This window comes from Saccopteryx bilineata, chromosome X (assembly GCF_036850765.1).
Source record: "Saccopteryx bilineata isolate mSacBil1 chromosome X, mSacBil1_pri_phased_curated, whole genome shotgun sequence".
Lineage (NCBI taxonomy): Eukaryota > Metazoa > Chordata > Mammalia > Chiroptera > Emballonuridae > Saccopteryx > Saccopteryx bilineata.
The window spans coordinates 103,432,264-103,719,433 of NC_089502.1; the positions used below are offsets into that span (position 1 = coordinate 103,432,264).

At 46.0% G+C, this 287,170-nt stretch overlaps 6 protein-coding genes and 2 pseudogenes across 18 annotated transcripts; 3 read left to right on the forward strand and 5 right to left on the reverse strand.

Annotated features, from left to right (window-relative positions):
- Positions 1-15,923: 15,923 nt before the first annotated feature.
- Positions 15,924-16,202, reverse strand: LOC136317430 (large ribosomal subunit protein eL43-like; annotated as a pseudogene).
- A 16,726-nt stretch (positions 16,203-32,928) lies between these two features.
- Positions 32,929-69,640, reverse strand: KDM5C (lysine demethylase 5C). 5 transcript variants are annotated; one of them, XM_066249581.1, is made up of 26 exons: positions 69,132-69,640; positions 65,177-65,254; positions 61,712-61,834; positions 61,230-61,400; positions 60,580-60,711; positions 59,707-59,830; positions 59,417-59,598; positions 57,994-58,152; positions 56,152-56,271; positions 55,872-56,030; positions 55,074-55,255; positions 54,818-54,980; positions 46,514-46,633; positions 46,229-46,423; positions 40,537-40,718; positions 40,322-40,446; positions 40,047-40,194; positions 39,277-39,382; positions 38,238-38,596; positions 37,497-37,635; positions 36,867-37,046; positions 36,577-36,714; positions 35,788-36,387; positions 35,438-35,516; positions 35,107-35,306; positions 32,929-35,002 (listed from the first exon to the last, which is right to left on the reverse strand). In XM_066249581.1, exons 1-26 carry the CDS (start codon positions 69,279-69,281, stop codon positions 34,619-34,621), a joined length of 4,698 nt encoding a protein of 1,565 aa, XP_066105678.1. In that variant the 5' UTR covers positions 69,282-69,640; the 3' UTR covers positions 32,929-34,618. The 5 variants fall into 5 exon arrangements, with proteins under 5 accessions (XP_066105678.1, XP_066105680.1, XP_066105677.1 ...); XM_066249583.1 differs by having other exon boundaries at positions 35,447-35,516; positions 69,132-69,637; XM_066249580.1 differs by having other exon boundaries at positions 60,580-60,714; positions 69,132-69,637.
- A 7,717-nt stretch (positions 69,641-77,357) lies between these two features.
- Positions 77,358-159,154, reverse strand: IQSEC2 (IQ motif and Sec7 domain ArfGEF 2). Of its 7 annotated transcripts, XM_066249585.1 has the most exons (16): positions 158,260-159,154; positions 134,940-134,969; positions 122,401-122,496; positions 99,329-99,590; positions 96,948-97,349; positions 93,143-94,038; positions 91,606-91,767; positions 90,997-91,119; positions 89,854-90,020; positions 87,259-87,398; positions 86,338-86,463; positions 83,525-83,624; positions 82,857-83,018; positions 80,739-80,912; positions 80,215-80,264; positions 77,358-79,629 (listed from the first exon to the last, which is right to left on the reverse strand). In XM_066249585.1, exons 1-16 carry the CDS (start codon positions 158,964-158,966, stop codon positions 78,661-78,663), a joined length of 4,566 nt encoding a protein of 1,521 aa, XP_066105682.1. In that variant the 5' UTR covers positions 158,967-159,154; the 3' UTR covers positions 77,358-78,660. The 7 variants fall into 7 exon arrangements, with proteins under 7 accessions (XP_066105682.1, XP_066105683.1, XP_066105684.1 ...); XM_066249586.1 differs by lacking the exon at positions 122,401-122,496; XM_066249587.1 differs by lacking the exons at positions 134,940-134,969; positions 158,260-159,154 and adding an exon at positions 124,272-124,357.
- A 1,312-nt stretch (positions 159,155-160,466) lies between these two features.
- Positions 160,467-161,255, forward strand: LOC136317757 (small ribosomal subunit protein uS2 pseudogene; annotated as a pseudogene).
- A 19,464-nt stretch (positions 161,256-180,719) lies between these two features.
- Positions 180,720-181,046, forward strand: LOC136317225 (large ribosomal subunit protein uL29-like). The gene has a single exon (XM_066249870.1). It carries the CDS (start codon positions 180,720-180,722, stop codon positions 181,044-181,046), a length of 327 nt encoding a protein of 108 aa, XP_066105967.1.
- A 43,413-nt stretch (positions 181,047-224,459) lies between these two features.
- Positions 224,460-258,195, reverse strand: SMC1A (structural maintenance of chromosomes 1A). Its single transcript, XM_066248796.1, has 25 exons — positions 258,009-258,195; positions 253,113-253,301; positions 252,890-253,002; positions 251,406-251,609; positions 251,070-251,308; positions 249,782-250,040; positions 249,541-249,681; positions 248,710-248,792; positions 248,363-248,570; positions 247,214-247,399; positions 246,944-247,123; positions 246,710-246,856; positions 246,478-246,615; positions 245,359-245,475; positions 245,149-245,255; positions 241,587-241,728; positions 238,317-238,462; positions 238,075-238,228; positions 236,989-237,099; positions 229,623-229,779; positions 229,002-229,156; positions 228,536-228,687; positions 227,366-227,435; positions 227,005-227,115; positions 224,460-226,643 (listed from the first exon to the last, which is right to left on the reverse strand). The coding sequence occupies exons 1-25, from the start codon at positions 258,115-258,117 to the stop codon at positions 226,560-226,562; spliced, it is 3,702 nt and encodes a 1,233-aa protein (XP_066104893.1). The 5' UTR covers positions 258,118-258,195; the 3' UTR covers positions 224,460-226,559.
- A 94-nt stretch (positions 258,196-258,289) lies between these two features.
- On the forward strand, positions 258,290-268,222 carry RIBC1 (RIB43A domain with coiled-coils 1). Of its 3 annotated transcripts, none has more exons than XM_066249281.1 (7): positions 258,290-258,418; positions 261,237-261,353; positions 262,651-262,732; positions 262,940-263,284; positions 266,941-267,059; positions 267,495-267,889; positions 268,002-268,222. In XM_066249281.1, exons 2-7 carry the CDS (start codon positions 261,237-261,239, stop codon positions 268,081-268,083), a joined length of 1,140 nt encoding a protein of 379 aa, XP_066105378.1. In that variant the 5' UTR covers positions 258,290-258,418; the 3' UTR covers positions 268,084-268,222. The 3 variants fall into 3 exon arrangements, with proteins under 3 accessions (XP_066105378.1, XP_066105377.1, XP_066105379.1); XM_066249280.1 differs by lacking the exon at positions 258,290-258,418 and adding an exon at positions 258,453-258,516; XM_066249282.1 differs by lacking the exons at positions 258,290-258,418; positions 266,941-267,059; positions 267,495-267,889 and adding an exon at positions 258,453-258,516.
- Positions 268,223-268,653: 431 nt separating this feature from the next.
- HSD17B10 (hydroxysteroid 17-beta dehydrogenase 10) lies at positions 268,654-271,002 on the reverse strand. The gene is made up of 6 exons (XM_066248955.1): positions 270,885-271,002; positions 270,371-270,535; positions 269,623-269,787; positions 269,372-269,500; positions 269,184-269,292; positions 268,654-268,986 (listed from the first exon to the last, which is right to left on the reverse strand). Exons 1-6 carry the CDS (start codon positions 270,909-270,911, stop codon positions 268,796-268,798), a joined length of 786 nt encoding a protein of 261 aa, XP_066105052.1. The 5' UTR covers positions 270,912-271,002; the 3' UTR covers positions 268,654-268,795.
- Between the last annotated feature and the right edge of the window lie 16,168 nt (positions 271,003-287,170).

A 287,170-nucleotide genomic window follows, 5' to 3' on the forward strand; every position in this document is an offset into this window, starting at 1 on the left:
GCCTCTGTAATGCCTGCCTGTTATTTGGTGAAAAGCAAAGACCCAGTTCTCACTAAGCCTTCCGAGTCCAGTAGGATCCCCCTTTCTCCTGCCCTCTGAGGAACTGTTTTTTGATTCACAGACCAAAGAGATCACCTCATTACACATTTTCTGTGGTGCTTGGTGGGGGTGGGGTAAAGGAGCTGGTACAAAGCCTGGCACATAGTAAATGCTTTTTTTTTTAAGATAATAATATATTTACTTAGTGGATATACAACTGTTAAAATACATTTCCCTGAAGACTTCAGAAACACCAGTCGATGTCTGATGTAAGCGTAAAGAGGAAAGAGGCTCTGGGATGCCAGGTGTACCCACACACACCGGGTGCCTACCAATGCCTGTGTCTATGCCTTCCTCACCATCAGAACCCCAGTTTGGTTGAGGAAGCCCATTTCCCAGGCTCCCTTGCAGCTAGGGGTTTGTCCTAGGACACAGTCCTGGCCAATGCAGGCAGGAGTCCTTGAATGGGCTGTCCAGGAAAGCTCTTTAGAAAGGAGCAGCTCCGTGGGCACATATCTCTGTCTGTTGCTCTTCCTCTTCTTCCTGTCAGGAGGGATACCAGGGGTGATACTGGAGATAGGGCAGCCATCTTGGAACCATGAGGCACCTGCCCCGGGCTCCCCACAACACAACACCTCCAAGAGCCTCTGCGTCTGCATCTGCGTCAGCGTCAGCGGTGGAAGTCAAGCATCGTAAATGCTTTTATAATGATGGACACCACAGGAAAGTACGTTTTAGCTTTAAAAACTTTTTTCCCACTGTTAAGGCTGCAACAGACTGTGAAGATAGTCCTGACTTTTCCCCTGAGGTCCTTGTGGACTAGCATGGCTCCAATGTTTCTGCCTGTCCATGGCTGTTCGGATATTAATTTTGTTGTCTAACATATAACTTACTGCCATAGTTTTTTGTCACCCACTAATTTCATCAGAATGCCATCAATATATACAGGGCCCTATGGCACACCACTAGACATCTCCCTCTCCTGGCCAACATCAATTCATTAATCCTTACTAGTGTAATCCAACTAGCTATAAATTCAGTCGAACAAAATTATCCACCTATTATGTATCGGCCTCCTGCTCTGCACTGAGGACACAGAGCTGAACAAGGTATGTTCCCAGACACAGAACCAGAATTTCAGTGTGGCTTGTGCAGGAACAGTGGTGGGTACAATAGACTATGGCCCTGGTCGGCAAACCGTGGCTCATGAGCCACATGCAGCTCTTTGGTCCCTTGAGTGTGGCTCTTGCACAAAATACCACGTGCAGGTGCTACCTCGATAAGGAATGTACCTACCTATATAGTTTAAGTTTAAAAAATTTGGCTCTCAAAAGAAATTTCAATCGTTGTACTGTTGATACTTGGCTCTGTTGGCTAGTGAGTTTGCCGACCACTGGACTATGGGATCCCCTAAGAAAAATACAACCCACCTCGGGGCCAGGGAAGGTTTCTTAGAAGAGATGGCATATAAACTTAGTCTTAAAATGTGAGAAGTAGTCTTCTGGATGACAAACAAGGGGAGAAGACGGTAGTCCGTGAGCAAAGGCCCAAAGACAGAAAGCAGCATGGAGTACACCAACTTGCCTCATACTCACCGCTCGCCTGTCTGTGAGTTCATCCTAAAAGACTCGGGCACATACCCAAAGCCAAGCAGGAGTTTGTGGCCCCCCCCAATACGCTAATCTATTAATTCTTCAGAGGGGTAATGAGAAGTTGGACAGACATGACTGTCCATGATCTTGTTCACAGCGCTTTCAATGTCCCTGGCCATGGAGTTGATGTGACCTGTTTCCTTTAGACCAGGGGTCCCCAAACTTTTTACACAGGGGGCCAGTTCACTGTCCCTCAGACCATTGGAGGGCCAGACTATAAAAAAAACTATGAGCCCTGGCCGGTTGGCTCAGCGGTAGAGCGTCGGCCTAGCGTGCGGAGGACCCGGGTTTGATTCCCGGCCAGGGCACACAGGAGAAGCGCCCATTTGCTTCTCCACCCCTCCGCCATGCTTTCCTCTCTGTCTCTCTCTTCCCCTCCCGCAGCCAAGGCTCCATTGGAGCAAAGATGGCCCGGGCGCTGGGGATGGCTCTGTGGCCTCTGCCTCAGGCGCTAGAGTGGCTCTGGTCGCAACATGGCGACGCCCAGGATAGGCAGAGCATCGCCCCCTGGTGGGCAGAGCGTCGCCCCTGGTGGGCATGCCGGGTGGATCCTGGTCGGGCGCATGCGGGAGTCTGTCTGTCTCCCTGTTTCCAGCTTCAGAAAAATGAAAAAAAAAAACAAAAAAAAAACAAAAAACAAAAAAAAACTATGAACAAATCCCTATGCACACTGCACAGATCTTATTTTAAAGTAAAAAAATCAAAACGGGAACAAATACAATATTTAAAATAAAGAACAAGTAAATTTAAATCAACCAACTGACCAGTATTTCAATGGGAACTATGCTCCTCTCACTGACCACCAATGAAAGAGGTGCCCCTTCTGGAAGTGCGGTGGGGGCCGGATAAATGGCCTCAGGGGGCCGCATGTGGCCCGCGGGCCGTAGTTTGGGGACCCCTGCTTTAGACCTACCTAGGGCTGTGGTTCTGGAGGGTATGGAGTTTCCCTCAGCCCGACGTGTGGCGAGCTCCTTGTGGAGAGATGTTTCGCTGCCTTCCAACACCGGCCATGGTGTAGAGAAGCTCATCTTTCAAGGAATGGACACGGCCTGCCCATCTTGTCCTCAGACACTGGTGTTCATCTCCTCTTGGCTCCATTCACACCATAATACTCTAGGACAAGTGAGCTGTGGAGTCCAACAGGCCTGTTTTCAAAGCATGGTGCCCCTATGTCTTGGTTGTGTGACCTTAAAACCATCCTCTCTAAGCATCAGTTTTCTCAGTAACATGAGTCTAATGCCCACTTGGATGATTCTTGGAGCTGTTAAGAGTATTTGTAAAGTACCTGGCCTCTGGCCACCATTTACTGAACACCTACTGCTGTCCCTATTAAAGGGAGAACAGCCTAGCGGTTAAGAACACGAGCTGTGGGCCCTGGCCAGCTGGCTCAGCAGTAGAGCATCGGCCTGGCATGTGGAAGTCCCAGGTTCGATTTCTGGTCAGGACACACAGAAGGGACCATCTGCTTCTGCACTCCTACCCCCTCTTCCTCTCCGCAGCCATGGCTCCAATAGTTCGAGCAAGTTGGCCCTGGGTGCTGAGGATGGCCCCATGGCCTTGCCTCAGGCACTAAAATAGCTTGGTTGCAGAGCAATGGAACAGCATCCCTAGATGGGCAGAACATTGCCCGAGTGGAAGCATGCTGGGTAGATCCCAGGGGGTGTGCAGGTGGGGGTCTATCTCTCTGCCTCCCCACCTCTCATTTAATTTAAAAAAAAAAGAACATGAGCCAGACCAAACTCAATTTGAGATGGCAGCTAAACTACTTGCTAGTATTGTGACCTTGGTCAAGTTTCCTAACCACTTTTAGCTTTTGTTTTAACACTTGTAAAATGAGGTTAATGTGCCTATCTCAGAGTTGTGTATATTATTATAGCAATGTATTATATGTAAGGTGAGGGCCTTCACAGTCCTCAGGCCCCGCCCCAGCTTGCCCTCTCCAGAGACTCCCTTCCCCAGAGGACCTACCCTTTCCCAGCCTCCTCCTCTCTCTAAGATAGACAGGACTGAACTGCCCACTCAGAGTCACAGAGCCACCTTGTCATGGGAACTTTCTACTGTTAAACTACTCTTGCGCCTGACCTGTGATGGCGCAGTGGATAAAGCGTCAACCTGGAAACGCTGAGGTTGCTGGTTCAAAACCCTGGGCTTGCCTGGTCAAGACACATATGGGAGTTGATGCTTCCTGCTCCTCCCCCCTTCTCTCTCTCTCTCTCCCCCCCTCTCTATAATGAATAAATAAAATCTTTAAAAAAATGAAAAAAAAAAACAAAAACAGGCCCTGGCCGGTTGGCTCAGTGGTAGAGCATTGGCCTGGCGTGCAGGAGTCCCAGGTTCGATTCTCGGCCAGGGTACACAGGAGAAGCACCCATCTGCTTCTCCACCCCACCCCTCTCCTTCCTCTCTGTCTCTCTCTTCCCCTCCCGCAGCCAAGGCTCCACTGGAGCAAAGTTGGCCCAGGCACTGAGGATGGCTCTGTGGCCTCTGCCTCAGGCACTAGAATGGCTCTGGTTGCAACAGAGCAATGCTCCTGATGGGCAGAGTATTGCCCCCTGGTAGGCGTGCCAGGTGGATCCCGGTCGGCGCATGCAGGAGTCTGTCTGACTGCCTCCCCGTTTCCAACTTCAGAAAAAAAAAAAAAGACAAAGAAAAAAAAACTACTCTTGCATATCTGGAATTAGACCCAACATTTTCATGTTATATTAATTTTTTTCTACTCATCCTGGACTTGGTTTGCTAATAAATTGTTTAGGGTTTTCACATCGTTTGTCATCTACCCATTTGATCAAGATTTTAGTGGGCTCATCCAATAAATAAATAAATTTTCTAGGAATTAGTCCACTTCATCTAACTTTAAAATTAATTGTAGCCTTATTTTAAATTTCTGCTATATATTTTACATTGCTTATATTATTTACTTGTGCCTTTTTTCTTTTTCCTTGATTAGTCTATCCAGAGATTTTTTTTTTAGTGGTTTGTCTTGAAATCTTGCCATACATATTTAAAACGTTCAACATTATAATCCCCTAAACAAATAACATAAGGGCTTTATAAAACATAGTCTCCCAATTTACGTATTGTTGTCTACTATTTTAGTTCTTTCTTTTCTTTTTTTTTTTGTTTTTTGTTTGTATTTTTCTGAAGTTGGAAATGGGGAGGCAGTCAGACAGACTCCCGCATGCGCCCGACCGGGATCCACCCAGCATGCCAACCAGGGGGCGATGCTCTGCCCATCTGGGGTGTTACTCTGTTGCAACCAGGGCCATTCTAGCACCTGAGGCAGAGGCCACGGAGCCATCCTCAGCACCTGGGCCAACTTTGCTCCAATGGAGCCTTGGCTGCGGGAGGGGAAGAGAGAGACAGAGAGGAAGGAGAGGGGGAGGGGTGGAGAAGCAGATGGGTGCTTCTCCTGTGTGCCCTGGCCGGGAATCGAACCCGGGACTCCTGCACGCCTACCACAATGCTATACCACTGAACCAACCGGCCAGGGCAGTTCTTTCTTTTCTAAGGAAGTCATTGACATACAAACAAAATAGGTATTAATATTATTTTATGCAGACAGCATTTGTTTAATTTTAAATACTTGTTTACTATTTTATTTGTTCACCTTTTTATACCGCAGACCTCATTTTTTTGGGATGATTTTCTTTCTGGAAATACATACTTAGGAAGACCCTTTGGAGCATATGTCTTAACAGGAAACTGATTCAACCTATATTTATCTGTAAATACCTTTATTTCACTCTATTCTTAAAAGATAGGTTTGCTGGGTACTCAATTCTAAATTAGCCTTCTAAATAAGTTACTCTCTTTCGCTTAATAATTAGAAGATATTATGGCAGTGTCTTCTGGTTTCCATTATTGCTGTTGAGAAGTCTGCTGCCATCTAGTTGTTTGTTTTTATGTTTTTTTTTGCTGGGTTTTTTTTTACAGAGACAGAGACAGAGTCAGAGAGAGGGACAGATAGGGACAGACAGGCAGGAATGGAGAGAGATGAGAAGCATCAATCATCAGTTTTTCGTTGCGACACCTTAGTTGTTCATTGATTGCTTTCTCATATGTGCCTTGACCGTGGGGCTACAGGCAGGCCGAGCCAGCAACCTTGAGTCCAAGCTGGTGAGCTTTGCTCAAACCAGATGAGCACACGCTCAAGCTGGAAATCTTGGGGTCTCGAACCTGGGTCATCCGCATCCCAGTCCGACGCTCTCTCCACTGCGCCACCACCTGGTCGGGCGTGGGTTTTTTTGTTTGTTTGTTTTGTTTTGTTTTTTGTAGGTGTTCTTTTTTCTCTGGCTGTTTTGAGGAGCCTTCTTTGATTATTGTTTGACTCTAAGAGCATTTTGTTGTTGTTGTTCTCTGAATGTTTCTGTTTGTAGCTTCCTGATCTTGCTTCATAAATGCTTTTTTTTTATTTGTTAATCTGAGGACAATAAGTGGGTTTTTTTTACTGTGCTATTTTTCTTGCATAGTTTTTTTTTTAATCTTTTTAACAAGTGAGAGGAGGGGAGATAGAGAGGTAGACTCCTGCATGCGCCCTATCCAGGATCCATCTTGGGTCATGCTTGCAACTGAGCTATTTTGAGCACCTGAGGTAGAGGCTCCACAGAGCCATCGTCAGCACCCAGGGTGATGTGCTCAAACCAATCAAGCCATGGCTGTGGGATGGGAAGAGAGAGGGAGAAAGAGAGAGAGACGAGGGGGTCGAGAAGCAGATGGCCACTTCTCCTGTGTGTCTTGACCAGGAATCAAACCTGGGACATCCACATGCCGGGCCAATGCTCTACCACTGAACCAACCAGCCAGGGCTCATAGTTTTGTTTCCAAATACATATATTTGGTTGTCAATATCAGTGAGAAACTCTCACTGATGCCAGATTTGGCCAAAGGCACCACAGATACAAAAGATATAACATATTCTGAAGCCTCAGGGTTTGTATAGATAGTGGGGATGAGGAGGACAGGGCTTTTCTACTAATGTGCAAGCATGGGTCAGTGCTACACTGTACATGAGAGCAGGGTAGTGCAGTGGACTCTGGAAATAGACTGCTTGGCTTCAAATCCAAGATCTGCCAGTTCATCGCTGGGCAAGTCACTTCAGCTCCACAGTTCTTTAGTTTTATCTTCGGTAATAAAGACAATAACAATAGCACTTATTTCACAGAGTGATTAAGGATATTAAATATGTTAATATATACTGCTCACAAAAATTAGGGGATACTGTATCGCTTCATATTCATTTTGAAATATCCCCTGATTTTTGTGAGAAGTATAAATAACGTGTTTAGAATAGGGTCTGGCATTAAGTAAGCCCTCTATATGTATTTGTTGTTAGCATTTTTACTTTTGTACTGACGGGATTGAAAGGAAAAGAGTTTCTGCAGTGCCATGCAGAAAGCACAGAGGAAGTCCATCCTGCCCTGTGTCTTCTCCCAATATCTTGGAAACAAAAGCCAATTATTATTATTTTTTTGTATTTTTCTGAAGTTGGAAACGGGGAGAGACAGTCAGACAGACTCCCACATGCGCCTAACTGGGATCCACCCGGCACGCCCACCAGGGACAACGCTCTGCCCACCAGGGGGCGATGCTCTGCCCCTCCGGGGCGTCGCTCTGCCACGACCAGAGCCACTCTAGCGCCTGGGGCAGAGGCCAAGGAGCCATCCCCAGCGCCCGGGCCATCTTTGCTCCAATGGAGCCTCGGCTGCGGGAGGGGAAGAGAGAGACAGAGAGGAAGGAGGGGGTGGAGAAGCAAATGGGCGCTTATCCTATGTGCCCTGGCTGGGAATCGAACCCGGGTCCCCCGCACGCCAGGCCGACGCTCTACTGCTGAGCCAACCGGCCAGGGCCAACAAAAACCAATTATAATCTCTATTCTAAATTCCCTTGGGTCCTTTCTGAGTTTGGAAAAAGTCCCAGCCTCAATAACCATCGCAGACATAATTCATATGATCATTGCAATAAATGCAGAAAAGCATTTGACAAAATTACATACCTTGTTCCTGATTTTAAAAAAGAAAATACCTCTTGGCAAACTAGGAGTAGAAAGGAACTTCTTTGAGCTGACATACGAAAAGCCCACAGCTAACATATTTAGTGGTGAAGAACTAAACGTTCCCCATCTCTACCAAGATCAGAGACAAGACAGGAAGGACTGCTGTCACCGCTTCCATTCAGCATTGTACTGAAGGTTCTTGTCAGTTCAATCAGGTAACAAAAGGAAATAAAATGCATCCAGACTGGTAAGGATGAAGGAAAACTGTATTTGAAGATGACATGATTATTTAAGTAGAAAATCCAATTAAATCTACCAAAAACAACAGCAACAACACCACTACAACTAACAAGTAAATCCAGCAAGTTGCAAGAAGCAAGATCAATATGCACCAAACAATTGTATATATCAACTGTGTGTAACAATGAAAATTGGCCATAGAAAATTTTTTTAATTCCAGATGTAATAACATCTAAAAATGTGAATTAAGAATAAACCTGGCAAAAATAAATCTGATAAGGTGACCCTAAAATTTATATGGAAATAATAGTGCTTTACACAGTTTGGAAGCCCGGGTTAAGGGCTTTCCACAGAGTCAGGACTATCGGTGGAGCCCACATAGGAAGGAAAAACAGTAGGGAGGGAGACTCCACAAACAGGCTGCAAAGTATATGTACAAACAATTTCCTGAAGTAAAAAACCCAAAAAGCTAACAGGCATAAAAAAATGCTCAACGTGGAATCATAGACATGACCCTATGGTCTCTGGCTTGAAGCCCAAGGTTGTTGGCTTGAGCCCCAGGTCACTGGCTTGAGCAAGGGGTCACTGGCTCGGCTGTAGCCCCCTGCTCAAGGCACATATGAGAAGTCAATCAATGAACAATTAAAGTGCCGCAACTATGAGTTGATGCTTCTCATCTCTCTCCCTTCCTTTCTGTCATCATCAAAAGATGCTCAAACGCATTTGTTATCAGAAAAATACACAATAAAACTACAATGAGATTTCACTTTAGATCTTATCAATGAGCAAAATTTTAAAAAGTTGAATCATGCCAAGCCCTGTAACAGGAATGCGGTGGGCACAGGGAGCCCCGTGACCACTCCAGAGATGAATGTGGCAGTGTGTAGTTCAGTGCAGTCTCCCCATGGACCCTCTGAAGAAGTTCTCACACAGATCCAGAAAGCATCATGTAGGAAAATGTTGATTATGGTGTGGTGTGCAACAGTGGGGAGTTAGAGACATTTTGGGTGCCCATCACCAGGGGAGTGCACAGAGAAATAGCAAGGGACGCACTCTGTAGTCAGCCTTCCAGCACTTAGATCAGTGAGTGAAATGTACACACAGTAACACTGATGATCTTTAGCAGATAGCACTGAGCGAAAAAGAATAAGCTGTATACAAAACACTATTCACAGAACTTACAAATGCATGCTTATACACACCAGATAAAGAACTCAAACAAGGCCCTGGCCGGTTGGCTCAGTGGTAGAGCATCGGCCTGGTGTGCGGAAGTCCCGGGTTCGATTCACAGCCAGGGCACACAGGAGAAGCGCCCATCTGCTTCTTCACCCCTCCCCCTCTCCTTCCTCTCTGTCTCTCTCTTCCCCTCCCGCAGCCGAGGCTCCATTGGAGCAAAGATGGCCCGGGCGCTGGGGATGGCTCCTTGGCCTCTGTCCCAGGCGCTAGAGTGGCTCTGGTCGCAACAGAGCGACGCCCCGGAGGGGCAAAGCATCACCCCTTGGTGGGCAGAGCGTTGCCCCTGGTGGGCGTGCCGGGTGGATCCCGGTCGGGCGCATGCGGGAGTCTGACTGTCTCTCCCCATTTCCAGCTTCAGAAAAATAAAAAAAAAATAAAAAAAAATAAAAAACTCAAACAAAAGGATATAAGTTAAACATATTCAAAAACATACTTATATGGCAGAGCTTGGGGAGGGATGATAATGTGGATAATGTGGAATAAGCAGAACACGAAAGGGAGAAAGAAAAAATAAAGTGTATATTCCCCTGTCTTAGGTCAACCATTCCATGATAGTCATCTTTTAGTACCTGTTCTTCGCTAAGGAGGAAACAGCCCCACCTGTCATCTGCTGACCTGATGACAGAATGCCCAGGTGAGCCTGCCTCACAGTGTCTGTACTTGGCTAACCTTGATCACGCGCGGCCGAAGCTCCTGCAAGCCCTCCATTAAAGCACTGCAGCAGCCTGGACCGCGGAGGGACACGCATTCCGCCCCACAGAAGTTATCCGCTGTCATCTACTCTTGGCGGGCAGGGGGTTGGGGGTATTATAAGTAGACAGAGGGGCCCACTCCTTATCAAACCGCACTGTTACCAGACAGCTCATTCCTGGTCCACACAATAGTCCTGCAGGTGCACTGACTGTGGGAGCCTCGTGTTTATTTCCCTGGACTCACATATGACCTCACCCACTGACTTCCCCAGAAGCAGTGCTCCTGAAGCCTTTGGGAAGCTGAAGCCAGACTAGGACTGAGAAACTCTGTTCAGCTGCTTGTCTCCTGGTCTTCACCTAAGAGTAACTTCAGTAACCAGTAGGGTGTGTGCTTGCTACTCAGGTTTTCAAAACAAAACCATTGGAGAGGGTTGGAAATGGGAGTGGAGAATGAGAGATGGAATCGATGAGTGAATAAAATATATACATTCTACTTATCAAAGAATAATGTGACCATGGAGAATAGTTTCCTCTTCCTTCTGCACTTGAATATTGAATGCGATAAATAAGCTGAGTTTCATGAAATCAAATTGGTCCAAAACCAATAGGTGCAAAGCCAAATCGCATGACTACTCCTGAGATTATGATAATGAAGTAAGTGGTTGCTACAGAAGGTTTTCCAAGGTGGATGATTCTGAAGGCCCCACACAGTGGTCTTTTCTCCAAAGTTTCATCTGCCCAACATTCCTGAAGGATTACAAATGCAGCCCTTGGCTTATAGCTCATTTCACAATAAAACTCAAAAGCCAGTGGAGAGGTTACCATAGGGAAGGGGGTCTTGGGAGGTTGAAGAAGGTAAAGGAGGTCAAATATGTCTTGATGGAAGGAGACTAAACTTTGAGTGATGAGCACACAATGCAATATACAGATGATGTATTATAGAATTGTACACTCGGAACTTATAATAATCTTATTAACCAATGTCACCCCAATAAATTTAATTTAAAAAAAAACAGTGGAGAAAGAAGGACACTTAACTGGCATTCCTACAAGAGAAAAAGTCCAAATCCTCATACCTCAGATGAAATACGGTCCTATGTTTTTTTGTTTGTTTGTTCATTTTTTATTGTTTTTTGGGGGGAGGGTTAGCAAGAGAGAGAAAGAGAGAGGGACAGACAGGAAGGGAGACAGATGAGAAGCATCAACTCATAATTGTGGCACCTTAGCTGCTTTCTCATATGCCTTGACTGGAGGCCTCCAGCCAAACCAGTGACCCCTTGCTCAAGCCAGCAACCTTGGGCTTAAAGACAGAGATCTTTGGGCACAAGCCAGTGACCATGGGGTCATGTTTGTGATCCCCATACTCAAGCCGGCAACCCTGCGCTCAAGCTGGTGAGCCCGTGCTCAAGTCAGCCACCTCGGAGTTTCAAACCTGGGTCCTCAGCTTCCCAGGCCGATGCTCTATTCACTGTGCCACCACCTGGTCAGGCTGGAAACTGCCCCTATAGTTTAAAAACAAGAAACAAAAATCTAGCTGTTGGAAAAGTGAGTGCTTGGATAGATCTCGGCCATCCTTGGCCTGGAAAAGAATCAGAGGGGTTACACTGAGTCTACTCAGATCACCCCAGCCACACTATGCCTCCTTTTGTCCCCCAATCATAGGCGTTCCTGTCTTTAGTGATGGGCAAGTGGACATTTCCTCTTCAACACAAAGACCATCCAACCGTCCCTGTCTCCCCATGCTGGGTTTGCCTCATCAGATCTTGTAAATCACGATCAAGCCAAATTTCTCTTATTTTGTAAATGGCTCTCTATTACCATGGGATGCCTCCGTGAGATATGTGCCTTCTTGCCTAACCCTTGTGTGTCTACTAACATATCAGGTAGAAATATTCCTTGCAAATTAAACATATTAATATGCTGTAGGCCAGCTGGAGTATAACTGGACTTCACCAGGCCATCTGTAACCACCTGGTCTGACCCACAATAGCCAACGTTCTGAGTTGGGCCTTTGCAGAAGTCCCAGTCAGCTTGTGCACAGGGGAGCTCCCTTAACAAGGGAGGCCAGCTGCTTCTGACATTCCCGTTAAAATCAAAATTTTATAGCACACGTTGCCACTTTCCTGTCCCAGTGTCCATTTTCAAAATTGGTGGAAGACAGAAGAGAATCTGTCTTAAATGTCCTCCTCAAACAGGGTATCTTTTTTTTTTAATTTTTTTTATTTTTTATTTTTTTCTGAAGCTGGAAACGGGGAGAGACAGTCAGACAGACTCCCGCATGCGCCCGACTGGGATCCACCCGGCACGCCCACCAGGGGCGATGCTCTGCCCACCAGGGGGTGATGCTCTGCCCACCAGGGGGTGATGCTCTGCCCCTCCAGGGGGTCGCTCTGCTGTGACCAGAGCCATTCTAGCGCCTGGGGCAGAGGCCAAGGAGCCATCCCCAGCGCCCGGGCCATCTTTGCTCCAATGGAGCCTTGGCTGCGGGAGGGGAAGAGAGAGACAGAGAGGAAGGAGGGGGTGGAGGTGGAGAAGCAAATGGGCGCTTATCCTATGTGCCCTGGCTGGGAATCGAACCCGGGTCCCCCGCACACCAGGCCGACGCTCTACCGCTGAGCCAACCGGCCAGGGCTCAAACAGGGTATCTTAATGTACACTCAAGAATCTATATAATGGTCCCATTCTCCTGGTAAGAAAGTCAGGCTAATTCATTTCTAAAAGCAGACAGTTCTGCCACCACGTTCAGGAACCATACCACATTAATATTAATGCATATGTCACTTCTTCATCCCAGAATTCTGAACCCACCATCATCAGGCTTCTTTGAAGTTGATCTGACATGTTGTTTCTCTGTTCAAGCCACCCCCAATTCCTCCAAACTCTGTCTTCTCCCACCATCAGCAACAGATTATCTGGACTTTCCCTTTATGGGCCCCACCGTCTCTTAAGAAACTCGACAGTGCTTCAGGTCACCTGAGAGCAGTGAGTCTCAACTCATCAGACCCAATGTACCTTTTACTATCCCGACATGGGATTCAGTAGTAATGGCACCCACCTATTCAATAGTTCTTTTAAAGAACTTCTTCCTTTTTTTTAGATTTTATTCTTTTATTTTTAGAGGAGAGAAAGAGAGAGAGAAGGGGGAGGAGGAGCAGGAAGCATCAACTCCCATATATGCCTTGACCAGGCAAGCCAAGGGTTTTGAACCAGCAACCTCAGTGTTCCAGGTCGATGCTTTATCCACTGCGCCACCACAGGTCAGACCCATAATAGCTCTTAAAAATCAAGATAGCCTGACCTGTGGTGGCGCAGTGGGATAAAGCGTTGACCTGGAACACTGAGGTTGCTGGTTCAAAACCTTAGGCTTGCCTGGTCAAGGCACATATGGGAGTGGATGCTTCCTGCTCCTCCCTCTTCTCTCTCTCTCTCTCTCTTTCTCTTTCATTCCTCTCTCTCTAAAAATCAATAAATAAAATTTAAAAAAAATCAAGATAGTGCAATAACCTCAACATAAAGGGAATATATCAAGGGAATATCCCACGGTAATAGCCATTTCACAAAATAGGTGCTTTTCCTGCATTGTTTGAGCTAATCTTGTGACTTATCCTAGATCATTTATATGGTAAGTTTTGACATTGAACTATAACATTCTTATATTCCTGGTCATCATCTGCATTTTTGAATACAGTGTTAATGTCTGTTAGCTAACATTTTATTTGGAATTTCTTTTTCATAAATGAAATGGCCTTAGGATTATTTTTCATGACTTCTTCTTATGTGGCTTTGCAACCCAGGTTACACTAGGCTCAAAAAATTAAATGGATAGGTTTTTCTCATTTGTTACTACAGTATGTACAAGATCAGAAACTTGAAAATTTGCTACAACTCACCTACAAAACTAACTGCGGTTTTAATGGAGGGAGTTCTTTGACTACCCTTTGTTTCCTTATTACTCACTGGACTATTCAAAACCTTGCTTTGGCCTGACCAGGCAGTGGCGCAGTGGATAGAGCATAGGCCTGGGACACAGAGGACCCAGGTTCAAAACCCTGAGGTCACTGGCTTGAGTGCAGGCTCATACGATTTGCGTACAGGCTCACTAGCTTGAGCACGGGGTTGCTGGTTTGAGCGTGGGATCACAGACATGAACCCATGGTCACTGGCTTGAGCCCAAGGTTGCTGGCTTGAGCCCAGTATGAGTTGATACTTCTCATCTCTCTCCCTTCCTGTCTGTTTGTCCCTGTCTGTTCCCTCACCCTCTCATTCTCTCTCTCTCTCTCTCACTGTCTAATGCTTAAAAAAAAGATTTTAAGAATGAAATAAAGTACATATAAAACCCTAAAGTCTCAGTTAAAAAACTACTAGACCTGATAAATGCATCCAGCCAGGTGGCAGGATATAAAATCAATAATCGGTAATCAGTGGCATTTTTATACACCAATAATAAATGGTTGAAAGAAAAATTAAGGAAACAATCCCCTTCAGTATTGCAACAACAACAACAAAATAAAGTAACTAGGAATAAATTTAACCAAGGAGGTAAAAGATTTGTACTTGGAAAATTATAAGACATTGAAAAAAGAGATCAAGGAAGATATATGTACAATGAATGGGTATGTATTTTGCTTCCATATTTTGGCTACTGTAAATAATGCTGCAATGACCATATGGATGCATATGTCTTTTGAAATTAGTGTTTTGGGTTTCTTCAGATAAATATGCAGAAGTGTAATTGCTGGGTCCCTCTTTGTCTCTTGTTATCACCTCTGTTTTAAAGTCTATTTTGTCTGGTATAAGTATCACTATCCCAGCTTTTTAAAAATTTTTATTATTGTTTTTTTGGTTTTCATTTTCATGAAATATCTTTTTCATCCCTTTACTTTCAGTCTGTGTGTGTCTTTCTGTCTGAAGTGAGTTTCTTGTGCACAGCATACATATGGATCTTTTTTTGTCCATATGTCGTTTGATTGGAGCATTTAATCTATTTGCATTTAAAGTAATTTTCGATTGACATATACAAGGTGAGGCAAAAGTAGGTCTACAGTTGTGAGTATGCAAAACAGTTTATTCTCATGTTATTCTTTATTAATTATTGTTTTATTTTCCATAAGAACAACTGTGAACCTACTTTTTCCCCACCCTGTATTTATTGGCATTTTATTATTCATATTTTTATCATTTTCTTCTTTTAAAAAAAATTTTTTTTTTTTTGTATTTTTCTAAAGCTGGAAAGGGGAGAGACAGTCAGACAGACTCCCGCATGCGCCTGACCGGGATCCACCCGGCACGCCCACCAGGGGCTACGCTCTGCCCACCAGAGGGCGATGCTCTGCCCCTCCGGGGCGTCGCTCTGCCACGACCAGAGCCACTCCAGCGCCTGGGGCAGAGGCCAAGGAGCCATCCCCAGTGCCTGGGCCATCTTTGCTCCAATGGAGCCTTGGCTGCGGGAGGGGAAGAGAGAGACATAGAGGAAGGGGGGGGGTGGAGAAGCAAATGGGCGCGTCTCCTATGTGCCCTGGCTGGGAATCGAACCTGGGTCCCCCGCATGCTAGGCTGACGCTCTACCGCTGAGCCAACCAGCCAGGGCCTATCATTTTCTTCTTAAAAGAGATACTTCTCTTTTTTTATTATTAAGTGAGAGGTGGGAAGGCAGAGAGACAGTCTCCCGCATGTGCCCTGACCAGGATCCATTTGACATACCCCTTACCGATGATGCTCTGCCATCTGGGGCCGTTTCTCCGTTGCTTGGCAACCTAGCTATTTTAGTACCTGAGGCCGAGGCTATGGTGCCTTTCTCAGCTCCAGGGGCCAACTTGCTCAAATGAGTCATGGCTGCAGGACAGGGGGTGGAGAGAAAGAGGAGAGAGAAGGGAAGGGGGAGGGGTGAAGAAGCAGATAGTCACTTCTGTGTGCCCTGACCGGGAATCGAACCCAGGACTTCCACACGCCAGGCTGATGCTCTACTGCTGAGCCAACCAGCCAGGGCAAAGGAGGCACTTTAACATTTTTTGTTGATGTTAAGTAAGTTAACTCATTTATTAAAGGCTAGCAGTGTTTCAAATAGTAAAGCTCCTACTGGTCTTTCAATTCCTTTAGTCTTCTGCTGGCAGACTTGGCTGCGACTGAAGAAGTGGTATGTATACGTTTAGGCACCAATAGCTCCTGTTTTCATGCAGGAACCACAAGGCCAAATTCCCATAGCTCATCTCTTCATCTTGTTTTACCACAGAAGGAGCGAGTTTATTCAGTGTGACAGCTGATTTAAATTTTCTTCACCATTTTCTTAAGGGAAGTACCATAATGAGTTCCATTTTTGCCAACAGTCCCAACCTCCTTGCTGCATTTAGCCATGCTGCTGCGAACCAGGTTGGAACCCAAAGAGCCCTTTACATTTCTTATAGTACTAGTTTAAGAGTGCTGAACTTCTTGAGCTTTTTCTTGTCTGGGAAGCTCATTTTCTGTCATTCAATTCAAATGATAGCTTTGCTTTTCACCACTTTGAATATTTTGTGCCAATCCCTTCTGGCCTATAAAGTTATTGTTGAGAAATCAGCTGACAGCCTTATGGGAGCTCCCATGTAGGTAATGAACTGCTTTTCTTTTCTTCTTAAAGATTTTATTTATTGATTTTACAGACAGTAGAAACAGAGACAGACAAGGGGGGAGGAGTGGGAAGCATCAACTCATGGTAGTTGCTTCTCATGCGTGCCGTGACTGGGAAAGCCCAAAGTATTGAACCAGAAACCTCAGCGTTTCAGCTCGACCCTTTGTCCACTCTGCCACCACGGATCACGCATAACTGCTTTTCTCTTGCTGCTTTTAAGATTCCCTCTTTGTGTTTAACCTATGGGCCTCTTTGGGTTCATCTTGTTTGGGACTCTTTGTGCTTCTTGGAAAGTTTTCTGTAATTTTTTCAAATAGGTTTTCAATTGCTCTCTCTCTTCTCCTTTCATCATCCTCATGATGGAAATGCTGGTACACTTGATGTCCCAGAGGTCCCTTAAACTATATATTTTTTGGATTCTTTTTGCTGCTCTGGGCATTTTGTGCTGCCTTGTCTTCCAAATGACTAACCAGTCCTCTGGTTTGTCTAACCTACTGTTTATTCCTTGTATTGTAGTATTCATTTCAGCTATTGTATTTTTTATTTCTGATTGGTTCATTTTTTATGGTTTCTATGTACTTTTTCTTTTTTTAAATTTTATTTATTTATTTATTTATTCATTTTAGAGAAGAGAGAGAGAGAGAAGGAGGGAGGAGCAGGAAGCATCAACTCCCATATGTGCCTTGACCAGGCAAGCCCAGGGTTTTGAACCGGTGACCTCAGTGTTCCAGGTCGACGCTTTATCCACTGCGCCACCACAGGTCAGGCCATATATTCTTTTTCATGCTGTTAAAGTTCTCACTAAGTTCATTGAACATCTTTGTAATCATTTTTTAAAAACTCTATTTCACTTAGCTTTTTCTCTGGATAAAACTTCAGAAAAGCATGGAGCCTGAGCGCCAGGAGAGCACTGAGAGGAAGCAGTGGGGAAGCGAGGAGAAGGAGAGGTGCTTCTGTCCTACAGTGGCTTCTGTCAAGTGATGGCCGTGGCCCTGGGGCTCCTCCAGAGTCTAGCCCCTCCCTCACCAGCTTTAGCTCCCAGACCCTTCCAGAATAGGCCTTTCTGTTTAAAGGTTAGCTCTTGGACCTCCCACCACGTTTCTCTCACACAGAGACTCCTGCATTATCATGGCTGCCTTTCTCTACTCCTGTTCTTTTTTTTTTTTTTTTTTTTTTTTTTTTTACAGGGACAGAGAGAGGGATAGATAGGAACAGACAGACAGGAACAGAGAGAGATGAGAAGCATCAATCATCAGTTTTTCATTGCGACACCTTAGTTGTTCATTGATTGCTTTCTCATATGTGCCTTGACCGTGGGCCTTCAGCAGACCGAGTAACCCCTTCCTCGAGCCAGCGACCTTGGGTTCAAGCTGGTGAACTTTTGCTCAAACCAGATGAGCCTGCGCTCAAGCTGGCGACCTCGGAGTCTCAAACCTGGGTCCTCGGCATCCCAGTCCGACGCTCTATCCACTGCGCCACCTCCTGGTCAGGCTCTACTTCTGTTCTTATTTGAACCATTTCCATTCTCCCACCCCAGCACCCCACAACCTCCAGATCTAATCGTAGGCACTCTAGGGTATCTTTTCTGAGTCCAGGTCTCCTTCCCCTTCTCCAACTACCTTCCTTCCCAGGAGAGAAAGAAGAGACCTTTTTCCAGGTGTCTAAGGGGAGGAAGGTGGAGCTAGAGCATAAAGTGGAGGAGTGTCTGTTCACCTCAAAGGACTGGGTGTCTTGCAACAACTGACCTGAAGCTGCCATCTTTCCGGAGGTCACCACGGCCCACAGAGCTCCCAAGTCCTGGGCTCTCTCACCCAACCCCAATGAGCCTGGCTCTGTAAAATATAAAGCCTTGCCCTGGCCGGTTGACTCAGTGGTAGAGCGTTGGCCTGGTGTGCAGAAGTCCCGGGTCGATTCCCGGCCAGGGCACACAGGAGAAGCGCCCATCTGCTTCTCCACCCCTCCCCCTCTCCTTCCTCTCTGTCTCTCTCTTCCCTTCCCGCAGCGAGGCTCTATTGGAGCAAAGATAGCCCAGGTGCTGGGGATGGTTCTGTGGCCTCTGCCTCAGGCACTAGAATGCCTCTGGTTGCAACAGAGCAACGCCCCAGATGGCAGAACATCGCCCCCTGGTGGGCATACCGGGTGGATCCCGGTCGGGCGCATGCGGGAGTCTGTCTGACTGCCTCCTCGTTTCCAACTTCAGAAAAATACTAAATAAATAAATAAATAAATAAAGGCTCAACTTCTTTAGTTATCAGGGAAACACCAATTTACGCTACATGAAATATTTCACACTCCTCAGATTGGCATTAGTTCAAAATTAACTAGTACCAAGAATTGATAAGGATGTGAAACAACAGGGCCTCTCATACTCTGCTGACCCTAAAGTTGCTCTAAAAAAAGTAAAATCTGTGTTAAAAAACAAAAAACAACAATCAAGAAATCTGTTTATTCATCTAGTTTCAGGGCTGAGGCGCCCTGAAACCAGACAGGAAGGCCAACCCTGCAGGTTGCATTCACAGGGTCTCCAGGTCTCTCGCGTGAAATCACAGCGCCACCAACTGGAGGAAGAGTGGGCCTCGGGAACCGGAACAGGAACAGCAGGATTGATTTGGGTAGATCGGAGTTCCTTGAAGCCCAGACCCACAGAGCCCCTCCTGGAGGCAGAGGCAAGCCCTTCTTCCCCAGTCTAATGGAGCGGGATCGGAATGACTTGGGAAACCCTCTGATGTGGCTATTCATTCTCAAGACCCACTATAGCACCTTCTGATTCCTGCTTGCCCTTTACTGGATTCATTCAGATGTCTGCATGTCCCAGGGCAAGTAGAGTTGGGCCTGTGAAGAGAAAGCCTACAGATACACAAAACTGATGAGATGTAACAATTTATATTGGTAGAAACCTCAGTAATAAGTGTAGTAATGGCTTCTACAGATGATATTATAGAGAGAAATAAAATGTAACTTTATGGCCCTACTGAGTAGCTCAGTCTTAGTGCCCTACTGAGTAGCTCAGTTGCTTAGAGCATGGGCCTGATACACCAAGGCTGAGGGTTTGATCCCCAGTCAGGGCACATACATAAAGCAACTGATGAATATACAACTAGGTGGATCAACAGATGGATGGTTCTTTCTCCCTTCCTCTCTCTCTCTTTATTCTTTTTTATTTTTATGTTTTGTGACAGAGACAGAGAGGGACAGAGAGAGGGACGGATAGGGACAGACAGAAAGGAGGGGAGAGAGTTGAGAAGCATCAATTCTTCGTTGCAACACCTCAGCTGTTCATTGATTGCTTTCTCATATGTGCCTTGACCGTGGGCCTTCAGCAGACCGAGTGACCCTTGCTCAAGCCAGCGACCTTGGGTCCAAGCTGGTGAGCTTTGCTCAAACCAGATGAACCCGCGCTCAAACTGGCAACCTTGAGGTCTCGCACCTGGGTCCTTCCGTTTCCCAGTCCGACACTTTATTCACTACGCCACCGCCAGGTCAGGCAAAATGTACCATGTTTAGTGGGTACTAAATCAGTTTACAAAGATCACTATTTCTGTATACAAGCAGATACAGTTAGAAAATTAAAATTTTTTGAATTGTCATTTAAATGATATGAAAATCAATCACTTAGAAGTCCTAGAAATAGATCTATCCAAGGACATGTAATGTAAGTCCTTTATAAAGAAAACTGTAATTTTTAAAAGAGAGATTAAAGAAGATGTGAATATCACTGGCCAGTTTTCTCAATGGAAAGAACGTCGGCCTGGCGTGCAGGAGTCCTGGGTTCGATTTCCAGCCAGGGCACACAGGAGAAGCGCCCATCTGCTTCTCCACCCCTCCCCCACTCCTTCCTCTCTGTCTCTCTCTTCCCCTCCTGCAGCCAAGGCTCCATTGGAGCAAAGATGGCCCAGGCGCTGGGGATGGCTCTGTGGCCTCTGCCTCAGGCACTAGAATGCCTCTGGTTGCAACAGAGCAACCCCCAGATGGCAGAACATCGCCCCCTGGTGGGCATACCGGGTGGATCCTGGTCGGGCGCATGTGGGAGTCTGTCTGACTGCCTCCTCGTTTCCAACTTCAGAAAAATACTAAATAAATAAATAAATAAATAAATAAAGGCTCAACTTCTTTAGTTATCAGGGAAACACCAATTTACGCTACATGAAATATTTCACACTCCTCAGATTGGCATTAGTTCAAAATTAACTAGTACCAAGAATTGATAAGGATGTGAAACAACAGGGCCTCTCATACTCTGCTGACCCTAAAGTTGCTCTAAAAAAAGTAAAATCTGTGTTAAAAAACAAAAAACAACAATCAAGAAATCTGTTTATTCATCTAGTTTCAGGGCTGAGGCGCCCTGAAACCAGACAGGAAGGCCAACCCTGCAGGTTGCATTCACAGGGTCTCCAGGTCTCTCGCGTGAAATCACAGCGCCACCAACTGGAGGAAGAGTGGGCCTCGGGAACCGGAACAGGAACAGCAGGATTGATTTGGGTAGATCGGAGTTCCTTGAAGCCCAGACCCACAGAGCCCCTCCTGGAGGCAGAGGCAAGCCCTTCTTCCCCAGTCTAATGGAGCGGGATCGGAATGACTTGGGAAACCCTCTGATGTGGCTATTCATTCTCAAGACCCACTATAGCACCTTCTGATTCCTGCTTGCCCTTTACTGGATTCATTCAGATGTCTGCATGTCCCAGGGCAAGTAGAGTTGGGCCTGTGAAGAGAAAGCCTACAGATACACAAAACTGATGAGATGTAACAATTTATATTGGTAGAAACCTCAGTAATAAGTGTAGTAATGGCTTCTACAGATGATATTATAGAGAGAAATAAAATGTAACTTTATGGCCCTACTGAGTAGCTCAGTCTTACTGCCCTACTGAGTAGCTCAGTTGCTTAGAGCATGGGCCTGATACACCAAGGCTGAGGGTTTGATCCCCAGTCAGGGCACATACATAAAGCAACTGATGAATATACAACTAGGTGGATCAACAGATGGATGGTTCTTTCTCCCTTCCTCTCTCTCTCTTTATTCTTTTTTATTTTTATGTTTTGTGACAGAGACAGAGAGGGACAGAGAGAGGGACGGATAGGGACAGACAGAAAGGAGGGGAGAGAGTTGAGAAGCATCAATTCTTCGTTGCAACACCTCAGCTGTTCATTGATTGCTTTCTCATATGTGCCTTGACCGTGGGCCTTCAGCAGACCGAGTGACCCTTGCTCAAGCCAGCGACCTTGGGTCCAAGCTGGTGAGCTTTGCTCAAACCAGATGAACCCGCGCTCAAACTGGCAACCTTGAGGTCTCGCACCTGGGTCCTTCCGTTTCCCAGTCCGACACTTTATTCACTACGCCACCGCCAGGTCAGGCAAAATGTACCATGTTTAGTGGGTACTAAATCAGTTTACAAAGATCACTATTTCTGTATACAAGCAGATACAGTTAGAAAATTAAAATTTTTTGAATTGTCATTTAAATGATATGAAAATCAATCACTTAGAAGTCCTAGAAATAGATCTATCCAAGGACATGTAATGTAAGTCCTTTATAAAGAAAACTGTAATTTTTAAAAGAGAGATTAAAGAAGATGTGAATATCACTGGCCAGTTTTCTCAATGGAAAGAACGTCGGCCTGGCGTGCAGGAGTCCTGGGTTCGATTTCCAGCCAGGGCACACAGGAGAAGCGCCCATCTGCTTCTCCACCCCTCCCCCACTCCTTCCTTTCTGTCTCTCTCTTCCCCTCCTGCAGCCAAGGCTCCATTGGAGCAAAGATGGCCCAGGCGCTGGGGATGGCTCTGTGGCCTCTGCCTCAGGCACTAGAATGCCTCTGGTTGCAACAGAGCAACCCCCAGATGGCAGAACATCGCCCCCTGGTGGGCATACCGGGTGGATCCTGGTCGGGCGCATGTGGGAGTCTGTCTGACTGCCTCCTCGTTTCCAACTTCAGAAAAATACAAAATAAATAAATAAATAAATAAATAAAGGCTCAACTTCTTTAGTTATCAGGGAAACACCAATTTACGCTACATGAAATATTTCACACTCCTCAGATTGGCATTAGTTCAAAATTAACTAGTACCAAGAATTGATAAGGATGTGAAACAACAGGGCCTCTCATACTCTGCTGACCCTAAAGTTGCTCTAAAAAAAGTAAAATCTGTGTTAAAAAACAAAAAACAACAATCAAGAAATCTGTTTATTCATCTAGTTTCAGGGCTGAGGCGCCCTGAAACCAGACAGGAAGGCCAACCCTGCAGGTTGCATTCACAGGGTCTCCAGGTCTCTTCCGTGAAATCACAGCGCCACCAACTGGAGGAAGAGTGGGCCTTCGGGAACTGGAACAAGAACAGCAGGATTGATTTGGGTAGATCGGAGTTCCTTGAAGCCCGGACCCACAGAGCCCCTCCTGGCGGCAGAGGCAAGCCCTTCTTCCCCAGTCTAATGGAGCGGGATCGGAATGACTTGGGAAACCCTCTGATGTGGCTATTCATTCTCAAGACCCACTATAGCACCTTCTGATTCCTGCATGCCCTTTACTGGATTCATTCAGATGCCTGCATGTCCCAGGGCAAGTAGAGTTGGGCCTGTGAAGAGAAAGCCTACAGATACACAAAACTGATGAGATGTAACAATTTATATTGGTAGAAACCTCAGTAATAAGTGTAGTAATGGCTTCTACAGATGATATTATAGAGAGAAATAAAATGTAACTTTATGGCCCTACTGAGTAGCTCAGTCTTACTGCCCTACTGAGTAGCTCAGTTGCTTAGAGCATGGGCCTGATACACCAAGGCTGAGGGTTTGATCCCCAGTCAGGGTACATACATAAAGCAACTGATGAATATACAACTAGGTGGAACAACAGATGGATGGTTCTTTCTCCCTTCCTCTCTCTCTCTTTATTCTTTTTTATTTTTATGTTTTGTGACAGAGACAGAGAGGGACAGAGAGAGGGACGGATAGGGACAGACAGAAAGGAGGGGAGAGAGTTCAGAAGCATCAATTCTTCGTTGCAACACCTCAGCTGTTCATTGATTGCTTTCTCATATGTGCCTTGACCGGGGGCTACAGCAGACCGAGTAACCCCTTGCTCAAGCCAGCGACCTTGGGCTCAAGCTGGTGAGCCTTGCCCAAACCAGATGAGCCCGCAGTCAAGCTGGCGACCTCGGGGTCTCGAACCTGGGTCCTTAACATCCCAGTCCGATGCTCTATCCACTGCGCCACCACCTGGTCAGGGTCTCTCTCTCTCTCTTTAGATTTGAGCAAACTGTTTTAATTGTGGTCACATATATGTAACATAAAATTTGCTATTTTAACCATTATTGGGTGTATAATTAAGTGGTATTAACGACATTCATACTGTTGTGAATCAGCATTATCTGGTTCCAAATTTTTTTCATCATCCCAAACAGAAGCTCTGTACCCATGAAGTAATAGTTACCTATTTCTCCTCCCCCCAGCTCCTGGTAACCTCTAGCCTACTTTCTATATCTATGAATTTGCCTATTCTAGATATTTCATAAAAGTAGAGTCATACATTATTTGTCCTTTTGTGTTTGGATTATTTCACTGAAAATATTTTCAAGTTTTATCCACGTTGTAATATGTGTCTGAACTTTATTCCTTTTCATGGCTGAATAATATTTCAGTATACGTATATACCACATTTTGTTCACCTGTTGATGGACACTTCGGTTATTTCCACCTTTTGGTATTGTAAATAATGCTGCAATGAACATTGGTCTACAAGTATCTCTTTGAATTTCTGTTTTTAGTTCTCTTGGGTATGTATGTAGGAGTAGAGTTGCTAGATCATATGGTAGTTCTCTGCTTAAGTTTCTGGTAAGCTGTCAAAATGTTTTCCACAGTGACTGCACCATTTTACATTCCTACCATCAATGTACAAAGGTTTCAATTTCTCTACATCCTTTCCAGTGTTGTTCTTGCTGTTACTGCCATCTAGCGGATATGAAGTGGTACTTCATTGTGGTTTTGATCTTTATTTTCCTAATAATTAATGATGTTGAGCAATTTTTATTTACTTGTTGGTCATTTGTATATTTTCTTTGGAGAACTGTCTTTTCAAATCTTTTTCCCATTGTTAATTGGGTTATTTGTCTTTTTGTCATTGAGTTGTATGAGTTCTATATATATTCTGGATTTTAAACCTTTATCAGATATATACTTTGCAATTTTCTTCCATTCTGTAAGTTGTCTTTTTACTTTATTAATAATGTTCTTTGATATACAAAGATTTTAGTTTTGATGAAGTCCAGTTTATCTATTTTGTTGCTGTTGCTGTGGCTCATGCTTTTGGTGTCATACTTAAGTATCTGTTGTTAAATTCAAGGTCATAAAGATTTACCCCTGTTTTCGTCTAAGAGTTTCATGAGTTTAGTTCTTGTTTTTACGCTGATGATCTATTTTGAGTTAATAGTATATAGTGTGAGGTAGGGGTCCAACTTTCTTCTTTTGCATGTAGTGATATAGTTGTTCCTGCACCATCTGTTGGAGAGTATCCTTTCCCCGTTAAATGGTCTTGGCAACTCTTGTCAAAAAACACTTGGCCATTTGACTTTGTTCTGCTTTTTCGAGATTGTTTTGGTTATTCAGGGCCCCTTGCAATTCATATTAATTTAACAATTGGCATTTCCACACTTTGTCAAAAAGGCTGTTGGAATTTTGTGTTAATCTGTAGATTGCTTTGGCTGGTACTGACATGTTAACAATATAAAATCTACCAATACGTAAACATAGAGTGTCTTTCCATTTATTTAGGTCTCCTTAAATTTCTTTTTTTTTTTTTTTTAAATATTATATCGGTTCTTTGTTGGTTTTATTTTATTTTTTTTATATAAGATTTTATTTATTCATTATAGAGAGGGGAGAGAGAGAGAGAGAGAGAGAGAGAGAAGGGGGGAGGAGCAGGAAGCATCAACTCCCATATGTGCCTTGACCAGGCGAGCCCAGGGTTTCGAACCGGCGACCTCAGCGTTTCCAGATTGACGCTTTATCCACTGTGTGCCACCACAGGTCAGGCCAGGTCTCCTTAAATTTCTTACAGCAATGTATTATAGTTTTAAATTTTTGAACAGGTCTTTCACTTTCTTGGCTAAATTTATTGTTAGGTATTTCTTTTAGATGCTATTGTAAATAGAATTGATTTTTAAAAATTTTAATTTTCTATTTCATTGCTAGTATATGAAAGCACATCTAATTTTTATGTTTCTCTTGTACCCTGCAACTTTGCTGAATTTATTAGCTTTATATGTTTTCTGTGGAAATGTCTTTTCTGCATCAACTGAAGTTGTTTCCTTTGTTCTATTAAAAGTAGTGTGTAACCTTTGTTCAATTAAAGTAATGTATAATCTTGATCGATTTTTCTAATGTTGAACAAATCTTGCATTCTGGGGATAAATCCCATTTGTTCATAGTGTATAATCCTTTTAATATGCTCTTAGGTTTGGTTTGCTGGAATTTTGTTAAGTATTTTTGCATCTATATTCATAAGGCATATTTGTCTATAATGTCTTTATCTGGTTTGGGTTCAGCCAAACTTTTCAATATGGGTGCTGTTATCAGCAATTTTGATGTACTGTGTTAGTTGAAGGCACTAGGAGCATTTATAAGATTTATTCTATTGATTGAAACCTGGGCTCAACAGTATCCTATGTTAAAATGCTAGATGTGTATTGTAGAGAGAGGAATCCAAATGTTAGTGGTGTTGGTCGTCCCGTATATGGTAAGTGATATAGCCTTCCAAATGTTTAGGTTAATGAGAATGTTGGAATCAATTCATCATGTGCAACCCATATATCTCACTCCCTAACTATGTGGACACTCCTTTCACAAGGGCTTTGAGAATATATTATGCAGTGTGGCAGAGACTGGCTAGGTGGTCACGAAGGCTGTTTTCTTTTCCTCCTCAGAACAAATTTAGACTACATTTCCCAGTGTTCCTGGTAGTTGGATGTTCCCTCTGTCTGAGTTCTAGCTAATAGAATGTGAGCAGAAGTAATTCCCACTACATCCAGGCAAAGCTTATGGAAACCTCCCACATGGACTTTTCCTTTTTTGGTTGTCTGGGATGGAGATGACAAAAATACAATGGTGATGGTGTTTTGAAGATGGCAGACCTTAATCTAGACAGAAGGTGCTTAAGGCCCTGAGTTAGAAGAGGGAAGCCCAACTGTTAACACCTTTTTTGAAATATCACAGCAGCAAGAAGTAAACTTTATTGTTTTAATTCACAGAGTTTTGTTTTTTTTTGTTTTTGGGGTTTTGTTTTGTTTTTTTTGGTTTCAGAAGAGGCCCTGGCCGGTTGGCTCAGTGGTAGAGCGTCGGCCTGGCGTGCAGAAGTCCCGGGTTCGATTCCCGGCCAGGGCACACAGGAGAAGCACCCATCTGCTTCTCCACCCCTCCCCCTCTCCTTCCTGTCTGTCTCTCTCTTCCCCTCCTGCAGCCGAGGCTCCATTGGAGCAAAGATGGCCCGGGCGCTGGGGATGGCTCCTCGGCCTCTGCCCCAGGCGCTAGAGTGGCTCTGGTCTCGACAGAGCAACGCCCCGGAGGGGCAGAGCATCGCCCCCTGGTGGGCAGAGCGTCGCCCCCTGGTGGACGTGCTGAGTGGATCCCAGTCAGGCGCATGCGGGAGTCTGTCTGACTGTCTCTCCCCGTTTCCGGCTCCAGAAAAATACAGAAAAAAAAAAAAAAAAAAAGCATTGCAGTATTGTTTTTTTCATGTAAGTCAGGATCACGGTGAACAATCATGATAACAGGCCCCCTGATTTCAATAGAGATGAAAGGGTTGCCTCCAAAGACATGTTGGCTCTGGCCCTTATAATGGACAGCAGAGCCACGGCAGTAATCAGAATAATTTGATTTGTAGTGATTAACATGGGTTCCTTAGTTTCAAAATAGATGAGCAGTCTAATAAGGTCCTATTTTATTTATATAACCAAAAAAATTTTAGTCTAGCAAATGGAGTCCTGATTTAGTCCTCGAAATGTAGAGTCCTGGCCTCTCTCCCAAGGCATGGACTAGAGCCCCTCGAATGAAGGGGAGAGTCAATCTGGAGAGGGACCTTGCTATACTTTTTACAAGGTGTATGGTCAAGTCTTCCTCCTTGCTTTTCCCATAGGGACCTGCAGCCAGCGTAGCTGTGCCCTGGGGACAAGGAAATATCCAAACCTTTTCAAAGAGACTGGATACTGGTTCTGAGGTAATGTTAATCTCTGGTGACCTAGACTGTCACTGTGTCCACCTAAGTGTGGGTCTAAGTTTTTCTTATATTGGGCCCAGGAAATACTAAATCCCACCCTGTGGTGATTTTCCCAGCTCCTGGACATATGATCGGAGCACACACTGTATAGACAGATGGCAGAGAGGGTAGGAGGGCTATAGCTGAAGAACAAATTAGTGAGCGGAATGATCAACAAGAAAGTGTAAAGAAATACAAAATATTTTTAAAAGACTGAAGAAATGGAGGATAAAATTGGAAGTGGCCACATCGTGATAATAGGAGTCTCCGAAGCAGAGAAAAATAAAAATGGAAAAGCAGATCTATTTTGTTGAATGAATGCCTGAGCATATGACACTATGTGAGCTGTGTGTTAAACTGTCCCATCAAGCCAAGAAAGAGGCTGTCTCCGTGCAGCCGCACTCCACCACCAAATAGAATAGGTTTACACAGGCAGGGCTAGAAGACACAAGGAAGTGTTAGAGCAGGTGGATCACATTCCCCCCAGCTGCACCCTGTCTCACTCACACCTGAGGCCACCTGGGGCTTTCTCTGTGACCAGATGACTAAGGGGTCCAAATTTTTTTTTTTTTTTTTTGTATTTTTCTGAAGCTGGAAACGGGAATAGACAGTCAGACAGATTCCTGCATGCGCCCGACCGGGATTCACCCGGCACGCCCACCAGGGGGCGACGCTCTGCCCACCAGGGGGCAATGCTCTGCCCCTCTGGGGCGTCGCTCTGTCGAGACCAGAGCCACTCTAGTGCCTGAGGCAGAGGCCATAGAGCCATCCCCAGTGCCCGGGCCATCTTTGCTCCAATGGAGCCTCTGCTGCGGGAGGAGAAGAGAGAGACAGAGAGGAAGGAGAGGGAGAGGGGTGGAGAAGCTGATGGGCGCTTCTTCTGTGTGCCCTGGCCGGGAATCGAACCCGGGACTTCTGCACGCCAGGCCGACGCTCTACCACTGAGCCAACCGGCCAGGGAGGGGTCCAATATTTAAGCTTGGTTTCAGGTGACTCTGCATAGTATGCTGGCGCCAGCTGGAAGTGGTTGGCCACATTATTACAGTCCCACTTAGGGTTGATCCTGAAGGACAGTGAGAAGGAAAATTCTCCCAGTAGGAAGATTGGCTGGTCACAAAGATGGTCAGAGGTATAGAGCTGCACTGATTCATGTAGTTCCTAATAATTTAGCTAGATGATGGTTAAGGACCTGGAAAGAATAGGATTGATATATTGTTGATAAAGAGGTCTGGGGAAGAGGCATATGGCTATCCCTCTTGGAATGGGCACAGAATGTGGGGATATTCACATCCCATGGAAATGAACACCTGAGAGACTCCACTGTGGAAGAGGGTCTCAATCAGATGAACAAGATGACCCATTCTGTGAATGTCAATCTACATGTATCTCTGTTACACTTTTCCTTCCTCAGTGGACTCCTAAAAAAAAATGGCCATGGTGGCAAGCGTGGGGCTGATGCATGGCTCCACAATACGGACTTTCACCAGGGTAGTCTGGCTGTAGTCATTCTTAAGTGTCCAACCTGCCAACAGCATAGAAGTACCAGGTCCCTCTATGGAATAATTGCCTAGTGGCAGCTGATTACAGGGACAGTACGTGGGACCCCAACATTTCTCCCGGAAGGAAGCAGACTGGGAAACTCAGCTGCAAACATGTGCTACCTTTCATGAAAACAGAAAGGAAGGCTCAAAAGGTGGAACCAAGAGCCCAGAGAACAGAGCCAAGAGTTATGGAGAATTATTTTCAGGCCTTGAAACCTAGTCAAGGAATGTCCATTTGCTCAGCTGGATTTCAGAGCTGCTATAGACCAGTGGCTCCTTTGTCTCCCATTTTCCTCCCTTTTGAACTGTCATGTCTGTAGCAGCTATCCAGTGCCTTCTACGTTGGGGAATGCTGGGGACAGGTAATTTGTTTCTTTAAGTTTCAGAGATCTACAGGTGGGGAAAAATAGTACTTAAGGAGCCATACTCAAGGAATACACCCAAGGAGCTTTGTTCACCCCTGAGATTCAGGACTTTGAGGTAATGCTGAAATAGAATGAGACTTTTACAGACCTTGGGAAGGGGTAAATGTATTTTGCATGTCATGTGGAAGGGACGTGAATCATTGGGGGCCGGAGAATGAAGAGTATCAGTCTCCAGGATGGCCCCCAATGACCCGCACCTCCTGGTAGTCACACTCATGTGTAATCCCCTCCCCTCAAGTGTGCTCTGGACCTGCTGATTTACTTCTAATGAGTAGAAAATTGCAAAAGTGATGGAATGTAACTTCAGAGGTTGGCTTATAAAGACTGTGACTTCCACCTTGCCTTATGCACAATTCCCTTCTCTCTCCTCCCCCACCTCTCTCTCTCCTCGTCTGACTGGTCTGATGAAGCAAGCAGCCATGTTGTGAGCTGCCTGATGGAAAGTTCCACATGACAAGGAAACTGAGGGTGACCTCCCACCAACAGCTAGAAAGAAACAGGCCCTCAGTCTAACAACCCACACGAATCTTGCCAACAGCCATATCAGTGAGTTTGGAAGTGGATCTTGACCCCCTGAGTACAGCTTTTGAGAGATCCTGAGATGGAAGTCCAGCTAAGCTGTGCCCAGATTTGTGACCTGCAGCAACTGTGGGATACTTGTTTTGTGCCACTAAGTTCTTTGGAGTATTCTGTTACACAGCAATACATGAGTATAGGCCGGCATGGAGGTCATGCACAAGTGCAGCAATATGGAGTTGTTCTGCCTACCAAGGCCAATGTGGCTGTAGCACCACTGAGTTCCCACCTGCCGCGCAGACATCTCCACTGAGCCCTGCTGTGAGTGAGCCCTGCAGGCTCATTACTTTGGACCCTTCTGTTGCGCAGCACAGGCTGTAGGTTCACAGACACTTGGTGGGAATCTCAGCTCTGCCTGGCTGATACGCCTTGGCCAGGCCTGTTCTTCGAGGGGTCTGTTTCCTGCGTGTCTGACAGGAACCTCGTCAAATATATCACATGGAACGGCACCCAGGAGGGCTTTGCCAGAGGATCCTCCCTTCCCTTCCCTGGAATGCGAGTGTCCCGGGAGCAGGGGCCTTGTCTCTCTGCTTCTCAATACCTTTTCTCCCATCACACCAATTTCAGGACTTCTGGGAAGCATGGTCATTGTCTGCCCCTTCAGGACCCCAGTGACTACAGACCTCAGACCTTAGACCCCACTCCCATGGGGTGGCAACCTTGCCAATGAGCTTTATGCAACACAAAGGGAACAGAGTTCACATGCACAGTGTGGGGTTCCAATTGCTCTCCTGACTGCCCCTTCTGAGCCCGGACTGTGCAGGCCCCTGGCTGGAGTGGAGACAGAAGACTGGGGCCTGGGCCTTGCCTTCCCTCCAGCAGCTCCCAGTACGCAGAGCTTGGGGGTGGGAGAGACAGACCTATTAGTCCTAGAGTGTTTCAGATGCCACATAAGGCACAGTGGAGGCACACGTGAGGGGGAAAGAAGGGCTTGCTTGGGCTTGAGAAGTGGTTGGGAAAAGTCATTACAAGTGATGTCTCTTCCCATCCCCTTGTCACCTGCGACTCTGGAGCTAAGCTGGGGGGTGTGGCAAACTAAGAATGCAGCAGCAAGGTGGTGTCTATAGTAGACAATGACTTGGAAGTGAAGGTACCCTCTGCTTCCTGATACTTCCTCCCCACCTCCCACTACCCGCTGCCCCTCCCCTCCATTCCAGCCGGTCACTCCTCTTTCTAGGGGTTTCTGGGGAAAAGGACCAGATCTACAATCAGAGCATTTGACCTAGGTCTTGCAGGATGGGGACAGGGCCTCGCCTGCAGAGCTCATGGGAATGCATCTCCACTGTGCGGGTTGGGGCAAGGGCGTTGCCAAGATGGAAATGGCTAGACACTGCCGAGGGCTGGGTCCGTACCCTGGACCCCAGCACGAGCCTATGTAGCACTCTTTCAGCCTGGGAACTGCTACGTGTCGGAGACACCCTCTCTTCCTCCCGCCCGGCCACTTCTTCCTGCTCGCGGTGGGGAGTGGCAGTGAAGAGCTGCGCCTGAGCCCCTTCCTGTCCCCACTCCCATGCCTGTCTCTTCTTTTTTTTTTGTATTTTTCTTAAGCTGGAAACGGGGAGAGACAGTCAGACAGACTCCCGCATGCGCCCGACCGGGATCCACCCGGCACGCCCACCAGGGGCTATGCTCTGCCCACCAGGGGGCGATGCTCTGCCGCGACCAGAGCCACTCTAGCGCATGAGGCAGAGGCCAAGGAGCCATCCCAAGCGCCCAGGCCATCTTTACTCCAATGGAGCCTTGGCTGCGGGAGGGGAAGAGACAAGAGAGGAAGGAGGGGGGGTGGAGAAGCAAATGGGTGCTTCTCCTATGTGCCCTGGCCGGAAATCGAACCCGGGTCCCCCGCACGCCAGGCCGACGCTCTACCGCTGAGCCAACCGGCCAGGGCCATGCCTGTCTCTTCTTAAAGCATCTCCTCCAACCCCCTTTTCAGGATCAGTTCCATACAGGTGGGTATATGAAAGATGAGCTTTCTCCCCTGGACTGGGGCCTGAGGTCTAACTGGGCCCAGGACAGAATTGCCCAGGGATCCCTGCCTTCCTTACTTGTGCAGCCCGGTGCCTCTGGACAGTAAGATGGAGTAAGGCAGGGCTGAGTCCATGCTCCTGTCAAAGCTGCCAGAAGAGGTGGATTTTCTGTCATCACTAGGTTCCTATCACATGGAAAGCAGGAATGGGAAGTGGAGCAAAACCAGCCAAGCTGTCAGACGAGTAGGCAAAGTGGTAGTGCTGGGCTCCCGGGCTAGGTGGGCACCAGGGTCTGTCCTTTTGCTTTAAGCTCTTGAGTAGCAGCCCCTGTAAAACCAGGTGAGGCGGGAAGCGACGGGAAGCCAGGGGGCTGCCCCACAGAAGCAGCTTCAACGCTCCCATTTCCTCCTGTATCCTCATGGGCAGACTGAACAGAGTATTCAGGACCACAGTGGTTTTTGCCTTTGGAGAGACAAGGGTCCCTTTATGAATCTGATGTGAGCTGGCTAGTGTTCCTGCCAGAAAAACATGCATGCAAACCCCCACAAAAGTATGTAAACTAACTCCTGTGATGATCCCTGACCTAGGCCAACACATTCACTCTGGGGCTCGGAAGGGGGAAAACAGTCTGCCCAATATAAAGGTACCATTAATACGTACATCTAAAAGTGACTTTGGCTTCAAACCATTATGCTTAGTGAAAGAACAGTCAGAAAGGATCACGTATTGTATGACTCCATTTATATAAAATATTCAAAATAGGTGAAATCCATGTAGATTAGTGGTGGCCTAGGAATGAGGACCTGGGAGAGCGGAGTGATGCCTAGGAATGTGGATTTTTTACAATGATGAAAACATTCTAAAATCTTTTGTGGTGATGGTTGCACAACTAGAATATACTACAAGCCATTGAACTGTATACTTTAAGTGGATGAATTGCGTATGTAAACTACATTGCAATAAAGCTATTTGTAAAAACTGCACTTGGGTTGCAAATGACCACACATCTGAGCTTTAGTCCCCATCTACAGAGGCAGAAAGAACCCTCGAGAGCGGAGAAAAACCAGGGAAGGCTCCCTGGCATTATGAGACAGACAGAAAGCATTCCAGAAACAGCGAGATTATATAAATATATACTCTTGGTCTTCAGGGCAACGAAGCATCATGGACAGCTTTAAGCAACAGAGTGACATAATCAGATCTGCATTTTAGAAACAATTAGTTTACTGAATTGTACACATTTAAAACAGGTCAATTTCATGGTATGTCAATTATACCTCAAGAAAGCCAAAAAATCACGCCCGAGGCTTGAGGCTAGACAAGGGCTGCTGCAGGAGTCAGGGAGAGGGTCAGGGCCACCTGCGGAGAGGTGGGGAAGACTGCCGTGGGGAGTAGGAAGACTCAGGGCTGTCCGCCTCCAGTTAAGGAGAACCCGAGGCGGCTCCGGAGCCCAGAGCCCGGAGCCCGAGCCCAGAGCCCGAGCCCAGAGCCCAGAGCCCGAGGGCTTCAGCCCCAGTGCTCCTGGCAGCTGGTCCGCTGACAGGCGATGGAGGCACTCACTGTTCTCCCCCTTCGAAGAGAAATGCACTTCAGAAACATGTTTCCAAAAAATGTTGCTAAGGGTTTTATTTCTAACAAGAGGAAAATAATAAAATAAAATTAAAATAGGCTTCAGTTGGAACCAAGTTTCTTGTTTTGCTTTTTTTTTTCTTTTGAACAAATTAATTACACACCAACAATCTTGTTTTATTACAACATGAACCCAGGAGGAGGAAAGGAGATAGGGCAGAACAGGGGGGAAGGTCCAGGTGGTTGTGAGGACAAGCACCGAAAGCTTTCTTCAGATTATGGGGAACCGTGGTCAGTTCCCCAACGAAACCATTTAAAAGAAACTGTGAGCACAGCTTTGTGAAGTTTCCTCCTCCTGGGTGGACCAGTCAGGAGAAGGGAGGAGAAGGGAGAGGGAGGCAGGACGAGGGGAGAGGGGGAGTGAGGGTGGAGGTGAGGTTTGTGTAGCCCGGCCTGGCCATGGCTAGAACTGGGGCGAGGAAGAGGAGATTCCCCCAGTTTGCATACGCACTGGCCTTGTCTCTGGAATGGTGCTGGCCCAGGCCCAGTCACACCCGGCCCCCTGCCCATCATCCGTCTGTCTGTCTGTCTGCCTCAGGTATCTGGGAATGCTGGTTCGAGGCTACTAGGGAGGGGGACTCCAGGGGCCGGCCCCCAGGAGCTGAGGTCTGAACAATACCTTGGAGTCAGAATATAAAAGTCAAGGGACTCAGGGGTGGGCTGGGGTGGGGGGTGGCCATCCCCCCTACTCGCCCACCTCCCAAGAAGCAGGCTTGATGGTCAGAAAGAGGATCCTTGAGGCCAAGGGGGGTCTCTGTCGGGGTCTGTGCCAGGCTCAGCCATCGTCACGACTGTTGCTGAGGTGGCTGCTGTGGGCAGGGCACATGAAGCTGGGGAGTCAGAATGGAGAAGGGGGCCGAGGGGCCTGAACTGGCCTCTGGGGCTGGCTCCAAGCCATCCTGGCTCCCCTGGGTGCTGGGGCTGCCGGTGCTGGGCAATGGCTGGGCGGGGCCCTCAGCCACAGCCTCCTCCTCCAACTCCTCCTCCTCCTGGGCCTCCTGGGCCTCCTGGGCCTCCTCGGCCTCCGGCCCTGAGCTCCGGACCCTCTTTGGCTCTAGCTCCTCTCGGACTGGGTCATCACCCTCCCCACCCCGATCCACCTTCCGCCGCCGACGCCTCTCCAACGCCCGGCCCCGGGCCCGGCTCCCATGGCGCTCTGCCTTCTCCAGCTGTGATCACAGATAGGCAGAAAAAGGTGCGGGCTGGTGGTCAGGCCTGGGCTCCTGCCTTGCCCGGCCTGACCTCCTGGCCCTGCCCACAATCCCTTCCTCACCTCTAGAAGTGTGCGGATCCGCTCCAGGTCTGGAGGCTGCCCAGCCTGTAGCAGCTGCCAGATGCTGTGGTTCTCATCCAGGGTAACCTCGAGTAGGTCCCCCTCCAACATGAGCTCCTCCAGGGGGGCCCGGGTTGCCTCGGGCAGCTCCAACATGGGGCCAGTTAACTGTGGCAACAGCGAGGACAGCAGCTCCAGGTCTGGGGGGTTGTGGAGACAGGCTGGGTTAGAGGCTCCCCCGGTTGCCTCCCCAGCACCACAGCAAAGCCAAGGACCGTGTGGGTCAACTGTGGTGACAGCCAATAAACAGCCTGCCCACATCTAGACCTACCTCTCTTACCTGAGCCTTCCCCTGGGGCTACCTTCTCAGGACTGGTCACGCTGTCTCCATTCTCGAGCAACCCTTGCACCTGCCAGAGAGCAAGAATGGGGAATGGTAACTGAAGAACCAAGCCCTGTTCTTCCCTCGAATCTGAGACTTGGAACTCCCCACCTCCTGAAGAAGGGCGGACAGGCTGCCAGCAGGGACCAATCTAGGAATCTGGACAGAATACAGAATGGGGCAGGGAGAGTGGGCCAAAGGAAATGGAAGGTCAGAGACCACAGAGAGGGCTGGAGTCTAACAGGAGTGGGGGCTGGGGGACAGGAATGTGAAGACAAGAGCTGGGCTGGGCAGCTCACCTTAGGCATGTCCTTGCCACTGCCTTCTCTAAGAGGATCAGAGGCAGGGGCTGAAGGGTAAGTGGGCGGCTCCTCGGGCCTGGGTTCAGCCTGCAGCCTCTGGCGAAGTTCAGCCAGCCGTCCCAACAGAGCAGTCACATCCTCAGAGGCCAGAGCCTGCCTGGCGCGGCCTTGCCAGCTGATGGCCCTCTCTGTGAGGCACTGCAAGGCCTCGCCCTCGGGCAGCCGCACAGGCAGTCTCTGCAGGGCTACCAGCAGTGCCAGGATGGTCTCCAGGCGTGGGCGCCGCGAGCGCATGCACAGCGGACATAAGAATTTGGTGTCCCACTCCCACCAGGCCAGCAGTGGGGGTGAGGTGGGACTCGGCCTCGGGGAGCTGAGGAGGCGGGGCACCGACACGCATCGCCCATGGAACCAGTCCTGACACAAGTCACACTGCAGAGCTCCCACCCCGGCCGGCACCTGCCCGCACACACAAATGGAGGTAGCAGACGAGGCCGTGGTCGATGATGCCAGTGGACTGGGCTTGGCGGAGTTGGTACGCCGTAGCTGCAGGATACCCTCCTTCTCCTTCTGTTCCCCTTCCTTGAAGGCCACGATCTGCCGTGCCCAGGATGGGGAAGAGGAGGTCAGCAGCCCACCTCTTTCCTTGTCTGGTGCCACAAACACCCCACCCCCAAACCAGCAGAGGTGAGGCCCAGGGAGCAAGTGGTCTGCCCATGGTCACCCAGCTTAGACACTCCCGTCTCCCGTCACCACTCTTCTCCCCATCTGGCCCATGCTCCTTACCACAGAGCCTGGGTCCCTGAGGTCCTGCGCAGATAGCCCCAGTAGCTCTGTGTCAGACTTGTACAACCCCAGCTCCTTCTCCATCCACCGGCTGCGCTTGGTGCTGTCGGAGCCAGCGTCTGCACACGGGCAGAGCACCTGAAGGCAAACAGAGGGATGACAGGCTTCCCTACCAGCCACCATCTCTCCTCCCCTCCTCAGCACCCCCAAACCCTCACGTTTTTATATGAGCCATCTCACAATAGCCAGGCCACAGGCTGGAGAAGCTGAGGCTCAGGTCCCGCCCTCACCTCCAGCAGCGTGTAGCACGAATTCTTCTTGAGGAAGGTCTTGGAGGCCTTCTCCCTCCAGGAGTGCGCTGTCAGTACCTGCAGCTCTAGCTGTCTCAGCTCCTCCAACCCCACGGGGAGGTCCCGGCCCACGGCCACCAGACCCTCCAAGTCATCCAAGCAGGGGTAGTGGTCACCATTCTGGGACAGAGGCAGAGAAAGCTCAATTCAATAAGCCAACATCTAATGATATTCCTCTGTGCCCAGCCCTGAGCTGGGAAGGCAGACTGGGCTCAACGATGAGGCAGAAAGAAACAGGGATCATCCTAAGCACACCCACCTGGCTCTCCCCGCAGTGCCTACATCCACTGGTTCAGGCCCCAGGTACCCAGTCAGTCTGCCTGCCCATCAGACAAGTTACTGTGCTGTGGTCTGCCCCTTCTTCGCTCCCTACCCTACTCTCACTCTCACCAGTACCCTCTCCACCCTCCAGCCGCCTCACAAACCCTCCTCACGCTGCACATCGTGCATCTTCAGAGTTGTGTCCCAGTCCTCCAGCCAAGCCAACCCAGCACAACCCAATGTCTGTTAGCTCCCCTGGCTGGACTGAAGGTATGGGATGGAGATGGGGGGGTGGCACAGGGTCCTCACTTGGATCTCATCCACATCAGCAATCCAGGCCCGGGCCTTAGCAAGAGCCTCCTTGAGAGCCTGGATGTTGGGCAGGTGAACAGGGATGTTTTCTGCCTCATGGATTATGGCCTCAAGTGTGGCTGGTGGATGCTTCTGCCTAAAGGTAGGGAAAAAAGAAGCCTCAGTCTGGGGTGGTCTACCTGACCAGAAACCCAGCCTGACCACCAGATATATTGGCATGAGCCCCTGGGGCTGCCACGTGGGCCTACTTGCATGTATTCTGCCTACGGGTGGCTGCCAGTCACTGCTTGCTCCAGACTGCACGCACCCAACTTCTGCCAGAGCCCTCGAGCCTCTGCTTGTCCGCCAGTCTGTCAGCCTGCTGGCAGTGCCTACACACACAACCTGAGGTATTAATCCTGTGCTGCAGTTTGTCAGATTGCCCTGTGCGTAATGTCTTTCTACCAACATCTGTCCATCAGCCTGTTGTTACTTGTGCTCATGTATATGCACACCTGTCAGCCTGTAGAGCTAGTCTTCTATACACCTCTGTATCTGTCCAGCTGTTTCCCCACAAGCCTGTCTCTGCTTCTATGTGTGTATGGAGTTTTAAAAAAAATAAGATAGGGAACAAGAAAGGGAAGGAGAGTCAACACACCCAACATGGGAGTCTGCTGCCCAAGCCACCCATGGGAATCATCTTCAGCTTCCCCACTAAATCTGAAGGTTGGGGTAGGGCAGGGAAGAGGCTACACTTACCTGGCCTCCAGGCAGAGGTGGGCCTTCTCCTCCCAGCGTTCAGCAATGGTCAGCAGCTCCTGTAGCTCGGCCCGGGCCTTATCCACAGCAGAGCTAGGGGCTACACTGGCACCCGCGACCAACAGTCCCCGCATGACAGCCAGGGTGCCCCTTCGGGCTGAGGGGGCCAACGTGCGTTTCACCTCATCCAGCCATCGCGCCTGTTCCACCTGCCGCTGGAGCTGCTGGGCCTCAGGCACCTCCACCCCCAGCTGCCGCCCCCTTTCCAACAGGGACTGCAGTAGCCCTGGACTGGAGGGCAGTGAGGCCAAGGCCTCACGGGCCTCAGCCTGGTAGGCCTCCACCTGTTCCAGAATACCCTACCAGGACACAGATGAAGAACAAACTCTTCAGCTGGGCCCACTCAGAGGTCCCACAACCAGATCCCCTTGCCCCACCTACCTTCTCCCCCTTCAGTATCTGGGCTCTCCTCCCTCACCATGCCCTAAGACCGTGGTTCCTAACATTTACTGCCTATTAGAATACCCTGCTGAACTTGTTAAAATGCAGATTCCTGGTCCCCACTCCGAGAGATTCTTACTAGGGGTTGGTCAGGAGTCTATGCTTTATTTAAGTCCCCAGAGGAGTCTGATGCATAGCAGCAGGACACCCTCCATGCTCGGCTCTGCTTGGCCTTCTCACAAGCCCCTACACTCACACCAGTGTCCACGGCCTTTTCCACTCACTTCTCTACGTTCCTTAACTTGATTCAGCTTCCCAGGCCCACAAACACCCTTGTAACTTTTTCCTTTTCCTCTTTGACTCCATCAGGAAACATTCCCTTGACCCTGCCTCCTGTACTTACACCCTTGCCACCTGTCCCTCGAATACCATTTCTAAGATGCAGTCACAAGACCTTTGGCCTCCACCCTCCCGTTACTTTCTCACATGTGCATCCTGTCTTGCCTAAATATTCGACACTTTCTGAGGGAGCCAAGCGTTGCTCAGGTCCCCCAACCGCCCGGTCCCTCAGCAGTGCTCCAAGCCCACCTCTACTTACCTTAACATCCCCAATCTGGTGCATGGCACAAGGCAGGTTGTTCATCTGGTCCAGAAAGGCCTGGAGCTCAGCCAGGGTCATCTGAGGACCAGCTACCCTGTGGGGACTATGAAGTTCCACATGTGGGGTTTCAGGTCCAAACCCAGTCCCCACCTTCCCTGTCTGTCCTGAGACCCAACACCTTCGCTCACAACTTCCCACTTTGATCTCTCATGCTCCACAGTTCCCCCAGCCTCCCAGGGTAGAAGGGGGTTCTAAGATACAAGTACATTAATATAAGGGGAGAAAAAAAAACTGAGAAAAATATAGGATATATACAGGAAGCGGGGGACTTAGAAATTAATTGATAGTGACAGAAAATGACTTTTCAATCTATCAGGTTTATGCTTCTATGTCCTTTTCTTGCCCCTAAACCTTCCACAACTCCTCCTTGCCCACAAAATCCCTCAGCCTGTCTAAACTCTCCTCTAGGTACTAATAAAAAAAGACATTTCTTATGTACTCTAATTGATCAATGTCACCCTTTTAAATTTAATTTTCTAAATAATAAAACAAAACATTTCTAGCTTTCTTAGGACAGAGATACCTTCCCCACTATAGCTGCCTGGTCTCTGCCTTCCCCTGTGCCTCCCAGGCCACCTCACACTGCTGTGCTTGTCAGCTTCTTACCAATGTCATCTGCCCAAGGTATTCAGAGTCCACCCCTTGTTGTACTTTTCCCAGGTGCCGTCTCAACAAGCTACCCGTGCCAACACCTCATGCTGCCATACCCAGCTTCCTGGCCGCTGACCAGTCCCAGGGCCTGGGACACGCAAGCCTCTGCCTCGCTCAGGCAGCTCTTCAGCCGCTGCAGCAGCTCACTGTTAGGAAACCTCCGCTCGCGGGCCTCAGACTCTAGTGCTCTCAGCTCTTCAAGGCCTGGAGAGAGAATGAGAACAGCAAGGATTAGGCAGTATTGAGTCAAGCAGAGGAAGAGGGTGGGGGTACAGAAGAAAGGGGAGTAGAACTTGCCTGTGGAGTCCCTCCGTTCCCCCCCATCACTCACTGCGCTTCCGCCCATCCTCCACCTCCAGGGCCACTCGCACTTTGTTGGCCCAGGTGTCAAAGGACTCAGCCCGAACCTTCAGCTTATGCAGCATGGCAGGGAGCTCATCCAAGGTATACCGATACCTGGAGGAAGAGGGCGGGGAAGAGCACCTCTGGTCCAGCTCTTGCATCTCCCTCCTTGGCCCACTTCCTCCAGGTAGGCCCCCTGCTCACCGCAGGTACTGCCGGCTACTGGAGCACTTGCACAGGTCATTGATGTGGGAAAGGCAGACAAGGCCGTCTGGGCAGTCGTAGCAGGCCAGGGCTGAGAGGAAGCACGTGGTCTTACACTTGATGCACTGGCGCTCATCATCTGGGAGCAGCTCAAAAGCCTCTCGCTCAGCTTCCGTGATGCCCTGGGGGCGTTCGACCACGCACATTATATAGAACCAGAACAGGGACACAGACACCCGCAGCTCAGCCACCACTGAGCCCCATGTTATGAACAAATCTGTGCTGAGAGCTGTGGGGGGAGATCAAACTTCAAGGAGCACCCTGCCTCGATGAAGTCCAGACTCTCACAGCTCGCGGAATCACATGAACCAGGGCAAGATCAGTGTGGGCTGAGGAAGAAAATTAGCTACGATTCAGATCAGCTAAAAGGGTCTTTTGTGTGGGAGAAGGTAAGGTAAGTGGTGGACCAAGCACCAGAGGTGTGGCAGGGTGTGGGAGTAGCCAAGAGAAAAGCCATGTCCGGAGAACAATGCAGGCTTCTAGTCACTGGGCGCCACTCTGCTCCAGGCACTGTGCTGGCTGCTTAGCAGGCAAGACACACTGTGTGCACATAGATAGTTACAGATATAAAACTATAGGCCCATGTCTACTGTTTAAAGATACCGTTACGTATTTTTACACATGAATTTTTTTTTAACAAGATGGCTTCCAAACCTAAGCAATGACTTCATCTGTTGCTCAGATGAAATGGCAATCCATTCCAAAAGTGGAAGACAAGCTGGCTTTGTGGGAGGAACTGAAAGATGATACACTGCTACCACTATGGGCAAATTTGGGGATTTTAAAGGGTATTTTGAGTCTTAACAGTTTTTACCTGCTCTTTCGACTTTAACAACCAACCTCTGCATAAGATATGAGTCCAGTGCACATTACAAATCCCACTTCGCCACTTATTAGCTGTGTGATCTTGAATAAATAAATAACTAAATTATTTAAACCTCTCTAGGTTTTAGTTTCCCTATCTTGTAAAATGGAGATAATGGTACCATCCTCAATGGGTTGTTACAAGGATTAACAAAAGATAAAGCAACTTAGGACTCAGAAAATTATCTTAACACTTACTTAGAATAAGTGGAACCACACAAGACCCAAATAGCCAAAGCAATCTTGTGAAAGAAGAACAAAGCTGGCCTGACCAGGCGGTGGCGCAGTGGATAGAGCGTCGGACTGGGATGCGGAAGGACCCAGGTTCGAGACCCCGAGGTCGCCAGCTTGAGCGCGGGCTCATCTGGCTTGAGCAAAGAGCTCACCAGCTTAGACACAAGGTTGCTGGCTCCAGCAGGGGGTTACTCGGTCTGCTGAAGGCCCGCGGTCAAGGCACGTGTGAGAAAGCAATCAATGAACAACTAAGAAGTCGCAACGCGCAATGAGAAACTGATGATTAATGCTTCTCATCTCTCTCCGTTCCTGTCTGTCTGTCCCTGTCTATCTCTGCCTCTCTAAAAAAAAAAAAAAAAAAAAAAAAAAGAAGAAGAACAAAGCTGGAGGTATCACCCTTCTTGGTTACAAAATATACTACAAAGCTATAGTAATCAAAATACTATGTTACTGATATAAAAACAGACACACAGACCAATGGAACAGAATTGAGAGCCCAGAAATAAACCTCTACATATATTTGGTCAACTAATATTTGACAAGGGAGCCCAGACTACTCAATGGGGAAAGGATAGTCTCTTCAATAAATGGTACTTGGAAAAGTAGATAACGACTTGCAAAAGAATGAAACTGGACCCGTATCTCACAGCACTCACAAAAATTAACTTGAAATAAATTAAAGATGTAAATATAAGATCTGAAACCATAAAACTCCTAGAAGAAAAAAAAGGAAAAAAGCCTTGATATTGGTCTTGGCAATGACTTTTTTTCTGTATGACACCAAAATCACAAGCAAAAAGCAAAAACAAGCAAATGGGACTAAATCAAACTAAAAAGCTTCTGCACAAAAGGACAAAAAAAGAAAAGCCAACCTATAGAATGGGAGAAAATATTGCAAACCATGTATCTGACAAAGGGTTAATATCCAAAATATATAAAGATATAAATACATAACTAGCCTGACTAGTGGTGGCACAGTATAGTGTTGACCAGGGACACTGAAGTCACTGGCTTGAAACCCCGAGGTTGCAGACTTGAGTGTGTGCTCATCGGCTTATGTGCAGGGCAAAAGTTGCTAGCGTGAGCCCAAGGTTACTGGCTTGGCTTGAGCCCCCTGGTCAAGGCACAAACGAGAAGCAGTCAATGCACAACTCAAGTGAAGCAACACATTGATGCTTTTCACTCTCATCTCTTTCTCTCCTACCATTCCATTCTTGCTTCAAAAACAACAACAAAAAAAAAACCCCACGCAAATACTATATAACTCAATGACAATAAACAATTCAATTTCAAAAATGGACAAAGGACCTGAATAGACACTATTTTAAAGGCATACAAATAGCCAAAAGATACATAAAAAGATGCTCAACATCATTAATCATTAAGGAAACACACAGCAAAACCACGATGAGATTATCACTTCACACCTGCTAGGATGACTATATAAAAAAGATTAAAGTATTGGTGGAAATAAGGAGAAAAGAAACCCTTTGTGCACTGTTGGTGGAAATATACACTGCTCACAAAAATTAGGGGATCAGGGAACGAGCAGATACTCTAATACTTTCAGCCTTTTGTACAGTGCATTTTCACCAATGCATAAAAGTTGGTTTTGCATCTCATCTGCATAATCAAACAACTTTCTTTGACTTGTTTGCTTTTCTGATGTTCTTGTTTAATAAAAAATCAAATGCTTCTTTTTATCACTTCATCTTCATTTTGAAATATCCCCTAATTTTTGTGAGCAGTATAAAATGGTGCAGCCACTCTGGAGATTCCTCAGAAAATTAAAAATAGAGCCACCTTATGGTCCAGCAATCCCACTTCTGGGTATTTATTTGTCCAAAGAAATAAAAAACACTAATTCACAAAGACATATGCTCCCCTATGTTCATTACAGCACTACACTATCCAAGATATGGAAGCAACCTTTGAGTGATGAATGGATAAAGATGTATATACAGTTGAGCCTTAAACAACATTGGTTTGAACTGCATGGGTCCACTTATGTGTTGATGTTTTTCAATAAATATACAGTCAGCCCTCTGTATCCTTGGCTTCTGCATCTGCAGAGTCAGACAAATACCATGTGATTTCACTTATATGTAGAATCTAGAAAACAAAACCAACGGACAAAGCAAAACAGAAACAAACTCACAGATAAAGAGAACTGATGGTTGCCAGATGGGAAGAGGTGTGGGGGTGGGTGCAAACTACCAGTTACAGAATAAGTCACAGGGATAAATTGTACAGCACAAGGAACACAGGGGTGGGCAAAAGCAAGTTTACAGTTGAAATAGAAATAAGTAAAACAAGAATAAATTTGTTTCGTGTACTCATAACTGTAAACCTACTTTTGCCTAATCACTATTTTGCACACCTGAAACTAATATAACATTGTATATCAACTACTTTTAAAAATAAATTAGGCCCTGGCCGGTTGGCTCAGTGGTAGTGCGTCGGCCTGGTGTGCGGAAGTCCCAGGATCGATTCCTGGCCAGGGCACACAGGAGAAGCGCCCATCTGCTTCTCCACCCTCCCCCTCTCCTTCCTCCCTGTCTCTCTCTTTCCCTCCTGCAGCAGAGGCTCCACTGGAGCAAAAAGATGGCCCGGGCGCTGGGGATGGCTCCTTGGCCTCTGCCCTAAGCGCTAGAGTGGCTCTGGTCGTGACAGGCGATGCCCCAGATGGGCAGAGCATCGCCCCATGGTGGGCGTGCCAGATGGATCCCAGTCGGGCGCATGCGGGAGTCTGTCTGACTGCCTCCCCGTTTCCAGCTTCAGAGAAATTAAAAAAAAAGAAAAAAAATTTTTTTAAAGGATAAAAAGTTGTTTTACACACACAATGGATTATTATTCAGCGATGAGAAAGACGGAAATCCTGCCATTTGTGACTACATAGAAAGATAATGAGGACATTACACTAAGTTAAATAATAATAGGATATCAATTATATGTGGAATTTTAAAAAGCTGAACTCATAGAAAGGGGCAGTCCATTGGTGGCTGCCAGGGCTGGAAGGTGAAGGAAATGGGAAGATGTTGGTCAAAGTTATAAGTTAGTTTTGGGGATCTAATGTTTAGTATTGTGACTATAGGGGAAAAAAAAGAAGTGCTTCAACAAATATTTACTATGAGCTCTAATTTTCAGATAAGGATAACTATATTTCACAGGCCTATGTCATTTGACTAAGGAGGAAGCTAAGTCTCAGAGAGAGTTACTACTACTCAATGTGAGAATCTGACTGCAGTCAATTTTGACTCTGAAGACAATGCTCTAAGGATGAAACCCCTAGGTATTTTTGGATCATGGACTGCTCTGAGAATTGGATGCCAACTATGAGCCCTCTCCTCAGAAAAGGGTGTGAGCGCGCGCACACGCACACACAGCCTTTTATATAACGTCGAGATTGGGGGTCCAGAACAGTTCTCTAAGATAAGGGCCAAGTGTAAAGAAGTCCGAATGGCAGGATGAGAAGGGCTAGTCTTCCCACCTTGCTTTGGCCTCCTCCAGTAGCCTGGAACAGCCCCAGGGTCATCATTTAATAACGGTGTTGAACAGAGAGAGAAAACCACACCTGGAAACGACCAGGGGTCGCCGACACCACAGAGTGATAGGCCCCAGACTTCTAACACTTACTGTTACTCCCATTCTTCTTACAGCCCATGCTCAGAACAAAGTTATAAATGAACTTTAAAACAAGAAAGGGTTACCCTAAATGGGCAGTAAGGGATCTCTTCAGGACTAGGATCCTTTGTAATTCTATGGAGGACTCTAAGTTAATACCTTAACTGGGCAAGTGTGGAGTTTTAAGAAGGCAGCTGAACTACAGTCATCTACATACAAAACTGACACATGCTTATGAGAAATCTATTAAGTAGGATTGCCTTCTACTTGGTAATATTATCTCAGTGTGAGCTACTAAACTATCTGAATGTTAAAAAACGGCATTCCCTAAGAAATGTGCCATATTTCAATACTTTTTCTTCATGTATTAGTATTACCAATAGCAGCTGCTATGATGCAATGCAGTAATAGATGCTTTGACATTAATCACCTTACTCTAGTTTTACCACCGCGCAAGTTATGTATTTATTTCCATTTTACAGAGTGGGAAAGTGAGACTAGGAGAGGTTAAGTGACTTGAAAAGGTCATCCAGCTAATCCGCATATGCCAGTCTGCTTTGTTGGGTTATTTAAATAATAATGAATAGCAACTATACTAACAGCTGCTATGGCTCAGTTACTTAATAAACATCTCAATCTACTCAACTATTCAAAAAGATAAGCACTACTATAATCCCAATTTTTCAGTCAGGAACACTGATATGCAATAAAGTAAATTAATTTGCTCGTAGTTGTCAGTAAATGGTAGAGCAGGGAATGGAATGTGGTTTCCTACCCAGATGCATCTATATAGTTCTTTTCTTTGTTCCCCAAGAAGAGAAGTTGCACCTACTTCTTGGGGCTGTCCCTTCCTCCTACCACCTCTGTCATGCTAGGGTGCCTGATCCAGGGCACTCTCCCCATCACTCACCTTCTCCAGCAGAGCCTTTCGTAGACGCCGCTCCTCCTGCACCATAATGAACATCTCCTTATGCACGGCTGCCGCCAGGTTCAGGTCCAGCTTCTCTGGGCAGGCAGCCATCTTGCATATGAGCTCCTCATGGGAGAAGACACAGTATCTGCGAAGCCGGCGGTAGTGCTCAATGCACTGGCGCCCAGCTGGCAACTGTGGACAGGTTCAAAGTTGAGTTTGGCCAAGTCTGGAGGCCATGGTGCCTCAGCCTCTCCCTTCCAGCCCACCACATGCCAGACTCACCCAGTCAGCAGTGCAAAAGTTGACAGCTTCGGCAAAATTGTAGCCTTGGTTGAAGCCACTGTGGTAAGCACGAGGGAAAGTAATAACGAATTCTCCTGCACACTGGTTTGTGCGGACAACCTGAGGAAGAAAGGCCAAGGTCACTGAGACAGAGGTTTCCACAGTCTGCAGAAACCTGATCTAAGAGCAGGGTTCTTATGGAGACAAAGGAAAACTTCAGGGAATAGTCTGATGAAAGATTCCCAGGCTCTCAAACTCTGAAAGAAAGATCATAGGTCTCTGCTCTCAAGGTTGTGTGTTGACAGATGACAGTAAAATCTGAGTCAAAAGTAAGAAATGGACACACCAAAATATTTCAACTTCACTAGAAATTTATTTTTTTAGCAAGCAAGAGAGAAACAGACAGACAGGGAGAGATGAGAAGCATCAATTCGTAATTGTGTCACTTTAGTTGTTCACTGATTGCTTCTCATACGTGCCTTGACGAGGAAGGGGGTGCTCTAGCTGAGTCAGTGACCCTTTGCTCAAGCCACTGACAACAGATTACTATGTCGATGATCCCATGCTCAAGCCAGCGATCCTGAACTCAAGCTGGTGAGCCTGCGCTCAAGCCAGTAACCTCAGAGTTTCGAATCTGGGACATCACCATCCCAGATCGATATTCTATCCACTGCACTACCACTGGTCAGGCTTCACTAGTAAGTTTTATAAAAATTTAAAATATCACCTTTCATTAAGCCAGTCAAGGTTTCTTCATCAGTAATTATTTTTATCAGTCATATATGTTATTAAATCAGTAGGCCCTGTCATTCTCCACTCCCCAGAACCAATCACTTTAACCTCTTCCAATTATTTTGGCATTTACCTTAACACAGAGTAACATGCCCCTACCAGGGGTCGTCAAACTTTTTATAAAAACCGCCCACTTTTGCAGTGCTGGTAGATCTGGTCCCTACCGCCCACTAGTGGGCGTTCCAGCTTCCATGATGGGCCAATCGCGGCGCTGTTTGGTTGCACGGTAGGGACCCGGTTGACCAGCACTGCAAAAGTGGGCGGTTTTTATAAAAAGTTTGACGACCCCTGCAAGCAGCCTACTTCTCAATTTGCTTAATTTTCTACGCATGTATTAGTTACTTTAATCCCCACCTTTCGGACAAGTGCCAATTGTGTTATCAGTTTTCGCCTTTCTTTAACAGTCTCTCGTGGAGCCTTATGACGATCTGGACCAGCCATCCTCCCTAGATCATGTCTCCCGTGACAGAGCACCTGTCACGGGAGACATGTGTTCCCAGATCCCATGTTTTCCTTTCTTGATTTATTCGTTTTGCAGTGCTTGAGCACAATTCTCTTACAGCTTCCTGAGAAACAATGGGAAGACCTTTTTTTTTTTTTTTAATTGCGTATAGAATTCTAAGTTGAAAATCATTTTGAAGGGATGGCTTTAGGCTTCTAGATTTCAGCGCTGCTTTTGAAAAGTTTGAAGCCATTCTGATTTCTAAAGCTTTTAATTTAACCTGTTTTTTCTCTCTCAGGAGGATTGTAGGATATTCCTGGTGCCGGTGTTTTATAGGAAAATCCAGCTATACCCTGGTGTGGAGCTATTTTCATTTGTGTACTGGGTAGACCGTTTGATTCCAGACAGTCTTTGATTCAGGGAAACTTTCTTGAATGTTTTCCATTAATGATTTGATCCTTTCAGTTTTCATCATTTTTCTTTTCAGAATTCCTATTACTTGAATATTGAATCTACTAAAACAAATTCTCCATCTTTATCTTTTTATTCTTTTTTTTTTTTTTCTGGGAGATTTCCTTAATTTTTCATCTTCTAACCTTTCTATATTTAAAATTTTTCAGTTTTGCTAGCATAATTTTACTTTCCAAGAGCTCTTTTTTGTTCTTTGTATGCTCTTTTAAAATAGTATTTGCTCTTGCCTGACCAGGTGGTGGCGCAGTGGATAGAGCGTCGGTCTGCGATGCAGAGGAAGCAGGTTTAAAACCTGGGGTCATGCCTGACCAGGCGGTGGCGCAGTGGATAGAGCGCTGGATTGGGATGCGGAGGACCCAGGTTTGAGACCCCGAGGTTGCCAGCTTGAGTGCGAGCTCATCTGGTTTGAGCAAAAAGCTCACCAGTTTGGACCCAAGGTCGCTGGCTCGAGCAAGGGGTTACTCACTCTGCTAAAGGCCCATGGTCAAGGCACATATGAGAAAGCAATCAATGAACAACTAAGGTGTCGCAATGCGCAACGAAAAACTAATGATTGATGCTTCTCATCTCTCCGTTCCTGTCTGTCTGTCCCTATCTATCCCTCTCTCTAACTCTCTCTCTGTCCCTATAAAAAAACAAAACCAAAAACCTGGGGTCACCAGCTCAGCTGAAGCCTTCCGGGTCAAGGCACATATGAGAAAGCAATCAATGAACCACTAAGGCGCCGCAACGAAGAACTGATACTTCTCATCTCTCTCCCTTCCTGTCTGTCCCCCTCTCTCTCTGTCTCTGTAATAAATAAATAAATAGTATTTGCTCTTTATTTCATGTTTGCGACATATGCTCATCTCTGAGGGTATTGAGGTTGCTTTTCCTTTCCTTTTTATATTTTTATTTTCATTTTATTTATTTTTGAGAGAGGAGGGAAGGGACAAAGGGAAAAGAGAGATGAGAGGCATCAACTCATAATTGCTTCCCTTCAGTTGTTCACTGATTGCTTTCTCTTATGTGCCTTGACCTGGGTATTCCAGCTGAGCCAATGACCTCTTGCTCAAGCCAGAGACCTTGGGATCATGTTGATGATCCCACACTCAAGCTGAAAAGCCTGAGCTAAAGCTGGGGACCTTGGGGTTTCGAACCAGGGACCTGAGCATCCTGGGTCAACCCTTTATCCATTGTGCCACCACTAGTGAGGCTCCTCTCCTTTTTAAAGTTTATTTCTCCCTGTCTATGCTCTGTTTCTCCAAGCCGCTTTTTCTCCTGTTCGGTTCTGTTCTGTTTTCTATAGCTTCCTTGGTTGTATGTCAATTTATGGCTACTTATATTTAAGAGTAAGAAATAAAAAAGATGAATAGAAACTGCAAAGGTGAAGTCTGTCAACTGTGAGCTTCACTGTAGGGTGATTGATTGAGCCATTTAGTTTGGGAAACTCTAGGTTTTTCCTTTTGGGCCAGATTCTCCAAAGTCTCCCATTTTTTACCTGAAGAAAAAAGGTCTGACTGCCAGTGTTCTCAGAGCGAGGTGGAGGAATATGACTGGGAACACTTCAGCACCCAGTGTACACACAATGATTCCTACTATACTGCTCACAAAAATTAGGGGGATATTTCAAAATGAATATGAAGTGATAAAACATCCCCTAATTTTTGTGAGCAGTGTATTTTCACTGTACCTCTACCCTCAACTGTACCTAGAAGACCTCAATCCAGAGATCTTCTATTTTAACTTCTTCAAAAGTAAATTTCCAGTCTTCTGCTAGAGTGAGGGGGGTCATATTTTCAGCTGCCCAGCATGGGAGGGTATCTCACAGCTTCTTTTTTTTTACAGAGACAGGGACAGACAGACAGGAACGGAGAGATGAAAAGCATCAATCATTAGTTTTTCGTTGCACACTGCGACACCTTAGTTGTTCATTGATTGCCTTCCCATATGTGCCTTGACCGTGGGCCTTCAGCAGACCGAGTAATCCCTTGCTCAAGCCAGCGACCTTGGGTCCAAGCTGGTGAGCTTTTGCTCAAACCAGATGAGCTCAAGCTGGCGACCTCAAGGTCTCGAACCTGGGTCCTTCAGCATCCCAGTCCGACGCTCTATCCACTGCGCCACCGCCTGGTCAGCTCTCACAGCTTCTTATATAGACATGAGCCAATCCTTATTTTCACTTCATTCTTCTTTATCCCCAGAAGGTCTGGTGCTATCAACTATATTAAACCTTTGGGGGATTCTGAGGTATATATCAGGCTGGTTCTCAGATGTACTAGTACTTGCTTAAGGTTCAGCTTTCTTACCGTTTTCTAGTTTCAAGCATTTTGTTTATCACTGCCTTTTCGTTTTTCCATCTCTGCTCTTTCACTTTAAAAAACAAAACAAAACCCTTTATGCCAATTTAGTGAAGTTTCAGTACTGAATGGAAGTATCCATGGGTATACTTAATTTTACATATGTGAAAACTGAGTCACAGAGAAGCCCCAAGTAGCAAAGTCAGAAATAGAACTTAATGCTCCTGTCTCAACCTACCCCCTCATTTTGGCAAGATCACCATTTTTACCGAGAAGTCTCATAAGTTTTCTAAGATGAATATTCAATGTTGATGAAGTCTAGGCAAAACAGGTACAGTGTCAAAAAGGGACCAATACCTCTACTCTCCAGAAAGCAAAACTGCTAATACATGTCAAGAACCTAAGATGTTTATAACCTTCAATCCAACGATTCCTCTGCTAAGATTATATATTAATGCAGTAAGAATTAACATCCTAACAGTACTGAATCTTCCCATTCATGAAAACATCTACACATTTATCATCCATCAACTCCCACCTCCAAAACATTTTCTTCTCAAATCTATCCCTACTTAAGAGGTAACATCAGCATTTCTTGCCCGTATTACTGCATTGAGCCCCACTACCAACCAGTAGAACTGTTTCCTAAAAATGCATATCTGAGCCCTGGTTGGATAGCTCAGCTGGTTAGAGCATCGTCCCAAAGTGAAGAGGTTGCCAGTTCAATCCCTGGTAGTAAGGACACATACAGGAACAGAGTGATGTTCCTGTCTTTCTCCCCCTTCCTCTCTCTCTAAAATAAAAAAATAAATATATATCTGACCCTACTAAGGAGTCCTCATATGAATCTCCAAGTGCACATGATAAAGTCATAGCCAGACAGGCAAACTCAACTCTTCCTTCTAGTGTCATTTCTGCAAATACTTTCTTGACAACTTCACACCTCTTCCTAAGGACCTAGTCTATTGTTCTTTTGTAACACCTCTAACATTTTATTCTAACTGTTTACTTACCTCTGTCCTCCACCCGTCTGTCAAACCTGTAGGCAGGGACACGTTTATTTACCTTTAGGGTGATGACCAGAGACCTTGCACAGAAGGAGTTCTAGCAATATTTGTTGAATGATCTAGTTCCAGCCTTAATTTTATATATGTGAAAACTGAGTCACAGAGAAGCCTCAAGTAGCAAAGTCAGAAATAGAACTTAATGCTCCTGTCTCAACCTACCCCCTCATTTTGGCAAGATCACTTTACTGTATCCTACACAGTTACCGTATTTTAAAAAGCTCTCCTCACTTTCTGCAGCTGTTTAAAAAATGACCCAAATGTCCATCAACTGGTGAATAAACAAAATGTGGTCTACCCATACAATGGAAAATTATTCCATTATAAAAAGGAACGAAGGTCTGACATAGGCTGCAACATGGATGGACTTCGAAAACATTACGCTAAGTGAAAGCTAGACACAAAAGATCACATATTATCTAATTTTATGAACTGTCTACAAAAGGCCAATCTATAGAGACAGAAAGATTAGTGGTTGTCTGGGACTAGGAGCTGGAATGGAAAGTGCCCGTAAAAAGGCACAAAGTACCTTTTTTGGGTGATGGAAATGTTCTAAAACTGGATTGTGGTGATGGTAGCACAATCATATAAATTTGCTGACTATATACTTAAAATGTGTGAATTTTACGGTATGTGAATTATACTGTAATAAAGCTGCTTTTTCAAAAGACTTGGTATTTTTTAAAAAGTGGTTATAAATAGTTCATAGTCAGGAAACAAAGATCATCCTAGACCAGCACTGTCCAGTATAATGCCAGCCACATATGCTCTTATAAATTTTCTAGTAGCCACATTAAAAAAGTAGAACTGGTAAAATTAATTTCAATATATTTTATTTAACTCAATATAGCCACATTATCATTTCAATGTGTAATTGTTATACAAAGGTATTAGTGAAATCTTTTATATTGTTTTGTACTAAATCTTGAAATTCAAAATGTGTTTTACCTTTTAGCACATTTCAGTTAGGACTAGCCATGCTTCAAGTGCTCAGTAGCCACAGGGGCTAGTGGCTACCAAAATGGACAGTGCCGTTCTAGCTCATTAAACTTAAAAAAGAGATTATAAAAATCCACATAGTGATTAATACTATGTCAAAATTTACATAGAGAAACAACAGGTGGAAACATTAAACGTGAAGAAAATTAGGATGACCTCTCTATTTCCATTTTTTGGAAAGGGGGCATTTTTCTTTTATAATGAAAATAATACTTATACTAGTATATATCTATAAAAAGAAATGGCCTTCTCTCACCAAAGATGAAGGAGGGGGCAGGCTAAAGATAGCTCTGGAGGAGCTCCAACTGGCTAAACTGCAGCCTGTCAACACGAGAATATGAAAACCACAGATGCCTTGGATTGAGGGATACTGCCATGAGCAAGAGAAATGCTGTGGAAGCAAAGAGCACATGTTTAAAAGTCTGCGACCAAGTTTTTAAAAAAGAGATAAGGACTAAACAGCTACGTATATATGCATTTTAGCTGTCTGAAGCCTTAAGAATTCTCCTCTACTCCTGTGATTTTCCTTGACATTGTAGGCAAGTTTTGAGGAAAGGTCAGACCTAATGTCTAATTGTGAAGAGAACTGGAAGGGCCCTTAATCATCTTAACATCTCAACTCCAGTAATTTTTAAATAGGGTGAGGTGGAGATGGAAAAGGATACTCCATCTCTTAAGTGGAAGAAGGCTGCCTGTACTATTGCAGAATGCTTCCTCTAATTCCTTAGATATATCAATCCTTGGTTAAATACCACTAAAATGTATAATAAAAAATATAACTCAAAGGGTATATAGTATATCAAAACAAGGTGAAGACAAGAAGAAATTCGGTTGAGAATCACTGACCCAGTCCAAAGTCCTACCCAGGGATCTCAAGGAGACATTAATTCAGGAAACACTGACTGCCTATCATATCCCATGCATTAGACTAGGTGACAGGGCAGGTAAGGGTGGGGAGTGGAAGGGAGTAGGGAAGAGTACAAAATAAGACTCTAAACAGAGGTGGTAAATGTACTGATCCCTTTTCCTACAGGACTGGTGATCAGGCTGTTTTAAGAGCCACACCAGGCCCTGGCCAGCTGGCTCAGTGGTAGAGTGTGGATGTCCTGGGTTTGATTCCTGGTCAGGGCACACAGGAGAAGCAACCATCTGCTTCTCCACCCCTCCCCCTCCCATTTCTCTCCCCCCCCCCCTCTTGCTTCTCCTCCCATAGCCATGGTTTGATTGATTCAAGCACACTGGCCACAGGCGCTGAGAATAGCTCTGTGAAGCCTCTGCCTCAGGCACTAAAAATAGCTCGGTTGCAAGCACTGGCCCCAGACAGGGGTTGCTGGATGGTTCCTGGTCAGGATGCATGCAGAAATCTGTCTCACTATCTCCCCTCCTCTTACTTGGAAAAGAAGAAAAAAAGACCCACATTGGAAGCTAGCTGACTCTAATCAATGCTGGGAATTCCCAGGAATTTAAAGTCCCTTATAGGTAAAATGTTTTATAGGGTGGGAGATGTCCACAGAGGAGGATAGTATAAGCTAGGATTCTGGGTTCAACATTTTTTTTTAATGTTGAAAGAGAACACTTTTTAAAAAGTTACTACCTTCTTCCGGCTTTACTGAGATACAAAACATCATGTAAGTTTAAGGTGTACAACGGATTGACTTGATAGACTTACAAAACACATATATACTGCAAAATAATTACCACCATTGAACTTTTGCCCTGTTAAGTAAAAGATCTACACACTGCTCCAAGGGTTCTAGTATGGATAGTATGTCAGAGCCTCCTAGCTGTCTTGATATTCTCTCACCTTCTTTCATAATAATATGACCTCCAATTTGTACCTGGTACATAACCATCCAGAACAAAAATCACATTTCCCAGTTTTCCCTGCAGCTAGATGTGGACATGTGACTAAGTTGTGACTAAGAGGAAATGAATGGAAATGATGTCTTCTCTTAAAAGTAAGGAGATCTGTCTAGCCCTGTCCTTTCCCCATTTCCCTCTTCCACGGGCTAGAATGTAGATGTGATAAGAAACTATCCCTAAGGTGTTGCCCTCAAACACCTGGCCCAGAAGGTTCACCATCATATTGTATAATCACTATTATTTTGGGTCCCTGTTAAAGCTGTCAAACCGACAGCTCAACTGAGATACAACAGGAATGAGAAAGAGGGAGGAGTAAGTTCCAAACAATGACCATCACCACTACAAAAGACATCACTAAATCATTCCAACCCCTTGTCCGTGTTTCCTGGGGACTCACCGGCACGCCATGGGACATGAGGGTATTGGGATTCATGAGGGTAACAAGTTGGTGCAGGAGGTCAGGCTGGCTATCAAAGAGCTCAGGTGTCAGCTTCTTCATCACCTCCTCCAAATGTTCTGCTGCAAGTGAGGGTACTCCATACCAAGTCTTTGGTTCACCCCTGTCCAAGTCAAAAGGGAACATACAGAGTGGTCACACCTGTGGTCCTGAGGGAGTCCACCCTGCTTTCTTGGCTCCCTAGGGCCCCACTCACCAGTGGAGGTAGTTGATGGAGTAACTCCAGTGATCTTCAATATGCCAGCAAAAGGCTGAGAAGACCATGCCTACGTAGAGCCAGGGCACCTTCATGCCGGAGATATCTGCATTGATGTGGCACAGCACAGACTGTTCCAACACTGGCATCACATTCAGGTTCCAACCACTGGTAGCATACTCCTGTCAGATCAAGTATTTGTGGAAAGCAGATAAGGGTTATAAGGAGCTAAGATCTTGAGCCCAGGGAAAGTTTTGAGATCACAGACTCTTTTGAAACATCTAAGAAACAGCATAGATATTCTTCTCTCCACAAAACTCATAGACATAAAACTGCAATTTAATTCAATTTCAGGAAGGCTGGCAGATACACCCACCCACCAAAATACCTGTAAGTTAAAAGACCCTGCTCTGAACCAAAATGCTTCCCCTTCCCTTGAGGCAGGCCTGGGCCTTCCTTCTTTGCTGCAAATACAATCTCAGTCCCTGAATATTTATGAACGAGCCAGGCACTCTGCTAGGCATTTCACACACCTTCTCATTTAATTCTTATAACAAATCTGTAAGGCAGATACTATTCTCGTTCTACAGACAAGGAAATAGCCAATCTCATGACTAGAGTTGCCATGCCAGTACTAGGCTATGTTCTTTACACAAGTATCATCTCATCTAAACCCCACAGCAACCACAAAAGGCAAACACATTTATCTGCATCCGACGGAGCCACTGAGTCTTTTAGACATTAAATGACTTGCCTAAGCTCACAGAGCTGACATATAATCATGAATCATCCACTCACCTCCTCTTCAGGGGTTAGGTGCCGCTTACTGTCACAGACAGGGAAACCGCTCCCAAATTCTTTGGAATGGATGTCAGCCCCATACTCAACCGTCACATCTTCCTCGATGCTATTCACAAGCCGCCAGAACTCCTTCTCCACAAGTTCTGTGGGCACCATCTGGGGAACAGGGGGAGTGTATGACTGTGGCCCATCAGATCCTAGCCCCACTGACCTAGGAGAGCTAAGACCATCACCTATGACCCTAGCACTGCCCCTGCCCCAGCCCTCCATCACTTACGTGCACAGGCATGTTGAAGTAATCGGCTTTAAAGGAGTCGGCCATCTCGCCAAAGCTCTGCAGAGTATATTCCCGGGTAGCCTGCTCAAAGCCAAAGGCTTCAGGAGGGCGCTTACACTCCTGAAACCCAAAGGGAGAACATGTCACCAAGGCAGAGGTAAAGAGGTGGAGATGCCTCGAAAGCTGGAATCAGGGTAGGAGTAGGGAGGAAAAATAGGCCTAGGCCTGCATTCAAGGCCTCCGAGGCAGACCTCATTGATAACTCCACCTTTACTCCTAGCACTTCAGCTTAATTAGTCTTTTCATTTTCCATGTGCTCACTACCATGCTCTTCCTCTTTGTCTCCTTTTAGACTTTACTATCTAAACCATGGGCTCTGACTTTATGCTACTCTATGCTCTCCAGCCACCATTTTTTCTCTCAAGCTAAAATATGAGTTTATGTTATACAGGGTATTTAGGAAACTTATTTTTATGTCCAGACTGGAATTACAGGCCTGAGAAAACGGCAGTGAATATTCTAGTAGAGTGAAGGGTAGGAAACAAAGGCACTAGCTTTACAGTGCCAAACTACACTGTTCCTGTTCTTCAAATTGTCTCAGAAGACTGGATGCAGGTCAACCTCACTTTGTACCTACACTCACGGTTCTAGAGGAGAGCTAGGCGTGCCCTATAGTCTGACACACACTCTTCTCATGTCTGAAAAACAAATGTCAATCTAGTCTACTGGCCTACAACCACTTAAGAGAGCCAAGCAGAGGCTGAGAGTCTTTGCCACCTATGATACTGTTGGTATCCAATGTACTCCCCAAAGGAATCTCCACCACTACCAAGGCCATTCATTACGCCCTGTCCTGGTCGCTTTCCTCGTCTGTGCATGTGCACATGCACACTTGCTCTCTACGACCACAGCTGAGTCTCTAAGATAAGGCTAGAGAGTCTATCAACATCTGCTTTCCAGAAACCCAGAGAGAAATGTAGATAGGCACCAAGAATTTGAGAGAAGGTGGGAAGCTCATGAAACCGACCTGGCACTTGCCAGGCCTCTTAGCCCTCACTGATGCTTTAGCTGCTCTCCTTACTGCCCCTCTTGCACCAGGTACATTCTCCCTAGACATCCCTGCTTCTGCATTCCCCCGCTCCCCAGTCTAGAACTCCTGCCCACTCTTCCAGGGAAAGTTTATATCACCGCAAAACAATTTAATTATCGCAAGAGAAGGCAAACAAATTTTATAACCGTATCATGGAACCCTTATAGGAGATAGCCATTAATAAATAATATAGAAAAATAATAAATAAATTATACAATAAGATAAGTAAACTTGTTAAAAATAATTATATATATGCAACAACAAAAAGATGAGAAGAAAATATACCAGACTATTAACAATGGTTGTCTCTACGTGGTGAGATAATAGGTAATTTATCTAGTTTCCAAGCTTTCTAAAAAAGACAAATAATAAAACCTTGAAAATCAAGAGAGTAATTTTTTTCTTCATATTCATGTCCTTCAAATCTACCCTTAGCCAATTTCCTCTCTTTAGAACTTCTATACCTCCAAGTTTCTAATACACAATTGAGCATTTGATTATACCTCATTACACAGTTCGTTTAACCAGTACTCTTATCTCCCCAGGTAGCCTGGGAGTTCCTAGAGGACACAAGCAAAAGCTGTCTCCTCCTCTTCCTCTTTTTCCCAAAACTCTTCCCAGCCTAGCCCCATCCCAGAGACCCGAAAACATAAAAATGTGGCTTAGCTAGGAAGCTGCTCTCAATAAAGCCAGATAAGGAAGGCAAGGGTACCCTATACGGCAGACACGGACTACGGCTGGGGAGGCCTTACCGCCATGACACACTTTGGGCATCGCCAGACACCCTTGGGAATCTCAGGCAGAGGAGGTAGGAGGCAAAAGATATGGTAGTTGTCATCACAGCCATCACACAGCAGCAGTTTGTCGTCTTCATCCCCTCGGGAACACATCCGACATACATACGACTCAATCTGCCAGGGTAGAGAAGCAATAGTTCATCTATTTAAGCCCTGACCAGCCTTCATACAGAAGACTCCTCTGGAAAGGACCCAGGTTCCCAGAACTCTCCATCAGAAAGCCGCAGTACTTGCTAGCTGGAGTGCTCATGGCGCTGTACAGGCTAATCACGCTAGGTCTGGAGTTAAACTGCATGTACACATCATCTCCCCAAATAAACCGGTCGACTTGTGAAAGTAGTCTTGATTATTCAATATTGAATCCTCCATTTTTATTCATTCACTAAGCACTTACTGAACACTTGTGTGTTCTACAGTAAGATGGCATGGCATCTGCCTCCTAAACGCACACAGTACTCCAGAGACACGGGTTCATAAAAATAAAAGGGCCGTGTATAAACTGCCAATAGTGGCCCGTAAAAGGTACTGTGGGAGCCTGACCTGGGTGGCACAGTGGATGGGACACCGACCCGGAATGCTGAGGTCCCAAGTTCACAACCCTGGGCTTGCCAGGTCTAGGCACATACGAGAAGCAGAAGCAACTGCTGTGAGTTGATGCTTCCCGTCCCCCACCCCCTTCTCTCTCTCTCCTCTAAAATCAATAAATAAGATCTTTTAAAAAATTAAAAAATAGAGAAACTTAGGGTTTCTTTTCATTTTAAAGAAACAAACAAATAAACAAATAAAAGGTGCTGTGGGAGCCTAGAGAAGGAAGCACTCAAGTCAGCTGGAAACAAGGAGGGACACCCTTAAGGAAGGACTTCACTGAAAAGATAACACTTGAAACTGGAACCTGAAAGCAAACCGCAATGGGGCAAAGTGCAGGGGAAACTCTTCCAGGCACAAGAAACAGCATGTGCAAAGTATGGGGCAGCAAAGAGCACGGTGTGTCGGGGAAAACACACACACACACCTACAAGTAGTTCAGTGTGGCTATGGCAGAGGAGTGAGGGGGGCAACGCTGCGGAATGAGGCTAGAGGCCAGCAGGGCCTGGATCATGCGTGGTAACGAGGAACTTGCTGGCCTTTATCCTGAAACAATGGAGGGAGTCTCCTTTTCTGGACCCTTTCCGCACTTCATGTTGACAGTTTCACCACCCTTTCTTGTCCTCTGTTCCAGGTAAGCTGGCCTGTTTCTCCAATTCAGTGAGCTACCTGAGGGCAGGGCCCACCAGGCCCACACTTCCGTTTAATGCAACCTGGTCCAGTGCCATGCTGGGGAAACGCTTGTTGAAGAGTTAAGAAGCGGAGCATTAGGAAGTCAGGGATGGGTCCTTACAAACTGGGCATTGCTGTGGTTCCTCCGCAGCCTCATGGTCATCTTGGTGCAGGGCTCTGGGCTGTGACTCAGCTCCTCCTTGCTCTCTATGAAGGTCTTGGGTGAAGCTGACTCCACCTTCATGTCCCCGCCTGACTCCTCCTTCACCACTACCGTGGGGGGACACTCAGGCCCTTCCTTATCTGGAGAGAGCAGAACAGCTCTAAAGCACAGTTCTGGAACAGTCAGGGCCTCGCCTCCTCTCCCAGGTGGGGCCACCCTTCACACCGCCCCAGACTTTCAGGCCTCACCTTTCTTCCGCAGAGTCTTATCCTTGGCCATGAGGCCCAGACCCATCATCTTGGGGCCTGCCCCATAGATCTGTAGCTTCTTCAGCTCCGGATTCTTTTCAATGTCTTCCTCCGTGGGTTCCGGCTGGAAGAAAGAAGGAAATAAATCAAGACTGCTACCTGGGGCAGACTGCCCTATCCTGAAAGAACAATAGCTTAGAGTCTATATCATCTGAGCTTACGCCAGGGGCTGAAGCATGGGTGGGCTAGAGCAAGAATTCAGAGCTGCTTTTTGGAGACTGGGGGTAAGAAGGTCCCTCTCTTGGAAATTAATTAAGACAGGATCTCAATTTTCTCACCTCTAAAACTGAGAATGAGAATATTAACTTCTACCTTAAAGTTATAAGGGGGGGTTGGGGATTACAAAAAGAAAGAAATCTAACAGTGCTTGGCACTACCAATAAATGGCAGTGACTAATAGGATCTGCTAAATAACATGCTTTGGTGAGTCCAGGGACAGTGTCTATCTTGTTCTCTGTTGCATTCCCAGTGCCGAGAAGAATGCCTGTCATATACGCTTTGCCTGAAGCTAAGATACAGGTGTAAGGAGAAAGAACAGTGCTGCACCTAAGAGCAGAGTGCGTCAGGAAAACAACATGGCAGGCAAGAAGAGCAAACCTAGAAAAGATAACTGCATGAACAGACTAAGAGCCAGCTTAGAAGCTCAGCCGAAAGTGGAGGGAAGAGCAAGAGTGAATTCAGAGAGAGGCACACTACTGTTCAGAACTAGAGAACTGAGAGAAGGGAGAGTGGACAGATAACAGTCCTGGCCACAGAGAGGGAGAGGACTCTTTCTACCCCAAAGCCTTAAGTTAGAAGGAGGGAAGTACTCACATCAGGCTGCAGTCTCTTGGCCCGCCGGCCATAGCTGTTGAACTTGGAAGGCTGCACGGACTGTCGAAGGGGGATGCTGTGGGGTTTGTATTCCTTGTCCTTCTCCTCATTATCAAACGGACGTGTGTTACACTGCTGAGGACAAGTAACGAGTAGAGGTTAGGGCATGGTGTCCCAGCCCCCAACAGCAAAAACTTCCCTCTACCCTCACCCAGAGGCAACCAAAGCTGTGATTATACCTCCCTGACCCACACCAATAGGCCCTGTTCAACTGGTCTTTACCTCTTGACACCAGCATACACTTTGGGAATTCTTCTCATTCTTTTGTTTATGCCATTCCTCCTTCCAACCACCTCCCCGACTAAATCAGACTCCATCTCTTCCTAGACCTCTCTTGCCCAAAAGATCTCTCCCTTATCTGAATTCCTCTATCCGTTAAACCTTTGTCACATAACAGACAGTAGGCTGGCCCTGCAGATAACTAAAGGCACTCTGACCCTGGGCAGTGTGGGAAGAGAATGAGCACCATTAGAAAAGGATGAGTCTAGCTCCTAGGTCTCTAGTCCACTGAACCAGTTTCATTAAGAGCAAGTGTGAAAAATCTGTGTCTGGGGGGGAAGCCTCCTTCCACCGCGGCCTGGCATCCTTACCACCAGGTTGGCTCCAGACTGGTACATCTCATAGGGATAAACGATGCGTTCATAGTGGGAGCGTAGCAGGGAGCCAATGTTTTTGCCTGGTGGGTAGTTGAGGCGCTGGGCCACCCGGGCCCACCGACGGTCCTTGCAGATGGCTTCATAGCCACCTTCCTCCACCACGATCTGCAAGGACAAGCAGGAAGGGACGTGGATGTGCTGTGTGCATGTACATGAGGGAGTAGGCCTGCAGGAAAGGCATGAGGACAACTCCAGCCCCTCACTGCACTGAGGGCTACCCCCTCCTCCTACCACCACCACAAAGACTCAAATTTCAACAAGAGATGTCCAGAAGTTCTGATGACAGCTTGTGTGCTACCAGGCTGGGCCCTTCTATTGCAGTCTAGAGATGCAATATCCAAACCAAGGGAGCCCCCAGAATACCAAGGATATTAACGTGTGGGGTAGGGAGGGTTTTGAGATAAACCTGTTCTTACTTTGCTGAGGCTGTAGAGGTCCAAGATCCGCCGTTCGACATTGGGAATCTTTAAGGAGGAGCCTTGGATTTCCCAGAATTTGGCAATCTGGTCCAAGTAGTTCAGTTTCACTCTCGTCTGGGCCTGGAAAAGAAATGGTTCAAAGAGGCTGACACTTCCACTTGACTTCTTTCTTCTGGACTAATCTTATGGGAGGAGGAAGGGTACAAAGTGGCTCACTACCCAGGGCCTCTCACAGTGACTGGATCTCAAACTCGAGGAAATGGTTAGCCCACCTCTCTCTCATCTCTGCCACCTTCTACTTATTAGGCTATGCCCAAGGTCCCAAAATGAAGAGGGTTCAGGTCACAACAGCCAAAACTTTACATATGGTCATTCTCAATCTTTTGAGTATCATCATCTCTTTTACAGAGAACCTGTATTTCCTCATTTCACAAAGCAGGCACCAACAGATCTGAGTGTCAGTATAAAGACACAATGATATACTATAACGTGTAATGGTATGTAACATAGTACCGCTACATCAGCAAAATGGTTTTTTTTTTATTTTTTATTTATTCATTTTAGAGAAGGGGGGAGAGAGAGGAGGGAGAGGAGCAGGAAGCATCAACTCCCATATGTGCCTTGACTAGGCAAGCCCAGGGTTTTGAACCGGCGATCTCAGCGTTCCAGGTCAACGCTTTATCCACTGGGCCACCACAGGTCATGCCATTCAGCAAAATGTTTTAATATATAAATGAATCTGGTAATATGCTGTGGGTACACCTTAAAACTTATACAATGTTACATGTCAAATTCACTCAGTTAAAAAAGAGTGATCTGAATGTCAAATAACAAGTTTCAGCTTTTCCTCTGCTACTGATTTGCTGAACAGCCTTGAGAAATCAGTTTTATTCCCTGGATCTCCATTTTTTAATTATAAAAGGGAAATAAAGTAAGTGCTCCATACATTTACTCCAGAAGGGTGAACCTATAAGAGGAACAATGATGGCCCTCTGGAAACTCCAAAATTCCACCTAAGCTCTAGGCATGCTCCAGAGAATGAAGGCACCAAAGGAGCACACTCATCTCTTGTACTGCACCACGAAACTTGTTCCATGGCAGCTGAAGGGTAACAGTGCATGCTGGAGACAAAATGGCCTCAAGAACAAAGAGATGGTGTACCAAAGAGCACTGGCACCTGGCCAATCCAGGACCCGAAGTGAGCCAAAGATCCTAGGAATAAAGCATGTATCATGCATCCCTGAAATTTCCGTGACCCAAGTCCATGACCACCTCACCCTGGTCAGAGGGCATGATTCTAGAGTGATCTAGATAAGTCACTACTATTTACTACCTTGCTCTGATCCTATTAAAGGAAACAGGGGCAGGTCTACTTCATAGATGAGGAAAACTAAGGTCTATTTCAGGGGTCCCCAAACTGCGGCCCCCTGAGGCCATTTATCCAGCCCCCGCCACACTTCCAGAAGGGGCACCTCTTTCATTGGTGGTCAGTGAGAGAGCACAGGATGCATCCTGTGTGCTGTATGTGGTGGCGCCACAAAGTGCAGCGCTGCGGGACGCACGCGTCAGGGCTCCGGAAGCACGTCATATCACTTGCTACGGCTAGCATTGACAAATATGGAACCAGACACTGACCATCTTATTAGCCAAAAGCAGGCCCATAGTTCCCATTGAAATACTGGTCAGTTTGTTGATTTATATTTACCTGTTCTTTATTTTAAATATTGTATTTGTTCCTGTTTTGTTTTTTTACTTTAAAATAAGATATGTGCAGTGTGCTTAGGGATTTGTTCATAGTTTTTTTATAGTCCGGCCCTCCAACGGTCTGAGGGACAGTGAACTGGCCCCCTGTGTAAAAAGTTTGGGGACCCCTGGTCTATTTGTATAAATAAACAGCCTATGGCTCCCTAGATGTAAGAACCCCTAAGAAGCCAGGAACTCTACTCTCTCCATTTCAATCCCTTAGCTTTCCAACCCTGGCCTCATCTCTGCTCTTCCCCCTCATTCACCAGCACTATCTTTCTAGAAAACCTGCATTTGTCCCGTATTAGGTGACAACTTGCCCTTGCTATGCCCCCACAGATCTGGTCAGATCCATTTCTCTAAAAAACCTGTATGCCTTATAACAGATGAGTTTTGTCTAATCTGAACAGTACCTAGATTGACCCTAGAACACTGATTCTCAATGAGGGGCAATTTTGCCCCCCAAAGCCATAGAGCAATGCCTGGAGATATTTTTGGTTGCCATACCTGGGAAAGGGTACTAACGGCATCAATGGGTAGAGGCCAGGGATGCTGATACACATCTTGCATTGCACAGGACAGTTCTCCATGACAAAAAAATTATCTGGGTCAAAATGTCAATAGTGCCAAGATTGAGGAACTACAGTCTAGAACAGTGGTCCCCAATGTTTTTTGGGCCACGGACCGGTTTAATGACAGAAAATATTTTCACAGACCGGCCTTTAGGGTGGGACGGATAAATGTATCATGTGACCGAGACAAGCGTCAAGAGTGAGTTTTAGATGGATGTAACAGAGGGAATCTGGTCACTTTAAAAAAATAAAACATCGTTCAGACTTAAATATAAATAAAATAGAAATAATGTAAGCTATTTATTCTTTCTCTGTGAACCGGTACCAAATGGCCCACGGACTGGTACCGATCCACGGCCCGGGGGTTGGGGACCACTGGTCTAGAAGACAAGTAAGATTTTAAGTCATGGGTATTCAGCTGTGTCTAATATCCCCCCAGAACATTTAATAAGGCTTGTGGATACATAACAATGAGGGAGAAGGGTGGTAGCACACTTCTAAACTACATCTGCCATGGGAAACTCTACGATCTTACCTGGAACTGGCGTCAGGACACCCATTCATTTACCGTGGGGACAGTCTCAAGCCCCTAATGGAAAACCTCACTTACCTAAGCAAAGGGCTTGGACTTCCTGTACAGAACGAAAGTGAGAGGGAAAAGTCTACCTGCCTGACTCTCTGCACAAATCTGTAATCATATAGTCTCCACACAGACAAGTTTTTGTGTTGTTCCCACCCATCCACCCCATCAAACACCATGGAAGGAAGGTAGGATACACAGGGCTGTGGATGAATTGGATAATGAAGCCATATTCAGCTGGCCAAGCAAGAAAGGGTGTCAGCCAGCCCCACACTTCCCTTTTGTTAAGCCAGGTAGGGAAGGTCAGTTGATAGGGGAACTTCAGAAATAGCAAATCTTTATGGTTAAGGGAAATCCCCAGCATTTGGGCTACCATATCAGAAATTATAAATGCCTGTGTTCTTGGTTATATTCACAGTCCTAAAGGTTTCTCTATGTAACTTTACAGAAGAGAGAATAAAGGCCTAATCAGTAAAGTAACTTAGCCACAGAAAGTATCAGAGAAGAGGGATAAAAGCTCAGGTATCCATTCTCCCAACCCCATCACCAGCTCCTTAGTCTTCTCACCTCTAGTTCATTCAGCCTCTGGATTCGGGGAGTAAATCTGAAGTTGTCCACTTCTACAGCAAAGGGTGGCTGCCAGTCCTGAGGGGGCACAGAGGGGGAAGAGAATTAGGTTATTCCAGCATAGTGCAAGACACCCCATTCACACCTTCCCAGATCTTTAGCCACCCCAGACCTTTTAACCTGGCAAACACCCAGCCCATTACACCATACACAGAACTCACAAGAAGTCCTAGCAGCCCCTCAAGTCCACCCTGAATGCCACATGCACAGGCCCTTGGAAACTTCTCCCAAGTCCCTCCCCACAGTTCAGTGCTCAGATTTCAAGAAAGAGAAAGATGGGGCTCAAAACAGTTGACCCCAAACTCTCCCTACACCCACATTAACCCTTCGCTCCCTTGCATGTGCTGCAGGACACACAGTCTGAAAGCACCGGAAAGCACACAGGACTTGGGAGTCAGAAGACCTAGGTTCATGTTCTAGCCCCACCACTTACTACCTACAGGATTTTACTTTTCTGTACATATTTCTGCATCTGTAAGGTAGAAATATAAACTCTTGCCCTGGGTTCCCCATAAGACCAACATGGAGAATTAAATTGGTTTTCAAATGGAAATGTTATTCAAAGCTGCCATCTTTAAGATTTGACATCCAAGGCTGACCCCAATACCAACACAGATGCAGGGTAGATCAGCTCTGATTCTGGCAGGATTTAAAGGTCTGGGCCTTAGTGTCTGTTTTCTCAGTTTAAAGGGTTTGAGATAGACATAGCAAGGAACAGGGAGCAAGAATCTACACCACTCACCTAGACGGCTCCTTGGGTCCTCCCTCAAATACCTACCTGGTACAGGAAAAGGCAGGGAAGGAGGCTTGGGGTAGGGTAGAGGGTAGGGCGGGGGTAGCATATAAGTGCAGGGATGTCCAACTACAGTAGTTGAGAATGGGAGGTTTGGGGATGAAGAAAGCCAGAGAAAGATAATAAAAGTGGGAAATGCTCTGCCCTGTCAAGCAGAGCTTGTTGTGTCCTGTCCAGAGTGGCTGTGGAAAACCCTCTTCCTGGTGCCCTGCCATACAGTCCTCTCCTCCCCAAAGCCTGGCTCTGCTGGGGTGGTGTCAAGAACCCAGAGAAGCCTAGACCAATGCCCTCATTTTACTAATGGGAAAGAAATGTGACTTCACCCAAAACCATACACTGAGTTAATGGTAGATCCAAGACTAGAACGTGTGTCCTCTGACTGCCAGTCCAAGGCTCTCTGCAGGCTAACAGTGTTCATGTATACATGTACACGTATGGGGGAAGGGGCGAGGGAGGGTAGAAGAAAAGAAAAAGCTGTTGGCCTCCTCTGCATGCACATTTCTAGAAAAGGAGTCAGAGGGCTCATACTTGTACCCACACATACTCCCCCCACTCTCCAAGCAACTAGCAAACACCTAGGGCTCACTGAAGCAGGGGCAAAAAAACCCACAAAAAACAAAAAACAAAAAACAACAACAACAAAAAAAAACAAACTAAAATGTTATGGCTCAAGCCCAAACTTCCCATGCCCTCTTGCCTCCCCTTAGCAGGACATTCCCTCAGTGCAGGTAATCCAGGTAGAAAGGTGCTCCAATCCCAGATTCCAGGCACCTTTTTTTCTTGTTAAATCAAATTCTAGATAACAGTAAGCACACCAAGCAACTGACAGGAGGAAATGGCAGAGCCAAAATCCTAGAGCAGGAGCTGTGGGTGCAACAGATAACTGGGGGGAAGGCCAGCAAGCCTCCCTGCCTGGCTCTTCCTGGGACCTACTAGCTCCCTCATCCTGCCTTCAGTCCCACACTCCTGTATACCAAATACTCAGTAAGTCAGTATTACCAGGATGGTGCTAAAAAGGTTGGCTACCTGATGCAGGAAGCAAGACCCTCTCAAGGTCCCCTGGGTCTACTCCAGGATACCAACACTCTCCTCCAAACCCATGTTCCTCAAGAGTAATACACTGCTTGCAGAAGTTAGGGGATATCTTATCTCTTCATATTCATATTGAAATATCCCCAAATTTTTGTGAGCAGAGTTACCTGTTTAGCAATTCAGAACCCAATTCGCCCATCCCCAGGCAAGACTCAGTTTCCAAGCACTCACCCATTACACAGGTTCCCCCCCCAGGGACCAAGCACCACTCGGGTAAGTGCTTCAAATTCCAGCCAGAAGGCTTGGCTACCTAAAGGGGACCTGGGGGCAGCCTTAAATGAGGGAAAAAAACCCAGAACAAAACCAGAAAGTCAGGTCTCCTGAACTGAAGAGAAGCACACTGTTGAGGTAGAGAAGAGAAACCTAACAAAGGATGCCCCCTCCACATGTCACACACAGACTAGGGACATGTCACTATTCCCCTTCTGCCCTCCTTCCCCAACAAAGAAGGGTAACAAAATCTGCATAAGGCCAGGCTGCCCAGACAAATCCAAGAGAGAAAAAAATGGAAATTCAGGCCTCAATCACCCCGTATGTCATATGCTGCCCCCTTGAAGCTGCCCAGGAATCCTGCTTCTCCTTTCGGCTAGCCTTCCTGACCTTTCACTAACCACTGCCACTCCCTCATCATGGATTAGGATACCTCAGAGATCTGTGGCCAAGCTCCAACAAGGAAGAAATTAGCTTACCCAACACCTCCCAGAGGATCCATCTGAAACCAGCCTAGATCTGTGGCAGAGCCCCAGAAAGCACCAAGTTGAATAAGGCTTGCGGTGCCCTCCTCAGGTGGCAGTGAGGCTTCCCAACCCACTTCAGCCAGAGGCACCTACTCAAAAACACCCTATGCCAGACAAACTCAATTCCTGCCCTTAGAATCCCCAGTGGTGACTGAACACACATATCTCATTTCTCTTCTACACCAGCCTATCCTAGTCTTTGGGGGACTTCTGGCCTGAAGCCAGGCCTAGAAGCAAAGATATGCCCTTTGTCGCTGACCTCTGGGAATCAAGTGTTCCAAAGGAGGCAGACCTCCATAGTTCCATTCTGTTTCTGGGAGTCCAAGAATACCCTATCCTCTGGGACCTCCTACATCCTGGGACAGAGCCGAGTTAAATCCTCTGTGGACTCATACCCCCCCCCCCCCCCCCAGTCTGACTGGTCCAAGTCTCTCCATAGAAGTCAAATCTGGGAAGGGGTGGTGTGCAGGAGAGGCCTGGATACTGTTTTCAATTAAAAAGGGGACAATTCTCTGAACCCATCTCAGGGGAGCCAGACAGAGCATTCCCTGGGAGACTGATTTCCTAACTGATCTACCAAGCTAGGATATTATCATAGAAGGACTGGCCTGGCAGGGTGTGAGTAAATATGAGTCAACTCACAAAGAAGCAAACCAATGACTACATCAAACACCTTCGCAGTTACAATAATTACCACTTATCTAGTGTGTACTCCATATAGACTCTACCTACTTTAATCGAATTTTTGAAAGAACTATTAATGGGACCCATTTCACAGGCTTGGAAAAATTATGTTACTTGTCCAAGGTCACATAGCTGGAAAGGTGCAGAGTGAGGTTTTGAACTCAGGTCTGCCTCCCTTCAGAGATGTGTTCTTCCAAATACAACACGCTGCCTGCCTTAAGAGAAGATGCCAGTAGATGGGAGAAAGACCTTCTATAGTGCAGCCTTAAGGGTGGTCCGGGGTAACTAAGAGATATGCATGTGCCTCTCCGTGAACTCTCCCCGGCCCAGTAGGCACCCCTGTCTAGATCCCTCCCAGAGGTGAACCTAAAAGGCGAGGTGGGATTGGGGGTGGGGTTCTGAACCCAGGTCACTTGGGGGCCTCACATCAGGAGAACCCCTGGCCCCAGCATCCTTTCTCAGACCCGCGCCGCATCTACAGCGGTCCCAGTCACCCCATTTCTCCACATCTAGAGCTGCCCGGAGCCCAAGACTCCCTCGCCGGCTACCCTAGTTTCTCATCCCCGGCCTCGCCGGCCCCGGGCCTTACCGCGGGTGGGCGGATCTTGCAAATCCCGGACTTCTCGGCGATGGGCCGGATTTTCGCGATGTAGCCAAGTGGGTCTCGGAACTCGGCCCAGCTAGGTTCGAACACAGGGCACTCCGGAGGCGGTAGGAAGTCGTCAGACCCCGGCTCCATGGTGGACCCTAGGACTGGAGGACTCGGACAGCCCTTAAGGACTCATGGCGGATGCCGCTGTACGAAACCGAGGGACTGCTCGGCGACTAGGCCCTAAGCGGGACGGCCGCCGCCCGCGGAGGGCTAAGGGGACGTGTGGAGTGCCGCGCTCTGAGAGACACAGGATGACGCTACTGCTGCCGCCTCTTAGTCCTGCTCCGTTCCTTCCAAACTCTGCCGCTGCCCCCCAACTCCTGCAGCCTTCACCACCACAGTTATTTCCCAGCCGCCGCGGCCTTCATCGCAGCCGCCGCCATCTTGGTTTGTCAGCGTCCTCCCCCTTCCCACACCACAACAAACCGGATCCCTCCGCGGGGTGTCCCTCCAAGCCTCATATATCTTGTGTGAGGCCAAGCCCAAGAAGGCCTTCACCCCGTGAAGACCGAGCAGAATCGGCAGGCGTAGGTTCCCTATTTAGAAGAGGGAACTCAAAAGTGGCTCTCAGACTGAGGTCAAATAGTTCCCCTCAGCTGCGGAGGAGCAAAATTGTAAATAAACTGCCGGATCCTTTTTTCCGGATGAACCAGCGGTGCACGTTTAAAGGCCAGTGGTGCGCATGCGCGCTATGAAGACAGACCGGAAGAGAAGCAGGGGTTGGTGGGCGGTATGCTGAAACTGGCACCCCTCCTTCTCGATGACCTCAGCCCTGGCGGGAGCCCCGCCTTAACATTCTCTCCTCCCGGGTCTTTTCGTTGTAGGCCATTGCGAGCGGCCACTTCTGTTATCCCGCGGGTTTTAGGGAGATGGAGTTTCCAGGTCTAGGTGCTAACACCTCTGGAGCTTTGAGAGAAGGAAGGCTGCTCATTCCCCAGGGATTATGGATTTTTAGAATCCTGGGACCCAATAAAAGGAAGAAAATGTTTATTTTGAACGCAGACTTGATGGGGTGGTGAACACACACAATACAGTGTACAGATGATGTGTTCTAGAATTGTGCATCTAAAATCTAATTTTTTATTGTGTCACCCAATAAATTCAATAAAAAGGAAAAAGTATATAACAAATAAAATGAAATGAAAAAATATTTATTTCATCCACAGTTATGCATAGAAGCCTCTCAAAGATGGGGCTTTCATTCTTACCCACAAAGAGTTGTAAGTCCGCATTTTAATGAACACTTTTTGACTGTTCTGTGTGTGCTTTTATTGTGTGCATATTTGTGGCATGTACTCCTACAAAATAAGCCTGAGTGTATATATGTATTTTAACTATTGGATATTTAGCAACAGCTTATTTATCTGTCACCTATCAGTCCCTCCCATATGAAACACTGTATTTGTGAGCTTTCAGTATACTTATCAAAAATCTGTAAAAGTGGGTTGTATTTATAGTGTATAGCCCCTGTCATATGCATTTGAATGCCTACTATGTGTACATCTACTCCTATTGTGTATATGTTCACTCAGCAGTTTTCTGAATAGGCTTATTGCAACTACTTCAAATGAGTATCAAACCAGTACTTTGCCCATATGTTAGGCATCTGCTGCATTTGAGGATCATCTTTGTTAGTCAACAATGGTGGGCTTACTGCATACAGTTTGAACACCTGCTGTGCGCATATTAGAGTACTTGTATACATGCTGATTAAGTGCTTGTTTGCATTCCCCCATCAGATTGAATTTCTTAAGGCAGGGCCAGTGTGGCCTTACAGATCCTTAACACTTAGCATAGCAAGCAGTAAATTAATGTTGAATAAATGAAAGAAAAATGAATGTATACTTTTGAGCAGCTTTAGTGTGTATTGACTGAAAATAATATAAATTCTTTGCAAACACTTTCTGTGTATACTGTATAAAGCACCTGCTATATGCTTGAATATGTTTGAAAGGGATAGGGAATGGCATTCCTTCATTTAGTTAGTTGTTCCTAATCACATACCATGTTCCAGTTAGGTACATCATTCTGCATTCTTCAGGACTGAGCTAAGGGCAGCCTACCTGCAGGAGCTCACACTCCGGGGTCAAACAGGTCCAACTTCTAGCCCCACCAACTCTCTGCCATCTTCTAATTATGTGACTTTGGGCAAATCCTACCTTTTGAAACATGGAGGTTATAATACCTACCTTGCAGGACTGTTGTACTGTACTTGGCACATAGAAGGCCCTTGGTATCTGTTAACTGTTATTTTTATTTCTGAGAGTCAACAACCAATATGTCAAATCTCATTAAGGATCTCTTTTGTTCCAGGCATTGTGCCTAGTGATTTTATACTTTTTATCACCTGAATCCTTATATTACCTTGAATGTTTGAAATCTTTATTTTTCACTTGGCTTGTGAAGTAACTTGTCCCAAGTAATACAAATAGTAAGTGGCATCTTTCTAGTTTTCTAGGTGTCAGGAGAACCTCAGCCTCTTTCCACCAGAAACACAGGTGAATGACCCAAGTGAACAACTGTCTGAATGGGAAACAAAAGCTCGGTGAGGTGATACTAATAACAGCAAAATTACTAGCCTCTCATATGTGTAAATATCGAACAGCCGACATAGCTCTTTCATACCAACTATTTCCTCTAATCTTTGCAACGATCTTGGGAAAGATGTAGGTCAATTTACCCATTTTTTAGATGAAGAACCATGTTCCAGAAAGATTGAAAAAATTTGTTCATTGTTACATAGGAAGTGCTGACTATTGGCCAAATGCTCTTCCTGTCATTTGCTCTCACCAGGAATAGAACTGGGCAGGAGAAGAGTGAAGAGAATGAAGGTGAGAGAATATGCCAAAATCTAGGCTGAAGGAAGTTCAACCTTTCCATGTGGAGGCAGCTCAGTGAAGGACAAAGAGCATGAATCAGGAGTTGGGAGACCAGGTTTGATCCAATTCATTCATTCACAAATATTTATTAAATTCCTACTATGCACCAGACATTTTTCTGGGCCCTGGGAATGTAATGGTGACCAGGATAGTCGTGGTCTCTGCTTTCCTGAAGCTGACATTCACCCACTGAGATCGGCCAAGTACCTCATCTCCCTGAACCTTGATTTTCTCATTTATCCAGTGAGTCAACATAATCGCTTCCTCACAGGGTAGTTATGATTAGAGGTAATGATTACTGTTATTCATCAATGGCCAGGTGCTGTTATCCGCGTTTCACAGATAAGGAGCCTGGAGCTCTGGGGTATAAACTTACCCAAGTCACATGGCTAGTAAGCAGTAGAGCCCAAATTCACACCCAAGTCTATCTGACTGCTATACTGCTATACAATTCTGTCTGTAAAAGTCTCAGATGGTGCCTACCCCCCCCCCCAACAGTAAGGTGCTCAGGAAATGCGTTCCTTTTCCAAGCCTTAGGTCTGGCTGAAGACCAACCCAAGTCGGGGCACTGCAGGGTTAAGAACTAGGAAGCACTAAGGAGCTCACCTTAAACTGGGGGCTGGACACCTCCCCCCAGGAGAGAGGGGCCGGCATGAAGCTGCTGCAGAGCTATAATTAAGGCTCAGTGGACTCTTGACCACACTCACCCCATTCATGTTTTCTGGATGAACTGGATGAGTGTGACTTTAAGTCTTACTTTTTTTTTTAAAGATTTTATTTATTCATTATAGAGAGGGGAGAGAGAGAGAGAGAGAGAGAGAGAGAGAGAGAGAGAGAGAGAGAAGGGGGGAGGAGCAGGAAGCATCAACTCCCATATGTGCCTTGACCAGGCAAGCCCAGGGTTTTGAACCGGCAACCTCAGCGTTTCCAGGTTAATGCTTTATCCACTGCGCCACCACAGGTCTTACTTTTTTGATTGTTAAGTAGGGTCCCTTCCAGTTCTGAAGTAGGTGTGAGCTGTGAGTTCTGACTCCTAAGAGTTCTAGAATCCATTTCCTCCTGCCATGCCATTTTCTAATCTTCTTCCCCTGTGAGAATCATCTAGCCTGTATTAAAAGAGCCTCCTCAAGATATCAGAGTATCTGCGTGAACTCATGATTGCATATATATGGAGAGAGAAAAAGAGGAGGGGAATATAGATGCATATTATGTGCTTAATATATACATATAATAAGAAAAAGATATATTCAAAATAATAATTTTAAATGAATTGTAATAGTGGAACAAAATTAAAATCCATAATGCCACACTGATATAAATAAATAAAATGAGGGAAAAGCTCTTTCTTAAAGGAATGATGGAGTTACAAAATCATCAATAGATTCTCACTTTTTTCAAATTAAAAAGCAAACTTTTAAATCAGCTATAACACGTAGTGCCCAAATCTTGGTTCCCAGGTGCTATTCTCAATCTAAAAGAACAAGGACTTCTTGGAAAAAATGGCTGATGCCAGGGCTTGGGCAGGGAAACAACAAGATGAGACTGGAACATCTTGTGGTGCCAACAAAAAAGCAAGTGTTCAGAGAAAAACTGGGTCCTGCCAAAAAGAGCACAGTAATCAGCTTGGAGCACCTCTGGATGGTCAAATGTGGAGCATTTAAACACCAAAATAAAGAATAATATTAACCTGACCAGGCGGTGGCACAGTGGACAGAACATCAGACTGGGACGCAGAGGACTCAGGTTCGAAGCCCTGAGGTTGCCAGCTTGAGTGCAGGGTCACCGGCTTGAGCATGGGATCATAGACCCCATGATTGTTGGCTTGAAGCCCAAGGTCCCTGACTTGCACAAGAGGTCACTGGCTCGGCTGGAGCCCGCCACCCTGATCAAGCCATGTATGAGAAAGTAATCAATGAACAACTAAAGTGCCACAATTATGAGTTGATGCTTCTAATCTCTCGCCCTTTCTGTCTGTCCCTGTCAGTCCTTCTCTCTCGCTCACTTGCTAACAAACAAACAAACACTTCCCTGACCTAACCCACCCCACTCCAATTTGAGTTTCCCCCTTCTTTGTGCCCCCAAGCATGCTGTACTTATTTCTGGGCCTGTACTTATTATAGTGTATTGGCATAGCATCACTAAGCTGTCCATGTGTGGCTATTTAAATTTAAAGGTAAAACTTTGCTTCCTCAGTGGCACTAACCACATTTCAAGCCACCTGCGGCTAGGGGTTACCGTATTAAACAGTACAGTTAGTTACATGAACATCTCCACCATCACAGAAAGACCTATTGAACAGCACTGGTCTGGAACAAAGGTAAGAACTCTGATATTCTAAGACCTTTGTTCTTTGTTATGTGTTGTCCCTCCCAGTCCACATCCCTAAAGAGATTGGCAGTAAACCCTTTGATATGAGGACAGCCAATGGGCTTCTTGACTTCAGGTACTCAAAGAAATCAAGGGAGGAGCTGAACTACCCCTCTACAGTCTGAGGAATGAGCTTCCCAGGGAGAGGGGGAAGGCGAGGCAGGGATAGCCCAGTGCTAGGACTGCAATGAGGAGGGGAGGAAGAAAGCTGAAGGAAGCATGAGGATGTTCCAAAGGGTCCCAAAATGTTGGTACACAGGAGTATCAGTTAATAAGTCAACCAAAGATAAATTAGAAAGAACTACTCATTCATTCATTCATTCATTCATTCATTCATTCATTCAAATCAGCCAAATTTTAGTGTCATTTGTGCTGTACCAAGCACTATGCCGGGCAATACTCTGGACAGAAACGATTCAGACCAGTGTCACCCTTGTATAGCCTAGTGGGGGAGATAATGATGTGAGGGATCTCAGAAAATGTGACCAAGGGCACATTGTGTGATGGATGGGTCCTTTAAGCCAGTGGTCCCCAACCTCCGGGCCGCGGACCAGTACTGGTCTGTGGGCCATTTGGTACCAGTCCACAGAGAAAGAATAAATAATTTACATTATTTCCGTTTTATTTATATTTAAGTCTGAATGATGTTTTATTTTTAAAAAATGACCAGATTCCCTCTGTTACATCCATCTAAGTAAGACTCACTCTTGACACTTGTCTTGGTCACGTGATACGTTTATCCGTCCCACCCTAAAGGCCAGTCTGTGAAAATATTTTCTGATATTAAACCGGTCCATGGCCCAAAAAAGGTTGGGGACCACTGCTTTAAGCCCATCTCACAAGAGTGAGAAAACCTTCATCAAGGATGTTGAGGATAGATAACCTATCTGGCAGGGGAAGGCACAGGTAAAATACAGTTGACGCTTGAACAATATGAGGGACAGGGGTAAGGGTGCTGACCTACTGCAGATCAGAAATTTGCATATAAGTGGACCCATGCAGTTAAACCCGTGCTGTTCAAGGCTCAACTGTACTGAGTTTGGAAATTACACACAGACTTTTTCAGGGAACAGTGAATGGAAGTCCAACATGTGGGCATAAAATGAGTTAGGACTACAAGAAATCAGCTGGGGCCACATGGTCGAGAACCCCCAATGTCAAGACAAGCAGTTTACACTTCTTTCTGTAGGTGGCCGAAAACAGCTCATCGTGTGTCTGGCAGGAGGGAGGCATTCTACTCACAAGTGTGTATTAACAGTTGTCCTACAAGATTATTATCCTTATTTTACAGGTGAAAGACCAAGCTTTGAGGGGCTAGGTAACTTGCCAAAGGCAACACAATCAAGTCTGTGACTGAGCCAGGATTTGAGTGCTAGAATTGAGCTTTGGGAAGACAAAACCAGCATCAAATTGAAGGTGGAAGAAGTGGCAGCTTAAGACAGCGAAGCTTGGTCTACCAGGGAAAAAACAAAAAAGTGCTGATTGGACTTAATTACTGATTCTCTGGGTCTAACCTCTTCAAACACTTAGGTCTGGTTCTCAAGGAGGCATTAAATGCTTAGCTGGCCCCAGCTGATGCTTTTGCTCAAATGTGTATATGAGGAAGGAAACAAACATTGGTTCAAGATGCTAAAGAGTAGGGCCATCCAAAGCATGCCCTTTCAAAAGCCATTCCAGACTCTTAAAAAGCACTAAAAATCTTGACTGCTGCTTTCCAGGGGCCCTGCTGACCTTAGCCAAGAGCGATTGCTTTGCCTCATTCCTCTTGGTTCTTCCAAGGCCTAGCACATAATCAGTGGTGCTGGAAACATGTCCACTTCATAGGGAAGCTGTTTGTGTGACTGGAAAGGGACCTAGCCTAGAAGTCAGAAACCCCATCCAGACTCGCTCTGTGGCCTTGGGAAAGATCCTTCTCTTGTCTGGGCCTGTCCCTTCCTCTGTAAACTAAAGGGAGTTCAGCTGTTTGTTATCCAACTTTCTAATACTATACACAGAGCTTTTTTTTTTTTTTTTTGTATTTTTCTGAAGCTGGAAACGGGGAGGCAGTCAGACAGACTCCTGCATGCGCCCGACTGGGATCCACCCGGCACGCCCACCAGGGGGCGACGCTCTGCCCCTCCGGGGCGTTGCTCTGCCGCGACCAGAGCCACTCTAGCGCCTGGGGCAGAGGCCAAGGAGCCATCCCCAGCGCCCAGGCCATCTTTGCTCCAATGGAGCCTCGGCTGCGGGAGGGGAAGAGAGAGACAGAGAGGAAGGAGGTGGGGTGGAGAAGCAAATGGGCGCTTCTCCTATGTGCCCTGGCCGGGAATCGAACCCCGGGTCCCCATACGCCAGGCTGATGCTCTACCGCTGAGCCAACCGGCCAGGGCCACACAGAGCTCTTATAATGTACCTAGTCCCTGGCTTTCTGGCCCAGTCCCCTCCCTCCAAGGACAGAAATATAGCCAGCTATGGAGAGGGGTGAGGACTCCAGGGCAAAGCCAGGCCAGCCACAGGAAGGGGAAGTATAGATGCCATAAGAGTAGAAGAAAGTATCGAGCCTGTGAACAGAAGAGAAGGGAACTACCTTGCTGAGCACCTACTCCACACTGTCTGTTTGATGTTTGTTACTTCTGTGTGGCAACGGTTCATCACCCCAAGTTTTACACTGAGACACCAAACTCAGAGAGGGTATCTTTCCCAAGTGCACATACCTAGCAAGGAAAAACCCACAGCCCAGAGCCTGCACACTCTTTCATGCAGACTGTTAATAACATGATAGAAAAACCTCCCTCACCCCAAAGCATTCCACCAGTCCAGCTACCTGAGCTTCTCCCATTAGTGCCTCACCTCCCGGGGCTAAGGGCCTCTCTCTCCACAGGCTCCACCATGTCGGCCGGGGCATAAGGAGGAGGCAGAGGCGGGAGGTGAGCACAAGGTCTTTTATGAGGCATCAAATATACATTCTTATATACATGGAGGAAAAAAGACAATGCCTGAACCCCAGCTCCTCTCGACACAGTCCCTCCCGCTGCTGCCCTCCCCTGCCCCCAGCTCCCACAGTCCCTGGCCCTTCATACGGCCAGCATCTGTCAGTTTCTACTGTAATCCATGGTGGAGAGGGAGAAGGAGGCCGGAACTGAGAAAGGAGCTGGATACATGGGGCAAGAAGAGGAGCTGGGGTTCGTAAAAAATATATTTATAATAAATAAACAGGGCTGTAAAGGGGCTGGAGAGGCAGCGGAGATTCTGATGGACAGAAGGATTCAGGCATCCTGGCTCCCAGCCCCCACTCTAATGGCTTCAATCTCTGCCTCGGGAGGGACATCGTGGGTTCATGGTGACCCTCTGGGAGCCTCTCACCTCAGGGCTGATGCTGGGTGCCCTGCCCCAGTGAAGTGTGTGTGGGTGATATCTGTAAAGTGCATCGCCTTCGGTTGTAAGTGGGGCAGGTATAAGGGAATGGGGGGCATGCAATATGGGTGAAGGAGGGCAGTGCCCTTCTCATCCCAGAACTGAGCCCCCCCCACCAAACCTGCGTGGACTTTGATGAGAATAAGAACGTTGCCAAGAGATGCAAGGTCCGGCAGCTGAAGAGGTCTGGGCTGGGGCACAGACTGGCTCCGGAGAGGAAACACTGCCCCCATCTGGGGGGCAGCATAAGTGGGGGCCCACCCACATAATGCACGAACAGCCTACGTCCTCCGGCTGGAGGAGAGACACGTGGAAGTGTGTAGCCAGACCCTGAGATCAGAGAGAAGGCCGAGACCTAAGGTTTGGCCACAACTCTACAGAGCTCCCTCTTAAGTCCCACGTGGCCAGAGGCGCCCTGGGGAAGCCTTTGCCTTCACTCCATTTGATACCTGCCCTTCCCTACCAGCCAGAGCTGACAGGAAGTTCACACTGGCGGGGAGGTCTGAGGCTACCCCGCTAGACCTAGGGTGTGGGGGGAGAGGATGAAGAAAGGAAAAAGAGGAGGATCTCCAAAAGGTCCTCACCACTCCCCAGGGCTCGAGCCCTGTGTCCAGGCTTCAAGTGTCAAGGATCCTCGAATCTGGAAGGAAACCCCATGGCAACTGTTGGGTTTAGAGGAGGGGTCCTGAGGCGGGGAGGAAGTGGGAAGGCGGATATTTGTATGTGTATATATATTTTGGAAAAACTGAGGAAGCAGAGATGGTGCAAGGCCCCTCTCCTGTGGATTTCCCAGACCTCTCTAGGCCTCAGCCCACTGTCTTCATTCATCAGACCACGGTGCTGATCCGACTTGGCTTGGCCTTAGGGTTTGCAGTGGGTGGGTTGGCCGTTCCGGGGGGCCCAGAGGCGTGCAGTGGGCCGTGGGGGGAGGTGGGCGGCAGGGGGGAGTGCGGGGTGTGGGGGGAGGGTGGGGGCAGAGGTGGGTAGGAGGGGTGTGGTGGAATGGGTGAGTGCGGTGACAATGGTGACTGAGGATGGTGGGGGTGGGAGTAGGAGCCCCCTGGTGGCCGAGATCCCGGGCCTCCAGAGGCCCCCGCTGCTGGCATCATCTGTGGGTGGTGGCTGAAGATGAAGTGCTTGGGACCTTGTTTGTGAGCTGGAGGGTGCTGGGGAGCAGGACTGTACAGGGGCAATGGGGATGTGGGCTGGTGCAGGGGGTGGCGGCCATGTGGCACAAACTGAGGGTGTCCTCCAGCCCCCCGTCTGGGAGCTCTGCCTGGCCGGCCCAAAGTATAGTGCTGGGGGCCTGGAAGTGGGCCATGGGTGTGGAAGTGGCGATGTGGCCCCACAGGTGGGGCTGAGGCGGGAGGTGGTGGAATGGAGCCCAGCTGAGGCAGGGGTGGGGGCTGCTGAGGAGGTGGGGGGAGAGATGGCTGCTGGGGTGGGAGGTAGGGTGGCGGGGCAGGGCCTGGTCCTTGGCAATACTGGGCATGCAGGGCCTGGAGCTTGGACTGCCCATCGGGCAGCACCCCCAGGCCACCGTGGCTGTGACCATGGTGGTGGTGTTGGTGGTGGTGGTGGTGGGTGGAAGAAGCAGATGAAGAGGAGGCAGAGGCCTGGCCTGTTGTTGTTGGTGGCATCTGGAAGGGCCCCTTGCCCCGCTTGCTTCCAAATAGGGACCCAAGGAAGGATGAGGAGTTGGAGATGGGCCTCTGGCTCTTGTACTCCTGGGGCGGCGGGGGGGGGGGCGGAGGTGGCATCCTCTGGTGAGGGCGTGGACTGCTAATAACGGACCCCTGGAAGGGGGAGGGGTGAAGTCAGGCCAGTGTGGACGTCCTAAATCCCCAACCCTAAACTCCCCCTGCACCCTGAGGACGGGAGCTGGGGAGACAGGAACCGGCACAGCATCGTGAGAACCGAGTCACAGTCCTGTACTTGTACACGAAGCTCCCCAGCTGGCAGCGCCCTGCTGTCACTTCCACTATCTCATCTGAGCCTCAGCTGGGGGAGGAGGATTAGCGCTCCCTCCTTCTCCTCCCCATTTTGCAGGCAGAGAGAATGTCAGGCCCAGACAGACAGAGTGATTCGCTCAGGCTCCAAGAGCAGGACTTGGAGGTAAGAGCTCCTGGTGGCTCAACTCCAAGGGCCTCACTACTCAGAGTCGGCCCAGGAGTTGAGAGGGGGCTCGAGAGAGTGGAAGACAGACTGAGAGACAGGCAGAGCGAGGACAGACAGAGCTGAGGACAGATGGAGAGAGCGCTTGGCTGGGAGAGGGAGCTGCAGGGTTCCCACAGGGAAGGGGGGAGCAGGACCCCTCCTCCGGGGTCCACGGCAGGGCAGGGCTCATGCACAGGATGAGTTGGGCAGAAGCTGGCACTTACTTCGATGGTGCTGTCCAGCGATCCCACGCTGTTACGCCGCCCCCGCTTCCCTGCACCCACAAGCAAGGAGCCCAGCGTCAGAGTGGCAGCCCCCTCCCCACTCTGCTGGGCTCCAGAGCTGGGCCCCTGGCCTGGGCCACTCCCAGGGACAGACACCCTTATTCCCTTCCCTATCCCGCCCCTCTGTTGAAGATGGGGGGTGGAGAAGGAGGAACAAAAGGAGGAAGAGATGGAGAAGGAGGAGAGGTGGTGCTAGAGAAATAGAAGAGGAAAGAGGAGGAGAGGGGAGCAGCAGAGAGGAGTTCAGACTGCAGACCCACTTTCACACTCCTGGCCCAAACCTTGGGCTCCTCCTGTTCTGACCTGGCTCCCAGGCCCCTGCCGCACAGCGCCCGGGGCTCTGGAGGGAGGCAGGGGCAAGCATGTGTGGTGGGTGCAGGGAAGGCTGCTGGTCAGTGGAAGGAGGCAAAGAGGACACAGGGTCCCCTGTCTCCCCAGCCAGGGCGGGGGCCCAGAACACTTGCCTGCATCCGAGAGGTCTCGCAGGGAACTGCTGAGCGCGCCCCGTTTGAGCCCATCGCCTGCCCCGTAGGTGTCTTCCAGGCTGCTTCGGGCCAGCGTGCCGTTCACCGAGTCCTTGGTGCCTCCGGGCTGCGAAGCGTTAGGCCGCATCATGCCTTTCTGCTTCTCCAGCTCCGCTGGGTGGCAGTGGGGGAGACAGGGGTCAAAGGTCAGAAACAGGGGTGAGAGGCCACCTGACTGACCCCAGCCCTCCGTGGGCCTTTCTCCTCCTGGCTCGCTCTGTTCCCAGAGCTTCTGCTTTGCCCCTTGGACCTCCAGCATGTCCCCACAACCTTCAGCTACATTTCCCGAGGCCCCTGCAGTGCCTTGCCCATCTGGCACCATCTCCTCTGGCGTGGTCTTCCCTTCCTCCCTCTTAGTGCCTGCTCGTCCTCCGCTCATCCTTCTTGCTTTCCCCTCCCCTGCTCACTCTCCGTTTGGTCTCCTAAACCAGCCCTGCCCTTCCAAACAGAGCTTCACTGTGACCAGTTCGCAGTAGGGGCACGAAGACCCTTCTCAACTATGGCAGAGGGCAATTGTTCCAGAGTCCACTCAGTTCTCAGACACTTTGCTCCAGAGCAGACAGTTCCTGGAAGGACAGGAGCAGGAACTGGACAGGAATTGTGTCCTCTAGTATGTGCCAGCAATACGCTCGGAACTATGTATTCATGATCTCTCTCAATCCTCACAAGAGCTCGGAGGTAAATGGTATATCCACATTTTTCAGAAGAAGAAACTGAGAATCCAAGAAATCACAGAGCTTGCCTAGGGGCATACAGCTGGAAATGGGGGAACCGACATTCTGGAAGCCGGTCTGCCTGAGCCAAGCGGCTGCAGAGGCTATGGAGCTGTCTCTCTCCCTACCTTCATCTTGGTATACTTAGCCCTCTCTCTGAATGGCCCAGGGACTCAAGGGTCTAGTGCAGGGGTCCCCAAACTACGGCCCGCGGACCACATGCGGCCTCCTGAGGCCATTTATCCGGCCCCTGCCGCACTTCCGAAAGGGGCACCTCTTTCATTGGTGGTCAGTGAGAGGAGCATAGTTCCCATTGAAATACTGGTCAGTTTGTTGATTGAAATATACTTGTTCTTTATTTTAAATATTGTATTTGTTCCCGTGTTTTTTTTTTTTTACTTTAAAATAAGATATGTGCAGTGTGCATAGGGATTTGTTCATAGGTTTTTTTTATAGTCCGGCCCTCCAACGGTCTGAGGGACAGTGAACTGGCCCCCTGTGTAAAAAGTTTGGGGACCCCTGGTCTAGTGAACTGGAATGTGTGACTCTGCCTTGCTGAGGAGTAGAGTAGACCCTGGAACTGTGAAGGCCTCACCAAAAAGCTATCTGCCACCTCTCTCTCTCTCTGTCTCTCTCTTTCTGCCTCTTTCTCCTTAACAACATGTTACTTATCTGGGACCGCTTAGTCTGGAGAAGGAAGAACTTGGACGGCATTGAGAAGAGTGAGATGTAATCACTATTTCCCATTATATATGTTCAAAATGACTGGGTGTAGGCCCCGGGAGCTGGGAGGATGGGTCACTGAGAGTCAACTGAGGAACTGGCATGTGAGGAGAGGAGAGGAGAGGCTGAGAAGAATAACATTTGCTGGTCACCTAGGATGTTCAACACTGGTGTCCTACTAGCATGAAGGACACGATGTTGGCCTTATCTCACTGAATCGCCACAACTCAGTGAAGGAGATTTCATCATCCCAATTCCACGGAGGAAGAAATTGGGACTCCGACAGTCAAACAACTTGCCCCAGCTTATCCAGATAATAAGTAGCATACCTGGGATCTGAAACTAAAGTCCTACCTCCAATACCCTGATTCTTCTCCCTGTTGCCTTTCATTAGAAAGAAGAGTTGCTCATAATTAGGGCTTGGAATAATAATCAGAGGTTGACAGGTAATGAGCCCTTTGTCACTGAAGGTATTCAAGAAGAGGTGGAAGCGTTCCTGAAATGAGGGTAGGAAGGTTGGGCAAGCTAACCCTCAACTCTGAGATTTTCAGAGGACAGGATTCTTGGTGTTGACAGGGCTCCGTATCAGGATGGGGGAAGGAGACATGGTGGGGTTACTCACACTCCACGCGGTATTTCTCCATCTCCTGCACCTCAGCGATGGACTCACGAAGGTCAGATGTGAAGCGCAGCCGATCCTGGAGGCTGGGAGCATTGAAGATGATGAGGACTTTTCGCTCCCCGCCAGGTACTGCAGACAGCAACTTGATCCCAAACTGGTAATCTGTGGGGCAAATGGGTGGGGGGGGGGGGCTCTGTCAGGGCTGAAGCAAGGTGGCTGAAATGCATAATAATTTTTCTAATGTTCAACTCTGATTGAGTCCCTTCTCTGCTCAAGCACCTTCAGTGGCTCCCCTTTGTTCCCAAAGTCCCCAAGAATGTCCTGGGAGTCATGGCCCTGTTACTCCCTCTTCTCTGGGATGTAAAGGTGCACTGAACTCGGTCTGCTCTCTACAGCCTCTTCCTTTACCACCTCTACCTCTACTCACATTGCTTCTTCTGCTCAGAAGTCCACCTAACAAAGCTCCTCTGGCTCAGTTCTTCAAAGCGCAATGTTATCACCTCCAGAGAACGTACTCTACCTTAGCCTGTCCTACATTCCAGAACCGAGTAGGTGACCTTAGCCCGGTTATAAAGGACTCCAAAACCTGGAGATTGGTGCGGATGAAAGATGAGCATGGGGGCCATCACACAGACTGTTGAGACGGTGGGACCCAAGAAGGGACTCACATGAATTCTGGAAGAGCTGCATGTGCATTTCCACTAGGGGAAAGGACTGACGGAAGCTGTACGTCACCAAGATCTTCTTCTTCTGGAAAATTTTGGTGACCTTTGGCAGGAGTGGGAAAAAGACAAGAGGCAGGGTTTTGGGTGGGGAATTTCCAAATGGCACCTATTTCTCATCACCCCCCCCCCGTCCTCCCACTGCCACTAACAGACACATACACACAAACACACATGCCTACAAACTGGGGAGAACTGAGGCTTGAGGAGAACAGGAGAGGCAGGAGAAAATGCAAGTTCCCGATGTAATGATGACACACAAACAGGAGTTTACAATTTTCACAGAAAGTCACTGAATGCTGCTTCCTCCAGGAAGCCTGTCTTCATACTCCACACAGATCTACCCCCACCTCCCAGAGTGCTGGCTCGGTGCCTTTCACCATCAGGCTTGAGGAGAGTGCTCTGAGGCTGTGGTTGCCCGCTGAGGGACGGGGAGCCCCCAGAGGTAGGAGTCTGGTCTTCATGTATCACACCCACTCCCATGGGTCCCAGCACACAGTGGCAATCTTCGCTGAACCGATGTATACAGATAATGTATTCCTTTAACAACCCAATGTCTTTATCAAGTACTTGGGCACTCTGGTCTCAACTAACATAGGTTGTCAACACCTCAGTCAGTCTGAACGTAGAGCAGTGTCTGCAATTTGCGTTTAAAATCAAATTACTTCAGCCCTGGCCGGTTGGCTCAACGGTAGAGCGTCGGCCTGGCATGCCGGGGACCCAGGTTCGGTTCCTGGCCAGGGCACATAGGAGAGGCGCCCATTTGCTTCTCCACCACCCCCCTCCTTCCTCTCTGTCTCTCTCTTCCCCTCCCGCAGCCAAGGCTCCATTGGAGCAGAGATGGCCCGGGCGCTGGGGATGGCTCCTTAGCCTCTGCCCCAGGCGCTAGAGTGGCTCTGGTCACGGCAGAGCGACGCCCCGGAGGGGCAGAGTATCGCCCCCTGGTGGGCAGAGCATCGCCCCTGGTGGGCGTGCTGGGTGGATCCTGGTTGGGCGCATGCGGGAGTCTGTCTGACTGTCTCTCCCTGTTTCCAGCTTCAGAAAAATACAAAAATACAAAAAAAAAATCAAATTACTTCATTTTCAGGAGGGTTACAGTGTACAGTTAGGTAAAATATTTTTTTTAGTTACTCAGACTGTGAGCTCCTCAAGAACAAGGACTGAGTGTCAGCCATCTCTGTTTACTTAGTGCTTAGCTTGGGGCTGGACGCAGACAAGGGTCAGTGCATGATGGGTGTTGAAACATTCATTCAGCAACTATACGGGCAGGCACTCCTCTGGGTTAGGCTATTCTACAGCTCACCTCTTATTTCATCCTTAGGACAACTCTATGGGACGATAGTGAGTAGTCCCATTTCACAGAGGAGAAAATGAAAGCTTAGAGAGGGCACTGGAAATGCTTTGTCTAAAGCAGCGATTCCCAACTGGGAGTGACTTTGCACCTACCCTAGGGGACATTTTGTAATGTCTGGAGACATTTTTGGTTGAAGAAGTGATACAGACATTTAGAAGGTAGAGATCATGGTGCTGCTAAATATCCTACAATGCACAGAACAGTTTCCACAACAAAGAATTATTCGGCCCCAAATGTCAATAGTGCTGAAGTTGAGAGATCCTGCTCTAAAGAAGAGAAGATCAAGGGGGACAAGTCACTATCCTCAAATCCCTGAGCAGAGGGGGAACTTGTTCTCTGTGATCCCAACGGTTGAGTGACAGTCGCTGGAGGAAATCCATGGGGAAACAGCTTCTAGCAGTCAGAGCTGCCTGACTGGGAAACCGGCTGCCGAGGCAGCCTTCTATCCTCGCAGTCCTCCGAGCGGGGGCCACGCAGGAAGCTGGTTCTTGACCCAGTAAGAAACTGGACAGAACACCCTGACATTCCCTCCCCACCTACAGGGTCCGTGGATCCCAGCTCTAAAAGACACATATTAACACTGGTGATGAGAATCGAGGTTTTTTTTTGTTGTTGTTGTTGTTTTTGTATTTTTCTGAAGCTGGAAACGGGGAGAGACAGTCAGACAGACTTCCGCATGCGCCCGACCAGGATCCACCCGGCACGCCCACCAGGGGGCGACGCTCTGCCCACCAGGAAGCGATGCTTTGCCCCTCTGGGGCGTCGCTCTGCCGTGACCAGAGCCACTCTAGCGCCTGGGGCAGAGGCCAAGGAGCCATCCCCAGTGCCCAGGCCATCTCTGCTCCAATGGAGCCTTGGCTGCGGGAGGGGAAGAGAGAGACAGAGAGGAAGGAGAGGGGGAGGGTGGAGAAGCAGATAGGTGCTTCTCCTGTGTGCCCTGGCTGGGAATCGAACCCGGGACCTCTGCACGCCAGGCCGACGCTCTACCACTGAGCCAACCGGCCAGGGCGATGAGAATCGGTTTTAACAATCACCTCAAGCACCCTGATCTTCCAAAGGTTTCACACTGACCCCGGAGTCACAGCTTTGCCTCCCTCCACTCAAGCCGTCAGTATATTGAGGTGGATGGGGACATTTCTTCCCACTCCCCAGGCTGTAAGCCTTTCATCTCCCTTGTTCCTCACACAGTGCTGTCTGCCTCCATGTGGCTGTCACTACCTCCAAATGGATCTGGGAGGTAAAGCAGGGGCATGGGCGGACCAAACCTTGTCCAAGATCAAACAGATCACGTGGCAGAACACCTCAGCCACTATCTCTCCACCACTAATGTTAAAATGGTTGGCAGTTCACAGGGGCCTAGCTCATCACCACCTCTTCTCCATCTCCTCTCCCACAGTGCTCTTACCACGAGGAGGTCGTTGAAGAGAAAGACTTCCCGCTGATGCAATCCTAGCCTCTGGGGGCGGTTTGGATCTGGCACTTCATAGAGCTGGCAGCAGCAAACCAGTCTGCGGTGAGGAAGAGACAGGACCTAGATAGGCATGAAAAATAGGTGTCAGCAAGACCAGCTTCAAGCACCTTACTATAGACCGCATAAGGACATTTACCTCTGATACATATCGTTTTCACTCAGACACAAGGAGCCTGAGAAACTAAGGCCCGGGCTTTCTGCTCCTTGCCTCTGTCTGGGTGACTCCTTCTGTCTGGAATGCCTTTCTTGCCCAGCTTCATAGGGTCACATTCCACTCTCCCTCCAAACCCAAGTTCCACCCTTATCTCTTCCAAGAAGCCATTCCTGCTCTCCATGGACTGAAAATGACTTCTCCCTCCTTTGTACTCCCCTATACTAACTGTAAGGCAGAAGTATTGTGTCTTTGTCTGACACCCTCTCCTTCCTGTTCTGTGCGTGCCCCCAGGGACAGACACCATGTCTGATTCATCTGCATCCCTAGTGCCCAGTGAAATGCTGGGCTCAGTGGAAAGGCATTTGTCAATGTTTGTTGATTAAAAGACTAGGGTATGTTCTTGACTTTGGTTATCAACTATTGGCTTGGCTCCTCACTTGGGACAGACAGGCAAAACCAGAGATGGGAAGGATGCTAAGATTCATACAGCACCCACTGATGCCTTGCAGGGTACTAGATGCATTCCCACAGGGCATCGAGCATCTCACTCAGTGTCCACGTGACCCCCAAGGAATGTATTACCAGCCACTCCATTCAGCAAGTGAGGTGGGCCTAGGGCTCAGAGAGCGGCACTGACTTACCACTTAGTGGCAGAGGCGGACCCAAACCCTGTCCCCTCTGAAGTCTCACAAGTCACTTACTGGTTTCTTGCCCACAATCATGCGCTCCACAGCCTGCACCTGGGACACATGGTCATCGTTGGTCCGCAGTTCGCGCCCCTGGATGCGCTGGTAGATGCCCACCAGGAGGTCACGAGGGATGTCTTCACCATTGTCAACCCCTGGGTTGGGGGAGTAACAGAAATATACGGCATAAATGCGGAGAGTGTGTGGCAGGGGTTCCCCATAGCAACCAATGTGCAGGCCTGGGCCATAATAATGGCCAGGACTAGAAGGAGTGGGCACCCCGACCCCTCAGTCAGGATCAGCCAGGAAAGGCACCCTTCAACCACATAGCCAGTTGCTTTCCTCCCCAGCGTAGGGAATTTTTCTAAACAACTCAGATCATACTGTGATTAAAACAATCAGATACTTTTTGTTTTTGCCTTTCTGATGAGCAAAAATAATGTTAAATGATAATATCCAGTGTTAGTAAGAGTGTAAGGAAGTTGGCACTTATATGAACGTAACTGTTTTGGAAGGTAATTTAGAAAGAGCCTAAATATTCAGTGATTCCTCTTCTAGGAATCTGCCCTATGGATTACTCAAAAATATGTACAAAGACATATGCACAAGTGCTACTGAGGGAAAAAGCTAAGTAAAGCTGAGTATAGCTGTTTAATAAAATAATTTATAGCTATTAAAAACTTGATGTTTACAAAAAGCAGGAGAAAATTTCTGTAGCAGGTTAAGTGAAAAGAGCAGAATAAATTGCATATGTGATCTTTACCTTATAAAAAATTACATAAGCATAGGAAAAAAGACTAGAATACACTAAAATATCAACCATGGTTGCCTCTAGGGGGCAGAATTTTGGGGGTGATTAAAAGTAATGTTCTAATTTTTTATATTTCCAAAAGTTCTGGAATGAAGCAGGTATTCATTTCGTTTATTTACTTAATAACTGGAGGGGAAATATATACATATATACACACATATACATATGTAGAGAAGGAGGGAGGGAGAATGAATGAGTGAACAAGTAACTCATGATGGGATTCTGGGAAATGGCTCCAGATGGCCTCTGATCTGTTTCCCTCCTCCTGTCTGCCATCTTCCTCCACTCCTGACTGTCTTCTGAGCAAACCCACTGACTACCTTCTGCTGGAGAAAGTGTTTTCTCCTTTATAAATACCATGCCTTCTCCTCGGATAGGCGCTAAAGGAAAATCCTTCATCATACGTCATACCTCAGCTGGCAGAGGGCTTAAGCTCACTGATTATGAAAACCCTGGAGGTCAGCAAATATATCTCGTCTGTTTTCTTTTTCCACAATTCTATTTCCCTCTTTTGTTTCTGTTTCAATAATCCTAACATCTGTACCGTTTTTAAGAGGCTGCTCTTTGATGAGAGGCAGGACCTGACATCAATACCATAAAACAAGAAAAAAAGTCAAGGTGACACCTTTAATCTGGCAGTCAAGGACCTTGTATATTGGTTCCAACTGACCTTTCCAACTGGATTGACTGCCCCATCTCGACTGCTCTCCAGACAACTTTATATTTTCCTACTTCTGTGCCTTTGTTATTCTGACTTCTAGATAAGCCCTACTTTATTGACATTCTGGCACATTATCTGTGCCTTAAAATGAATACTGCTTTATCCAGGAAGTGTTGGAGGTGGGCTCTCCCTCCTCTGAGCTCTGTCTCATACTTCTGGCCCGATGACATTGTCGTCTGACATCACCCTTTTTTTTCTGTTTTGTGTTGTCTCTGGTATTATAACCCGGTTTCTCCCACAACCAGGGAGCCCTCTTGGGGCAGAGACTATAGCAGACGTCCCTCCAGTCCTTAGCACCCAGCATTGCACCTGGCACACATGAGGCACTTGGTGAGTGTCAAGTGGTTGGCTGGATGGTTGAGTTAAAAAATAAATGTGCCTGACCAGGTGGTGGCGCAGTGGGTAGAGCGTCGGACTGGGATGCAGAAGACCCAGGTTCGAGACCCTGAGGTCGCCAGCTTGAGCGCGGGCTCATCTGGTTTGAGCAAGAGCCCACCAGCTTGAACCCAAGGTCGCTGGCTCCAGCAAGGGGTTGCTCGGTCTGCTGGAGGCCCACGGTCAAGGCATATATGAGAAAGCAATCAATGAACAACTAAGGTGTTGCAAAGCGCAATGAAAAACTAATAATTGATGCGTCTCATCTCACTCTTCCTGTCTGTCTCTCCCTGTCTATCCCTCTCTCTGACTCACTCTCTGTCTCTGTAATAAATAAATAAATAAATAAATGCATAAAGAGAGGAAAGGGTACTAAAACAATTGAGTTTTTATGGGCATAAATAAAGAAGAAAGAAAAGGAAGGAGTGCTGAGTGAACAGAATGGCTGGGTGAATTAGTATAAGCTCTGTAAGAATCAGGGCTTTGACCTCTCTTGTTTGGGACCTGCTCAGTCAACATTCAGTGCGGGAATGAGTGGATGGACAAACGACTGAATGAATTAATAAGCGAATGCCCCTGGAACATCCAGCCTCAGCAGAAAGTGAGAGCATCACAGGTTAATTTCCAGGGAGCCTTCCCCACCCAATGCCTCACCCTGCCCACTTTCAGGACAGGAAAAGTTGATAGGGAGGTCTGGGGTTACCTCTCAGGTTCTTGATGAAATCATCTAGTTTCATCTTGCGTTCAGCCTTGACGCTGGGACTGTACATGTCAGTATTGAGAAGGATGATAGCAAAAGCAAGGATGAAGATGGTGTCTGGATTCCGGAACTGGCGCACGAGGGCTGGGTTACACACACAGTACCGCTGGCTGCAGGGCAGGGGAGGTAAAGGCCAGGGTCAGGTACCAGTAATCTCTGCCTACCCATCTTCTTCCCAATCAGGCATCAGCAACCCTCTCCTTCAAGGAGTACTTCCAAGCCCTTTAGGTCTGTCTTTTTTTCTTCACAGTTTCTCCAAGACTAGCATGTAAAATTCATAATCACTACCTTTTACTGAATTTTGCCAGAGGATTTATGTACATGTCTTATGTAATCCTCTCACAGTCCTGCAAGGTAGCTATTAGCAGCCCCATTTTACAGATGAAGTGACTGAGATCCCAAGTGGTAAGGTAATTTGCCCTAAGTAATAGAGCTGGTCAATGTGGAAACCAGAATGAAAATCGAAAGCTTTTTGACTGCAAAGCAAATCCTTCTTCCGTTAAGGGAAACAATTCTCAGCAACTTTCTTATTTCTCCTCTAAATACCCCCAAAGTGGTGAGGCTAGGATTTATATCCAAGTCTGCTTGATTCCCACAGCGTTCATAGTAGAGGATAAGAGTTAAGGCTCAGGGAGTCAGACACGCTTGAGTTCCAATCCTCCTTCCACTACTTACTCACTGTGGCTCTGAGCAAGTTACTTAACCTTTCTAAACTTCCAGTTTCTCATCGGCAAAATGGAAATAAATAATAGAAGCACCTACCTTATTGGGTTGTTGTATTTGGTGAAATAATCATGTATAAGTAACCAGCTTGGCACATGATACCTGGTAAATCCTCAACAAACATTAGCTGTTGTTGCTGATGTTATCACTTATTAGAGGCCTATGTTCCAGATGCTAAGCTAGATCGTTTATACACATTGCTTCTGATCCTCATAATTTAAATGCGTTGCAAGGTAAGATTTATAATTGCCATTTTGTGATAAGGAAAGTGTGAGGCTCAGAGAGGTGATTTGCAAGCACACCATATTGCCCCCACCCCCCAAAATTGGGGAAGGCAGCTTCAGCACTGGGAAGCGGGCACACCTGAAGGCTTCGATGAGTCGCTCCACTTTCTGGGCCTCACCCTGAACCCGGATATGGGATTGGAACTTCCGGAGTGCATCATCCAAATCCATGGAGGAGAAATCCATCTCATCAACCACACAGCTGAGGAGTAAAGAACAGGTATGGCCCTCTCAATTCCTCTGCAGAAAACCTCTGACCAACCCTGACCTACTCAAATGGACAAACTCCTTCACTGATAGATGTTCATAAAATATAGACCCATGCCCCAAGTAAGTACATATAAGGATGGAACGTTTCAAATTGAATCCACCCCAGAAAATCAGGTCCAGACACGTGGTTAGTAAGACCCACTTTTCATTGACCCACTCATTTCAGAGGTGGGAAAACTGAAGTCCAACGAAGCCCATAGGATAACCATGCCTTACCTGGGGCCACCCAGAAGACTTTAGGAATAGGGCCAAGAGACATCACACCTCTTTGGGGCAGAAGGGTATGGAAGCAGGAAAGGCTATTTATCCCGTTTTGCAAGACTATCTCAGCAGAAAGGACAGGCTGTCCCCTTTCTCCCCCCTGCCTTCCTTTTCCAAGAATCCCTGGCCCGGCCTGCCCTATTCCTGGGGTTCTCACTCCAACACGTCTCTGTTGAACTGCTTCTGCCGGTTCCCTAGGAATTCCCCTATCATCTGCCGGCTGAGGCCTTTCCGTTCCAGGATGAAGTGAGCCACTCCCACCGGTGTGTCGGACAGGAAGCCCCGCTCAATCAGATACTGGATACCCTTCTCTGGCTTCCTGCAGAAAGAGAGGAGGTAGATGAGATGACTGTCCTCCTAGAACTCTGCCTTCCATCGCATTGCTTGAACTAATTCTGGGCCCAATCACGACCTCGGAGAGCCACGGGAGTCAGATACATAATTTGGTCCAATCCCTTCATTGTACTGGTAAGAAAAGTGAGGCCCAAGGAAAGGAAGTCACTTTCCCATTTTACAGAGTTTCAAAATTCCAAGGCACCTCAACCCAACTTCCTCCTTCACTGGAACCATACTACAATTGAAAGAAAATTAAGATTTAGTGGGAGCCTCTCTATGCCGGTAGTACTGATACCCCAGCAGGCACTGAGGAATCCTGGGAGAGGACCTGAGCTCCAGGCTGAACTCTTCTTTCTGAGTGGCAGAGCCTCGGAGTAGGAAAAAAAGTGAAGAGGTTACTTTGCTCCTTATCCCATTTCCTTCCTAGACAGGTATCACTCGGCCTCTGAAGTGTTTTCATAGACAAGGTACTCCCTGCCTTCCACTAGGCCAAATCTGGGTCTGAGCTATCCCATATTCAGAATCCCAGAACCTCAGGACCCCACGAGACTAGAATTTCGAAGAGACTTGGGTGTGCCAGGAGTCTCAGACCCATCACTTACCATGCATGACTCGGAACAATTCTTTACATCTTCAAGTCTCAGTTCCTTCTCTATAAAATAGGGACACTACCGCTCACTTTGCTGAGTTATTCTGAGAACTCAATAGAAGTGGAAGTGTCTAATAGGCTCCAGATGTAAGGCATTTATTTTCTGTTTTCCAATCAAATGTCATACTCCCACCCTACCCCTAAGCACCTGGTCCAGGACCAGGCATCTAGAAAGAGCTTGATCCTGGTTATTGACTAGTCCAGCACTTCACCTTGCTTCCCCCAGTACCTCAAATTTACACACCCTGATAGTCAATAGATAAAGCCCAAGGAAGAAACCCACCTTGCCCAGGGCTACACAGAGAGTCTGGCTGAAGTCTGGATAGGGTCCAGGTCTCCTGTTTCTCAGAGCAGGGCTATTTATATACCACATGGGCTCCCCATCAAAAAGGGGAGGTAGGGGATCCCAGGTTCAGAATCCATTCTTTAGATAGCAAACTGGGGCCCAGAGAGGGGAGCATCTCACCCAAGATCACGCAGCCAGTCAGAGGCAGTACTAGGACTAGAAATGCCTCTAACAAGAGTGTTGGGGGACTTTCTACTCTGCCACCCTGTTGCCAATCCTATGCTGAACAGCTGGCGAGAAACGCCATCCACAGAATGAGAAGACGGCAGAAGCAGATTGCTGCTCGGAGTTCAACCCCAGGGGTCGAAGTGCCCAGTGGCGGGGTAGGAAGGGGCCAGGGGGGCAGGACTGGGGAACACGTACTTATTGAAGAGGTTGAGGCCGATTCGGTAATGCCGCCTCTGGACCACGTCGTTGTTGAAGGCTGGTGAGTCCCAGCTGTGCCTGGTCTCTCGCTGGTATGTCTGCTTGCACAGGCCAGCGGCTGGAGGCTCCCTCAGGCTGTCCCTCGAAGAGGAGCCAGAGCTGCAGTTGATGGTCTCGTTGGAATTGCTGGAGCTCTCAAGGCTCTCGTTGTCTCCTCCATCAGAGTTCTCACCTGCTGCCTCGCACTTTCCCAACCGCCGACCCCCAGTCACGTTAGTGGGCCCAGTGCCACTGTTGGGGGCTGGTGGCAGGGGCCCTGGTGGGGCTGGGGCTGGGCCCTCTGGGGCTGGGTAGTGGCGGTGTGGGATCGGGGCCCTGCCTGGTGGCCCCTTGTGCTTCAGGGTCCCATGGGGGCTGCAGCCATCGGCCTCATACACCAGCTGGCGATGGACAGAACCGCGATCTGAGCGGTCGCTCAGGTCCACAGAGCTATCGCTGGGAGGCTCAATGGTAAGCAAGGGAAGGTGGGCAGCCCGCAGCCGGAAATCCCGACACTCCAAGCATCCAGGCCCCCTTCGAGTGCTTTCCTCACGGTTACCATCTTCCCGGGTCCCTGGTGGCGCTGGTGGAGGAACTGGGGGGTGAGGGGCTGGTGCCCAGAACTCAGGTCGGCCCTGGGGTGGGGGCTCTGTGTTGGGCAGTCGTTCAGGGGATGGTTGGGGAACTGGGTCATCCAAGTAGAGGGGAAGGTCACTGAAGGATGTGGCTGAGCTGTCCTCTTGCTGTTCCTTCGGCTCTCGCTTCTCCAGTTGGGTTGGCGCTGCCTCCTCAGACATTGGCCCGGATGGGTGGCAGTTCAGGGCCTCGTCAATGGATTCAGCCAAAGACTTTACCTGTGTTTGGAGGGAAAGGGGAGGAAGGAAAGGGAAAGAAGGGAAGGGAAGGGGAAGGGAAGGGTGGTGGGATGGTAGAAGGGTGGGAATTAGGGAGGAAAGGAAGGAAATAGGGGGGACTTCCTGGTGGGTCAGCCAAGAAGCAGAATTTCTCTCCCCCACCTCCACAGGTTCTGTGCAGTACATAAAATAACTCCCAGGGAGCCATTGTGAGCTCACAGAAGCTGGTGCCCTAAGGTCCATGTAGACCCAAGCAAAATGCCCTGATTCAATCTACATTTATTTCTGCCTCCACCATCCCCTGGGTAAAATAAAATCCCATTTTCCTCTGTCTCATTCTATCTTAGGAAATCGTATGATTTAGCCTGAAAATCCAGACTATAGCTGGTAATTCTACCTCCCTGTGATATTCAACCTCTTAACTGGCACCCAATGATTCCTGCCTGCTGGTATTTACACCCTGTGTACCACTCCACTGTTCTGGAGCTGGGCTGTGGACTGATAGCATATGGCAGAAGTGATGTCACTTCAAGATTAGGCTATGAAAGACTACAGTGTCTGTCCTGAGTCCTCTTACTTGCTTGTGCTTCTCTCTCTTAGACCCTTTGCTCTGGGGGAAGCGATGACATGAGCAATCCTATGGAGAGGCCCAGGTAGTGAGAACCGGAATACTCTTGCCAACAGCCAAGCAAGTGAGCTTGGAAGCAGACATGTCAGCCCCAGTCACGTCTTTGGAGATTGCAGTCCCACCCAAAAGCTCGATTATAGCCTCGGAACAGACCCTGAGCCAGAAACGCCAGCCAACCACTCCCAGATGCCTGGCCCTCAGAGATAACATTTGTTGTTTAAGCTCAGTCTTTAAATTCAGTTTTAAGCTATTAACTTTTGGGGTCATTTGTTATGCAGCAAGAGATAACTAATATACTTCCCCATCAGACCTGGGTGGCACTGAGAGCTGGGCCTAGGTCTGGTTCTTTCATCTCCCCACCAGACTGGGAGCCCCTCCTCCCACCCTGGAAGGATGGGTCCAGGCCCAGTCTATCACTTTGAAACACAGCTCAACACATTTCTTGACACAGAAGAGATATTCAATTAATTCTTTTTGTTGTTTGAGTAAGTAGATGACTGATTTAGATTTTTCTTTAATACTTCTTTCCTTCTCTTTACCTCCCATCCTAACACACACCCAATCACTAGCTCCAGGGAGGCATGCCCAGGCTGATGGCAGGGCTAGATCAGAGGTTAGAGTGATTTTTTTCTCTTATAAAGCTCCATCCATCCATCCAACAATTTATCTTCTTGGTTTTAGGATGTAAATTAACATGTATTTAATAGCTACCACATACTAGGTGTTTGTCTATATATTACCTAGCTCAGGGGTCCCCAAACTTCGGCCCATGGGCTGCATGCGGCCCCCTGAGGCCATTTATCCGGCCCCCGCCGCACTTCCAGAAGGGGCACCTCTTTCATTGGTGGTCAGTGAGAGGAGTACTGTATGTGGCAGCGCTGCAAAGCATGGCATCGCTCACGTACAGTACTACTTCCGGTGACGTGGGACGCACGCGTCATGGCTCCGGAAGCACGTCATATCACTTGTTACAGCTATAGCAGTGACAAATACGAAACTGGACATTGACCATCTCAAGCCAAAAGGAGATCCATAGTTCCCACTGAAATACTGGTCAGTTTGTTGATTTAAATTTACTTGTTCTTTATTTTAAATATTGTATTTGTTCCCATTTTGTTTTTTTACTTTAAAATAAGATATGTGCAGTGTGCATAGGGATTTGTTCATAGTTTTTTTTATAGTCTGGCCCTCCAACAGTCTGGGGGACAATGAACTGGCCCCCTGTGTAAAAAGTTTGGGGACCCCTGACCTAGCTGAACTGAATCTCTAAAACAACTCTATAAAGAAAGTTTTATCGCCATTTTATTCATAATGTTTCAGTGAGGTTAAACAGTTTGTCCAAGGTCACACAGCTGGGAAGTGGCAGAGCTGGAATCTGCACTGAGCACCTCTGCTGACACACACAAGCCTAAAATGATCTCCCAGTACCATCGGTGCCTGCTACTTTCCCACCCTTCCATGCTTTTGCTGATGCAATGGCTATGCAAGCAACACCCTGCCAACTAGCTCTAACTTGCTAAATCTTATTTGTCTGGTAAGGCCCAGCTCGACTGATATTTTCTCAAAGAAGCCTTCTCTGGTCCTCCCAGAAGAAAGTTTCTTCTTCTTCTTCTGGGTGCCCTTGGTACTATATGTGATCTTTTCTTCTGGCTCTGAGCACACTGTATTTCAGGAAACAAAAATAGTCGTGTGCACGTGTGCCAGCCACTAGATCCCTGAGAGCTACTGGCCTGGGAGATTCTTGAGAACAAGGACTGTGGTGGTTCATCTGTGCCCCCTCTGGTGCCCTGCACAGAGCTGGGTTTATGGTTGTGTGCTGTTAGTGAAAGGGCGTGGGCTTTGGAACCAGAAGAGCTGAGTTCCAGTACAGTTGGGAAAAGTCACTTCACCTTTCAAGGTCTCAGAGCCTTAGCCACCTCCTCTGTAGAGCTGTGGCAACCACCCATCGCATAGGCCGTTCGTTACGAGGCACGCGCAGTAGGTGCTCATCACTTCTTAGTTAGGCCTTAATTTGATAGTGAATTAAGTTCCAAAGAGTGAGAATTTTAATTTTTTTCATGTGTTCTATATACCCAGTTTTTTAACTTGCTTGTTTTAACTATGTAATTTTTTGTCTTGCCAATTCTTTCGCATTGTTCTCACAGTCCCTACTCATAGTAGCTAGTCGTTGTTCTGAAATGCTTGTCAGGCAACATCTTTTAGTTTGAAATATAGGTGAAATGTCTTAGGAGTAGCTGGAGCATAGGGGTGGGGAGGAAAGGCACTTTTCTGGGATGCTGACCTGTTTAGAGAAGGAATCCTCAAGCTCTGTGATGTCATTGGAAAACTCTCCAGATGTGGTGACAGAGCTTCCCCCACCATCAATGCCTCCTCCACAGGAGCCTCCATATGGGAGCCCCCGTTCAAGCCGGTGGCTCCGGGCACCGGCCATGGCACCCTCGTCCAGCGAGGCAGGCTTGCCCTCGAAGTACGCGGGGTTCTGGGCCTTCTCATACTCCTCAAAGGAGAACTGCATCCGCATATTGGAAAGGATGATGCGTCGCGACATGCGGCTTTCTGAAGCTGAGCTGCGGAGCCGCTCAAAGTTCTTGTTCATGCGGTACTGGCGGAAGGCCGTCTGAATGGTCCTAGCGGCCCTGCGGCTCAGAAAGGAGCCCCCATACTTCCTCTCCAGCATTTCCACCTGGCAGAAGAGGGTTGAGGGGAATAAGGTCAGGCACTCGCTGCAGCCCCATCTCTCTGGGCCTCAACCACACCACCACCAAGTCACAGCTAACTGTTCCCAGCTGCCCGGGTGTGCCAAGCTGCACTCCCAGTATCGTTGTCTCACTATAATCTCAGGTAGCACTTGTGACACAGGACTGGATTGTGGTTTTCTCTTTTTTATTTATTTACAAGAAGTAAATAGTAAATATTCCAAAAAAGTTAGAAAAAAACAGAAAAGAAGGAAGGAAGGAGGTAGGGAAGAGACAGAGGGAAGGAAAGAATGAGAAAGGAAGAAAAGAAGGAAGGAAGGAAGGAAGGAAGGAAGGAAGGAAGGAAGGAAGGAAGGAAGGAAAGGAGGGAGGGAGGGAAGGAGGGAGGGAGGGAGGGAAAGGAGAGAGGGAGGGAGGGAGGGAAAGAGAGAGGAAGGAAGGAAGGAAGGAAGGGAGGAAGGAAAGGAGGGAGGGAGGGAAAGGAGAGAGGGAGGGAGGGAGGGAGGAAGGTAGGGAGGGAGGGAAAGAGAGAGGAAGGAAGGAAGGAAGGGAGGAAGGAAAGGAGGAAGGGAGAGAGGGAAAGGAGAGAGGGAGGGAGGAGGGAGGAAGGGAGGGAGGGAGGGAAAGAGAGAGGAAGGAAGGAAGGAAGGAAGGAAGGAAGGAAGGAAGGGAGGGAGGGAGGAAGGGAGGAAGGAAAGGAGGGAGGGAGGGAGGGAAAGGAGAGAGGGAGGGAGGAGGGAGGAAGGGAGGGAGGGAGGGAAAGAGAGAGGAAGGAAGGAAGGAAGGAAGGAAGGAAGGAAGGAAGGAAGGAAGGAAGGAAGGGAGGGAGGAAGGGAGGAAGGAAAGGAGGGAGGGAGGGAGGGAGGGAAAGGAGAGAGGGAGGGAGGGAGGGAGGAAGGGAGGGAGGGAGGGAGGGAAAGAGAGAGGAAGGAAGGAAGGAAGGAAGGAAGGAAGGAAGGAAGGAAGGAAGGAAGGAAATTGAGGGCAAGGAGGAGAGGAAAGAGGGGAAGAGAAAGGAGAAGAGGGAGGGAAGATGGTGAGAGCAAAAAGAGAAAAGGAAGGGAGGAAGGGAGGGAGGGAGGGAGGGAGGGAGGAAGGAAGGAAGGAAGGAAGGAAGGAAGGAAGGAAGGAAGGAAGGAAGGAAGGAAGGAAAGAAAGAAAGTTGGTTCACTTAAAGTCCCAACACCTAAGCATAACCACAATTATCATTTTGGCATTTGTCCTTCCAGTATCTTTTCTATAGGTCAGGGGTCCCCAAACTACGGCCTGCGGGCCGCATGCGGCCCCCTGAGGCCATTTATCCGGCCCCCACTGCACTTCCGGAAGGGGCACCTCTTTCATTGGTGGTCAGTGAGAGGAGCATAGTTCCCATTGAAATACTGGTCAGTTGGTTGATTTAAATTTACTTGTTCTTTATTTTAAATATTGTATTTGTTCCCATTCTGTTTTTTTACTTTAAAATAAGATATGTGCAGTGTGCATAGGGATTTGTTCATAGTTTTCTTTATAGTCCGGCCCTCCAACGGTCTGAGGGACAGTGAACTGGCCCCCTGTGTAAAAAGTTTGGGGACCCCTGCTATAGGTAGTATTTTGTGTCCCCCCCTTTTAGGTAACAATATCTGTATGATATATGTGACATACTGTAGCACACTGTTCTGAAACTGTCAACTTATTTGTGAGGTTTTTGAGAACGGGGTCCAGGTCTCCTTCAGTTTTACATCTCCAGTGCCTAACATGGAGATCAGTGAGTGTTTGTTGAGGACATTGAGACTTAGTGAGTAGATGCTGAATGAGTCCCTAGTGGGGTGAAGGGTCCTGGAGCCAGTCTTCTCTTGTTCCAATGTCACTATCCCACTATGCATACCACCCTCAAGTGCCACATCCAATCCCTCCCTTGGTTCTCTCAGTCCTCCATTCCCACTCCCATTCCCACTCCCATTCCCAGCCAGAGCCATCTTCTCTATACCTTCTTGTCCTGCAGGTCCGTGGAGAGTTCGTAGCTGTCAGATAGGGCCTTGGAGCGTTTTATCTCTTCTTCTTCCTGCTTCCTCAGGGCGACACTGGCTGGCTGGAGGCGAGCCCGCTGAGCCCAGGGAAGGCCCACCCCAGCAGGGGGGCCCCCCATGTGGCTGCTGGTGGGGGGCAGCTGGCTCAGCCGGTAGGGGGGTTGACTCCCAGGACTATCAACCGCTGTGCTCAGTTCACTGCCTGGGGCATCACCCTCCACACTGTGGGGATGAGATAAGATGAGCCAGGACGTGGGAACAAAGGACCAGCCTGCTGGGCCAGACTGAGTGGGTGGACCAGATCCTTTACTGCAACCCCATCCCTCTCAGCTTCTTCACTGAGAAGCTGTATCTACAGGGACCCCGAGACTTAAAGGCCAGGAAAGAGTCCTATCCCCCAAGCTGTCTCCTCACTGCCCTCATGGTCCCTTCACTTCAAGACCCCTTGCCTTCACAGCCCTACCCTCACTGCGCTCAGCCCCATCTCCTCACAGCTCCCACCTGTAGACGCCTTTCCCTTAAGGCTTGGTCTTCTCAGTCTTATCCCCTGTCCCATCCGCCCCTCATTGCCTGCTCCCCTCATGGTCATGGCCCCCATAGACTTATTTCTAGGCTAGTTTCCTCTCTGTCTTGTCCCCACAAGCCCCTTTTTCCAATAGTCCCATCCTAATGGCTCCAACTCCAAATCCTCCTTCCCTTGATGGACCACCCTTTTAGTTCCACCCCTCCCACCCTGACCTCTTCCCCTCACAGTTCCATCCCTGGTGGCTCTGTTCTCAACGCAACATGTGCTTTGGTTTCCCTCCCTGCCTGATCCCCAGCACCACCCCAGATCAACCCTGTCCCCAGGCCTGAGGCCCATTCCTAGCATCCCGAGCATCCAGCTCTCCTTTCCCAGCCCAGCACTGCCCCCTGCAGCCCCCCCCCCCCCCCCTGAAGCCCCACCCCTGCCTTTAGGCGCCTGGACTTAGGCTTGGCCAGTTCCCAGGGTTCCCTGGCTGTGAGGACTCAGAGCTCAGTGACAGTGGGAGGAGCCTCCCATCCAGCATCCTCACAGGTAAAGAGCTGCCCTGCGGGGCAGCTTCCTTTTTCTCCTCATGGCCTCCTCTGCTCAGCTGGGGGAAGGAGACAAGGGTCTCAAGGCTGAAGAATGGCAGGAGCCGGGTACTGGGCCTTGCCTTCCCTGGTTACCCAGAGCTGTTGTTCCACCAGACCTGCTCCCATGGTGTCATGGCAACCAGGCTGCCAGGGAACACACTGGCGACAGAGCCCAGAGGGCATGGTGAGGAGCCACAAAGGTGGGTGAACAGGGGAGGGAGTTGGGAGGGGAGGTCTGGTGAGGCCTGGGTGGGGGGTGGGAATGGGTGTGGCTGGGCCCAGGCAATCGGCCGCTTTTGAGGCAGACACAGGTTTGAAGGGCCCTTGCTAGTGAAAAGGTTAAGGGGCTACTCAGCCCCTCCTTGGCAAAGACCAGGGTGCGGGGCAGAGGACAGCAGAGGGGGTAGAGGGAGGCTTCCTATCAGTACAGGAGCTGGAACTGCAACAGGCCTGCCAGCCTTGGAGAAGAGCCCTTGGAGCTGGGTGCTGGGCTCACTGGGGAAGCTGCACCCTGAGGCTGGGTCCTGAGTGCAGGGCTGCAGCTCTGCTCTGCCTCGGTGACAGCGCCCTCCCACTGCTCACCTTCCACCGTCCCAACCTCAGTTATTAGTTTGCAACACTACTCAGAGCCAGGCAGAAACAAACTGGGGGGCAGGCTGCCCTTCACCCCAAATTCTCTCTTCTCGTGAGCCTCAGGGGCCTGTGAAGTCCCCCCAGGAGTCAGACTCAGCCCAGCCCCTTGCCCCAACGCCAGGCATCTAAGATGCTCCTCTCCTCCCCAGTACACAACTCCAGCTCAGTTTTGATCAACTGTCTCCTTTGTTCATGAACCATCCATAGCTCCCACTGCCCATAAGACAGAACCCAAATTCCTTATTGTGGCATTTGAAGCCTCTGCAAGATAATAATAGCTAATGCTTAGAGAGCACGCAGCATGTTCAGGCACTATTTTTACCACTTCACTTTTAATAATTTGATTATTCTTCAAAACATTGTTATTTATCTTCATTTTACACATAAAGAAACCGAGGTCCAGAGAAGTTAAGTAACATATCTATGATCACACGCAGCTATTAATGATAGAGCCAGAATCCAAATCCAGGCAGTGTGACTCCAGGCTTCACCATCTTAAACATTATGCCATGCTGCCATCCCATCCACCCCTCTCTCCAGCCTGGGCCGGATCCTGTTTCTCCCCAAGACTCCTCTGCTTTCCACCTCCTCCACTGCTACCGTTCAGTGGAATGCAGTCCCTATCACCGCCGCCATCTGCAATCTGAGAAATCCCCCCCCTCGTTCTATCAAAATTCAGTCCGCATGCCACCACTACGAAGCCCGCCTCCAGCCAGAAACGATGCCTGATTCTGTTCTGAGCTCCCCCACACAGCGCGTCTGTCCTTTTAATGATGCCTGTTAGCTTTGGCAAAGCGTGACAGCTCTTTGTGGTCATGACTCTCAGAATCCCAGCACAAGAAGAGAATTTGGCAATCTCCTAACTAATGCACAGCACAAGGCTTGGAGCAGAGTAGGCGCTCAACAAAAACTTCCAGAATCAGAGTCAATGAATGAGCTCTGGCGGGCTTATCAACTGAGAGAAGAGATAAATCCTCTCACCCAAATTTTGACCATAGCGTCCAATCCGTGCTCCATCCTGTGGCCAGAGAGAGCTTTCTAAAGTATAAATCTGGGCCCTGGCCGGTTGGCTCAGCGGTAGAGCGTCGGCCTAGCGTGCGGAGGACCCGGGTTCGATTCCCGGCCAGGGCACACAGGAGAAGCGCCCATTTGCTTCTCCACCCCTCCGCCGCGCTTTCCTCTCTGTCTCTCTCTTCTCCTCCCGCAGCCAAGGCTCCATTGGAGCAAAGATGACCCGGGCGCTGGGGATGGCTCTGTGGCCTCTGCCCCAGGCGCTAGAGTGGCTCTGGTCGAGGCAGAGCGACGCCCCGGAGGGGCAGAGCATCGCCCCCTGGTGGGCAGAGCCTCGCCCCTGGTGGGCGTGCCGGGTGGATCCTGGTCAGGCGCATGCGGGAGTCTGTCTGTTTCTCCCTGTTTCCAGCTTCAGGAAAAAAAAAAAAAGTACAAATCTGACTATTTTGCTCTCCCACTAAAACCTTTTCCCAGTTCCTCATGATTTATCCAGCAAACAACAATTGAGCACCTTCTCTGTGCAAGGCCCTGTGCTGCAAATGTAACAGTGAAGAAGACACATAAGATTTGTTCCCTCAGGGAGGTGACGTTCTAGCGAGAGACGCGGACTATAAATATATACTATCATTTCAGGTGGAGAGAAGTGCTAGGAAGAAAATTATAGCACAGTAATAAAGGTGTTGCTTTAGATGCGGTGGTCTTTTTTGAAAAAAGTGGCATATAAGCAGAGCCCTGATGGAAGTGAAGAGCGAACTGTGTGGCTATCTGAGGCAAGAGCAGTGCAGACAGAAGGCAGAGCCAGTGCAAAGGTCCTGAGGTCAAACTATGTCTGACATAATTGAGGAACAGCGAGGAGACCGGTATAGCTGGAGCAGAGTGACTGAAAGGCAAGTGATAGGAGATAAGATCAGAGTATGGTGACAAGATCAAAGGGTATGTTAATAAGGAGCCAAATCATATAGGACATTGAGTCCACAGTAAAGACTGGCTTTTGCTATGATTGAGATAAGCAGAGGAGGGTATGATCTAACAGGTGTTTCAGGAATTATCGTCCATGAGATAACCTCCAACTTTGTTACCATAGCCATGGACGGCTCTTCTAAAGTGATCTCATGCCCTGGCCGGTTGGTTCAGCGGTAGAGCGTCGGCCTAGCGTGCGAAGGACCCGGGTTCGATTCCCGGCCAGGGCACACAGGAGAAGCGCCTATTTGCTTCTCCACCCCTCTGCCGCGCTTTCCTCTCTGTCTCTCTCTTCCCCTCCCACAGCCAAGGCTCCATTGGAGCAAAGATGGCCCGGGCGCTGGGGATGGCTCTGTGGCCTCTGCCTCAGGCGCTAGAGTGGCTCTGGTCGCAACATGGCGACGCCCAGGATGGGCAGAGCATTGCCCCCTGGTGGGCAGAGCGTCGCTCCATGGTGGGTGTGCCGGGTGGATCCCGGTCGGGCGCATGCGGGAGTCTGTCTGACTGTCTCTCCCTGTTTCCAGCTTCAGAAAAATGAAAAAAAAAAAGTGATCTCATGACAGTGCAGTGGTTACCACGGGGAAGGAGATATAAGGGCAGGGAGGGGGTTTGGGGCAAGGGTGTAAAGAGGGACAAATATAAGGTGATGGAAAATGATTTGAATTTGGGTGATGGATAGACACCATAATCAATTATTCAAATGATGTAGTGATGTTTACCTGAAATCTATATATACTTGTTGATCAATGTCACCCTGTTAAATTTAATTTTCTAAATAAAAATAAATAAACAAAAGTGATCTCAACCTCATATACCCTCTGCTCCAATACCCCAACCTGGCAACGTTCTGCTCACCTTTCAACATCTAGCTCAGGTGTGCCCTTCCACACCTGCCTGCCCTGTCAGCACAGGCTGGCTTACTGGCCCCCTCTCTGTGCTACCACAGGGCCCTCTAATCACCTTGATCCTTAAGCCAAGGACATTAATTAGTTCATTGAAGCCTTGCAACTTACTGAGGCAGGCATCATTAGCATCATTTTATAGATGAAAACAGCGAGGCTCAGAGAGGTTATGTAAACTGGCTTAAGGCCACACAGTTATTAAAGTGAGAAAGTCAGGATGCAAATCCAGGGCCCTAGGATTTTCATGACATCTTGTCTCTCCCACTCCTGGCTCCGTGCTGCCCCTGGCTCTCCACTCTTTGGCAATTCCCCCCTCTGGAGCTCAACACCCTGTTTTGGTTGCAAAGGAAATAGTGGCAGAAGGTCAGGCTGTCAACTCAGGCTCCCCCTAGAGGGTCTGGCAAAAAGGACAGTGCTTGAGGGCGTTGCTCTCAATGCCAGACATATGTATGGGCTAAAAAAACGGGACTTGGGGACTTGAAATCCCTTAACTCAGAGCCCCCAAAACACTCAGGGACATGCTGATCAGATGGAAAACCTCTCTCTGTGTGTCTCTCCCTGTCTTTTTTTCTGTCTGTCTGTCTGTCTCTGTCTCTGTCTCTCTCTCTCTCTCTCTCACACACACACACACACACACACACACACGCACACACACGTGCCCCATGTGCACTCTGCTGGGCTATTCTGTGGGGGAACTGAGAGCATCCTCTGTATTGGGGAAAATGAACCATGTTACACAAATAACCACAGTACAAAGCTGAACGCTCTCAGGGCTGGGGAACAGAGGAAGTGTTGGGAGAGCTTGGGAGAGAGATTCCTTCTGCTTGGGGGTGGCTAAGCAGAACAAAAATAAACTCACATTTACACTGCACCTTCCCTAGGTCAGGCATTTTCTGCACATTATTTAATCTGCATGGCAAACGCGAAGAAAGAATTAGGATTCCTATTCTGCAGGTGAGGAAAAAAGGTTCCAAAGGGGTAAGTGGCTGCCAAAGGTCTCAGCAAGTGGCGGAACAAGGACTCAAAGCTCAGAGCCCTGCTAGTTCCTCTGCCGCCTGAAGGCTTCCTAGGGGAGGAAGCTATTGAATGGGGCTTTGGTTAAGAGGATTATTAGAGATGAGGAACGAAAGGCCTTGTGATTCAAGGTACTAAGATGGGGAGAAGCGGGGCAGGACGTTCTGTATGGATTCATGGTAGCCTGCCCATGGCAGAGTCACCAACCCTCCCTCGCTGCTGCTCCTAATGAGAAGTCTCTCTCCCTCCTTCCCTTTATTGGCACTGCCCGGAGCCAGCCAGCCAGCAGGGGATGGGATCAGGCTGCAGTTGCCATGGAAATGGATGGGGGCTGTTGCTATAGATACCATAAGAAGAGGGCAAGAGGAAGCCAGGGATGTTGGGGAATATCCCCATGACAATTTGGGCTGGAACAGGGTAACCAGAAGTAAGAGACAAGAAAACAAGACGAGGAGGTCAGCGCACCTAGATGAGGCCAGGGGCTCTGGGCTCCGGAGGAAGACTGGGCACGGAGACCAGACCCAACGTGGGGTGGCGGCGTCCAGTCACCTCTGTCTTCTCCCACAGCTCTTCTGCAAACTGTTTGTGCTGCTGCCCAATACCAGAACCACAGAGGCTCCTAACCTGAAGGCAGCCTGGCTTGGCACGGGGGCTGGCAAAGGGGAAAGGAAGCCATCGAAGGGCTGACTGGGCAGAGGGCAGACACAGGCTGGCAAGCAGGCACACCTGGGTTTGAATCCCAGCTCCATTTTTTCTTGTTTGTTTGTTTTTGCAGCCCAAATGTAATAGTTGTCATTGATGGAGTATCTACTTTTTGCTAGGCCTAGCAATCCTGCAAGGTCTGAGTTGGTCTCCTGAAAGGGATAACACAGATGAGGAAACTCAGGTGCTGAGAGAGGAACTAGCTTGCCCACAGCCTCAAAGCTCAGCAGTGCTGGAGCCAAGAGTCATATCAAGGCTCTGGTTCTTACCACCCTGCACTGAGCAGCCCCTTCATGATGGAGTGCCTGCATTCTGCAGCTTCCCAGGCCTTCCCGCAGGGGCCTGCCTAGGGCCAGAGGCTGGGTAAATACTTGTGGAGTGTGGGAGTGAGAAGGCAGCCCAGGAGGAAACAGGGAAGTCTACGACGGCAAATCCAAAGTGCTGGCTGCGAGAGCAATGGCCCATGGGTTTGGCAGGCTGAGGACAGAAGATGAACAGAACTGGGGTGGGCTTTAGGAGCCCTCTAACCCTTCAAATCCAAAATGAGGTCCCAACAGTCAAAGTGACTTGCCCAGGGTCACATAGGACGAGAGCCCAAGTCCCCTGCCTTCCAGACTAGTGTCTCCCTTTCAGCTATTTAGCTCAATCTGTCCAGCCTCCCCCTCCCCAACCTTTAAGCTCCTAGATGTAGCCAGCAGCAAGCTACTTACTTGCACTTCCTAGCTGTGGCTAGCCGGTCCGCATCGCCATGCCTGTGCTCCTGCTCTTCCTTGCTTTCTTCTGCTTGGAACGCCCTCCCTCTACCCTTCACCTGTGGACTTCATTGGTCTGGGGAAGCTCGTGTGTTATCTTGTAGCACTCTGGGCAGGCGAGCCCCCCTGGAGAACCAGTTCTGACTCAGAACCTGATAGGGCCAGCTACTCTCACCTGTGTCTTGTGCACACTTGTGTGCAGGTGGTCCTCATCTCCAGCTAACTTGTGATTATTAAAGTATCCATCTCCCACCCTGCTCCTGTTTCCCAAGGGCAGTGGCTGATGTGATTCATCTCTGTGGACCCACCCAGGCCAAGGCCCAGCACACAGCAAGTGCTCAGCAGCCACTTTGGTACCCTAAGAGCACAGGTAGTAGTCATATGTGTTTATGTGACCATCCTGACCGACAACTATCACTTTAGAAGCCACCCACACCCAGTCTTGTGATTATCCCCACCAGGCACAGTAAGTCACCACCTCACAAAATTGACCTCACACACTCAGAATTCCTCACACCCAGCCTCACACACTCACATTCCCCCAGATGTAGACAAGTGCACAGTCTCTCACTCCGGTTAGACCTGCCAGCCTCATGCAAAGACACGCGCCCAGATGGCACACACGTTTCCATCACAACTGATAGAAACCTTCCCCCTCTCCAAAGCGCAAGGCCCTCAGCCAATTCAGTTGCCTACACAAGAGTCTACACCAGAGTTCCCACGATGCCCATTTGACCTCCATTTAGTTGGCCCGTGGGCTCCTACTTCTATCTTTAATCAAACTAAGAGCAGAATGTTCTCCCACTTCCAAGATACAGGTCACCTAGACCCACATACCGTGGAGAGCCAAGCAAACAGAACAATTTATGCACCATTTTCCAACACGAACCTGGAGCTCTTCGCCAGGATTTTGTCCATTCTGTCTTTCTCTACTTCTGAACACATATTCAAACCCTTCCTAGCCTTCCACTCTTGCCCCTCCTCCTCCAGCAAGCCCTCTTGGACTCTTTGGCCCAACTTGACATTGCCCTCCTCTTTGGGTTAAGAACATACTTTGCTTATTACTGAAGCCATATATGCTCAATCATTTCAATATTTCACACACTACCCACTTTCCCAAAGGATTTCTCATCTCCCCTGAGAGATGGAGAACTCAGGAGAGAACACAGCCACTATCTTACTTTTGATCCCTCACAGTACTTAGCTTGAAGCCTTGCACATAATAAGTGCTCAAGCAATGCCTTCTGGAACAATAAATAAAGGGAAGAGAGAAAGAGAGGGAGGGAAAGAAAACAAACCCAAGAGTTTGAATGAGTAAATGGGTAGATGAGTTGAGTGACTGAGGGAATCAATGAGTGAAGGAATGAAGGGAACCTCTGAAAAAACTATGCGATCAATGTGATGCAGATACTGAAGAGAAGGAGGAAAGAAAAGAGAGTAGAGACTCTCACCTGGGGCTTAATCAAAACAAGAGCCACCCAGCTTGAACCCAAGATCACTGGCTCGAGCAACGGGTTACTTGGTCTGCTGAAGGCCCGCGGTCAAGGCACATATGAGAAAGCAATCAATGAACAACTAAGGTGTCACAATAAAAAACTGATGATTGATGCTTCTCATCTCTCTCCGTTCCTGTCTGTCTGTCCCTATCTATCCCTCTCTCTGACTCTCTCTCTCTGTCCATGTAAAATAAATAAATAAATAAATAAATAAATAAATAAATAAATAAAAACAAGAGCCATGTACAGTGGATAGAGCATCCAACCTGTAACGCTGAGGTCATTGATTTGAAACCCTGGGTTTGCCTGGTCAAGGTACATATGGAAGCAACTACTATGAGTTGATTCTTCCCCCTCATCCCTAACCCCTTTTCTCTCTATCTCTCTCTAAAAATCAATAAAGAAAATCTTTAAAAAAAGAGATTAATAATAATAAAAAATACAAGAGCCACCAATCACTGTGCACGTGCCCAACTGCATATCAGACCCTATGCTGGGCTCCTGTGTTTTCTTGCTAACCTTCATGACAACCCAGAGAAGTAGATATATTCTCACTGTACTTGGGAGGAAAATGAAGCACAAGGAGAAGAAAATCCTTGCTCTGGTTAACACTAAGAGTAAGTGGCAGAACCAGAGGTAAACTCAGATTCCTCTAATGCCAAAGGTTCAGAGAGGGAAAGTTAGAGTATGAACACTCTTCGGGGTCTCCTGGCTTTGCTCCTAACACAGATACATGATAGAAGGTGTGGGCTCTACAGCCCACAAAGGACACCTTTCATCCTCTGGCTGACAGCTTCCAGGGACTCTTAGAACCAGCTTTAGACAGGTGCAGGAAACATTCAGGGTCATTGCATCTGGGGGAAATGGCTTCCTTTCAGATTCAGAGATCCCCAAAACTGTAGATACAGAATCTCGAAAGTACAGAATCAAGGGCTGTTAACATCTCAGAATATTAAAATCATACCATCAGAAATTTTTTGAAACAGTAGAATCATGAAATCTTAAAACCACAGGATTGGGGAATCCAAAAATTATGGTGGAAATAGAAACCACAGGATTGCATAGAATGTATCACTGAATGAACATATCTTAAATTCATAGTTTCTTAAAACTGTAGCATCTCAGATTGAGAGAATGTCAGAGCTGGAGAAGCCCTTGACGATCCTCTGGTCAGGCCTCCCTCCTCCTTCTACACACGGAGAAACTAGGTAGCAGAGGGACCAAGGGACACATTCGAGTTGGCCAGCTCATGCTTCCTCTGGCTGACAAGCTGGAAGAGGCAGCAGACTTGCGCTCGGTGAGAATGCCACACCATTCATCCATTTATTGGGTGTCTTGGGGTGTTGACAATACCATGAATTAAATCCTACTCTCTCTCGCAGCCTCCATTCCCAGCCCTAGTAAGAAAAGAGGGAAAGCCCTAGGGAGGACAGGGAGAGGAAAGCAGGGGTGGGGTGGAACATACATCAGACAGAGAGAAGAGATCAGCTTTTATTGATGGAAATTCCTTTGTACACAGCAACGCGCACTCTGAAAGGCCTTTTCCTCCTGACCATATTTACAGAGCGCTATGGGTGTGGCAGAGGGCATGGGACAAGGCCTTCAAGCAGTGGAAGAGATGGCAGCAATGGCCACAGCAAGGGAACGAGCAATGGGAAACTAGGCAGGCTGGGTCCCGCCCCCGTCTGGTCCTCTGAGCCCTAGGCATCCTGCCTCTCTGTTTGTGCTCACAGAGGACAAAGGTAGGTCCTTAGGATGTCATTTGGAGACCTCTCCAGGAGTGTCAGGCTCCAAGGTTCCTGGGAAGTGGGGTACTGGTGCGGGAGGGTCCGGGTTCCAAGCTCCAAGCTCGAAGCTCTGCTGCTCTCACATTTTAGTCAGACCTAGGGCTCCAGCCTTTATAATTTGGGGACTGGAGTTCAGGGGAGACAGCAGCAGGGGTAGGAATTCCAAGAAGGAGGTGCGGGAGGAAGGGGCACAATGCTTGCCCATCTGGTTCTTGAAGCAAGGATGGGGTCCTATGGGGGTTTGGGGGGCTGGTTAAGGCTTTTGCTTCTGCATAGAAAATGACCCTTGTCCTCTCAGTTACCGAGAGGAGGGACTGCTGCACTCGGAGGCTGGACAGCAGAACTGATGAGCGTCTTCCTCTTCCTCTTCCTCAGTCTCCTCCTCCTCCTCTTCCCTGGGACCAGGAAGGGCAGGGTAGAGGCCACAGGCGGCGGGTGACAGAGAGAGGCAGAGGCATTAGTTTGCAGAGCAGGGGAGATACGTGAAGGGCTGGAACCAGGGAGGTGGGGTAAGGATGGGGGTCAGAATGGGGAGACCAGTGATGAATTATCCAAGGCCATACCCAACTAGGTCAGAGAAGCCTGTGGCTGGTCCCCTCCTAGGACAGCCCACCCCACACCCAGGCTGGACTCAGCCTTCAGGTCTTAAGCAAAGCACACAAACTCCACTTCTGACCTGACTGGGGCCCAACCTTCATTTGAATATAAATACAGTAGTAGCAACATGCTCTCTGGGGCACTTCGTATATATCATCTCATATAACTCCCCCCAACACACACACCTTGCAACAACTCTGCAACATTTTAGAGATGAGGGAATTGAAGCTCAGAGAGGGTAGTAACCTGCCCCAGGTCACCTACCTGGACGAGTGGGAGAGACAGGATTTAAACCTGGAATTCCTGGAGTTTCAAGTCTCAGACTCACCCTGCCAGGGTCTTTGGATGAACTTGGCACTAACTCCAGAAATCCACCCTACCCTTGAAGGACAAAGATTTGTATTTCCTGAAGGCTCGGGGTTGGGAAAATTGGAGATGTTTAGAAATGGAGTGTGGAAAGCCTACAGCTTTGGACGCAAATAGACCTGGCTTCCAATGCCAGCTCCACAAGTGCTTCCGGGCTACATCCCCTGGCGTATTAGCACCCCTCTTGGAGCCTCAGTTTTCTCATCTATAAACATGGGGCTCATATGCCAACCCCACTGGATTGTTGCAAGTACTGGAACGTATGTCAAGTGCTTGGCAAATGAGAGCAATGGGAACATGGTGGTGGCTATTGTTCACTGCTCATGAGCTGAATCTAATTTCCACATTGGCCTTTGCACCCACCCAGAAGCGCCACAGAGGCGGGGAGGAGTAGTTGCAGGAACAAATGCCTGTCCCTAGGGTACTGCACAGCGGTACCAGGGGCCAGTCTGCATGCGGCAGTCACTGGAGTTGCGCTACAGTTTCACAGGGAGGATGGGCAAATGGCAGGGCTGGGGGTGGTGGCAGAGGGGCCAGGTGCCTTGAGAGTGAAGAGCCTGGTCTTCTGGGGAGAGCCAGCGAAACAGTATCACCCCACTTCCAGACCCCTTGGCTTGCAGGAGGCAGGAGGTATGGAATCCAGGAAAGTGGAGGATTGGGCAGAGGTGGGAAGGAAAGAGGACAGGCAAGGGAAAGCACTGCTGTCCGTCTCAGACAAACACGCGCACGCAGGCACACACACGCACGCAGGCGCACGCACGCACACCCTTCTCATACTCAGAGTTCCCGCTGAACCCCTGAGTCAACAAAATCACATGAACCCGGGCTCAAGTCCTGGGCAAGTTGCTGCTCTTTTGAGTCTCCCATTCCTCATCTATAAAAGGAGAAGAAAACTCCACACTTCTCAAGGCTGTCATGAGGAACAAATAATCTTGCAGGCCCGCTGCTCACTTCCCTCATATCCAGGCCAGGCCTCTGCTACCCTTCACCCTGGCCCTGCAGCTGCCGACTGCTTTCTCCTCCCTACCCTTTGGACCACATTAGCTTTCCTGAAGCCCACCTTCACCAGGAACCTCTTCTGCTCAGACACCCACTTTGGCTCCCCATTGCTTCCTGGATAAAGTTCAGACTCCTCAGTTTGGCATTCAAGGCTCCCGCATATTATGGCTTCACCTGGCCTTTCCTGTCAGGTGAAAAGAGCAGGGGCTTTAGGGTCAGACAGACCTGGGTTTGAGTTATCAGCCCCACCACCTACCAGCTGGATGAACTGTGTCCATTTCTTCACCTCTCTACTACTTATTTTCCTTATCTGCAAAATGAGGAAATACCTATTCTGCAGGGCTTGGTGGGATGAGATAAACTCAAGAATATAAAGTGCCTACTACAGGTTAGGTTTGGTGTTTCATACATGGTGACTGTTATTATTCCTGACACGATCAGTGGCATCAGTGATACCCTGCTCACTCATGCCCAGCCATCATCAAACTAGCTGGTTCATGGTTTCATCAGCCTGTCCAGCTTTTTCATGCCTCTCTGCCTTTGCTAACTCTGTTTCTTTCTTCTGCACAGATCCTCGCCCATTAGAATGCCATCTGAATTTCATGGCCCAGCTCAAATGTTGCTTTGTACAGGAAGCCCACCCTGACTCCCAACCATAAGTTTTCTTTGTTTTCTCCTAGTTCCAGCACCCATGCCTTTCATCATGGATCTCCATTTATTGCTTTGAACTTTCCTGAAGCATTTCTTTCACCAAATCCCCTCAGTGCCCTTGTATTCTACCCCCCACTACCACCACCACCTCCACTCTCCTTCCCCGTGCTATTTAAGGCCAGTCTCTCTACCCAGGTTCTGGGGGCCCACCCCTGCTACCTCCTCCACAGCAATCATCCCCTCTCCCTCCTCTATTTCAACCTCTCCCTCTCTGTGCCTCCTTCCTACCGACATTTATAGAAGCTCAAGTCTCTCCCATCTGGGAATAAAAAACCCTCTATCTGCCCCCACATCTCCCTCTAGCACTCACTGCCCCTTTCTCTTCTTCACAGCTAAGCTTCTTGAGAAATTCGTCTACACTGGCCATCCCCATTTCAATGCCTCCCACAAACTCTACAACCCACTGCAATCTGCCTCATGCAGCCACCTCGACACGGAGACTGTTCTTAGTAAGGTCACCCAGGACCTAGTGGTTAAAGTCAATAGACTCTCTTCCACCCTCATCTTGCTTCCCTGACTGTAACATTTGCCACTCTTAACAAGCTCCCCCCACCCTGTGCACTGAGGGCTTTTTCCTTCCTCTGCTTCAGCGAGCCCACTCCCTGCTGGTTTTCCTCCTACTTCTCTGCCCACCCTCCGCTCCTCTTCCTCTCCCCACTCCTTATGTGTTAGTACCTCTTACCCATTTCTGCTCTGGCCCTCTTCTCTTTCACTCCACACTCTGTCACTGATATCATTCCATTCCATAACTTCAGGTATAGCTGAGGACTCCTGCTGCTCTCTTTCCAGCATGGTCTCTCTCCTGGGTTCCAGACCCATCACGCCTAATGTTTGCTGGAAACTCCACCAGGATGGAATTCAGGGCCTAAAGAGCTCACAGGAACCTCTAACTCACCATCTTACCACTGCAAACTTCTCCTCCTGCATTTCCCACCTCAGTGAAAGGCACCACCACCCACTCGGTCACCAAAGCGCAGAACACACCTGGGTATTACGCTAGATTCTTCCTATTCCCTAAGCAATTCCAGTCATCAAATCCTGCTGATTCTACCTGCTAAATAGCTCCCAAAGGCTATATATACATCATCTTGCCTCTACTGCCTCCTTTTCTACTCTTCTTGCCCCTTGTTCACTTTCTGATCATTCTGGTCTCTCTGGTGCCCCTCAAACATAAAGGGCACGTTCTTGCCTCAGGGCTTTTCCACTGATATTCCTTCCATGGACAGGTGTGGCACCAGACACAGTCCGTATATTTAGTTGTTTATGTATTGATTATCTGCCTGCTGTAAGAGCTATCAGGACAGGCATCTGTTTTGTTCGGTGCTATAGCTCTAATCCCCGGCACAGTGCCTGGGACTCAGCAAATATTTATTGAATGAATGAATACATTGACAGGTCTGAACATTGTAACTCACTGTGAACTCCACCCTCAGTCATCTCCGCTTCCCTCATCTTTTTATTTTTATTTATTTTATTTTTTAAAAATTTTATTTATTCATTTTTAGAGAGGAGAGAGAGAGAGGGAGAGAGAGAAACAGAGAGAGAGAAGGGGGGAGGAGCTGGAAGCATCAACTCCCATATGTGCCTTGACCAGGCAGGCCCAGGGTTTTGAACCGGCGACCTCAGCATTTCCAGGTCGACGCTTTATCCATTGCGCCACCACAGGTCAGGCTCCCTCATCTTTTTAGTATCTAACTACAACCCTCTCTTCCCCTCAATCTCCTCTTAAATTTCTCTTTTCTGCTCCATCCCCATGGCCACTACCTTTGCTTATCCCGCTCTTGGATCTCTACAACAGCCTCCTCCCTAGTTTCCCTTCATTCTAAAGTGCTAATTTGATTATGTCATTTTCCTTACTCAAGAACTGCTCATGGTTCTCCAGCTGCTTACCACAAAAAAAGATGCCTGGGCTTCTCAGACAATTGTTTGAGACATGTCTGCTCTCTGCACACTCCAATGTTTAGTGTCACCATTTCTCACCTCCAGGCTTTTGTTTACATTCTCAGAGCATCCTGTCTCTTCTCTCTCTCAGACTCTTTATGGACTTCGAATGACTGGCTCAAAAACTACTTTCTTCAGAAAACTCACAAACCGGAAGTAATTCCTCTCCAAAATCCACAGAGAAATAAGTATCTCCAATGTCTCTCAGGACCTTCGAGTGTCATGAGTAGGACGGAAGACAGTGATTACATCTGGGACCAAAGACTTTGGAGACTAGGTAAGCACTAATAGGGGTTCATTTTTCCTCCTGCACTATTACTCTGGACTCATGTCCCTCTGGACCAGAGGTCCCCAAACTACGGCCCACGGGCCGCATGCGGCCCCCTGAGGCCATTTATCCGACCCCCGCCGCACTTCCGGAAGGGGCACCTCTTTCAGTGGTGGTCAGTGAGAGGAGCATAGTTCCCATTGAAATACTGGTCAGTTTGTTGATTTAAATTTACTTGTTCTTTATTTTAAATATTGTATTTGTTCCCGTTTTGTTTTTTTACTTTAAAATAAGAGATGTGCAGTGTGCATAGGGATTTGTTCATAGTTTTTTTTATAGTCTGGCCCTCCAACAGTCTGAGGTACAGTGAACTGGCCCCCTGTGTAAAAAGTTTGGGGACCCCTGCTCTGGACCTTTGCTGACACTAAATCAGCCTTGCCTCCTCCCTTTTTCTCACCTTCTATTGGATCTATCTCATTGATAGTTCTCAGAGGATTTAGATTCCATAATTTTTTTAAAAAATTTTTATTTATTTATTCATTTTAGAGAGGAGAGGGGGGGGGAGGAGCAGGAAGCATCAACTCCCATATGTGCCTTGACCAGGCAAGCCCAGGGTTTCGAACTGGCAACCTCAGTGTTTCCAGGTTGACGCTTAATCCACTGTGCCACCACAGGTCAGGCTAGATTCCATAATTTGAAGTTAAAATGCTTCTCTGTGAATGGTGCCCACTGGAGCAGTGCAACAGTAGCCCTGCTCAAATCCATTTCTTCTGTGCTAACATTCTACGTTGGCCCTTCCAGCTGTCCTCTGTGCACAGAATCCATCTTTCATACTACTAATATGATATTTTTAAGTCACAAATTTTACCAAATACTCTCCTATTTATAATCCATTCACATGACATTTCATCACCAGAAACACTGGTTTTTACCTTTTGAGAGAAATGCAGACCCTTTATGCATTTAATGAAAGTCATTGAATATCTCCCTGACCCCCCCCCCAAAAAAATCAATTTCAGGAGGTTCGTGGGCAACTTGAAGCCCATCTGGGACTCATACACCCCAGGTTAAGAACCTGTGGCCCTACCCAGTAACACCCAGATTCTTTTGCATATACTGTTCCTTCTGCTGGAATGTCTTCCACACTTCATCCTTTTGTCCCTGGTGGTTAACTCTTACTCATCTTCTAAGGCTCAGCTCTTAGTCTGAATTGACCTGCACCATATCTAGGCAGGGCCAGATCCCTTTTTCTAGGCTTGCACTGCCCCCTGTGTTCTTTTCTGTAATAGCCCTTCTCAGTCTCCCCAACCGACTGGGAGTTTGTGGAAGGCAAGAACCATCAGCAGCATAGGCCGTGGCCCTAGCAGAACTCCGTAAGTGTCTACTGAAATGAATATCAATAACTTCTATGCTTTTCTTGAGTACCGAGGTGGGCCAGGCACTCAGCAAGGTGAATTCTATTTATGATCTCATCTATTCCTCCATAAATAGAAACCCCTTAAGTTGATGGTATTGTGTTCTTTTTAACAGATAAGGAGCTAGGCTCAGAAATGTGAAGTGAGTTGTTTAAGGCCACTCAGTTGGTGAGTGACAGAGTTGAGATTGAAACTGAGATGTAATGGTGCCAATGCAAGTATTGGTCCAGCATGCTTCTCTGCCCTGACCTGTGAGACTGAGAGATGGCTTCATGAAAAAGACAGGATCAATAACTGAGACCAGAATGCCTTGCCTGGGTTCCATTTCCCAGAGCCCCCTACTTTGACTTTCCCTCCTGTGTCACCTTCACGCATGGCCAAGCACCTGGCTCCCTCATCTTTTTTTTTTTATTATTTATTCATTTTTTTTTTTTAGAGAGGAGAGAGAGAGAGAGATAGAAAGAGAGAAGGGGGGAGGAGCAGGAAGCATCAACTCCCATATGTACCTTGACCAGGCAAGCCCAGGGTTTTGAACCAGTGACCTCAGCGTTTCCAGGTCGGTGCTTTATCCACTGCACCACCACAGGTCAGGCCTCCCTCATCTTTTGGTATCATCCCCTCCATCTTATGTACGACTCTCTGCCTCCTCATCCCAAAGCCCCACTGTGGCCAGGTCCCTCTCTTTCTCCAGAACCATCCCCAGACATGTACAGCTTTTATTTATTTCTTTTTAGAGAGAGAGGTAGGGAGAGAGAGAGACAGAAACATCAGTGTGTTCCTGTATGTGCCCTGACAGGGGATCAAACCTGTAACCCTTTGCATTTGGGGATTACGTTCTAACCAACTGAGCTATCCAGCCAGGGCTATTTATTTTTTAACTGAATTTCTTAATGGTGTCACTAGTTAACATAATTATACAGGTTTCAGGTGCTCAATTCTACACCACACCTCTGTACACCATATTGTGTTGGTACATACAGCTTTTAGATCCAATCTAATTCAGTGCTACATACTTGGCCATGAGAAAAATTAGGCATAGATAGTCCCTGCCCTTCAAGAATTGATAGTCACCAGGAGTTCCACATGTATCATCTCCAATTCTAAAATCATCCCTGAGAGGTGAGTAGGCATTATCCTCATTACACAGATGAGGAAACAGAGGCCCAGAGTTTAAATGGCTTGCCCAAAGTCATAGAGTTGGTAAGTGGCCCAACTTGGACTTGAATAAAAGTACTGACTCAACCATTTCCCCCACCCACATTAAGTCATCCTGTTTGGAAGAACCAAAAGTGGGCCACCATTTCTGACAGGGCAGGGGGAAGAAGGAAAGCTGGTACTCTTTCATCATTCAATATACATGTCCCCTCCTGTAGGGGACAGATAGGGTTAAGTGCCCCTCCTCTGGCAGCCTTCTGAGTCTACTTCTGTCCCACCTCAAACTACACTATGCTGTCATTGTCTATGTGTCTCTGTCCCTTCTAAACTTGAGCTCCCTAATGATAGAACCAGTTACAATTCATTCCCTATCGCACCAAGGTTCAGCACAAGGCCTAACCGAGAGCAGGCAGGACAAATGCTTGCTAATTGAATGGGGTGGTCTTTGACTTAGCTATTAAAAGAAAAAGCAAGATCTAAACAGAGAATACAGGAAAATGACATAGAGGAGGAGGGAAATGAATTAGTAAAAGTAAGAAAATGGAACGAAAGAAATAGGCCAATACTTTTGAAACTGTGACAGCATATGAAAAACACGCTGTCATTGTTGTTACGGGGATTTTGTTTTCCTTACAAGAATGGGACCATACCAGAAATCCTGTTCTGCAACTTGCTTTTTTTCATATAACAATAAATCTAAGGGGATCTCTCCATGCCAGTACACGGAGATAAATCTTTTTCTTTTGATACGCGACACAGTAATCCATGGTAAGGATGGATCACGAAGGAAAAGTTGCTCCTTACTGATGGACATTTAGGTTGTTTTAATTTTTTGCTATTACAAACAATGCCGCAGTGAATAGCTTTGCATATCTTGGAAGTAGTTTTGAAAAATAGGTTCCTAAAAATTGAATTGCTGGGCCAAAGGAATGCACATTTTGTTTAAAATGCAGATAAAAGTTATTTCTGTTGCTTTAACATCTTTACAGACTGGTTAAAAATAAAGAGTATTCCTACTCATATAATCCTGTTTTTATTTTGAGAAGCATACATCATCCGGCCCTTTCATTAAGAGTTGGTTAAGAATGCTATCCTACAAGGGCATAGTTAAAGAGCTGCACAGTGTGACATGTTTGAAGTTGGGACTGAGGTGTTTCAGAAAAGGCCTTTGCTGGCCCAATTGGGGTCCATATAGTAGTAAAACCTTAGAGAAATCTCGCTTCAAGACGTGGTTTCTAGCTTAAAATTATGACATTTAGTGGTGGCAACTAAAAAAATTGTCCCATTAAAAAATAAAAACAAAAAAACAATACCAGCTGACCTGTGGTGGCACAGTGGATGAAGTTTCATCCTGGAATGCTGAGGTCGCCAGTTTGAAACCCTGGGCTTGCCTGCTCAAGGCACATACGACAAGCAACTAATCAATGAAAAACTAAAGTGAAACAACTATGAGTTAATACTTGTTTCTCCCTGTCCTTCTCTCACCTCTCTCTGTAAAATCAATAAATAAAATCTTTAAAAAAATATTTTTTAAGAAAAGGTACCAATTTGCACTCCAATCAAGGTAAGTGAGAGGGCTTCTCACAGCCCTTTCAATATTTTAAATTTTAGTCCTTAAAAATTGAAACTTCAGGCCCTGGCTGGTTGGCTCAGTGGTAGAGCGTTGGCCTGGCGTGCGGGAGTCCCAGGTTCGATTCCCGGCTAGGGCACACAGGAGAAGCGCCTATCTGCTTCTCCACCCCTCCCCCTCTCCTTCTTCTCTGTCTCTCTCTTCCCCTCCCGCAGCCAAGGCTCCATTGGAGCAAAAATGGCCCGGGCACTGGGGATGGCTCCATGGCCACTGCCTCAGGCGCTAGAATGGTTCTGGTTGCAACAGAGCAATGCCCCAGATGGGCGGAACATCGCCCCCTGGTGGGCATGCCAGGTGGATCCCGGTCGGGCGCATGCGGGAGTCTGTCTGACTGCCTCCCTGTTTCCAACAGAAAAATACAAAAAAAAAAAAAAATTGATACTTCATTGTTGTTTTAGCTACATTTCTTTAGCTATTAGTAAGCTTGAGCATCCTTTCTTATTCATTAGTTAATTGTCTATTTCTTCCCTAAATTGGCAAATCATGTTATTTCTCCATTTTAAATGGGTTGCACACCTTTTTCTTATGGGAATTTAAAATATAGATTTGTTTCTAAACTCTATATTTTGTTCCACTTATGTATTCTTCTATTTCTGCGATGATCTAATATTTCTAATTACTGCAGTTTTATGGTAAGTCTTTGTATCTAATAAGGCAAGTCCTCCCTCATTGTTCCTCTTCCAAATGGACTTCAAAATACAATTGCCCAATTCTCAAAGAAAATATCACTGAAATTTTAGCAAGAAATGCATTGAACCTTTTGACCAAATTGTGGGAGGGGGAATGTCATTTTTACCATGTTAAATCTTCCCATCGAAGAATAGGATAGGACTCTTGATTTATTCAAGTCTCTTTACAGCCTTTGATGAGATTTTATTTCACATTTCTTGCAAATTCCTAGGAATTTTATAATTTTGCTATTGTGATTGAAATCTTTTTTTATTATGTCTTCTAATTAGTTATTGCTAGTATTCAGAGAAGCTAATATGTACTTTAGCTGTGTATTTATCTGGTATCTATCCATGTCACTGAATTTTCTTATTAGTTCTAAAAAATTTTTTATTCTGTTTGAATATCTAAGTACACATCCATATCATCTTCAAACCATGCTAACTCTTACTCTCTGTTTCTAATATTTATATCACTCATTTCTTTTTTTTAAATCTCATTGGTTAAACTTACAGAAAAACAATGGTTAATGACAGTGATAGCAGTCATCCTTATTTTGTTCCTGAATTTAATGGAAATTTATCTAGGACTTCCCTGTTACATTTGATGATTGTCTTTGGTTTCTGACAAAAATTCTTTACCAAGTTAAGGAAGTTTTCATTAATTCCTAGCTTACTGTGCTAGTTATCTACTGCTATGTAACAAATAACCCTGATGCAGCACTTACTAAGAGTTTTAAAATCAAGAATAAATATGTAATTTTATCAAATGATTTTTCAGCATTTATGGAGATAGTATATGAGCTTTTCTCTTCAATCTATTGATGCAATTAATTACAATAACATCTTTCCTAGTGTTGAACAATCCCTGCACTACTGGGACAAATCTTCATTTGTCATGACACATTCTTCTCCTCTTTTTTTTTTTTTAATGATTTTAGAAAGAGGAGAGAGAGAGAGAGAGAGAGAGAGAGAAAGGTGGCAGAGAGGAGCGGGAAGCATCAGCTCATAGTTGCTTCTCATATGTGTCTTGACCAAGCAAGCCTGGAGTTTCGAACATGCGACCTCAACATTCCAGGTCGTCACTTTACACACTCACTGCACCACCATAGGCCAGGTAACACGTACCTCTTTTAATATATTGATGGATTCAGTTTGAAAATTAAAATACTTGTTACTCTATTAATAATTAATATGGGAGATTAGGCTATAGTTTTCCTTTTTTATTTAATTAATTTATTTATTTTTTTGCCTAAACCTGTCCAGTTATAGTAGCCTTCTCGAATGAACTGGGAAGCTGTCAATCTTTTCCTATTATCCGATCTTTCAAGATTCAATAGAACTTCCATAATACCAGAATTTCCATAATACCAACTAGGCTTGGTACTATTTCTGAAAAGAAAACTTGGGCCATCTTTTCAATTTCTTCTATACTATTCTATTCTGCTCAGGTTTTCTGCCATTCCTTAAATCATTTGGCAATTAATATTTTCCTAGAAAACAACCCATCTCATCTATATTTTCATTTCACACTTATTGGTATAAAATTATACAAAGCATTTCTGCATTTCTTTTCTCTCTCTCTCTCTCTTTTTTTTTTTAGTGAGAGAGATGAGAAGCATCAACTCATATTTGTAGTACCTTAGTTGTTTATTGACTGCTTTTCATATGTGCTTTGGCCAGGGTGAAGGGGCTCCAGTCAAGCCAGTGACCCCTTGCTCAAGCCAATGATCTTGGGCTTCAAGCCAGCAACCATGGGATCATGTTGATGATCTCATGCTCAAAACAGCGATCTCGTGCTCTAGCCGGTGACCTAGGGGTTTTGAACCTGAGACCTCAGAGACCCAGGTTGATGCTCTGTCCACTGTACCAACACCAATCAGGTGTATTTTCTTTTTCTTTTTAAATTTATTCATTTTTTTAGAGAGAGAGAGGAAGGGAGAGAGAGAGATAAAAACATCGACCTTTCCCTGTATGTGCCTGACCCAGGATCAAACCCACAACAGCTCGAACCAACTAAGCTATCTGGTCAGGGCTACAAAGCATTTTCTTATGACTTTTTTTTTAATCTCCTCAGAATCTGTGGTTAAAATCTTTTTTATCAACTTTATTTTATTTATGTTTTCTTGTCTTTTTCTCAGGCATGTCTTTCATAAGATGGTCTGTCCAGTTTACTGGTATTTAAAAAAAACCCTCAGTTTATCAAATCTTGTTTTCTATTTCTTAATTTCTGGTTTTATCTGAGTAATTACTTATTCTGCTTTCTTTTGGTTGTTCCTTTTCTACATTCTTGAATGGAATAATTACTTCATTTAATTTAAACTGTCTTGTTCTATAGTAAAAGCATTTAAGACTACAAATTTTCCTCTGGGAACACCACGGTCATATACCATTGGTTTTGTCATTTTTCTAAATAGTTCATAAATTCTATTCTTATTTCACCTTTAATATAATTAGTTGTAAACTTGCAAAAGGACCTATGCTTTTTGCCATTGTTATTAATATTTCATTTTTGCATTGAAAAATGTAAAAGGTGTTTTCCAATTACCTTGGGAATAATGTTGGTCTCTAAAGGCATCGGGCAAATTGTTCCCTCTTCCTAAACACCCTTCTCCATCCTATCCAACTGGCAAACTCTTACCCTTTACCAGGTCAAATGTTACATATTCTGGAGCCAACCACTCCTGTTTTTGGCAACAGGTATCTCGGGAAGAATTATTAAGGAAGGACACGACAGACAAGGTCTGAATGTCCTCTTTGGTCTTCTGATCTGGTCCTTGAGTCATTCACCTCACACGCTCAGACACCCATTCCACAATCATTCCAGGGGCTACAGGGAGATGGGGGGAGGGTCTGGCAATGAATGATATTGCATATTTGTTTGGACAGGTGAAGGATTGAGGGAGGGATGTGGGTCTAGCTCTTACCTGCTCTCTGCCAGCCTGCCTGAGGGGGTAAGCTTCATGGAGTCAAGGACCTGAGTAGGACAGCAATACTGGTGTAGAGTATGAGACGCTGTGGACCTGAGAGACAGCGAGAGACAGAGAGAGAAAGAGAGACACAGAGAGAGAGACTGGGAGGGACGGGAGAGGCAGGGCAGGGAATAGGGACAAGGAGGTGAGAATGAAAGGGGGAAGGGGAAAGGGAAGACTGAGAGGAATGGGTGGTGGAGGATAGGGAATGGAAGAGGGAGGATGGGAGGCACGGAGGTAAGAAGGAGGGGAGGGAGGGAAGAAACACAGAGAGGGAAGGAAGGAAGGAAGGAAGGAAGGAAGGAAGGAAGGAAGGAAGGAAGGAAGGAAGGAAGGAAGAAAAAAAGAAAAAACCACAAAGTCAAGAAAGAGAGGACGGCACTCGAACCACAAACAGAACACAATGACAACAGGGGGCAGCAGAGACAAAAGAGCTGGGCTGGGCCTCCTGTGTTCCAGGTGACTCCGTGGGGACCTCAGCCACGAAGACACTGGCATACCACAGCAGGGAAGGGGGAAGGAAGCCCTCCTCACACCAGACGCCACACGAGTAGGGAAGGGGGGGAGTGGGGATGACAGAGAAAGGCAAAAGATGTAGGGGGGCACCCCCTTATAGAATACTCCTCAGGAGAAGGGAGGGAGGGGTGGAGAAAGGAGAAGCTCTGGGTCCGATGAGGGGGAAAGAGCCCCGGCCAGGTGGATGGAGGAAACACTGTAGGAGGAGAGGGAGAGAGACAGCCAGAAACCGGAAAACACAAGGAAAGGGTGAGACAGAACTGGAGAGAGACAGAAAGAGGAAGACAGAGAAAGGGCCAGCGGACACAGAAAGAAGGCAGGGGGAAGCAGAAAGTGCCAGAGGAGAGGAGAGGAGAGCTGACAAGGTGTCAGTGGTCTTGGTGACAGGATGGGACTGGGGGGTGGCTGGGTGGGTGGGGCCCAGCTAGCCAAAGGACAGGGTAGTTCCCAGGACCAGAAGTTATGCTTTCAAGGCAGGTGCTTCACCCCCAGCCCAGGGCAGGACCCATGCTCCACCCCTCGGCGCTGTGTCCCCACCCCTAGTGCAGGGTCCAAAGGCTCCTCTGCCTCCTGCTTCCCATGATTGAAGTCCAGAGAATGGAAAGGGAGAGGAGTGACAGCATTAGTGCGGCCCGGGGCCTGGCCCCTCCCCTGCGCAGCATAGGGTAGATGCTGGTAGTGGAGCTGGCTTGTCCAGTCAGCCAGCCCCTGCCCCCCACATGCCCCTGAAGGCAGGTTGGGTGAGGGCCTGGCATTCTAGAGCCCAAATAAAGGCCTGAGACGCAGCTACAGGCCAGACCAGCTGCCCACTATCTCCCCTGTTGCAAATTTGAGGAGATCTAAATCTTAGAACCTTTCAGAATCTTGGAATCTGACACTCTTCTTATCAGAGACTCTGAATTATCATCATCATCAGAACAACTGTTTCTCAACTGCCATCTATGTGCCAGTTACCAGCCCAAGTCCTTGACTCATTACCTCAATAAACCTGAGACTCAGAGACCCTAAGGAACCCTGCAGTGCTGGGCCAGGGTAACACTCCAAAGCAGCCACCAATCACATCCCTCCCAGACCACTGACAGCACTATTCAGCGCCCAGGGTCTTTATAGCGCGGTGCACCCTGATGCCCATGACCTTACCCACTCCAGCTGGACCCCTCCCCCGAGCCCAAGGCCTCCAAGAGTCCAAGAGGGGAGCCAGGAACCAGGAAGCCGAGGCTGCTGAATCAGAAGCCCAGGGACTAGGTCCTGGCCTGAGCAGGGAGAGCGGGGGTCAGGCTGCAAGGCTTAGGGGGGGCCTAGGTTCCTACCTGCTACTCCTCCTGGGGGGTTCCATGGGTCTGGACCTGTCCCGAGGGCGGGCCCTCTGGGCGGTGCCTCCACTGTGTCACCAAACCCTCCTCCCCAGCCCTTCCCTAGAAGGAGGAACCAAGGGGCGGGGCCAGGCCAGCTGGGCCGTAGGCCAGACTGCAATTGGAAACTTCGCTCCTTCCCCTGCTCCTCCAGGAGGGCTGGGAAGTCCTCGTAAGAGGAAGCAGCTTTGAAAGCTCACTGTGACTCCTCTGGGCCAAACCACAAGCTGGCCGCCTATGTGCAGCTCCACTGGAATCGACCCAAGCACCCTGTCAAGTATGCGTCACTATCCCTATTCTCTCCTGAAGAGAAAATTGCGATGGAGAGTTGTGAGGCAACACGGCAGGTACCACAGCCAGTAAGTGGCAGAACCCCAAGACCTGAACCTGGTTTGGCCATTCCCAAGCCTGGAATCTGTTTTCTCGGCCATACTGCTGCCTTGTGAACAAAGTGGCCTTTCCCTAGAAGCTTTGAGCAAGCATCCTCATCTTCAGCACAGCTAAAGAGACCATTTGGTGGTTGTTCTGGGATGCTCCACATCAAGTAAAAATTTAAATCACTCCTTTCGGAAAATCAAGATGAAGCCCTTGCCAATATTCTTGACCACTGCAATATGTTGTCACTCTATTCTGTGTTGTTCTCTGGACTGGCTGAGAGAAAAGCTTCCTGAAGAGAGGAGCAAAAATCAAAAGAAACGCCATTTACAATCAAGAAGCTGTTCTCCCCAGGAAATTGCCCTGCCTGATTTTACAGGTGGAGAAACTGAGTCCCAGAGAGGGGAAAAGTCTTACTGAAGTTCATACATTCAGTCAGGCTAGAATCTAGGTGCCCTGACTCCCCGACTACCTACCACAGCAAATCCTCTCTCCCCCGTATGGGCGGGGCTGGGGAAAGGAGAGAATGTGGAGGATCTGAGTGATCTGGGGCTCCTGAGGAGCACCCCAGAACCATGTCAGAGCCTCCTTGTCCTTTCATGGCCCCAGAGCCCAGGCCTCTGGCTGTTCTGAGCAGAAGGCAGCCTTGGGAGGGGCCAGGGGGCCAGTGATCTAGAAAGAATAGGAGCTGACAGGCAACAGGCCAGCCTTCCTGCCTCCCTGCCGGGGCAGCTGGTTCCTCTCAAGAAAGCCAAAGCTGCTGAGAGAGATAGGTCCCCCAAACCACCACAAAGTTGGCAACTGCGGGTTCTTCGTGGCGTCCTCTGCTCACCCCCTGATGCCCCCTGGTCTGCAGGACCTTGGACTCAGCCTATGCTCCTTTCTCTCTCCTTCAGCAACTGTCCTAGTTTCTGCTGCAGCTGCATCTGGTGCCCATTTGCAGTTATTGCACCAAGAGCTGCATCTCTGGCCTAAGCCTTCCTCTTGGCCTGGCAGGAGTTGTAAGTAACAGAAATTCCAGTCCTGGCCCGAAGCTTGACGCTGTGTGACCTTGGGCAAGCCTCTTCCTCTCTCTAGTGAGGCCAAGAGCCTTCACTTTGGCGCCTGGTAGAGCCAAGTACAAATCCCAGGTCGACCACTTTTCTGCTGGTAACCCCTCTGCGGCTCAGTTTCTTCATCTATAAAAAACAAGTGGCAATTCCTACCTCACAGGTTCTTGTGAGGAGCAGTGAGACAAATATGCACACGATGAAGTGTCTCAGCTGGAGCCTGAGAGAGTCTGACCTTTCCCCCAGAGAGGCAAGGGAGACCCATGGGAAAGCTGTTTGTTTCGGGCATGGGACAATTTCTAGGAAAATACCTCTTAATCTGGGCCACTCTTGGAATTCAGATTATCTGAGCATGTTGGGTAGACTCATGTAATGACCCACCAGAGGCTGAAGGAAAGAAGGAATTATGGGTGAAGAGCTTGGCCTGGCCACAGAGCACTGGCTAGGTCTTTGTTCAGTTATTCACAGATCCTGCAGACCAGGCACTGGTCTGGGGGCTGGACACAGCAGTGTCTAAGAGTAGTCAATGTCTTAATTTCATGGAGCCTATTGCCAAATAAAAGAAACAGATGTTCAACAACTAATGGAATTAAGCTGGGCAAAAGCGGAGGTAGCAGGAGAGAATGTCCCTGGCAGAGGAAACAACTTGGGCAAAGAATCTGAGGGGGTATTTCCAGGAACTGCAAAGAGGCCAAAGGGACTGAGTGGAAAACGCAAAGGGAAGAGAGGTGAGATTAGAGATGTGGGCGGGGCCTGATCAGACAGGGCCTCAAAAGCCACAGCAACAGTTTAGTATTTATGCTAAGAACAATTTGGCAGCCTGTGGTTCGTGGGTAGGCATAGGGGGTGTCTCTGAAGCCCCTGAAATTGCATGGCAAATATCAGTGAGTAACAGCACATTTCTGGGGAGAGCATAACTTTCATCAGATTCTCAGACGGGTTTGTGATCCTAAAAGAATAGGGAAGTCCCTACCATGTCCGGCTCGTCTAAACTCTCTCCCATCTTCACCCTGTGCTCCACCCAGACAGAAGTGCGTGCAATTCTCTGTCACGCTGCTGCCAGCCTATCTTTGCCTGTGCTATCCCTCTGCTCAGAAGGCCCTTCCTCACCACCCCGCTCCCACTGCTACCTCCCCACCTCTCCGGCTCCTCCTTGTTCTTTACAAGTCAGCTCAGAGGTTATGCTCTTCTGGGAACCTGCTCTGACCCTTCTGTGTCCTTTCCACCTTGCGTTTCTCTCAGCTCTGTCTGTTGTTTCTTCTGGGCTAGGAGCTCTGTGGGACAGCGGCTAAGTCTTATTCATCTCAGTATCCCCAGCATCCAGCCCTGGACACCTAATCACACAGGTCCGTTAAGTGTCGGTAGGAGATACACAATCCACACTGAGGTGGAGACTGCAAGATGAGATGATGGACACTAGAGGGCACTGTGGCCACTGAAATCCCAGCCTGACGCTGGCCACGCTGTGCCCCAGTGCCTCCTATGCAAACCAACTGTCTCCTGGAGTCCAGAGCCCAGAAGCACGGAAATTGCTCCTGGGTCCTGCAGTTCTTCAGCTCCGGGCCCAATTGATTAGGGTCCCCATTCCAGCCTCCCAATTTACTTTCTGCCTCCTTTCCAGACCACTTGTCATGACAGTCCCATCCTACTGCATATACAGCTTTTGTAATTCACAAGGGCAAGTGGCAAAGACCCCTCCCACAGCCCTAGCATACATTTTTTCATCTACCTGCAACACTGTTCACTTCACCTCACGGCACCTGGCTAATTTCTACCTATCTTCAAACTCTCAGCTTAGATGTGAGCTTGGAGAAGTCACCTTGGCCCTCAGGATGGGCTGGGTGTACTTCGGGGCGCTCCCACAGCACCCTACACTTCCTGGAAATGGTCTGTTTCCTTACAAGACAGTGAGCTTCCTCAGAGCTTTCTGTTATTACTTATCATCATTATCAACCGCATTTAATTTAGCACATTAGCGTCTGGCACACCATCCTTGAGTGAGTGATTGAATAAATGGATGGATGAATGATGGATGACCTCTAACAAGTTACTTTATCTCTCTAGTTTTGTTTCCTATTGGTAAAGTGGATATGACACCATTACTTGGCGAGACAGGAAAATTAACGATAATATGTGTCTAGTGCTCCCTAACAGTACCTGATACAGAGCAGACATTTTTGAAATCAAAGCAATTGTTAATATTTGGAATAGTGGGGAAAAAAAAAAAGGAGGGGGAGGAACTGAAGGAGACTGCCATGAGTCTGGGATGATCGCCCATTCGGGTTGCTCATTTCCATGTGGAAGATGCCTTTAACAATAATAAGAAAAGTATCATTTTGATTAGAAATAACAATTGCACCTGCTATGTGCCAGACCAGAAACAGGAGGCTTCTGAGGAGGACGTGGGCAGGCTTTAGTCTCAGCCAGGGAATGTGAGGCTTGGGCTGAGGTCAGAGCTGTGGGCATTGCCCCTGAGTCTAGAGAACAGTCATTACAGGCACAGCTGGTTCCACTCTTTACTCAGAGGTGAAAATTTGTCTAAGGGGTCATTAATTCCCTCTTTAATTAATGTGAAAACTGCAGGCTTTGTATTAATGGAAAACTAAGCTCAAGCGTCAAGCTGATAATATTGATTAATGTGTTCTTGTAATTATATACCGCAGATAACTATAAATTCAGTCGCTGCACTAATAAAATGCAGAAATCTCTGAGGCCACCAAGGACTTGGTGGCAGCTGTACCATGAGTAGCATTGTGTCCATTGTCCCGAGCCTATGGAAATCACCACATACTGGGAGCAATAGCAATACTCACTCGGCACTTCAAAGCGGTTTGGGCATAAAATAAGGGGAAATTTTTAGATAAAATAGGGCATTTTGATGAAAGAGCTTGGAATTTGAAAGCACAGTGAGCAAAGGTCAATTTGCAAGACAGCAGGAACCAAAACCTTAATGAATGGGCAATCTTCTAGTCAAGGGTCTGTGAGCAGACTGCCACCTGGGCTTAGATCTCACTGTGGACACAGAAAAACTGTGGTCGCTGTAGAAGACCAAATGTCAAGTGTTTGACCTCTCTAACCTCACCCACTTCGAAGAGTATAGGCTCCCACCTACAGCCTCTTGCTACCTCGTGTTACCATAGGCTAGACAGAAACGCTGCAGTTATATGGGGGTGGACCCTGAAGTTGGAAGGTCACGTTGCTTCCTGGTTGGTGGCCACATCAGGCCGTGTGAAAGCAGAGGAAGCGAGTCCAAGGAGAGAAGTCAGTGACAAAGAGATGACAGGGACCAGGCAAGTCCTGAAACATAAGAGGTGAGACATAGGGCCCAGATATATATATCTGTCTGTCTGTCTCTCTCTCTCATATATATATATATATATATATCAGAGAGAGAGAGAGAGAGAGAGAGAGAGAGAGAGAGAGCAATCTTGGTCCTTTGGGTCTTGACTTTTTGGTCCTTCTTCCAGTTGGCGTGAAGCCTGGCTATACTTCATTTACTATTCTTAGGTTCTGTGAGATGTAGCCTCACAATAGTTCCCCCCACCCTTCATCCTTGAGTGAGTTTGAGTGGGTTTCTGTTCCCTGCAACAAACTGTACCCAGACTTAGACAAGAGAACTTTGGGGATATAGTGCAGGGCTTGTATAAGTAAAAACACATAAAGATCACTTATGTTGGGAGGAGTGAATGAAAGTGTAAGGTGTTTGTGTGTGTTCACCCAAATGTTCCTTCATTGCCTGAAACTTTCTACCACAGACAAACACTAAAGCTACACACACACACACACACACACACACACACACACACACTCTGACATCCAGTGGCACACAGAAACAAAGGCAGCAACAACCAGTGCGGACACCCTGACATGCACGGACATTCGCTAGCATGAAGTGCTGCCCCCCCACCCCGTGCTCCTCACACCCGCACGCCCGGATGTGGCCTGCCGGCGGCGGCAGGAGTGCACCCAAAGGCAAGAACGCAGTGGCGTTGCCCGCAAGGTTTGGGCCAGGAGTGGAGGTTTGACTGGGTGCTGCGCAGCCTCCCACCCCAGCTGCCAAGTGACTCATACCCAAGGCTGCTAATTAAAGCCAGGACAGAGGGGACAGAAGCAAGGGGAGGAGAAGAGAGAGAAGTTTATTTTGGTGTCAACCAGGCATGCCGCCAGCTTAGGGGTCACCTACTTTTGGAGCCAGGCCAGGCAGGGGCAAGGAAATGCAAACAGGAAGGGGACGGAGGACCCTCTTACCCCTTCTTGTCTCTTGTGAGCTTCCTGGAAAGTTACCTTCTTTGGGAAATTATCCAAATTCCCCCACTTCCCTTCTCCTCTGTCCCACTGTCAGATTTCAACTCCACCCTCTCTGGACTCTTATCCTTACAACTGGCTTCTCCTTGGTGGCACGGTCCTATTTGGGACTGCCACTGGTGTCTGTACCCTGCTTCTGTCCCCCTCCCTTCTCGCCCCAAGGATCACACAACACAGGCCTGGTACATAGGGACATTCTGTGGTGCTTCTGGAATACGCCTGGGTTAACCCCGGTACACAGCACAGCGTGGTGATGGCAACTCGGATGATCTGGATTTCTATGCCAGCTCTACCACTGGCAAAAACTATTTCAGCTCTCTAAGCTTCGGTTTCCTCATCTGTAAAATGACAAGAACATATACCCTATGGGATTATCGTGAGGATTAGAGGAGGGAATATAGGAAAGTGCCCAGCATGGTGTCCGGTGGCGTATAATATAGCTTTAGCCAGCACCCGGTAAGTATGGCTGCTAACAGCCACCTCAGGCCTGGGGTGGCAGCATTCACACAGAGTCAAGTTCCAGGCCTGTCTCTACCACACAGTACCCAAGGGACTGCAGACAAGTCACATAAGCTCTCAGAGCACAGTGTCGTATATAAAATGGGATTTGCGATATGACACCATAGATATACTGTAAAGATTTCAGCCTGTCAGGTGTTCTGTGTGGAGCGCAGCTCTTAGAGGTGTCTTGATAAGGTGCAGCAGTGATTACTAAGGATAGCGGGAGGAGCTCAGACCGTTGGAGCCAAAGAAGCCCAAGAGGTAAGAAGCAGGCAGGGAAGGCTTGCCAGGGTGGGCAGGACTGGAATTGGGCCCCTCAGAGTGCATTGGGCAGGCAGTAAGTGACAAGGTTCTAGGCAAAGGAAGGGATGGGAACAGACAGCTGGATGGGGTGGGCACCCAGGCCGCACAGAACAGAAGGCAGCATGGGAGGGAAGAGTCAATACAGCTGGGGCAGTTCTGGGGACTTGTGAGGTCTTAGACGTGTGAATGGAAGATCCATGGAAGGTCGTCTTTGAGGTCTCAGCCACCCGAGAGAACCAAGAGGTCAAAAGAAGGAAGAATTTTAGAGATTATCTAATCCAAACTCCTGTTGGACAAATGGGGGCACTGAGGCCCAGAGTGGGAGGCCTCTGCTGGGAGCAGAGCCAGCCATGGCTCCTCCTCCCACCTCTCCTCCCGAGATTGCAGTGGCTCCCGTTGCCATGGGGACATTCCTGGCTCCTCCGGTGTCAGCAGCTCCCCACCCCCTCCCTCCTTCCCTAGCAACAGGCCACCTCTTCCATCTCTCATCCTGTGTACCTAACATCCCCAGCAAGGTCCCTGGTCCCCTCACTCCCCAGTTCCAGCCTGGCCCTAACTGTAGAGGCAGCGCCTCGAGGCCTGGGCTCCCTCCACTACTGGTGCCAGAGGTATTGGCTTCTCCTGCCCCTCAGTTTTCAAGTTCTACACCTCACATTTCTCAAGCTTGACTATTCAGCATATGACAATAGATTGGGTTAAGGGAGGGCAGAAGGTACTCCAATGTGTTAGCCATTCTTTCACGCTGAGCATTGCTTTACTGTAAATTCTCACATCAACCCACAGAGGTAAGAATTATCCTCATTTTACCGATGAGGAAACTAACAAGGATCGGAGAGGTTAAGTGGCTTCACAAAGAACACACAGCTAGAAAGCAGGCCCCGCTGAGAGCTTTCATGATGTTGAGCCATCACCAGTCCCTCTCTAGGTCTCGGCTGAAGGTGCCTGGAGGTTTGACAAGTTCTCACAGATCTGCAGGAAGTCCAGACACCTTTCTCTACCCACAGCCCTCCTGAAACACCAGCTGTTCAGCTCAAATTAGACTCCACACTTCTTCTGGCACCCCATACCTGGGAGCCCTCAGGCCTGGGCCTTGTCGCGGGGGTTTTCAATTCACCAATTCTGCTCAATCCTTGCTGTTTCACTTTCAACACAGCCACAGCCTAACCCCTCTCCTTGGTGTTCCTCCTACCCTTCTAATCTTCTCTCTCTCTCTCTCTCTCTCTCTTTCTCTCTTTTTTTCTCTCTCTCTCTCTCTCTCTCACACACACACACACACACACACACCACACCACAGACACACACACACACACACCATACACCACACACACACTACACCACACACCACACCACACACACACACACGCGTTCATTGGAGAAGAACACTGAGGCTCCAAGGGATGACTAGATTTGTCTAAAGTCATGTATCTGGAAAGTGGTCTAGCTATAAATGATGCCCTTCGCTTCCTTTGCCATGCCGCTGAGCCCAGTCTCTCCTCCAAATTTCCCCGGCTTCTCACTGATGACAGAAGGTGCCTGTGACCCAGTCCTAACCAGTGCTCCAATCTTTAACATTTCAGCTTCTCCTGCCCAAATCTTCTTTAGCCCAACCAACAACCACCATCTCTAATCCCACCCTCAATTCTCGAGAACGTAGGTTCCACTTTCAGTGATGCCCGATGCCTGAGTTGGCCTGTCAGTCCTCCATAGCCCAGCTTATATGCTGCCTTCTCCTGGGAGCCGTCCCTGACCCCTAACTGAACTGAGCTACAGAATTTGCACACAGATACTGAGAGCATCCTCAGACAACCCCACCTGTCCCTGGTCCCAAGTTAAGAGTCTTCCCACCACGATTGCAAGATCTTGCCCCATAAGTGCTGTGTTTTAGATCCCTTCCACAGCCCAAGTCTGACTCTTGCTTCTCCGATTGCTGAGTCCTCAAGGTGCCTGTAGCTTTGACTGTGGGCCCAGGATGGATATCGGGAAGCATGTCTCAGTAACCCAGATGCTGGCTTCGGAACCACAGAGCCCAGGGCATGAGTCAGAGTGATGCCACCAGCCCCATTGCTCTTCTGTCCTTGGGTAAGTCACTGACCTCTCGGGAACCTCATATTTCTCATCTGTAAATGACAGATCCGAATCCATGTCTAATTAGGGCTACTGTGAACAGTAAATAAGGACGTGTTCAGCGTTTTTAATATGTGAAGAGCAAACGATAACTGCAATTATTATTAATATTAGGATGAGGATGAGGATGATTACTATTATCTGTAAGGCTTCCAACAGCTCCCACAGGAATGGCGTGGGCCGGGCTCTGGGCTCTGTTCCAGGCAGTCCTGGGTTTGAATCTAGGCTCAGCCAAGTATTAGTTGCATGGCTGTGGGCAAACCAGGCTGAGCCACAGTTTCCTCAACTGTAAAACAATGATGATAATGCTAGCCCAGGCTCCGCCCACAGTCTCACTGGGAGGATCAAACAAAAGAAAGTCCTTGACAACTTCAGTAAGTTATAAAAGTCCAACTTATTCACCATATGACTTATGATTATGATAATTACTAAATACCCTGAGCTACAGGTCCTAGGAACTCCCTTGCCGGGAAGAAATCAGAGTTAGAGATCCTTCAATCTGCCCCTCAACAAGTGGCAGACATATCAACAGGAATGCCTGGGGCCTGTGCTAGGGGTCAGCCCAAATTATCTTTGTCTAAATCCACAGCGGGACAGAGGGACCCATGTCCTCTTTGAGACTAGTGCCTTTCTAAACGTTAGAACAGATTATGTCCATACTGTATCCTTCACTGCATGCATGGGCAAGGACTAATTGTGTCTTGTTATATATACTGGGCCTGACTACGGCCATCACATTCCCCTTGATTTCCTCCTGGCCCAAGCGTGTTCCCATTCCACAGTCCCTCCCTTAGCCCTGGGCATCAGTACGCTCACCCTACACCCTCTGCCTGGAATGCCAGGGCACAGTGTGTGTCATTATGCACCTCTGTCTGTATGCTAGGCTCCTACGCCCCCTCCCATATCCACTGCCTGAAGGCCAGGACCTGGGCTGCTGCATATAGTTGGACAAGCTGTGCCCTGCACAAGGGTTCACAGCCAAGAGGGCAGGAGTGGCGGGTGGGGGCTGAATCTGACCTGTGCTCTGCTCACTGAGTCAGAAACCCTGGTGCTGGGCCGCAGTGGCCCAGTGGAAAGGGAACAGTCCTCAACTGACCCACTCAGTGGCTTCTACTCTTCATGAAGGTGTCGTATATGCTAGCTGCAGCCCGGTCTGGGACCTAGTGCACCCCCATCCCATGCCTCTGTTGTCTAGGCCCATCTAATCTCAGAAGCCCTCAGCATCACCCCCGACCTGAACTCTAAAGCTAATGGGCCCTTCTCTGAGACCCCATCACTCCCACTGAGTCTTATACTTAACACATGTCTTCATGAAGGTTCTGATCAGTTAAGGTCAGGGAAATGCACCAATCGCCTTTGTTTCTAACCCAGTTGTACCCCCACCTCCTCCAGTGGCAGATTGAGCACACTCTATAAACTTACTGAAGCTTGTACACCTTTTTCCCAAGCACGCAAAACAAACAAACAAAAAACCCTACGTGCACTTGTCACCTTACTGTATATTTCTTATATGTAGGTAGACTGTGTCACATCAAAAGACCATCCAAATCCCCACTACTCAGGGCTAGAGTCATTCAGATAGAGCATGAAAGCCAGACCAGGGAAGCCCCACATGTATTGCACCCTCTCCTCCTGGAAGGAGAAGGTTGAAGAGGTCCCAGGGCCGGAGATAAACTCTCTGCAGGTCAGCTTTCCTACCTGGGCAGATCCCATGAACCCCTCTCGGGTTCAGCCCAAACCTCCAGTCAGCTAAGGTCAGAAATACTGTGAACAGTTCCCACAGCCTCCCCATGCCTGCCACAGTCACCCCAGCCCTCCCACCCCACTCCATATCCACCCTGAATACCATGGGGAATACCCCTGGAGTTAGCCACCCCCCCCCACAGATCCTGAAGTAACAAAACCAAAAGTCCCCCACCCCAGTCCCTGTCCCATCTCCCAACTACTATTAAAAAAAGGAAGTACTGACCTGACTGTTCTGGAATTCTCACCATCAGATCTGAAAGGGAAACAGAAACAAAACCCAACAGTCAGCGTGTGCTCTCACCTCTGCTCCCTCTGCCCTACGCAGTGGCCTTGAAGCCTAACACATGTCATGAAAATGAGGAGGAAGGTATTTCAGGCACAGTGAAGAGCTGGTGTAAAGGGCTTGAAATGACAAAGGGCCTGGCCAGTTGTTGGGTCAGGAAGGAGGACAGTGTGGCTGGTGTGGGGTGAGTGAGGGGAAGAGTGGTCAGAGGTGAAGTCAAAGAGGTGCCAAGTACCAACCACGTGGGCCTGGTGGGTCATGGTGAGGAGTGAGACCTTCCTCAGAGTGCTGAGTGGCAGTCTGCAGCTGCGGGCTGGGGTAAAATCCAAGCTTTGAACACACACAGGCCAAGCCTCAGATATCAGCTCTGCCACTTACCAGCCTTGGGACCCAGGCTAGTCACTTCCCCTCTTGGAATCTGAGCCTCAGTCTCCCTACTTGAAATACAAGGCCAATTCCCACAGAGCTGTTTGGGATGATTAAACCCTTTGGAATCCGGCAGACAAGTGCCAGGTATTATTACCAACATAGAAGAGGCTTTGCCAATTGCCTGGCTCAACCTGCTTATTTTCCAGATGAAGAGAACGAGGCTGAGAGGGTTAGTGAGTCAGCGGCTGAGCTCCTTTCTATGGCATTGGTCTGCCTTCTTCATTGTGAGGCCCCCTCAGAGGCAAAGGAAGGGCAACAAGACAAAAGAGAATGGGATGGGGGATAGCTTTGAAGGAAATGAGGGAATGAGTGAAATCTGAACCACACCCCTCTGCTGCTCTTTCCTAAGAGCTGTGTGTGTGCGCGCACACACACGTGTGCGTGCGCACGCATGCGTGCACACGCGCCATGCAGGGGAGGGGGTTAGGGAGTTAGAAAGGAATATGGTGCTGTGGGTGGGGAAGGGCAAGAAGAAGGACCAGAGAACTTGAAAGAAGTGGGAGAGTGTGGGAAGTGCCTTCCCCATCCCCTGTCATCTTCTTTCTCTTTCTTCACCCTCCTCCCCCAACCATGACACACTGCAGAGGGGACAGAGAGGAACACATTGCAGGCTCTGTCCTCAGGGGAGAGAACCATGATGCGACCTTTAGCGAGGGGAGCGTCATCTATAATGAGTGCAAAATGAGAGGGACACACAGGAACCAGGTGGACCTCAGAAGAGAGTGTTTGGTGGAAGACTGAATGGAGCACCCACTGGTGAGGTGGGGGCTGGAGCTCACATAGTGGGCAAGTACAGTACTTCCAGCTCTGCTCTTACTAGCCACATAATCCTGGGGAAGGCACTCCCCTCTGTCCAGCCTCAACTTTTTCACTTGTAAAATGGGGGAGAGGTGGTGAGAATCCCTCCCCTTGTGTGCAGGGCTGTGGGGCTTGGCCTACCACAGTGCCTAGCACATGGTACATAGTGGCCTTGGCCCGGTAGCTCAGTTAGAGCATTGTCTCGATACACCAAGGTTGCAGGTTTGATCCCGGGTCAGGGCACATACAAGAATCAGCCAATGAACGCATAAATAAGTGGAACAACAAATGGATGTTTCTCTCTCTCCTCCCCTCTCTCAAAATCAATTAAAAACAAAATAAAATAAAATACAACAAAACAAAACCTTTAGCCTTCTCAGTCCCCTAAATGGATGGATGACCAGGGCCACAAAGCACCTTTTTACATTTATTAAAACTTTCTACCTGACTCTGCAGCAACAAGATTGCTTCAGAGGCCTGGCCCAATTATTCACAGGTACCAGATTGGAGGGCCCTAACTTCAGTGATGCTCCAACGTCCAACATAATGGAAGCCACGCCCCCCCAGCCTCTCTCCCCAACATTAACCCTCTGTTCCAGGCAGGCTGGTGTCCTTGCTACCCCACCCCACCCCCACACCCCAGCACACACTTATGCAGTCTACTGTAACCAGGTCCCAACCGGCATGCAAACCCTCAACTTGTTCACACACTGACCCCCTGCCCCAATCTACTTTAGATCAACATACATACTCATCTCCATTCTCATGTGAACAATCACTACACCTACCACATGCCGAGCCAAGTGTCAGGCTCTTTTTTGTACATTATCTCTTTTGATCTTGCAAAGTGGGAATAACCTATTCAATTTTAAGATGATGAAACTGAGACTAAGAGAAGGTAAAATGGTTTGCCCCATGTCACACAAGAAAGGGGAGCTTGGTGTGGACCCCAAACTTGTGCTTTTCCCACTAGACCCCACTGCACCAATAGCTCGGGGCTGGGCAGTTGCACACGGTTAAGGTGTCTTTCCTTATCCTGGTTCACCAATGTCAAGACAGACGCTTAATCTCTAGGGCGCTTTCTTCTGAAACATGCTACAGTCCTCAAGATGACAGTTAAGGGGGGGACAAAACAATCCGTTAGCTACTGATTTTTGCTAGTGTGGGGGTATGCAACATCATATAACCTTCATGAGGGCTGCTTCCATCTTAGGGGCTTGTAGCCCCTTATGCACTTAGTATATTATTAATTACGTATAGATAACAATCATCATTATTAACACCTCTTTGGGGCTAATGCCCTGCCCAGTGATTGATCCATCTCTTAGTCCAGGAAGCTGGGCTGCCATTCTTTTGGGAGGCAGCATAGACTCGTGGAAAGAATGCTTGGTTTTATTATGGCTCCTGCCCTAACTGGCAGTATATGTAGAGTTGGACAAGTCACAGCTCTCTGGACCTTGGTTCCTCATCTATAAAATAATGGGGTGCTGTTAGTTGAATTCTGAACAACCTTCAGGCCCTAAATATTTAGTTTCTTCAGAATTCCAGTTTCTCTTTTATCAACCAGGTTCATCTACCTACACAAAGAAGCAAAGACCCAGGTAGCAAGCCTCATTTTATCAATCCATGGCAGGAGAGGAGATGGATTTCTGCTAGTCCCACAGACTCCCCCTAATGAAAGGCTACTCAGGAGACCAGGTTTCTCAAAGGCTCAGCTATGCCAATTCCCATCCTCACGAGTTATGCTCACTAAACAATAACGTTTTGAAGCCTGTGAGCATAGTTACTATTTCTGAACCAAAAACTCAGGCAAATAACCTGACCAAGGATTTTGATGTTGCTGCTTCCAGGTACTAGGGACAATCTAACAGATGGAAGAATAAATGGCAAAATACAGAAAGTTCCTGCATCTTTTGGGGACTTATGAGGACAACAGGGCAGAATAATTGAAAATGATATAAGCCCTTCATATCCATATGGGGGTTTGTGTCCTTGCCTTGCCTTCTGACCAGATTCTCTGACTTTGGTTTTGACTCTCTAAGCAATCTATAAGCAGCATCTGGGGAAACTATTAGGCATCTCTCCCCAAGAACCTGAGATCAGATAAACAAGGTTATCCTCTGAGAACTAAACTATTTATTTTTAAGTGTAAAATACATCAGGAACAAGATAGGGAAAGTTACCTGAAAGAAACAGACTGGTCCTCAAGCCACAATTTAAGTAACAAGTTTAAAAAATCAGGTGTCCAACAGAAAGGAAATTGGATACCAATGAAAGTAGATTTTTTTAAGGAGACTTGAAAGGCAACTGTGAACAGGACTCCTCCCAGAAGTGTTTCAAGGAGAAAAAGGTGGGTACCCTGACCCAAGAGTCATAAAATCTTTAGATCTTACATGTCTGAGAATGTCTTTTCTTTTTTTAAGTGAGAGGAGGGGAGACAGTGAGACAGACTCTCGTATGCACCCCAACCGGGATCCACCTGGTAACCCTATCTGGGCTGATGCTCGAATCAACCAAGCTATTTTTAGCACCTGAAGTTGATGCACTCGGACCAGCCAAGCTATCCTCAGTGCCCAGGGACCGATGCTCAAACCACTCAAGCCACTGGCTGCAGGAGGGGAAGAGGGAGAAAAGGAGAAAGGAAGAAGGAGAGACGTAGACGGTTGCTTCCCTTGTGTGCCCTGACCCAGGATCAAATCTGGGATGTCAGCATGCTGGGCCAACATTCTATCCACTGAGCCAGCTGGCCAGCGCCCTGAGAATGTTTTTATTACACCTTCAACTTTGATTGATACCAACTGACTTCTAGGTTGAAAATTATGTCCTCTCAGAATTTTAAGAACACTGCTTCATTGTCTCCTAGCTTCCAGTGTTACTGTTGAGAAGTCTGATGTCATTCTTTTTCTTGATCCTTTGTATATGACATGGTTTTTCTCTGGAAGCTTTTAGGATCTTCCCTTTATCCCTGGTATTTCATAGGAGCATACCTTGGTATGGGTCTTTTTATCATTTATTTTGCTGGTTACTCAGTGGGATTTTCACTCCATTAGTTCTGGACATATTCTTGTGTTGTCTTTGAATTTCCTTCCTGCTGTTTCCTCCGTTCTTTATTTCTGGAGCTCCTATTGTTGCATGTTGAAGTTCCCCAATTGATCTTCCAATTTTCTCATCTTCTCTGTTGTCCATCTCTTTGTCTTGTTATTCTGCTTCCTAGGACATTTCCTCACCTTTTATTTTCTAGTCCTTCTGTTGAAATCTTTATTTTGACTCTTACTGTCTTTCATCTCCCAGGTTCCTTCCAGGTTCTTTTTTATATTTGCTTGTTTGCTTGCTTGTTTTTTCGGTCATTCTTGCAGGTTGATGGTCTTCCTCAGATTACCTTATACTTAGCCAATCATCTCTAGCTATCTAAGGCTTGGGTGTTTTTTTTAATGTCAGTTTTATTGATGTTTAATTTACATGAAATGAAGTATATCTATTTTAAGTATCCTTGGATGGCGAACCTTGGCCATTGGCTCCCATGACACTAACAAGCTGATGGGAATCTCTTTGTGTAGATGGCACTTGCCAGGTTTTACTACAGAGTTACTGAGCTGGAAGCCTGTTCTTTTGTTGGAAGGCTGTTAAATGTCATCTTCTGGAGTCCTTTTTCTGGGGCCTTTCAGTTTCCCCAGAGAAAACTCCTTTTAGTATGGTCATAACTTTGGTGTCCTAGAATTAGGGGAGTAGAAGGAAGTTGGGGTCCCACTGTTCTAGAATGCAGACCCCTCTGCTTGCAGCCCTGTTTTACCCATTCTTCATTGTTTCTGGTGTCCCTAAGCGCAGAGGCTTTTTACTTCAATTTCTCCAAAGAATCAACCTTCAGCTACAGAGGAGGAGGTGTGGGAGTCCCTAAATGGATGGGGCTGGAGAAGGGCCAAGAGAGTCTGTTAACAGATTTTCAATATTCTCCCTGTTTTCAGCTCTGTACCTCACCCTGCTTTCTGGTTCATAGCAGCTATGAATCCTGAGCATTTATGGGGCTTTATGGGTGGAATAGTTTACTTCTGGCCAGCATTTCCAACCTTATGTATTTCTAACTTTTTATTCCTTTACTTATAGTTCAGTGGGATTTGGGGCAGCAACAAAGATAAATAAGTTTATTCAGTTTGTTGGGTTAACAGGAAGTTCCCTTTCTTATTTTGGCCAACTCTTATTCATCCTCCAATGACTTATTTAGTCAAGACCTCCTCCAGGAAGCTTGTCTCAATGTCCCCAGGCTGGATGAGGAGCCCTTCCTCTGTTCTCCTACAGGATCCTTTTCTCGGCTCTGTCACAGCTCTAAATCAAATTGTTCTGAAAATGTCCATTTACATGCCTGACTCTTCGTGTAGACTGAGAGTTCCTAGTGGTCTGAGGCTGTGTCTTAGTTGTGTCCACACCCTCAGTTACCACAGAGGTACAGAGCAAATATGTGGTGATGGAATGAATGAGTAAATGAATGACTATAAGAATGAATCAGAGCAGCCAGAGGGGATCATCTAGGAAGAGAAATAAGCTAAATGCAATTGTTCTTGTACAAGTACAGTTCCCTAAAAGTTGGAAGTTCCCTAAAAGCTGTATGTGCAAAGATGCCTGCTGTAGCATAATTTAAACCAGTAAAAGAAATGGGTCTGGCTTCTATACCCTACATTCAGAGGACGGTTAAGTACATATGGTGCATTCTTGCCATTAAAAGTTATGCTTATGAAGAATATGCAATAACATGGAGAAATGCTCAAACAAGAAAAAAAGAAAGACAAAATCATACGTGCTGTATCATTTCAACTAGATGAAAAAAATGCAGAGAATGAGGGAAATACATCAAATGTTCAGAGTAGCTACCTATGTGTGTTATAATGAGGGGTACTGTTTTTCTCCAAGTTTTTCTAAATGTTGTAATAGAAGACTACATTAAATGTATAATTTTTTAAAGCTCCTAAAAAAGGAAGATAAATATCCTGAGAGTGCTATGAACAAAATACTGTGAAGAGGACCTTAGGTCTGTGTACACATCTACCAATGTGTGCTGGGAAGGCTCAGGTCTTCACTGGCCAGGGACCCTCAAAGCCCAGACCCATGGACCACCACCCTATCCTCACTGCAAAGCAGGATCTAGCACAGGAAGCCAAAGGAGGCTCATGGAGCCCAGCCTAGGGCAAGTCACAATGGCATAGGTTGTATTGGCAAACAGAGACCCCTACACTGAGTCATACACTTCAGAGGCACTTCTCCATGAGCTGAAGGGTCTGTAGGGCAAAGGGAGCATGTCCATCAGGACATTTGGTTCTCTCTCTTACAGACTGCACTCCAGGTACCCAGAATCCCAGAATTCCCTGTCCAAAGTTCTTGAGCTTACTTGCAGGAATTGTATGTCTTATCCAGGTCCACCTGCTAGGCCCAACAGGTGGTCAAGGGGAAGGAGAAATAGATGGAGCTTGAATGAGGGCTAGGGTGTCCACATACATCTCAAGGTTCCATATGAACCATAAGTGGTAAGATTAGAGGGCCCATGACCTCAACTATTCCAAACAATTGGGTCCCAGAAATATCAACACAGGCAAGTCCACAGGTCACTCCTAGCCCTGAGGGTTTGCAGAAGGGCCTAGCCCTGAGTGTTGGACAGGTTTGGATTCAAATCCATTTATTTGTTGTGCAACCAAGGATAAGTCAATTTTCCTCTCTGAACCTAAGTTTTCCCAACTATAAAACAGGTATAATAATTCTAACCTCACAGAGTTGTTATGAGGCTTGCTGGGATCACAATGGCTTAGTGATTGTGAGCATAGGCTGTGGGTCTGATATGCCCAGGTTTAAATCTCAGCTCTGCCCCTCCTAACTATGTAATTTACATCTGTCAGGTACAGTTTATTGATCAATATATTAGAGGTAATAATACCACTAACCCAGAAATGGTGTTGGAAGGATTATAGTTATAATAAATTTGTAATAAGATTGGGTACTGCTTAAATGAGAAGACTGCTTAGTAATGGTCTTGTGAACATTGGCTGTGGTGGGGCTGGCTGGACCTCTGCACTCCCCATCCTCCTGCCCAGCTTTCTTTTTTTCTATAGAACTTACCACTATTTGACATATTCTGTATCTTCTTGTTTCTTTTCTGTCCCTGCTCCCTACACTCACACACTAGAATGTCTTCTCCTTAGGCCAGAGGTCTTGTATGCTTTGTACACTGTTTCCCAGTGCCTGGAACTGTGAAGATGTTCTTCAGCAGTCAAGTAGATATCTGCCATGTAGACAGGAGTAAAAAGGCATTCTTGGCCAGAAGAATAGTAGGAACATAAGCATGGAAGCATAAAGAAGTCTGCTATGCTTGGCCCTGGCCGGTTGGCTCAGCGGTAGAGTGACGGCCTGGCGCACGGGGGGCCCAGTTTCGATTCCTGGCCAGGGCACATAGGAGAAGCGCCCATTTGCTTCTCCACCCCCCCTCCTTCCTCTCTGTCTCTCTCTTCCCCTCCCGCAGCCGAGGCTCCATTGGAGCAAAGATGGCCCGGGCGCTGGGGATGGCTCCTTGGCCTCTGCCCCAGGCGCTGGAGTGGCTCTGGTCGCGGCAGAGCGATGCCCCAGAGGGGCAGAGCATCGCCCCCTGGTGGGCAGAGCGTTGCCCCTGGTGGGTGTGCCGGGTGGATCCCGGTCGGGCGCATGCGGGAGTCTGTCTGACTGTCTCTCCCGTTTCCAGCTTCAGAAAAATACAAAAAAAAAAAAAAAAGTCTGCTATGCTTAAGGAACCCCACGTAGTTCAGTACAACTTGAGTGCAAGGTCAAGAAGGGAACAGAGTGGCTAGAAAGATGTGTGGGGTTATGGTCTGACCCAGAGGTGCATGCAATAAATGGTGTGGAGACCTACTTGTAATGGCCAGGAAGTGGAAAAGCACTAAGGGAAAAGCAAAGTTGTCTCCCAAGTTCAAGTGCCGCCTAAATCATGACTATGTGAAAAGGGAAAGTAAAAACCTTTTGAAAGATAATGCAGGTGGCAAGGAAGACCCCTTTGTGAAGGGCCCATCTGAGCCAGGAATCAGACTTAGAAATGACAGATAGACAGGTATTGAAGTCAGATGGATGAGGTAATGGTGGCATGCAAGAAAATCTTATAAAGATTTATCAAAAGAGAAGAACAACTAGATGAACTACAGGAAAATCATAAAGCTCATTGGATACTGTAACTGCTTTCAGCAGGCCACACAACATCAAGGCCAACATGGTGGTGGGGATGCAGAATGAAGGGCCTGGTGGTTTCCGCTGCTGGTTATCTTTTTGCTTCTGATTACTCTTCTTATAGTCCTTGTTTCTACTACCCATTGGACAAGTTCTGGGATGGTAAGGATGGTAATGATAATGATAATGATTGCTGCATATTTCAAAATAAATATTTGGCTATTGCTTTTTAAATTTCTTTTTCAGGAAATACAGAGGCAAGTATTACTTCACATTTTTATTTTAAAAAATGCAGGCAGAAAAACATTTTAAAAACCCTGACCAGGTGGTGGTACAGTGGACAGAGCATCAGTGTGGGATGCTGAAGACCCAGGTTCAAAACCCCAACATTGCCAGCTTGCGTGGAATCATAGACATGACCCCATGGTCACTGGCTTGAGCCCAGAGGTCGCTGGCTTGAGCAAGGAGTCACTTGCTCTACTGTAGCCTCCAGTGAAGGCACATATGAGAAAGCAATCAATGAACAACTAAGGTGCTGCAACTATGAATTGACGCTTTCCATCTCTCTCCCTTCCTGTCTGTCTGTCCCTGTCTTTCCCACTCTCTCTCTCCCTCACTAAAAAAAAAAAAAAAAAAAAAAAAAAAAAAAAAAAAAATACAGGCAGAGACTACAGCAAAGAGAGCCTTGAACATAAGGCAAGAGTGTGAACTTCATCCTATAATTACTAGGGAGCTTCTGGGGGTCTTGGCCTCAGGAGTGATAAGGTCAAGTGCTGTCTTCCCTAACCCCCAATTCCTTTCAATCACGAAATCAAGTTTTATTTGGTCCTTAGTATATTCTGCCTTCTAATAACCCAAAAAGAATAAAGTAACTATTTATTAAGCACCTACAATGGTCTGAGATTTGTATTATCTTCATTACAGCTGTACAAGGTAGATAATATCCTTCTCATATAGATGGGAAAATCAAGGCTCAGAGTAGCAACGTGATTTACCTAGAGTCACACAGCTAATAAGTAATGCAGCTCATATTCAAGTCTGCGTTTGTCTGATTCCAAAACCGACGCTTTTAACTGCTACTGCTGTGGCTTCCTTCCGTCATGCCAGAGCTAAGCGGTACTTTGTCTCCCACACCAGAGGTAAGCTTGTTCTCTCTCCCTTGCCTGAGTCGGATCTCCCCTCCACACACTGCAGCCCAAGGCTCCCACACCATGAGCATTCGGGGAGTGCTTTTGGAAGAAATAATCATTCAGGATGGAAGAGGGAAGCACCAGAAAGGGAAGGTAGGAGGTAGGGTTAGGCATAGGTATTGCAGGCCAGTTCAGCTCAGTACTATAACAGAGGGGGTGGGGAGAGAAAGGAAAATGGAACTGGCTTTCCAGCCCTCCCTTCCTGCCTCCCTCTGTTGGAGAAAGAGGGATGGAGGTTCAGCCATGATGAGAAAGAGTGGGTGGAAGGGGGAGCAGCAGCTACAGCAGCCCGCTGCTGCAGAAGCCTCAGCTCTGCCTCAAAGCCCCTTTCTGTGCATTTGGGGCCCATGTCTGGCCCACCGGATCCCCACTTCCTAAGCAAAGGAGGCTAGGCTGCTCTCCAAACATCCACCTAAATCCCGCCAATGCACAGCTCACAGCACACCCGGACCCTCTTCGATCACAGCAAGGGCTTCCTGAGAGCTGGAGGGGCCGACTCAGGGGCCAGAGGAAAGCAGGGCCAAGGCAGGGGCCAGTTGCATGGTCTCGGTGGCTGACGCTGAGGGAAAGGGGTGCTCTTAAGGCTTCCATGGCAATGCTCGTGGCAGGGCTGGAGCCAGAGGCAACCCGTGCCTAAGCAAGGCCATTCGAGCTTGGGGATTTGGGATTTACTAATAATTTCCATTCTCAAAACGGATTGAGGGCCCTGGCCGGTTGGCTCAGCGGTAGAGCATCGGCCTGGCGTGCGGGGGACCTGGGTTCGATTCCCGGCCAGGGCACATAGGAGAAGCGCCCATTTGCTTCTCCACCCCCCCTCCTTCCTCTCTGTCTCTCTCTTCCCCTCCCGCAGCCAAGGCTCCATTGGAGCAAAGATGGCCCGGGCGCTGGGGATGGCTCCTTGGCCTCTGCCCCAAGCGCTAGAGTGGCTCTGGTCGTGGCAGAGTGACGCCCCGGAGGGGCAGAGCATCGCCCCCTGGTGGGCAGAGCATCGCCCCTGGTGGGCGTGCCGGGTGGATCTCGGTCAGGCGCATGCGGGAGTCTGTCTGACTCCCCATTTCCAGCTTCAGAAAAATACAAAAAAAAAAAAAAACCAACAAAGAAAAAAACCGATTGAGGAAACAAAACAACCATTTTAAAAGTAGTTTTAACCTTAGTTTGGGCTACAAGAGCACAAATGTTTATATCTCCCCTCTCTCCTAGGACCCGACTAACGTGAAAGTGAAGGAATAAAATAAGGTACAAACCCATAACAGTGAAAAGGATGTGAGAGAGAGGGTGATGAGAAATGGCCGCAAATTTCTGAAAGCAAAAACCAAACTGAAGAGTGTTCACAGTGGGAGAGAGCCAGGGACACCACTCAGGGGACTGCAGCCGGCGAGGAAGCCAGGCAGGCCACCAGGGGTCCAAAGAGACTCCAGACTTGGAGATGGTACATGTGAGGGAGGAGCTGAAAACATGGGGGATAAACTGAAGGTAAATATAGGAAATCCTCCCCTGTCCCCCAACCTGCAGACCCAGAGCACAAACTGCATGGCATTCACCCTCAGGCAAAATATCAGAGGGCTTTTGGCTAAAGAAATTAAACTACCCGGGGTGAATTTGGGCACTGAGTGACATGTTGATGCCCCCCCCAATAAAGTGCTTTTTATTCTGCCATTTAGGGGGACATCCATTATAACAGTCAGCTCCTTGTTGGCTCACCTGAAATAAAGCCAGTGAGTGAACACACTAGTCTGGATAGACAGACATCTCAGTCAGACCTTCTATTAATTTGTTCATAAACTAGAAAATGGTCAATATGAGAGAAAAGGTGAGTGGCTTCGAGGATCAACCCAGGAAGTTCAACATCCAACTAACAGACATTCCAGAAAGAGAGCACAGAGAAATGAAAGGAAGGAAACTATCAGAGAAATTATGTAAGAAAAGACAAGGTGTATCAAATGGCAAGGGCTCACTGAGAACCAGGTGGGGTGAATGACAAACAGACCTTGAGCCGAGTTCTGGTTACATAAGGAACGTTCGGCTTGTAAAAATTGACCAAGTTATTTATTTGTGATGTGAGTATTTTTCTACATGTATTTTATATTTCAGTGTGAAGTTAAAAAAAAAAACCACTCCTAGAAAATCTCTAAGTAAAATTTCCTAGAACATGTGTTATGATTATCTTGTGGATTCAAGAACTCCACACAACAGTAAGCAACCAAGAAAATAAATAAGAGAGAAGGAGGGAAGGAGGGAGGGAGGGAGGCAGAAAGAAAGTCCTGGTCCAAATAAGAAACAAAATAAAAAGTGATGTGATTTTAGGCCACTTGTAGAGCATAAAAAAGGAAAATTCATTTGATCTTGACGCTAAAGACATTTTTTTGGAAGTACGAAGTTTGTGACAGGATATCTGTGGGAAGTGATGTGCAATTATAGTACACTGTTTGGTCTTGAGATGAATAATATTGACAGTCATCATCACACAAACACTGTCTTGGTGGTCAACTTTTGAAATCAATTTGTCAAGATAAAGCACTGGAAACCTAATTATTGTTACAGAACAAGATACAAATGTAGGCCCTGGCTGGTTGGCTCAGCGGCAGAGCGTCGGCCTGGCGTGCGGGGAACCCGGGTTTGATTCCCGGCCAGGGCACATAGGAGAAGCGCCCATTTGCTTCTCCACCCCCCCCCTCCTTCCTCTCTGTCTCTCTCTTCCCCTCCCGCAGCCAGGGCTCCACTGGAGCAAAGATGGCCCAGGCGCTGGGGATGGCTCCTTGGCCTCTGCCCCAGGCGCTGGAGTGGCTCTGGTGCGGCAGAGTGACTCCCTGGAGGGGCAGAGCATCGCCCCCTGGTGGGCAGAGCGTCGCCCCTGGTGGGTGTGCCGGGTGGATCCCGGTCGGGTGCATGCGGGAGTCTGTCTGACTGTCTCTCCTCATTTCCAGCTTCAGAAAAATACAAAAAAAAAAAAAAAAAAAGATACAAATGTAACCAGCCTCACTGGAGGCAAAATTACTGAACACAGAGAGGTTGGGAGGCAGAAGGACAGAGGACAGATGGAGGGACCGATGGGGCACTAGTAACTACATCTCACACACTGACTGATCAAGGAAAACTGGGAAATTGATGGAATAAGAAATCACATTTCAAAGTAGTAGTTAAGAAAGTTACAAAGGTAACTAATAACTATATAGTTACATAGTACATAATTATATATATAGTAATATGATTATCAAAATTTAGGTGGGGCCAGAAAGAGCCAAGAGTTATAAATAAGCTAAATTCTCATTTGTCACAGTAGGAAGACTTCAACAGGTAATGTTTAAAGTTAAAAATGAAGAAATAACCATTAGAGCATGTCATTTTGAAATAAGAAGTTAGCACCAGAAAACCTAAATGGTAAAAGTGTTCCTTCTGGGAGCTGTGAAGTGAGGGCAGGGCGACGTTGATGTCTTACCTTATAGGTTCTTCTTTTTTTTTTTTTTTTTTTTTTTTTTGTATTTTTCTGAAGCTGGAAATGGGGAGAGACAGTCAGACAGACTCTCGCATGCGCCCGACCTGGACTCTGCCCCTCCGGGGCGTCGCTCTGCCGCGACCAGAGCCACTCCAGCGCCTGGGGCAGAGGCCAAGGAGCCATCCCCAGCGCCCGGGCCATCCTTGCTCCAATGGAGCCTCGGCTGCGGGAGGGGAAGAGAGAGACAGAGAGGAAGGAGAGGGGGAGGGGTGGAGAAGCAGATGGGCACCTCTCCTGTGTGCCCTGGCTGGGAACCGAACCCGGGACTTCCGCACGCCAGGCCAACGCTCTACCACTGAGCCAACCGGCCAGGGCCCCATATAGGTTCTTGTGTACTATTATTTGCCTTTTTAACATTGTGTAAATGTGCTGCTTTGATTTAATTTGAAAAATAAGTTCCTCCTCCGTCTTTGGACTTGAGTCTCCCACATAGTACATGCAAAAGGAGGGAAGTTAATGATTCCAAGGGGGCGTTGACATGAGGACCTGTTCTTCACCCCATGCTTCTTTTTAGAGCAGGGGCAAGACAGGCGAGGGAAGGAAGGACTGGCTCCTCCCTAACCACCCTCAGTTCCCGGAAGACCATGGTGATCCACACAGCGCAGCCTTCTCGGCTGCCCCACCCTACACACCCTCTGGTCCCCTTCAAACGCTACCATTGCCAGTCCAGCCTTTCCAACCTTCCATTCATTTAACTATTTATGCCTGTTAGTTATTTATATCTACCTCTGTCACAAAGGATTGAAGTGGCTTACTCTAAAAATACAGGTAAGAAAATAAGAAAAATTGAACTAGAAAATAAGAACTCAGGAAAAGGGTTCAACAAAGATACCGGGGCTGTCCTTCAAATTAACTGGTGGAGGAGGCAGAAAGCAAGATACAATCAGCTGTGACAGCCTCGTACTAGCAAGGAGGAAATAAACCAGTTTTCAGGAGAAGCAAATCTTTGTGGAGCACTGAATTCTTCCAGTCATTGTCTATGGGAGATTTCATGAATGAGAAGGAAATAACTATTTTTCTTTTGTTTCGCTTTGTTTTTCAACTTTGTCTAATTTTAATATGTTATTTAAATATCTGGATGAGTTGTCTCTTATAAAAACTGAAGAATACCTGGCAATATCATGATTATAAGATGAGGATTATGATTTGGTAAAATCACAGATTATTTCACTGGTGTACTTCCCCCCAAAATGATTCTTTATTGAGAACACAAAAAGTACTAAGAAGTGCCATTCAAATGATCTTGGGTAATCTTGCAAATTGGACAGTGTCTACCCATTTTACAAATGAAAAAACTAAGGCTCAGAGAAGGTAAAATGACCTAGCTGAGGTCATCCAGTGGGTTGAGGCAGAGCCTACATTCAAACTTTGGTCTGTCTGTCTCCAAAGCTCATTCTTTTTTGTATCATACCACAGGACCCCAAAACAAAGACACCCAGGCTGGAGACACCCTGCCCAAGGTAACGGGGACACAGAGATGACACACCCTCTCCCATGAAAACAGAATAAGGGAGATGACAGGCCTGGCTAGGGGGCCAGAAACTGCCTCTGAGTTGCCTCAGTTTCATTAAAGGAGGATGTCCAAGGCAGAAAGCAGCAGAAAGGAGGCTGAGCTTGAGTTAAGGAAAGGAGACCGTGGGCCCCAGCTATGAATCTAGCAGAGCTAATCTCCGAGGGGATGAACCAGGGCAGAGGGTTTGGCTGCCAGGGAAGCAAGAGACCCTTTAAACCAGGGGTTGGGAACCTGTGGCTTACGAGCCAGATGTGGCTCTTTTGATGGCTGCATCTGGCTCACAGACAAATCTTTAATAAAAAAATAATGTTAAAAATATAAAACATTCTCATGTATTACAATCCATTCATTTCCTACCGCTCGTGTTCATGGTTGCAGGTAGCTGGAGCCAATCACAGCTGTCCTCCCGGACAACACCAAATTTTTATTGGATAATGCGTACGTACACGGGTCATTGTATGGCTCTCACGGAATTACATTTTAAAATATGTGGCGTTCATGGCTCTCTCAGCCAAAAAGGTTCCCAACCCCTGCTTCAAAGATGCCTTCTCTTTATTGCATCCTCCCCAAGTCACTCAGCCTCCTCGAGCCCTGGTTTTCTCATCTGTAGAACACAAAGATAATGATCTCCGCAACCTCTATGGGATTTCGAGACAGAAAATACTGTAGTTCATTTAAGCAATGGTGCTTTGATCACTGGCATTAATATGAAGGTGACTCTTCTAATCAGATCTCCTCTGCTCACATGTTGAGTAGTGGCCTTTTACAAGTCCTTTCTCTCTCTGGGCCTGAGTCTCCTCATCTATAAAATGAGCAGCCTGAGCTGGATAATTTATAAGGGTCCTTCCAGCTCCAAGTTGCTTGACTTTTCCGCTGGTATTAAAACCCTCCTGCTCATCAGCGGCTGCCACCCCACTAAGCTCCTGCAGGAGGCTGCGTTCCCCATCTCAGCGCTTGTCATTGTGTTGTCACTGCTTTTCTCCCCCCAGTAGATTATCTACTCCCACTGCCCGAGCTCGGGCCTTACCACCTCTTCCTTAGATGATCACATCTCCTCACTGGATGCCCTCCAAATTGTCTTCCAAATTGGCCTCTAGTGGGATTTCTCCAAAACATGGATCTCAATAGGTCACCCCATCTTCTACAATGACCTCTTCCTTCACCTTAAAACCCTATGTTGCCTCCCAATTCCCAACAAGATAAAGCTCCTGAATCTACTATTCAAGTGGCCTCATGATCCGAGCTGGTCAGCTCCTCAGACTCTTCTCCAGACACACCCTGCTTGTGCTCTGCTTTGTACTGATTTGATAAAAGCACACTTTCCCTTCCAGTGCCCTGCTGCTTCTATGCCTCTGTATTTTTGCTCATGCTGCCCCCTCTGTCTTAACCTCCCTTTTGACAATTGCAACCAACCCACATGCCATCCTTCTTCTTCACCTAACTCTTGCGCATTCTCCAAGCCTCGGTTCAGGCATCACCTCCTCCAGGAAGCCCTTCCTGACAGGGTAGATGTTCCTCCTCTGGGTACCCATGGTCCTCTAGCTCACCTCTGATATAGCACACAGAACGTCATATTGCAATCATCTGTTTCCATGACCATCTTCTTCATCCAACTGTGAGCACCCTGAAGCCAGGAACTGTATCATGTTAATCACGGACACCCTGCCTGCAATACAAGGTGTGCCACATACTAGGCACACAATATTCACTGGACTGGCCTCTCTCTTGGAAGTGTGGTAAGTTCCCACACGACTTCACCCTCCTGCCCTTCCACGGACTGAGTAAACACACACTACATGATGAACACTTCATATGCGTCCTCTTAAGTCTCACAACAATTACCATAAGATGGGTTATTCATGAATCGGCTGGTATACCAGATGTGTATAGTTGTGTGAGATGCCTCCCAGTTTTATAAGGAAACCTTGGGGAAGGAAGAAGTCGGGTATTTTTTATTCCAGTCTGGAATCCAGTAGGGAATTATAAGGCCCACACATGCAATCATAGTATCCCTTTTAAAAAGGCATAAAATCACAGTTACAAATACATGCATTTGATATTAGTGAAATGGCACATATTGAGTGACAACTGTGATAAATTTCCTCCTAAAATGTTAGAGGAATACTCTGATCGGCAGCGTGCCTCTGGCTTGTTTTGAAAAGGCTGTGTGTGATGCAATGATGCTAGCTGGGCTGTTTTGGTTGCTACAATCCACCTCCAGGGGGCAGGGCAGCCTCACATATTATTTCCCATCCTTGTCTCTCAGTTCTCCCTCTTGATCAGAAGCTTGATGGGTGTGCTAAGCAGCCAGTAAATTTTCTGAGACATTTTTGTAGAGGGCAACAAAAGTCTTACATATCAGAAAACACATTTTGATCCCTGTTTTCAACCTGAGAAAACAGAGGCTCTAGAATCACAAAAAGTCTTTTTCCCCCAGCACCACCACTCTTTCTTCGAATGCTAAGTTCCCAGACAGCTTCAGTTCCTAAGTGCTTGAGAACAGGCTTCCCCGTGTAAGTGCTCTCAACACACATGCTTGAAGAGAGACCCAATGCCACGAGGAACTGAGAGTAACTAGCAAATGATCTTGCCTGAAATGAATTACCTCAAAAGAGGAAATAAGTCATTTATGCGCCGTTTTTCCCTGTGATAAGTGTTGATTATGTTTCCAGGCGATACATCAAGAAGTGAGCCAGAGAGGCTGAGTCTCATTCTGACTCCAAGACACTGTGCCTGGCCCATAGTCTGAGCCTAGGATTTAATAAATAAATGAGTTCCCACTGGACTGGGAGCACTGACGGCACAGAGGTCCTATGCAGGCCTCTTTGCTCCTTTCAGAACAAAGTATCTTGCATTGAGGATCAAGACCATAGTATGACATGGCAACAGCATAAGACAAAGAGGTGACCGTGAGTAGATAGGCCTAAATGTCTCCAAAGTCTGGTCTGACTCTGTTACCCTGACAGTCCATGAACTTGGAGACTGGTGTGTGTGAGGAGCACAGAGAGCAAAGGCCAAACAGCATCAGGAAAGAGCCACATGGAAGCCAAGAGAATTCTGAAGTTGAGTCATCTCTCTATAGAAGTCCTGAATGAAGAACTCTTAGGCACCTGTGGCCATTAGTTTCCGGCGTTCATTTGTCTACTCAACATTTATCGAGCAGCTACTAGGTGCTATGTTCTATGTTTCCAAACCTCTAGCTCCTTCACTCATGCCCAGATCACCTAGCATCGATACAACATGCACTCAATAAATGTCTCAATAAATTTATTGAGTGCACTCAACATGCACTCAATAAATCGCAGTCTGAAGGGGCTCTCAATCTAGCAGAGAGAACACAAGATGTAAACAAATAACCATCAAGGTATCAACAGGGGCAAAGTGCTCAGTTCAAGGGTCAGCGATAGACCAAATACCAGGAGGGGCCAGCAAATGAACGTGGGAGAGACGGCAGCAGAGCTGAGCCTGGGAACTGAATGGAGCATCCCAGAAGAAAGGAATAGCATCAGCAAACACCCAGGGGCTATCAGAAGGTTGACTGGGCTAACAGTGGGGCACACAGGCCAGTCTGACTGGAGCATGGTCTGTGTGAAGGGGGCTGTAAAATGATGAGAGGAGAGCGGTAAGTTGGGGTCACATCCAAAAAGGATCGTGTATGGCGGGAAGAAGAATTTGAAACCCCCCTTGCAGGCAGAAGAGAGAGCAAACCCACAGGAGCCCTGCTGAACACTTGGTCCAGCTGCACTTTATCAGAGGCTTGGCGAAGGAAGAGCAGGAGAGGTATTTAGTAGGAGACTATGGCAAAAATCTGTGAGGTGATCAGGAGAGGGAGCCGGACTGGGGCAGTGGTCCCTGGAGCTCTGCTGGGGAAAGCCCTGAGCGACCCCTGCCTGCAAAGGCAACAGCACGCCATAGGCTCAGGAGCCAGATGGTTCTGGGCTCCGTGCGCTTGTGCAACCTCAGGCAGGTAACCACACCTCTCTGATCCTCATTACCTTGTCAAAAATTAGGATAATTTTAATACCCACCTGGCAGGGACTCTGTGCAAATGAGATAAGAGGCAGCAGTGCCTGATGGGTAAGAACACTGCAGGTGGACTCTGGAGCCCGACCACCAGGGCTCTTTCTAGCTCCTTCTCAGTTCTTCCCTTTGTTCACTGAGTGACCTTGGGCAACTTATCTAATTTTTCTGGACCTTGATTTCCTCATCTGTAAAATGGGTTTAAGAACAATATCTACATCAAAGGATTCGAGTGACGATCAAATAAATTTAGACATGGAGAGTGCTTAGAACAAACTGCTTGGCACACAGTAAATGCAGTAAAAAAAAATGTTAACTATTATTACATAAAACCACATAGTGTGGCACCTGGCATGAAGAAGGCTGAGATTTACTCAGCACATGCGTAGCCCCTTCTCCATGCTCCAGTCAGCAAATTCAGAAACCACAGCAGGAGAGGTGGGCCAGATTCAAGTGCAGCAGAGGGCAAGCCTGCATCTAGTCTTCTTCCCACTACCCCTCCAGGAGACACCCACTCTTTTCAAAGCCACGTGCCTGGCTTCTTGTCCTCGACTGCTGGTCTAGCCTGCCCTGATCCCTCCTTCCACCGTGAATTTCTACTCCTCACCATCTTTGCTATCCATTTTGTCCTGGGCACTATCATGACGAGGAGCTGGCCTGAAACTCTGTGTTTGTGTTTCTGATGGGGGGGGGAGCTATTAAGCAAAGAGAGCATGGTGTTGGCTCAGCCTGGTGGCCCCTCCTGCTGTGTTCACGCAGCTAAGAAATGTTTGTGGATGACAACAACCCCATTCTTGCCCCAGATCTAGACAGAGAAGGAAAACTCCTCCAATTCTCATTCAACTTGACATTATCATTTCCTCCCACACGAGTATAATGCTTCCAATACAGTAAGAGGAAGATAAATGGTTTTCCCTCCTGAGAAAAAAGAGAGACCACCCCTGGGAAAAGCACCTGAGACCCCACAGGAGACAGATTTCCTCAGCCCCCACCCCCCCGGCTTGCTCCCTCCCTCCCAATGCCCTCAGCCCCTGCGGGACGCACTCTGGCACTCCACCGCATGTGGCAGACAGCTGTGTGGCACACCAGATATTCCCCTGGCTGTCAAGAACACCAGGCCAGCCCTCTGGTTGCTGTCCCCCAATGTGAGCCAGCTTGTGGCGTAGGCAGGGGTTGGGGGCAGAGGATGGAGTGTTACCACCAAACCAGCTTCAGCCCACCACCGCCTACAATAGAACCAGAGCTGGGCCTATGCACACGCATGGGAAACACAGCCCTCTCCAGCATGGAGCAGCTTAGCAGCCCTCCCTTCCCCCGCAACATGTCTGTAAATCATTCCAGGTGTCTGACCTGCAAGGGGAGCCAGGTCAAGATCAACAAAGAAAGAAGGGTTCTTCTCTGGTCATCTGGAGGGGGGTCAACAATTCCAGGGGAAAACACTTGAGCATTAGGAGCAAACAGCAGATACTAAAAAAAATACCCACAAAAAACAAAAACGAGCAAAGCTCTCCCGTACTGTAGACCAGCGGCCAGAAGGAGGTCGGGCCTCATCTAGCTCTCTGCTGTACCAGAAAGGCCACACCCAGAGCACAACAGAAGGCATACTGGCATCCGGGAATTTGTCCAGAAGAGACAGTGCAGGAGGATGTGGGAATCCTGGGGGGGGGGGGATGACATGGGTGGGGGTGGACGTGACAGCTGTTATCAACTGCAGTAGAGGAAAAGTTCACAGTATCGGGAATCTGTCTTATGGGTAGTGTGATTTCTGCTGTGTCGCCTCACTTTCCTGAGCCCTCAGTTGCTTCAGCTGTAAAATGTGGATTGTGTTGACAGACGCACAGGGTCGCTGGGAGGACTCTGCAAGTCCCTAGGCGGGTGGGGGGGGGGGGGCTCAACAAGCAGCAGCTGGGCCCAGGCCCCTCTCTCCCCTCTTCCTCCACCAGAGGGAGCCCGGGGACCAGGAGCGCCCAGCCTGTACTAGCATCTACCTATCCTCCCCCAATGCTGCAGCCTCTGCTGCTAAACTCCCACCCTGCCTGCCCTAGCTTTCAGCGGCAGCCTTCTCACCCACTCTACAAACCCAGCACAGGCCTGGCAGGGGAGTCGCTTGCAGCAACTGTGGTGGCAGCAATGGCTACTGCATCAACAGGCCCTCCTGATGCCTGGCCAGGAAGGAGAGTGGAAAGAAGAGACACATACAGTCTTCTTCCCTCCCCCCATCAACTCCCCCCCTCATCCCGGAGTCATTTCCTCCTGCTCAAATCCTCCAGATACCTAAGATTCTCCTGGCCTCTCCCAGTTCACGACCCAGCCAGGTCCCGAGGCTGAGAGATTCCTGTGGGGTGGAAAGCTCTAGTAGAAAAACAGGCATCGAAGACAGGTGGACTTGGGTTCTAGTCCCAGCTTCATTAGGAACTAGCAGCATAACCTTGAACAAGGTCTCTTCATCTTGGAGCCTCAGTTTCCTTACTTCTAAAATAGAGCTATTAATGCTCACTGCACGGGGCCTGTTGCGAGGACCAAAAGAGGAAATAATGGATGTGCAAATATTTAATATGTGGTTAGGAGAAATTCAAAGAACTATCTAAACCCCCTTATTAATCCAGCAGGAAATGTGAAGCCAGGAAATCCAAAAGAACTGGGAAGGATCAAGAGGTTGGCTTGTGTGGATGGCAGAACACAGAGCTCAAGAGCAAACGGGCTGCCAGCCAGCCAAGGGATTCAAAGCTATGTCTGTAGGATGGAGAATTTGAGCATCATGGAATCCTGGAATTGAGGGAGGCCCAGGTCATTTCACTGGGCTTTCCACTCGATTCAGGAATTGCTTTCTCCAGCTCTCCTCGACCCCACCGGGCTTCTGCTGGGCACGTCCAGCCCGCCCCTGCTGCCACTGCAACACCAGTCAACCAGGGTGGACAATTCTTCCAGATTTATCCCATATTTCCACACTGTTCTTGGTTCTGCTCCCTGGGGCCACACATAATGAGGCTGCTTCCTCTGTCACAGGCCTGCTCACTCTAGAAAAGTCCCCAGTCAGGCTTGGGGACCCCAATGCCCATCTAACCTACCTCTGCCCTCACCCTACCATGGCCTTTCTCTTGAAAGAAGACCAAGACCGTGCTTGCTTGACCCAGACCTTTCCAGTGTGAGGCTGCAAGCTGTATGCAGTCAGTGCTCCAGGAATGGGCTTCCAACAGCCCCATCTGGGTGGGAGAGCCCATGTCCCTTGCCCCCAGACTACTTTGGGACAGTCCACACCAAAACTCAGCTGAGGGTGCACTGCAGTGGAGCCCAGCCGGGTCCTCGAGCTGCAGCTGCTAGTCCTGGGACCCAGCCATCTCAACCCAGCACCCCAGTCTGCTGCCTCACCACGGGGGAGTTGCAGAGAGCTGTCTCCCAGCAGATTTCCTGAAGCAGAAGGCTTCCCCACCCCCAGCCCAGCCTCCAGGAGACACTCCACTGGTTGTGGCACATGGTAGGACCAGCTGAGCAGTGAGAGGGGGGGGAAGGCTGTCCATTCGCTAGAGGACTTCAGACTTGCTCTGTAGTGTGGCCGGACTAGTCACAGAACCATCAGATTTAAGCTGGAGTGTCCCTTAAAGAACATTCAAGGCAGACCTTGCCTTTGAAAAAGATATAGGGGGACTGATAGCCAGAGAGAGGAAGGGACTCACTCAAGGTCACAAAGCCAATCTGCAGCAGAGCTCAAAGGGGAACCCAGGTCTCCTAACTCCCAGTTCAGTGCTCTTTCCAATCCAGCAGAAGAGAAATCAAGAAACCTTTAGGGCAGCCCTGAGAGCCTGCATGCCCTTGACTGTCTCAGCCTGACATTTATCCCGGCCAGCTCATGGTGGTATCTGCATGGAAGAACTGGACCTAGCCCGTGTCCCACCAACAGATAACGCCCAGGTGTCCCAAATCAGCCGCCACACAGACCCCAGCACAGAAAATGGCATCAACCCAAGAGGGAAGCTCTGTACACTTTTCTTCCTTGTACACTCTTTAACTAAGGGTGGTGCTTTTCTTGAAGGTGGAGAAGGGGTGGTCTTTGAGGAACTAGGCAAGGGCCAGGTCAATATCTTTGCTCCCCCATCTTTGCTCCCCAGGCTGGGATGTGCTGCAGTTCCCCCTCAGATGAATGTCTTAGCCTCCAGCAGCCATTCTGGTCCCCACCTGCCTCTCTGGGAAAGGATGGAGCCGAGGCTGCCAGAGAAGACAAGACTAAGCCTGCACTCAGGACCTGCAGAGGAGAGACCCCAACAGGCACCAAAAAAATGGAGGGGCTTTTTTTTGGGGGGGGGGGGGAGTCTGAGTTGGCACCTTCACAGACAGTAAACACATCCAAAATAAATAAATAGAAAGCCATCCTCTGGCAAGGATACAGCTGTAGGCTCTCACTGGCCATGTTTCTGAGAAAGAAGAGATGCCTGCTCTCATCGGGCCAACCCAGAATAAGGTGGCTATAGAAGGGGCGTCTGCTGCATGAGGGGAACCCAGCTTCTCTTAACAGGTTGGGACTGGAGAGGAGGGACATGGAATCAGGCACCGGGTTCTTACTTTACCGGCTGCACAAGTTGGAGAGGGAACTAGAGAGACTAGCCGGAGATACAAACACACGTTCCTTACTTTCTCTGGAGGGTTGTGGCCGGGCTGGTGCTGGTACTGGTGCTGTGCCCTCCGCCAGCCCCGGGACTGGAGCTCCTGGATGCACCACGGCTCAGCTGGCCCCGCTCCCGAGGCGGCCGGGGTCCCACGCCCACCGCCGCCGAATAGCCGGCTTCCTTTTCGCGGCCCGGGTGTGCTGGTCCGGTCTCCCGCCCGCCCCGCTCTCGACCCAGGGCTGGGTTCTCGTGGTGCAGGTGGCACTGGGCCACGTCGCGCTCTCGAGGTGGGTAACCCGTAGTGTCCTGGAGCGGGTAGGAGGTGTCCCGCTCCTTGTCCCGATACACCGCCTCCCGGTTCTGGTAGGCGCTGTCCCGGTTCGGGTACCCCACGTCCCGGGCCGCCTGGTGGAACTGGCTCTCTCGCAGCTCGCGGTGGTGGAGCTGGGTGTCTCGCAGGTTCTGGTACTGGCTCTCGCGGCTGGGGCTGTCCCGTGCGCCGTGGGGGTCCCTGTGGAGCTCCCCACGGTGCAGCTGGCTCTCCTCCCTCAGGTCGCGGTTCTCCTGGGTGAGCTGGTCCAGCTGCCCCTCCAGCTCCTCGATGCGCCGCCTCTGGGTCTCCAGCAGCTGCTGCTGGCTCTCTATGATGTTGTTCAGCTCCAGCAGGTACTCCACCGCCCGGTTGGGGCTCTCGGAGCCGGGGCCGCTCGGGGGCCCCGACCCCGCCTCCATCCTGGCTGCCCAGGGGCAGGGGAACGGGCAGGAGAGCCCGGTCCCCGCTCGCTCACGGCGCCACCCTCCCCCGGACCCAGCCGGGGGAGGGGGCCGGCGGGACGCAAGGGCGCGCACCGGGCTCGAGGGCCCGGGGGCCCGGGGGGGCCCGGGAGACAGCGCTGGGTCCGGTAGCACGGGGAGCAGGAGCTGAGGCTGCCGCCGCTGCCGCCACCGCCACTGCCAGGGCTCAGGAGGACGCGGCCCACGGCGCTCCGCCCGCTGCGGAGTCACTGCGCAGCGCGGCCGCGCGGGACCGCCCCGGCCGCCGGCCCGCCCCCCGCCCCCCGCCCCCCACCCCGTTGGCCCGGCCCTCCCTCTTGCGCCCCACCTGCCACAGCCACCAGTGCCCGAAGCGGGACCTGCGCCGGGCTCCCGAGCCAGCCCCAACACAGGCTGCCAGGGATCGCTCCCTTCCACCGGTCCCAGGGTCCTCACTTAACTTAACAACCTAATCAAGCCCTCCATCCCAGCACGTTCCAATGTAGCCCGGGCCCCCCAGGCCCAAGACGCTCATCTAAGATATCCCAAGCACCCCCATCCCAGGCAAACCGCAGGTCCATGCGCTCCACGGACTTCCCCATCCCCTTTGGGTCTTCCAATCCCAAGTGTCGGATATCCCCCAGGTTAGCCAGTGCCCGAGTCCTCCAACAAGGCAGTCCCAGGATCAAACATCATAAACAAGCCCTGGGATTCATCATGCAGACCGACTTCGGATCAAAACTCCATATATTCCTTCAACCCTCCTTTTCTGCTCTTCTTTGGAAATGCTCCCCTACATTCAGTCCATCACCTCCATCCAGTGAAACTGTACCCACCCTTCAAGACTTAAATGTAACCTTACTGAAACCAGCTCTGATTTCCCCAGCCGGAAGTGCTCACTTTTTCTCTCCACTTGACATCCCACTGTACTTCATCTACACTTCTCTTGCAGCATTTGTGGGACAAGTGGAACTCTGCTTTAGAGCACATTCATTTGTGTTCTTGTTTTATGTCTTCTGCCAGACTGAACTCCTTAAAGCCAGAAATATGTCTTCATTCATCTTTGTGAGTAGGTTGGGGTAGAGGAGGAAAAAAAAACTGGATTTAAATTCCATCTTCTCCTCTTTGAACTTTCTTTTTCCTATCAATAGCACCTACCTCACAAGGGTGGATTTAGAAAAAAGCATGCAAAAACATTTGGCCCAAAAAAGACAACCCACAGAATGAGAGAAAATATGTACAAGTGATATATCTGCTAAGGACTTTTTGCCCAGACTATGTAAAGAACTCTTACAGGTCAACAACAAAAAACAACCACATTTCTCCAAAGAAGACGTTTAAATGATGAGTAAGCACATAAGAAGATGCTCGACATCATTAGCCATCAGGGAAACACAGCTCAAAACTACAAGGAGCTTTCTGTGCTACCCACAGGTGTTTTTCAGGGTTCCTGTTGTAACTGAAAAGGACACTTTCACAATGTCTGGAGCCCTTGCTGTTCTGCAGATGAAGGAGGAGGATGTCTTCAAATTTCTTGCAGCAGAAACCCACTTAGATGGCACCAACTTTGACTCCCAAATGGAACAGCACACCTACAGAAGGAAAAGTGACGGCATCTACATCGTAAATCTGAAGAGAACTTGGGAGAAGCTTCTGCTGGTGGCTCATGCCATTTATCTATCGTCCAGTAATACTGGCCAGAGAGCTGTGCTGAAGTTTGCTGCTGCCACCAGGGCCACTATTATTGCTGGCTGCTTCATCCCTGGAAATTTTACTAACCAGACCCAGGCAGCCTTCCAGGACCCACGACTTCCAGTGGTTACTGATGCCAGGGTCGACCACCAGCCTTTCACAGAGACATCTTATGTTACCTGGCTTACCATCACTTTGTGAAACGCAGACGCTCCTCTGCACCATGTGCATGTTGCCATCACATGCAACAACAAGGGGACTGATGTGACAGACACGGGCCCCGGAAGTTCCGTGCATGTGCAGGGCCATCTCATGGGAGCATCGTGGAAGGTCATGCTTGATCTCTACTTCTACACAGATTCTAAAGAGATTGAAAAGGAAGAGCAGGCTGCTGCTGAAAAGGCTGTGACCGAGAAAGGAGTTTAAGGGTGAATGGGCTGCTTCTGCTCTGAATTTACTGCTGTGCAACCCAAGATCGCTGAATGGGTAGTAACAACCAGTGGATGGTTCTTAAGGGTGGGGGGACACAAAGAAAACCAGATAGAAGGTGACGGAAGACAATTTGACTTTGGGTGAGGGGTTATGTAACATAATCAAATGTCAACATAACCTGGAGATGTTTTCTCTGAACCTATGTACCCTGATTGATTAATGTCACCCCATATAAGTTAATTTAGAAAAAAACAATAAAAACCCCAAACTGGTCTTAAGTTGTTCTTCCATGGGCTCTTAAACGGAAAACAGAAATAAGGTTGTTGAAAAATAAGTGCCCTGGCCGGTTGGCTCAGCGGTAGAGCGTCGGCCTGGCGTGCGGGGGACCTGGGTTCGATTCCCGGCCAGGGCACACAGGAGAAGCGCCCATTTGCTTCTCCACCCCCCCTCCTTCCTCTCTCTTCCCCTCCCGCAGCCAAGGCTCCATTGGAGCAGAGATGGCCCGGGCGCTGGGGATGGCTCCTTGGCCTCTGCCCCAGGCGCTAGAGTGGCTCTGGTTGCGGCAGAGCGACGCCCGGGAGGGGCAGAGCATCGCCCCCTGGTGGGCAGAGCGTCGCCCCTGGTGGGCATGCCAGGTGGATCCTGGTCGGGCGCATGTGGGAGTCTGTCTGACTGTCTCTCCCCGTTTCCAGCTTCAGAAAAAAAAAAGAAAGAAAAATAAGTATCAGTTCCTGCCTGGCCTGTGGTGGCACAGTGGAGAAAGTGCTGACCTGGAATGTTAAGGTTGCTGGTTTGAAACCCCGGGTTTGCCCAGTTAAGGCACATACAAGAAGCAACTACTATGAGTTGATGCTTCCCACTCTTTCCCCCACCTTTCTCCCCTCCCCTTTTCTCTCTAAAATCAATAAAAAAATATTTTGAAAAAAGAAAAATATCAATTTCTTAAAACACATGTGTGTGCACGTGCACACACACACACACACACACACTGAGATACCACCTCACACCCACTATAATAGCAAAAATGAAAAGGGCAGACAAGGAGAAGTATGGGAGAGCATGTGAAGAAATTGAAACTCTAATTCTTTTCTGGTGGGAATGTAAAATGGTGGGGTCAATTTGGAAAACAATTTGTAAGTGTTTTAAAATGTTAAGCACAGAGTTCCCATATGACCGAAGAAGCCAAGAAAAATGTATGTCCACACAAAAACTTGTGCATGGAAATTCATAGAAGAATGATTTATAATGGTCAAAATTTGGAAACAGTAAAATGTTCATCTGCTGATGAATAGGTAAACAAAATGTGGCATAGCCAAGCAGTAAAATATTATTTAGCTGTAAAAAAGAATGTAGTACTGCTGCATGCTAAAACAGATAAACCTTGAAAACATTATGCTAAAGAGACACAAAAGGGCACATAGTTTATGATTTTCTTTATATAAAATTACAGAATAGGCCCTGGCTGGTTGGCTCAGTAGTAGAGCGTCGGCCTGGCGTGCAGGAGTCCCAGGTTCGATTCCCGGCTAGGGCACACAGGAGAAGCGCCCATCTGCTTCTCCACCCCTCCCCCTCTCCTTCCTCTCTGTCTCTCTCTTCCCCTCCTGCAGTCAAGGCTCCATTGGAGCAAAGTTGGCCCGGGCGCTGAGGATGGCTCTGTGGCCTCTGCCTCAGGCGCTAGTTGTTGCAACAGAGCGACACCCCAGATGGACAGAGCATTGCCCCCTGGTGGGCGTGCAGGGTGGATCCCGGTCGGGCGCATGCAGGAGTCTGTCTGACTGCCTCCCCGTTTCCAACTTCAGAAAAATACAAAAAAAAAAAAAAAAAAATTCCAGAATAGGCCAATCCATAGAGACAAAATAATAAATTAGAGTAGTGATTTCCAAGGCTGGGGTATGGTATGGGGAGAGAGAACTGACTGCTAACAGGTAAGGCTTTGTGTTTTTTTGTGTGTTTTTTTTTGAGGGAAAATAAAAATGTTCCAAAATTAGATTATGATGATGGTTGCACAGCCCCGTTAATTAAAAACCACTGAGCTGTATATTTTTAAGGGGAGAATTTTATGGTATGTGAATTATATCTTGATAAAGCTGGCTTTTAAAAAAGCAGCTTGCACAGAGTCTAACACATAACAGCAGCCACAACAATAAAAATGAACACATCAAAAAACAAAACAACAACAACAAAAACGAACACATCTATAACGCTTACCATGTGACAGGCACTGTACTCTTTACATGTACAAATTCACATGACCCTCAGGACAATTCAGTGAGGTAGGCACTGTTAATACCTCCATCTTACAGATGAGAAAGTAAACCCAGGGATTGAATGACTTGCTCAAGAGGGTACAGGGGATAGCCAGGATGCTCATATGTTTCCTTCTCACTTCTTTATACCTTTCTTCATAACTTGTATAAGATTGGTGCTCCGTGTTAAATTAATATATCCATCAAACTTCTATTTATCCAGTGAACACTTACAGAGCATTTATTGTGTTCTAGCCAATTCTTGCGTTCTTTCCTTATCCCTGTGTTTCTCATTCAGCTTCCCTGTGGGATAGGGGCAGGTGAGTACAAAGATTCATTCACAAACATCACAAACTATTGCTGACTGTCTACTATATGCCAAGAACTGTGGTAGATGCTGAGAATATAGCAATGAACAAAATAGACACAATCCCTAATCTCATAGAGCTCGTAGGGAGAGATAGACAATAAATAGACTGTAGATAGCATGTTGGATGGTGTTCTGGGTTGGATAATATCCCCCAAAACTTGATGTCCACCCTGTAAATGTAACCTTATTGCAGGAGTAATCAAGTTAAGGTGAGGTCATATTCTATTGGTGTGGGTCCTAATTCAATGACTAGTGTCCTTATAAAAGAAGAGAAATTTGGACACGGACACATACACAGACACACACACACACACACACACACACACACCACCAGAGGCAGACATTGGAGTTGCAATCCAAGGAATGCCAAGGATTTCCGGCAACCACTGAAGCTGGAAGCAGCAATGAAAGATTCTTCTCATAGGGCCTTCAGAGAGATCATGGCCGTGCCTACTCCTTCATTTCAGACTTCTAGTCTCCAGAACTGGGAAAGAATTAATACTTGATGTCTTAAGCCACCCAATCTGTGGTACTTTGTTATGGCAGCCTTAGGAAACTAACACGGATGGAGAAAAACAAAACAGGGAAGGATGATGGAAAGCTTTGGGTGAATCAGACATAGCCCATTCCCAGGCTAGTCAGAGAGCTATATCCATAAGTCACAAACAGGACTAACAAGACAGAACATGCAAGTTGCTAGAGTGAATGTGCCAGGACAGTGGTGCTGGGATGTCTTTATGGAAGCGAAGGTATTTGAGCTGAGCTTAGGATTCCTACAGATGGAAGTGGTAGAGCTGAGAGATACCCATTAAAGGGAGCCATGTCCAGTGGGAAAAATAGTGTATGTTCAGGGAATCACATATAGTTTAGTTGAAGAGAGCATGAGACGTGTGTGTGTGTGTGTGTGTGTGTGTGTGTGTGTGTGTGTGTTGTAAGGAATAAGAGGAGATGGGAAAACATGGCTTGATTCAATCTGGAGACAACTCATTGCAAAATGGGAATATCTGGACCTTCTCCTATAGACAGTGAAAAGTCATGGAAGGTTTTTGAGCAAGACAGTAATATGGTAAGAGGGGAGGGGTCCACATGGATATAGTATGTACTGAATATTATACTCTATTGGTTCCTTGTTGTTTAGCAGAGACTGGCACTACCTTCTTTTCCTGCCTACTGCATCCTAGAGGCATTTCCCAGAAGCTTCGGTCCCTGGTGTAATTGCTTCAATCCCCTTTACTGTAGAGCCAGCTTTGCCAAGGAATCCAAAGCTAGAGCAGAAAGAACCCTGAAAAACACACCTCGCCACTGCCAGTATCCAATCAACAAGAATCTGCATGAGAACCATGAAATATTTTCCTCAGATGCAAAAGTGGCATCTGTTCAAATTAGTTTTTCCTATTGGATTCTCACAGCTCTTCTCAAAAGCAGATCTTTTGTACCTGTTAGCTACCAGACATGAAGTGGAAAAAATCAAATTTAAGAAAAGATTTCAGGAAGACACAAAAGTCACATAGACCTGCAAACAAAGAAGTCATAGAAATCAGGCATTTGTCATGTGAAAGCTAAAGCAGTAAACGCAGTAAGATGTAAGAAATCTAACTTCGGGGAGCACATGTTTTGTTGCCTCTTTTGGGGTCACGCAGCTCACCAGCTAAATAAATTCTACTTCCTTCAAAAAAAAAAAAAAAGAAAGAAAAAGAGAAAAGATTTCAGGCCCTGGCCAATTAGCTCAGCAGTAGAGCATCGGCCTGGCATGTGGAAGTCCGGGGTTTGATTCCTGGTTGGGGCACACAGGAGAAGTGACCATCTGCTTCTCCACCCCCCCATCTCTTCCTTTCCTGCAGCCATAGCTCAAATGTTTCAAGCAAGTTGGCCCCAGGGCGCTGAGGATGGCTCCATGGCCTCACCTCAGGTGCGAAAATAGCTCAGTGGCCCAGACAACGGAGCAGCACCCCCAGATGGGCAGAGAATCGCCTGGTAGGGGGCTTTCCGGGTGGATCCCAGTTGGGGCACATGCAGGAGTCAGTCTGTCTGCCTCCCTGCCTCTCACTTAAAAAAGAAAGAAAGGAAAGAAGGCAGGAAGGAAGGAAGGGAGGGAGGGAGGGAGGGAGGGAGGGAAGAAAGAAGAAATCATTGGTCTTTCTCTCAGAGTTTACAGTCCAGAATATTGGAGCTGAAATGTTCTTAGAGATGAACTCACTTTTCAGATGAGGACACCAAAGACCAGAGAGAAATAATTTGCACAGAAGTGCTGTGTGACCACTAAGCTACAATTTCTTACTTGGGCTAGTTGTTGAGGTCTGGTGTTCCAAAGGTCTTAAAATTGCAGACTTTAAAGATCAGAATGGTAGGAAAGTGACCATCCATGAGAAACATAGGAGAAAAAAAAAGAAGGGAAAAGGAAGACTCTAATTTCTGTGGGGATCCCTAAGGAGATAGTGGTGCTTAAAACTGAGACAGCATTTGCCTAATTAATTAATTATCCTTCCAGTCCCTTTTCCCCTATTGGGGGAAGGGCCAAGACATAGCTGAAGTACCTGTCAGTCTTGAACAGTCAAGCAGAAAACCATCCTAATAGGCTAGTCTGGAGTTTTGTTTTAGGAAAAATTTTCTCTCTGAAGATGATTTGTAAGCTCGATCCTGTCAGAACATAAAACCACATAACCCAATGTGTTTCCAATTTTGTCCTAGCTGCCATAAAACTTTGAGCCAAATTCAGAGTCCAATTATAATCCAGTTCATTTTAGGTACCTGGCAACATCTATTCGTGCTTTCTTTACATGGTCTTTGCTCTGTTTTCTTCCACATTTTTAGCCCTAATTGTCTTTCTTTCATATTGCAACTAATGAGTTGCCTAATATCCTCTTTAAAGTAAGCAGGATATAAATCTTACATAAACTAAACTGTATTTATAGATGTTAAGGGGATCTTTGAACCAATAAAAAAAAACACTAGAGGAACAAATAATATTTGGTCTAGAAGAAAGAAGGCTTATGAAGACGTGATTACTGGCTTCAACTATCCAATAGGCTGTTGTGGGGGGGGGGAGGCAGTGTAGTAGAATTATTCTGCTTAGGTACAACCAGAAGTGATGAATGAAAATTACAAGGAGATAGAGTCTAAAAGGGAAGAAACCTCTCACAGGCCAAGTTTAGTGAAGGTGGTGAGTTCCCCATCATTAGAGGTCTTCAGATAGTGGTCAGATGGCCTCGTTTGGAGGGTCTGTTGCACAGGGAGTGTAAATACTGGATAAGATGATTTGAAGGGCTCTCTGAAGGGCTCTTCCGGATATATTCAAACCAGTTCTAGATGTAGAAGACTGGGGTGGAGTGGAAGAGGGCACAAGAAAATAAGAAAGAAAGGTACATCGAATGCTGGGACATTCTAACCCAAAGCAGTGAACCCTAACTGCTCTTGTAAAAGGACAAATGTTCCATAAACAGAACCCAAGCCTGCATTTCCCCAGTCCTAGTCCATGTGACTCGTGGAGAACAGGAGAAGTGGAAGCATCAGCTCTATTGTTCCCATTATCATCTAACTCGTTATTCAAGGAAGAGTAGGTCAAGACCGTCAGAGCTGGAAGGGGCCTTAGAGATCCCATAATCCCAACCCCTCGTTTTAGAACTGGAGAGAAAGAAGCCCAGAGAGTGGAAGGGGCCTATCTGTCAGCCACTCCACCTGACCGTGTGCTGTTGAAGGACAGTTTTGCTTACCTTGCAATTCCCCAACTGGGCCTAGCTCCAGGTCTTTGCACATGGGGTGCCCAGTAAGCAGTTGGAAAATTGGATTGAATTGCCTGAAAGAGTTGGAGCCAGAAGCTAGGCTTTTTGACCTCCAGTCTATGAAGCTTTCCATGACAAAATCTCATCCAATTCAATTCCACAGACATTTATTTGGCATCTCTGTGTGCCAGGCCTGGAGCTATAGCAAGAGATGAACAAGAGGCAGGCTGTGCCCTCAAGGAGGAATCAGCTCCTCCTGGGAGCTGGGTTCTTCCCCACTTGGGCCCTGTGCACCTGCTGTTCTTTTGGCGTGGGAAACTCTTTTCGCCGCCTACTTACCGCCTATTCATCCTTCAGATCTCAGTTCAAATGTCAATTCATCAGTAGCACCTTCTCTCACTCCCAGACAAGGCAGATCCCTCTGATATAGGCTCTCAGTGAGTCCTTCTTCTTCCTTGAACTTAGCAAGTGTGTAATTATATATTGATTTGCGCGGTTCTTTGTTTGCTTCTGTCCTGCCTCCTTCACTAGACTGTTAGCTCTGCAAGGGCAGATGCTCCATCTCTTGTTCCCCACTGTAGCATGACTTTGGCAAAAAAGCTGGGACATGTTAGGTAAGCAATAAGCTATTCATGTTTGTTGAATACCTAAATCAACAATCTAATGGGATACCTGGATAGGTAAATTATAACTACAATTTAATGTGATAAGGGGTGTGAGGTGATATAGAAATCAGTTCTCTGAGAAAGAAGAAGCCAGCTTCTTTATCAGTGGAGCTGGCCTTGCAGAATGTATACACTGCCAGACAATCAAAGCATGGGCCAAAAAGCACAGCCTTGGGAAAGTGCCTGCTGTGTTCAGACAAACCAAAGGTATGTGTCAGCATCCTTCTTTGTCCCCAGCCCCCTGAGAAGCAAGCCCCCCGAGAAGCAGGTCAGTTCTGCCACAGTGGGACAGACGGCACCTGAGTGCCAATTGGGGTTCAGGCACAGTTGGCAAAATCAGACCACATGAGGCTGGCAAGGCCAAAAGGAAGCTCCCGATATTCAAAATCCACAGCTCTCTCTGTTCCTCAGTGTTCTCCTCTACAAGAGAAAGACTGAGAGGATTGGTTGGTTCTGCAATGAGAGGACCTTTTGGGTGGGGTTAGATGAGGCATAAGAGAATGTTGCCCTCTAGTGGTAATTATAAGGAGGATGATGATGGTAATGACAACGACACACTATCCTGCCCAGGACTGTTTCAGCACTGAAATTCTGCTACTGAGACCAACTGAAAGGGTTGGTCATCCTACCCCTTGATGACACCTGGTGCACCGTGCAAACACATGATCTCATTAGATGGCTCATAACTCCCAAGACCAGGAATCAGGACTCAGGCTCCATAGATCTGTAAAGCTATAGAGATTCAGCCCATTTTCCAAATGAGGAAAGAAAGCCCAAGCGAAGGCAGGTAACTTTCTTGTTCGACAGCACATTGCAGATTGATGGCAAAATTGGGATCTAGGTGTTCAGACCACAGGCTGTTTCCTCTGCCTGGCGTGCCACCGCTTACTTCATCATTTTGTCTACATACCATATCCTCCTAGAAGCCTTGCCTAAACTACCCACTCCTTAATTCTTTCAGAAAGCCTCCCCCTCTGAAAGCTTGAAACACTAATTTGGCACTCAGCATGTGCTATAGGTACTGGGGAGGTTTTTTTTTGTTTTTGTTTTTGCTTTTTTTATCCTTTAAATGTATAATTAAGGTAAAAGGAAAGCTCCGCAGCTCTCCCCATCCCAATCCCCTCCGCCCCAGAGATACCGGAAAGGAAAGCAGCCTCTGGGTTGAAAAGTTTAAGGTGTGCCGTAGTTTGTCTGGGGCCTAAAAAAAGGGGCACTTGGCATCGCAGAGAAAGGAAAGAAGCAAAAGAGAAGCTTTTGCAATCACCAGGTGGAATGGATTTGAGAGCCAAGAGCTGAGCAGAGGGAAAAAAGGCATCCCTGCAGCTTCTAAAGAAGAGAGTGAGAGCCTTCCTCGCCCCACTGATACCATCAGGAAACGGATCCTGGCTTTCTTGCTGCCAGAATTGCAGTGTCCTCCCATGTTCCCCTGGCCCCTGATGAAGACCCCCAAATCAGCTCTTGCCTCTCCCATCCACTGAGACAAATTTGCAAACTCCCACATCTCTGTGGAAACGGCAGAGAGCAGGAGAGAAGAAAAAAAGGAGAAAAATCCACCCACATGCCAACAAACTGGAAAAAAAATAACCCAGGCCTTGTCTCACTCAGCTGTTGGCTTGCTGCTCCCTCCCACTGTGGCGGCTGCTCCTGCCTCCTGGACAGGGACCTGGCTCTGTGCAGCTTCCCTTCCCATCCTGAGCTGGGTTTTGTCAATACCCCTCCTCCCGCCCCAGCTACAGGAGGAAGGGTCTTGGAGCCCAGGGGTAGGAAAGCTGTATGGAAGGACCGAAAGAACCTCTAAATGCTGTGGCCAACCACAAACTCAGTTCCCATCACTGTCCCCAAACCATGCAAGGGACCAGCTCTCCTCCCATCCCAGGAAAAGAAGTCAAGGAGTTCTCTCCTGCCAGGCAACTTCTCCCTCAGAGATCATCCCCCGCCTGCCTCCATCCAGCCTCTCTCTACCATTTCATTTGTCTCTCTTGATCATTTCATTTGTCTCCCTCTACCATTTCATTTGTACGCTCTGTTTTCAGTCTAACTCCCTCTATTTTTTGTGCCCTATTTTTTCTTCACCTTATGTCTTGGTGAGGGGCACCATATAGCTTTAAAAAAATAAAATAGAGTTTGTTGAAAGGAAAGTATGGCTCTGGAAGTCATCACTATTAGAAACTGTTGAGGCCTGACTAGTGGTGGCACAGTAGACAGAGCATAGACCTGGGAGGCTGAGGTCCCAGGTTCGAAACCCTGATGTCCCTGGATTTAGTGCAGGCTCATCTGGCTTGAGTGCTGGCTTGCCAGCTTGAGTGTAGAGTTGCCAGCTTGAGCGTTGGATCATCAACATGATCCAAAGGTCGCTGGCTTGAGACCAAAGTCTCTGGTTTGAGCAAGAGGTCACTGGCTCAGCTTGAGTGCCCCAGTCAAGGCACGTACGAGGAACAATCAATGAACAGCTAAAGTGCCACAACCACAAGTTGATGCTTCTCATCCTTCTCCCTTCCCCTCCCTCTAAAAAAAAAATTGTGCTTGCTTCGGCAGCCCACATACTAAAAAAAAATAAATAAAAGAAACTGTTGAGGGTCACCGTGATTCTTAGTCTATAGGAGAGAGGATGTAGACTCATAGAATCATAGCAGGATGGACCCACAAGGAGTTTTTAGAATAACCTCAGATGACTGAGGCTCAGAGAAGAAAGAATACTTGGGCTGTCACACAGAAGAGGGGATAGATTGCTCTGTTTGCCTCTGGGAAACAGAAAGAAGACCAGTGGGTGAAAGATATGACAAAGTAGATTTAAATGACAGTTTAGTTTCTTCCTTCCAAATCCTTATTCCTGTTATTTGATTTTCTTCTCTTACGTGCAGGATCTCCAGTTCAATGCTGAGCAAAAAGGGGTGATAAAGAGGAAGATAAAACCTGTCCTGTTACTTTTTATTTTAAGTGAGAGGAGGGGAGATAGTGAGACAAACTTCCATATGCGTCCCAAACAGGATCCACCTGGCAATCCCCATCTGGGGTCAATGCTTGAACCAACTGAGCTATCCTCAGTGCCAGAAGCTGATGCTGGAACCAACTGAGCCACTGGGTATGGGAGGGAAAGAGAGAGAGAAGGGGGAGACAGAGGGGAAGAGAAGAAGATGGTCGCTTCTCCTGTGTGCCCTGACTGGGGATAGAACCTGGGACATCCACACACCAGGCCAACGCTCTATCCACTGAGGCAACCAGCCAAGGCCCTGTTACTCATCTTAAAGGGAAAAGGTTCAATGTTTGATGTAGGATTTTGAAGGATGGTTTTTTATCATCTTAAGAAAACTTCCTTTTATTCCTAATGTGTTAATATATATTTTTTTGTCACAAACAGGAGTTAAATTTTAATGCTTCTTCAACATCTTTTGTAATAATCACAAGGTTTTTTTCTCTCTTAATCTGTTTATATGGTCAAAAAAGCAATATTTAGCTCAAGAGAAAAATGAAATTTTAACATAAAAAACTATCCAAAGAAACATTGGCCACCTCTTGGGTCAAAGTAGGCAGCTAAAGTCACGGGAAATGTTCAAGCACAAGTATAGTCATTCAATAAATACGTAGGTGTCAGGCTCTGTTCTGTGTACCAACGACTCAGTGTGGAAGAAAGTCCCTGCTCTCCTGGACTCTCATGTTTTAGGGAGAGGATGACAGACACAAACAATCAACAAATACATGAACAAGATTACTTCAAAAAATCAAAAGTGGCCTGATCAGGCGGTGGCGCAGTGGATAGAGCGTCAAACTGGGATGCGGAAGACCCAGGTTCGAGACCCCGAGGTTGCCAGTTTGAGCGCGGGCTCATCTGGCTTGAGCAAAAAGCTCGCCAGCTTGGACCCAAGGTCACTGGCTCAAGCAAGGGGTTATTTGGTCTGCTGAAGGCCCATGGTCAAGGCACATATGAGAAAGCAATCAATGAACAACTAAGGTGTCGCAATGCACAACGAAAAACTAATGATTGATGCTTCTCATCTCTTTGTTCCTGTCTGTCTGTCCCTGTCTATCCCTCACTCTGACTCTCTCTCTGTCTCTGTAAAAAAAATTAATAACAAAAAAAATCAAAAGTGCTTTGAAAACAAATGGAAAAAATGCAAAGGTAGTGTGATTAGGTGGGGGTGGGGATTAAGATTACATAGAGTGTAGTCAAGGAAGGTCTCACCAAGGAAGTAGCAGTTGAAGCGAGTTGAATGACAAGAAGAAGCCAGTAATTTTAGGAATATTTAAAGTCATGTCATTTCAGACAGGAGGAAATTAAAGGGCAAAGGCCCGAAGGTGGGAATGAGCTTGATGTATTCAAAAGACTTCAAGAAGAAGTGTGACTAAAGAGAGCAAGAAACACTGGTATTGGATGAAGTAGGAAAAAAATTCTGGAGCAAGACTGTGTAGGGCCAAGTCAGTCACAGGAAGGTGTTTAGATTTTATTCTAGGTACAATGAAAAGTCATCAGAAAGATTTGGGTTGGGAGTGACATGATCTATGATAGCTCTGTTTGATGTGTGGAGACTATATTATAGTGGGGGCAAAACTGGAAGTAGGTAGACCAGGTGGGAGGTCTAAGCAAGTTTGAGCTAAGATAATGATGATGGAGAAAGATAAGTAGACAGATTTGGGATATATTTTACCTGAACACTATCAGTCAATTTGATTGCATTGACATTTTTATATTATACCATCCAATAACAGCAGAAAACACATTCTTCTCAAGCTTACAGTGGATGCTCACCAAAACAGACCATATTGTAGACCATAAAACACATCTTAACAAATTCAGAACAGAAATCACACAAAGTATGTTCTAAGAACACAATGAAATTAAATTAAAAATCAGTATGAAATAATTTGCTGAGAAATATTAAATGTTTAGAAATTAAACAACACATTTCCAAATAACATATTAGTCAAATAAGAAGTCTCAAGAGAAATTTTTTAATATTTTGAGTGAAACAAATGAAAATATAATTTATCAAAATTAGAAGGATTGTACAAAATCTCAATCTACAAAAAAAGATCTTCTGTAACTAATGAGACTATATGTAACAAGGTTGCTGAATACAATGTCAATACAAAAAAATCAATTGCTTTCCTATATACCAGCAATGAAAAATGAGAATTTGAAATTTTAAGAAAACAGTACTACTTACAATAGTTGCAAAACAATGAAATACTTAGGTATAAATATAGTAAATAAAAAAATAAATACTTAGATATAAATATAACATAAAATATAAATATAATGAAAAGGTTAAGTATAAATATAGTACTTAGGATCCGAATGTGAAAAACTACAAAACACTAATGAAAGATATCAAAGAAGATCTAAATAAACTGAGATATTCCATGTTCGTGGACAGGAAGACTCAATACAGGTTAGAGCAAAAGTAGGTTTACAGGAGGAGAGACAAGATGGCGCTGGAGTAGGCGGACATACCAACATCTACCTCCCAGAACCAAAGTGGATTACAAACTAATTTTATGAACTATCATCTGGAATGCAGCCCCATGTTCATTGCAGCATTGTTCACAGTGGCCAGGACATGGAAACAACCAAAAAGCCCGTCAATAGAAGACTGGATAAAGAAGATGTGGCACATATACACTATGGAATACTACTCAGCCATAAGAAATGATGACATCGGCCCTGGCCGGTTGGCTCAGCGGTAGAGCGTCGGCCTAGCGTGCGGAGGACCCGGGTTCGATTCCCGGCCAGGGCACACAGGAGAAGTGCCCATTTGCTTCTCCACCCCTCCGCCACGCTTTCCTCTCTGTCTCTCTCTTCCCCTCCTGCAGCCAAGGCTCCATTGGAGCAAAGATGGCCCGGGCGCTGGGGATGGCTCCTTGGCCGCTGCCCCAGGTGCTAGAGTGGCTCTGGTCGCAACATGGCGATGCCCAGGATGGGCAGAGCATCGCCCCCTGGTGGGCAGAGCGTCGCCCCATGGTGGGCGTGCCGGGTGGATCCCGGTCGGGCGCATGTGGGAGTCTGTCTGACTGTCTCTCCCTGTTTCCAGCTTCAGAAAAATGAAAAAAAAAAAAAAAGAAATGATGACATCGGATCATTTACAGCAAAATGGTGGGATCTTTATAACATGATACGAAGCGAAATAAGTAAATCAGAAAAAAACAGGAACTGCATTATTCCATACATAGGTGGGACATAAAAGTGAAACTAAGAGACATTGATAAGAGTGTGGTGGTTACGGGGGGGGGGGGGAGGGGGGAAAGGGAGAGGGAAAGGGGAGGGGGAGGGGCACAAAGAAAACTAGATAGAAGGTGACAGAGGACAATCTGACTTTGGGTGATGGGTATGCAACATAATTGAACGACAAGATAACCTGGACTTGTTATCTTTGAATATATGTATCCTGATTTATTGATGTCACTCCATTAAAAAAATAAAATTATATAAAATAAAAAAATAAATAAAAAATAAAAAAACAAAAAGAAACAAAAAAAAAGAAATATCATCTGGAAAAACCAACTTTGGACTAAACTAAGAGGACTCTTCAACCAAGGAACACTGAAGAAGCCACACCGAGACTGCTTAGTGTATCCCAAGGATCTCTTTACCATGCCACAGTCGCAGAGCTCCAGAGAAAAGCAACCTGCTCTCATCTCTCCAGGCAGAGAAGAACAGAAGCTCCATATCCATGCATGCTGCAAATGGCTTTTCCAGTCTACCTGAACCATTACCAGCTAGAAGCAGCGGTCATTGGGACTTGGACATGAACTGCAAAGTATAGAATGGTGACAACAATTCTAATGCCATGTGGACTTTTCCTGGATGTGGACTTTTCCTGGACTCCTGCTCCCTGTGACAGCTCCTAACAGACTGCACTGTGGTTGGGTTGCATTTTTCAGGGATTTGGCATGGTGATAGGGTCAGCTTGGACTTGGTGAACATGTTAAGGACACTACTCTTTTATGGATTCTTGCTGTATTGGCCAAGAGTTTGCTTAAAGGCTTTTAATCACTGTAAAAAAAATAGAAGACTGGATAAAGAAGATGGGACACACATACACCATGGTATACTATTCAGCTAGAAGAAATGATGACATCAGATCACTTACAGCAGAATGGTGGAATCTTGATAACATTATACGGAGTGAAATAAGTGAATCAGAAAAAAACAAGAACTGCAGGATTCCATACATTGGTGGGACATAAAAGTGAGGCTAAGAGACATGGACAGGAGTGTGGTGGTTACGGGGAGTGGGGGGAGGGAAGAAGGGAGAGGGGGAGGGGGAGGGGGAGGGGTACAAAGAAAACTGGATAGAGGGTGACGGAGGACGATCTCTCTTTGGGTGATGGGTATGCAACAGAAGTAAATGACAAGATAACATGGAAATGTTTTCTTTGACTATATGTACCCTGATTTATTGATGTCACCCCATTAAAATAAAAATTTATTTATAAAAAAGAAAGAAAAGAAAAAAAAACAAGAAAAAAAACTAATAATAATAACCTAGGCTAGAGTATTAGGGGAGTGTGAGTGAAGAAATGGAGGAAACGAGATTGACTGGCTAGGATTTAGACATGCTGAAGCTGATACCTATGGGTTCATTATCTCATTTGCCCTACTTTTGTATATGTTAACATTTTTAATGTTACAAATAAATGTAAATAAATAAACAAAGCAGCAAGACAAAAAAAAAGTAGGTTTACAGTTGTGAGTATGCAAAACATGAGTTTATTCTCGTGTTATTATTTAGTAATTATTGTATTATTTTCCTACTTTCGCCACACCCTGAACTGTAAAAATGTCAGTTATTCCCAACTTGAGCTATAGATTCAAGGTAATTTCAATCAAAATCCTACCGAAGCTCTTTTGTATATGTAGACAAAATGATTCCAAAGTTTATGTGCCAAGATTTTTAAATACAGTGTATTTTCCAGCTTCCCATCTTCACACTAAGATAAAGTATTGACATTCACACATACAAAAAAGGTATGTGGAAAAGCCAAAGACCCAGCACAAGCTAAATTATACTGAAGAAAAAGAACAAAATTGGAGGATTCACACTACCTAATTTCAAGACAGCCATGGTACTATAAAGCTACAGTACACAAGAGAGCCGTATTGAAGAAAGAATATATTTGGAGGTAAAGCTAACAGAACCTGTTGAAGGATGAGGACATGGTGAGGAAAAGAAAGGTATCAAAAAGGACCATCTGTATGAGATGAAAGAAGATTGGGTTAGATGCTTTTAAAATTTTTTTCCAAACTGTAAATTTTAATACAAAACTTATGAAGTCTATGATTCCCTGACTGGACCCATATATTTCTCCTGACACACGACAGCTATACTTGGGGATAGGGTCTCCATATTTACTGACCCAACACCTCTAAGCTCAAGTCCTCCATTCCCCTTTCCTCTTCTGTGGAGAGGATGTTGGGGACTCTTTGCTAGTGAGAATCAAAGAGCTGGATGAGTGCTGCCCCCAGTCTTGGTTTTAAGAGGTTTCAAGCGATGTGTGTCAAAGATATGATTACCCTATAATTAGAGTGTTAATAAAGCATGACAGAGAAGCTGGGGAAGAAACAGAGGAAGGGAAGGAGAATGAGAAAAAGAGAGATGGAGAAGATTTAAAAAGAGATATGGAGAAGGGGAGAAAAAGAGAAAGAATGAATTATCAGTTTGCAAAAATAAGGGAGAGGAGTAGGCCACAGTGGCATATAGAAGTCCCCTAGGGTATAGTGTATACAACCCTGCTAGCCTCAGCTCATATCCTCAGCAAAACTGTTCCTTATTTGCAGCCCTAAGAGAGCAAAGAGACTGTTATATGCAGATATAGTCCTTTGTAATGACTACATCTGGTCAGAGTGGGAAGATGGAAGAGAAATAAATGTAGTTAGAGCAACAGTGTTTAACTCCTGCATACTTTCCCAGAAAAATGCTAATATACACAATTATGCCAAATTTTGCCTACAATTCAGCATGTTTTGGATTCTTGGGAACCTTACAGGGTCCATGAACCCCTGTGCAGAATCTCTGAATGAGAGACTATTTAGGAGGTAAAAATCAACACAATTAGTGAATGGATTATGTGTGGTTGTTAAGAGAGTTAATCAACGTGGGAATGTAAACTGGTACAGCCATTATGGAAGACAGTATGGTGGTTCCTCAAAAAATTAAGAATAGAACTACCATACGACCAGCAATGCTTCTACTGGGTATCTATCTAAAAAACCTCAAAACCATTGGTACATAAAGACACATGTACCTCCATGTTCATCACAGTATTATTCACGGTGGCTAAGACATGGAAACAACCAAAGTGTCCCTTGATAGAGGACTGGATAAAGATGATGTGGTACATATATACAATAGAATACTACTCAGCCATAAGAAATGATGATATATTGTCATTTACAACAATGTGGATGAACCATGAGATCATTATACTGAGTGAAATAAGTAAATCAGGAAAAGCTAAGAACTGTATGATTTCATACATAGGTGGGATACAAAACTGAGACTCATAAAAGTGAAGTGGTTACCAGGGCAAGGGGATGTGAGAAAAGGGGTGGGGAGAAGGATGTAAAGAGAGACACATATATGGTGACAGAAAACGATTTGGCTTTGGGTGATGGGTATACAACATAATCAACAGTTCCAATGCTATAGAAATGTTTACCTGAAACCTATGTACTCTTATTGATCAATGTCACCCCATTAAATTTAATTTGTAACTAAATCATTTTAAAAATTTAAAAAGAGAGTGAGTCAAAGAGGAAGCCAGGATTTATGGTTGAGGTGGTTGGGTTGGTGATGGTACTGAGACAGAGAACACCCCAAGAAGAACAGGTTTCAAAGAGAAAGTACTAGATTAAATTTAGACTTGCTGAGTTTAAAGAGCCTGTGAGATATCCAAGGGGAGATATTCAGGAAGCAGTTGGATTTTTGGCTCTGGTGTTCAGGAAAGAAATGTAAGCACGAGTGATAGAGTTGAGAACCATCAGCATATTTACGGTTATTAAAACCATAAGCATGGATAAGATCACCCACTGAGACTGTACAGAATGAGAAAAGGGCCTTGGGCACAACCTTATCAGACACTAACACTAAAGGAAAGGGTGGAGAAAGGAGCACAAAAGAGAGATGGAGAAATAGTGGCCAAACAGTAAACAATAAAACTTAGAAGGTATAGTGTCACAAAAACCAAGGGTAGATCATCTTCTAAATGGAGGGAATGGTCAATGTGTCAACTACTACATAAAACAAAGTCCGAAAACCATTCACTAGATTAGCAGCAAGATCACTGGTAGTCTTGCAGAGAACATGGAGTGGTAGAGGTGAACAGCAAATTACAACAGGTTAAGGAGAAAGGAGTGGAAGGCAAAATGCAACGGGTTAAATGTTGACCAATGGGAAAAAAAGATAAATAAAAAGAAGAAAGTGAATAAGAGGTGAGAAAATATGGACAGGAGTGCATACAACATTCTAAACCTTTTTGCCCATGACAGAGAGTAGAAAAATAGAGAAGCCAAAGTGCTAAAGCCCTGAAGCAGTATTGTTATTGCTGTTTTAATTTATTTAATTTTTTTGGTAAAAGCTTTTAAGCTCTACTCTCTTAGCTAATTTCAATTATACAACATAGTGTTGTCAACTTTAGTCACTACGTTATTCATTAGATGTTCAGACTTTATTCAATTTGTAGCTAAAATCTTGTACCCTTTTACCTACCTCTCCATCATTTCTCCCATCATCCCCAGCCTTCAGTAACCACTTTTTTATTGTTTCCACGAGAAATATTTGTCTTTCTCTGTCTGGCTTATTTCACTTAGCATAATGCCCTCAAGGTCTATCCATGTTGCTGCAAATGGCAGGACTTTTGCCTTTTTCATGGCTGAATAATATTCCATTGTATGTATGTATGTATAGATAGATAGATGATAGATAGATAGATAGATAGATAGATAGATAGATAGATAGATAGATAGATAGATGGTATGGAAAAAGTAGATTTATACTTGTGAGTACACAAAACAGTTTATTATTGTATTATTTATTAATTTTGTATTATTTTTCATATGAACAATTTTAAATTTACTTTTGCCCTACCTTCTATATATTTGTATATCTCTATCATATCTTTTTATCCAGTCATCCACTAATGGACTTTTACATTGTTTCCATATCTTGGCTATTGTAAATAATGTTGGAATGAACATGTGAATGCAGATATCTCTACAGGAATGTTCTCATTTCCTTCAGATGATGATGAAACCCACAAATGAGATTGCTAAATCATATGCTAGTTCTATTTTTAATTTTTTGAAGAACTTTCAAACTGTTTTCCATAGTGGCTGCACCAATAAACATCCCCATTGACAGTACACAGGGTTCCTTATTCTTGACATCCGCATCAACATTTGTTATCTCCTATCTTTTTTATAATAGTCATTCTAAGGGGTGTGAGGAGATACTGTGTTTTTGATGTGCATTTCCCTAGTGATTAGTGATGTTAAGCCCCTTTCATGTACCTGCTGGTTATTTGTATGTTTTCTTTGGAAAGCAATCTATTCAGTTTCTTTATCCAGTTTTGAATCAAATTGTTTGGGGAGGGGTAGCTATTGAGCAGGGTGAGTTCTTTATGTATTTTCAACATTAACCCTATCAGAGATATATCGTGCAAATATTTTCTCCCATCCCATAGGTTGACTTTTCATTTGTTGAAGGTTTCTTTTTTTTCTTTTTCTTTTTTTTTTTTACAGAGACAGAGAGTGAGTCAGAGAGAGGGATAGACAGGAACGGAGAGAGATGAGAAGCATCAATCATTAGTTTTTCATTGCACATTGCAACACCTTAGTTGTTCATTGATTGCTTTCTCATGTGCCTTGACCGCGGGCCTTCAGCAGACCAAGTAACCCCTTGCTGGAGCCAGCTACCTTGGTTTCAAGCTGGTGGGCTTTTGCTCAAACCAGATGAGCCCGTGCTCAAGCTGGTGACCTCGGAGTCTCGAACCTGGGTCTTCCGCATCCCAGTCCGATGCTCTATCCACTGCGCCACTGCCTGGTCAGGCTGTTGAAGGTTTCTTTTGCTGTGCAGAAGCTTTATAGTTTGATGCAGTCCTACTTGTTTACTTTTGCTTTTGCTGTGTTTGCTTTGATGTCATATTCAAAAAATCATTGCCAAGACCGATAAACATCAAAGAGCTTACCCTCTATGTTTTCTTCTAGGAGTTTTATGGTTTCAGGCCTTGTGTTCAAGCCTTTACTCTATTTTGAGTTTATTTTTGTGTGTGCTATAAGATGGGGATCCAGTTTCATGATTTTGTATGTATCTGTCCAGTTTTCTCGACAATATTTATTGAAGAGACTTTCATACTTTCTCCATTGTGTAGTCTTGGCTCCTCTGTGGTAAATTAATTGACCTATGCATATTTTTATTTCTGGCCTCTCTATTCTCTTCCATTGATCAATGTGTCTGTATTCATACCAATACTATACTGGTTTTCCCAGTTTTATTGAGATATAATTGACATATAACACTGTAAGTTTAAGTTGTGCAGCATAATGCCTTGACATACATATATTGCAAAAGGATTATTGTCTCTCAGAGCATGCAGTGCAAGTAGCTTGTTCAACCATGGCCAAAATTAAGGCTCTAGACCTTCATGGCAAGAAGAAAGAGGAGCTGCTGAAACAGCTGGACAACTTGAAGGTAGAGCTGTCCCAACTGCGCGTCACCAAAGTGACAGGTGGTGTGGCTTTCAAGCTTTCTAAAATCTGGGTTGTTCGAAAATCCATTGCCTCTGTTCTCACCCTCATTAACCAAACTCAGAAAGAGAACCTCAGGAAATTCTACAAGGGCAAGAAGTACAAGCCCCTAGATCTGTGGCCCAAAAAAATGCAGGCCGTGCGCTGCTGGCTCAACAAGCACAAAGAGAGCCTGAAGACCAAGAAGCAGCAGTGAAAGGAGTGGCTGTACCCACTGCAGAAGTACTCAGTAAAGGCCTGAGCCACATGCATCAATAAAGCAAACAAACTGGCTGACATTGAAAAAATAAAGGATTATTATTCTAACTTTAGTTAACATCCATCACCTCTATAGTTACAATTTTTTTTCCTTGTGATGAGAACTTTTAGGATCTAACACTATATTGCTGTGATTATTACAGCTTTTGTAATATAGTTTAAAATCAAGAGGTGTGACTCTCAGCTTTGTTCTTTCTCAAGATTGTTTTGGCTATTTAGGGCCCTTTATATTCCCAACAAAACTTAAGTTTCTTCTGTTTCTGTAAAAAGAAAGTGCCATTGGAATGTTGATAATAATTACATTGAATATGTATATTGTTTTGATAGTATAGACATTTTAATAATATTAATTCTTCCTGACAGTGGATTACAAACAATAGCTGATGCCAACCCAAAAAGACCTAGAAATAACACAACTGAAAATTGGAGGTGAACAAAACCAAGCCTAGACTCAACGAGCCCTACAAACAACACACCCAAACACACAGACATAATGATAAGACAGAGAAGTGCAATCCAAATGAAACCACAAGAGAAACCTCCAGGAAAGGAACTGAGTGATATGGAAATAACTAAACTACTAGATGCAAAGTTTAAAATAATGATTGTTAGGATGCTTAGGGATCTTAGAATAACAATGGATGGTCATTATGAACACCTAAATAAAGAGATAACAAGTATAAAAAAGGACATTGAAATATTAAAAAAGAATCAGTCAGAGGTGACAAATACAATATCAGAAATGAAGACCACAATGGAAGGAATTAAAAGCAGGATTCATGAAGCTGAGGATCGAATCAGCAAGTTGGAGGACAAGATGAACAAAGGCATGGAAGCAGAGCAGAAAAAAGAAAAGAGACTAAAAAAGTCTGAGGAAACTCTAAGAGAGCTCTGTGCCAACATGAAGAGAAATAACATCCGCATCATAGAGGTTCCTGAAGAAGAAGAGAAAGAACAAGGGATAGAAATTTTATTCAATCAAATCATAGCTTAAAACTTCCCTAAATTGATGCAAGGAAGGGTCTCACAAGTTCAGGAAGCACAGAGCACTCCATTAAAGAGAACCCAAAGAAACCAACACCAAGTCACATCATAATTAAAATACCAAAGCTAAGTGATAAAGAGAAAATATTAAAAGCTGCTAGAGAAAAAAAGGCTATCACCTACAAAGGAGCCCTCATAAGGATGACATCCGACTTCTCAACAGAAACACTTGAGGCCAGAAGGGAATGGCAAAAAATATTCAAAGTAATGCAGAAAAAGAGCCTACAACCAAGATTACTTTATCCAGCAAGGCTACCATTTAAAATTGAAGGAGAAATAAAAAGCTTCCCAGACCAAAAAAAACTCAAGGAATTCATTACAACCAAACCAATGCTGCAGGAAATGTAAAGGAGCCTGTTGAAAACAGATCAAAGTGGGAAAAGAATATAGCAAAAGAGGAATACAGCTTTAAAGAATAAAATGGCAATAAACAACTACATATCAATAATATCCTTAAATGTAAATGGATTAAATGATCCAATCAAAAGACATAGGATAGCTGCTTGGATAAGAAAACAGGACCTGTACATATGCTGTCTACAAGAGACACACCTTAAAACAAAAGATGCACATAGACTGAAGGTAAAAGGATGGAAAAAAATATTTCATGCAAATGGAAATGAAAAAAAAGCTGGGGTAGCAATACTTATATCAGACAAAATGGACTTTAAAACCAAGGCTATAGTAAGAGATAAAGAAGGTCACTATGTAATGATAAAGGGAGCAATCCAACAGGAAGATATAACCATCATAAATATGTATGCACCTAATATAGGAGAACCTAAATATATAAAGCAGACTTTGATGGACATAAAGGGCAAGATCAACAGCAGTACTATAATAGTAGGGGATATCAATACTCCACTAACATCACTAGATAGATCCTCAAGAAAGAAAATTAACAAAGAAACAGCAGACTTAAAGGACACACTAGATCAACTCGATTTAATCGATATCTTTAGAATCTTTCACCCTAAGGCAGAAGAATATAAATTCTTTTCAAGTGCTCATGGTACATTCTCTAGGATAGACCACATGTTAGGACACAAAAGCAGTCTCAACAAATTTAAGAAGATTGAAATCATATCAAGCATTTTCTCTGATCACAATGGCATGTAACTAGAAATCAACAGAAATACTCAAACACGTGGAAACTAAACAGCATGTTATTAAATAATGAATGGGTTAACAATGAAATAAAAAAAATAAAAAAATTCCTAGAAACGAATGATAATGAACATACAACAACTCAAAATTTATGGGACACAGCAAAAGCAGTCCTGAGAAGGAAGTTCATAGCACTACAGGCATTCCTTAAGAAGCTTGAAAAAGCTCAAATAAATGACCTAACCCTTCAACTAAAAGAACTAGAAAAAGAACAGCAAGTAAGGCCCAGAGGTAGTAGAAGGAGGAAATAATAAAGATCAGAGCATAAATAAATGACATAGGGTCTAAAGAAATAACACAGAGGATCAATGAAACCAAGAGCTGGTGCTTTGAAAGGGTAAACAAGATCGATGAAGCTTTAACCAGACTCACCAAGAAAAGAAGAGAGAGGACTCAAATAAAGAAAGTTAGAAATGAGAGTGGAGAAATAATAACTGACACAACAGAAATACAAAATATTGTAAGAAAATATTATGAAGAACTGTATGTCAAAAAACTAAACAACCTAGGTGAAATGGACAAATTCCTTGAAACATATAATCTTCCAAAAATCAATCTGGAAGAATCTGAAAACCTAAATTGACTGATTACAACAAAAAATATTGAAACAGTTATCAAAAAGCTCCCCCAAAACAAAACCCCTGGGCCCAATGGCTTCACTGGTGAATTCTACCAAATATTCAAAGAAGACCTAACTCCTATCCTTCTCAAGCTATTTCAAAAAAGTCAAGAGGAAGGAACACTTCCAAGTTCCTTTTATGAGGCAAACATAATTCTGATTCCAAAACCAAGCAAAGACAACACAAAGAAAGAAAATGATTCATCCCTGATGAATTTAGATGCTAAAATCCTCAACAAAATATTAGCAAACTGGATCCAGCAATACATGAAAAAAAATCATACATCATGAACAAGTGAGATTTATTCTGGGGAGGCAAGGATGGTACAACATTCATAAATCAATTAATGTAATTCACCACATAAACAAAAGGAAGGAGAAAAACCACATAATAATTTCAATAGATGCAGAAAAAGCATTTGATAAAATCCAGCACCCATTTATAATTAAAACTCTTAGCAAAGTGGGAATACAGGGAACATGCCTCACATGGTAAAGGCCATCTATGACACACAGCCAATATCATAATTAATGGACAAAAATTAAAAGCAATTTCCCTAAAATCAAGAACAAGGTAGGGGTGCCCCCTTTCACCACTCTTATTCAACATAGTCCTGGAAGTCCTAGCTACAGCAATCAGACAAGAAGAAGAAATAAAAGGCATCCAAATTGGAAAAGAAGAGGTAAAACTATCATTATTTGCAGATGATATGATACTGTATACAGAAAACCCTAAAGTCTCAGTCAAAAAACTACTGGACCTAATAAATAAATTCAGCAAGGTGGCAGGATATAAAATTAATACACAGAAATCAGAGGCATTTTTATACACAAACAATGAACTGTCAGAAAGAGAAATTAAGGAAACAATCCCCTTCACTATTGCAACAACAACAAAAAAATAAAGTACCTAGGAGTAAATTTAACCAAGGAGGTTAAAGACTTGTACTCAGAAAATTATAAAACATTGATAAAAGAAATCAAGGAAGATATAAACAAGTGGAAGCATATACTGTGCTCATGGTTAGGAAGAATAAACATTATTAAAATGTCTATATTACCAAAAGCAATTTATAAATTCAATGCAATACCAATTAAAATACTAATGACATACTTCAAAGATATAGAACACATATTCCAAAAATTTATATGGAACCAAAAAAAGAACACGAATAGCCTCAGCAATCTTGAAATAGAAGAATAAAGTGGGAGGTATCACACTTCCTGATATCAAGTTATACTACAAAGGCCATTGTACTCAAAACAGCTTGGTACTGGCATAAGAACAGGCATATAGATCAATGGAACAGAACAGAGAACCCAGAAATAAACCCACATCTTTATGAACAATTGATATTTGACAAAGGAGGTAAGAGCATACAGTGGAGTAAAGACAGTCTCTTTAAAAAATGGTGTTGGGAAAACTGGACAGCTACCTGCAAAAAAATGAAACTAGACCACCAACTTATACCATGCATAAAAATAAACTCAAAATGGATAAAGGACTTAAATGTAAATCATGAACCATAAGCATCCTAGAAGAAAACATAGGCAGTAAGCTCACCAACATCTATCACAGCAATATATTTGCTGATTTATCTCCACAGGCAAATGAAATAAAAGACAGGATAAACAAATGGGACTATATCAAACTAAAAAGCTTTTGCACAGCTAAAGACAATATGAACAGACTAAAAAGACAAACCACACAATGGGAGAACATAGTCGACACAATATCTATCTGATAAGAGGTTAATAACCAAAATTTATAAAAAACTTGTAAAAGTCAACACCAGGAAGACAAACAATCTAATCAAAAAATGGGCACAAGAAATGAATAGACATTTCTCCAAAGAGGACATACAGATGGCCAATAGACAAATGAAAAAATGTTCAGCATCACTAATCATTAGAGAAATGCAAATTAAAACCACAACGAGATACCATCTCACACCAGTCAGAATGGCACCCATTAACAAAACAGCGCAGATAGGTGCTGGCGAGGATGTGGAGAAAAGGGAACCCTCCTGCACTGCTGTTGGGAATGCAGACTGGTGCAGCCACTGTGGAAAACAGTATGGAGATTCCTCAAAAAATTAGAAATGGAACTGCCCTTTGACCCAGCCATCCCACTTATAGAAATATATCCCAAGGACACCATATCACCGACTGAAAAAAAGAAATGCACCCCCATGTTTATGGCAGCATTGTTCACAATATCGAAGATCTGGAAACAGCCCAAGTGTCCATCATTGGACGAGTGGATTAAAAAGCTATGGTAGTACATATATACAATGGAACACTATGGGGCTATGAAAAAGAAGGAAATATTACCTTTTGCAACAATATGGAGGGACCTGGAAACTATTATGTTGAGTGAAATAAGCCAGGCAGAGAAAGAAAAATATCTTATGACCTCACTCATTTGAGGAATCCAAGGAACAATGAGAACTGAGGAACGGAATTGAGACAGAGGAGGGGTGAAAGAGACCAGAGGAAAAGAGGACAGAGGGAAAGGAGATGATAGGATGGGTAAACCTGAAAGAAAGGGGGGAGGGCGCTGTAGGGAAGGGGGCAAGGGAGATGTTGAGAAGAATATGGGGGAGGGGGATGCATTCGGGGTGACCCTAGAATCTATGTAAACACAATTAATTAAATAAAAAAGAAATATATAAAAAAGGAGGACATGTAGGAGGACACTTTTCGAGGGAGGATGGAACTTACAAAAGAAGGACTGTCCTCCCTAAAGGAGGACAATTGGTCACCTTACTAGTAGTGCTATTAATAAATTCAAAGCTATGCTGATCTTCGCATACTTATAGAATTTTTTTCTTGATAGATAATATTTGATAGACGATTCTCATATTTCCTAATATGTTTCACCATTGTTCTGGGTATCTGGTAGGTCATTTAAATTTGTCAACTTCAATCCTTCACTTCTGGGAGGTTTTCTCCCCTCCCCTCCCTTCCCTCCCCTTCCCTTCTCTTCTATCTCTCCTTCCCTCCTTCCTTCTTTCCTTCCTTCCTTCCTTCCTTCCTTCCTTCCTTCCTTCCTTCCTTCCTTCCTTCCTTCCTTCCTTCCTTCCTTCCTTCCTTCCTTCCTTCCTTCCTTCCGATTCTTCTCTTTTCCTCTGTTTTCCCTGGAGCTGCTATTGTTTATATTTTGTAACTGCTGGACTAGTCCTCTAATTTTCTTCTCTTTTCTATTTTCTATCCCTTTTGTCTTTGCCTTCTTTCTTCAACTTTGCCTTCTATTCTTCTACTGAATTTTTCATTTCCACTGTGATGCTTTTAATTCTCCAGAGCACTTGTTTTTGTCCTCTGAATGTTCTTTTCCCTAATCACCTCTCCTTGTCCTGTGGTTCCAATATCTCCTCTTGTATCTCTGAGGATATTAGTTGTAGCCTTTTTTTGAGTTTTCTTTTCAAATCAACTTTGTTTCCTTTAAGTTGCTTTTTCCCTCACTTGTTCATCTGGACCTCTATCTTTCATGTTATAGCTTTCCGCATGTGTCTGGAGATCTTTGTTTGAGTCCTCAAGGGGATGTAAAAAACAACTAATTGGGAGCTCTACCTATGAGAGTAGAAATTGTCCGCAGATGATCAATATCAGTATCTTGATGTTTTTCTTCTTGAACTGGTCAGAATTGTTTCCAGTCTTGAGGGCGAATGCCTGTGCCCAAGGGATCGTGGAGAGAGCTCTGAGCCTCAGTCGGCAGTGCACATGTATATACTTGCTAATGCTCTGGCTTTCAGTAGAAGACTCCCACCCTCAACTACCTGGTGGTCCCCAGTCTGGAGACCTCCTGTTTGCTCCTCTCCAGAGAATAAACCTTCAGCCTTCTTTCACAGAGGCCGGCAGTCGCCTAGCTGAGCAGAGCTGGGAAGCAGTCTGAGAATCTGTGTCTTGTGCAGAGTTTTGACTATTTTAGCCCCATTTCCCCCTTTATTGCAAAGATAACTCATGAATGCCACCCTTTTTAGAGCCTTTGGAGAGTTCTATCATGTAATCACATTACTTCTTGCATTTTTCCACTGTTGACCTAGAATTCAGCCTTCTCAGTCCCGACACCATTGGGCTCTGAGTGGGCTGCAAGGAGGACTAGACAGGGTCCCCAACTTCATGGAACATACCGCCACTGGGAGGCAGGTCTAGGCTCAGACCATGATAGGAAAAAAAAATTCTTCAAATCCATGAACATGGAATATCTTTCCATTTATTTGTGTCTTTTTCAATTTCTTTCACAATTTTCATTGTGCAGATCTTCCACTTCCGTGGTTAAATTTATTCTTCAGAATTTTATTCTTTCTGATGTAATTGTAAGTAGAATTGATTTCTTAATTTCCATTTCTGATAGTTCATTGTTAGTGTATAAAAATACAACTGGGCCCTGGCCAGTTGGCTCAGTGGTAGAGCGTCGGCCTGGCATGCAGGAGTCCCAAGTTCGATTCCCGGCCAGGGCACACAGGAGAAGCGCCCATCTGCTTCTCCACCCCTCCCCCTCTCCTTCCTCTCTGTCTCTTTCTTCCCCTCCCGCAGCTGAGGCTCCATTGAAGCAAAGTTGGCCCGGGCACTGGGGATGGCTCTGTGACCTCTGCCTCAGGCGCTAGAATGGCTCTGGTTGCAACAAGAGCGATGCCCCAGATGGGCAGAGCATCGCCCCCTGGTGAGCATGCCAGGTGGATCCCGGTCGGGCGCATGCAGGAGTCTGTCTGACTGCCTCCCCGTTTCCAACTTCAGAAAAATACAAAAAACAAACAAACAAACAAAAATACAACTGGTTTTTGTATATTGATTTTGTATCCTGCAACTTTACATAATTTCTTGATGAGTTCTAATAGTTTTTTGGTGGGTTCGTTAGGGTTTGCTATATATAATATCATGTCATCTGCAAACAGAGACAGTTTTACTTTTCCCTTTATAATATAGATATTCTTATTTCTTTTTATTACCTAATTTCTTAAGCTAGGACTTTTAGTACCATGTTGTCTTAATCCGGATCTTAGAGGAAAAGCTTTCATCTTTTCATCATTGAATATTGATGTTAGCTGTGAGCTTGCCATTTAGGGCCTTTATTATGTTGAGGTACATTTCTTTTAAAGATACCCAGTTTGTTGAGAGCTTTTTATTTATTAATAAATGTTGAATTTTGTCAAATGCTTTTTCTGTATCTATTAGAACAGGGGTCAGGAACCTTTTTGGCTGAGAGAGCCATGAACGCCACATATTTTAAAATGTAATTCTGTGAGAGCCATTCAATATGCTTAACACTAAATAAAAGTAAATGTGTGCATTTTATGTAAGACCAAGACTTTTAAAGTACAATAAGTCTCTGAATTCTTTTTAATAACGTTGTTATGCTGTTGCTAACCAATGATGAATAAAGTACTTCTTACCATTAATGCGACTTCCAGTGCTGCATGGTTTTGCTGATGGCTTTGTAGTCTGGTTGATACGTGGTGAGGTTAAGCTTCATGTAGGCGTTGAGACTTCCATCCATTAAACGTGATCGTAGGTTGGTCTTAACGTTCTTTAGATGTGAGAAAGACTGCTCACATGCATACGTAGAGCCAAACATTGTCAGTACAGCAATACTCACATGCTGCAGTGTGCGGTATGTGATGGGAAGCACGTTCCAAGTTTTGACAGTCAGCTGGTTTGCGGGTTGAAGTTTTTTCATTTCTCCCCACTTGTGTTTGCTCGCCAACTCTGCTTGCTGTCGTGCAGGTCTTTCCAAATCTTCATTCAGTGACTTGAACTTATTCACCCGCATGTCTGAGGCCTTCAGGTCAGCAGCTTGTAGCTCAAAATCTCTGATGGAAACACCGGGGATGTAACTCAGGTTGGCGCTGTCCACTGCACACTCGTGTGGACGGGTGATGAACTTAAAAAGACGAATGCGCTCACGAAATTCTCCAAAGCGCGCTTTGAATGACTGCAGGAGATTAGATGTGAAGCCCTCTAGCTGCTGGAGATCAAGATGTTGAGCAGGGTCACTTGCTGTGCATGCATCTTTAAACTCTCCCAGTTTTTCAAAGTGTAGTAAACAACCTGTTTCAATGTCGGCAACGAAGAGTTCCAGCTTGTTTTCAAATGCAAACACTGCTTGTTGAAGGGATAAGACTGTATTTCCAATGCTTTGCATTTTCATATTGAGCTGGTTCAGATGTTCAGTCATGTCCACAAGATAGCAGAACTTCAGGAGCCACTCAGTGTTAGCTAACTCAGGATGCTCGACGTTTTTTATTTCAAGAAAAGTCCGAATTTTGCTCAGACAAGCCAGGAAACGGCTGAGCACCTTCCCTCCTGACAACCAACTCACATTGCTGTGCAGAAGCAGACCAGGATAATTATTCCCAACTTCATCCAGCAGTGTTTTAAACTGGCGATCATTTAAAGCTTGGGCAACAATAAAGTTGACCACCCAAATGACCAGCGACATCACCTCACCAAGCTGCTGGCTTCCTGATGTAGTGAAAACTTAAGGTGAGTCTCTTTTCATGTTCGTGAAGAAGTGCTACGAATCCTCTGTTTTTCCCCACCATGCACGGAGCACCATCAGTCCACACCGAAATAAGTTTATCCATCGGTAGATTTTTTTCTTTAGCGAACTCAGTGAAAGACTTGAATAAATCCTCCCCTCTTGTTGTCTCTTTCATAGGCAAAACAGCAAGACTTTTCTCACGTAGTGTGTCACCGACAGCATACCTTGCAATCACGCTGAACTGGGATAAATGGCTTATGTCTGTAGAATCATCCAAAGTGAGAGAAAAGAATGGTGCTGCACTTATGTCCTTCACTTGTATTGCCTCAATTTGATTTGTCATGATGGTACAATAGTGAACAGTTCTTGCTGACAGAGGCATGTCTTTTATTCGTTTGATTATCTTGTCTTTATCCGAAAAGTCGTCAAAAAGTTCATTGGCAACATCAAGCATGAATGTTTTGGCATACTCCCCATCTGTGAATGGCTTTCTGTTTCTCACAATTGCTAAAGCACCAGCAAAGCTAGCCGAATTCAAGTTACTTTGTTGGGTCCAAACATGGAGTTGCTGCTGACTAGCTTGCACTCTACACAGTAGCTCTTGACATGCTTTCTTCCTGCTGTCCCCTGCTGGATATTTCGATGCAAATGTAGTATGGCGTGCGTCGAAGTCCTGCTTTATATTTGACAGTTTCATTGATGCAATTTTATCATTGCATATTAAACACACTGCAGAACCTGCTCTCTCCACAAAGGTGAATTCCTCTGTCCATTCCTGCTGAAAAGTACGATACTCCTCATCTTTTTTTCTTTTAGCCATCTTCTTCGTCAAAAGGGTTTCTACAATTAGCTAGCTGACTACTTGATTAAAAGGAGGGAAGTTTACTTCCTGACCTCACAATGGTCCATAAACGTTAAGCATTATCCAATAAAAATTTGGTGTTGTCCTGGAGGACAGCTGTGATTAGCTCCAGCCACCCGCAACCATGAACATGAGTGGTAGGAAATGAATGGATTGTAATACATGAGAATGTTTTATATTTTTAACATTATTATTTTTTATTAAAGATTTGTCTGCGAGCCAGATGCAGCCATCAGAAGAGCCACATCTGGCTCGCGAGCCATAGGTTCCCGACCCCTATATTAGAATGATTATATCATTTTTATCCTTCATTTTGTTAATGTGGTGCATCACATTGATTGGTTTGTGGATGTTGGATCACCTTTACATTCCTTGAATAAATCCTACTTGATCATTTCATATGAACTTTTTAATATATTGTTGAATTCAGGATATTGATCTGTAATTTTCCTTTCTTGTAGCACCCTTATCTGGTTTTTGCAGTCTAATGCTGGCCTGAGAGTGGAAGCATTTCCTGCTGTTATATTTTTTTGGAAGAATTTGAGAAAGACGTATTTATTTTTTAAAAGTTTGGTAGAATTCACCAGTGAAGCCATCTAGTCCTGGACTCCTCTTTGCTGGGAGGTTTTTGACTACTGATTTAATCTTCTTGTTGGTTATTGGTCTGTTCTGATTTTTTTATTTCTTCATGATTCAGTCTTGGTAAGGTGTATGTTTCTAGGAATTTATCTATTTCTTCTAGGTTGTTCAATTTGTTGGCATATAATTATTCATACTAGTCTCTTAGGATCCTTTGTATTTGTGTAGTATGAATTGAAATGACTCCTATTTTGTTTCTAATTTTATTTATTTGGATCCTCTCTCTTTCTTGGTAAATCTAGCTAAATGCTTATCTATTTTGTTTATCTTTTAAAAAGAACAGCTCTTAGTTTTATTAATCTCTTATATTGTAGTTTTAGGCTCTATTTCATTTATTTCCACTTGATGTTTGTTCTTTCCTTCTTTCTACTAACTTTGGACTTAGTTTGGTCTTTTTTTTTCTAGTTTCTTGAGGTGCAATGTTAGGTTGTTTATTTGAGATCTTTCTTTTTTCTTAATGTAGGTGTTTATTGCTATGAATTTCTTTCTTAGAAATGCTTTCGCAGCATCCCATAAGATTTAGTATGTTGTATTTCCATTTTCATTTGTCTCAAGATTTTTTATTTATTTCTTTTTTCTTTTAAGATTTTATTTATTCATTTTAGAGAGGAGAGAGACAGAGAGAAGGGGGGAGGAGCAGGAAGCATCAACTCTCATATATGCCTTGACTGGGTAAGCCCAGGGTTTCAAACCAGCAACCTCAGCATTCTGAGTTGATGCTTATCCACTGCGCCACCACAGGTCAGGTTGTCTCAAGATTTTTTAAAATTTGTTTTGATTTCTTCTTTGACCCATTGGTTGTTAAATAGCATGTTGTCTAATCTTCATACATTTGTGAATTTTTCAGTTTTTTTCTTCTAATTGCTTTTTCGTTTCATAAATTGGAGTTGGAAAAGATGCTTAATATGATCTCAGTCTTCTTAAATTTATTAAAACTTGTTTTGTGGTCTAACATATGACCTATTTGCCTACTTTAAGTATACAACTCAATTAATTTTAATGTATTTACAGAATTGTGAAACTTTCATCACATTCACTTGTAGAATACTTCCATCTCCCTAAAAAGATCCTAGCCTGACCAGGCGGTGGCGCAGTGGATAGAACGTTGAACTGGGATGCCAAGGACCCAGGTTCGAGACCTCGAGGTGCCAGCTTGAACATGGGCTCATCTGGTTTGAGCAAAAGCTCACCAACTTGAATCCAAGGTTGCTGGCTCGTGCAAGGGGTTACTTGGTCTGCTGAAGGCCCACAGTCAAGGCTCATATGAGAAAGCAATCAACTAACAACTATGTGTCGCAATGCGCAACGAAAAACTAATGATTGATGCTTCTCATCTCTCCATTCCTGTCTGTCTGTCCCTCTCTATCCCTCTCTCTGACTCTCTCTCTGTCTCTGTTAAAAAAAAAAAAGATCCTAGATGCCCATTAGTAGTTACCCCCCATTGCCACCCCCAGCTCCAGGCAAACAGTAATCTACTTTCTATCTATATAGATTTGAGATTTTTTGGAAATTTTATATACATGATTCATAATAAGTGTTTTTTGTGTGTCTGTTTTCTTTCATTGAGCAAAATGTTTCTGAAGCTTATACATGGTATAGCATGTATCAGTATTTCATTGTTTTTTATCGTCAAGTGGTATGGATATATCACATTTTGCTTATGCATTCATCAGTTGGTGGACATTTGTATTGTTCCCATCAATTCATTATTATAAATAATGTTGGCATAACCATCCAAGCACAATTTTTTATGCAGACATGTGTTTTTATTCCTTCTGGCAAATACCTAGGAGTGGAATTTCTGAGTCACATAATAAATAACTTTAAATTTTTAAGAAATGGAGGCAATTTTTTAAATTGGAGTAAAATTTATAAAATATAGAAGTAACCATTGTAAAACAAACAATTCAGTGGCATTTAGTACATACATAATGTTATGCAACCATTATTTTTATCTGAATACAAGACACTTTCATCATTGCAAAAGGAAACCATGTACCCAGTAATCAGCCTCTCCCTATTCCCCTCCTGTGCCCAGTCCCTAGAAGCAAACAATATGCTTTCTGTTTGTATGAATTTTTAGTCCCTAGAAGCAAACGGATATGCTTTCTGTTTGTATGAATTTTTTTCTGAACATTTCATGTAAGTAGAATCATATAATATGTGGCCTATTGTGTCTGCCTTTTTTGCATTTAGCATGTTTTCAAGTTTCATCTGTGTTGTAGCATGTGTCAGTACTTCATTCTTTTTTTATTATTATTATTATTTTTTTTGTATTTTTCTGAAGCTGGAAACGGGGAGAGACAGTCAGACAGACTCCCCCATGCGCCCGACCGGGATCCACCCGGCACGCCCACCAGGGGTGACGCTCTGCCCACCAGGGGGCGATGCTCTGCCCCTCCGGGGCGTCGCTTTGCCGCGACCAGAGCCACTCTAGAGCCTGGGGCATAGGCCAAGGAGCCATCCCCAGCGCCCGGACCATCTTTGCTCCAATGGAGCCTTGGCTGTGGGAGGGGAAGAGAGAGACAGAGAGGAAGGAGGGGGTGGGGGTGGAGAAGCAAATGGATGCTTCTCCTATGTGCCCTGGCCGGGAATCGAACCTGGGTCCCTGCACGCCAGGCCAGGCCGACGCTCTACCTCTGAGCCAACCGGCCAGGGCCATTACTTCATTCTTTTTTATGGCTGAATAATATTCCTTATATGGATATACTAATTTTGTTTATCCACTCATCAGTTGAGGGGCATTTAGGCTGTTTTTACCTTTGGGTTATTTTTAATAGTACTATTATGAACATTTGTGTACAACTATTTGTTTGAATACCTGTTTCTAAACTTTCAAGTATATATTTAAAAGTAGAATTGCTGGGTTATATAGCAATTCTATGTTTATCATTTTGAGAAAATGCCAAACTAATTTCCACAGTGGTTTCCCATATTACATTTCCATCAGCAATGTACACAGGTTCTAATTTCTCCATATCTCTGTCAACACTTATTTTCTTGTTTTTAATTATAGTTATTTTCAGGGATATAAAATGGTATCTGATTGTGGTTTTGATTTCCATATCACTGATGATATAGAGCATTTTTATATACTTCATGCTCATTTGTATATATGTATATATGTATAATTATATATATATTATTTTAAGAGTGAGAGAGAGACAGGAAGGGTGAGAAACAAGAAGGGAGATAGATGAGAAGCATCAACTCGTAGTTGCGTCACTTTAGTTGTTCAATGTTTCTCATTCGCGCCATGACTGAGGGGCTCAAGCCAGAGACCTTGAGATCATGTAGATGGTCTCATGCTCAAGCTGGTGAGCCCAAACACAAGCCAGGTAAGCTCGCAGTCAAGCCAGTGATCTTGGGGTTTCGAACCTAGGACTTCAGCATCTTAGGTTGACACTCTATCCACTACACCACCACTGGTCATGCATGTATATATGTTTTCAAGAAATTTTTATTTAAGTAATTTGCCAATTTTCCAATTGAGTTGTTTGTCTTTTTGTTGTTGAATTGTAGGAATTCTTTATATATTCTAGATGCAAGTCCCTTATCAAATATGTGATTTGCAAATATTTTTCTCCTATTCTGTAGCTTATCTTTTCACTTTGCTGATGATACCTTTTGATGCACAAAATATTTTTCTAAAGTCCAATGTATCTCTGTTTTTTGTTGTTGTTGTAGTTGCTTCTGTTTTTAGTGTCATGCACAAGAATCCATTGCCAAATCTAAGGTCATGAAAATTTATCCCTATGTTTTATTTTAAAAATGTTATTGTCTTAATCCTTTCATTTAAGTCTTCGATCTATTTTGAGTTAATTTTTGTATATAGTGTGAAGTAAAGGTTTCAACTTCACTTTTTTGAATGTGTTATCCGGTTATCCTAATATCATTGTTAAAGACGTTATTCTTTCCCTAATGAGTGATCTTGGCACCTTTGTTGAAAATCAATTGACCATAGATATTTGGGTTTATATTGGTCTCTATGTTCTATTTCATTTAACTGTATGTCTCTCCTTATCCCAGCAGTACACTGTTTTCATTACTTTGGCTTTATAGTAAGTTACAAAACTGGGAAGTGTGAGCCTGCCAATCTTATTTTCCTCTTTTAAGATTGTTTTGGCTATGTGAGGTCCCTTGCAATTCCATATGAATGTTAAGTTCAACATTTCCATTCTGAAAAAAAGATTCTTGGAATTTTGACAGGGATTACATTCAAACTGTAGATATCTCTAGATAGAACTTTCATACTAACAACAGTAAATCTTCCAACCTATGAACATGGAGTGTCTTTCCATTTATTTATGTCTTTTTAATTTTCTTCTGTAATGTTTTGTAGTTTTCAGTATACAATTCTTTCTTGTCTACGGCCATACCACCCTGAACGCGCCCGATCTCGTCTGATCTCGGAAGCTAAGCAGGGTCGGGCCTGGTTAGTACTTAGTACTTGGATGGGATACAATTCTTTCTTTTCCTTGGTTAAATTTATTCCTAAGTATTTTATTCTTTTTGATGTTATTGTGAATAAGGTAATGGGTGTTTGTAAGATGCAAGAAATTTGAATACATTTAAAGTCTGAGTCAGTAAAAGAGAAGAGACTGAAAGTACATGGAAGAGGAAAATGATAGATCAAGATTCATGAAGAAGTAGTGGGAAATGGGACATGGAGCATTGGCTGGAAGGATCAGTCAACAAGAAAAAGGGCACCTCTAGCACTGTGACAGGAGGGAAATAGCAAGAATTGATCAGGTGAAGATGCTTATGAATTTCCAGGTCGTTTGTGGCAAAGAGTTGAGACCACTGTTGTCTGAGGTCTTCTAGTTTAAGTGCAGTTGAAGGTGAAGTGGGGGAGGAAGGGAGGAGGAGGTGTAGGAGGGCTGCAGAAGAGAGGATTTGGCAAAGGTGCCGGGGAGTCTTGGAGAATTGACCAGGGAAACAGGACAGCCAGAGGGCATAGAGCAGGGGTCCCCAAACTTTTTACACAGGGGGCCAGTTCACTGTCCTTCAGACCGTTGGAGGGCCAGACTATAAAAAAAAACTATGAACAAATTCCTTTGCACACTGCACATATCATATTTTAAAGTAAAAAAACAAAACGGAAACAAATACAATATTTAAAATAAAGAACAAGTAAATTTAAATCAACAAACTGACCAGTATTTCAATGGGAACTGTAGGCCTGCTTTTGGCTAATGAGATGGTGGTGCCCCTTCCAAAAGTGCAGCGGGGGCCTGATAAATGGCCTCAGGGGGCCGCATGCGGCCCGCGGGTTGTAGTTTGGGGACCCCTGGCATAGAGGACGCAGATGAGTTTGCAGACCATGCCTTTTTAGTGGCTCCCATCTGAGCAATTGTATGAGACTGAGATTGACATAAAGATGGTGGAAAGTTGAATTCATCCAGGGTTAGGCTGGATGGAAGGATGACAAAACATATAATTGAGGATATTATTGGCTGAAGAATGGCAGATGGAGCAAATTTCTACTTTTCAAGGGAGAGGCAAGTTTCAGTAAAGTCAAGGAAGTGAAAGAACAGTAGATGCAGTAAGTGAAGGAGCGGGAGACTGGAGTGAACATTCGTACTTTGGCTGTTCAGCATTCAGACACTTGGTATTTGGTGAGAACCCAAGATAGGTTTGGAGGTAGGGCCCCCCCATGCACTACAGGAACCAGGGCGAGGGTCACATATTTCTTCTCCCCATGCCCTGGTAGCTAGTGTGTGGGCATGTGACCTCAGCATGGCAAATAACATGATCGTGCCTGGACCTTTGAATGTTGAGGGAGTGATAAAAGGTGTGCAGGGTCAATTAGTGATATTTCAAGGCAGCTACTGCAGAGTCAAAAATCTGAAAGAACAGTAATAGTGGCAAATGTTAGTTGGCAATGGGGGCAAAAACATCGTCCTATCATTTTAGAGAGGAGAGAGAGAGAGAGAGAGAGAGAGAGAGAGAGAGAGAGAGAGAAGAGAGAGACAGGGGGGAGGAGCAGGAAGCATCAACTCCCATATGTGCCTTGACCAGGCAAGCCCAGGGTTTCGAACCGGTGACTTCAGCATTTCCAGGTCGATGCTTTATCCACTGCGCCACCACAGGTCAGGCCCAACATCGTCCTATCAGTCCATGCCCCCAGCAAACTCTTTGCTCTGTTGTCATTGTCACCCTTGGTTCCTAAGCACACCTGTTTCTCCAGGCTTCTCCTGGATCCCGTGGATTACCTGACACTCTTTTCTATTAGTCATAATAGAGTAACTTATGCTTTGATAATAAGTAAACTCCACATCTCAATGATTTCCACATACAAGTTTATTTCTTGCTCATGCAAAATCTACTGCAAGTCCAGTGGCTTTTCAATACAGCTCCTTTCCAAGTGGTAACTCAGGGATACAGGCTGATATCTTGTGGCTCTCTAACCTAGCACCTGAGTCCTCCTTAGTTGCCATAGCAAAGGGAAAGAGAGCAAAAAGATTGAGCATCAGTTCTTAAATGCACAGCACATTGGCCAGAACTAGCCACATGGCTCCATTTAACTCTAAGAGGACTGAGCAATGTGGGCATTTAGCAAACACTAAGTGACTCTGCCACACCTTTCAATCATTTCATTTTCTGCTACAATTAATCGAAGTCATCACTGATGTTTCCTTTCAAGAACCTTGATGAATAAAAAATACAGAGTTTACAGTATTTTAAAATATATACCTTTAAAATTTTATTATAAAGTGATACATACAGTTTATAAAAATCTAAATATTTCATAAATATTTAATGTAGAATGTGAAAAGTCTCTCATGATACCACATCCCCAAGACAAGTATTATCAATAGTTCATTATACAGTCTTTCTCTGTATATTTTATGCCAATAGTAATGTTTTATCAAAAATAGAATCACACTGCAGTTACTATTTTGCCAGTGATTTCTTCACTTAACACTATACATTTGACATTGTTCCACGTTGTATAGATCTATATTTTTCTTGGTTTACCCATTTTTATTTTTAATAATTTTTAATTACACAAATAATATATGAATAGGTTATCCTTTAAAAATTGTTAAAGCTAGCCTGACCTGTGGTGGTGCAGTGGATAAAGCGTCGACCTGGAAATGCTGAGGTTGCCGGTTCGAAACCCTGGGCTTGCCTGGTCAAGGCACATATGGGAGTTGCTGCTTCCTGCTCCTCCCCTCTTCTCTCTCTCTGTTTCTCTCTTTCCCTCTCTCTCTCCTCTCTAAAAAAAAATGAAGTTGATGCTTCCAGCTCTTCTCCCCGTCTCTCTCTCCTCTCTCTCTGTCTCTCTCTCCCCCCTCTCTCTTCTCTAAAAATGAATAAATAAAATTTTTAAAAAATTGTTAAAGCTTTAAGGTGAGGTTGAAGTTCTTTTTGACCATTTCCTCCCTGACTTTGCAAGTGTGTGAATGACTGCATAGTATTCCATTACATGACTCCAACATAATTTACTTGAGAAGTTCTCTACCATGGACAATCACCTTTTCCTTTTCATTGGGTGTTGCATGCAAATATTTTTCCAAGTTTATCCTTTGATTTTATTTATAGTGTCATTAGCTAAACTGAAGTTAAATTTTCATACAATTAAGTTTATCTATCCATCTATTGTTACTTGGAAAAAAAGTGAGGGGCAAAGAAGTATATATAGTATATTTCTGTTTGTGTAAGAAAGGAGGAAATGAGAATAAATATTTGTATTTGCTCATATTGGCACAAAGAAGCATTGGATGAACAGAAAGTTCATAATAGTTGTCCTTTTTATGGTTCAAGGAGCAACAGGTAGATGGGGACAAGCAATATAACTCATTGTACACCTATCCATATTTACACAGTTTTGATCTTTTTAACTGTATGCATTAGATTTCCTATGGCTGTTATAAAATACTACCACAAACTTACAGGCTTAAAATGACATAAATTTATTATCTTATACTCAGAAGTCTGAAATGAGGCTGGAGCTAAAATCAAAGACTGCATTCCTTCTGGAGACTTTAGGGGAGAATTCAATTCCTTGGCTTTTCCAGCTGTGGAGGCCACCTGCATTCCTTAGCTCATGGTCCCTTCTCCATCTACAAGGCCAGCAGCTAGCATCTTTAAATCTCTCTCTATGACCTGTGTGTGGTCCCATCTCCTTCTCTGACTCTGATCTCCTTCCTCCCTTGTCATTACATTGAATCTAACCGAATAACCAGGATAATCCCTCCACATCAAGTTCTTAGTTCATCTCTTTTTAGTGCTGAATAATATTCCAACCTATAGCTGTATGATATTTTGTTTATCCATTCCCTGTTAATGGGCATTGGGGCTGAATCCAGTTTCTTTGTGAATGTGAATGAAATATGCATTGTTTCTGAACATTAATATTTTTCATTCATCTAGAATTTGTTTTGGTATAAGAAATGAGATAGAGATCCAACTTCATTTTTTGCCAAAACACAAGCCAATTATCTCAACATTGTTTATTGCATAATTCATCTTTTCATCGATGAATTGAAATATCCTCTTTCAATATGTTAAATTCTCTATAGAATGAATGGTTTTTTCTGACCTGGTTGTCAGGTTTGAGCCAGTACTACGGTATTTTAACTCCTATAGTCTTACAATATGTTAAGTAAGTGGTAACACTGGTTGGTACTTGCCATTCTCCTTTTTCAGAATTTTCCTGGTCAATTCTGAATGTTTATTCATCTATATATTTTCTATGCTAATAACATTGTTCTAAAGGGGTACAATTTAGAAATGTAATGTAAATTAAAATTTATTTTGGATGTAGTCAATTTATAAATTAATTTGAATCTGCCCATCTAGAAATCAAATATGTCTTTTTGTTTATTCAAATATTTTATATCCAAAATGGGAGCTTGTTATGGTTTTGGAGGAGGAGAGGTAGTTCAAGGTTGGCTCAAAGTAGGGAAAGTACAGAGTTGTATGAAATATAAGAAAGAATAGGTGATTAGAAGAGCTTATATAAAAGATGAGTATTGCCCTGGCTGGTTGGCTCAGCGGTAGAGTGTCTGCCAGGAGTCTTCAAGTCCTTGGGTCGATTCCCGGCCAGGGGACACAGGAAAAGCGCCCATCTGCTTCTCCACCCTTCCTTCTTTTCTTTCTCTCTATCTCTCTCTTCCCCTCCCATAGCCAAGGCTCCATTGGAGCAAAATTGACCCCATGCGCTGAGAATGGTTCTGTGGCCTCTGCTTCAGGCGCTAGAATGGCTCTGATTGCAGTGGAGTAATGCCCCAGAGGCGCTGAGCATAAGTCCCTAGTGGGCATGCCGGGTGGATCCCCATCTGGCACATGCAGGAGTCTGTCTGTCTGTCTCCTTCCTCCACCCCGCTTTTCACTTTGGAAAAATACAAAGGGGTATTGTGCTAGTTATCTGTTGCTCAGGAAAAAACTAAACACAAACTTAGTGTCTGAAAACATTTATTCATCTCATGGTTTCTGTGGGCTTAGCTGGGAGAAGGTCGTCTGCTGGGTCCTCTGTTTCAGGGTCTCTCACAAGGCTGCAATCAAGGTGTTAGCCAGGGCTGGTGCCTTACTTGAGGGTTTGGTAGAGGACGGATCCACTTCTAAGATCACCTGGTTTGTTGACAGATTTTCAGTTTCTCAAGGACTGTTGAACTGAGCAACTCAGTTCCTGGCTGAATGTTGGCCATCACTTAGGTGACACATGGACTTCCCTAATGTGGCAACATACTTCATCAAAGGCAGCAAGGGAGAGAGCCTACTAGCAAGATGGAAGTCACCATTTTATGTAGCCAAATACTTACGTGATATCAATCACCTTTGTCCCATTCTGTCTGTTAGAAGTAAGTCCCCAAGTCAGCCTATATTCAAAGGGAGGGTATTACACAAGGGTATGAATACTGAGTCAATGATCATTGTGGGGGTGTATCTTAGGGGGTACCTTTCACAGTTGTTAAGAAATGTAGGTTACGGTAGGTTTGCTAGCATTAGCTAACTCAAAGTTTGCCAAAAGAATGTCCTAGAAGCCCCTTGGCACATGGGGATAAGGAAGGACATGGGTCTTCAGGGTTTTCCTGTAACCTAGATAAGATTGGTTGCATTTCAAAAAGAATTGTGGTCCCTGGTGGAAGAGGATTCTCCAGACTCATTAGGCTGGGTAAATAATAACCATTTCATATGTGTAGCTCTTCAGAGTTTACAAATCTGCTTTTAGAGCCATTAGTTTGATTTTAGTAATAACCCTGTGAGGTAGCCAGGCAATGAAACTAAGGTTCAAAGAGGCTACATGGCCATCTGCGATCTCGCAGTCAATGGGCGCCAGAGCCGAAACCAGGGCCTCAGTCTTCAAATTCCTCGCCTATTTCACCGAGTGCTTCCCACCATCATCGCATCTCTCTGGGTTTTTCCGGTGGCTCAGTTTTACTAGCTAGTCAGTCCACCCAGTGCACCTTCCAGAATTACTATAGGGTCAGAGATAATGTTTGTAAATCTCACAGACCACTGTACGGCACGCAGTAAGTTCTCACTAAACAGAAGTTATTAGCCATTATTACTCCTTCTGATCAGGCCAGCTTCATTGCTACTCCTCTTCAAATCTGTTCCTTCCCCTTAATCTCTGTGGTACAACAATCCCAAGATACAACCTGCTTTCAAAAGACACAAATACCCAACAACTGTTATAGGCAGACACTGTCCATCGTTCAACACTCCAGCAAAGAGCATTTGGTTATCAGTGGTGCACTCTTTCTACTTATTAAAAAGAAGTTTGCTGTAAAGCAATATGCCTGGTAGGCAGGCAGCAGCTTCATATATCTCGGGTTTGCCACATCTCTTGATTACATTATTTTCTCTTGTGTTTGATTTAATTTTGTGTTGTTTTATACAGTAACACGCTGCACAGGCTTGTACCCTAGGAGCAATGACCTGACCATATAGCCTAGGTGTGCAGCAGGCTATACCATGTAGCTTTGTGTCAGTGTACTCTATGACGTTCACACAATGATGAAATTGCCTAACAGCACATTTCTCAGAATGCATCCCTTTGTTAAGCGGCGCATGACTGTGTATTCTTTCTGTGTGTGATATATCACAGGCGGAGACCTATAGCCGGTGTTTTGGTCCAGGGTGGAATGAGGCTGGGCTTATCCTTTGTGCAACAACATTGGCATTGGCAGGAAGACACACATACGTATTCTCTCTCTCTCTCTCTCTCTCTATATATATATATATATATATCACATATAGAGAAAATATATACATTTATGTAAAATAAACATATCATATATTAATATATTATATTTACTCTTTAGCAAGAGAGAGAGAGAGAGTCAAGGACAGACAGACAGGAAGGGAGAGAGATGAGAAGCATCAGCTCATAGTTGTGGCACTTTAGTTGTTCATTGATTGCTTTCTCACATGTGCCTTGACTGGAGGCTCCCGCTGAGCCAGTGACCTTGGGCTTCAAACCAATGACCTTTGGACTCAAGCCAGAGACCACGAGATCATGTCTATGATCCCATTCTCTAGCCATCTACACCCGCTAAAGCTGGTGAACCCATGCTTAAGCTAGATGAGCTCGTGCTCAAGCCGGTGACCTCGGAGCTTCAAATCTGGGTCCTTAGTGTCCCAGGTCGACATTCTATCCATTGCACCACCACCTCGTCAGGCTATTATATTTACTTTTAGTACAGAGTGCTCTGTCTGGGCCTGACATATTAGCTCTGTGTCTTCCATGGCCAAATTCCACCCTTTCTTTCAAATCACGGCCCTCATCAGTGCCTTCTGTAGCCAGGTCACTCTCACCCCAGCCAGTCTTGCCCCACCCTCGTGCAGAAGCCCAGATCCAACTTGCATCTGAGCCTTTGCTCCTCCCCTTTCATTGTGGAGCCTGACACATCTATTTCAGTCCTGCCCTTGCTGCTTATTAGGTGCCTAAACTTATATAAATCACTCTTTCTTTAAGAGTCTCAGTTTTTCAGAGATTAAATGGGATATTAATAATTTCCACATCAAAGGGCTGCTTTGAACGTTGAAAGGTTATGTATAGAGAGTCTTGAGCAAATAATAGAAAGAACTTCATTACATGTTTAAGCTCCATTTCCTGCCCCCCCCTTCTCCTTGGTGTCTCCACAGCACAAAGTCACAGTAGGTGTTCAGAATATGATTTCTTCTCTCTTCTGCTTTGACAATTGTTACTTTAAGACCCTGGTTTGAGGAGAGACTACCATTAACTACCACAAACCTGTTCTCTAAAGAGAATGTGGGGAAAGCTTGGAACAATGTAGAAAATGACTTCAAGTTGATCAGATTTGTAGTCTGACTGCGACCTTACTTAGCTGTGTGGCTTTGTCAAGTAATAAAAGCCTCCCTGTACCTCAGTTCTCTCATCTGTAAAGGAGAGAAGAATTAAAAACACCTACCTCAGTGGGCACCCTCACTCTCTGCCTCTCACTACACCCCTTCTCATCCACCTCCTTGTACCTCCCTGCTCATGACTTGGCTGGTTGGCCCTCACTCACTCTGTGTCAGTTGACCCCTACCCAAGGCACAGCACATCTTGAAGAATTTATGCCCCAGAGCAGATAAAAGCCTGGCAGGCAACAACTGACATCACACAAGCCCTTTTGGGCAGCAGTATACAAGGACAGAGTTGAACCCAACCATTCATGCACCTGAATCCCTCCAATGAATATTCACTGACCCTTCCTCTGGGACTAGCCAGGTGCTGAGGTTTGCTGGAGACAGAGGCCCTGTCCTTAGGGAGCTTTAAATCTGATAGGGGAGAGAACTCCAGCTGTCAACTGTACATGGGCAGGGACAGGGGGAAGGTCTGGAGGCTGTGGAAGCCCAGAAGACAAGATCAAGGTAGCTACTTAGATAAAGTGACACTTGAGTTGAGTTCATCAGATTTGGGGAGTTGTTGTGAAGGGCCTTCCATGCAGAACACATTGCAAAGACACTGAGACAAGAGAGAGCTGAGCACCTTGTAGGAACCACTTGCGGTTAGTGTTTCAGTGGTCAGAACCCGGCGTGTCAGACCAAGGGTGGCAAAAGATGGCTTGAGAAGTTTGGTGAGGCTGGAACTGTGGGTGGCCTTAATTGCTAAAGAAGGTACTAGAACTTTACCCTTGTGGGGCTGGGGTGTCACAGAAGGAAGTGTTGTGTTGACTTCTGTGCCAGTGCCATCTCACTGCTGGTGTGCAGAAGGGTAAGCTGAAGATGGCCCGTTTGGCAGCCGAGAGCCAGGAACCGGACTAGGGGTCATTTATGTGAGGGGTGTTGAGGATAGAGCAGTGCAGTGGCAGAAGATGTGGAAAGAAGCTGGGTTTGAGAGACAGAAAGGAGAATCATCGGGACTTGGTGACGATGGGCTACGAGGAGAGAAGGGGAGCTTTGGCTGCACATAAGGTGAGTGACACAGAAGAAACCGTATTGCACAGTGCCAAGGAGGTGACTAAGGCAAAGATAATGGCGGGAAGAACTCTGAGTGCTGTGAACCAGTGTGGAATAGAAGGGGCGGAAACACTATGCTGGAGGTGGAGGGGTTCAGGCTAGGACACCGTGTGACCTTGGGCCAATCACTTCTTCTGGTCCTTTAGGCTTCTATCTGATAAATTGGGAGACAAAAAAAAAAAAGATGATTGTGAAAAATAAATTACATAAAAGAATGTCCAAGAAGTGCTCAGTCCAGTGGGTGATTTGAAGGCGGAGACCTGTGGCAGGTGTTTTGGTCCAGGGTGGAGTGAGGCTGGGCTAACCTTTGAGCAACAGCATTGGCATTGGCAGGAGGACGCACACACTTGCAGCAGAAAGTGTGTGGAGAGGGGTAATGTGACCTGAGTACATGGTTGTTGGATTTGAGGGTGGGATCAAAGGCCATGGAGTCAAATCCATTTTACCCTGGGAGGCCCTACCTTGGCAGTTGGCAGTGAGGGGCTTCTCTGAGCTGTGAACTCTAGACTGCTACTTCCTCAGGAAGTACCCAGGCGTCTGCGTTCTGATCTCAAGTCAGCATCTGAGTTGCTGTGTGACCGAGTCAGTTCAAACCCACCTGGATCTCAGGTTTGCCATATGAGCAGCGACAACAATAAAAGCCTGTGTTGGTGGAGTGCTGCATGGAATGTTTCCAAAGGTCCTCTCCAGGTTTACTGTGCTTCACTTCTATGACCCTGACTCTTTTTTAAAAGCAGCTAGTCCTGTCTCTGTTCCCAACTTCCTCTGTGGCCTTGAGCCAACTACTGGAACTCTCTGGATGTATTTGCACATCTGGAATACCAGGAGATTGTGCAGGAGAGGCTCCACCGTCCAGTAATTCGCCCTGGAGGATGTTCACCCTCATCTCCCCTGAATGGTTCACACAAATTAGAGGAAAATGAGGCGCTGGTCACAGACGACCCCCCCCCACCTTCCAAATCTTCTGTCTTCTCCTACTGCCCTCCCTTCCTTACTGTCAGGAGCTTGCAGCACTGGCTCACTTGCCAAACTTGTTGCTATGACAACGGTTACAAATAACTCAGATGCAGACAAAGATTTTAACCCAAGAGCTGCTGGGCCAAAGCTTCTTCCTTCCGCTCCACACCCAGCTGAAGGAACAATCTGACAAATTCTTTGAGATCAAGTCACTTCCCTCCTCACAAGCCTGCCAGCCTTCCTCAGTGTCACGAGACTAAGCCCTGGCATCCGAGGCCTTCCTAAAACCAGACTCAGATGTTTCCAATCACATTTCCCACTTGTTCCCATTAAAAAGTGATCACTCCAGTTTTGAGTACCTACTGTCTGCCAAGCCCTGTCTGAGTGCTTTACATATAGTAGCTAAGGAAATCTTCCCGGAACGCTATCAAATAGGCATATGATGCCCATTTTGTGGAAGAGAAAATTGAGTAAGGAGGTCAGAGAGTCAGAATTCAAACTCAAATCCATGAGAATCCCAACCCAGGCTTTTCCATTGCCAATGGTTCACCTATATAATCTTATTAATCAATTTCACCTCAATAAATTTAATTTTTAAATAATAAAAAAGGTGGAATACATCTGTCTTCTCTAACTGCTGACACTCCATAATATAAAAGTAAATGAATCAGTATATACATTTCCATCTCCAGAAAAACTGGAGGAGATCCCATAAATGAGGAAGAGACTTCAACAACTCCCTGGCAAGCAGAAAGGGGCTGGAGGGATGGTAACTGAGAAATCAGGGCTGGGAAGTTAGAGGCAAAGTCCACATGTGGGAGCGGATCTGCGTGAAGAACGTTGGTCTGTCTTGCAAAAATCCTGGTGAGGCTCTGGCGCAGAAAAGGTATCCTGCCAGTGAGAGTGAGATGTGGAGACCCAACAGGGGAGAATTGAAAGCACATATCAGAACACTTGACCATCCCACCCTCTGTACTTATGTGTAGAAATCACAAGAGCCAAGCATCTACCCTTGAGCAAAATACAGAGCGTTTCCCAAAGGAATCAAACAGTCTCAGAGCAAAGCCTTCACTTTCTGGACTCAGGCGTCCCCCAGAGAATGTGCAGGTCCGCACCCAGTCACCTGAAAGGGGAGGCTAGTAGTGAACTTGACAAACCCCTACCCCTTACACAGGTTCCCAACCAATCAACTTTTTACTGGTTTCTTCTTTAATCAATGAGCTGAGAGGTTTGAATATTTGTGAAAATATATGCAAACTGTTGAAGAAGCTAATAAAGCAAATGGGAAACATTAAGTCTGGGCACATTTCAAGGGGAAAAACCAAGCAATTATTAAAATCAAGAAAATAAAAAACCCTACAGAAAACGATAATTATAATATATTTCTTGGCTCTGTAGCAACTACTGATTTCCTAGGAATTATGACATAAACATAGTGGAAGAATGACAGAATGGACAACAGGTTGTGTGTACAGAGGATAGAGAAAAAGTAAATCATCCTGACCAGGCGGTGGCGCAGTGAATAGAGTGTTGACCTGGGATGCTAAGGACCCGGGTTTGAAACCCTGAGTTCTTCGGCTTGAGTAGGAGCTCACCAGCTTGAGCGTGGATTTGCCAGCTTGACTGTGGGATCATAGCCATGACCCCATGGTCACTGGCATGAGCCCTAAGGTCCCTGGCTTGAAGCTCAAGGTTGCTGGTTTGAACCCAAGGTTGCTGACTTGAGCAAGGCGTCACTGGCTTGGCCGCAGCCCCCTGTCAAGGCACATATGAGAAAGCAATCACTAAACAACTAAGGTGCCAAAACGAGTTGATGCTTCTCATCTCTCTCCCTCCTGTCTATCTGTCCCTGTCTGTCCCTTTCTCTCTCACACATACTCTCTTGCTAAAAAAAAAAAAAAAAAAAAAGGAAAGTAATTTCCTATCATAACAAGATGTGAAGAGATAATGTCTCAAAGTGCTAAGTTAAGAAATAGCATAAGCATATTATGTGGAAACATGCATACCATCAGTTAAAAATCTTTTTCAGCTACAGGTAACATAAAACCCAATGGACAGTGGCTGAAACACATAAGGCTTTCTTTTCTTTCCCTCCCTCCCTCCCTCCCTCCCTCCCTCCCTCCCTCCCTCCCTCCCTCCCTCCCTCCTTTCCTTCCTTCCTTCCTTCCTTCCTTCCTTCCTTCCTTCCTTCCTTCCTTCCTTCCTTCCTTCCTTCTGTCCTCCTTCCTTCCTGTTAGTTTATCATTAACAAAAGTGTGGCGTGTGTTCAGTTCCTCAGTGATGCCATTAAGAAACCAAGCTCTTCCTAACTTTTTCTTCCTTAATGTGTGGAGTCTTCGTTATCATTCTCATCCCCTCTAGGTCACAAGACTGTTATCACAGCTCCAGGCAGCATGACTATATTCAAGGCAGAAAGAAGAAGGAAGGGGACAATGTCAGCCATGTGTGTCTCAGGAAAGGCACATCCTTTTCAGAAGGTCCTCAGAAAACACCTCACGGCCACAACTGGGACACATAGCCATCTCTAGCTGCAAGGGAGGCTAAGAGCGCGTCTGGCTCTTCAGCTTCTGGGTGGGAGACGGCCAGGGAGAAGGGGATCGGGAGTGGCGAGTGCCAGGAGGAACAGCCAAAGACTGGTAAGCTGATCTCAAGTAGCTGCCTCTAAGGAGCAGCACTTGTAGTTGGAGTGGGACAGGATAGTGCCTGACTTTTATTATGAGCTCTTTAGCATTGTTTTGTTTTTTAAAGTGTGTTCAAGTATTACTTTGATGAAAAATTAAAAATTTAGAAATAAAGTGTTTTGGTTTCTTGAGAAAACATTTTTAAATAAAAGCTAGTGTCAATTCCCTGTCTCCAGAACAAAGGACATCAATTCAGTTGGAAGCAAACTAATCAAAATAGGCTGTTTACTTAAATTAAGGGACCTCAGGTATCCACCTACCCACTTATCCTAGAGAAGATTGTGCTATCGCCATTAACCTGGATATGGCTGGTAGAAGCCAGTACAGTAATTGTAGCACTTATGTGGGCTGGCTGTGGTTTGATAGTGCTGGTACAATTTCCTGTGTGCCATTTATGAGCTCTGCGACCCTGGGCGAGTGACACCTCGGAGCTTCGCGTTCCTTCTTTATGAAATGAAGGTAATTCAACTACCTGGCACGGACTTAGCACTCAGCAAATGCTAGACACTCTGACTAAAATGTCAACTGTTCTGAGCAATGCCCTAATTTGGGTGTACTTTAACTCAGCTTCCACCGAGTTCATTTTTTATAATAAATGTGGGTCTGGACTAGATTGTCCCTGAAATTTATTATTTCTTCTTGAGAGATGTGTGTATATAATTTGTCCCAAGCCTTTGCTCACAGAGATACTCAGGTTGAACCACATCAAGAGATATGCAGCCCTGGCCAGATAGCTCGGTTGCTTAGAGCGTTGTCCGGAAGCACAGAGGTTGCTGGTTCAATCCCTGGTCAGGGCACATGCAGGAGTATATTGATGCTCCTCTCTCTCTCTCTCTCTCCCTTCCTCTCTCACTAAAATCAAGAAATAGAAATTTAAAACAAAAGTATACAGGCTTGGATAGCTGTTGACTCCTGTTGGAGGAAAGGTTGTAAAAAAAGAACTGGAGTAGATTGTTGTTTCCACTATTTGTAAGTTATTTAACATTAAAAACAATCCATTCTGCGAAATGTGCTGCTGATTATTGTGATTGTCTCAGGTGGGCCATGGGGACCAGGTCAGCATGATGGCAGGCAGGTATGAGAATGTCCAAGGAAGGAGATAGTTATGCAATGTGTTATGCTGGAGCAGAAAATACAGCTGGCCTGGGAAACAGCACAATAACCTCCCTTCTCTAACGTCAAGGTGAAAGCTGAGATCTGGAGTCCAGGTAGAAAGCACATGGCCAAAAACCATCCACAGTGGTACCTTGAGATATGAATTTAATTCATTCTGTAACCAAGCTCGTAAGTCAATCAACTCATATATCAAACTGACGATACTGGACCCGTGCGTCAACACACCAACTAGCAGCAGCTTCCCAAATCACATATCTCGGAATTTTGCTCGGATCTCGAACAAAAATATGGACCGAATTGTAGCTTGTATCTTAGAAAAAAATTCGTATGTTGGTCTTTTCGTATCTCAAGGTACCACTGCATTTGGTACACAATCATCTTTCCCACAGCCAGTATCATACTAGGGGGGCTAAGGAGAGGGCCCATCAATAGGTAACTGTCTTCAGAAGGGCACGGTGACATTCTCTTAGAGAAGTAATATCTGATATCCATTTAAAATTTTCCTTTCTGGCCTAGTTATTGTCATCTATTATCTTCAAGACTCCAGTAAAGTTCTATTAGGCACACATACACAAAAGATATTGCATCCATTTAAAAAAAAAAAAGGGATGCTATGAAAAAGGCACCCTTGGAGAATAAGAAAGATGGTTTAAATTTTTAAAATGACTGCAAAAATTTAAAAAAAGCTCAATCGAAGTTAAAATCAAGAAAATGTTCCAGAATACAGAATAATAATAATAAAAAAGACATAGGAAATTTGAGAGAAAATAAAAAGACAAAGACAGTCATTCAGGAGATCCAAATCTAATTAATAAGAGGTCCTGAAAGAGCACAGAGAAAATAAAGGAGAGAAAATTAGCACAGAAATAGAACAATGATTTCTCAAAATAAAAGAACATGATTCTTCAGATTGAAAGGGCCCAACCACCAAGTGTCCAGCTAAACAGATGGAGGAAAAACACTTCTGGGCTCATCATTGTGATATTTCAAAACATTAAGTATAAAAAGAAAAAAATACATAAGTTTCGAGAGATGGGAAAAACAGGTTGTTAACAAAGGAGTGAGGATGGTATTAGCACCTGACATCTAATCAGTAACACAACACACTAAAGCAATGCCTTCAAAAGTCAAAGGAAAAAAAATATTTTAACATAGCATTCTAAAGATAAACTATTATTCAAATATGAAAGTAAAATAATGCTGCATTTTCAGACATGCAAAGATCCCAAAATTTACCTTTAACAAGTAACTTGAGGATGTTTTCCAACCAAATGAATGTACCTGTCCAGATTTGGGATACAAGTAACAGAAACTGACTCTAGTTAATTCAAGCAGGAAAGGGATTTATTGCAAGGTTATCATGTAATTCACAGAAGTCTGGAGAATTAGGCAGGAGAAGCCACACTAAGGCCACACTGTGTTAACATCTGGGTTAGACTGCTGCTACTGGTACTTCTGTGTCTACTGCCACAACCCAGGGACATCATCTGACCATCACAAGTCCCTACAGTTGAACGTTAGCCATCTTCCTTTCTGTTCTTGATTTGTGTCAACTTTGGGATTGTGTTACTCCTGCTCTTCAAATCATGGCATATTATTTTCCTTTCTTTTCTTTTTCTTTGACAGAGATAGAGAGAGTTAAAGAGAGAGAGGGACAGATAGGGACAGATAGGGACAGATAGACCGAAAGGGAGAGAGATGAAAAGCATCAATTCTTCGTTGCAGCACCTTAGTTGTTCATTGATTGCTTTCTCATATGTGTCTTCACTGGGGGCTACAGTAGAGCAAGTGATTCCTTGCTAAAGCCAGTGACCTTGGTCTTCAAGCCAGCAATCATGAGGTCAGGTCTTTTATCTCACACTGAAGCCAGTGAGCCCGTGCTCAAGCTGGCGACCTTGGGGTTTGAAACCTGGGTCCTAGTGTCCCAGTCCAATGCTCTATCCACTGTGTCACTGCCTGGTCATGCATGGCATAGTATTTTCCTCAGTCCATTGGAGGCTCCTCTTTTGTTGTATTTCATTGTATTATTACTCTTCCTTGTCAGTCCTCGTCCCCACTTCCATTCTCCTGCCCACCTTAGTGAGCTACTCAAGTATATTTCATATCTATACACTTCCTCCAATCCGTCTTCCACATGTTTATTTAGATAATGCATATCCTTGAAAATATACAGTGTTGTTTTATATTTATATAAATGGCATTACGCTGTAAATGTCATTCTGTTTTATACCTTTTTCACTCAATACTAGGTTTTAAAGACTTATCTATGTGGCTGTAGTAAATTTGGTAATTTCTTTTGATTGTTTAATATTTTCCATCCTATGAATATACCACAGTTTGCTTATCCAGTCCCATGGTGATGGACACCTGGGTTGCTTCCAATCAATTCTTTACTAACACAAACAATGCTAGAACAAACAGTCCGAACTGTGTGAGAATTTTTCTGGACTATATACACAGGGACACAATTGCTGGATTGTAGAATAGACATAAACAGTAAGTCCTCACTTAATGTCATTAATAGGTTCTGAGACTTTAAGTAAAATGACATATAAGGAAACCAATTTTACCATAGGCTAATTGATATTAACAAGAGTTAAGATCCTATAACATCTCATCAACACTTCAACAAAATGGTTCTGAACGAAAACAATGTTACTGAGGAACTGCTCTACTTACTTCCAGTTGGTACTACCAAATTTCTCTGTGGAATATCTGCATCAGTTTACACTCCCACCCACGGTTTTCCTTTTTCCTCACACCCTCTTCAACACTTGATAGTGTCTGACTTTCTACATCTTGCCATTCTTATAAGATTTCTCACTCTTATTTTAATTTTCCTAATTATCAGCAGAGTTGAAAATCTGTTAATATATTTGTTTCCTCTTGTGTAAATTCAAGTTTCTCCTTCTGCTAATTACTCTTCATATCCTTTCCTCATTTTCCTATTGGTTTACTGTCTTCTTTTTTTGTTATTAATATTTTGCCACTTTTCTGACCTGTGGTGGCACAGTGGATAAAGCGTCGACCTGGAAATGCTGAGGTCGCCGGTTCGAAACCCTGGGCTTGCCTGGTCAAGGTACATATGGGAGTTGATGCTTCCTGCTCCTCCCCCCTTCTTTCTCTGTCTCTTTCCTCTCTCTCTCTCTCCTTTCTAAAATGAATAAATAAAATAAAAAAATTAAAAAAAAATATTTTGCCAGTTTTTCACATTGCAACTATATTCTCCTAATTTATCAACCATCTGTTAATTTTGTATAATCCTGTCTCTGTGTTGCTAACTATGGATTCAAAGTCACAGAGTATTCTGCCTTTGCTGTGTGATGGGCAGGGAAAGGAAGTTTCTGAACTATTCCAGTTTCCATACTTGGAAATAAGGTCCTGTCTCTTAATAAGATTCACACTAGCAGGGAATCCTCCCAAACAGGATAAGTATTTAGATGTTAAGCAGCTATTATAGTTTACTCCTTTGGGTGTTCAACATCCACATTTACCCTTCTTCCCATACTTTCTCTTAAAAAAAAAAAAAGCAATGCTTCCACCATTCCCTCTCTAAAGGGAGACAGAAAAAAGTGTATTAGAATACTTTCAGGTGCAAGCATTATAAAACCTAACTCAAGCTGGCTTAAATAATAAATGGAACTTATTGGCTCACTTAACTAGAAGGGCATAAGCAGGGCATACTTCAGGTAGGCTATGATCAGAGCTGTGGTTCCATTTTTCTGTGATTCTCTTGGCTCTGCCTCCTCCATCCTCCATTCTCTTGCCTCAGCTCCATCCTCAGGTAGGCCTTCTGCATGTTTAAAAGATGGCTAACTGGCCTGACCTGTGGTGGCGCAGTGGATAAAGCGTCGACCTGGAAATGCTGAGGTCGCCGGTTCGAAACTCTGGGCTTGCCTGGTCAAGGCACATATGGGAGTTGATGCTTCCAGCTCCTCCCCCCTTCTCTCTCTCTGTCTCTCTCCTCTCTAAAAAAAAAAAAAAAAATGAATAAAAAAAAATAATAAAAAAGCAGAAGTGTTTTTTTTAAAAAAAAAAAGATGACTAACAGCAATGACCAGACTACATATTTCTCTCTTCGTATCCAAAGGAAGAGGCTACATCTTCCCTCAAAAATGAAACAAAAGTATTTTTTTATTATTTTTTAAAGATTTTTTCAACATTTTTTTATTTATTCATTTTTAGAGAGGAGAGAAAGAAAAAGAGAAAGAGAGAGAGCGAGAGAAGGGGGAAGGAGCAGGAAGCATCAACTCCCATATGTGCCTTGAGCAGGCAGGCCCAGGGTTTTGAACCAGCGACCTGAATGTTTCCAGGTCAATGCTTTATCCACTGTGCCACCACAGGTCAGGCTTAAACAAAAGTCTTAAGCTTCAATGTGATTGGATCATTTTTGAGCCAGTCATCACTGTGGCAAGCAAGATTATTCAGATGGGTTTATATCAATAAAGGTCTTTACCTAGAGCAGGAGGTGAAGTTAATTCCACTCTCATTGCATAATTGGTATACAACAGGGAAGGAGAGGGATGGATATTGAAGAAAAATCACAAAGTCTACTACAAAGGTGTAAACCAGGGGTCCCCAAACTTTTTACACAGGGGGCCAGTTCACTGTCCCCTCAGACCGTTGGAGGGCCGGACTATAAAAAAAACTATGAACAATTCCCTACGCACACTGCACATATCTTATTTTAAAGTAAAAAAAAAAAAAAGGGAACAAATACAATATTTAAAATAAAGAACAAGTAAATTTAAATCAACAAACTGACCAGTATTTCAATGGGAACTATAGGGCTGCTTTTGGCTAGTGAGATGGTCAATGTCCGGTTCCATATTTGTCACTGCTAGCCCTAACAGGTGATATGACGCGCTTTCGGAGCCGTGATGCGTGCATCCCACGTCACCGGAAGTAGTACTGTACGTGAGCCATGCTGCGCTTTGTGGTGCCGCCACATACAGTACTCCCCGAGCACAGGATGAGGATGGATCCTGTGCTCCTCTCACTGACCACCAATGAAAGAGGTGCCCCTATCGGAGGTGCAGCAGGGGCCGGATAAATGGCCTCAGGGGGCCGCATGTGGCCCATGGGCCATAGTTTGGGGACCCCTGGTGTAAACTAAGAAAAAGGAAGATATGAGGTCCAGTAAAGACTGGGTCAAACCCAGAAGAGTATTGAAGGGATGCCCCAGGGTGACAGTTGTGCCACAGGCCTACAGAGCAATCAGTTCAAATTGGAGCAGGAATATGAATGGCTCCAGAAGAAAGGTATCTTGGAAAAAGGGATTAAAATTATTTAATACTTTTCCTTGAGGATTTGGAAAACTTAAGAAGGAAATAAGTTGGATAATGCAAAAAAAAAAAAAAAAAAAAAAAAAAAAATAAAGAAGAAAAAAAAAGAACTAACAAAAACACGGGGGAAAAAAACTGCATAAGAAAAATAATGTAACCCTTGTACACTAACTGGAGCTTTAGGGAACAACACTTACATAATCATCATAACATAAACACTCAGTTGATTTTAAACTTTTAGAATGACCTGTCGGCAAAGTATGGATGACTTAATTATGGTTATAGAACAAAATTTAAATGTTATTAACCTTGTTAATGTAAAAGCAAAAGTATAAATGATAGAAGTTAAGAGATTGAAAGGGAGCATAAGTCTATTATTTAAAGATACAAAGGTAAGAAATAGAGGATATATAATTAATGATATGGCTGTATGAGGACATGGAAGGAGGACAGTTGGGTTGTATAAATAGCAGAAAGACAAAAGATAATGTCTAAAAGTGATAAATAAATTTACAAATAGAAAAATCTGTCTATTATTTACAGATATAAAGATAACTACCAAAATGATTAAGTTGACTAGCAGATTTCTAGGTCAAGATGGCAGACTTACCACATGTTTATCTCCACTCCCACCTGAAACCTTGCTAAAATGATAGAAAAAGAATAAACAAAGGTATGAAGACACAATGATGAAGAGAATGGGAGCAGGTCCATCAGCAAAAGAGATATTTCAACAAATTTGAGGAAGATGGGAAGTCAATGGAGGAACGGTGACTAATGAAGCATGGTGGAGGAAGCCATAACTGGGGATACGCACGGAGGTGACGCCACCAAGGAAGGAACTGATGTTTCTCTGCAGAAACTTGAAGTGTCTCGGGTATTAACAATACCAGGTATAATGTAAAGTGGGAATGAGATGCAGGGCTGAAAATAGGGAGATTAATTGGAAGGCTGTGAATCAAACTGTTAACCCAACCCCTTGAGTTCAAATAACAGCAGCAAGGTGCCTATCATTATGTAAAACCCAGAGGGCTCTTATCTAAGGAAATTCACAGGAGTGAAATTTTTGCAGTCTGGCATTTGGGACTCTGCAGCACAGTAGTCGGTTCTCCCTCCATCATCCTCAAAGAAAGCCACTAGCACCTAGCCCTGTCCCCCATACACAGAGCTTCCAATCAGATTTTTATTGCTACATTCTTAAATATGAGTAAACAACCATGGGCCACCAGCTATTTGAGAAAAGTATGCAAATTGCAAGAGACCAAAATAAGCAAAGAAGGAAAACCAAACCCAAGGAAATTGATGTTTCAAAGAAAAGAAGGAGCCTGACCAATGGTGGTATGGTGGATAGAGCATCGACCCAGAACGCTGAGGTACTCAGCTTGAGCCTAAGATCATCAACATGATCCCAAGGTCTCTCTGGCTTGAGCTCAAGGTCATTGGCTTGAGCAAGGGGTCACTGTCTTGGCTTCAGCCCCCCAGTTAAGGCACATACGAGAAGTAATCAGTGAACAACTAAAGTGAAGCAACTATGAGTTGATGCTTTTCATCTCTTTCCTCTCTTTAAAAAAAAGGAAATATAAAAATACCTCTATTTTTTTACCAGAAAGATTCAAGATAATAGTGCGTCCATTTAACAAGAATAGGATACTATAGATACAGATACCAAGACAGCACATCTCAGAGGGAAGGGGGGAGGGAGGGAGGTGGAAGTGGGCAAAGGGGGTGCAATGGGGGACACCGGGGTGGGGGTGGGGGTGTTATATTGAGTGGGACACTTGAATCCATGTTAACACAATAAATTAAAATTAATAAAATTTTTAAGAAAGGAAAAGTAAACATGAATGGCTATTTGGAAATTTAAATAGGATTAAGCAAAGAAAAAAATTTATAGACACAGCCAACACTATAGCAATTGCAGGAGAGCCAACACTATAGCAATTGCAGGAGGGAAAGGGGAGTTAGTGGAAGTGGAGGAGGATAGAGGCAGGGTAGATGGTGATGGAGGGAGACTTGACTTGGGGAGGTGAACACACAATGCAATGTACAGATGATGTGTTGTAGAATTGTGCACCTGAAACCTGTATAATTTTATTAACCAATGTCAACCCAATAAATTCAATTAAAAAATATATATACAATCATTTGTAACTTCTCCCACCCAGTGCTAACAATTGCCAACATTTTCATGTACATCTTTACAGATCTGTTTGTACACATTCATATATATGTATGAATATTCAAAAGTAGGATCACACTGTTTTGTAATCTGCTCTTATATATCTCATTATATTGTGGACCTCTTTTCATGTCAATAAATGTTTGTCTCCTCCAAAAAAAAAATATGTGTCAAAATGGAAAGAAATACAATAGGAGAGTTGGAAGATAAAATTAAGTCTTCTCCTAGATAGTAAACAAAAACAAAAGGAAGAGGTGGAGAACTAGGAAGGTAGGGGTGAGGTAGGAAGAGAGGGAAGTAGAGAACAAATAAAAACTGCACTGGTCAATTTAAAAGGCCTAACATCCAAGGTTAAAGAGTTCCAGGAGAGAACAAAGGACACAGAAGAGAAGAATGTATCAAAGAAAGAAGATCAGAAAAGTTCCCAGAGTTAAAGAATTTCAAAATGAAGGGAGTTAACCAATGACCAGCACTGTGAATGACAAATTCCCAAACCTAAATACGTAACTATAAAATTTCAGAATGAGAATACAATTAAAAAATAACAACTATTTAAAGATTGGGGTGGATAGAGTAGAAGTACTTTTCCCTATTCCTCTCCCCAAGTACAGCTAAAATCCTTGAACATTATATGTAAACAAAAGAAGACTCTGGGAGGTGGAGAGAAGAAGGCAAACTTGCTAGGGACCTTGACAGTACAGAAGTGACAAGGTGGTGAGTTCCCTGGATTTGCATTTTACCTCACATATACAAGACTTGGTGCTGGAGAAGGTAGCAATTAGATAATAACCACTCTACGCCAGCCAAACACCACAGAAAAAAAGGGTGGCCCCACCAACAAAAGCAAAGTGGGAAGCCTAGACTTCCACCCTCACTGGCTATAAGGAGTCACCCCACCCCCTGCCTGCTGGGGTGGTGTCAGAGTAGGTTGAGTGGAGAGCTGGAACTCCCATTCTGCACCTAAGGGTAATGAGGAAACCCTCTCCTTGGGGTGTTAATACAGACTGAGTGGGGTGTAACAAGGCAGTCTCCCTTCTTTTGCTGCCAGAACAATGTCTGAGGAGGCAAGCTAAAACAGAATATCTAAATAAGATCCAGAGTCTGAAAACACAATACCCCAAAGTCCCAGTTTCAATAGAAAATCACTCATGATAAAAAGAATCAAGAAAATCTCAACTTGAATGAGAAGAGACACTCAACAGACTCCAACACCAAGATTACAGAAATTTAAAGATTATCTGACAAGGATTTCTAAGGGGCCATCATAAAAATGCCTCAATATATTAATACAATTAGGAACATGCTTAAAACAAAGAAATACAAGATACAAAGAACCAAATGGAAATTTTAAAACTGAAAAATACAAAAACAAAAAGGTCAATGGATGGGCTAACAGAAAAATGGAGAGGACAGAGGAAAGAGTCAGTAAACTTGAAGATAGAACAACAGAAATTACCCAATCTAGAAAATGGAGAACTAATAGACTAGAAAAAAAAGTGAACAGAGCCTTATTGACTGGTGAGACTATAACAAAAGATCTAACATTCATATCACTGGGGTTTCAGAAGACAGAAGGAAAAGAGATGAGAAAAGTCACCTATAACACACTAAGACTCAGACCGATACCAGATTTCTTATCATAAAAAATGGATGTTAGAAGAAAATAGAGCAATGCCTTCAAAGTTCTATAAGAAAATGTTATTGAACCTCACACTTTATAGCCAAGTATAAGGATGGAATAGATATTTTCAGACATACAAAGACTCAGGAAGTCTACCTCCTATAGCCTTTCTGAGAAAGTTGAGGATGTGCATTACCAAAACAATGAAAAAATTGGGCCCTGGCCAGTTGGCTCAGTGGTGGAGCATTGGCCCAGCATGTGAATGTCTTGGGTTCAATTCCCAATCAGGGCACACAGGAGAAGCGATCATCTGCCTCTCCATCCCTCTCTCCCCCTCCTCTCTCTATTCCTCCCACAGCCATGGCTAGATTAGTTCGAGTGCATTGGCTCTGGCTGCTGAGGATGGCTCCGTGGAGCCTCTGCCTCAGGTGCCAAAAATAGCTCGGTTGCAAGCATGGCCCAATATAGGCAGAGCATTAGCCCCAGATGGGGGTTACCAGGTGGATCCCAGTTGGGTTGCATGTGGGAGTTTCTCTTTTTCTCTTTTTATCTCCCCTCCTCTCACTTGGAAAAGAAGAAGCAAAAAACAAACAAACAACAAACAAAAACAAAAACAAAAAAACAATGAAAAAAGTATTCTAGCCGGAGAGCTCGGTTGGTTACTGCACCATCCCAAAGTGCAGAGGTAGCCGGCTCAATCCCTGGTCAGGGCGCACATAGGAACAGACATTCCTGTCTCTTTTCTGCTCTCTCCCTTACTCTCTTAAAAATCAATAAAATAAACATTTTAAAAAATGGAAAAAGTAACTAAAACAAAAACCTTGGGAACCAGTAAAGAGCAGATGTAACCAAGGAAATCAGTGATAGAAAGTCCCAAAATGATACTCATGCATCAGGCTTAGAGAGTGCCTAAGTCTAGATTTGAGGAAGGGACTTCAGAAAGATCTCTTGGAAGAAAAAAAAAAAGTAGCTTAATGAAATACTTAATGTAATAAAGATTTTGAAAAGAAAAAATGGAATATATGATAACATAAAATAAGAAAAGAGAAAAAAAGAAACTTGAGGAAAAATTAAAAACAGCTAAGAAAAACTAAGAGAAAATGACAAAAGTATGTTAATTGGCTTTATAATATTTATAGTTGTATCAATATAATAACTTTATTGCTTTCCAAATTTTTAGCAAGTGAACTTGACTCGAAGGAACCGCTGAGCTAAAGCCAGCCCCCCAACTTTTAATATCAAACTATCAAACTATGGACAAAACACAAAACACACACACACAAACTTAATTATGACTACAGAATTCAATGTTATCAGCTTTGACAGTATAAAAGACCAGATGACAGAAGTTGGGAGGTTGGTTGTTTAGGAAGATGGCAATAGGAAAATATATTCTCATTTAACAAAGTTCTGGTCAAGAAATATTGTCTCTAGTTTGTGGAACAAGAAATAAAGGTATTACTTAAGTTCAGGAGGTATCTACTAGAAAAACTAAATTAGAAGTAGAAAGGACTAGAGTTGAACTTAATACAAAATGATCTAAATCCTTATCTGTCATAGCAGGACACCAATGAGTAATGTCTGCAATTGATAAAAGAAAAATGCTCACATAGCATAATATTTATACAGTATATGGATAACAATCAAAAGTTATAAAAGTGGTTAATAATAACTAAAAGTGGCAGACTGGCCAGGTGGTGGTGCAGTGGATAGAAAGTCAACCTGGGATACAGAGGACCCAGGTTTGAAACCCCAAGGTTGCTGGCTTGAGCACAGGGTCACTGGCTTGAGCATGGGATCATAGGCATGACCCCATGGTCACTAGCTTGAACCCAAAGGTCTCTAGCTTGAAGCCCAAGATCACTGGCTTGACTAGGGGGTCACTGGCTAGGCTATAGCCCCTCGGTCAAGGCACATATGAGAAAGCAATCAATGAACAACTGAAGTGCCGCAACAAAGAATGGATGCTTCTTATCTCTCCCTTCCTGTCTGTCTGTCCTTATCTGTCCCTCTCTCTGTCTGTCTCTCTCTCTTGCTAAAAAAAAAAAAAAAAAAAAGTAACAGAGTGAGGCCCTGGACAGTTTGCTTAGTGGTAGAGTGTTGGGCAGCATGTGGATGTCCTAGGTTCAATTCCTGGTCAGGGAACAAAGGAGAAGCAACCATCTGCTTCTCCACCCCTCTCCCTTCTCTCTCTCTCTCTCTCTTCTCCTCCCACAGCCATGGCTCAGTTGGTTTGAGCATCGGCCCCTGATGCCGAGGATGGCTCCATGGAGCCTCCACTTCAGGTGCTAAAAATATTTTGGTTGCTGAGTAATGGCCCTAGATAGGCAGAGCATCGATCGCCTATAGGGGACTTGCTGGGTGGATCCCAGTAGGGGTTGCATGCAGGAGGCTGTCTCTTTGTCTCCCCTCCTCTCACTTAAAAAGAAAAAAAGAGAAAAAAGTTGTAGAGTGAGGGTGAGAATGTGTGGGACAGCCTTTCGTAATGTCCTTTTATACTGATTCAAGTTTATCGTTTTCTAAATAACATTCATGCACTACTTTTATTTTTAAAGAAATATGTATTCAAAATTGATTTAATAAACATCCTGCCCACCACTTACCCCCTCCCCTCAAATTTCCTCATCCCTGCAAAACTAATAGCAGCAGAATATAGAAAACTTTGGAAAACCTTCAGCCTCTCCGTCAAATGCAGGTCTGGCTGCAGTCAAACTGGAATATTTGTAAACCCAAATTTGCCATATTTACAACCTCACCTTGCTTGTTACCCTGTCTCCCAGTCCTGGAAAACCCTTACTCCTTACCTCCACCAGTTGGGATCCTCCCTATTCTTCAAGGCTCAGCTCAAATTCCACCTCCCCCAAAATGTTCCTCAGTCCTTTGGTAGAACTTCTTCCTCCCTCCTCCCAGACTCCCAAGTCTTTGTACCTTCTTCTAATGACACATTTTTCTCCAAGTACATTATTTAGGTCAGTGCTTCATGTCCCCAACCATCTACAAAAATGATCTTCCTAAAATGCCATTCTAGCTCTGTCACTCCTCTGCTTCAAATCCTTCAATGGCTTCCCATTGTCCGAGGGTCAAAAATAAGCTTGATTGCCTGGCTTCTGACACCTTTTCTATGGCAGGGGACAATGTTGGCTCCCCCACCCCACAGACTTTCACGCTCTTCACGTTAACTTTACTTAGGCAGTTCCACTGCTTGGAATGTTTTCTCCCCTTTCCACATGGTAAACACTAACTCTACCTTCAAGACTCAATTGAAGCGTCCCCTTCTCTACAAAGGCTCTCCTTAGTACTCCTCCCTTCCCACTCCACCCAGGAAGAACCATCCAGCGGCACTGTATTCTCTCACTATGTCTCATCTAGATTTCTGTATCTCATCCATCACACGTGGTGCACTTAGCTGCCTACTTACTGGAGTCCTCAATTAACTGAATTCCTGGAGTTCAAGGAGTACATCTTATCCCCAGAACCTAGCACAGGGCCAGACGCAAAGCAGGAACTCAATGTGTATGACTAAGTGAATACAGGAAAGAACAAGTGAGCAAACGAATAAGTGCTTATAGTAGGGCATGAATGAGTAAGTGAATGAGCTATGCATAAACAAATAAATGGCAAGTGGGTAAATAAATGAAAAAAGTGCCAGTAAGTACATGAATGAAAAGTGCCGGTGCCAGTGAGGGTATGAGAGAGAATGAGTGAATCCCCACGTCTGTGTTTTGGTTCAAACCCTCCTTCAAACCTGCCCTGCTCTCCACCCACCTAAAGTGCATAGCACAGTGTTAACACATTCAGGTTAGAGGCAGAGGTTTATTGACACATTCACAATAGGGAAGTCAAAAACAGCTACACAGGCAGCCTCATATAACAGAAACTGGAAAATGGTTCATGATCCAAAGTAGCTCTAGAGCCTGGCTTATCTTGTCACCCCCTAAGCCGCAGACATCTGTTGCTCCTTTCTCTAGTGCTTCCCAACATGGTGACTCAACTTTCTGGCTCCATTTATACTCCTACTGCCACTACTTTCATCCTGCTCCCCTCCTCACTTCTCCAAGGCATTCAGGGCCTCACAGCTTCCTGCCTTCTGGGGCTTCAGTTCCAAATAGTCCAGGGCTTATCTGTGTTTGGAGTATAAGGGTCTCACCCCAGTGTTCTCCAATGGGCCCTAAGGATGCTGCTCAGAGCCAGCTTCCTTTTGAAAACACAGCCTGGTGTGTGCTCTCCTTGAGCACAGCCTTCACTGAGCACACGTTGCCTGTGATGACATGAGGCAGTGTGACACAATGGGAAGGTGCTGGGCAAGAAGAGACGTCTAGGCTCCGACACTGAAACACTTGGATCACTGACCTACGATCCGATCCTCAGGATGTAAGTGTTCCTGCGTTCCAGGGCCTTAGCCCAAGGTACATCATGTAATCCCTTCCACCCTGTGAGGTAGGAATTCGCTATCTAGACCAGTGATTTTTAACTGGTGCCGCAAGAATTTTTAAAACATGCATTACCTATTTAGTCAAGGGCACTGACCTCTTTTCCCTTAGACTGTCAAATAAAAAAATTGACAACAGCCAACAAAATATTTTTTGGTGTGCCATAGAATTTTAGTAATTAGTAGTGTGTTGTGAGATGAAAAAGGTTGCCTATCACCGATCTAGATTATCCACAGCCTACCGAATGAAGTTTCCGGGGGCAGCGCCAGAACAAGGAGCTCCATAGAACTCTGGCTGTGGAGGTGCAGGAAGGAATTGCTGCTTTTGATTATAAGCCGTCTGTACTACTTTATTTTCCAACATGTGTATGTATTGCTTTGACTTATAAAAAAGCTTCACAAGTGATTCAAGTGCAAAGTCAAGGTTGATAACCACCCTCAACGTAAAGAAACCCCAAGACTGAATCGGAGGGCCCGTATTCAAACTGTGATCTGGTAGCTGGGTCATTTACCCTTCCTGGGCCTCTTTCTTCATCGGTAAATGGGCAGAATAGCAATTGCTACCTTTAAAGGTCTGTGATAATCTGTGCCAGCCAAATTTCTTCAAACCTATTTCACTTCATCCTACCTACACTGCTGCAAAGCGGGCCTCTATTACCTTCTTTCCTAAATGAGGGAACTGGCGCTCACGCGGCTAAAATAATAGGGCTCCAGTTTCTACAGCTGGGATTTGAAGCAGGGTGACTCCCAAATCGTGCTCTTCCAGATATGGCAGTACTTCTCAAACTCGGCACCTGTTCCACTAGGAGCATGGGACTTCTTTGATTGAACACAGACAAATTTATTTTGATAGTTATTCCTTTTAATATGCATTAAAAGAACAAACTCTGTGGTTTCATGAATATTGTATGAAATTGAAGTAGACGATGATGTTAAACCTAAGACAACCTGAAAAAAAATATTAAGTAGTACAGAAGGGCAATTTGGAAGTATCTATTAAAAACAAAAATATAAATAGTCTATGACTTCCAATTCAAATTCTAGGAATCAATCATAGTTAAACTTTCACATACACACGCCCGCGCACGCATACACACATGATGATCCTATGTAGTAATTTGTAATATCAAACACAGAAAAGTGTATCACAAGAGAAATGGGTAAAATGTGAGTCATATGATGGTAATCTATACAGCAATTACAAAGAATGACCTGAATCTACTAACAACATGCATAGATCTCAAAAACATTAAGCCAAGAAAGCAAACTGTAAAACGTTTCCATATATCATCTGCATTAAACAGAGTAACATCTCCAATGAATTCATATATGTAAAAGTCTTAAAAGTCTAGATAGATGTACAACAGAACAGCATTTAAAGGAGGGAGGAATGGTAATTAAACGAGGCTAGCTTTTTTTTTATAATTAATTTCTTAATAAGAGAATTAATTCATGCATTATTTGAGTAATTACAACTGAGTTAAGTCTTTAAAAACAAAAATGCAGTCTACAGGTAGGGACATGATGGTCTGACAGAGTATCAACAGGCAGAGGCTGACCTCGTGGCAGCGGGCTATGCTGTCTCTGCATGGTCCCTGCAGCTAATGTGGTTAGTTCCCCAAAACAAACATCACACGTGCTTGGCTGCAGTATGGTCCAGGCTACCTCTCCCCTACACTTCCTCATGATTCACGTTGGGGTGCAGGCACCTGGTTATCCTACATGATTGAAGCTACAGGATTCCTTAGGCCCTCCACTGACCAGGGAAACCCCACCGATGTCCTAAAACTTTCCTAGTAACCAGAGCATTCAGCATCACCCAGATATGGAGGCTTCTTCTGTCCCTAACCGGGATCAGAAGCCTTCAGGGATCCAGGAGTGAGAAGGCTGTATGCTGAGGGTCCAGCACCTAGTGGGCTCCAGGCAGGGATAAGGCCTCCAGTGAGAAGCTTGGCATCTTTGAATCCTATGAGGTAGGTAAGATAGCTAGCCCCGTTTTACAAATGAAGAAACAGGCACAGGTCAAATGACTTGCCCAATGTCAAACTAGTGAGTGACTAAAATGGAACGAGAACCTGTAACGGTCTGTTCCCAGAGCCCAGGCGTTGTTCCTAAGTGCCCAGGCTGTTCCTAGTGCTCGACCAAACCCTACCAATTCATCAAGGTCCAGCTCGACTGTGACCTTCTCCAGGAAGTACGGAGGTGGTCATCCTCTTCTCAAATTCAAAGTGCCTATCCGTGAGTCAGTAACCACAGGGACTCAGGAACCCATTGCATCTCCTAAGAGGGTTCATATCTGATTCAGCTCTGCATTCCTATCAGAGAGCCTGACAAATAGAGTTCAGTATGTGCTTGATAAATACACAAATAAAAGAAAACACAAATGAGTAAATGCAGGCAGTTTCTTCTGACTGCCTGAGTCCTTCCTATAAGGTCCTGAACATCTTTGCCCAGCTCTGAGGTGTGGTCATACTAAACTCTCTTGGAGTTAAATCCAACCTAGGTTTTGTCTAAAATGTGTCTCCAATGTCTTTACTATTTTGCAAACATACCCACATGCACATACGGACACACACATACACACTTCATACCCACACACAAGTAAAATGCAAGGGGTCCCACAGACCCATGATTATAGGTGATGGAAGAGGAAGTTAGGGAGGGGAGGAGGCGGGATGGACAGACGGCCCCGCAGTTCAGTTCAGCTCAGCACCTCCTTCCAGAGGCCAGGATACTCCCTGTAGGTCTGGAGTTTTTGTTCCAGACCTAATATCACCTCTGTTCCTCTTTGTGCTCGAGAGCAGTGCCTAAATCCCGTGACTATAGCAAACAGGGGAGGAGATGGGGGAAGGTCGGGAGCCAAACATCCAGGGACTGGGAATAAGCAGCTCATAATTCAGGTTGGGGTCCAGGCACCTGGGATCCAGAGTGAGCAGGAGGGCAGAACTGCTACTGCTCATTGGGGTTGGGGTTGGCATCCGGGTACTTGGTGAGGTCAAAGGTCAGGACTTTGCTGATCACACAGTCCCCTTGCTGGAGGAGGGAGAGAAAGAGAAATGAAATTGTAAGGAGAGGATTAAGAGGGGTCTAGTGTCCCAGGACTGGGGCCTCAAACCCTCCTGCCTACATACGTGCCCAAAGCCCAGGCAATGCTTGTCTCGCAGTGAGTGAGAGAGGATGTGCTCAGTCCCACATGCTTTCTCTCCTGCCTGCCTCTGCACACACCTTTCTCTGCTATCTGGCTGCCTCTGCCTGGCCTTTCTGCCTGGCCCCAAATGCGGTGGCCCTACCCAGCTGGGCTGGGTAACCCTCCAGGGCAGGGCTCCAACAAGCCCAGATGGCTGTTCCGGACTGTTTCCCCAGCCCTGTGCCCTGCCACTGCGGCCCGCCCTACCTCGGGGTAGACTCCGATAAGGCTCTCAGCCTTGGTGTAGAACTCCTCCTTGAGAGAGATTACGATGGCCTGGAAATTGCAAGTCGATTGCTCCTTGATATAATTGGCCACCTGTGGGAGGGGCCACCAACAGTTAGCAGGGCTCAAACCCAAGCACCGTCTTGTTTTCCAGTCAGAACCAGAGGCAGAGAAGGTAGCGTGGGGGAAGAGATACTGAGAAGAGCCCGCTGACTAGCATGGCCTGAAAGACCCTGGGCCCAGCTTCCCCAGCAGAGAACAAGCTGCAGGAACAGCTGGGGTGCACGCAGGAGTTGCCCCCAAACCCAGCCCCACCTAGAGGCCCCGCTCTCCCTGCACCCACCTTGCCAATGTTGGTGTTGTCCAGGGCAGCATCGATCTCATCCAGGACAAAGAAGGGGGCTGGCTTGTAACTGGGAAGGAACCAGTAGGTGAGCTGACACTAATGGGGCAAGGGCAGAACAGGACACCCACAGGGCCCATCTCATAGGCCAGCTTCCCATCCGCTTCTTCAGTGACCAAAAAACTCAGACCTTAGTGTTCCCCGAGCCCAAAGGCCAACAGACCAAGCAAGCCTTCCTCTGCATGCAGCTCTGTGCTCCTGGCTCCTTATCAACCAGAAGACATGGTCCTCTCCAGAGCTTCCAGGCTGCTTGGGAAGATACACTGTCCTTGGCACTGGCCATACCGACCAAGCTACCTAGAGGTCTGCCCCACCCACCTGCACCACGTGGTTGTTTCCCTGCCAGTACACATGCTACGCCCTCTGCCTGAAATGCCTACTGGCTGATTTCTACTCATTCTTTACATTTCCTACTAACGTGTTCCTTACCCTACCTTTGAAAGTCCTCCCTGGACACCCACACCCTACTCCAGACTGGGTCGGTACACCCACAATACACACGCTCACCTGGTTGCAACACTTAGCTCACTGTCTGTTTACACCTCTGGCTTCCACTATACCATGGGCACCTTGAGGACAGAGACCATGTCTGACTCATCTTTGTCTCTAATTCCCTCAGTGTCTGGTATAGAGCAGCCCTCAAGAAATGTTTGCTGAATGGCATGGTACAATCAAGCAGTAAGCTGTGGGGGTCAGATTCAAGTACTACTGGCATTCAGGAGGGGAAGGTCAGGGTATGCCACAGTGGTCAAAGCAGGCTTCCTAGAGGAACAGACGGAGAATGAGACAGGAAACAGTGGTAGGTGACTGTCTAGCTAGACTTGCATGGAAAGGGCTGGTTGCCAGCAACCATGTGAGCAAAAGCTTGGGGGTAGGATTGAACACGTGCGGGCTTCAGTGAGGGCTTCATGCTGCGGGGATGAAGGTGGATGGGGAAGGCCAGTCTAGGAAAGCCAGGCCAGAAACGCTGTAGTAGGGAAACATGTACACAACCCATTTTCCACCAGAACACCTTCACCTCTGTAGATCTCTGTATATCCTTGGGCCCCAGAGCCTCCAGTGGCCTCAGTTCAGTCTCTCCGCCAACTTCCCTGGAGGGCACAGTCTTACCTATGAATGGCAAAGAGCAGGGCCAGAGCTGCCACTGTTTTCTCCCCCCCTGACAAGTTATCCATAGGCCGGAAGCGCTTGCCAGGGGCCACACAGTTGTAGTTGATGCCATCCAAATAGGGCTCCTCAGGGTTTTCAGGGCCCAGGAATGCCTAGGGGGAAGGCAGATGGGTGAGGGTCAGGGTCTAGACCAGAGGTCTCAAACTCACGGCCCGCCGAACAATTTTTTGTGGCCCGCAGACTAATCCACGAACTACAGTTTCTGGTCGTTTTGTGACACTGAAAAGTGTTGCGTAACAGTTGCCTTTTGTAGACCTAGTGCGGCCCGCCGAACGGCTGTGATCTTGCTCTGTGGCCCACATGCTGAGTTGAGTTTGAGACCCCTGGTCTAGATGGGGACAGGAAACCTAGAGGGAAGGACAACCGAGGGTGACAGGGACTGGTTGGGCAGGGCGCTCCAGCCTACCTGGGCACTGCTGTTGCGGGACAGAGCCTTATAGATTTCATCAATATTGGTGGCCACAGATTCAAAACAAGCATTGAAGCGGTCGAAGCGCTCCTTCTTGATCTGTTCAAATGCCTGCTTGGCCTTCTTGGCTCGCTTCCGGGCTGCCTCAAACTCTGTCACAAGGGAAAGACACCTCAGTGCCCGGGTTCGGCCAAGGCTGAGGAGCATGTACTGTCTGGCAAGAATGACCTGCAAATAACAATCCACAGAGTAGGCACATCCCACAGCGGGAGGGATGAATGCCTGGGGAGAGTCCCAGGAAGAGTCCTGCAACCAGCTGTATCCAATGGGCTGGGCACATAGTACAAAGGACAAAACACAAGCTTGGAGCCACATAAACATGGACCCCGGGCTCTACCAGCAACCAGCTGTGTAACTTTGGCAGGAATTCACCCTCTCAGCAGTTTTCCACTCGACAGAACAGGTGTGATAAGCCCTACTATTTATGCCTTTTGGGTGTTTCAAGTAAAAAAGCATGTAAAACCAGGAGCTGTTGGATATATAACTGTTGGGAGGCCCTTACCACACCTCCAGTCTCCTGTCTTCAGCTTAGGCCCAAGTAAAAGGGGGAAATCCTACCATCTGAGGTCTCCTGGAACTTGTCTCGGACACTTTCCAGCTTTTCCATGGCCTTCATGTTGGGGGCAGCAATACGCTGCAGCACACTCTGCTGCTCATTTAGCTTCTGCTGCAGTGTGTTCATCTCCTGCTTGATCTCCTCCTCGGCCTGGGCATCCTGTAAACCCCAGGCCCAACAACATCAAGGAGGGCCAGCCCACGCCTGACTGCATGGGGACCTGCTTCTGAGTAGAAGGCAGGTTCTTTCCCAGCTCGGTTCTTTCCATAGTAATCATTCCCACCGTCCCTGGAAATTACAGGCTGATGCTGCTTTCTCGTCTCTAGCCCTTCCCCCAAGCCCTGTCAACTTCTCCATCTCTCAGGAGGAGCAGCTGGTGGTGCCCCTCCCTGGCTCTCCGCCCAGGCCATGAGCCAGCACCAGCCCAGGGTGACCTGGAGGCTCCCACATAGGCTGGGTTGGACTCTCTAATAGATAAGGTAACTCATATTTTCTGTCCAGGTCATTACGTCTGAGCCAATTTTACTTGAATTTGGTTTTAGATTTTATGGATATTGCAATGCATGTATGGGCCTGTGCCTTTCTGCCACTTTTAGTCAATAAATATTTACTGAATGTCTTCCAAATGCCAGGTACTGGGGCCCTCAGATCCTGTGAGCCACAGCTTCTGTGCTCACAGAGCTTGCAGACCAACAGAGGAATGCCTATAAGTAAATAATCAGAATACTCTATGTTGATACCAAAACTATGATAAACAGACATGTTGGGTCAGTACACAGAAGGTCACCTAACTCAGATTCTGGGGCTAGGGCAGGCTTCTAGGAATGTGTTAAGCTCAGGCCTACAGGATGAATAGTGAGGTCAGAGAGAAGAAACAGGCTTCTAGGCAGACTGGAATATTATATGTAAAACCAGGCGTTCGCTCATGGTTCATTCGAGAAATTCAAAGCAATTCAAGGGTAATCAACCTTAATAAACTTCAAAAGCACTGCACTGCACAGAAAAAGGCAATTCAATATGGCAAAAGTAGCCACTGTGTGTGTGTGTGTGTGTGTGTGTGTGCACAAGTGCATGTGTGTTAGGGAAAGAGACAAGGCTGGAGGCACATGTGCAACCCAGATGATGAAGGGCCTTTTAGGTCTTGTAAGAGGTTTCAACTTTATCCAAAAGAGGTGAGGCTCACTGAATGACTTTAAGCAGAGAAACAACATGAAGAATAATATATATATGAAATAAATATAAATACATATATTTATTTCAGAAAATGTCTTCTGAAGATCTCTATATCTGGTGTTAACATGGTCTCCAGGATATGTTATAAGTGAAATATGAAAAATACACAATACATGCTATCTTTTATCTGAGAGAAGGAATATGAATATGTTTGTATACATATGTATTTGTATTTTAAAGGTACAAAAGCAAACAAAGGATAACCCAAAACTAATTAAACGGGTCACACATAGAGGAAGAGAGGTGAAGGGGACGGGAAAGGAAGCTAAACTCTCTACATGTTCCTTGTACTATACCTTTGGTTTTAGAACCATCTGAAGACTACATAATTATAAGACAAAATGAAATAAAAGATGTGAAAAACACTGGGTAAAAAAAACAGTTGAGGAACAAGACATTCACAAGATGCCAAAGAATCAGCCTAAAGATTGCTAGCTATTTACAAAGGTAAATTGTATGTTTAATGTTGAGACATCGATAACTTAACTGAGGGCCAAACTTAGCATCACGAATATGGGCCACCCTGACATAATGTGCCTATGGCATAATGCAATACAAAGTAAAACACATCATCAATGAAATTCTCTTGCCAAAATATTACATAGTTAACCCAAATCCATCAAGCCTCCAGTCTAGATCAAACTTCCAACTCCCAGGAAGAACAAGTTAAGCAATAACGAAAACAAATTAACATATCCATAATATAGCCATTCTTAAATCAACCCATAAACGAAAAAGATCACACACAGGCTCTTCAAATGACCAGTCATGAAAAAAAGATGAGGGGAATGTTTCACATTAAAAGAAACTAGAGGCCCTGGCCGGTTGGCTCAGCGGTAGAGCGTCGGCCTAGCGTGCGGAGGACCCGGGTTCGATTCCCGGCCAGGGCACATAGGAGAAGTGCTCATTTGTTTCTCCACCCCTCCGCCGCGCCTTCCTCTCTGTCTCTCTCTTCCCCTCCCGCAGCTGAGGCTCCATTGGAGCAAAGATGGCCCGGGCGCTGGGGATGGCTCTGTGGCCTCTGCCCCAGGCGCTAGAGTGGCTCTGGTCGCAACATGGCGACGCCCAGGATGGGCCAAGCATCGCCCCCTGGTGAGCAGAGCGTCGCCCCCTGGTGGGCGTGCCGGGTGGATCCTGGTCGGGCGCATGCGGGAGTCTGACTGTCTCTCCCTGTTTCCAGATTCAGAAAAGAAAATGCAAAAAAACAAAAAAAAAACAAAAAAAACAAACAAACAAACAAAAAAAAGAAACTAGAGAGATAGAACAACCAAAAGCAACTCAGGCTTGGATCATAGTAAAAAACAGAACAAACAAATAAACAAACAAAACAACTGTAAAAGACACTTGGAACAACAAGGGTGATCTGAATATAGCCAGAATATTAAATATGAAATTACCAGTACTTTTCTTAGGTGTAATATGGAACTATGTTTATAGAGCAGAATCCCTTGTTCTCAGCATGCTGAAGTATTTCAAGTTGAAGTCTGCAACTTCCTTCAAATAGTTCAGCAAAAACAAAAAAGTATACTGCAGAGGGAGGGAATCAAGATGAGAGAAAGCACACTGAAAAAATATTGACTAGTGAATTTAAGATGAAAGGCATATGGATGCTTACTAAATTAAAATGCTAAAAAAAAAAAAGTCCCTAAAAAACTGAAAACTAAACAAAGAAACCTGACTATATATTAAGTTGGTTAACTACTCAGAGAATTCTTTAAATTACATTAAAACAGCCTGCCCTGTGGTGGCGCAGTGGATATAAAGCGTCGACCTGGAATGCCAAGGTCACCGGTTCAAAACCCCAGGCTTGCCAGGTCAAGGCACTTATACAGGAAGCAACTACAGTGAGCTGATGCTTCCTGTCTGTCCCCACTTCTCTCTCTCTCTGTCCAAAATCAGTAAAAAAGTTTTTTTAAGCTATGTTAAAACAGAAACACGACTGTAATTACCCAATGAGTTATCAGCTTAACAGAAAAAAAACCCTCAAAAAAAAATCTAAACAGCATTCAATAATTAAACTGTTATTAATAGTATCTTAATGTAATTTCCAAACTATTACAGAATAAGATAAAGTAAACATGTTACTATGTTCATATTGCTGGGAACCAAGACCTTTAGCAAGAATAACTGGAGCCTCAAACATAAAAACAATGTTGTTGAACTGTAGGGATTACAATTTTAATTGGAAGTATCAATATAAACTCATGATAGTTTCTTTCAAAATAAAAAATGCCCAGTCTACCAAAAAGTTCTAGAAGTACCAAGCAACCCAGCTGTCAGGAGCACTCCAGTGTTTAATGGGAAATAATAGCACTTCCCATTAAAAGAAGTCAGAGCTTCTCGGAGAAATGGCTAATTCCATGTTTCGGAGGAAGAAATGGAGAGGATGAGCCTGGAAGTACCAGGAAGCAAGGAAGCGATCAAAGACTACAAGAGTTGTGTCAGAATGATTCAGAAGCCAACTTGTATGAGTTCCCATTAGCCAAAGATGCAATAACTTGATCAAAAAGGATAACCACCAGAGTACAACACACTGAATGTGTTTAAACGCATAATTTCATAATGATAAGAAAACAATCCAGTGGACAAATCTTGAGAATGCCACATAAACTCATTATTTTATAATATGGTAATAAAGGGAAAGAATCAAGTGTACATATTCTGGCTTTCCTATACAGACCAGGCCCAGTATAACCAAATAATGGATGAGAGAAAATCTCATTTATAATATTCCAACTAATATAGAAATTCTCTCTTTTATAGATACATCCTGAAATATATATTTACAAATGGAATGACATGATCTCCAGAATTTATGTTTAAACAACCTGGGTATGGGAAAGGAGAAAGGAGCGCATGGGGTGCACATGAAACACTGATAACTACTGAAGTGCCCATGGCAACATGAAATAGCACTGTATTATTTTACTTTTGCATATAAAATTTTCCATTAAAAATCTAAAAATAAGGATATAAACAAAAATAGACTTTAAGTGGCTTCCAATGACCAAGGATAGAACAATCTGAACATCAAACAAGAAAACAACTCCTGTAGACTGAAACAGATCAAAACACATTTAGACAGATCAAAACGCATTTAAACAGTTATGTTTATAGTAAATACAAATTAACAACCTTATCGGTTACCTTTAAAGGTTACAATAGAAACTGACTCATTCTAAGAGCTGGTAAATAGAGGGAAAAAATTAAGTATCCTACCTTTTCTATACTAACTGCATCTCAAGGGAACTAAATATTTGATGTGAGGAAGTTCTTTTTAGGTAGTCAATTAATAAGTGGAGGAGGAATTAAAGAATTAGAAAATTACCATTTTGAAACCTTTAGGGATCTAGGCAATGATCATGAAGAGCTGCTAAAATCAACTAGTGAAAGGCTGATAGAGAACATCATAAAAATTGATAGGGCTAACACCTGAACCTAGTAATCATGATTGCTTTTCTTTTTTCAAACGTACCAAAAAATGCAGACTATAATGAACTCCTGTGTACCTACTACCTGGCTTCAAAAATTCCCAACTCATGGCAAATATTCTGCCATTTATACCCAATTTGTTACTAAAGTCAATTATTTTAAAACAAATATCAGACATATCATCTCATCCATAAATACTTCAATATGGGCCCTGGCTGGTTGGCTCAGTGGTAGAGCGTTGGCCTGGCGTGCAGGAGTCCTGGGTTCGATTCCCGGCCAGGGCACACAGGAGAAGCGCCCATCTGCTTCTCCAACCCTCCCCCTCTCCTTCCTCTCTGTCTCTCTCTTCCCCTCCCGAAGCCGAGGCTCCATTGGAGCAAAGTTGGCCCAGGCGCTGAGGATGGCTCTATGGCCTCTGCCTCAGGTGCTAGAATGGCTCTGGCTGCAACAGAGCAATGCCCCAGATGGGCAGAGCATCGCCCCCTGCTGGGCATGCCTGGTGGATCCCGGTCGGGCGCATGCAGGAGTCTGTCTGTCTGACTGCCTCCCCATTTCCAGCTTTGAAAAAATGCAAAAAAAAAAAAAAAAAAAAGAAAAGAAAAAAAAATACTTCAATATGTATCTCTAAAACGGGGTTTCTAAATCTCAGCACTACTGACATTTTGGGCCAGATGAATTGTTTCTGTGAGGCCTGTCCTATGCACTGAAGATGTTTGGCAGCATCCCAGAAGCCAGTAGTAACCTCCATCCCAGTTGTGACAAGTCTGTGTGACAAGTATCTCCAGACATTACCGAATGTCCCCTCGGGATACTAAATCCACCTCCTCCACCCCACCCTGCCGCCCCATTTTGAACTACTGTTGTAGAAGACAGGATGGTTTAAAATAAAACCCAATACCATCAACTCACCTAAAAACACTAATAGCAACTCCTAAACATCATAAATTATCTGGTTAGTGTTCAAATCGTCCTGATTGTTTTATAAAAAAATTTTGTACAGGTTTTTCAAAGCAAGTTCCAAATAAGGTGTACATATCGCAACTGGTTGAAAAGTCTCTTAAATCTCATTTAATCTATAGATTCCCCCTCTTCTCTTTTCTTTGCAATGGATTCAAGGGAGGGTGACATATTTCAATTGGTTGAATTGTCTCCTATAGTCTATAAAAGTTATCCCTCTGTATTTATTTTCTTTCTTCCCATTTATGGAAAAGAACAGGTCTTTTGTCCTGTAGTTTCCCAGTCTGGACTTGGCTGAATGCATCCCTGAGCTTTGATTTCACATGTTCCTTGGGTACCAGTGCTTCTTATAATTGGTGGATATTAATCAGATCCTTGAGTTTTTGGCAAGAATGTTACATAAGCAATATTGAATATCAATCTTTATCATTACAAAGACAGGACTTACATTCAGTGTCCACTAATGTTACACAAAAGGAAGTTCACCAGTACAGAGCACCACATATGACATATTCTTGTCAAAAGTAAAAAATGAATCTGAAGCCAATCAAACTCTAGATTTAACTACCAGTTTACAGGAAATACCAGGGATGGAAGAACATGTTAAATAACATCATGGGACATAAGCAGCCAAATTTGGAATGTAGAAAATTTGTGCAAGTCCAATGACCCAGTTTCTTCCATAAATAGGAAGAAAAAAAAAATACAAAGGGATAAGAAAATGTTATGGACTAGAAGAGACCAATTCTAACATATGGACCTCACTTGAATCCTGATTTAAACACACAAACTGTGAGCCAAAAAAGAAAAAAAAAAAAAGAAATTATGGGATGTTCATGGAAATCTAAACATTTACTAATAAGTATTTGATGATATTACAGAGTTTTGGTTAAAATTATTTTTGGTACAACATGGTTACATTTTTTAAAATGTCCCTCTATAAATGGAATATCTGGAATTTAATTTAAATAAAGCAGGCCAATGGGGAGAAGGAGGGATATAAGAAAACAAGACTGACCATGTTGCTAACTGCTGAAGCTGGGTGATGGGCACCTGGGGCTCATTACAGCATCCTCTATACTTCTGTATGTATTTGAAAATTTCCATGATTAAAAAGTTTTTAAAAAAATCAAGTCCCCCCTGGCTATAATGATGAATTAGAAAGCATCAGAAACTATTTAGGAGGCTTATGCAGGAGTCCATATGAGAGGTGAAAGCAGCCTATACTAGTAGGAACAGAATAAAAGAGAATTCAATCCATATTTTAGGGTACAGAACAGATAGGACTTAGTAATCCATTGAATAGGCGAAGTGAGAGAGGAAATCAAAAACATGGTTCAGATTTCTGGTTTGAACCTGTGGCTGGCTCTCAGGAGGAGCAGAGCTGGGAGGAGGGCCGGGGTTTGAGGTATCTGTGGGGCCCAGCACAGAGATGGCAGCTGAAGGCAGGGGAGTGAAAGACATAGGATGAGAAAGCCACTGAGAAGGCGCACTGAGGAACCCGTGTGGTTGTCTGTTCAGGAGCCTGTCCTCTGTCTGCACACCAGGGCTGAGACTTGTACATGCACGGAAGGGGAGGAAGATGGGCAAGTCTCTATGTGCGCACACAGGGGGAGACCCTGGATCACAACTCGACCCTTCTTGCCAGCTTGCTTTTCTGGCTCTGGTCTCCAGAGGGCCCCCAGATGAACTGACTCTCTCTCTGGACAGCCGAGATGTCCCCCACCACCCAAGGTCGATCCTCACCTTCAGATCCTCACACAGGTCACCGTAGTCAATCTCGATGAGGGCCTCTCGTGCATAGATATTGGAAGTTCGCTGGGAACCACTCACTGAATCCTCCCCCTGGGAGCTGCCCTGCAACGGCAATGGGGAGTGGAATGGAGCAGACCAGCCGAGAGGACCCCTCCAGCAGGGCTTGAGGCTCCCCTGCAGGCTGCAATCACTGAGAAAGCACGTTGTGGCAAGATAGCAGCTTTGAAGGCAGAAAGAGTTGAATTCAAAATGGGGCTCATCACTGCCTAAGGGTGTGATCCTGCGCCAGTCATGCTGTCTGTCGGATCCAAGTTCTTTCATTGGTAACATGGGGCAATGCCTGCCTGGCAAAGCTGTGATCCAGATTAGGAGTAGTTATGTCGTGTGATACCATGAGGCCTGGTGCATTTATAGTGTTCAAAATATCTTGCTGAATTGAACTGCAATGTTCTTTTGAAAGAAGGGAGGGAGAAAGACACGTGGGACTGAGATGCATGTCTAGGTAGGAAGAAGAGAAGAGGCACACAAACCTCCCATCAACACTCCTGCCCCTTGTACCCGTCTTCACTTCCAGTGGATAAAACGCCTTTGCTCTTTATCAGCTAGTGTTCCTCCTTTTCCTATAACTAAGCTTTGTCACCTCTGCATTGCTGATGTCCCTTACCTAACCCTCTCCTGGCCAACCTCCCTCACTGCAGCTAAGCTATCATCCCTCCAGTCCTCCAGCTTCTGTCTTCCTTTACTCTTGGCTAATGTCCCACCAGTATCTATCACCTGCTGACGCTAACTTAGCTCAAGTGCTAAGGTTAATGAATGATTTCATCTTCTCACGGCTTACCTGCCTCACCACTTACTGACATACAGCTCTACCCCCAATGCAACTTTCCTCTCACACCAGGCTATTACCTTTCACCTCACTTGCCTTCACGGCCTCCCCCTGCCACCCCTCCTATGTCCCTCACCACTGTGCCCCCCATCCTTCTCTCTCTCGCGTTGCTGCCCTCCCTGGCCAGTTTCACCCCCACCCCAGGTTACTGCCACTCACAGCCCACCCCCAGCACCAGACATGATACTCACTTCTTCCTGACTAATGTCATCCATGGTGCCCTTAGACAGTGGCAACTTGATGTCCTGCATCTTGCAGGCCTGTAGCAAGTTGTGGCGGTCACTGCGCTTTTGTTCAAGCTTGGTCTCAATGGCTGTCACCTCCTTCTGTAAATGGGTCATTTCCCTAAGATCCAGAGAGAGAGGTCAGACCCAAATCCAGCAGGCTGCTTGCTCTACCTACTTGCCCCAACCCCAGGCCTGAACCCACTCACTTGTTGGCGCCCCCCAGTTTCTTACGAATCTCCTCCATCTCGTGATTCTTGTCATTCACCTCTGACTTCTTGGCCAGGTGCTGATTCTTTAGATCTTGTAGTTGGGCCATGGTCTCATCTATGATCTTCATGTGTCTTTGCTCCTCCTGGTCCCAGCAGGGGGAACAGGACAAGAGGTGAAGCGTTCCTTATCTCACCTTAGGATCTTCTGCCTTTGCCCCTACCCTTTCCACTAGTTTGTTGGGGCCTCGCTTCAATGACCTCTGCTTTCATAAACCTCCATCACCCTTCAAACTCCTTTTACTATTCTAAATTACCCGATTGCCCCCATTTTACAAGTTGCCTACTGTAGAAAAGTTCAAAGTATAGAAAAAGTATGGAACGGGGAAGACAAATCATTTATAAACACACCAGCTAGAGATAACCAATTAATATTTTAGCCTATTTCCTCCCAGCATTACTTATAGACAGCTCTACATAGTTGAGACTAGACTCTTAATTAAAACTCGATATTCTGACTTAATGTTATACTTGAGCATCTTTTCCACATCAAAGCTATCATTGTGAACATTAATTTTTTTAAAAAAACCCACACAAACAATATGGTCTGTTTTTTTCTGTGAGTTCACATATACAAATGTAGAAGTATTTAATACCTGCAGCTCTAGAAGAATACACATTCCATGGAGTTAACCCCAGAAAGAGTACTTATAATGTTCTGAATGTTTAAAATGAGGATGTTTTGCTTTCATTTTGATCTTAAATTCACATAAAGAGGATGTATTGGCAACTTACTCTCAAATGGCTCATAAAAAATAATATGCATACAGAGAGAACATGCATACACAGAGAGAACATGCACACAGGGAGAACATGCACACACAGAGAACATATACAGAGAACATACAAACAGAGAACATGCACACAGAGAACATGTACACAGAGACTATGCACACAGAGAACATGCATACAGAGAGAATATGCAGAGAACATGCACACAGAGAACATACATAGAGAACATGCACACACAGAGAATATGCACACACAGAGAACATGCATACAGAAAGAATATGCAGAGAACATACACACAGAGAACATACATAGAGAACATGCACACACAGAGAACATGCAGAGAACGCACATAGAAAATACACACACAGAGAACATACACAGAGAACATGCACACAGAGAGAATATGTATAGAGAATATGCACACACAGAGAACATGCACAGAGAGAACATACATAGAGAATATGCAGAGTACTAGAGAACATGCACACACAGAGAACATGCATACAGAGAATATACAGAGAATATGCACACAGAGAACATGCACACACAGAGAATATGCATACAGAGAACATGCACACACATAGAACATGCACAGAGAGAATATACAGAGAATATGTACACAGAGAATATACAAAATAGAGAACATGCACACACACAGAGAACACGCATAGAGAACATGCATACAGAGAGAACATACAAAAACAAATACAGCAACATGTTAATGACTGATGAACCTTGGTGACAGGTAGATGGAAGCTGTTTGTATTATTTTTGCAACTTTCTGCCAAGTTTAAAATGATTTCAAATTAAAGTGTCAAAAAGTCATAGAAATCTATGATTCTGGAACATCCAGATGCACATCTAGTCCTGCCCCAGCATTTTACTGCCCAATCTGCATTGGCACTTAAGATTCTGGTGAAACCAAATAGGATAAACTACTTTAACCACTGAGGTTTAATGAAAAAAAACCCAAAAACAAAAACAAACAAACCCCACAAACCAACAACATAGGCAGACAGAAGTCATAATACGTTCAAACCAAGTGAGGACCAAAGCACGTCAGTAAGTAATGCTATGAGGGGCAAAGATTTCACAGGAATTTAATTTAAAGAGAAGGGGTGTGGGAAATGTGAGTCATCAGGCCATACCCAGGGGCACAGGCACGATCAACTAATAGGATTGGAGCCATGGCAGCTAGCAGCACATGTACTGTAGAAAGGGACTCGGTTCCAGCAAAACACCATCATCTGTTGCACTGAATGTGGCTAACTACAAAATTCAATTTGTAACTGCCTTGCTTTTCTGCTTAAGTGTTCTAACTACACAGGGTGGGGCAAACGTAGGTTCAGTTGTGAATACACAAAACACACGAGTTTATTCTTGTATTTTTTTTTTTACTATTGTAGTTTCCATACGAACAGCTATAAACCTATGTTTGCCCCATCCTGTATATGTTTGTATATATTTAAACAATCTTAAGAATTTTTAAAGGCCAATACTGGAGATCTTGGGAAAAGCCCTTTAAAGGGGGTCCATGTATTACTAAAATTTGAAGAGCATTAAACTATACAAATACTTGTATAAATGCAATATAATTTTCTAAATTTCTAATTCCCAGGGGGCATTGGATAGCCTCCCATATGGAACTACAAATGCTTGCAATAAACATCAACCCGTGTGTACAAAGCTGTGCCAGCACTTTGGATTTGCTCAGGTATTACTGAGTTTGAGGGGCTAAACATATTCTCAAGACTCTCAATGAGGCCCTGGAGGGTTGGCTCAGTGGTAGAGCATTGGCCTGGCGTGCAGCAGTCCCGGGTTCGATTCCTGGCCAGGGCACACAGGAGAAGCGCCCATCTGCTTCTCCACCCCTCCCCCTCTCCTTCCTCTCTGTCTCTCTCTTCCCCTCCCGCAGCCATGGCTCCATTGGAGCAGAGTTGGCCCGGGCGCTGAGGATGGCTCTGTGGCCTCTGCCTCAGGCCCCCTAGAATGGCTCTGGTTGTGGCAGAATGACGCCCGTTGGTGGGCATGCCGGGTGGATCCCAGTCGGGCGCATGCAGGAGTCTGTCTGACTGCCTCCCCATTTCCAACTTCAGAAAAATACAAAAAAAAAAAAAAAAAAAAAGACTCAATGAATGGTGCCATATGACTTGAGAATGCTAGTCTCGTGTACGTGGCCAGTACTAAGTATGTATTATCCTTTTTTAAAAAAATCGCGGGCAATGTGATAGGAAACAAATTATACCTGATTCTTGCATTTCTCCAATTTCTAGTAACTAAATTATGTGTATGTTTATGGGCTATTTGAACCTCTTCTTGAACTGTTTCTGTCACATACCCCATTTTATTTTCTATTTAGATTTGGGCGTTTTTTCTATTTCGACTGGAGCTTTATAAATGATGGGTATTACCCCTTTATTATCTCTTCCAATTTTTCTCCCAGTTTTCAGTCTGTCTTTTCATGCTGTCCTTCCTTACCTTCTTGAGCTTTTCGATCTCATTTTCATCCTTTTTCACGGTTTGCTCCCACATGTGTACTTTATCCTGGTCCTCCTTCAGTTGGTTCTTTTCAAAATCCAACTGGATGCCCAAGCGAGTCTTCTGATTCTCAAACTCCAAACTGTGGGGAGAGAGGAGAATTAGGCCCAGGGCAGAGGGACCCAGGGTTACTGCTGGATTTCAGTCACCACTCAGCTCATTCGTCTATAACCACATACAAGAGTTCCCTGAAGTTGGAGAACTAAGGTGCTCAGCCTCGCCTTGTGGAGACAGATGGCACAAGGCGAGGGAGATCGGGCCGAAACCCATTAGACCCCCCTTTAAGTACTGGAGGACCTGCCGACTTCCTAGATAGAAGCATAAAAGGTCCACCTGAACCCACCAGCTATGGTAATTCCTATTTATTAAGCTTTTGTATACTTTATATACATTACTTCTAGTCCTATAATCAACAGTTCCACAAGTAGGATTGTCCTGCTTTTACAAATGAGGAAACTTGGGCCAAGAGGTAAAAGACTTTGCTCAAGGTCACAGAGCTAGTAAATGGCAAATGTGACACTGAAACCCAGGTCTAACACCAAACCTGGGCTCCTTCTATGGCAGTGGTCCCCAACCCCCGGGCCGCAGACTGGTACTGGTCCACAGAGAAAGAATAAATAACTTACATTATTTCCGTTTTATTTATATTTAAGTCCGAACGATGTTTTATTTTTAAAAAATGACCAGATTCCCTCTGTTACATCCGTCTAAGACTCACTCTTGACGCTTGTCTTGGTCAGGTGATACATTTATCCGTGCCACCCTAAAGGCCGGTCCGTGAAAATATTTTCTGACATTAAACGGGTCCGTGGCCCAAAAAAGGTTGGGGAGCACTGGTCTATGGCATCAGTGTAGCACAATGTGGTGGGATGAAGGGTTGGTATCCCAACCTGACCATTTACTAGCCGTGTACTCTTGGGCAAGTTAGTTATCCTCTCCATACCTGTTCCTCTTCTGTAAAATGGAAATAATAATAGTACTTACCCTGAAGTTACTGGGAGTTGTTTTAATGAGTTAATATGTATAATGTCCTTAGAACCATACCTGGCACCTAGCAAGTACTCAGTAAATTTTAGTTACCATCATTATTGCTAGGTATTCAGGCCATATCAACTTTTTCCTACTATTATCCTCACCCCAAGATTCCAGAACTTGTAAAGGGCAGAGCTTAGGTAGTAAAAACTATGGAGAAAATATTAGATTCCTGTTACTGCCTTCCCCCCCATCTCTTCAGAAATTCAAAGAATATGCAATCAGCATACAGATACTAGTAGGCCACGCAGAGCTAACTTCCAACTGCCTTATACTCTCAAGATGGTGTGACAGATGCTGCCAGATGTCACGCTAGCAGTTTAAACCTGTTAGTCACTATAATCCAAATAGAATGCAATTAACGCTACAATTTTGAGCTATGCAATTTTAAGTCCAATTTCCTAAGCATGACTCATAAAGCCGCCTGTGATCTGGCCCCCGCTCACCTCTCCACCATCCCTGCCTTCCACTTGACTCTGTTTCTATGCTCCTGACAGTAAACACTCTTTAGTTTACAAAACAAGGCATGGCCTCTCACACCTCTGAGCACGCTATTCATACTATCTGGGACTCTTAGCTGCCTGGCTGGCTGAATCCTACTCACTCTACAGGTCTCCAGTTTATTATTCCTTGTTCTGTAAAACCTTTCCTGAAAGCTGTGAGCAGGTTCCTAGTTTCTACTACACTTTTTTGGGTTCCTCCCTTTTAGGCAAAATTGAGTTAATCACATCCCACAGTTCCTAAGACACTTATGACTATTTTCTGTGCAAGACCCCTCCTTTGTCTCCTTTGGCTCAATCCCTGATTTTCATTCCCATTATCTTCCTTACAGTGAGCCTGTAAGGAAGTGACATAAACACACACACATTTGTATACAGCCTTAAAAATGCATATCATAGTAAAAAGTCATTTTGTTTTTAAATATACACAAATGCACAGTGCTATAAATATATCCATGGTACTGCCCGTAAATCTAGTTCTTGCTTTAAAATGCTATACAGTATTCAATAATCCGTATATTCATCACATTTAATTTTAATTTCCCCCAGTAATGGCTGTCTACATTGCCACCAACACCCTACTGCCTTAAACTGTCTTACGCCATTTCCTAACCTCCTCCAATGCATAGCACAGGACAACTTGGCATAGCATAGGTACTCAAGAAAGGAGTGTTGAACAAAGGAATAAACTGAAGTGCGGAAGAGAGGAAAAACTATTTTGTTTTTACTATTCTTCCAACCTAGAACGTTGTTCCTCCTCCCCTGCACTGCCCATCAGGATAATGATAATGGTAAAAGTATATATTTATGGCTTAGGAAATGCTCAATATTATGCTAAATATTTTATAAGGATTATTTCACCTGATTTGCCCAACAATGCCATGAGACAGGTGTCATTATTACCCCATTTTATAGATAAAGAAACAAGGAATCAAGAGAACAAGTCACTGTCCAATATAATGAGTTGTGGGGCCCTGGCCAGTTGGCTCAGCGGTAGAGCGTTGGCCTGGCGTGCGGGGGACCCGGGTTCGATTCCCGGCCAGGGCACATAGGAGAAGCGCCCATTTGCTTCTCCACCCCCCCCCCTCCTTCCTCTCTGTCTCTCTCTTCCCCTCCCGCAGCCAAGGCTCCATTGGAGCAAAGATGGCCTGGGCGCTGGGGATGGCTCCTTGGCCTCTGCCCCAGGTGCTAGAGTGGCTCTGGTCGCGGCAGAGCGACGCCCCAGAGGGGTAGAGCATCGCCCCCTGGTGGGCAGAGCATCGCCCCTGGTGGGCGTGCTGGGTGGATCCCGGTCGGGCGCATGCGGAAGTCTGTCTGACTGTCTCTCCCCGTTTCCAGCTTCAGAAAAATACAAAAAACAAAAACAAAAACAATTAAATAAAAAAATAATGAGTTGTGGGGCTGGGATTTTTAACCCAGGCAAACCACTTTTTTAATTGTGTGTGTGTGTGTGTGTGTGAGAGAGAGAGAGAGAGAGAGAGAAACAGGAAAGGAGAGAGATGAGAAGCATTTACCTGTAGTCACATCACTTTACTTGTTCACTGGTTGCTTCTCATATGTGCCTTGACCGGGGTGCTCAAGCCAAGCCAGTGACTGCATGCTTGAGCCAGCGACCTTAGGATCATGTCGATGATCCTGTGCTCCAGCTGGCAAGCCTGTGCTCAAGCCAGACGAGCCCACATTCAAGCCCACGACCTCAGGGTTTTGAATCAGAGACCTCAGTGTCCCAGGCTGACGCTCTATGCACTGTGCCACCACCAGTCAGGCCTAGGTAAACCACTTTTAAAGTTAGCACTCTTAACTGCTAGACTATGCAACACTGCCTCCCTAGTGTCCCTGTTCTCTAAAACTGACCTACAATAAATGCCTATCTTTGTAAGAGTTGCTCCCTGTCTTATGATGGCATCTGACCTTCCAGGATATCAGGCTGGGGGTGTTAAAGGAATTGTAGCCTCTACACTTCCACTTACCGCTTCTTGGCTATTTCATTCTGTCTCTTCACCTTCTCTTCCTCAAACTCCCGAATGTTACGCACACCAATCTCCCGACAAAACTCTTCAAATACCTCGTCCTCTACCTGAGAGAAGCAAAGGAGGGCAGAGGTCCTTTGGGTCAGAGTGCTGCTTCCAGTCCCCGTCCCGCCCAGATACACAAGCAGATGTGGCTCACCCCCCACCAACCTGGTTCATCTTCTCCTTCAAGTCTTTCATCTCTCTCTCTCGGCTCTGGATGATCCTCTTGATGTCATTGATGCGAGGCCCAAAGTTGGCTAGCTCACTTTCCAGCTTGGACTTTTCCTACAGGAAATGGGGTTGAAAGGGTAAAAAGAGACCAGACTCCTTGGAGGAAAAGAGCCACCCTGAGCACACTGGGCCGCCCACGGACATGAAGGGCTGGCTTTCCACAAACTGAGAGTGTGACTCAGCTCAAGTCAAAGCTCCACCGTCTCTTGAAGTATCACACAGCTTCCTCCCTGGCCTCCAGTCAGCCCACTTCAATGCACGGGCTGGGCACACAGTAAACATGCTCCCTGATCTATAAACCTTGTAGCCAGATGTTTTAGAATTCAGACTTTTTCATTTTAGAAAAAGGCAAATACCACACACACACACAACCAATTTACATGATACCTCCGGGTCATCCGGGGAAGCACTTCATAATTGAACACATTAACATATTTAGAAGCATACTCCCACCCAGAGACTGAAGAGCACGTAGCTTATTTTCAACTCACTTTTAAAAGAAGCTCAAATATTTATTAAATGAATTATACTAAAAATAGCACCTAACATTTACTGAACATTTACTGGGTGCCAAGAAATCAGTCTAAGCACTTAATTATTAACGCATTCAATCTTCACAATGGTCCTATAAAGCAGGTTGTATTCTAACTCCCATTTTACAGATAACAATAAGAAAACGAACATCGAGAGGTTAAGTAATTTGCATAAGGCCCTACAGAGCCAAGATATGAATCCCTGGTGGCTCTATGCTATGCTTGGTTCCCTGGAGCAGCCAGGGAGGAGAGAGAAGTGGGACAAGTTCTCTACCCCCAGAGAAACCCAGGCCAGGACTAGAGAGGTGGTCTTTAGAAAACAGGGCTGAGCCAGATGGGCAGAGCATCGCCCCCTGGTGGGCATGCCGGGTGGATCCCGGTCGGGCGCATGTGGGAGTCTGTCTGACTGCCTCCCCGTTTCCAGCTTCAGAAAAATACAAAAAACCCCCCAAAAAAACAAACAAACAAAAAAGAAAGGAAAAAAAAAGAAAAAAAGAAAACAGGGCTGAGGCCAGACCCCCACCTGCAGATTCAGGGCCAGATGTCGTGTCTTGGTCTGTTCTAAGTCACTCTGGGAGTACTTGAGCCGCATCTGCAGGCCATGGGCTTGAGACTGAACCTGACGTAGCTCTGCCTCTTTCCGCTTTGCTTTCATCTGCTCCTGAAGTGGACAGAAAGCAGGGTAGAGTGGTAAGAAGGTGGTCGGCCTGAGCTTAGGACCTCTACTCCTAGGGACGGTGCTCCCCAGGGCTTACTTTCAGTTCCTCTGTCAACCGCTCCTTCTTCTCCTTCAACTTGTCTACTGCTTTCTCATCCCAGCGCCTCGCCTTGGCCTTCAGGTCGCTGGCCCCACCAGAGATCACGCCTGACTTCTGGAACAGGGTCCCATCCAGCGCCACTGTCTACACAGAGGAGAGAAGGAGAAGCTGAAGAGAGGAATCTCCAGTGCTAAGCCTGTCCAGTTCCAATCTGGGCAAGGAAAGCCGTACCTTGTGGCGCTGGTGACCTCCAAAGGCAATGCGGCGGGCATCCTCCACATTGTCACAGACAAGGGCATTGCCACAAGCATACTGTAGGGCCTTTTTGATGTGAGGTGGCTCATAGCGAATCACATCAATCACCAGCTTGGCCCCCTTCAGCTCCCGGAGTTTCTCATCCGTAGGCTTCACCTGCAGGAGAAGCCCAGTAGGTGGCAGAACATGCAGAGCTAGGAAGAGGGGCCTTCACACACTGTCCTGACCCATCCCTGCCGGCCTCACCTCCAGGTAGTCAAGAGGCAAGAAGGTCTCAGGCTCCCCACGCTGCTCCTTGATATACTGAATACAGTCCCGGCCTGTCTTCTCCGAGTCCACAATAATGGCATCCATGTTCTTGCCCAAAACCTTGGTTACAGCTATCTGATACTTCTTTTGTGTAGGCTGGCAGAGGTCAATGAGGCGGCCATACTGAGGAAGTCAGAAGAGAAAATTAAAACATAAGGTTTTGGGAGCTGACTCAGAAACCCAAATTCCCAGCTTGGGCAGACCAGAATCTGTACCAGGAACACAGCCCCCAGGCTATGAAGAAAAAGCCTACTCTGACCCCCAAAGCAACAGTGTCTTTAAGCAGTCATGTCTGAATCCAAAACCATCTTTCTAAACCTCACTTTTACCACTTCACAGACCACAGCCACCCCAGACACTATACCAGACACCCTACACACATTATCTCAAATCCTCACAAGCACCTGCAAAAGAAATCCCTTTTCTAAGTTCATTCCTCCCATTCCTCCCAAACCAACCATGGTCCCTTAAGAACTATCAGGTAAAGGGAAGATCTTCAAGGGCAGGGACCGAGCCTAACGCGCCCACATAAACTCCCAGCAGCATCTAGAGGAGAGGGCAGGAAGTATTTATGGAACCAAATTGAGCTGAATCTAGCAATGGAATTAGAGCAACAGAGGAATAATATTCAACTGGGCGCTCAAGATATGGTTCAAGAAGCCAAGAGATCTGATAAAACCTGGAGAATGAGTCAGTTGGTGTGCGAAGGAAGTTCACATTGAAGCCTGCAGAGAGCTACTTCTGGGGAGAATTTCTGACCCCTGGCCTCTCCTCCCTTCCAAGGGCCTCTCTTGTTTTCCTGCCTCCCACAGAAGCGCAGACACAACAAGACAAAACCTTCAGGAAGATGCAATTGGTGTGATAAAAAAGAACATGAGGTTAAGAGTCAGAACAAGTTATGTGTGAATTGCAGTTCTTCCGCTCATAAGTTGTGCTCTTCTGGGCAAGTCAATATAACCTCTCTGAGTTTGTTTTCCCAGCTGTAGAAACAGAATTAGCAATCCTGTCCTCACAGGGTTGCTGGGAAAATAACCAGACAGTGAGTGTGAAAGTAAGTGTGAAAGTAAGCTCTCTCCCCACTCTTACCACAGAGCCAGGATACAGACGTTTGATGCTCTCCATAATCTCCGCCTTCCGCTGCTGGCGGCTGCTCTCCTGGCGGTCAATGCGGGCATCCCCCAGCTGCTCCATCACCTGGTTCAGCTCCTTATTGATCTCATCGATACGCCGCTTGGCCATCTCCACCTCCTCTGTCAGCTCCCCCTCTAGCTTCTTCTGCTCCTCTAGGGACTGCCTACAGAGTATGGGGACACAAAGGTCAGGAATGCTCTGGGCTGAGAGGGCCTCTGAGGGTCCTGCCCAGGGAGGTCCGGATAGGAAGGGGTCACAGGAACAGGCCCGGAAGTAAGAGGGAAGGCTGTGGAGCCACATACTTGCTAGTTGTGATGTACTCTTCCAGTTTCTCAATCCGCTTCTGATTCTCCTCGATCTCCCGCAGCTTTTGCTTGATCTTGGCCTGGGAGAGAGACAAATATACTCCATCACAGGGGCTAAGCAAGTTAACTCCAAGACCACGGAGCCCAGGTTTACAGCCACTGTGTGCCTGCTTACCCAAGAGCCCAACAATCTAGAACCATCTGTCACTATTGCAGGAGGCCTACTAAAAGGCAGACCCAGACAGTGTTCAGTGTGGCTCAGCTAACTGATGGGATCTTCCAGGGCCCGCTAAGAGCCTCTCACAGTGTTCTACCCAGCCCGGGCTATCCTTCTCACCACTCGAGGAGGCTCAAACCAAGGCCAAGTAAAGCTTCCTGGGCCTTTCTGCGCCTGTTTCTCTCATCTGTAAAATGTAGGTAACCTCCTTTTGAAAAATACATATTAAGTGCTTAATATTGGGTAGTTACTGGTATTAATACCTACTGCCAAAAGTGCTTAGCAGAATACCTGGAACACTGTAAGCTCTTGGGATACTATAACAATTTTCTATTATTATCATCTTACTGGTTACGAGTGTGGGCTTTAGAGCCCTACTCAGAATCAAATCCTGATTCTGCCACTTGATAATGAGGTGACCTTAGGCAAATGACTTCACCTCTGTGCTAGCTTCCTCATTTGGAAAAAGAGAAATAAAGTGAGTGAATACACGTGTGGCGCCCACCACACAGTCAGCGCTTGCTCCACATCAGCTATCACCATTACAGTTAAGACTATCATGACTTCTCTCTCTCTAGACCATCATCCTCATCCCTGCGACGCATGCCCACCTCTGTCTCGACTTTTTTCCGCTCTTCCAAATCCAGCCGGTCCTGGTCAGCTTTCTGGTCTCTATTGAACTTCTCCAGCTCCTGGGCCAGGGTAGCTGCTCTCTTGCTGGCTTCTTCTTTCAACCGGTGGTATTTCTTCACCTGTGTTAGAGACAGGGAAGGAGGACACAGAGAACCAGTCGGTCCGTGCCAGCCCAGCAAGCTCTCCATATCCCGCCCCACCAACTCTCCCAGAGCTTACCTGATTCTCCTCCAGGGTCAAGTCTCTGCCCTGACTCTGACTCTCCTCTTCCATCCGTTCCTCAAACTCCTGCCGGGCTTTCTCCACGGACAGCATCTCCTTTTCCAGCTCGTCCATGTCACCTTTACGTTTCTTGTAATGTTTCTGAGCATTCTGTAGGGACTTCTTGGCTGCCTCCAGCTTCTTGATTTTGTGGGAGGTATTCTCCTTGGCTTTGATGTACTGAGGCCGTTTCTGGTTCAATTCTGAATCTTTTTCCCTTTTGCCAGAGGGTAGGGGGGAAAACAGCACTGTTTGAGAAAGGAGGGTTCCTAGGCTTTTAACCCAAAGGGGGGGTTGTCTGAGTCCCCACCCCCATGGCCAGCCTCAGGAAATAGCCTAAAATAAGAACCTGATGCCCCAGAGCAGGGGTCCCCAAACTTTTTACACAGGGGGCCAGTTCACTGTCCTTCAGACCATTGGAGGGCTGGACTATAAAATAAACATGAACAAATCCCTATGCACACTGCACATTATCTTATTTTAAAGTAAGAAAACAAAGCGGGAACAAATACAATATTTAAAATGAAGAACAAGTAAATTTAAATCAACAAACTGACCAGTATTTCAATGGGAACTATGGGCCTGCTTTTGGCTAATGAGATGGTCAATGTGCTCCTTTCACTGACCACCAATGAAAAGAGGTGCCCCTTCCGGAAGTGCGGCAGGGGCTGGATAAATGGCCTCAGGGGGCCGCCTGCAGCCCACGGGCCGTAGTTCGGGGACCCCTGCCCCAGAGCCCCAAAAAAGGGGAAGTCTGACAACTACCTGTAATCTTCAGCCTGACATTCCAGGCACTCCATAAGGTAAAGCTACCACCCTAGCCTCAAGCAGCCAGGCCAGAACTCTCAGTAACAACACCAATAATTATCCCATGTCCATTTAGCTGTCCCCCATTTGATCTAACCTTTTAAAATCCCTGTTCCTTAAACTTCTAGCACCAGTTTTACTCCTCTAGGAAGGCATTCCCAACCACTCCAGTACCAGGGATTCTCATTGCTTCCTCTTGCTTGGCAAGTCACCACCCCATTCAAGTTTGACTCTTTTGAGTACCTGTCTACCCAGAGCCTGAGTAAACACTCCGTTTATCTAAAATGCAAGTCAAGAAATGTACCTGGTACTGGCCAAAGCAAGTCAAGGGGAAAACAGAGAAACAATACGGGTACCAGACTCCAGGCTCAGACAAGCCCTAGAAAACAGGACAGTTTCTTGGTTTCCCACAAATTACAGGCCCAGGCCTGCCTCTTACTTGATCTCCTTCTCAATCTGCTGCTGCTCCCGCATCATTTTGCCCAGTTCCTTCTTCTTCTCCTTCAGCTCATCCTCTACCTTGTCCATACGCTTCTTGTCCTTCTCGATCTCCTTATTCTTGGAGGCCAGTTCTTTATTGAGTTTCTCGATTTCCACTTCATTGTGATAAAGCTTAAAGAGCTGTAGCTGTACCTGAGCTCGCACCACCTCATCCTTCAGGCGCTGGTAGCGGTCAGCCTGCGCAAATAGGGGAGTGGAGGCGAGGCGTGCACGGGTGAGACACTGGGCTCCCGATCCTGGCTTCTCAGGGCCCAGAGGTAACCCGACCACCTACCTCTTCTTTCTCTTGTTTGGCCTCCTTGCGTTCAGCAGCAATATTTTTCTTACGATGGTAATTAAATTGTGTATCCTCTTCAGCTTTCACCATTTCCTTTTTTCGCTTGTCATACTCCTGGGCCAGCTCTCCAGAGCGACTGATCTCTTCAAATAGAGCTGTCCTCTCTTTGGGGTTCTTCATGGCAATAGACTCCACAGCACCCTAGTAAAGGTCAAAACACTCTCTCCACTTAGACCCTTGCCAGCCCAGTTCTTCCTACCCACTCCTACTCAATCATTCAGATGTCTTCACACCGGGTGCTGCATTTCATACTGGGCTTTGAGGACACATTCCCAGTCTTTTGAGATAAGTGAGGAGCAGAACAGACAGAAGCAAAGCCAACATCATGTATTATATGCAGTGACAGAAGCAGCACAGAAAAGGACTAAATGAAGTCTGGGGGTAGGAGACTGATAGGAGTGTCTGCATGGAAGGCTTCTCAAAGGTGACATCTAAGCTGAGTTTGGAAGATGGGGAAGAATTAACCAAGAAAGGGAGAGATGAGGTTAATTCACATAGAGGAAAAGTTAACGTGCAAAGGCCCGAGGCCAAAGCAAGCAGGTGAATTTGGGGAACTGTAAATGGTTTAATTAGGCTGGAGTGCAGGGTTGGAGGGTAAGAGCATTTGCAGATGAGCCTAATGAGGTAGGAAAAGAGCCAAAGGATGGTGTTTCCGGAATGAGAGCAATTTGGATTTCATGCTAAGGTAGTGGTTCTCAAACTTTAGTGTGTATAATCATGACCTGGAGAACTTGGGAAAACACACCTTGCTGGGCTCCACCCCACAGTCTCTGAGTCTGTAGGTCTAGGACGGAGCCTGAGAATGTGCATTTTTAATGTGTCCCGAGTTAATGCTGATCAGGAGATCAAAGGCCAGACTACAGTTAGAAAGCTCAGTGAGGAAGCTGCTACATTACTTCAGGGCAGAGGTGAAGCCAGAGATGGAGCAGGCCTAAGAGTTGGCAAAAAGAGAGCCAATCATTGTTAAAAACGCCCACCTGAACTGAAATATAAAACTGAGATTCATGGACATGGACGAAAGTAAACTGGTTACCAGAGAAAGATGAGAGGGGAGGGGGAGGGTGAGGGAGGGGAGTAAAGAAGGACAAATATACTGTATGGGGATGGAAAATGATCTGACTTTGGGTGATGGGCACACAATGCAATGAATGGGTTCAAATGCTATAGAGGTGTTTACCTGAAACCTATGTGTTATTATGGACCAATGTCACCCCATTCAATTTAATTTGTTAAAGAAAAAAAAAAGCATGACTGTGGTGCCGCAGGGAATAGGACGTTGACCTGGAGCACTGAGATCACCAGTTTGAAACACCGAGCTTGCCAGTCATGGCACATACAAGAAGCAACTACTACAAGTTTATGTTTCCCATTTACCCCCCCCCCACAAAATCAATAAATAAAGTATTTTTTAAAATGCCCACCTGGAAGACAAGGAAGTTACGAGCTTTGATGAGAATTCCCAACTTCTCTAATTCCTCACTGTACTCGTGTAGCTGGACCACTTTGTTGTTGATCTTGTATTCAGAGGAACCCCCTACAAGACAATGTGTAAGTTGGCCAAGGGTCAGGTCTCCCTCTCACCCAAGCCAACAAATCTAGCCACTCCCAGGACCCAAGCAAAGACTTCTGGCCAGCCTCACCCACCAACAATAACACGGGCGAAGGTGCGGTCTTCAGCACCCTCTTCAGAGTAGACCATGCTGACGAAGGCCCGGTTGGCAGCTGGCTTGCCCACAGGAGCTCCATGGATCAGATCCCTCAGGGTCTTTACACGCAGGTTGCTGGTTTTTTCGCCCAATACAAAACTGATGGCATCCATGAGATTTGACTTACCTAAGGGAGGAGGGAAAGTCAGGTAGGGAAGAAGGTATAAAGGAGACATTGAGAGGAACAGGAATGTTCCCTAAGCATTCAGTTCTGACTCATGGGAGGAAACAATACTTTCCTACCCCCCAAAAGACTAAGCCCAACCAAAGCCCTGGGTCAAAAGCTTAGGAAAATGGTCCCTTTGCAGTTATTACTTATAGCAGCCAAAAACTAGAACCCCATCGAAGGAAAAAGTATATTTACAAAGTAGACTGTTCTACAACCTTTAATAACCATAATAGGTAAATGCTCACAATAGGAAAAACAAGCAAGATATAAAACCAAACAGTTTCTTAACCAAGTTTAAAAAAGGGGGGGGGGGACTGGCCCTGGCCAGTTTACTCAGTGGTAGAGCATCAGCCCCGGGTGTGGATGTCCCAGGTTCAATTCCCAGTCAGAGCACACAGGAGAAGCGCTCATCTGCTTCTCCACCCTTCCCCCTCTCCCTTTTCTCTCTCAATCTCTCTCTTCTCCCACAGTCATGGCTCAAAATGGTTCAAGTAAGTTGGCTCCAGGTGCTGAGGATGCCTCCATGGCCTCACCTCAGGCCCTAAAACAGCTAGGTTGCCCAGCAAAAGAGCAACGCCCCAGATGGGCAGAGAGTCGCCTGGTAGGGGGCTTGTAGGATGGATCCCAGGTCGGGGTACATGAGGGAGTCTATCTCTCTACCTCTCCTCTCCTCACTTAAAAAAAGGGGTGTGAGGAAAGGGGAAATGGGGTGTTATTTTATAGGTATAGTGCTTCAGTTTTGCAAGATGAAAAAGTTCAGGAGACTGGTTGCACAGCAATGTGAATATACTTAATACTATTGAACTATATACTTAAAAGAAGTGACAATGCTGTTTTATGTTGTGTATTTTATTTTACAATTAAAAAAAGTATATTTCTATTGTGATACAATATGAAGGACACAGTATCATCTATGAATTATCTTGTCAAAAATATTTAGACGTTGTTTCCGGTTGACAGGAAATAGAGCAGTTAGAGGAACACGGTAAATGACACCAGAAGGAAACCTTAAGACAAACAGAATGTGGGATGTTCTAAAGACAACTGGCATGGGATTTTTAAAAAGTCAGTGTCAAAAACGGTTAGGAGAACCATTTCAGAACACTAGATTACTGAAACATAAGCAAAGGGAGTTCATGAACTTTGATTGGATTTTGGTTCCAAAAAATCCCCAAAAGACATTTTAGAGAGCAATCAGAGAAGCCTGAATTTGAACTGGATGATTGATGACAAGAGGAAATTAACTTTCTTAGGTGTGATAATGGTATATTGGTAACACAGGAGAATGGTTTTAGGAAATGAATGCTGAATCCCTTAGGGGTGAATGTCATTAAGTCTACAATTTACTTACAAATGACTAAGCAAAACACACATGTATGTTTGAAAGTTTTCATAATAAAAACTTGGAAAGAGGAAAAGACGGAGGAAAAAATACATGAAAATGTACAGTTTAACAGTAGTCACTTCTGGGAAGGAAAGAAGGTAATAGGTCAGGGAAGAGATGGAGTTTTCTTTTTACTGTATATCCTTTGGGATTTTTTTTATTTTGTACCATGTGCATTTATTAGCTATTGAAATAAGTATGATTTTTAACATTAAGAGCAGTTATCTCTTCAGTAAAGAAGTCACAGATTTTAACTTTCTTCAGTTTAGACTCAGAAAAATATTTTTAAAAATTTAGACTGGGGTTGGGGGTGGGGAACAGTTTAATCTATATAAATCCTATCTCAAGATTCTCCCCAGACATGTTATATGACTATAAACTGAGGATCTGACTTCCAACACCTACCTACTACCCAACTATAAAAATGGTAGCCCAGGTCCTTCCACAGCAGCAGTACAATACAGAGATTAAGAGCTTGGATTGTAATCTTAGTTTCAATACTTCTTAGCTGATCTTCCATTCCCTCACCTGGAAAACGTGGAAATCCATGACTCGTGGGTAAAAGATCTACAACAATGCCTGGCATCCAGTTTTCTGTTGGGAGTGGCAGGAGCACAGGTCTTGACAGACATAGGTTCTGATCCTGGCTCTGAGAATCAGTGTGCAAGTGATCACAACTCTTTGCGTCTCAGTCTCTCCATATACAAACACAGATAATGGGATCTCCCTCCTAGGGTCATTGTAAGACTTTCAATGTAAAATGTCCCAAAAAATAAAGCACTCAACACACACAGTAGGTGCTCAATAAATGGTGATCCTATTCTTACCGGTCTGGACTCATTAATGTCTCCCTCATCACAGAAGAACTAGCACTTCGTGCAGACCAGGAGTCAGCCCTTTAGGCACCCACTTCCAACTTTTGGGCTTCTCCCATGCTCTCCAGAGGCAGTAGGAACATCTCAAACCAAAGACCTCCCTACTCACAATCAGTCAATATTATAAGGGGTTTTATAACATGCATTATAAGCTGAACAGTGATAAAACATTTAATGAAATGTCTTCCTAAAAGAAATGAAATAAATAAATAAATGTATGTCTTCTTTGGGACACTCAGAGACCAGTGATGAACATACAAAAACATATACCAGGCCCTGGCCAGTTGGCTCAGTGGTAGAGCGTCGGCCTGGCGTGCAGGAGTCCCGGGTTTGATTCTCGGCCAGGGCACACAGGAGAAGCGCCCATCTGCTTCTCCACCCCTACCCCTCTCCTTCCTCTGTCTCTCTCTCTTCCCTTCCCACAGCCAAGGCTCCATTGGAGCAAAGTTGGCCCAGGCGCTGAGGATGGCTCCGTGGCCTCTGCCTCAGGCGCTAGAACGGCTCTGGTTGCGGCAGAGCGACGCCCCATATGGGCAGAGCATTGCCCGCTGGTGGGCATGCCGGGTGGATCCCAGTTGGGCGCATGTGGGAGTCTGACTGCTTCCCCATTTCCAGCTTCAGAAAAATACAAAAAAAAAAAAACAACAAAAAACCCACAAAAACATATACCATGAATACAAGACAGAAGAAAATAAATGTTAATGTGTACCAAGTGTCTACTGTGTGCCAGAGGAGAACAACTCAGTGAGGGGAACTGAGTAATGCCTTTATGGAGGTGGGCATTGAAGAATGGGAGTAAGGGGGGCAGTCAGACCAAGTGTCTTTTCAGAAGAGCTGGGTATACAAATCTACCCATGTCGAGGAGACTAAATGCCAAAAGGTTCTGCCTCTTTCCACACCAAAATCCTAAGAAATTGGAGTGCAACTTCAAGCATTAGCCATCTAGACCAATGGCTCTCAAGAGGTTGGGAGGGGGAATAATTTTGTACCCGCCCCCACCCGGGGGGGACATCTAGCAATGTCTGAAGATATTTTTGTTTGTCATGCCTGGGGGGGGGGTGCTGTCATCTAGTGGCTAGAAGCCAAGGAAGCTGCTAAACATCCTACAGTGCACAGGACCAACCCCACAGCAAAGAATTACCTTGCTGGAAATGTCAATAGGGCCAGAGAACCAAACACAGCAAGACTCTAAGCAAGGCAAGGCAGCCACCTAGGGCTGGGAAATAACAGCTAGAACAACTCTGAGGTGGTAAAGCACAGCAGGATTCCAAATAAACTGTTGAGGGCATTAGATGGGAGGAAACGATGGTGTGTCAGTTAGAGATGGAGAGTTAAGATATGAAATAGCGGCCTGACCTGACCCCTTTTCATCCCCCCCCCAGCTTTATTGAAATATAACTCGCATATTAGTTTTAGGTGTACATAATTCCATATTAGTATATATTGCAAAATGATCAAAATAAGTTTAGTTAACATCCATCACCTCACGTTAATTACAATTTTTTTCTTGTGATGAGAACGTTTAAGATCTACTCTCTTACAAACTTTAAATATACAATACAGTATTGTTAACTACTGACACCACTCAATTACTCTATCACATCAACCTGTCATTTCCTGCATAGCACTTATCACAGTCGAAAATTATCTTATTTTCTCCTTTACTGTTTGTTGTCTTTCTACTCTGGAATGTAAATTCCCTGGGAGTGTAGCTTAATCTATTCTCAGCTGTTTCCACAGCACCTTGCATTAGTACTCCTTATAAAACAGTAAGCATTCAACTGCTCTGGTGAGCGAATAAGTTCTGATTTTCAATGGTTTCAGTGCTAGCATATGGAAGAGTTAGAGGCAGCCCCCCTCTGAGATAAGGGGGGCCGGGAGTGGAGTCGAGACCCCAAGCAGTACTATGGAGACGCGCGCTGGGTGTCAAATTCAAAAGTGCCCGCCTCCAAAGGAGAGCTTAAAAAGAGAGAGACTGACAGAGAAACTGGAGCGTACCAATGTGAAGCAGTGCGGGTTAAGTGTACCGTTTGGAACCGGAGGCCACAGGAGGGCTACCAGCAGTCCCATATCTTCCAGAGGGTTCATACAAGGCGGGGAACCCGGCTGGCAACGGACTTTGACCGCCACTTTTGGCGGGAGGGGGCAGAGGAAGGGGTAACGTACAACCCGGAGCGTACCACTCAGGCCCGAGGGGGGGCCGCCCGAAGAATGGGCAACTGACACCTAAGGAAGAGGTTCAAGTCAAAGCCCCCGAGCACAGAAAGCGGGTTTGGGCAGAACTCTCTAAGGAGGGGCAAGGAACCTGTTACGGTTCGCGACATTTCAGGTGTCTGGGTTACACCAGTTTGCCGGATAAAGGTCTAGGGCCGGACGTGCTCAAGGCCGCAGCGGGGTTTATCTCACCAGAGCCATTGGGTCCAATGATGGCGGTGAACCTCTGAAATGGTCCGATAATCTGTCGACCCTTGTACGACTTAAAGTTCTCGATCTCTATCAGTTTCAGGAATCCCATATTGGCGGCGGCCCGACGACGGTACGAATGGCCGCGCCGTACGCCGGGAACTAGAGTACCCTGCGCGGGAAACACCGCAGTGCAGGCCGGGCGGATAGCAAACCTCGCGAGAATAAGTCCAGTCCGAACGGGATTTCCGGCTTCCAGCGTGGGCGGGAGCCAGGGGCGGGGCTTTCTGGCTGTCATAAAAGTTTTGTTGTTCCGTTGCCAGGACGCAAGCTTTGGACACGCGTTTGGGTCCCGCCCCCTTCCTTGTTGCACGGCAACACAGAACGCCGCCGCTGTCTACCCAATCACGAAGGTAGGTAGCTGTTCCTGGAGCACTGAGAAAATTTGGGGATCGGAGTAAACACGAGTTAGAAGTCACAGTGTGGCTACGCCCTCCAGGGCAGGAGAAAGGTGGGAGATTGGCTGTGGCTTTACCCTGGCCAGTTAAAAGTCTCAAACAAGAATGGGGTCGGGAATTGTGAGGACCCCGGGAAGCGGAGGGCTGGGTAAAGAGGGCCAGCGGGAGGATTCGGAGTTAGGTGAGCTAAGGCTTTGATGTGAATGGAGGCGGAACAGGTTGAAGTTAGAGGTGGGATGGGGTGTGAAGGGAGATGAGGGTACTCTGGAGCGACAGGTATACGGGCTGGGGAAAGCTGTGACCAGAGGTTCTGCCCCTATCCCCTGTCTCCCTCCTTTTCCTCCAAGAAGAGTTCAGAGACTGGCTCTGTAGCCGAAAGAGCAGTCGTGGACCTGAGCCACTTGGTAACTTGAACCTAGACGCCAGCTAGGAGCTTCAAAATTGGGACTCCTTGCAGAGAAAGGTCTTTTGTGTGAACTGTTGGGAGTCAGAGTCCCTAGGCCAATGTTCTTCACCTTTAACCTTTATCCTTTTTCCCTTCTCCCCATTTCCTATCTCTCTTGTCATGCTTCACCTCCCAATCCATTCCCTCCTCTCCAGCCCCCTCTGCCCCAACCCTTGCCTCCCCCTTCCTCTTCTCTCTCTGCTCTCTGTCTTCCACTCCCATCAATTGTCCTGTTGCCCTCCTTCTTCTTTCCCCTTACTATATATCCTTCTTTTATATCCCTCTCCTTCATCCCATCATCCCCTTATCATTTTATACCTACTTATTACTAAGGTCATGGCCTTAAAAGTCCAAGAAACTTAAATGTGGAATCTTCCCCTTCACAAGGACTCAGATTTTTTTTTATCACTTATGCTCCTTGTCATCTCCTGATGCTTAAGAGTATCTGACAGTAGGCACTCTGCAAATATTTGTTAAATGATAGAATGAACATGAGTGAAAAAAGCAAGGTGTAGAATAATACATACTTCATGACATTTTATAAAGTTCCAAGACAAGAAAATGTTTTAAAATATTGTTCAGCAAATGGTACACATAGTATATTAATGCATATTAGTAAGGAAGTGGTAACATTTTAGACAATGTTTATCTTTCAGGATAAGGATGAGGGAGAAAAGATACAGGATACTTAAAAGTATTGATCATGTTCTATTTCTTAAGTTGGAGAGTTGCTTCATGGATCTCTATTTTATCATGCTTCCTACCTTATGTATGGGTTATATATATTCTCCTGTATGAATCTAATATTTCACAATCACAAAATTATTTTATTTTATTTTTTTTTGTATTTTTCCAAAGTTGGAAACAGGGAAGCAGTCAGACAGACTCCCGCATGCACCCGGCCAGGATCCACCCGGCATGCCCACCAGGGGGCAATGCTCTGCCCATTTGGGGCATCGCTCTGTTGCCACCAGGGCCATTCTAGCGCCTGAGGCAGAGGCCATGGAGCCATCCTCAGCGCCCGGGCCAACTTTGCTCCAATGGAGCCTTGGCTGCAGGAGGGAAAGAGAGAGAGAGGAAGGAGAGGGGGAGGGGTGGAGAAGCAGATGGGTGCTTCTCCTGTGTACCCTGGCCAGGAATCGAACCCGGGACTCCTGCACGCCAGGCCGACGCTCTACCACTGAGCCAACTGGCCAGGGCCACAAAATAATTTTAAAAAATAGGAAGTAGCTGTAGAAGGAGCTGAGGAATGGTGTTCCAAACAAAAGAATGGTTGTGTATAAGGCCCTGAGGTGGAAAGGTGTTTATTGCAGGACTTGATACCAGTGTGCCTAGAGCACTGTAAGTAAGCAAGGGAGCAGGTGGCCTGAGATGAACTGAAGAGGTATACAGGAACTGGATCTTGAAGGCCTACGATTAGGAATTTGGATCTGACTCTAAGTACAGTGGGAAGGCAGGGGATGGTTTTAAGCAGGTGAAAGAAATAAGATTTATGTTTGCACAAGTGTTTTGACTGTGGCTTTAACTGGCTCACATGCCAAAAGTCAGCTTCCCAACACATGAAGGAACACAGGCAAATGTTAGCCTTTAGTTTGACTACAGAATAATAAAAATAAATAAAGGGGAAATTGGTAGAGCTGATTACCAAAATGAAGAAAACTTAATAAAGCATAATGTGAAAGTGAGAGTGCTGTAAATGAGTTTGGAACTTGGAAAGGTGAGATCATGGAGACATCCTTATAAATATAGCAGATGGGGGTAGACTTCATCTCGTAAACACCAGAAAGCCATTTGCTTTAAAGCTGCTTTTTAAAGATTTGAAGATGAGGGGTGCAATGGTCAGATTCACTTTCAGAAGGATCACTCTGGCAACCAGTGCAGGGAAAGAAACAGGGTAACACTATAGCAAGTGAGGCCAGTGAGGCTTCTGGAAATATTGCCTGGCACCAGATTATAAGACCTGAATTAGATTAGTGACAGCAGAGATAGAGGACACAAATATGAAATATAACAGAACGCCTGACCTGTGGTGGCGCAGTGGATAAAGCATTGACCTAGAATGCTGAGGTCGCCAGTTTGAAACCCTGGGCTTGCCTGTCAAGGCACACATGAGAAACAACTATTGATAATACAAGTGAATACTTTCCACTTCTTCCTTGCTCTCTCTCTCTCTCCCCTCTCTGAAAAATTAATAAAATCTTTAAAAATAAAGAAATACATAACAGGAAATTAAAATCAGTAGGCATCAATAACTGGTGAGGTGCCGCGGGGAGAAAAGGGGGGTGGGTTATAGCACTAACGGGCCATCCCACTTCACCCTTTCTCCAGATGTTTCACCTAAACCAGCCAGCGGATCCCAAGGAGATGGCAGCCATTGAGGCTAGAAGAAATAGAGAAAAGGAGCGGCAGAAACGATTCTTTGATGTGCGGACCCGAGTTATGGGGGTGAGTGGGTAGCAGTGACTTTCTTGAGAGCCAGAGCCACCTCACATTTTGTACCTGGAGAGGAACATAGCAGCACCTGGTAGAGCCCCTCCCTGATTTGAGCAGGCCCTAGAGCTGGAAAGGAAGGAGAGAGGGAAAAGGCGCCCACCCCCAGGCGTGCAAAGGCCTAGAAAGGAGGTTGAGGCTCCAGGGGGAAAGACTGGGCGAAGAGAAGCCGGTGACAGCTGACTCCTCTCCAGTCAGTTCTGGGCCAAGTGGCCGGGTTCTTGAGGGACAAACAATGTGGAGCCAAATGAAATCTAAAGCGTATTTGATACTGTATATGCCTAAACTCTCTCTGGAAGACTACATAAGAAACTGTTGACCAGGCTGAGGGGCAGAGGTGGGAGGGACACTGAGTCTTCACTAAGCTCTACCCCCCTTTACATGATTTTGAAACGTTTTAAATGGATGAATGGGTAATTTTTTTTAAAAAAAAGAGAAAATATTGACAGTTTACAAAACAATAGTAGATTGCTGGGTGGGGGTGGATCAAGGGAGGATGCATCGTGGTATTCTGGAAGACTCCACACCTGTGCTCGAGGGCCAGGTCTGCTCTTTGCGGGATGCCTGCGTGAGTCACGTGTCTTCTGAGCTTCAAGCTCCCCCTCAGTAGAATGAGGCTAAAAGGAAATGTTGAGGTATTAACTTATGGTGGTGTCTCTGGAAACCAGAGCAGAGTGCCTGACACAAGTAAGCAGTTGGATGAGGGGTGACTGGGGTGATTGAGATCCACTTGGCAAGTGTTTCCTAGGGCCTGCTCTGTGCCAAGCACTGGTTTGCACAGTAGAAGTACAAAAGTAAGGCCCGGTCTCAGCCCTTAATGGGCTCACATTGTGGTGAACATCATGATAGAGGCAAACTTCAATATAATGTGGGCAGTGGGTCCTATATCCTGTGGGAGTAGCACCTTCCAGAGGGGTCGGGAAAGTGACGTCTGAGTTTGAGGGACAAATAAGTTTCAGTAAAGAGGAAAGGAAGAGTGTTCCAAGTGGAAGGAGTGGCTGGAGCAAAAACTGTTGGTGTGAAACAGCTTAAGATATGCATAGAACTGCTGAGGGCAGAACAGGGGAAGAGGGTATGGAGATGAGGTTGCGGAGCGAGGCAGAAGCTAGGCGATTATAAACCATGCCGAGACGGTGGAACGTTATCCAGAAGGTACTGGGGATCCATATGAGGAGTTTGAAGCGGAATTTCTGAGCCGTTTAAGGCATGCTGCTGGGCCCTACCACGATTTAGCTCATTTCTTTGGAATCAGGTGGATGTTGAAGCTTTGGACAGGCAGGTGGAAGAGCGGAAGCTTCGGGAGGCAACAGAGAAGAGCAAGGAGGCAGTTTATGGTAAAAGCCCATGCCAGAGGCCTGTAAAGGAGGGTCAAGTAAGGGACTGAGTGGGCTGATTGGGCAGTTCTGCCTTGGGGCGGGGCCTGAGGCCTGGGCGGGGCTGTGCTGGAACAAACCAGATGGGCCCTGGGAGCAGAGGCTGTGCTGAGTGGTTGCTGTCCTTCCTATGGGGGCCTTCTCCACGTCCCTGTCTGCCACTCCCAGGTACCAACCAACTGAAGTATGATGTGGTAGCCCAGATGCTAGAGAGGGAAGAGGCAGAACGGGCACGTCGGCTGTCCAGAAAAGTCCAGGATTTTCGGGAGCAGAAGCAACAGCTCAAGCATGGTCATGATTTTGACCTTTGGGAGCAAAACCATCTGTGGAATGAGTTTCCAGCCCATCCTGGGAACAATAATCCCTACTGTGGCCCATCCAGCCTGCAGTGCTTCTCCGAGGAGTACCTGGACCGGGCCGCATGCCTGAGAATGGAACAGGAGCGGTTTAGGTACAGCCTGGAGAAGCAAATGCAGGAGAAACAGCAAGCCAGGGCTGAAGAGATGCATGCAGGTAAGCGGCTGGGCCCTCCAGGGTGAGACCTGAGGCCTGGGTGGGGGGGGGGGGGGGATTGTCCTGAGTCGGGTACAGCACCCAGGACACCAGAACTGTGGGAGGAGGTCCAATTACTCATAGGCTGCTGCTGAGAGACTGATCAGACCCCAACCTTCCCGACTTCCTTCAGTAACTGACAGTATAGCCATTGGTCCCCATCAGCCTGTCATTCCATTACCTGGAGGCAGTACAGTGAAGGCAGACCTACTAGCTCTGCTGCTTACTAACTGGTTTGGGCAAATGAATCTTCCCCTGTGCCTCAGTTTCCTCATCTTTAAAATGGCAGTAATAATCCACACCACACAGAGCTCACATGTGAATGAAATGAGATTCTGTATGTGAGTACAATCTGTAGCACTGGGTCTATGAATGGTCTTCTGGTTTAAGATACACACAGTTTAGCTCAGTGCAGCCCAGGGTTGAGGGTTTAGAGGAAGAGAAAACTAACACTAAACTAAGCAATTGTGACTTTACTGTGTAGGCAGTAGGTAACCACTTAAGGGTTTTTTTTGTTGTTTTTTTTTTGCATTTTTCTGAAGCTGGAAACAGGGAGAGACAGACTCCCGCATGCGCCCGACCGGGATCCACCCGGCACGCCCACCAGGGGGCGATGCTCTGCCCATCCTGGGCGTCGCCATGTTGCGACCAGAGCCACTCTAGCGCCTGAGGCAGAGGCCACAGAGCCATCCCCAGCGCCCGGGCCATCCTTGCTCCAATGGAGCCTTGGCTGCGGGAGGGGAAGAGAGAGACAGAGAGGAAGGCGCGGCGGAGGGGGGGAGAAGCAAATGGGTGCTTCTCCCGTGTGCCCTGGCCAGGAATCGAACCCGGGTCCTCCGCACGCTAGGCCGACGCTCTTCCGCTGAGCCAACCGGCCAGGGCTCCACTTAAGGATTTTAAGCCGAGGGGTAACAAATCCATTTCAGTATTCAGCAAATATTAAGCTACATACTTTGTGTCTAGCACAGTGAACGAAAAGAAAAATCCTTTTTTATTTTATTTTATTTTGAAAGACAGGAAGGGAAAGAGAGTGACTGTGCGATACTGGCCTTCTCTTACTCTCCATGAGAAAGTGGGGCCTCAGAGGCCAAGAGAGAAACTTCGGAGGGAGTTGTCCAGTAACGTCAATGCCCTGGAGAGTTCAGACAGGAACGGAGACCTGTGTAAGATTTGGAAATTTGGAGGAGTTGCCGATTTGTCAGAGCAGTTGTAGTGGCACTGTGGGGCCAGCAGCCTGATGGCCGCAGGCAGGGTGTGAGAAGGCAGCGGGGCGCAGGATCAGCACTGTGCTGAGTGCGAGCCCATGCAGCGTGATGGAAAGAGTATGGGCTGATTCCTCCAGAGACCTGGATTCAAATTCCAACCTGCTACTTGCTACCTGTGTAAGTCGGGGTGTTTTTATTCACCTCTGACCTCTCTGTGTCCCCATCTGGAAAATGGGGCTGGTCCTTTTCTCTCCGGGTTGCTGTGAAGAGTGAAATGAAATGGTGGACCCACTCTCCTCTCCTCACCCCCAGCCCTTCAGTCTCTGAAGTCCATGTCACTGTGCGTCTTCAAAGCCAAGCCTTCAGCCTGTGCTGCAGACCCCATCTTCCCTGCCCCGCCGCTCAGGCCGTGCCTCCTCAGGGGGCCCTCCCACTCCTCCTCCCCCGTGTTCTCAGCACTTCCCCTTCCAGTGGTCCCTTCTGCGCAGGCTGTAAACATGCTCACCTCTAAATCGTCTTAAAGAAAACCTGCTTTTACAACCGTACTTTTCGTAAACTGTTTCCTCTTGTCTCTTCTTCCTAACTTCCCAGCCACACCTCAACCCCCTCAGATCTCGTTTCTCCCCACAAGTTCACTGCCACTTCTCTTACTAAAACCACCGAGGCCTTTGGTGTTGTCAGGTCCACGAGGCTGTTTACTTTCCTCCTTGACTGGATCTTTCTTGCTACACTTGACTCTGGTTACATCTTCCTTCTTGAACCGCTGTCTTCCTTGGCTTCTGTGACAGCACATTCTGCTCGTACTTTTCTGACCATCCTTCTCTGTCTGCCCTTTGTGGGTTCCTCTTCCTTCTACTCCTTCCTTCTTGAGACTTTGTCCCTAGCATATTGCTCTCCCTCCCCTGCATACTTACCTCAGGTGTCCTCAGCTCTCATTCTGGTATCAGCTGCCATGTCATCACTTCTGTGCTGACTCTATCTGCAGAATCAGATATCTAGATGTCTGCTGACCACCTCCAACTCAACTTCCCAAACAGAATATTTATCAGTGCCCCTTAACCTGCTCTTCATTCTGTAGCTTCTACTTCTGGTGGTGGCCACACCATGCACCCAGCCATCTAAGTCAGCACCTGCGAAGGACCCCTGAGTCTTTTCTCCTTTACTCCCTCATCCAAGCACTGCTGAGATAACCTCCTACATACTTCCCTTCTAGCCTTTCCATCACTTCGAGTCCTCCCAACTGGCCAAGTGCTAGCCTCCAAGACGGCTTCCCTGTCTCCATTGTCTACCAGAAGGAGATTTCTAAAATGCAAGTCTAACCATGTCACCTCCTTGCTTAAAATCCTCCCATGTTCCCCACCACCCTCCGGTGAAGTTTCTGGACGTTAGTCTGGTCCCTGAAAAACTCTTTAGCCGCTTGCATTTTATGTTCCATAGTAGGTGCTCAATAAATATTTGTCAAATGAATTCATTGTGCACCTACTATGTGCCAGGCTCTGATCTAGGTGCTAGCACATAGTAGTGAATGAAACAGAAGAAAACCCTTCCCTCACAAAGATTACCTTCTAGTGAGGAGAGAGACGGTCAACAGAAAATAATTTTACATACAGAATATATTGGGTGCTGGAAAATTCCAGGGAGAAAAATTCAGGGGAGATAAATGTTGGAGGCAGACAGGTTGCAATTTTAGGTAGGAGAGAGAGGGAAGGCCTCACTGAAGTAGAAACATTTGAGCAAAGACCTGAGGGAAGCAAGAAAGCTGAGCCAAGACTAACTAACATCTATTACAAGTCAATGAGGTAGGAGTGTCTGGCATGTTCAAGAAGCAAAACCAGCACAGCTGCCCTGTGTCAATATCTCCGCTCATATTATGCCTGTGGCCTGAATGCCCTTTGCTCTTTCTGCCTGTATGCAACAGGACCACCTCCTCCTGGAAGCCTTCCTCTCACTCACCATCCAGAGCTCTCATAATGCCCTGTATACATCTCTGTTAATGACCTTACCATATTGTGGTACGATGATCTATGTTTATCCCCACACTAGACAGGGAGCTCTTTGAGGACAGGATCTAATTTCATGGTGTTCTCAGGACCCAACACATGGTTCTTAGACTGAAGCTCCGAGAGACAGAATGATCCCTAAGGTCACACAGCTTAGAAGCAACAGAGCTGGCATTGGGATCCACTGGAGGCATCTTTTGGTTAGGCACTTGGGAAATTCTGTTACTGCCACTTTGGCTTTCTTTAGCGACACAGAGTCGCTCTTTCCACATCCCTCCAGTTAGGATATTACCCCCATTCTGAAACATTCACACACACACACACCAACGATGCTTGTTGCACACATGGCTGAATGAGTGAACCCGGAGTGGAGCAGGCCAGTACAGTACCTTGGCTCTATTTCTCTGTGTAGATGAGCTCAGCAACCAGCTGCGCCTAGCAGCGGACATGCAGGCTGCCCAGATGGCCAGGCTGGAGGAGTCCTGTCGCAAAGCCATCAAGTGTGCCATAGCCAATGCCAACAGAGCCAAGGTATGGCCTGAGCTATCCAGTGCTCTGGGCTCTCCCTAACTCCCTGAACAAAGTCCTGGCGAACCTTATCCACATCTTTCCCCCCACAATACTTCTTGAATCAACATCAGCCCTTTCATCTACCTGAGGGCTTCCCTCTTTCCCCACGGGCCCTCTTGGGGTGGAAGATGCCATTCCTCACCTCTAGATTCAGCAGGACTTTGAGAACAAAACACTGCCTTCCCTCCCCCAGCTGCTCAGTCTAAGGGCTTCTGGAGGGCAGGGAAGTTCCCTCTCTTCCACCCCTTCCCCACCTTAGGTCATTCAAGGCCTATGCAATATCTGTTCCTAATATCCCTGAGATGGAGGAAAGTAGGGCCATGTCTCCTCCTTCCCTCTGACTGAGAGTTCCTTGAGGTTGGGCACCCAAATGCTCACATTCAGGGATCCCACCAGGCAGCTGAGGTAGCCGAGAGAAAGCGCCGAGAACGTCAGTGGGAACAGGAGGCAAACATCAGTGAGATCCAGGAGCAGATCAAGAGTGACCTACTGACTGAGAATCCTCAGGCTTCCCAAAGCTCTGTGGATCCCCACCGGGTCCAGCCCCAGTGCTGGAAGGGCATGACTCCAGAGCAGCGAACTGCCATCAACAAAGCCCAGGAAGCACAACGTCATGAAAAGAAGGCACAGCGCCAGGCCGAACAAGAACTAGATGCCAAATGGGGAAGCCAGGCCATAAGCCTGGCCCAAGCAACTATGGAGCTAGAAGAACAGGAGAGGGAACTGTGTGCTGAATTTCAGAGAGGGCTGGGCTCCTTCAACCAGGAGCTGGCTAATGAGCAAAGCACCCAGTGAGTTCTAGGGGGTGGCAGCAGGGATGGCTGCCAAGGGGTGGGGAGGAATGGTGAGGGCTAGGGAGAGAGGAAAAGCCCATCAGTTGATGCCTCTGGACTTCTTTCACAGCCAGAATTACCTGAATTCAATGATCTACACCAATCAGCCTACAACCCAATATCACCTACAGTTCAACACTAGCAGCCGCTGAGTTCAAGGTGGTCGGCTCTTCTTCCCCCCACCTCCATCAAGCTCACAGAACCTAGGAATCAAAGAGGAAAATGTTGCAGACTCCTTACCACAATCCAGTCCGCAGAGGAAGAACTGAGCCAGTTACCCCCACCTTCAAGCCTCGACAATAAAAGTTGTTCACTAAAATCAAGACCACGTGTTGTAATAGGACACAAAACGTGTGACGTAATGCTTTGCACTTGCCACCCCTGGGATCTATGCATCGACCCTGTCAGTCTTCACCCACTCACCTTTCTGCCCCGTGTCAGTTCCCCCAGCACACAGAGCTGCCCACTTCCTATAAGAAATAGAGACTCTACCTGACTGGTGGTGGCACAGTGGATAGTGTTGACCTGGGACACTGAGGTCCCAGGTTCAAGATGCTCACCAGCTTGAGCACGGGGTCACCAGCTTGAGCAAGGGGTCACTGACTAGGCTTGAGCCCCTAGATCAAGGCACGTATGAGAGGCAATCAGTGAACAACTAAAGTGACGTAGTTATGAGCTGATGCTTCTCATCTCTCTCACTTAAAAAAAAAAGAGAGAGAAAAGAAAAGAAATAGAGACTTTATTAGGCACAGAGGGTGACTAGTAGGCAGAGTTACAAAATGGTCACCGGGCTTCCTCTCAAGCTGGAGTTCAGTATGCCGGGACAAGGAGAGGTGGAAGAGTGTGTTTTCTCTGCTCTCTCCCTCAAGGCTGCATGCGGATGGCCCCATCCAGCCGGATGACCTCTCCATTGATGAATGGATTCTCGACGATGAACTGTACCAGATGAGCATATTCAGCAGGGTCGCCCAGTCGGCTGGGGAAGGGCACCTGGCTGGCCAGGAAGTTGCGCACTTTCTCTGGGAGGCTAGTCAGCAGTGGGGTGCCAAATAGGCCTAGACAAGAGAGCCAGAGTGAAAGCCCCACCCTCACTTTCATGTTTACGCAATCCCCCCTCACCTTATCCCTACTTGTAGTGCTTCCCTATGCCCAGAATGGAAGGCTACTGCTGCTTAGATGGTAGATACTTCCCCTCTCAATTGGCCGTGTATCCCACCCAACCCCAGGTGTGGCAGGGAGGGGATATGTCTACCTGGAGCAATGGTCATCACCCGGATGCCCATGGGAGCCAGATCTCGAGCAATGGGCAGTGTCATGCCCACTATGCCCCCCTTGGAAGCAGAGTATGCAGCTTGTCCCACCTGGAGAAAGAGTGGAGGTCATAGGTGGGAGGGTACCAGTAGTCACTGAGGAAGGACAAGCTTTGCCCTGCTCACACACCTGGCCCTCAAATGCAGCCACACTGGCGGTGTTGATGATAACTCCACGGTGGCCTCCCTGGTCTGGTTCATTCTGGCCCATCTCACCAGCCACAAGGCGGATCACATTGAAGGTGCCTATTAGATTCACCTGGAGTACCAGTAGAAAGATAGTTAGGAGGCAGAGGCAGCCTTTTGTCCCCTAAAAGTTTTGGGGGCACCCACAACCAAACACCTCTTATTCCTACCCTTGGAGAACCTCCAAAGCCTCACATTGATAACTCGCTGGAAGTCCTCCAAGGTATGGGCCTGCTTCTTCTTTAAGTTGTATGTCTTGGTGGCCACTGCAATGCCTGCACAATTGACTGCCACGTCCACACGGCCAAACTTTTCTTTTGCTAGAGTGAGGGCTCCTTGCACGTCCTTCTCTGAGGTCACCTTTAGAGGGAAAAGTGGAGAAGGTATTCATCACCCAGCACGCACACACACACACACACACACACACACACACCTAAACTTCTGGGAGGGAAGTGCAGAATTATGTAAGCAAGGGAGAGACCAAGAAAAGTTCAAGTTGGATAAAACTGAAAATGTTATGTACTACAGAGCAGTGTTTCAAAACATTTTTCAAATGTATGCCCACTTTTGATAAATTCACATACCAGTGGAGATTCTCAATCGCTGTAGATCAGAGCACTGTTTCAGATTTAGTGTATGAATATAGACTAGCTTTTTTTTGTACCACCCACCTGTTAAGATGACTGCATCAAGCTTTGGTGTCTGTAGTTTGTTTCGTGAAGTTTTTCAACTTTGTAAATATAAAATTACAGGGAAGCATATGAATTTTCAAACTGTACATACCCCTCCTGGAGATGCTGATATGTCCAACCCCCATCCTCATTGTTGTGAAGGGAAAAGGAGATGCGTCTACAGCTCACATAGACAGTACCCTATGGGAGGGGCGGGACCCCATGAGTTCCCAGGCGGGTATCCTGGGGAGACTTGAAGTGACTCCACTTACATCAGCTGGGGCGAAGGCGCAGTTCTTCCCCAACTTCTTGGCCTGGGCCTCTCCCTGCGAGCTGGGCAGGTCCAGAAGAACAGCAGAAGCCCCGTGTCCCACCAGCCGCTCTGCTGTGGCCAGGCCTAGGCCCGAGGAGCCTCCGGTTACTATGGCGACCAGGCCCTGTAAAGAGGGCAAGGTCAACGGCTACACTTTGCAACCCTTTCAACTGCCTGTTCTCCAGGCTTCTGCAAGGGAGGGTCCTGGTTACTGCTGCGGAATGACACAGGTGTGCCTTTTCTCCTTACTGACGGCACCTCTAGGTTTCTCATCCCCGGACAGTCCACCCAGTCACCCCACATACATGTGCTGTGGAGAGCTGACCTTCACCCCCGAGCCCCACCGCCGCAATACCAGGCCCGGATACGTGTGACCAATTTCTCCCAGCACCGATCTCTTTCCCCTAGTTCCACGGCCGCAACGGTCCCAGCAGATGCAGCAGGACAAGCCGCAGGGGCGAGGACCTGGATACCTTAACGCTCCGACACACCGCAGCCATTTTCCGGAACCCTCTTCTTCCTACCGCTGTGATGCTCTCTTATTGGCGAAGATGCGGGGCGTGGCCGACGGAGCGGGCGGGGCGTCCCGGCGTCTGCTTACTGGCCCCGCCCTCTGTGGTGAAGGTTAGGCCGCCAGAAGGTGCTTTCAAAGAGTTCTGTCTCCAGGGGAAAGTACCTAAGAGCTACAGCGCGATGCTACACCCTCCACCCCACTCTCTAACTGGCTCAACTGCAGGCGGCCAGCCCTGCGGGAGGGGGGGGGGAGGAGGGAGGCAGGAGATTGAAAGAGTGTTTGTTCCTTTTTCCTCGGAAAAATCCTTCATTCAAGTATAAACGTATCTGAGAGACTCTTACATGCTAGGCTTTGTGCGGGACACGGGATACCAAGAGGAATAATAAAGGGTTCATGCCTTCCAGGAAAGCACAGTTGCATTGGAAAAGAGATAATTACAGTACAGGCACAGACCAAGGAAGGTAAGAGAGCCAGATTCTTGGACTCAGACATGAATATCCAAAGGTAGAGATTCTGAGAGCCACGTAGAGAGGGATGTGTTGAGGAAGAGATTGAAGGAACAAAGATGCCAGGAGAGAGAACATAGATGGGCAGGGGCGGATTTAACAGCAGGCACACCGGGCGCGCGCCCTGGGCCCCGACTTCTGAAGAGCCCCGCAAAACCCCAACTTTACACTTTTTTCTAATGACATCAAGTTTGGTTTCATATGTTCAGTTTTAACATTAATAGTACATAATATTTTTTTATTTTAAAATATGGTTAGCATGTATTTGTATTTTCTCTCTCTCTCTCTCTTTTTTTTTAAGGGGCCCAATATTTTCTTCTGTTCCCAGGGCCAAACCGACCTTAATCCACCTCTGCAGATAGGGATGTGTAAGAGACACAGAAGCTAGGAGACAGACATTTGAAGACAGAGCTGCTGAGAAACACAAGTACAGAGAGGCATAAATAAAGAAGCAAAAACATCTTTTACCAGTTCAACCTTTGCTACTGTTCTCTGTGTCTAACATATTTTGAACCCAAAAGTCCAGATCACACATTGTGGATTGGAGCTCAACGAGAGGCTGTCATTTAAGATTCAGGTATTTGGTCATTCTAGAACAACCAGCATCCCAATTAGAATCTTGAGTCCATCTAACCTACCTAATCTGACTTCCTTCTATACTTTTCTCCAAACCAAAGTCTTCAGGCAATAAATCTTACTCTACATTTTAAACCCTGTTCGCCTGTTTCCTCTATCTACACTCCCCATGTGCTTTTTCACTGAGGAAGACCTCCTAGTTTTTGACAACTGCCACATTCATGGTCCCTACACCATATTTGTCAAAAGATTTAGTACTATACTCACAATCTTTCTGACTACCTGAAGTCCTTCCAGCAATTTATAGTTCCTCACCTGGCCCAATACATTCCAGCCACAGTGGCCTCTTTGTGTTCATTTTTGCATTAGCTGTTGCTTCTGCTTGGAATGCTCTCCCCTGGATCTTTGCACTACTGCCTTTCGCATGGTTTGCTTAAATGTCAACCCCCCTTTCTGATCTCTCAAGCTGTAGCCACCTAGTTACTATCCCATTGTGTTGGAAGAGGTCATCAATCAGATGTGACTTTCAGTTGTCCTGCTAGCTGGAACCAAGCAATCGATGCCTTCTTACCCATACCCCTATCCTTGGAGTATACACTCTACTCACCATTCCCACAGCCGGAACTGTTTGAAGGACACAGCTTTGAGAAAGTAATGTGTTGTTGAGACCATCTGTGACTGAACCCAGTTAAGGCCACTGTATAAACTTTTATAATTCTGGCAGTGATGCTCTGACCGATGGCTCGGTTGGTTGAATCATCATTTTGATATGCAAAGGTTCCGGGTTTCATAGGTTCCGGTTTGATGCGTCTGGTCAGGGTGCATACAGGAACAGGTCAATGTTTCTGTCTCTCTCTCTTTCCCTTCCTCTCCCTATAAAAATAAATCAATAAATTAAAAAAAATAAAATTCTGACAGCGGGTGCAGAGATGTACTCATATTGTGGCCACCCAAGACAAGAGTCATATGTAAGTTCCCTGCCACCTACCTATCTGGAGTGGTCTGCCTCATTCTTCCATCTTTCCTTGCCCTGTGTGCACAGTAGCTGGTTTGCAAACAAGCACATTGCATATTTAAATTTTCTGCATAGCACTTACAGGTCCATAATCTTCTTTCCAACCTTGGGGCCAAATATGTTTTGGAATTCAGAAGTTTTTCAATTTTAGAAAGGAAGACGTACTCAATATTACATAACTCTATATACTGCGTATACTCTATATTATATAACTACCGAGAAAGGTCTGGAGCATCACTTAAAATTGAACATTACTATTTCTAGAGTGAAAAGTATGAAAATTTACACTAAGTGTGAATCAAGATTATAAATAGCCACATACTACTTCAGGTCAGGTTTAGTCAACTAGTGAGTTTGGACTCCAAAGTATGATAAAACAGCCTATGCTTTTCAGAACTTCTGGCATTGTGAATTGTGCCTAAAAGCTTTTAAGCCTTGTTTACCTAGGCCTTGTGTGTGTGCGTATGTGTGTGTGTGTGTGCGCGTATGTGTGTGTGTGTGTGTGTGTGTGTGTGTGTGTGTGTAAGGCTGGTGGCCATGGCCTTGCAGATTTGCATTGATTTCGTGCAGACGGTAAAGGAACTGTGGAGCTGAAAAACGGTGAGCCATACAAATTTATTGGAGGCTTGCAAAGACAGGTAAGCCAAAAGAAGGAAAAAAAAGAAAAAAAAAAGGAAAAGGAAAACCTGCTTTTTGCGGTGGAGGGCAAGAGATCAGGAAACAAACTGCACCTGCTAGTGGTGGGCTGCAACCTGATCTCATCACCCTGAGGCGAAGCGCTTACATCCTTACAATAGTGCTGTCATGTGCTTATGCACTAATTGCACCAAGGGCTTGCAGCTGTTAAACCTGCAAGTAAGCCTAACACAGCTGTTTTCCCCAGTGGGTGTTTGTGTAGTTCTTCTCCTGATGGAAAGTAAGCTCATGATGGTAGCAGAGTCTTGTCCTGCTAGTTCATCTCTTGGCTACCCAATGCCAAGAACACTGACTATACTAGACACTCAGTACAAATGCATGCATGCATGCATGCATGCATGAATGAATGAATGAATGAATGAATGAATGAGTCAATCAACCAATCAATCTTGGGAGAATGTGCAGGTCCAGCTTCATGATTCCTTTATCTACTCAACTTTAGGGAACTTCACCTCCTCAACTTTAGGGCCCTTTACCTCTTCTCTACTTTAAATTTCTTTTTTAAAAAAATGTTTATTCTAGAGAGAGAGAGAAAGGAAAACATCAATTTGCTGTCCCACTCATCTATGCATTCATTAGTTGCTTCCTGTATGTGCCCTGACTGGGGATCAAACTCACAACCTAGGGATAATGCTCTATCCAACTGAGTTACCCAGCCAGGGCACCTCCTCTCTATTTTAACCATCTCTGTTTAGCCACATTATTAACCTTGGAATGACTCCCTCATGTCCCCAGCGTCTACACACCACCATCTCTCATTCTGACCATGTTCTCTCACTCATCTCAGATCTCCTCCCCTCTACCACTTCTTTAATCTCCATAAACCCTGTTGTTCTGTGGGCCTTTCTATTTCCTTTCAGCTCAGTAGCCTCTTCCTACCTTTCTTCTGGCCAGAATACCCCCCCCCCTTTTTTTTTTACAGAGACAGAGAGTCAGAGAGAGGGATAGACAGGGACAGACAGACAGGAACGGAGAGAGATGAGAAGCATCAATCATCAGTTTTTGGTTGCGACACCTTAGTTCATTGATTGCTCTCTCATATGTGCCTTGACCACAGGCCTTCAGCAGACCGAGTAACCCCTTGCTCAAGCCAGCGACCTTGGTTCCAAGCTGGTGAGCTTTGCTCAAACCAGATGAACCCACGCTCAAGCTGGTGACCTTGGGGTCTCAAAGTTGGGATAGAGCATCCCAGTCTGACGCTCTATCCATTGCGTCACCGCCTGGTCAGGCAATACCACTCTTTCTTTACCTATTCTCACCTCAACCTCAAACCATGTGCCCCTTGACATTCTTCCAGTTCAAGCCCTGATACTTTAGCACAGGCTCTGAAGCCAAAAGGCCTGGGTTTGAATCTCAGCTCTATCACTTACTAGTTGAATGACCTTGGGCCAGTTACTTAACTGTTGTGCCTCAGTTTCCTCTTCTGTAAAATGGACATAATCAAAGCACCTACCTTGTCAGATTGTTAGGAATAAATGAGTTAACAACTAAGAAAAAAGGTACTTTGAACAGTGTCTGGTCTTTAGCAAGAGCTATGTAAATGTTAGCAGCTGTTACTATTTGGAGTGGTGTCTCTTATCCTATTTTATGCTGTGGACACCTCTGGCAGTCTGGTGAAATCTAAGGAACACCTTACTAAAATAATACATGCATAAGATAAATAGGATTACAAAAGAAATACAGTTATCAAAATAATAAGAAATATATCTGTCATGCAGTAATATATGTGCTTCTTTATCAATACATTAAACACCAAGCTCTATCAACAGATTTAGTGACTACTATGTTTTCAAAACAACGCGATTATTTTGGGAGATCTGCAACAACCATGATAAGGTATGAAAATCTGATTTCCATTGGTGACAAAACCACAGGTACTGCTATGCTGTTGCAGCTTGTTATCCACATCCCCTAGAGAAGGACTTACTACATTTCTGTTAGTGATAGTGGAAAAAAAATGTAATTCCCTCCCTCCATCCAAGTCCATGGGTGCCTTCAATTATCTTTACAGACTCCTAAAGGGCTGTGAAGTCTGGTTTAAGAACTCCTGTGTTTAGAGAAAAAGGAGACCATTAGGGAAATACTTCCTCTCTTGTCACCTCCAACATCCTTTCTAGCCATACTATCCTTTCCTTGGGTTTCAGAGAAGAGAGGTCTTGTTTGGGGCTTGCTCTTCTCACTGAGCTCTGGGTCCCAGCCCCTCCCACTTTCTCCGGAATTTGTACTGTTGTGCCGGTGGGCCCAGAGGAGTTGACACTCCAAAGTCTGAGCAGAGACTGGTGGTTTCTTGAGGCTTTTTATAGTCACATTGTTACTGTGCAAGAAGCAAGTGGGTGGGTTTTAGAGGAAAGGAGGAAGAAAAAAACAAAAAACAAAGGCGGAATTGCCGGAAATGGAACGGTTATGTCAGCAATACAAACAGCAATACCATAGTAACTTATCAGGAACAGTCATGTCCGCAGTATATCAGTATCAGCCATATTCGTTTCACCAGAAACGTCTGGAGAAGAAAGAATGTCGATTTCGGGAATGCCTTATCAGTGCCATTGAGCATCCACTCATTATTGTTTGTACTTCTGACTTAAGATCACTAGGAGGCCCTGGCCGGTTGGCTCAGTGGTAGAGCGTTGGCCTGGCGTGCAGGAGTCCCAGGTTCGATTCCTGGCCAGGGCACACAGGAGAGGCGCCCATCTGCTTCTCTTCCTCTCTGTCTCTCTCTTCCCCTCCCGCAGCCAGGGCTCCACTGGAGCAGAGTTTGCCCGGGCGCTGGGGATGGCTCTGTGGCCTCTGCCTCAGGCGCTAGAATGGCTCTGGTTGCAGCAGAGCGATGCCCCAGGATGGGCAGAGCATCGCCGCCTGTTGGGCATGCCGGATGGATCCCGTCGGGCACATGCGGGAGAGTCTGACTGCCTCCCCGTTTCCAACTTCGGAAAAATACAAAAAAAAAAAAAAAAAAAAGATCACTAGGAAATGGGAAACAGCTTGAACTCAGCTTTTGCACACAATAGCTGTTCCATCAGTTTGGGTGCATGAGGGCCAGAGGTGAGCAAAGGGGCATGTCAGGGACAGCAGAACCAGGAACATCCAGCACTACCTCACAGTCCTCAAGTGGTATTAGCCATACCAGGAGATAAGAGAAAAACAAAGGTGGTCTTCACTCCTGGGAGATAAAAACTACTACAAGATAATCATTTAACCCTTGCGGGGCCTGCAGTCACCCCTGCAAAGACAGAGTTGCATTGGTTCCAGCTGGCTCTGAGGTGACATTGACAACTAGAAAGGGCCTCAAATGATGAGTATGGAGAGGATCCAAATGTGTGTCTGTAATTTTTTTTTTTTGTATTTTTCTGAAGCTGGAAACGGGAGAGACAGTCAGACAGACTCCCGCATGCGCCCGACTGGGATCCACCTGGCACGCCCACCAGGGGCAACGCTTTGCCCACCAGGGGGCGATGCTCTGCCCCTCCGGGGCCTCGCTCTGCCGTGACCAGAGCCACTCTAGCACCTGGGGCAGAGGCTAAGGAGCCATCCCCAGCGCCCGGACCATCTTTGCTCCAATGGAGCGTTGGCTGCGGGAGGGGAAGAGAGAGACAGAGAGGAAGGAGGGGGGGGGGGTGGAGAAGCAAATGGGCGCTTCTCCTATGTGCCCTGGCCGGGAATCGAACCCGGGTCCCCCGCACGCCAGGCCAACGCTCTACCGCTGAGCCAACCAGCCAGGGCCTGTGTCTGTAATATTTGAGAGGTGGAGCACAGTTCGAATGAATGGTTCTGAAGCAGTGTGTGGGACATGAGAACGACCGTGGCAAGCCTCTGAGAGTGTGCTGAGGACCCACTCCAGCTGCGTGTTTACCATTGAAATTCATGAGGCTGACATCTGAATGAACTTGTGTGATGCCAGCCTAAGGTCATGATGACTTAACATTATTTAGGTCAATGGCGTTGTCAGCTTTGTGTAATCAGAACTTTCTAGCTGCATTTGACATGGTTGATCACTTTCTCCTTCTAGAAAGCCCCTTTGGATTCCATGACACCTCACCTCCCTGGTTCCTCCTACTTCCCTGATTGTTGATTCTTGATCTCCTCCCTGGGTTCTTTTCCTGCTGCCCCCTCACTGGGGAGCTAGCTCATTAATCTCCTGGTTTCAATACTGCTTCTTTGCCGAGGGCTTCCCAATCTCTACCTCCAGCTCAGCTCTCCTCTAAGCTTCAGGTTGAGATGACCAATTGTTTGCTAGCCCCCTACACTGGATGGCTCTTAGGCACCTCCAACACATGTATTAAACCCAAATCATTGCCTGTTAAACTTGCTATATCTAAGTTAATGGTACTATTACCTTTACAGACACCAAAGCGAGACCCTGAGGCTAATGCCCTTTTCATTCCATCTAATCAGTTGTCAAATCCTGTTGATCTAAGTCCCATATATGATACTTCTTTTTTTTTTTTCATTTATTTCTGCTCTGACCTTTATTATTTCCTTCCTTCTACTATATTTGGGCTTTACTTGCTGTTCTTTTTCTAATTCTTTTAGATGCAGGGTTAAGTTGTTTATTTGAGCTTTTTCTAGCTTCTGAAAGTGTGCCTGTAGTGCTATGAATTTCCCTCTCAGTACTGCTTTTGCTGTGTCCCATAAATTTTGAGTTGTTGTATGCTCATTGTCATTTATTTCTAGGAATTTTTTTATTTCTTCTTTGATCTCATTCTTAATCCATTCATTATTTAACAACCTGATATTTAGTTTCCATGTGTTTCAGAATTTTTGAGCTTTTCTGTTGTGGTTCATTTCTAGTTTCATGCCATTGTGATCAGAGAAAGTGCTTGATATGATTTCAGTCTTCTTAAATTTGTTGAGAGCACTTTTGTGCCCTAACATGTGGTCTGTGGTCTGTCCTAGAGAATGTACCATGAGCACTTGAAAAGAATGTATATTCTGCTGCTTTAGGGTGAAAGGTTCTGAAGATACCTTTAAATCGAGTTGATCTAGTGTTTCCAATAAGTCTTCTGTTTCTTTGTTAATTTTCTTTCTTGAGGATCTATCTAGTGATGTTAGTGGGGTATTGAAATCCCCTACTATTATAGTATTGCTGTTGATATCACCCTTTAAATCCATCAAAGTCTGCTTTATATATTTGGGTGCTCCTATATTAGGTGCGTAGATATTTATAATAGTTATATCTTCCTGTTGGATTACTCCCTTTATCATTATGTAGTGGCCTTCTTTATCTCTTACTATATCCTTTGTTTTAAAGTCCAATTTGTCTGTATAAGTATTGCTATCCCAGCTTTTTTTTCATTTCCATTTGCATGAAATGTTTTTTTCCATCCTTTTACCTTAAATCTATGTGTATCTTTTGTTCTAAGGTGTGTCTCTTGTAGACTGCATATGTATGGGTCCTGTTTTCTTATCCATGCAGCTACCCTATGTCTTTTGATTGGATCATTTAATCCATTTACATTTAAGGTTATTATTGATATGAAGTTGTTTATTGCCATTTTCTTCTTTAAAGGTGTATTCCTTTTTTGCTATATTCTTTTCCCACTTTGATCTGTTTACAACAGGCCCCTTAACATTTCCTGCAGCATTGGTTTGGTTGTAATGAATTCCTTGAGTTGTTTTTTGTCTGGGAAGCTTTTTATTTCTCCTTCAATTTTAAACGATAGCCTTGCTGGATAAAGTAGTTTCGGTTGTAGGTTCTTGTTCTGCATTACTTTGAATATTTCTTGCCATTCCCTTCTGGCCTGAAGTATTTCTGTTGAGAGTCGGATGTCATCCTTATGGGGGCTCCTTTGTAGGTGATAACTTTTTTTTCTCTTGCAGCTTTTAATATTTTCTCTTTATCGCTTAGCTTTGGTATTTTAATTATAATGTGTCTTGGTGTAGGTTTCTTTGGGTTTCTCTTTAATGGAGTCCTCTGTGCTTCTTGGAATTGTGAGAGTTTCTCTTGCATTAATTTAGGGAAGTTTTCAGCTATGATATGATTGAACAAAGTCTCTATCCTGTGTTCTTTTTCTTCTTCAGGAACCCCTATGATGTGGATGTTATTTCTCTTCATGTTGTCACAGAGCTCTCTAAGGGTTTCCTCTGACTTTTTGAGTCTTTTTTTCTCTTTTCTTCTCTGCTTTCATGCCTTCATTCCAGTTGTCCTCCAACTCTCTGATTTGATTCTCAGCTCTATCTATCCTGTTTTTAATTCCTTCCATTGTGGTCTTTATTTCTGATATTGTATTTGTCATCTCTGACTGATTCTTTTTTATACTTGCTATTTCTTTATTTAAGTATTCATAATGACCATCCATTGTTGTTCTAAGATCCCTAAGCATCCTTACAATCATTATTTTGAACTCCGCATCTGGAAGTTTGATTATTTCCATATCACTCAGTTCATCTTTTGAAGGTGTCCCTTGTGGTTTCATTTGGATTGCACTTCTTTGTCTTCTCATTGTCTGTTTTTGGCTTTTTTTTTTTGTATTTTTCTGAAGCTGGAAACAGGGAGAGACAGTTAGACAGACTCCCGGATGCGCCCGACCGGGATCCACCCGGCACGCCCACCAGGGGCGACGCTCTGCCCACCAGGGGGCGATGCTCTGCCCCTCCGGGGCGTCGCTCTGCCGCGACCAGAGCCACTCTAGCACCTGGGGCAGAGGCCAAGGAGCCATCCCCAGCGCCCTGGCCTTCTTTGCTCCAATGGAGCCTTGGCTGCGGGAGGAGAAGAGAGAGACAGAGAGGAAGGAGTGGGGGGAGTGGAGAAGCAAATGGGTGCTTCTCCTATGTGCCCTGGCCAGGAATCGAACCCAGGTCCCCCACATGCCAGGCCGACGCTCTACCACTGAGCCAACCTGCCAGGGCCTGTTTTTGGCTTTTTTATTTGTACAATTGGTTGAGTCTAGGCTTTGATATGATACTTCTTGAATCTGGCACTTCCTCTCTCCTATATTTTTATGATCACCACCTCAAATCTCTTGTACTATTGCATCTGGTCAAATCTCATTGTTGTTCCTCTTAAAAGGGCCCTTCAAGAAGCTAGCAGAAATCTCTTCCTAAATCTCAAGTTTTATTATGTTACCCTCTGTGCTTTAAGCACTTTCAGTGCCCCCTCCCCGCACACACACACTTTTAGGACACTCTTTAATCCGCAGCTGCTGACTTCAGCCTCTATAACACTGCACTTTCCAGCAGCAATGCACAGTAGCGCTGTCAGATGAGATACAGGATGCTCAGTAATTAACTTAGAATTTTATTAAAATGACAAGTAAGACTTTTTAGCACGCATGAGACAAAGAGTGGAAGACAGACAAGAAGGGAGAGAGATGAGAAGCATCAACTCATAGTTGCAGTACTTTAGTTGTTCATTGATTGCCTCTCAAATGTGCCTTGAACAGGGGCTCAAGCCAGCGACCTAGGGCTTCAAGCCAGTGACCTTTGGGCTCAAGCCAGTGAACATGGGATCATGTAGATCAGTGGTCCCCAACCTTTTTTGGGCCATGGTCCGGTTTAATGTCAGAAAATATTTTCACGGACCGGCCTTTAGGGTGGGATGGATAAATGTATCACGTGACCGAGACAAGCGTCAAGAGTGAGTCTTAGACGGATGTAACAGAGGGAATCTGGTCATTTTTTTATATAAATAAATTTTTATTAATTTTAATGGGATGACATCAATAAATCAGGGTACATATATTCAAAGAAAACATGTCCAGGTTATATTGTCATTCAATTCTGTTACATACCCATCACCCAAAGTCAGATTGTCCTCCGTCACCTTCTATCTAGTTTTCTTTGTGCCCCTCCCCTTTCCCCTCCTACTTTCCCTCCTTCCCTCCCCCCCGCCCCCACACCCTGTAACCACCACTCTCTTGTCCATGTCTCTTAGTCTCGTTTTTATGTCCCACCAATGCATGGAATCCTGCAGTTCTTGTTTTTTTTCTGATTTCCTTATTTCACTCCGTATAATGTTATCAAGATCCCACCATTTTGTTGTAAATGATCCAATGTCATCATTTCTTATGGCTGAATAGTATACCATGGTGTATATGTGCCACATCTTCTTTATCCAGTCTTCTATTTTTTTTTTACAGTGATTAAAGCCTTTAAGCAAACTCTTGGCCAATATAGCAAGAATCCATGTAAGAGTAGTGTCCTTAACATGTTCACCAAGTCCAAGTTGGCACGAACACCATGCCAAATCCCTGAAAAATGCAACCCAACCTCAGTTCAGTCTGTTAGGAGCGGCCACAAGGAGCAGGAGTCCAGGAAAAGTCCACATCCAGGAAAAGTCCACATGGCACTGGAATTATTGTCACAATTCTATACTTTGCAGCTCACGTCCAAGTCCCAATGACCGCTGCTTCTAGCTGGTAATGATTCAGGTAGACTGGAAAAGCCATCTGAAGCATGTGTGGAGATGGAGCCTCTGTTCTCCTCTGCCTGGAGAGATGAGACCAGGCTGCTTTTCCCTGGAGCTCTGCAACTGTGGCTTGGTAAAGAGAACCTTGGGATACACTAAGCTGGGTGGCAAAGGTAAATTCATAATAGAAGTTGGCAAAAGGGGGAAAGAGAGCTGTAAATTAGGAGTAGGTCCCAGCCTGAAATATGAGTAGGGCATTGAGTTAGGAGGAATAAAGGAAACACTATATATTAAACAAAGCAGCAGAAAATAGGACTATCAACACCCACAACAGAGATCTTTGAGGGAAGAATAAAAAACCTGAGTATTCAGGCAAGACAGAGTTAAGTGGCCCTTGTGCAAATGAGATCAGTTTACCTGCTTCTTGGAAGAAATACCGTAGGCTTGTCCACAGTGTTGTAGATGGGGCCGACGGCCCTGGGCACCTTCAGCCTTCAGTGGCAAACCCCAGCATTCTGGGCAAGGTTAGGTCATAGGTGGCTGGAGCAGGGCTGGAAGAGACTGAACCCTCCCTTAAAGGAGCAAGGGGGAAGCCTACCTTCCAGTGTCCCTGTTTCCTCACAGCAGAGGCATGTAAGTCTGGCAGGCTTTAGCTCAATGACCTTCCTTTCCACTATTGAAGCAGGACCTAGATGGAATTCTATGAGATCCCTTTGGGGCATTGGAGCCTTTAAGGGCGTATCCTAAAAGCTAGTAGTTCCCCTGATCTCAGTTGGGTTTTTTCTGCCTCTTGGTATCTTAAAAGCCATGCTCAGAAGATCTTGCTGAGGGGTTTGAGGATCCCCATCCGCCTATATAAATCTTTTCCATGTATCTGGAGCTATTTGGAAAAAGACAAAACAGTGTTATTAGCTGGATCAAATAAAGAAGGTAGTAGTTTGCAGGAGAAAAAGATTTGTTCATCAGCATTCAAAAGAAATTTAAATTTTTTTAAGTAAAAAGCATGATATGGTAGACCCGTAGGAGCTCCAGGATATGACTCCCCCCTTTTAAAAATTTTTAAATTGACCTTAAAATATTTGCTGGGTACACTTTAATACTTTGACTTTAAAGATTGTAAGAAATACACATAATTCGAAAGGTTTGGCAAAATACAGTAAATGCTTTTGCTCCATATGCAGGAGCATTGTCAATTTAACCAATTTAGGAAATCCAATAATAGAACAATGCATACAGACAATGAGCTATAACATGCTTAGCAGCTTCTCCTGTTCTGACAAAGGTTACTATAAATCCAGAGTATGTATCCACTGTAACGTGGACATAGGACTGTTTGCCAAATGAAGGTGTATGAGTAACATCCATTTGCCAAAGTTGTCCTGGTAGGGGTCCTTGAGGGTTAACTCCAAATGAAGGGGCAGATTGTAGTATAGGACCCCTTGGACAGGATTTCCCAATCTGCCGTGCTGCTTCCCAAGAAAGTTGAAACTGTTTACACAGGGCTGCAGCATTCTGGTGATGAATAGTATGGGACTGAATTGCTCAATCTGTCATGGTTGCTCCAAATAATTTTCTTTTGGATAGCTTGATCAACAAAGGCATTCCTAGGCCCTGGCCAGTTGGCTCAGTGGTAGAGCGTTGGCCTGGCGTGCAGCGGTCCCAGGTTCGATTTCCAGCCAGGGCACACAGGAGAAGTGCCCATCTGCTTCTCCACCCCTCCCCCTCTCCTTCCTCTCTGTCTCTCTCTTCCCCTCCCACAGCCAAGGCTCCATTGAAGCAAAGTTGGCCCGGGCGCTGAGGATGGCTCTGTGGCCTCTGCCTCAGGCGCTAGAATGGCTCTGGTTTCAACAGAGCAACACCCCAGATGGGCAGAGCATCCCTCCCTGGTAGGTGTGCCGGGTGGATCCTGGTCGGGTGCATGCGGGAGTCTGTCTGACTGCCTCCCCATTTCCAACTTCAGAAAAATACAAAAAAAAAAAAGAAAAAGAAAAAGAAAGAAAAAAGGAAAAAGGGCATTCCCTTGTGCTAAAGCCCCAGGAAGCATGGAGTGAGCTCGAGTATGTCCTATAAAACATGGAGCTCTATGTTGACATACAAGTCTTTGAAGAAGGAGGAACTGCTGAAATAGTTCATCAGCAGTTGTCCCTAAGACAGCAGTCTTTATAGTGGAAACACCATAAGTAAATATTTGCTGTCTGTATATAGATTAAAGGGGGAATATGGCAAATGCTGAAAAGCCATGATAATGGCATATAATTCTAGACTTTGAGCTGATTTTAAGTTGACAGTTTCAGTATAATGTTGTCCATTGATTTGCAAGAGAGATTTGCCATTTAGTGGAAGTTTCCCAGAGCCATTGTTGTTGATCCTTTGAAAAAAGGAACAACAATAATTTTGAGGCTCAATACTTATAATCTAAGGTCGCCTATGCCCCTTGATGATCCAGGAGGCAACAAGATCAAAATATAGAAGTGTATTCCATGGGCTATTAGATGGTTCAATGTGCCCAAGCTGTAGCTACTCTTGTACCAATTGAGCAGCTGCCCTAAGTTTCTCCTGAGAAAGGAGCCATTGGTCTACCCATACAGGATTATCTGATTTCCAAGTAATTGGGTCTGCACAATGCATTATTGAGGTAGCAGGAGCTACCAAGGCCCCTATGCTAAATTTTAATATCCTAATCCACACCTTCTGGTATTGGGTGCCACTTCTATGGGGGTGAGAATTCCTTGCTGTTCTTTCTCTAGTCCCTTGGTGGGCAAAAATCCCCGATCAAGCATTTGAGTACTGACTAAACCATTAGGACTGACAAGCAACGCTCCCATATTTTTCAAAACATTTCTACCTCACAAATTAACTGGCCATCCAGGCAGCACATAAGGCTTAAAAAATCCAGAATGACCTTCTTAATCTTCCCAATGTAGAAAACTAGAACTTTGTTGTAGGGATTTACTCTGCCCTATACCTTGTAATTCTGTGGCTGCTACATGAGTGGGCCAGGAAGGAGGCCAATGTAGCTTAGCAATAACAGATACATCAGCTCCAGTATCTAAAGATCCTTTAAATTTATGCTCATGTATTGTTAGTTCCATTTCAGGGCGTTCCTGACCTATTTTTTTTTTAAATCCAATTGGCAAAATCAGAGGAGCCAAATCACCAATTTGCTTGGGGCCCCTTTTGCAGGATGTGGCCTGAGAAGCAGAATTAGCATCCTTATACTATTCTTCTAACTGCCTGAATTAGCCGTGAGACACATTCTTTTTTTTTTTTTTTTTTTTTGATTAATTTTGATGGAGTGACATTGATAAAATTGTCTTCCGTCACCTTCTAACTGGTTTTCTTTGTGCCTCTCCCCTCCCCCAACCCCCTCCCTCTCCTCCCCCCCACCCCATAACCCCAACGCTGTTGTCCATGCCTCTGGAATCTGGTCATTTTTTTAAAAATAAAACATCGTTCAGACTTAAATATAAATAAAACGGAAATAAAGTAAGTTATTTATTCTTTCTCTGCCGACCGATACCAAATGGCCCACGAACCAGTACCGATCTGTGGCCCAAGGGTTCGAGACCATTGATGTAGATGATCCCACACTCCAGCTGGTGACCCCGCACTCAAGCTGGTGATGGTGAGCCTGTGCTCAAGCCAGCCGGCAACCGCAAAATTTCAAACCTGAAACCTCAACATCCCAGGTTGACACTCTATCCACTATGCCACCATGGGTCAGGCTATATATATATAATTTTTTTTTCAGGTGAGAGGAGGGGCATAGTGAGGCAGACACCTGCATGCGCCCCAACCAGGCTACCTGGCATCCATGTCTAGGGCCTATGCTCCGGTACTGAGCTATTTTTAGTACCTATGGCTGAGGTGCTGGCACCAACCCAGCCATCCTCAGTGCCAGGGGCCGCACTTGCTTGAACCAAGTGAGCCTCTGGCTGCAGGAGGGGAAGAGAGAGAGAAGGGGAAAGGGACAGGGAAAGAAGCAGATGGTTGCTTCCCTTGTGTGCTCTGACTGGAATGGAACTCAGGATGTCCATACATCGGGCCAAGGATCTAGCCACTGAGCCACTGGCCAGGGCCCAACAAATAATTTTTAGTTTGAGTATCTCCCATGCAATATTTGTGTCATACTATTATGAAATTATTTATTAACTAAAATTATTAGTTATTTATCTAAATTCATATCCAAATGGGCATCCTGTGTTTTTTATTTGCTAAGTCTGGCAGTCCTACCTTGCAAATAATTCTCAGGACTATGAGATGCACCCCTCAGCCTTCCATAGTTCTGTATGCTCACCTCTGAACCAATACTTACCTCTTGAGAGATCAGGGGTCTGTTATGATATCTGTATCCCCCAGACATCATAGAGGGCCCCAGGCAGAACAGATTGAAGTGTTTTCTGAGTGAGTGAATGCATATGTGTGACATCGCAATAAGCCTACATCATTTGGTGGGGTCAGTAAGTATTGTGAACAGTGCAGTGTCATTTCCACTTATATGCACCTTTCCTTTATGGCCTTGGAAAAATTACCTAATGGTTTACACATCCACCCAGCGGCAGAGCTAGAGAGCTGGGAGTCATCTGTAGGTTTAGAGAAGCCATTACAAGACCAGTTGGGGTTGTTTGTTTGTTTTTAACAGGAGGGAAGGAATAGGAGGGAGAGGATGGTATCCTAGCAATATGGAGGTAGAAGAAGGCAAAGAGGTCTGGAGCCAGGGAAGCTGTGGGGAAGAAAGAGAAAGGGTTGTGGAGAGCCCAAGGAAGGCAGAAAAGCAAGCAGGTGGGAATGAAGGCGAGCAACTGTGAGCCAGCTGGCACCAGAGCTAGAAGTGACAGCCACCCAGGCAGGGAACGGAGCAAGGAGGAGAGAGGCTCTGGCAGTACGTGCTGAACCATTCTTCTTCCTTCGGGACACTGTGAGCCTTAGCTCTTCTGAGCCTCCCAGCTCTCCAGCCCCGGGGTTAGAGTAGTTTCTCCAATCACTCTCTCGGCCTCCAAATCAGGAGGACTAGGGAAAGATTCTGATAATCCTTTACCCGCTGTGCTTGCTGGGTCAAGTTACGAAAAACCTGGAACAGAATAAATGTGGGGGGCAAGGAGAGGGGG

Excerpts from the sequence above, each read along its gene's own strand:
- KDM5C (XM_066249580.1), bottom strand. The coding sequence starts at position 69,281 with ATGGAGCCGGGGTCTGACGACTTCCTACCGCCTCCGGAGTGCCCTGTG. Across the intron at positions 56,272-57,993 it reads GCCCAAAGTGTGTCATGGCG|GAGTGTAAGCGCCCTCCTGA; the intron begins GTAAGGCCTCCC and ends TTTGGGTTTCAG. Across the intron at positions 40,195-40,321 it reads GGAGGATGGGCGGAAGCGCA|GCCTTGAAGAGCTGAGAGCA; the intron begins GTGAGTGATGGG and ends TTCTCTCTCCAG.
- IQSEC2 (XM_066249585.1), bottom strand. The coding sequence starts at position 158,966 with ATGGAGGCGGGGTCGGGGCCCCCGAGCGGCCCCGGCTCCGAGAGCCCC. Across the intron at positions 83,019-83,524 it reads GCAGCTCTTCCAGAATTCAT|ATTACCAGTTTGGGATCAAG; the intron begins GTGAGTCCCTTC and ends TTTGCCCCACAG. Across the intron at positions 79,630-80,214 it reads CGCTGGACAGCACCATCGAA|GGGTCCGTTATTAGCAGTCC; the intron begins GTAAGTGCCAGC and ends TCCCCCTTCCAG.
- LOC136317225 (XM_066249870.1), top strand. The coding sequence starts at position 180,720 with ATGGCCAAAATTAAGGCTCTAGACCTTCATGGCAAGAAGAAAGAGGAG.
- SMC1A (XM_066248796.1), bottom strand. The coding sequence starts at position 258,117 with ATGGGATTCCTGAAACTGATAGAGATCGAGAACTTTAAGTCGTACAAG. Across the intron at positions 248,793-249,540 it reads GGAAAAAAGTCGAGACAGAG|GCCAAGATCAAGCAAAAGCT; the intron begins GTGGGCATGCGT and ends TCTCTCTCCCAG. Across the intron at positions 246,616-246,709 it reads GGTTGACAGAGGAACTGAAA|GAGCAGATGAAAGCAAAGCG; the intron begins GTAAGCCCTGGG and ends TGTCCACTTCAG.
- RIBC1 (XM_066249281.1), top strand. The coding sequence starts at position 261,237 with ATGTTTCACCTAAACCAGCCAGCGGATCCCAAGGAGATGGCAGCCATT. Across the intron at positions 263,285-266,940 it reads GGCTGAAGAGATGCATGCAG|ATGAGCTCAGCAACCAGCTG; the intron begins GTAAGCGGCTGG and ends TTCTCTGTGTAG. Across the intron at positions 267,890-268,001 it reads GCTAATGAGCAAAGCACCCA|CCAGAATTACCTGAATTCAA; the intron begins GTGAGTTCTAGG and ends CTTCTTTCACAG.
- HSD17B10 (XM_066248955.1), bottom strand. The coding sequence starts at position 270,911 with ATGGCTGCGGTGTGTCGGAGCGTTAAG. Across the intron at positions 270,536-270,884 it reads CGGTGTGTCGGAGCGTTAAG|GGCCTGGTCGCCATAGTAAC; the intron begins GTATCCAGGTCC and ends CCCTCTTTACAG. Across the intron at positions 269,788-270,370 it reads GCGCCTTCGCCCCAGCTGAT|GTGACCTCAGAGAAGGACGT; the intron begins GTAAGTGGAGTC and ends TTCCCTCTAAAG.